The sequence below is a fragment of the Rhamphochromis sp. 'chilingali' genome (genome assembly GCF_963969265.1).
Source record: "Rhamphochromis sp. 'chilingali' genome assembly, chromosome: 4".
Lineage (NCBI taxonomy): Eukaryota > Metazoa > Chordata > Actinopteri > Cichliformes > Cichlidae > Rhamphochromis > Rhamphochromis sp. 'chilingali'.
Genome location: NC_137948.1, coordinates 11,350,914 through 11,639,271, shown reverse-complemented (window position 1 = coordinate 11,639,271; position 288,358 = coordinate 11,350,914). Strand labels below are relative to the sequence as shown.

Below are 288,358 nucleotides of genomic sequence, written 5' to 3'. Positions count from 1 at the left end.
AGAGACAGAGAGAGGTGTCGAAAGGCTGCTCCAACGGAACTTATTGTTTTCGGAGGAAAACACGAATACGGTGTACAGTCGAGTCTTAATAGCTTACTTACAACTGGGCTCGTCAGGCACTCTTCTTGGCTGAAGTGGTTATTATTATATTTACATGCTTCCAGCTCCCGTTTTTCCTCGATGACAACTCGTACCTTTCCACTCCCCTTTTTCTCCCTCCTCGCGCTCACAGACCCATAACGTGTATGGCAGTCCATTCTTCCTGCAGCACAGACTACACTGCCCATGATGCTACATTCTTTAGAGCTTGTAGCATTCTGCCTGTTAGCTTAGCACAACAACAACAACGAAAAGGTGCTCTCTCACCCAGGAAACACACAGTCGCAGAGAGAGAGAGAGCGTCACACTGTAACCATGGCAACCGTAGTGCTGCCGCCTGGAACAACAGAACGTAGCTGTCAAACAAAACCCAAACAGTCCTGACCCGCGACAAAATGAAACGGGAAAGTACCGCAGTGTAATCCATTTATTTCAACAAAGTAACTGTGTTCTGAATACCACCTTTTTAAACGGTAACTGTAACGGAATACAGTTACTCATATTTTGTATTTTAAATACGTAACGGCGGTACATGTATTCCGTTACTCCCCAACACTGGTTATAAGATATAATTAAGTCGTAACATTGCTGTATGGAGCTGCAGATTTCGTTGCAGGTTAACATAGCTGGACTGGCCATCGGGCATACCGGGCATATGCCTGGTGACTTATTTTTTATTTTTTTTTAGTAAAGGCATGAACAATGAGAGGTGGTGGATTGGCCAGATGCAGGTCGACTCAGTTGTTTGGTGGTGGCTATGGCCGGGCTTCCACAGAGGCCAGCAGGTGGATGAGGGAAGGGGAGGCAGGAGGAGAGCCGCCAGTCCGAGTGTCAGGTGAACTGAACTTCAGGTAAGAAGTTATGACCTGCAGTCTGTCTGGGTCAGATATAAACCAAGTTTAAGTGGAGTTTATTTTCGTTGTGCTGACTTTTTACAGTCAGTTACAATAACTCGTACTGCTACTAGCTAGCACAACGGAGTTTCTATACAGCTGGGTGGGTGCTATGATGTTACTGATAGTAAGCTTTATTTTATTCATAAGTTTAATTAGTAGAGTTGCCAACGGCTCCTTAAAAAAATGGAATGGTCCCTCATTCAGAGAAAATATTACACGTTTCGTATTGAGCTGAGAAGAGACGCAGTTTGTCCCGTACTTTCACTATAATGAAAAAAAGACACAAAGCTGGAGTTATTCTGTGTCTTTGCTGCACAGCTGCCTCTTCTTCTCTCATTCTCTCCCCCTCCCTCTCCTGTTTCTACTTCAATCATGAAACTGATCAATGATCAGCTGATCGGCTTTTCTCTCTTGTTTGTTTATCGCCCACTTTGCGCCAGAAAGAGGAAACCAGCAGATGTCGCGCTAAACAACAGCAGCACGTTTAAGCTTGATCAGCTGTTGTTAGAATTTATTTAATATTAATTTCTAGTATCAGCTGATGTTTGCTGGAGCCACAGCTGTAAAGCTGCTGGTCATGATATCGGTTTGGATATGTGGTGAGAGGGAAACATGAAGATGAAACCAGGAGATGTCCTTACTGAATCATCAGAGCTGACCCGATGATGGAGAAACAGGTTTACCTTTTAGGTCACATGAATGAGTTGAAGTTATGAACTGTTTCTGAGAGACAAATAACACCAGGATCCTTTTTTTATGTAGCTGACAGCTGGTAACTGTGCAGGGGCGGGTCTAGCAAAGTTTGTTTCCCCACTTTTTTCCTGTTTCAAAATCAAACACCAGTTTGTGAGAAGATGATCTTCTTTTTTTAATCTGCCTTTTTTAAATAGGCAGATAAAGTTAACATAATAATAAACACTGACAGAGCACTGATTGTATCTCTTGTACTTTATCAACGCAGTATCTAAAAACTTTGCACCGTAGTGGTTAAAATCTCATTCTAATAAGAGTTAAAAGCGCATTCAGTTATTAGGTTTACAGGATTATTGAATTATGGTTAACGGTTGGTAGATTTTTTTTTTAACATTATCTGCCAATTACATCTGCCACCCTTCTCCAAATCTGTGCCCCTACCTGGCCCCCCCAACAAAGATTTTCTAGACACGCCACTGCTCTCTGCACAACTCCTCCATCTAATACACTGCACACAGTACACATTGCATTAGTTACACTCGTTGCACATGCTGTACAGTAAAATGACAAATGACAAAGTTTCACAGGTTAGAGTTAAATATCAATCGTATATATTACACCTTTGTAATATTCTTGACATTTATAATTGAGTGATTTGTATATATTAGTCCTATTTCTTACATGTGTAAACTTTGTAATATATCATATTATTTAATTAGTTTAGTCTGTTACTGTCTTGGAGCAACTGTAAACCACATAATTTCCTAAGTGATTATTAAAGTATTCTGATTGAGATTTCCTTCTCATTTTAAACTATCTCTTGGGTGTCCAAACTTTTTCACTTTCTTTTTCCTTTTCCTACATGGTTGCCTTTTTTTTTTTTAACACTTTACATGTAAATAAAAGTCTAAACTGACCTTCTTTCTTTGTTCTTCATCGCATAGTTCACATCAGTGTAATGTTATACAGGGAGTGCAGAATTATTAGGCAAGTTGTGTTTTTGAGGAATAATTTTATTATTGAACAACAACCATGTTCTCAGTGAATCCAAAAAATCATTAATATCAAAGCTATTTAGTTAGTTTTAGCTATTTTAGGGGGATATCTGTGTGTGCAGGTGACTATTACTGTGCATAATTATTAGGCAACTTAACAAAAAACAAATATATACCCATTTCAATTATTTATTTTTACCAGTGACACCAATATAACATCTCCACATTCACAAATATACATTTCTGACATTCAAAAACAAAACAAAACCAAATCAGCGACCAATATAGCCACCTTTCTTTGCAAGGACACTCAAAAGCCTGCCATCCATGGATTCTGTCAGTGTTTTGATCTGTTCACCATCAACATTGCATGCAGCAGCAACCACAGCCTCCCAGACACTGTTCAGAGAGGTGTACTGTTTTCCCTCCTTGTAAATCTCACATTTGATGATGGACCACAGGTTCTCAATGGGGTTCAGATCAGGTGAACAAGGAGGCCATGTCATTAGTTTTTCTTCTTTTATACCCTTTCTTGCCAGCCATGCTGTGGAGTACTTGGACGCGTGTGATGGAGCATTGTCCTGCATGAAAATCATGTTTTTCTTGAAGGATGCAGACTTCTTCCTGTACCACTGCTTGAAGAAGGTGTCTTCCAGAAACTGGCAGTAGGACTGGGAGTTGAGCTTGACTCCATCCTCAACCCGAAAAGGCCCCACAAGCTCATCTTTGATGATACCAGCCCAAACCAGTACTCCACCTCCACCTTGCTGGCGTCTGAGTCGGACTGGAGCTCTCTGCCCTTTACCAATCCAGCCACAGGCCCATCCATCTGGCCCATCAAGACTCACTCTCATTTCATCAGTCCATAAAACCTTAGAAAAATCAGTCTTGAGATATTTCTTGGCCCAGTCTTGAGATATTTCTTGGCCCAGTCTTGAGATATTTTTTGGCCCAGTCTTGACGTTTCAGCTTGTGTGTCTTGTTCAGTGGTGGTCGTCTTTCAGCCTTTCTTACCTTGGCCATGTCTCTGAGTATTGCACACCTTGTGCTTTTGGGCACTCCAGTGATGTTGCAGCTCTGAAATATGGCCAAACTGGTGGCAAGTGGCATCTTGGCAGCTGCACGCTTGACTTTTCTCAGTTCATGGGCAGTTATTTTGCAACTTGGTTTTTCCACACGCTTCTTGCGACCCTGTTGACTATTTTGAATGAAACGCTTGATTGTTCGATGATCACGCTTCAGAAGCTTTGCAATTTTGAGACTGCTGCATCCCTCTGCAAGATATCTCACTATTTTTGACTTTTCTGAGCCTGTCAAGTCCTTCTTTTGACCCATTTTGCCAAAGGAAAGGAAGTTGCCTAATAATTATGCACACCTGATATAGGGTGTTGATGTCATTAGACCACACCCCTTCTCATTACAGAGATGCACATCACCTAATATGCTTAATTGGTAGTAGGCTTTCGAGCCTATACAGCTTGGAGTAAGACAACATGTATGAAGAGGATGATGTGGACAAAATACTCATTTGCCTAATAATTCTGCACTCCCTGTATTGCAATACAGGGCTCTAGAGTGCGACCAACTGTTCGGGTAGCAAAAAAAAAAAAAAAAAATCTGCAACCTTCCCTGTGGTCAACAACAGACACACATTATGCCCCCATCGTGGACTAAACCAATCAGAGATAGTAAGGGGCGGACCTCTTTGATTGGCCGTGGTCCAGTTGAAAGTGCAGGTGGAAGTGGGAGGTGAGTAGCTTGAATAAAGCGATATCAATTCATTAAATCCTGAATCGACTTTTAAATATACAGTGGGGCAAAAAAGTATTTAGTCAGCCACCGATTGTGCAAGTTCCCCCACTTAAAATGATGACAGAGGTCAGTAATTTGCACCAGAGGTACACTTCAACTGTGAGAGACAGAATGTGAAAAAAAAAATCCATGAATCCACATGGTAGGATTTGTAAAGAATTTATTCGTAAATTAGGGTGGAAAATAAGTATTTGGTCACCTCAAACAAGGAAAATCTCTGGCTCTCACAGACCTGTAACGTCTTCTGTAAGAAGCTTTTCTGTCCCCCACTCGTTACCTGTATGAATGGCACCTGTTTGAACTCATCATCTCTATAAAAGACACCTGTCCACAGCCTCAAACAGTCAGACTCCAAACGCCGCCATGGCCAAGACCAAAGAGCTTTCGAAGGACACCAGGAAAAGTATTGTAGACCTGCACCAGACTGGGAAGAGTGAATCTACAATAGGCAAGCAGCTTGGTGTGAAAAAATCAACTGTGGGAGCAATCATCAGAAAATGGAAGACATACAAGACCACTGATGATCTCCCTCGATCTGGGGCTCCACGCAAGATCTCATCCCGTGGGGTCAAAATGATCATGAGAACGGTGAGCAAAGATCCCAGAACCACACGGGGGGACCTGGTGAATGACCTGCAGAGAGCTGGGACCAAAGTAACAAAGGTCACCATCAGTAACACACTACAACGGCAGGGAATCAAATCCCGCAGTGCCAGACGTGTTCCGCTGCTGAAGCCAGTGCATGTCCAGGCCCGTCTGAAGTTTGCCAGAGAGCACATGGATGATACAGCAGAGGATTGGGAGAATGTCATGTGGTCAGATGAAACCAAAGTAGAACTTTTTGGTATAAACTCAACTCGTCGTGTTTGGAGGAAGAAGAATACTGAGTTGCATCCCAAGAACACCATACCTACTGTGAAGCATGGGGGTGGAAACATCATGCTATGGGGCTGTTTTTCTGCCAAGGGGACAGGACGACTGATCCGTGTTAAGGACAGAATGAATGGGGCCATGTATCGTGAGATTTTGAGCCAAAACCTCCTTCCATCAGTGAGAACTTTGAAGATGAAACGAGGCTGGGTCTTCCAACATGACAATGATCCAAAACACACCGCCCGGGCAACAAAGGAGTGGCTCCGTAAGAAGCATTTGAAAGTCCTGGAGTGGCCTAGCCAGTCTCCAGACCTCAACCCCATAGAAAATCTGTGGCGGGAGTTGAAAGTCCGTGTTGCTCGGCGACAGCCCCAAAACATCACTGCTCTCGAGAAGATCTGCATGGAGGAATGGGCCAAAATACCAGCTACTGTGTGTGCAAACCTGGTAAAGACCTATAGTAAACGTTTGACCTCTGTTATTGCCAACAAAGGTTATGTTACAAAGTATTGAGTTGTATTTTTGTTATTGACCAAATACTTATTTTCCACCCTGAAAACTCTTTACAAATCCTACCATGTGGATTCATGGATTTTATTTATTTATTTATTTATTTATTTTTCACATTCTGTCTCTCACAGTTGAAGTGTACCTCTGGTGCAAATTACTGACCTCTGTCATTGTAGGTGGGGGAACTTGCACAATCGGTGGCTGACTAAATACTTTTTTGCCCCACTGTAACTCTGTTTTGCCAGAAACGCCAGATTCTCAGATTAAAGCTCACAAAACCATTTCAACAACAACCAAACAGCAAATGAGAGCAGGTACACGGATTCCACACAAAGATGTAAACACAGAACGGACCCGACGCATCAGAATCAACTTTGTCTTTCTCGGCTTTCTCACCCGACGGCCCGTAGACGGACACACTGTCGGAGCTTAGCGATTCTGATGCGTCCGGTCCGCGCTGTGATTACTCAACTCGTCGTGTTTGGAGGAAGAAGAATACTGAGTTGCATCCCAAGAACACCATACCTACTGTGAAGCATGGGGGTGGAAACATCATGCTATGGGGCTGTTTTTCTGCCAAGGGGACAGGACGACTGATCCGTGTTAAGGACAGAATGAATGGGGCCATGTATCGTGAGATTTTGAGCCAAAACCTCCTTCCATCAGTGAGAACTTTGAAGATGAAACGAGGCTGGGTCTTCCAACATGACAATGATCCAAAACACACCGCCCGGGCAACAAAGGAGTGGCTCCGTAAGAAGCATTTGAAAGTCCTGGAGTGGCCTAGCCAGTCTCCAGACCTCAACCCCATAGAAAATCTGTGGCGGGAGTTGAAAGTCCGTGTTGCTCGGCGACAGCCCCAAAACATCACTGCTCTCGAGAAGATCTGCATGGAGGAATGGGCCAAAATACCAGCTACTGTGTGTGCAAACCTGGTAAAGACCTATAGTAAACGTTTGACCTCTGTTATTGCCAACAAAGGTTATGTTACAAAGTATTGAGTTGTATTTTTGTTATTGACCAAATACTTATTTTCCACCCTGAAAACTCTTTACAAATCCTACCATGTGGATTCATGGATTTTATTTATTTATTTATTTATTTATTTTTCACATTCTGTCTCTCACAGTTGAAGTGTACCTCTGGTGCAAATTACTGACCTCTGTCATTGTAGGTGGGGGAACTTGCACAATCGGTGGCTGACTAAATACTTTTTTGCCCCACTGTAACTCTGTTTTGCCAGAAACGCCAGATTCTCAGATTAAAGCTCACAAAACCATTTCAACAACAACCAAACAGCAAATGAGAGCAGGTACACGGATTCCACACAAAGATGTAAACACAGAACGGACCCGACGCATCAGAATCAACTTTGTCTTTCTCGGCTTTCTCACCCGACGGCCCGTAGACGGACACACTGTCGGAGCTTAGCGATTCTGATGCGTCCGGTCCGCGCTGTGATTACGTCTTTTTGCGCTGATTCTGAGCTGCAGGTTTTGTCTCTCTCCAACCAAAATTCACCAAGCCAGCAGCAAAAGAAGCAGCAAACTGCGCTTCACATTTGATCAATGTCGTCATGAATTTTGCTGTTTTGCTTCCACGACTATTAAAATCACACTTCATGCACAGCTAGCTCTCTCTCTATCTCTCTCTGTACTTCAAGAACAGTTTCCCATCTCCAATCTCTGTTTTCTGTATTATTCATTCGCTTATTACCCACCAGTCTACCGTTGTTTACAGTGCTGCTGTCTTTTTCTTTTTCTTTTTTTCACTTAAATGACCTCGGACAAGAAAGCCTATTTTTTCTGTTGTTCAATACTGAAGAAATTTAAACTTTATATGCAGAACATTGTAGAATATTTTTAAGGTTATCTGCTATAAAAAGCCAGACCAGGAAAATCTCCTTCTGTGTTTTATTCTCAGTTACTTTCACACAAAGGCATCTGCTGTGATGTTCACTATTCTGATGAAGTCAGTACTGATAAATGATCAGAATTATAATATTTCTGACTGTCTGAGGCTAAGTTGAATCGAATCGGGACTTTGAAAACCAGAATCGAATGGATTATAGAAATTAGTGATGATACCCAGCCCTAGTGAGCAGCCTAGGCACGACAGAAGGGGATGTAGCTGTAATAGAAAAAGAACTATTGCTAACTTTTCTGTTAAGTTAAGGCCTGATCCTTCTGAAATTCATAGCCAGTGCTCTGACATGGTGTCATCAATCTTTGAATGCTGAAAAAGCACAGTGTATCCAGAAAAACACATTATATTATATAAATTATTATAAAATTTGTGTGCACCTAACTTTTGTGCCGGTACGCCCATGGCAAAAAGTTAGTCTAGAGCCCTGCAATATGTATGCTTGCAATAGATCTGTGTGCAGTGCTGTCTGTTTGGTGTGTTTATCGAAAACACCACTAGTGGGCATCAAAATTCAAATCTATGTCATAATGAATTGAGACAAGCAAACATTAGCAATTAAATAAAGATCTTAGCCACAATATTCATGCATATGCTCATAAACACAGTCACAAATGTAAAGAATATAACAATGACTAATGTTCACACACTAGAGATGTTGCAAAATCCTTCCCCTTATGTCATCACCCTGCAAAGGAGTATTTCACAATTTGTTAACCAGGTGTTGCACATATTGGAGACATTTAGTTGTCCTTGAATGTCAGTAAAACATTTACAAATGTCCTGATAGCTCTGAATAATTCCTGATGAATACAAACCAAACTAAACTAAACGAGAGACCAGTGACCAGCATCGCGGAGCATGACGTCCGAGCGGCTTTGAGGAGAGTGAACACAAGGAAAGCGGCGGGGCCAGACGACATCACCGGCTGTCTGCTGCGCTGCTGTGCTGACCAGCTAGCAGGTGTGCTCACTTACATCTTCAACGAGTCCCTGGCGAAGTCTGTGGTCCCCACATGCTTCAAAAGATCCACCATCATCCCTGTGCCCAAGAACAGCAAACCCTCATCCCTGAACGATTACCGGCCAGTTGCACTGACCTCGGTAGTAATGAAGGTGTTTGAGAGGCTGCTGAAGAACATCACTCCTCCTCCATCCCAGACACCACAGATCCGCTGCAGTTCGCCTACCGACCCAACAGATCCACAGAGGATGCCATCGCCCACGTCCTACACACCACTCTCAGCCACGTGGACAAGAAACAGGGTAACTATGTGCGAATGCTGTTTGTTGATTACAGTTCAGCGTTTAACACCATAGTGCCCTGCAGACTGTTCACAAAGCTGAGGGATCTGGGACTCAACAGCCGTCTGTGTGCATGGGTGTTGGACTTCCTCACTGGCAGAACTCAGGTGGTGAGGGTGGGCAGGTGCTTCTCCAACAGCATCACCATCAACACAGGAGCACCTCAGGGATGTGTCCTCTCGCCACTGCTCTACTCCCTCTACACTTCAGACTGTGTGGCCACCCATGGCTCCAACACCATTGTGAAGTTTGCTGACGACACAGTGGTGTTGGGTGCCATCTCCAACAGCGATGAGGCGGCCTACATGGACGAAGTGAAGAATCTGGCATCATGGTGCCAGGACAACCACCTCCAGCTGAATGTCGGCAAGACCAAGGAGCTGGTGGTGGACTTCAGCAGGAGTCAGCACAGAGACTACAAGCCCATCATCATCAATGGAGCTCCAGTGGAGAGGGTGCAGTCCTTCAAGTATCTTGGTGTCCACATCTCCTCAGACCTGACATGGTCTGCCCACATTCAGGTCCAGACCAAAAAGGCTAGGCAGCGCCTGTATCACCTACGACAACTGAGAAAGTTCAGGGTCTCTCCAAAGATCCTCAGGATTTTCTATACAGGCGCTGTGGAGAGCATCCTCACACAGAACATCACATCGTGGTTTGGGAACAGCTGTGTGAAGGACCAAAAAGCTCTCCAGAGAGTGATCCGTACAGCAGAACGCTGCTGCAGGATTGTTCTCCCCCCGCTTCAGGACACCTACACCAGGAGATGCCGGACTAGAGCAGCGCAGATACTGAAGGACCCGTCCCATCCTGGCAACAAACTGTTCCAACTTCTGCAATCTGGTAGAAGGTTCCGCATCATCTGGGCAAGGACAGAGAGACTCAAGAGGAGCTTCTATCCCCAAGCCATCCGGGCCCTAAACACACACACCCGCCCTCTCACATCATCTATAATTGACTGAGACAGGACTCTTCCAGACACTAAACCATGGCACAATGTACATTTCAATTCCTTTAATTTTAAATATGTTTGTATTGTGTTATGGCCAATGATGTGTGTGTTGTGTTATGCCTCCCACTGGGGGATGGCTGTGGGTATCTTTCCCCTTTTCTCTCCTAGGAGGTGGACACCTGGGTGTGGCTGCTAGGTATCTGGGTGGAGTCTCTGCCTATCCTTGGATGTGGATAATTGATGGACCACCTCCAGTACTTAAGGATCGAATGACAGCCACCTGGGAGCTCTCTCCGAACCTCCACCACTCGACCAAGAACCTGTGTGTTGTTTTATTGTAGTGCAGTGAAGAGTTTTCGCGTGTATATTTGGCGTTGGTATGTCCGTTTTGTTGTAAATAGTTGTAAATAGATTGTCAAGTAGTGATCACGTGTTGGTTCACCTGATGTATATCTGTCACTGCCGCAGCCTTGTAGGCGTGAGAAGCCGTTTTTGTTGAACAAGTTTTCTCCTGTTTTTTCATTAGAAAGATAGGTAAGTGACTTGTCTTTTTGTTTGGCTTCTTTTTATTGTGGTGTAGGGACCACTAGGGAGTTTTTGTTTGTTGTTTTGGCATTGCTCACTGCCGACGAAAATAAACGGCTGCTTAAACACTTTGAAAGGTATCGTTGTTGGTGTTCTTACTTGGGTGGGGAGTGAGGGGGGGGCAAACTTCTTGTTGCGTTTATTTACTCGCCTGGACTAAAAACGTAACAATTGTCTATTCTGTAAAATAGTCAGATGTCTATTCATATTAATGTACAGAATTCACCTGCTTGCTGCTACTACTGCACATTCACCTAATGTATATACTATATATATAATGTTCTTCCTCCACCCCCCCCCCCCACCCCCCACCCCCACCCCCATTTTTGCACATGTCGAGGAGCGTATCAGGTTACATTTCACTGTGTGTTATACTTGTATAACTATGCATGTGACATGACACCACAGACTGGGATGTGCTCCTGAGCCCACATGGTGAGGACATAGAGGGGGCGACACACTGTCTTACAGACTACCTCAACTTTTGTGTGGACACGGTCGCCCCTGCTAAGACGGTACGGTGTTATCCTAATAACAAACCGTGGGTAACACAGGAAGTCAAAGCTGTCCTCAACATGAAGAAGAAGGCTTTCAGGAGCAAAGTGAAGGAGGAGATGAAAGCAGCACAGCGGGAGGTGAAACGCTGCCTGAGGGAAGCAAAGGACACCTACAGGAGGAAGGTGGAGCAGAAGTTGGAGAGGAACAATATGAGGGAGGTCTGGAATGGTGTGAAAACCATCACAGGCCACAACACCAAGAAAAGCACAGTGGGGGGGACTGTGGAGAAGGCAAACGAACTCAACAACTTCTTCAACAGGTTTGACCAGCCCACAACCCCCCCACCCTCACCCTCACCTTTACTACAGAGTCCTCTCCCCACTCTCCTACCTCCCTCGCTTCCCCCCCTTCCTGACACCATGACACCCCCCTCCTCCAATCCCTCTCTCAGCAGCAAGACATCTCCCCCCCTCCCCTCCTCCCAAACATCTCCCAGTGTCACAGTGGATCAGGTCAGGAGACAACTGAGGAAGCTTCGCCCCAGAAAGGCAGCAGGCCCAGACAAGGTGTGTCCTAGGATGCTAAAGGCGTGTGCTGCTGAATTTGGGGAGCCGCTACAACGAGTCTTCAACCTCAGTCTGCGACTGGGGAGAGTGCCCGCCCTATGGAAGACATCCTGCATCGCCCCGGTCCCCAAAAAGAACCGGCCCAATGAGCTGAATGACTTCCGACCGGTGGCACTGACGTCACATCTTATGAAGACTCTAGAGCGGCTCTTCCTCAACCTCCTCCGACCACAGGTACAACATGCCCAGGACCCACTACAGTTTGCGTACAAGGCGGGTGTCGGAGTGGAGGATGCCATCCTGTACCTCCTACACAGAGCCCACTCACACCTGGATGGGGGAAAAGGCACGGTCAGGATCCTGTTTCTTGACTTTTCCAGTGCCTTTAATACCATCCGGCCCTGTATGCTTCAGGAAAAACTGAACAGGATGGAGGTGGACCCCTGCCTGGTGGCTTGGATCTCCGACTACCTCACCGACAGACCACAGTACGTCAGGCTGAAGGACATTACGTCTGACACTGTGGTCAGCAGCACAGGAGCACCACAGGGAACTGTGCTGTCCCCTCTTCTCTTCACCCTGTACACCTCTGACTTCTGCTACAACTCTGAATTATGCCACATTCAGAAGTTTGCAGACGACACAGCCATCATGGGGTGTATCTGGGATGATCAGGAAGAGGAGTACAGAAGTCTGGTGAGGAACTTTGTCGCATGGAGTCACACAAACCACCTGCAACTCAACACCTCAAAGACTAAGGAACTGGTTGTGGACTTCGGGAGGTCTAGAGCAGGTCCACTGCCGGTTCAGATAGAGGGGGAGGAGGTGGAGGTGGTCAACAAGTACAAGTACCTCGGGCTGTGGGTGGACAATAAACTGGACTGGTCATGCAACACAGAGCACCTGTATAAAAAAGCACAAAGCCGACTGTACTTCCTCAGGAGGCTGAGGTCTTTTAACATCTGCAGGAAGCTCCTGAGGATGTTTTACCAGTCGGTGGTTGCTGGAGTACTTTTCTATGCTGTGGTGTGCTGGGGGAACAGCACAGCAAAGAAGGACTCATCCAGGCTGGAGAAACTGATCAGGAAGGCTGGCTCTGTGGTCGGCATGAAGCTGGACACTCTGGTGACAGTGGCAGAGAAAAGGACATTAAAGAAACTGCTGGACATTATGGACAATGCCAGGCATCCTCTGCACACGGCCATTAACAACCAGAAGAGTCTGTTCAGTGACAGGTTGCTTCTCCCAAAGACAAGAACTAACAGACTTAAAAACTCCTTTGTCCCACACGCCATCAGACTGTTTAACTCCTCTCTGGAGGGGAGAGGGAGGGGAAACAGGAGGACAAAGGAGGGGGGAACAACTAAGCTGTAGTGCCTCTTCACCTCACTGTGCAATACCTTTTGTGCAATACTTTTGTAAATAGTCAACAGTGCAATAGACCTCAATACTTGAAATGTGCAATTCACTTGTATTTTTATTTTTATTTTTTATTCCTATTTATTCTATTTATCCCCTTTGTATATTTTATTTATATTGTCTCTGTATTTATATATATGTGTGTGTGTGTGTGTGTGTGTGTGTGTGTGTGTGTGTGTGTGTGTGTGTATATATATATATATATATATATATATATAATATTCTGTAACTCTGTAACTTCTGTCGGTGCTGTGCTTTTTTGGAAATCGAATTTCCCAGAGGAACCCACCCGAGGGATTAATAAAGTTCTATCTAATCTAATCTAATCTAAAATAAAGAACCTTGAACCCTTGAACCTTGAACCTTGAACTGATCTGAACTCCTTCAGATCAGTTTAGGATTTTTGGATTCACAGGAGGCACAGGGGCTGCACAGCTCTGTTTTTTCTCTGTTTTAGTTTTACTGCTTTCCTCATTTTATGTATTAAAGCAGGAAAAATACTGATATAGATCCCAGAGTTAGAGTGTTTTATAGCTATAGCTAGTGTATGCTATATTTGATTGCTCTGGGTTCAGATGTTTGTGATTTCTGTCGATGAGTATTGGCAAAAGAATTCTAGATAACGTTTTACGGTGGTTTTTTCTCTTGTCAGTGTCACTGTACAAAATCAGCATTACAGTAGTTATCTACTGGTACTGTGCTGATGAGCAGCTCAAATGGAAAAAATAATGATGCAATTCATTTGGCAGCCTTTTACAAGGATTTTGTTTAAACAAAAATTCTATACTGGCTATAAAGTATTTTAAATGATATTGTCTGTGTGAGAATATGCAAATATGCAAAATTTGCTAACACATTTAAATCTAGTCCTTCTACCATCAAGAGGACAAAAAACAAAACAAAAGCTATATTTAAATTGTCATCAGCCACCTGCATCCTAATGAGGGCGTACAACATTTTTCTTTTAGTATTTAGTATAAACACAAAGCCAACAATGCAGTACTTCAACATGATCTTCAAAGTATTTCCACTGAATGTGCCCGCTGAAAGACTGCATAGGCTAAAATGTTGTACAAGCCTGACTGCTCATCAATACTTTTGTTACCTGTTGAAGTTCAGAATCTAGCTGTTACATTTAGCAGTGATGCAATAACGCAATGTGTTTACGGTAATGCGTTTAACCCAGCACTTATCGTCATATATACTGGTACTCAAATTATTCAAATTGGTACCGGCTACTCAAATTAGTCATTTGTAGGCCTACATGTGGAAAAATAATGATATAATACAGTTTGGAAGCCGAATATGATGGATTTTTGAGTTTATTTTCAATTTATCACTGTCTGCAAACAAACAGCCTATAAGGTAACATTAACCACAACAGCAGATGCCAACACACACAAGATACTACACTAACTACCTTTCACCCACTAGAAATGTAGCACATTTCCCCTGACGTGTTAAAAATGTCAGTGTCAATTCACACTTTAGATTTGAGTCAACAAGCTATTAGACTTGTTCTTAACCCTATAATGCCCTTTGTATCATATTTGCTGCATGAGTTTCTGAGACCTCTATCTCATCTACATGATCAATACTTGCAATAATTTCAAAATGTTATGTACTAAACTCTCTTTTTTTTGTCTAAAATTAACATTGTTGTCAACAAAAAGTTGCCAAAACACCCAATGTATCAAATGTGATACAAAAAAAATATAATAAATATATAATGAAAATATATAATTAACAACATGATGTAGAAAAAAAATTTAGATTTTGTTAGTGTTAATACACATATCAGTTCCCAAAAGAATCTGAATTTTTTCACTATTTTGTGATGGGTTGGGTCTTACAGGGTTAAATGAAACCAAAGTATAAACGACAAAAACACAGACAGAGACAGCCATGAAATGGAAACACTGACAGTACAATTAGTGTACATCTTTAATATTGGTGAAGACTGTTGTTGATGATTAGTGAAGAAGTTCACTTTTCCATAAATGTCACAAAATGTTACAAAATCACAAATCAGATGAAACTAATTCTGATTTATTTCTGATAAATCTAAACCGAACCAAAGCGATCTGGGCTTTTCACATGGGACTCTGGAGACACAACGGTTTGCAAAGCTCAGTGTATTTTTGCTTGTATTAGGTTTAGTTATTTCCTTTTTTCTACAAGCACCATCATCTGTTCTTTCAAATATGAAAGCTGGCAAAGTATTGATATAGATTCCAGAGTTATTTTCATAGTCATTTTGGTCGTCTTTGGGTGAATCTCCTGAACCTGCAGGAAGCTTGAATAAAGTGATATTTTCATAGGTATCAGCGAGTACACTACGTTTGGTCGCTGTGGCATCAGATGTTAAAGGATCTGCTCTTTGTTGGTGAGCAGAGACAAATGAACTCTTAGGAGACTTGTTACTACCCTTTTTCGTCTTGTCAGTGTCATCATAACCACAGCTGCCCTGTTGACAAGTGAAAAAGAAAAAAAATCAGCATGCTCTTATATGATCCGCATTTATTGGGTTTGTGTAGAAAATCAATTTTTAAATGATTATTAATTTAAGTACAAAAAAAAGGATTTCTGTGAGTATCCATTGTGGAGCAGGGAAATTATTTTACTGCTATTGTTAAATAATCATCATTATTACCATTGCATTAATAATATAATCTGCAGTATGATCATTGCTTTAACAATGTAACAGATAGCTTTAAGATGGCCTTAAGATGTTTATGATGATGTTAATTTTGTATTTCAGATGCAGTTATAACTATTGTGTACACAATGCATATCTGTGCTTATTTGAGTTGATGTTCAGGTTCTTTAAAGGTCTTAAGCTTCACTGACGTGACTGTTCAGGTGATACATGCTGAGGGAAAACTAGAACATAGAAGGAATTGCAATACATGCTTACAAAACACTTATATATCAGGTCATTTCATATTAAGGTTTTAGTAGAGGTTCTTGGTTAAAACATTTATTTAGTAGAAGACATACACATAGTCTCAGTGAGCCTCTGGTCTAGTGAAAGGTCAGAAGTGCAACAGGTGAAGAGGTGACACAGAGAGCATGTGAGGTCGTGACACACACACATGAGTTAGATTTATTTAGAGGAGAGAGAGATTAGTCATGTCTCGGTAAAAGAGGAACCGTCCTTGTCTTCTCGGCAAGAAAGAGGAACTGAAAGGTTGACCGGAGGAATCGGCCATGAAAATAGAAGATGATCTTCTGGGTTAAAAGTCATTGTGGTGTTGATCTGATCTATGTATAAAATGTATCTGTGACGCATGAAGGGGCGTCAGTAAATCAAACCCTGATGCTATAAAATATCTGTTTATGCTTTGATTAAGTCGAAGATCACTTGCTGTCGGTGTACAGAGTGTCTTCCCACACGTGTGTATTCATTAAAAATCATTGTTTGACCAAGAGCTTCTGGACCAAGGGTGGTTTGTACTCTCCTTCCTCAATTTTGAACCTTAACATTAGCAGTAAAATAATTTCCCTGCTCCACACCATACATTTACAATTGTCTGGATCTGTGTTACAGAGTAACCAGTCTAAGCAAAGCTGATCTACGTACCTCACCCTAATGAGGTACCCAGAGCTGTAACTCTGTCAAACAAGCTCAGTCCCAAAGAAAACAGATTGAAGTGTGTTCAAAGAGTGTTTTAAGCTCGTTTTTAACAATTCATTGGACAGGGTCAGTCATTTCCTAACACTGATTTTTGGCTAATCGGTGCATACTGCAGAAGCTAAAGAAACTCTACCAAAAATAAAACATGAGATCTAAAATATTGAATGATACCCTTCAGTGATGTTGTTGCACAGGTTTATCTGTGGATAGAGGCAGTATAAAGAATATTTTTCTACCATTACATGTAAAAGAAATGCATGAGGGTGGTAAGAGTATTTTTTCATCTAACAGCATGTTAGTTGTGTTTTGATATAACACAGAAGGATTTACTCACATTATACTCCTTTAACTACAAACATGAACATGGTTTTGTGCTTCAGTTTATATTGCCTCTTTATATTTGTGTACTACTTTCATAGTGATCCCCGTTTTCTGATTCATACCTCTCTTTTGTTTGCACTGGTGAGGTCTACACCTTTGGAGCAAATTAATTGTTTATGTTTTGAGGTTTTTCTGGACTTCCGGAAACATACTGCCAGCAGCAAGACGGAGATCAGACCAACACCACCAACGGTAGCAAACACGATGGTACCTGATGAAAACAAGACAATTATCAGATCTTGTTCATGTAAACACTTTAAGCCAATAAGCTATTAGCTAAGCTAATATCAAACAAAACTTTACCTTTGTTGATTTTAGGTTCTTCTTCAGCTGTGAAGTTTAGGGCTGTAGGAAGAATTAAGTATTACTTCATGTAAGTTTATCTGTGAGTCACATTCATAAGGACTGATATGTGTATTTATACCTGTTGAAAGTTCTATAGGCTTCATGGTTCCTGTTCCGGTTGTGAAGTTTGTTGTGTTGGTATTTTGATTTGTCCATGTGGCAACTCCCGGTATGACAGTTGTCTCGGTTGCAACAGCTGTTTAAGAGAGTGGTTATTTACAAGGTATTTATACTATTTGTACTTACCTTTGTCAGAACATATACAACCCCACTTCCAAAAAAGCTGGGATGTTGGGCACTGGTTCACCAATATGGGTGAACCTGTGCCAGTTTCCTCAGTGTGACAATAATCAAGAGATTCAGAGAATATGTAAAACTCTTTATAAGAGATAAGCCTGATACTCAGTACTGGATGTCCATGACGTTTGGGTCCTCAGTTGGCACTAAATTAAAAGCAGCATTGGTTCTGTTGTGGAATTAACTGCATGAGCCTCAAAATCATTGTCTGTGAACAAAGTTAACAATGCAATCCACAAGTGCAGGTTAAAGCTCTGTCCTGTAAAGAAGAAGTCATATGTGAACAAGATCCAGAAATACCACCGTCTTCTGTGAGTAAAAGTTGATTTTAAATGCACTGAGGCAAAGTTTAATGTGTTCAGACAAATCAAATCTGAAATTCTTTTTCACAAAAATAGGTGGTGACCATCATTGTTGAGATCGGGTTGAGAAGCGTTATATAAGAAGTGGTCCATTTACCACAATTATTGTGTACCACAGGATTATAAACATTTATAAATGCAATTCTAAGTATCATATATAATAAAACCTTAGCTGTAATAAATTTATGTTTATTTCTCTGAAATCAAAAAGCCATTTTTTCATAACTGTTGTGTAGAAGAAGTAGTAATAAAAGCAAAACATTGAAATATGATACTGCAGTATGAGTGGGTAAAATTGTACAAAACTTTGTTGTTAAATTTATTTTGTTGCATTAACCCACAAACTGGGAATTGTACCTGCATGAATGTAAATACAAATATAAAATTAAGCGTATTCATGTATACCTACCTTTCTTTACTGTTAGGTGTACCTCAGCATATGTATCGAAACCAGTCCGCTCCACTGCACACCAGTATTTCTGTGAGTCTGACAACTGAAGATTGCTGAAGGTCACAGTGAAGAATCCATCCCCAGAGTCCACCAGAGCAATCCTCCCTGACTCTGCTCTTCGTCCAGATTCTACAGTAACCAGTATGTCTCCTGTGCTTTTACATGGATCTATGCAGAAATACTTGTTGTTGCTCCATGCATATGTGTGTGAGCACTGGAAGGACACACTTCTCCCTTCAAATTCCTCTACATTGATTATGACTCCATCAATCAATGTAACTGTTGAAATTGAAGCAATAATGTAATAAGTCATGTAGTAATAATAATAAGTGATGTGATAAGATACAAGACATCAAAATAAACATTTAAATGACATAAACTACTACACTTGTGTAGTCACTTACCATATAAAAGGCAGTAGAGGAAAGAAGTCTTCTTCATTGTAGCTGAAAAACTGACACTTGTACGTAGTTCTTTAATTTAAGTGATCTCTTAGACTCTACATTTACACATTACAACCCAGACCTGCTTCTGGAGGTCTGCTGTTAATCTGACTTTTGAAGGTTTGTGGGCATAAAGGGAGGAAATGACACCTACACAACCCACAACCTCGTTTATGACAGTTTCTTTTTACCGTTTCACGAACATTGTCAGTAGCTATATATATATATATATATATATTTATACTCTATTATACTCTATTCCTTATGCAAATAAAAGCAGTGAAAAATCACTGGCTGAGCAGGAGAGGAGATGAAAATAGTTTTTGATTTCGTTTTTTCCGTTGTTTTTTTTTTTATTACAGACATGTTGGATAATTTCACACAATATCATAAATTTAATTGTAGCAATTGTTTAACATTTTGGAAACTTAATTGAATGCTTTCTTTGAGACAGCAATTTCACAGATATATATTAAACTGTTAACAATCGTCCTGGTTTGAAATTTGAAATGTTTGTCAAAATGTTTTTTTCTTCTTCTGTAATTACACTCCTTTTACAAACAGCCAAATACTGAGGTTTTCATTAGTACAGATATATTTTGAATATTTTTAGGTGCTATCTCAAACCTTTCAGTCAAAGGCTGACAGGTCAACAGTTGGCAGTTTACTCATAAGAGTCATTGTGTTTTAGAGTTATGGTTTTGTGGTTTATAAGCTGTCAGTGTCTACCCCTGACTTCTATCACCAAGAACATCCTTCCTGTAAAACGAGTAATCAAGACTTTCTAGCAGACATACATGTGTGCATGTATATGCAAACACATGTCATACAGACAACACTATACTAAAATCATGTCTCGTATAAAACAAAACAGTTATATTAAAACATTAAAGCAAAGCCACTTTACAAAATGAACATGTGTTTTAATGCCACCAAAGAAAATATTTTTTTGACTCCTTATGAATAATCCAATAACAAAATGATCAACTGGTTAAATGCTGTATGATCTTGCATGCATGTTACACTGAAGCTGTTTTTTTTTTTTTTATCTCAGTGCAAATAAATCTGCCTACAAAAGTCACTTCACTCTTCTGTGTAGTTTCTTTAGGGTCTAGTAAGTACAATGAGTGACATGAACTGACAGACAAGCAGAAATTAAATGGTTGTTTTAAGGCTACATTTTACAAAGGCTGTCAGAAGAAAGTGGAACGCTTCAATCATAGCAAAGATGTTTAGCACCCTCTTTAGATTATATACAGGGTTCTTCTGCGTCTTTAAATCTGAGACATAGATGCACTGTAATTGGAACCCCTTCTGAAATCCTATGCCATAACGTAACAGCATGTGCACCTAGAAATATAACTCTATGTTACACAGGGTATGGCCTCCAAGAAATAATGTGTAACGCATATGAAACACAGGGCTACTAAACCCATTTACGTCATTTAAAGCTATTGCTTTTTATTGTCACACGGGGGCGCCGTGAGACTGTTTTGCATTACAACAACCTTAGGTCTGTGAGACTGTCATATCTTAGGTCTTGTCCACAGGAAGTTTTTTCTGTCTCTGTCTTTGAGCTTTTTCCCTCTATTGTTTAAAGTGTGTGTTGGAGGAAGATGAAAAATATACTGGGCCCAAACTCTGAGCACAAAGACGCTAACATCTGAGTTATTTGTGTTATAAAATCGTAATTGGGTTTTTTTTTTAACTACTAGAAAGGACTCTGGAGAACCCTTTATGACGGGCCCAGCACAAATGGGATTCTGGATGAAATTTCTGAAGAACTGAGTCAAGCCATTTCTTGAATTTTAGCCTTATGCACTATTAGTCCTAACTGGGTAGTAGACAATAGGGTCTGCACACTGACACTTCCTTGCAGTACTGATGTTTGGGTCTCAGTGAGCATTAAAGGACAATTCAGACTGGATTTTTTTCATTTCAAGATAGAAAGAGTTTATTTTGTTTAATTCATTTTGTTCAATAACTGAAGACCAGACACGTCTGATCCCCCAGGTTTTTCCCCAAAGAAACTACAGGGGGCCGAGAAGATAAAGGCTGTGCAGAAGATAATTAACACCATGCAAAAAATCATTGCCAGCCCTGGAGACCATCGCCAGATCCTCCTGTCTCAGGAAAACCAGGGCCATCACAGGGGACTCCTTGCACCCCGCCCACCCCTCAGGTCAGTCAGGTCTCACACCTCCAGACTCACACTGGGCCAATTAGATAGTCAACAAATGTTTTATTTTCTATGCACTAGCTCCCAGCACTTTGCAAATATTCTGATCTCCAGTGTGTGCCTTTCTCTTATATTATATATATTTCTCCTGTTTGCTATGTATTTCTTCTGTCTACTATTTATATTTATTCCGGCACAGTTGGTGTGGAGCACCTACAATTTCGTTGTACATGTACAATGACAACAAAGAGCTAATCTATTCTATTTTATTCTATCCCCAGAAAGGACCAGTCCAATTTAACTATGACTGATAATCTGCCTGAGAGGGCAAATCTGCAGACACTGAGGATAGCTGCAAAAGTTAATAATCATAACTGGAGATTATGGTGCACATAATTGGAGAAATTAACTTGTCCATGAATGTTTATGAATAACATACAAATTTAGATTAAGTCTGATTAATTTCTGATAAATCTAAACCAAACCAAAGAGATTTTGGCTCCTTTGCGGTTGATCCACAGGAGACAGAAGGAGATGCCTTGTAGGTACAGCTCTCTATATTTTTGCACGACTTAGGTTTAGTTGTCTTTTTGACAAGTACCTGTTTGGGTTTTTTTGGCACTAGAGCTGGCAAAGTATTGACATGTATCCCAGAGTTATTATCATAGACATTTTGGTGCTGTGTTGTTGAACATTCTGAATCTGCAGGAAGGCTGGGGAAACAGATGGTTTCATAGATACGGGAGGGTACACTGCATTTGGCTGCTGCAGGTTCAGATTCAGATGGTGGATCTGAATGGCATCTTTGTTGGTGAGTAGAGACAGAAGAACTCTGAGATGACTTTTTACATTGGTTTGTCCTGTCGTCAGTGTCACTGTACTCACAGCTGACCTGTTGAAAAGTGACAAAGAAAAACAAAATAATCACATTCGTGAGTGCTCTATCTATGTATACTCTATGTATGCTCTACATCAACTGAGAAGTTCATCTATATTTCTTTATGGAATCTTTATTTATATATTATGAAACAAATTACTAAATAAATTAAGTATGTTGCATGAATTAGCCAAAAAAAATGGGCTTATATAATTTATTCACACATACGTACATCTTCTAACATTATCTGGTTTTGTGTCCCAGAGCCACGAGTCTAGGCAGAGCAGAGAGAGAACATTTTCAATACAATACAAAAAAATCAAACTAAAATAAGAAAACTCTGGAAACTAACAGAAACTTAACTAATTTAAAACCAAAAATCAAAATGAAATAAAAAATAAAAAGTAGTTAGAAAATTCAAAACTATAATTACTCAAACTCGGAAATGAATCCAGCCAAAGATGAGTTTGAAGTGGGTTTATGCTAGACAGTTACTTGGACAGGATGTGGGACTTTTCCTCAATCTGCCTAATGATGGTTAAGGATCTCAGTTTGCAGATCAGTGTCTATTTGCTCTACTGATTTGCAGCACAGCAAATTAAACTGAGATCTAACGTGCTAAACAGTGTTTCAGTGATGCACTTATATTTAGTTTTATCTGTGGAGAGAGCCAGACTGACAGTTTCCTTCAGTTCTAATGCATGCCTTTTAAATGCATGCAATGCTAAAGACAGGAAATGATTACCTGGGCTTGCCAAATAAACTATTTCCATCTAACATCAGTTATTTGCGCTCTCACAAAATACAGACTCTAGGTGCCATAATGTGTCATGATTTACTCTCGTTGTAATTCTATAAATTCAACCCAGAACATTTTTATTATGCATTTGATTTATATCGATTGGCTTCAGAGACTGTTTTCAGGGCTTATCTCCAGTTTCTAACTCATACCTCTCTTTGTTTTTCATTGCTGAAGTCTGTGCTGTTGCAGTAATCTTGTAGTTTATGTTTTGAGGTTTTTCTGGACTTCCTGATGCATACTGCCAGTAGCAAGAGAGCAATCAAAGCTAAACCCACAGCAGTAGTAAACATGATGGTGCCTGAGGAAAACAGGTTGAATTTCAAAATCTTATTCATGCAAAGTCTTTAAGTCATCATGTCAATCAGAACTTTACCTGTGTTGGTTTTAAGTTCTTCTTCAGCTGTGAAGTTTAAGACTGTAGGGCAAAATATAATATTAATTAATGTAAGTTTGTCTTTGATTTATTTTTATGTGGACTGAAATTTAATTATGTCAAATGTTTATTATACCTGTTGAAAGGTTTGTAGGTTTCATGGTTCCTGTTCCAGTTGTAAAATGTGTTATGTTGGTGTTTTGATATGTCCATGTAGAAGAAACATCAGATATGATAGTTGCTGTAACTGTATAAGGAGGAGAATTGAAAGAGTTACTTAGATTGTTGGTTTTTCACTCTTTTCAACATAATATGAATCAAAACAAAACCATAAATGTATTTCATTAAAAATCCCATCATGAGTATCATCAGCATACTGTACTTAAATCTTGTTTTTCATGTTGATACACTGCTCAACAAAATGGCTTTGTAGTAAAACAACTGAACTCAACTGCGTGCAGTCCGGAATTTTCACCAATTGAAAGTATTGTACACATTATCGCGTAACAAATATGACAAACACGACCAAAGACTGTGAAAAGGCTAAAGTCCTGTCTCAGACAAGAATGGGTCAACGGTCTTCTTCTAAACATCCAGCAACTGGTCCTCTCACTTCACAAACATTTGCAGACTGTTGTTCAAAGAGAACTGGCTGCTACACAGTGGTTCTGTGCCAACCTTTTTGAGATGTGTTGGCACCATCAATGTCAAAATAAGCAAAGTTTTTCTTAAGTCACAATTTCTCAGATTAAACGTTTGACATTTTTTCTCTGTCCTATATGACACAAATTTGACTTAATGAGATTTGCAAATAATTCCCCTCAGAGAATGAATGCATAGATGCACTTTATACTACCAACTAGGAGCTGTCCCTCCATTAATTTACAGGTGTAAAATTAAGAGTATTGGTGCATTTTATTTAAAAGTGATAGAACAATATACGTACTTTTCTTTACTGCAAGCTGCACTTCAGTATATGTGTCCAAACCAGGCCTATCCACTGCACACCAGTATTTCTGTGAGTCTGACAGCTGGAGATGACTGAAGGTCACGGTGAAGGATCCATCCCCAGAGTCCATCAGAGCAATCCTCCCTGACTCTGCTCTTCTGCCAGGTTCTACAGTAACCAGTTTTTCTCCTTCGTCTTTACATGGATCTTTGCAAAAATACTTGTTGCTGTTCGATGCAATTTTGTGTTTGCACTGGAAGGAGACATTTCTCCCCTCGAATCCCTCTACATTGATTATGGCTCCATCAGTAAGGGGAACTGCCAAAATTGATCATGTAACAAGATATGAAAGATGAAATTAAATCATTCAATGAAAAAATTTAAGTACTAAATTTGTGAATTCACTTACCAAACAAAAGGAAGTTGAGAAAAGAAATGGTCTTCATTGTTGCTGAAAAAGTAACAGCTATGTACCAGTAGTTCTTTCTTGCTCCCTTCAGGCTCAACATTTACAGCCTTAATTAAACTTATACAGTATACTAATAAATAAGACAACAAGGTGCATGTAGAATTAACTAGCCATAAGTGCACAAAGCACAGTTAGAATTGGTGAGCGGTGGAGGACAGAGTTGCTTCTGCAGGTAACTCAGATCTGCTTGCTTTGGTTTGTGGGCACAAAAGGGCGGAAATGACACCTACACAGCCTCCCTGACGAGAGCCTCTTTTAACTGGGTAGCGAACTGGGGCAGTAATTTAAGTGCCGTTTTATACCACATCTGCTTAAAATTAAAATTTGCTGCATCAACTATAAATTTAATTTTTTTTAATATGTGCCTTTAGATTTACTGACAGTTGAGCACTTCATTCTCGGACTGCAGGCTTACTTGTTGTTCATAGAGTGTTTAAAAGTAGAATGGGAGGGAGAGCCTTCAGCTTTCAGGCCCCTCTCCTGTGGAACCAGCTTCCAGTTTGGATTCGGGAGACAGACACTATCTCTACTTTTAACATTAACCTTAAAACTTTTCTTCTTCTTTAAGCATATAGTTAGGGCTGGATCAGGTGACCCTGAAACATCCCTTAGTTATGTTGCAATAGGCATAGGCTGCCGGGGGATTCCTATGATACATTGAGTATTTCTTCTTCAGTCACCCTCTCACTTATTATGTGTTAATAGACCTCTCTGCATTGAATTGTACTTGTTATTAATGTCTGGCTCTCTTCTGTAGCATGTCTTTTATCCTGTCTTCCCTCTCTCTAGTCCCAGCCAGTCCCAGCAGATGGCTGCTCCTTCCTGAGCCTGGTTCTGCCGGAGGTTTTTTCCTGTTAAAAGGGAGTTTTTTCTTCCACTGTCACCAAAGTGCTTGTTCATAAAGGGTCATAAGATTGTTGGGTTTTTGTCGGTATGTATTATTGTAGGATTTACCTTACAATATAAAGCACCTTGAGGCAACTGTTGTTGTGATTTCAAATCAAATCAAATCACTTTTATTGTCACATCACATGTGCAGGTACATTGGTACAGCACATTTGTACTGTATAAATAAAACTGAATTGAATAAAATCTAATTGAGTTGAATTTTAAAGTCCAAGAGATTCTGGGGTAAGTGCTGAAGCATCCAGGCCTAAATGCCTAATTCTAAAAGACTTGCCAGCATTGCCACCCAGCCTCCCCTGGCATTGCTTCCTGAACTCACTTGCCAGCAGCTGAGTCAAAAACTACACCCAGCCACCACAGTGTGCTACCAGCAAGTTAACTGGTAATAATTTTTGAATAATTTTGCCACTAACAGATATGTAATATATATTAATACTTAACACAGTTCTTCAGAAACTACAGTATTCCGGACGTGCCCACTTCAGAGATTGAAGACAATTCATGGCCCACGCTGCATCATTTTTATTAACTATTACCCACAAAAAGGAACCAAGTTGAGTTTTATGGGCGTGATGCTGTTTCTGCTTGGATCCGCTTGGATCGGTAAATAATATCATGAAATTCGCAAAAGGGCACCAGAAAAAATATGTATTTATTTTAAAAAGAGAATGCAGTCATATTCAGTGAACCTTGTTTGACTTCATTTTTTTCCCCCCAGGTTATCCTCGTCCCACCTTTTGCAACACCCTGCCCCACCAGTGGAGCCCTGTCCCACAGTTTGAGAAGCACTGTCTTACAAAGTGGCCTTAAAGAGAATCGAGATGTTTCAGATGGCCTCAGGGCCTGCGCCAAAATCCCAGCAAATGCCATGGGTGTTAGTTATCAACTCGAGAGAAATGAGAGGACATTGACTTTGTGTGTGTGTGTGTGTGTATACACTTAGTTTCAGTCAAATGATTCAATCTTCAGCATGAATTAACAAACTAAAACAAAGCAGGAACTGAAATCAAGAAAAGCTACAAATTGACAACAACAAAGCCAATTACACTTCGCTATATACTGCTACATTTTCATCTTCACAGCTTCGCTCATTCATATAGCCAGCTTTTTGCAAAGGATAAAAATTTATTATTTTAAACAATAGCGAGATAAATAATTCACAATATAATCTGTTCTATTGTCAAGAGGACAAAACAAAAAGTAAACACTTTTTAACCATTTTTATTAAAAAGTTGATTTGTTAACACACAATAAAAATAACTGGTGAAGCCATGAACACATATTCAATTTGAAAATGGTTGAAATACATAAAATAAAATATAGGTACATAAGATAATATAATTTCATGGTAATCTTTTGTATTATTTGGATGCAGCTTGTTTTGTTTGACCTCTCAGTCACTGCTTTGTCTTTCTTTTTTCATTTAACTAATCATTTGCTTGTATATAATCCCTAATTTCTCACTTCTTCCTGCTTTGTTTTTAGAAAGTCTTTAGCATACTGAATTGTAGATGCACTGTATTAGTGCAGACACAAGCTCACTCACATTTTTCACAAGCTCTCACTCACTGCAAACACACAGATTGTTATATACACACTAATGTTCACCACAATATTCATGCATATACTCAGAAACACAGGGACAAATGCACAGGATACTACACTATCTAACATTTACCCACCAGAGATATAGCACAACACTTACCCTGACCTTAACCAGAAGTGTTTACCCTATTTCAGATCTGGTTAACCTTGTGTGGACAACTTTGGTGCAACAGAAGTTTGATTTATGTAAATACAGGGAGCCACAAACATGAAGTGGTAACAATGACAGCACAATTTAATGTACATGATTAGTAAGATAAAGACTCATTATTGAAGAGGTTCACTGGTCTTTGAATATCCATAACATTAATCAAAATTGTATCTCTAATATTAACTGATTTATTCCCATAAATCTAAACCGAATCAAAGTTCGCTGGGCTTTTTGAGGGATTCACAGGGGGCTCTGCAGACACAAGGACATTCACTGTTTGTAGAGCTTTCTGTATTTTTTTATTTTTTATTTTTTGCACATTTTCAATTTAAATGTGTAGTTTCTGAGGATACTATCACCTGTTCTTTCACATATACAAAGCTGGCAAAGGACTCACGTAGATCCCAGAGTTATTATCATTGTGATTTTGGTCCTCTGTGAGTGAATATCCTGAACCTGCAGGAAATTTGGAGAAAGAGATGTTTTCATAGATATCGAGGGGTACCCCCACATTTGGTTGGTGTTGGTGGATCTTGTCTGTATTGGTGAGCAGACAAAGAGAACCTCTCGTGTGACTTTTTACTACACTTTGTCTTCTTCTGTGTCATTGTAGCTGGTGATCTGTTGAAATGGACAAAGACAAAAGAAACGAGCATTTTATGTCCCACATTTATCCCATAATGTTTACTTATGTTAGAAAATCCAAATTCTTCCGCTTATCTTGGGCTGGGTTGCGGGGGCAGCAGCCCAAGTAGAGAAGCCCAGACCTCCCTCTCCCCAGCCACCTCCTCCAGCTTATCCAGCCAGCCGAGAGATGTAATCTCTCCAGCGTGTCCTGGGTCTGCCCTGCACCCTCCTCCCGGTGGGACATGCCCGGAACACCTCACCCAGAAGGTGCCCAGGAGGCATCCTTGTCAGATGCCCGAACCACCTCAACTGGCTCCTTTTGATGTGAAGGAGCAGCGACTCTACTCTGAGGGTTAGGGTTAGGGTTACTCCGCGAAAAGCAGAGATGAGATTCTGAGACCACCCAAGTGAAAGCCTTCCATCACTTGGCTACGCCTAGAAATTCTGTCCATAGAAATTACAAACAGAATCGGTGACAAAGGGCAGCCCTGGCGGAGCCCATCACCCACGAGGAAAGAGTCCGATTTATTGCCAGCTATGCGGACCAAGCTCTTGCAGCGGTTGTACAGTATAAGGATTGAATGGCCCGTAGGAATGGGCCAGACAACCCATACTCCCCGAGCACCCGCCACAGGACACCCCGAGGGAAACGGTTGAATGTCTGCAAAACACATGTAGACTGGTTGGGCAAACTCCCATGCACCCTCAAGAATCCTTGAGAGAATAAAGAGCTGATCCAGTGTTCTATGACCAGGACGAAAACCGCATTGTTCCTCCTGTATCCGAGGTTCGACTAGCAGACTAACTCTCCCTTCCAGCACTCTGGCATAGACCTTACCAGGGAGGCTGAGGAGTGTGATCCCCCTATAGTTGGAACACCTACCCGGTCTGCCAATCCAGGGGTACTGCCCCTGGTCTCCATGCAACATTGTAGAGGCATGTCAACCAAGACAGCCCTACAACATCCAGAGCCTTCAGGAACTCGGGGCGGACCTCATCCACCCCAGGGGCTATGCCACCAAGAAGTTGTTTAACTCCCTCAGTGACCTTGCTCCGGGGATTGGCGGGCCATCCCCTTTGTCCCCAGAATCTGCTTTCTCTGCGGAAGACATGCCAGTACGATTAAGGAGGTCCTCAAAGTATTTCTTCCTTTTTTTTTTTTTAGAACACCTTAGAACACACATGCATCAACACTACAATGAGCGGGTGGAGGGAGGTTTGGAGTCTTCTCCCACCCCCATTCTCTGCGGCCTGCTGGAGCGGGAGGGCTAGGTGGAGTTGGCCGTCCGACTGCGGTCTGGAGTGTGGGGCCTCCCTGCTGCTACGGAGTCGGGGTGGTCTGCCTCTCCCCACCGCAGGGAAAAGGGTAACACCACCTGGGTCTGGGTGCAGTTCCCCCCTCCAGGGGCAAGGGTACCTAGACCCGGTTTGTAGAGTACGCTTGGGGAGTGTGATCGTGTGTACAGCGTCTCTTTATGTCTGTCTCCACGTTGGTTGAGTGTGGAGTGAGTGCATATGAGAGCATGAGGGGGGAATGGATGTTTGTGTCTGTGTGTGCCTGTATGTCTGTGTCTATATGTCAGGTTGGGTATGAGGCGCCACCTCTCTGGGGACACCTCAGGCCCTCCAAGGTTTGGAGGCCTATCTCCACCTACCACCACTTCCCCTGCCGGTGGCGGACTCCCTCAGGTGTCGGTGCGTTGGTGGTTCTTTGTGTCTGGGGGTGGGCGTCCAGGTACACACCGGCTCACTCCTTGGCGGCCGCTTATCGGGGCCTGGAGCCTGGGGCTCGGTCACTCAGGCACAGCTGGCGGCCGGCGGAGCTCACGGGCGCGTCACTGCAACTCCCCCTGGCTTCTGCTCCGCGGCTGCTGAGTGAACCCTCATCTGGGACTCTCCTCAGCTCTTACTGGAACAGTGGCGCGGCTGCCCCTCTGTTGGTCTTCCATGGTTTCTTGTGTTCTGGGGGCCTCTGGATGTCTGGAGTTTTGATCTCCTCCATACCTGCTTCACACCCTGGAGGACGGGGCTGTGGCCCCCCCACACTCCCTAGCAGATCGTTACATGGAGAAACCTTTGGAATACAAGCGCGCTGATCCACACAGGTATGCACACGGGTGTTCACTGCTCGTAGACCCAAATTACACCTTTCTTGGCTGCTACCTCGAAGCACATCTGTCCTGCGTGCTGCACAACAACATTGAATATTTAGTATTTACTGCTGTTTACACTTAGCTAGATTAATGCGATGGTGTTGTGTTTAGTATGTTGCTTTGTTTCCTTTTTTTTTGTCTTTTTTTGCTTGTTTTCTATTCTTCTCTCAACAGGTGATCCAGGAGATTTTTATTTTTTTTCTCCCCCCCTTTCTCACTGTCCCTCTCCCCTTCTGTTTTTCCTTTCCTTCCTCTTTCTTTCTCCCTTTCCTATCTCTCACTCATGTCTGTCCCGTCTGTAACATCTGAAAAATAAAATATAATAAATAATAAAAACAAAGATCGACCAAATGGACCAATACGGCAATGCCACGATGATCCATTTGGCAAAGTAAATCCATTGGGTATCCTTGTTGGTCTTCAGACAACAATTCTGATGGCTAAAGAACCAAATGGGACAGGCGAAAAAACAAAAACAAAAAAAAAACCAAAGTATTTCTTCCACCGCCCGACAACTTTCTTAGTCGAAGTCAGCAGTGGTCCGCCCGCACTATACACAGTGTAGGTAGAACACTGTTTTCCCATCCTGAGTCACCTGACGGTTTGCCAGAATCTTTTCGAGGCAGTCCGAAAGTCTTTTTCCATGGCTTCTCCGAACTCCTCCTACTCCCAAGTTTTTGCTTCAGCCACTACCCCCGCAGCGTTCCGCTTGGTCTGTCAGTACCTATCAGCTGCTCCGAAGTCCCACAGGCTAACTATGCCTGATAGGACTCCTTCTTCAGCATGGTGGCTCCCCTTGGTGACCCTGAACATGGTCCATTCGGACTCAATGTCCCCAGTCTCCCTCGGGGAGCTAGAAAATCCAATATTTTATTTTTTTTAGACTGCTAAAGTATATTGTGTGAATTAGGAAAAAAAAAAAATCAGGACCTTTGTATCCATACATATATCTACTACAATTATCTGCAAGGATGCCCAGATCTGCCTCAGCCTAGTGGAATCCAGCTCTCCTGTCAAAATACCAACATTCTAAAAAGACGATCTAACCACCAAAAGGCTACTTGAGGGAATTTAAGTCACTTCCAACTTGTGATTAAAAAACTGAGGTCAGCCCCTTGAGCTAAAAAAAAATACAGTGCAAAGAAAAAAGAACAGGACATCAGAACCAGTTACTTCACATGAGTGAAAAACTGGGTGGCTTTCTCCTAGCTTTTAGAAACAATTGTCAGGGTGATCTCCAGTTTCTGATTCATACCTCTCTTTTGTTTGCATTGCTGAGGTCTGTTATGTTGCAATAAACTTGTAGGTCATGTTTTGAGGTTTTTTTGTACTTCCTGAAGCATACTGCCAGTAGCAAAATAGAGATCAAAGCAAAACCCCAATGGTGGCGCCTGATAAAAGCAAAAGAATTGTCAAATTTTATTCATTTAGGTTCTTCAGTAATGAAATTCAAGGCTGTATAGGACAGAAAGGAATTTCACTTTGTTTTAATTTATATGTGACTCATATTTATATGGACTGAAATTTGATTATGTTATATATTTATTGTACCTGTTGAAAGGTATGTAGGCTTCATGGTTCCTGTCCAGTAAGTGGGTTCTGTTGGTGCTTTGATATGTCCTTTTGGTACTTTGATATGTCCTGTTGGTTACTCTGAAAGGGTGAATGAGGCAACTTGTATAAAGTTGACTAAAGTTGTATAAAGTGCTTTGATTGGTCAGGTAGAGTACAAAACTGCTATATAAGAACCAATCCATTTACCATTTTACCATTTACTATCTAAAAAGAGCATCTATAGAGAGTTTTTTAGAAGATGGGCGGAGGTACACCAATGTGCAAAAAACTCCTCTCCATAAATAGTAGAACAATTTCACAATTATCCTGAAAGTTTGATGCCCAGATGTACCCTACATTTCATGGTGGTGGGCTGCTCGCTGTAGGCCTTTGGGTCTATCCATATTGGCCCCACATCTGTCCCAAGGGGGCATGTATGGTAGAAAAATGGATTGGTGGATGTTACCTTCTCTTAGTTGAAACACATTTGATATGCTCTCTATGTTCTATTCTCAATAAACTGAGATTTGAATATCACTGTATTCTGTTTTTATTTACTCATCTGTCACAAGGAGTTACAGTCAAATCTTAATGCAAAAATACTGAGAACCACAAAATTATTAACATTTATAAATACACTTTATTTTATAAGCTCTGCCTGTAACATAACTTCAACTGCTGTAAGGTTCTTATGGGGTAAATATATATTTACTTTTCTGTAATCAAAAAGCATGTTTTTCTGTTGATTAGTTGCAGAAACTTAAATTTCCTGACTTACACTACACCATTAATGGGGAACAATACCTTTGTTAATCCAGAAATAGCAATTAAATTAAGCGTAACTATACATTTTATTTAAATCAAATACAAGCACCTTTCTTTACTGTAAGATGAACTTCAGTATATGTGCCGAAACCACACCTGTCCACTCCACACCATTATTTCTGTGAGTCTGACAGCTGGAGATGACTGAAGGTCCCAGTGAAGGATCTATTCCCAGAGTCCACCAGAGTTATCCTCCCTAACCAGTATGTCTCCTGTGCTTGTACATGGATCTTTGCAGAAATACTTGTTGCTGTTCCATGAAAATTTGTGCGAGGACTGGAAAGAGACACTTCTCCCCTCAAATCCCTTCTACATTGATTATGGCTCCATCTGTAAGTGAAGCTGCTATAAAATTTGAGAGATATTAGGCATCAAAACGAATGTTTAATTAACTAAAGTATAAATTTTTGGAAATCACAAGGCAGGATATGAAAGAAATAGTCTTCATTCTCACTGATAAAGTATCATCTTTCTTATTCTAAGTGGTCCCTGCAGGCTCTACATTTACAACCTGAATAGTGAAAAACATAAAAAGGGGTAACATGCATCAACATAATCCACAACCGTGTGAGCTTGCCACAATCACGATAAAATATGTAAATGAATATTTAGCAAGTAAATATATTCACTGACAATTTCAAAGGCTGGACAATCCGGCCCTAAGCTCACACTGCAGTCACTGCACACAGACTTGCCTATTGAGTCGTGGAGGACATATATCTGTAAATGGGTCAGGTCTGCTATTAATCTGACTTTTGAAGGTTTGTCAGTACAAAAGCGAGTAAATGAGAGCTACATTTCCACCATGGTGACAGTGTTTAAACTGTTTTGACATACGTGCTGTTTTATGCCATATTTATTTATATTTTGAAAAGTAAAGTTTTCCACATCAACTATAAAAACTCGGTTTTAGCCATATGCTATTACATGTGCTGACAACTGTCAATAAAAAACATTCTTGCTGTTTGTTCTTTTTTATTCTGATATCAACATCAGAGGTCATTCCACCAATTATGAGAAACACAAGATCTAAGCAAAGGCTTATATTCAGACCACATGAGGGCAAATAAAAAAAATAACCAAGCATGATTTTTTATGTCAGCCCTGCGACAGACTGGTGACCTGTCCAGGGTGTACCCTGCCTCTCGCCCTATGACAGCTGGGATAGGCTCCAGAGCCCCCCGCGACCCTGAAAAGGATAAGCGGAAGCGAATGGATGGATGGGTGGATTTTTTATGTCATTTGTTGTGGGTAATGTAATAAGTTATTATCATACAGCATGTATACTGTTGCTAAGCTTCACTTACTTTCAAACATCCTGGAAATCTGTTTCAACTGCCTGGTTTTGGGAATTATCTCCTTGCCTCACCTGCCTGCCCTCCTGCCGTCACACTACCACAGAACCTTCAACGCTCAGGACAGCCGACACACACCACCAAACCCACCCGGACCGCACCACCTCTCCTTCAACGCTTCCGTCTCCCACCTGCACAGTAAGACAAAGAAATTCATAGCCTCCAGTCTCTCCAGAACTCCTCACTGGCTACCATTTGTTTTGTGACACACAGAGCTTATTCAAATTATTTTATTTAAAAAAAAAACTAAAGCAGAACTTCTTTTTAGACTAAAAACATATTTTCATATCAAAATTACAAACATTCTACTTTTTATGTTTGCATTTACCTCCCAACCCAGTGTCAGGGAAAAACGTGAAATACAGTGGCTTGCAAAAGTATTCGGCCCCCTTGAACTTTTCCAGCCCTCCTCATCACCCGTGTCCAGAACATACAGCCACAGAGTTGATGATACAATTAAAAAAAACTGAAAGTCAACCTGAGGCCTAGGGTGTGAAACCCTAGGGGGCCATTACACATTACAGCCACAAACATGAATCAATTTTATTGGAATTCCACATGAAAGACCAATACAAAGTGGTGTACACGTGAGAAGTGGAACAAAAATCATACATGATTCCGAACATTTTTTACATATAAATAATTGAAAAGTGGGGTGTGCGAGCAAAGGGTCTTGGTCTGAGTGCAGTCAGTTGCCCATAGACATTGCCTGATGAGTGCTAATGACTAAATAGAGTGCACCTGTGTGTGTAATCTAATGTCAGTACAAATACAGCTGCTCTGTGATGGCGTCAGAGGTTGTCTAAGAGAATATTGGGAGCAACAACACCATGAAGTCCAAAGAACACACCAGACAGGTCAGGGATAAAGTTGTTGAGAAATTTAAAGCAGGATTAGGCTACAAAAAGATTTCCCAAGCCTTGAACATCCCACAGAGCACTGTTCAAGCGATCATTCAGAAATGGAAGGAGTCTGGCACAACTGTAAACCTACCAAGACAAGGCCGTCCACCTAAACTCACAGGCCGAACAAGGAGAGCGCTGATCAGAAATGCAGCCAAGAGGCCCATGGTGACTCTGGACGAGCTGCAGAGATCTACAGCTCAGGTGGGGGAATCTGTCCATAGGACAACTATCAGTCGTGCACTGCACAAAGTTGGCCTTTATGGAAGAGAGGCAAGAAGAAAGCCATTGTTAACAGAAAACCACAAGAAGTCCTGTTTGCAGTTTGCCACAAGCCATGTGGGGGACACAGCAAACATGTGGAAGAAGGTGCTCTGGTCAGATGAGACCAAAATTGAACTTTTTGGCCAATATGCAAAATGCTATGTGTGGCGGAAAACTAACACTGTACATCACTCTGAACACACCATCCCCGCTGTCAGATATGGTGGTGGCAGCATCATGCTCGGGGGGTGCTTCTCTTCAGCAGGGACACGGAAGCTGGTCAGAGTTGATGGGACGATGGATGGAGCCAAATACAGGGCAATCTTGGAAGAAAACCTCTTTTAGTCTGCAAAAGACTTGAGACTGGGGCGGAGGTTCACCTTCCAGCAGGACAACGACCCTAAACATAAAGCCAGGGCAACAATGGAATGGTTTAAAACAAACATATCCATGTGTTAGAATGGCCCAGTCAAAGTCCTAAATCCAATCAAGAATCTGTGGCAAGATCTGAAAACTGCTGTCCATCTAATCTGACTGAGCTGGAGCTGTTTTGCAAAGAAGAATGGGCAAGGATTTCAGTCTCTAGATGTGCAAAGCTGGTAGAGACATACCCTAAAAGACTGGCAGCTGTAATTGCAGCAAAAGGTGGTTCTACAAAGTATTGACTCAGGGGGCTGAATAATTACACACACCCCACTTTGCTGTTATTTATTTGTAAAAAATGTTTGGAATCATGTATGATTTTCGTTCCACTTCTCACATGTACACCACTTTGTGTTGGTCTTTCACGTGGAATTCCAATAAAATTGATTCATGTTTGTGGCTGTAATGTGACAAAATGTGGAAAAGTTCAAGGGGGCTGAATACTTTTGGATACACAATGCCCTAGGGATCCTTCTCTGCCTGAGGCTCTCAACTGGTTCTATACCCACTTTGAGGACCCTAACCTAACCCCCTCCCCAACAAACAGACTCTCACCACCATCAGATGAAGAAACCCTCAGTGTGACCACAGCTGAAGTGAAGAGGACCCTCAAGAGGATTAAACCCCGCAAAGCTGCCGCCCCAGATAACATCCCCAGGCGGGTTTTGAGGAACTGGGCTGATCAGCTCACTGAGGTCCTGACAGACATCTTTAACTCCTCCCTCATCCAGGCAGCTGTCCCCACCTGTATGAAGACCGCCACCATCATCCCAGTCCCCAAGAGCTCTGCTGTGACAGGTCGAAATGACTATCACCCAGTAACCCTCACGCCGATTGTCACAAAATGCTTTGAGAGGCTGATTATGGCCCATATCAAAGCCACCATCAGTGTCACTTCAGACCCAGACCAGTACGCCTACCGGAAGAATCGATCCACAGAAGATGCCATCTCTTCTGTGGTTCAAACCACCCTCATCCACCTGGAGCAGAAGAATTCATACGTTCGAAAATGAGATTTTTATTCTCAATGAGATTTTTTACCTGGATGAATAAAGGACTAATAGTATGCTCTTTATGGACTTCTCATCTGCGTTCAACACAATGATCCTGCAGACACTTGTTGATAAGTTACTGACTCTTGGACTGAGTTCCTCTCTTTGTAACTGGGTTCTGGACTTGCTGGCCAACAGACCGCCGTCTGTGAGGATCCACAATGTCTCCTTATCTTCCATAGTCCTCAGCACTGGCTCCCCTCAGGGCTGTGTGCCAAGTCCCCTCCTGTTCATGCTGCTTACATATGACTGCTTACCCAACCATCCAGGCTGTCATATTGTGAAGTTTGCGGACGACACAGCTGTGGTTGGTTGCATCACAAACAATGATGAGACAGGTTGCAGGAAGGAGGTGGAACACTTGGAGGACCGGTGCAGGAAAAACAGTCTCTGAGGAGCATTAAATGCAAAACCACCAGACTGAGAAGCAGCTTCATTTTGAAGCTGTGAGACTTCTCAATGCATAAATGGACAAGAGCTGATATTGTAGCACCTTAATCACTAATGACACTTACTGACACTGTCACTTTATCAATGCTGGTCATCATGCCCTTTTGCTGCTAAAATATTTATACCTATATTTATACCTACATTTTATATCCATGCTCCATACTGGTACTCAGGTTGTTGCACTCTATGTCTATGTGAATGACAATAAAGCTCCTTGAATCCTTAAAAAGTGCTGAGCTGTCAGAGGAAGACTGGGGACATTTAGCCTAAGCAGACCATGTTCAGCACCTCCATTGGTGAAGCGGCTGCACTGAGCTGCAGCTGCAAGGTGGTTGGTGCCTGTCATGGTGCTAAACCTCAAACCAGATGGTGGACACTGGATCTGAAGTAAACCATCATGCTGAAGGAGCCGCATTACCAAAAACCAGGGGATGAAAGAAATGGTCTTCATTGTGGCTGAAAAACTGTTAGTTAAGTAGTTCTTTCTTTTCTAAATAGTCGCCTCAGGCTGTGCCTTTACAAGGCTAATTGTTAAAAACTTAAAACATATTTAAATATGTGCATATGATCCACAACTCTCCATCTTGTCCTATAAACAATTAGTACTTGGTAAATTATATTCAGACATTTTCAGTCTATTAAAAATAATACAACAAGGTGAGTGTAGACCTAACCAGCCATGAGCACACATAAGAAGCCACAATGAAGGACAGACTGGCTTCTGCAGGTTCTGCTTTTGAAAAATCATCTTTATAAAAGAATCTGTCGATTTCTGTTGGCTCAGTTTCCTCCTGTTTATCACTTATAAGCTTAGGTAAGCAAGTTGTCTTTTGGTTGGGCTTAGGGCCCTTTAGAGTTTTGTTATTTTGGCATTGCTCACTGCTGACTTAAATAAATGGCTGCATAGTATTTTGAAAAGTATTCTGTTTTTGCTCTTTCTTGGGTGGTGTGTGACTGGGGGGTCACTTTTCTTGTTGCGTTCAGTTCCCTCTTTAGACCAAGAATGTAACAGCATTAAATGACAGAAAAGCTTTTTTTTTTTTAAGAACAAATTAAATGGCCCACACAAAGTAATCTTTACCTTGAGAAAGCTCAGTAATATGAGTCATTGTTTTTTAGAGTAGTCGTTTAATGGTTTAAGAAATGACTGTGCCCCCCAATGACTTTGTCACCAAACACATCCTTCCTAGCAAGTAAGCCACAAAGAAGTCAACATTTTGTAGCAGACGTGCATGTCTGTACCAGTAGATGTCTGACTCATCGTGTGGTCACAGTGCTTGCGAACATTATGTTCTTTAAAGAATACTGAAGCAGAACCACTTTATAAACTAAAAGAATATTTTCATATCAACAAACGTTTTAATAATTTTTGTTTCCTTTTGTCTCCTTATGAATAATCTAACCAAAATAATCTACAGGGAGTGCAGAATTATTAGGCAAGTTGTATTTCTGAGGAATAATTTTATTATTGAACAACAACCATGTTCTCAGTGAATCCAAAAAACTCATTAATATCAAAGCTGAATGTTTTTGGAAGTAGTTTTTAGTTTGTTGTTAGTTTTAGCTATTTTAGGGGGATATCTGTGTGTGCAGGTGACTATTACTGTGCATGATTATTAGGCAACTTAACAAAAAACAAATATATACCCATTTCAATTATTTATTTTTACCAGTGACACCAATATAACATCTCCACATTCACAAATATACATTTCTGATATTCAAAAACAAAACAAAAACAAATCAGTGACCAATATAGCCACCTTTCTTTGCAAGGACACTCAAAAGCCTGCCATCCATGGATTCTGTCAGTGTTTTGATCTGTTCACCATCAACATTGCGTGCAGCAGCAACCACAGCCTCCCAGACACTGTTCAGAGAGGTGTACTGTTTTCCCTCCTTGTAAATCTCACATTTGATGATGGACCACAGGTTCTCAATGGGGTTCAGATCAGGTGAACAAGGTGGCCATGTCATTAGTTTTTCTTCTTTTATACCCTTTCTTGCCAGCCACGCTGTGGAGTACTTGGACGCGTGTGATGGAGCATTGTCCTGCATGAAAATCATGTTTTTCTTGAAGGATGCAGACTTCTTCCTGTACCACCGCTTGAAGAAGGTGTCTTCCAGAAACTGGCAGTAGGACTGGGAGTTGAGCTTGACTCCATCCTCAACCCGAAAAGGCCCCACAAGCTCATCTTTGATGATACCAGCCCAAACCAGTACTCCACCTCGCTGGCGTCTGAGTCGGACTGGAGCTCTCTGCCCTTTACCAATCCAGCCACGGGCCCATCCATCTGGCCCATCAAGACTCACTCTCATTTCATCAGTCCATAAAACCTTAGAAAAATCAGTCTTGAGATATTTCTTGGCCCAGTCTTGAGATATTTCTTGGCCCAGTCTTGACGTTTCAGCTTGTGTGTCTTGTTCAGTGGTGGTCGTCTTTCAGCCTTTCTTACTTTGGCCATGTCTCTGAGTATTGCACACCTTGTGCTTTTGGGCACTCCAGTGATGTTGCAGCTCTGAAATATGGCCAAACTGGTGGCAAGTGGCATCTTGGCAGCTGCACGCTTGACTTTTCTCAGTTCATGGGCAGTTATTTTGCGCCTTGGTTTTTCCACACGCTTCTTGCGACCCTGTTGACTATTTTAAATGAAACGCTTGATTGTTCGATGATCACGCTTCAGAAGCTTTGCAATTTTGAGACTGCCGCATCCCTCTGCAAGACATCTCACTATTTTTGACTTTTCTGAGCCTGTCAAGTCCTTCTTTTGACCCATTTTGCCAAAGGAAAGGACGTTGCCTAATAATTATGCACACCTGATATAGGGTGTTGATGTCATTAGACCACACCCCTTCTCATTACAGAGATGCACATCACCTAATATGCTTAATTGGTAGTAGGCTTTAGAGCCTATACAACTTGGAGTAAGACAACATGCATGAAGAGGATGATGTGGACAAAATACTCATTTGCCTAATAATTCTGCACTCCCTGTACACCTATGCTGCATTATACTGCATGTATGATGTCCATCTAAATAATCTGTATACAAACATCCAAAGTCACTCTTCTATTTCCTTTCTGTAGGTTTAAGTAAGCCATGTGATGTGACAGCAAGTAACAGACAAGCTAAATGAAATAAATGTGACCTAAGGCCACATTCTGTAAAGGCTGCTAGAAAAAAGTGTAAAGGTTGAATATACCGCTTGTGTGTCGGACCATGATTTGGTATGACTATGATACCACTTTGAATTTATGTTTAGAAATACAACCTTTAGTTGTTAATCATAGTTCTTTATGCTGTTGTTCATGTTTCTAATGTCTCAGCTTATTGTTTATGATATAAAACCAACTAAAGGCTCCAAATTCAAATATAGAAATATGAAAAATCTCTCAAAGAATTAGAGTCAAATAGTTTACTTTATTTTTTATGTACAATTCAAAGAAGAAAATAAGCTGTCAGGACAAAAAAGACTTCTCAGTCCATGGTTTGAGGTTCTCGTGCCTCGTAGATGGCAGCATATTCGGAGGTGTAATTATCATTGGTCTCTGGAGCAACATCTGACTCAAAGGCCTGCAGCTCCACTGCAACCTGACCAGATCCAACATCTGTATTTTCCTCCCGATGATCACCCTGTGAATAAATCACCATTGTAGCTATTTTCTGAGCAGTGAACATTAGTGTTTGAAACAGCCTTTAGATATGGAAACTCAGTTTTAAAATAGTTGAATAACAAATGGTCACTCACCTCACCCTTGTTGTCTTCAGCTCTGTTCGGACCTTTTGAGATAAACAAAAAAATTTGTAATGTACCTGAACAATACCCTGCCATGGAATTATTATACTTTACTGTCTCTAAACCTGTGCTACTAGCCTGTGTGACTCCGCCAGTGTCCATAGAAAATAACAGGGATGATGGCACAGACCAGAAGAGCTAAGCTCCCTGAGACAATGATGACCATTGTAGTGTCTGCACAAAACAAAAGACTTTCCTTTAGTTTGGAGAACAGCAGGTTCAAAAAACAAATCAAGACAGTTGTCCTAAACACATTTTAAATCTTCTTATTTTTATGGAAAAAAAGCACTGATCAATATCTTGTGTCATGTTAAAGTTTAATTCTGTTGATAATATTCCCTGTATTCTAGGAGTAAAGTTACTTTTATGGTGTACCACTTTGCCAAAATTTGTGTGACAAATGTGACAGTATAGTTAAAACTTTAAATTTTCATTTATTACATTTTTTTAATCTATGACAACATTTAAAAATTATCTCAGGTGAACTACAAAACATGACATTGTACACTGTGTCGTTATCTATTTAACAAAACCTAAACCAAAATGGAGAAGCACTGTGTGGAAAAACTAAGCAAACGTTTGATGCTTGCATGGGAATTAAGAAGGAAAGTGAAAGGTTTGTAGCTTGAACCTATTCGCTGGAACGTTGAAGGCAATATAATTACACAGCAAGCAAGACACGAAGTAGGCAAAGTTCTTCTTGTTACTCATGCATGAGGGAGACCTGCCTGGAGCCAAGTGTCGTTCCACCACTTGACCCCCATCAGGCTCTCAGCCAGGTTCCCCATAGCACTCCTTTTATTGTGGTTACATGAATATGCATAGGGTCATTAACATATAGCATCTTACATAGGTATACATGTGAACAAAGAATACTGTGTGTGTGTGTGTGTGTGTGTGGGGGGGGGGGGGGGGGGGGGGGTCCTCTTGGTCAGGAAGAGGGTAGTCTCCCCCTCACCCTAGATGGTTCACCCTAGATAACACGGTGAGGAAGTCCAGCAGTTCATCTAAACAAAAAGCACTTAGACTAGAACAGACGTAGCTACGTTAATCCTACCGTAAAACAATAAAACAAGGTACGACCTCTCTCATGCTCCTAGAGTGCTCTCTAATGCACACAAAGTTTGCAGACTATTAAGGATCAAACCTCTACCAATCTACAACTAATTATAAAACTCTAAGCATACATAAGTAAATATTTCTAAGCATAAATGACAATCAACAATCCAAATCTAACAGAAAGCAGTAGCCAGGTGCTGCTAGTGTAAGTGGGACTACCTCTTGCACTAGTTGTAGCAGTTTGCAGGTCTGCAGTATTCAGGTATTCACCTGAATGTTCTTAAGACTTCTGGAACTATGTCCCTTAGACAGATGAGACCAAAGTGGAGATGTTTGGCATTTTAACAGTGCCACATTTGGTGAAAGCCAAAAACCCAAACCACTAAAACAATTATTATATTACAAGTAAAAATTTAAGTCCATTTTATCCATTCTCTTCCGCTTATCCTTATCAAGGTCGCAGGGGGCTGGAGCCTATTGCAGCTATCATAGGGCAAAAGTCAGGGTAGAGACCCTGGACAGGTATCCAGCTGTAGCTAGATTGTGAGTACCACAAATACAACTATGACATCTGCACCATGAATACATCAAAACAACGAAATGGAGAATGTGTAAGCAAGACTGTGGAATGTCATTATTTTGTTATTACTGAGCAAGTATCTTCATGCCATCAGTTGGAAGCAATGCTATGCTGTAGCACCCAAAAAATCAACTTTGGTGTAATGTATAAATCTGAGTCTGATTAAACCATTCTTATCCAGAGTTTTTCTATACATACATGCTGTATTTGTTGTTGTTAAGCTTGCTATCAGATCCATTCAGCCTTGAAATACCTGTGAGTCGGGATGCTTCATGTCTGTTTCTCTTTCCATCTGAGGGTGAAGATGGTGCTGGTGATTGCTCGGTGCTGGATGTAAAGCTGTCATGTGACAGAAGTGCTGTTTTGTTCGGAATGATAGTAGTGGAGGAAGGAGATCTGGGAACAGTGGAAGCTTTGAGAGAAGAGGACGCAGGAAGACTGGTGAGAGATAATGCTTGTGTGCTCATGTGACACTGTTATTAACTTTGTTAATAACGAAGTTAATATACATTTCAGTCTTAATTTAGTTAAGTATTGCAAATGCCAGCCACATACTGGTGGGCTCAACATTAGTGCACAAAAATGGTCAAATGATTGCATTATGCTAACCTACAGTTAAAACTTTAACCTTAAAATGGGTCACCTGCACCAATGGAGGAAACCTGCAGGAAACTTAACCTACCTTCTACAACTATGAGATTAATTTCCCGATACAACACATTCAAGGTTTTCTCCACTCCACAGCGATATCTCCCTGTGTCCGCTTTCTCCAGCTTCTTTATGGCCACATTGAAGACTCCATCTTCTCTGCCATTGTTAATGCTGTATCTCCCTTGACTTGCGACGGTGGATCGCCTCCTCTCGCTCTGAATGAGAATGCTTTCGCTGGAGCAGACTCCTTTGCAGAAATACATGCTGTTGTGTTTGGCACCGCTGTCTCTGTTCCAGCTACCGGAGCAGAGGATGGAGACCTCACCACCAACACGGCCGCTCATCTCTAGCACTTCTGAGGCCACCATACTCACAGCTGCAGTTTGACACAAAAAGGCCTGGTTACAGCTTAACACTGGCTCTAACCAGCATACAAATGTGGTGAACACAAATTATATTTCTTGCTGTACTGACTTCTTTATCTTCTCATGCATTTGGAAAAAACATTTCATTTCATTCAAATTGAAACTTGATGTCCACATGACATCATGGATCATGCCCTACTAACCTGCTCAGGGTTGATCTTTATGTTTGTTTTCTCTGAATGCTTGTCTTCTATCTTTCCATTTTCTCCTCACCCCAAATGGTTCATGCTTTTTTCCCCCTGAGTCTAACACCGGTGAGTTTCTTTCTTTCCAAGGGAACCATTCTCTTTAGCTTTACCTTATGATATAAAATGCACTGAGGAGAGTGCTGCTCTGCTATAAAAATAAGATCAACTGATATACCATAGTTAACTGTTGGTTTGAGTCAAGGAAATTATAAAATACAGTTTAATGGCATTAAAAGAAAGCACTGTAGACTTCTAATCCTTCAAACATTCTCTGCAAATTAGGAAAAAAATGCATATCCATGCAGAGAAGAGGCTAAACAAAGAAACCTTTTATTTCACAGCCAGAGTTAAGTATCCTCAAGCATTATAAAAACATTGATGAAAAGATAAACAGTTTAACTGATTTCTGCCAGACAAGCTCTCTGATATTTGTTTACTATTTTTGAAAGGGACTATTTTAACCCAAACCATGGTTCTTTCATAAACTTAACCAAAATGTGACTGAAGACTAAATTTAAAATATATATAAAATACAGACTACTTCATAATTTATTATACTTGCAATTCATTGCATTGAAATAACAACATTTCCCCACTCAATTCTATTCTATCATAATATTATGTTGCCATTTCATTATAAATATGTAAGTAATAAAGTTAAAAAAGCAAAAATATTAAGAATTGTATGACTGTAACTTATAATTAATATAACACAAAAATGATCACACCAAACATCTTAACTTACTCTCTTGTTGTACATATCAATTTAAGATGATATTAATGATATTTATATCATTAATTATATTAATGATAATATAATAAGAGTAGTACATTCAACTATACTGAATAAGATCGCTTTTGATGGCTTAACATTATGATTATATTGCATGCATTGCAAACAATTGCAAAAATTAGTTTTTATCTTTTTTTAGAGTTTAATCAAGATTCAAAGTCACTGCACTGCATTACAAATAAAAACCAGTTAAAGTCTATACATCATATTAGAGCAATCTTTGATTGTATTCAGAATAGCCTCATAATTCACATAAATTTAATTAATCAGACATTCATTAAAAGTAAAATATTCTATTTATTTTTGAAATTACTGGAGATGACCTGACAATTTCAAAACTGCTCTAACAGATCAAAAAGATCCATTTTCATTTAAGAAAATGCCATGAAGATAACTCCAAAAAATGATTCACCTACACATATTGCATTTATTTCTTCACTTCAATTCATGTATAAGTACACATTAAAATAGAATATAGCTTTTACTGATTAAAACAAATGCCTCTGGATAGAACTGATCAAAACTCACCTGAGAAGCAAAAAGACACGAGGACATGAAGGGGCTTCATTTTTTTATCCGAGTAGAAAATAAGATAAGTAAAAAAAATAAATAGCGCAGCAGAAATGTCTAGCAGTCCGCCTCAAATTAGTCATCTGATTCACTGCTCAAAGATTGAGTAAAGCTACAAAGCTGTGATTGTACCAAGAAATGATTGCATCTTGTTTGCCTTCAGCTACTGTCATTATTAAATGGGCATGATGTTGTTTGACCGTCCCTCTTTAGCTAAAAAAAAGAGGGAGAAAGAAACAGGGAACATGCCATATGGAAGCCTTCATCAGTCTTCTAAGAAGAATTAGTTCATGACTCTTTCAGGGTATGAACTCTTCACCACTGGCTCTTCCATTTGTTTTAGTACATACAGTCCATTAAGCTCAAGGGCATCAAACTCAACAAGCAGACTCTGCTGACCATGTCACGGGTATCAGAGGACAGTCTGAGGATTCTTTCATATTGCAAAGTAGCCATTCAAACCACAGCTATATAAGAAAATCATACTCATGTTCATTAAATACTCCCAATGAACTCTAACTAACTGGGATGAGAAGGGGCCAATCCAAGGCATCTTCTTGGCATTGCTATCTCTATTATTAACTAAGAAACTGAAATGCCTTGTCTTCTCAATATCTTAATATTATAACTTTATTAAGAAATTTACTTATTATATTTATGTTTTACAGACATTACCTTGAGTGAACCAGGGCTGCACGGCCCTTTTGATTTAGTCCAAATTAGTCCTGCATGCAGGGTTCATACGCCTTTTTCAGGGCCAAATTCAAGCACTTTTTAAGCACTTTCAACATCCCTTTTCAAGCTTTTCCACTAGTAGAACTGACACACAAAACAAAACAACGACTACACTACACACTAACTACACAAGACCAGTGTTGGTCAAGTTACTTGAAAAAAGTAATCAGTAACTAATTACTGATTACTTCCCCCAAAAAGTAATCCCGTTACTTTACTGATTACTTATTTTCAAAAGTAATTAATTACTTAGTTACTTAGTTACTTTTTAAAAACACGATTTACAACCTGAAGAGGTGATAAAGTGATAGATCTTTCAGCCCAATTCTACTTTTTCTGCATAATCCATCATACAAAATGTAATCAAATGGAAAAGTCTCTTTTTTTAACTTGTTTAATTAGTTTTAATCTTTTAACTTTATGCATCAAGCAAAAATTTTATTGTATGCAACATTCTCTGACTTGAATAAATTAGTTTAACATTTAAACCTATTTTCTGCACATTCCAGCACATAAAATAAAATATTTTTTGTGTTTACACTCAGTCTTTCAAATAGATGCAAGTGAAACACAGCAGAAAATAAATAAAGTCAAAGACTCAGCGGCCCTGTTGCTCTATTTTCACCTGTAAAGCAGGACCGCGGTAGGCGGAGGTTTACCCTGGTGCAGGTGTGCCGCGGTCAGTTGAAGAATCCGCGAGTTTCTCTGTGAATTTCCCATTACGTCGTTGCGCACTCGGTGCTTGCTTGGAAGTTTAGGGTTTTTCGCTGTAAAAAGTTTTCTTCCCACGCACAACGGACACTAATGTTTTTGTCACTTTTTATGGAATCAAACTCAAAATAAGGTCAGTACTTCCACGCTTTAAACGCTGCACGCTCATACTCTCTCCCACAATCGATTTATGATCCATTGTTGATCTGCACACAGCTGTTGTCACCAGCGGCTCACTCGCTTATGTCACTGTCATGAGACATTCTCGCAAAAAAATCACGGTTTTAGTAACGCAGCATTCCTACGGGAAAGTAACGGTAATCTAATTACCAATTTTGCAATAGTAATCCCTTACTTTACTCGTTACTTGAAAAAGTAATCAGATTACAGTAACATGTTACTGCCCATCTCTGCACAAGACAACACACTAACTTGAGACTCCAAACATGGTAAACGTCACAAATCTCTCACGTATCAAAACACTCTGGCTGTATCCCAATTCAGGGTCAGCAGCCTTTAAGTACTGAATATTATGTCACTCATTTATGTGAAAATGTTTAATAATGAGGAACATTAAAACATTACTGTTGGCCACATGTCAGCAAAGTTATTTGCCATTAGCGGTGTTTGTACTTTCAGTGTTTACTTGGTTTTAAAGCCTTTAAAATATAATAATACAATAGCTGACCTTAATCTTACAGAGAATGTGATGATTTTATGGATAATTAAAGTCAGTCATATATCCACAAACACAACAAGCTGAAAGTCAGTGATGCTGCTCGGTTTGCAGTCCTGAATATCACGGCACCAGCAGGATTCACTGCACTGTTAATGTTAGCTATGTTATATTGCTGGTGGTGTCGAACTATGAAAGACAGCAACAAGTTTAATATTCAGAAAAAATAAATTATGTATCAGCAGCAGAATGGACCTAAAAATAGATGTCTGTTTCAGTTCTATGAAACTTTGAGTATTTTGGATTAGTAGCACTGCTGTGTTTGTTGCATCATATTGCTGTAATTGTTTATATGCTTTATATATTCTGAGGTAAGTTGATCTATAGTGTTACATCATATTCTATAAGGATGTTATGTGTTTGTATACTTTCTGCCCAGTTTGACCCATTTAGCAGAAGTCAGCCTGTTTAAGGCTCTGATATCTATTCTGTATGACGTAAAGCAGTTATGACATGGTATCATTTTCTCACCCAATGAAGGAATGTTTTATATATCAGTCTACTCTTCATTCTATCAGAAACAGTTATCACAGCTCGTACATTTGCTTTTTACACATATATGTAAGCATTGAACCACATTTAGTAATGCCAACATATAAAACGAACAATATTTGTCTCTTATGTACAATACACCTATATATACAGTGTCAAAGATACTCGTCTTTGAGTGAAGATTTAAGGTGATAGGAACAATGAATAAATGCAACTTGAATCTTTATTGAAGCTCAGTATTTGACACGGAGTTCAAACTCCCTGCTGTAATGACTAATAATGATTAATATAATAACTATAATATTGGCCATATTATATTTACATTACCATGACTTTAGTCTCATGAACAACATTAGCTAATTGTTATTCACTAGCTAATCTTAAAATGACTGTTCAGTGTCACGGCCCAGCGGCACGAGGGAACAGAGATGGACACAGGTGCAGAAACCAACCCGGAAGCGAGACGATAGGGAATAAATGATTTATTTCCGCCCACAGGCAAACAAAAGCAAAAAACAAAGCGACGCCACCACACTAGTGGCGCGTAGGATTATCTAAGATAATGGAGGGCGACCTAGACACCTCTAGGGAACGGCTGAACAGCAGAGGCAGCGGGGAGGTAGAAACAGGACTAGGTAGGGGCCGGGGCACTGGAATAAGAGGAGATCACGGTCAGTGGGATCCAGCAGACAATCAACGATCCTCCACAGTTGAATTGAGTTGTCTTACTTGGTTTCAGGTGGAGGGGACAGGTGGGGCGGAAGGCCCGGAAACGGTCGAGACGTGGGGAGGCAAGTAAGTGAGTGGTGGGCCGGCAGACCACGTCGTGTCAGCAGCAGGCGGCCCAGGTCCAGGAAGGCGGGAGTGAGGGAGACAAGATCTCCACTCCAGGTGCTACCTCTGAGAACAAGAAGAACAAGTAAGTCATCACACGGCTTCAGGACAGAGTTATGATGCTCCACTTGACTAACATGGGGATAGCAGATACTCAGGCGATGAATGGTTGAGAGCGCAGGTCTGATATACTGCTGGCATAATTGCTCACAGGTGGACAGCCAGGGAGGAGCAACCGAACTCCGCCTAAAGGAGGAGGGGCCGCTGTCGGAGACCTGCAGGTGCCCACCCAGACCATGACAGTTCAGTACAGAAATGAAACCCAACAATCATGTTTTTACAGTCCCGTGGTCTAAGCCTCAGATACTTATTAAATCACACAGAGCTCATGTAGAAACAAATGAACTAAATGTGTTCTCCTTCATTTCTGTCAAACAAAGCTGTATGACACGTTTCCAGCTGTTAGTATCATGGTTGCTAGGCAACCTGGGTAGCTCGACGGAGGCTAGACCGTCCCATGCAAGCCTCGCACTTCCGGCCTTAGCGGTCTTTGAGTACGCGGCCCTTTAGGACCGTTGAGGCTGTGTACTTTGAGGCTGCAGACTCTGAGTTGGGATACAGCCAGAGGCGCAAGACAGCCCAGGCAGGGAAATTTTGCTTTTACATTTTGCGACTCATTTTATTTTTCCATCTGATAAGAAAACTATTCAATCAGATAGTTATTTGTGGTGAATGAAATACAGTTACACTTTCAAGCACCACATGTGAAATTCAAGCACTTTTCAAACCTTAAAAAATGCAACATTAAATTCAAGCATTTTCAAGATTTCAAGCACCCGTACAAACCCTGTGCATGTTGTGAGCAAAATCTGTGATGTGCAATGTATAAAACTGAAATAAAGATATGACTTTTAGGAAGTTTTTTTTTACCATATGTCTATGCTTTAGCATGTAGTCGGGTAAAAACGACCCACAACACAAAATAAAAAAATTAAATAACCTTCTACTAATACTTTTATTGAATTAGGACAAATGTTAACATCCTGTGCAGAAATACATGGGTTCAATAAATAAAATTAAAATTTCTTTTGTGAAATGGTTATCATGTGCATATATTTTGATAATAAAGAAAGCATTATTCAGAGATGTCAGAACTAGTCCGGATTCTGAATAAAGGCCATAAATGAACAACATTGGGATGAACATCAAATTCGAAATGTAAATGAAAAAGAAGCAAATCTAAGTAATAACCACTGCAGGTGCAGTCAAGCCTGCCTGGTGATGTTGGCTGGTGGTTTGTGTAGAGTGTGCCCTACCCAGCACCATCTTTTCTTCCTGATTTCTTCCTCTATTGGGAGTCGACAGGTTCTTTCCCATAGGTTGATGTTGCTGATGGTGTCTGGCCAACAAATGTGGGGGTTCCTTTTGAGACAGCTATTGAGGAATGTTTATTTTTTTGAGGTCTTTTTTTTCCCAGGTGTCATCCCCGTACAGCAGTACTGACTTCACGTTGGATGCCCAGATGTTCTTGATGTGGATGAAGGTGACTATTGTTTTGCCAATCCTTGCCTTGACATCTGCATCGGTTCCACCTTGTTGGTTGATGATGCTGCCCAAGTAGGGGAAACAGTGTACTTCCTCTAGAGCAGCGGTCCCCAACCCTCGGGCCTCGGACCGGTACCGGTCCGTGAGTCGTTTGGTACCGGGTCGCGAGAGTTGAAGCTCAGGTGTGAAATGTATGGTTTTCAGGGTTTTTATCGGTTTTCAGCGTTATTTTGTTATCGTTTTTATCGTTAACTCGGTTTCCCTGGGTCTTTTCACGTGTGTTATGAATAAATCTTCTTTTTTTTCGGTACCGGTAATAGTTTTATTTTGTTGTATTTATCCACGACACCTTAAAGGCAGGTCCGTGAAAATATTGTGGGCATAAACCGGTCCATGGCGCAAAAAAGGTTGGGGACCGCTGCTCTAGAGGACTTCCATTAAGGATGCTTGGGTTGTTGCTATTGGAGTTGATCTTGAGAATTTGGGTTTTCTTCTTGTTGATGATGAGTCCACCATGTGCTGATATAGCTGCCAGTGCATTGGTCTTTTTTTTGCATCTGCTGCTGGCTGTGAGAAAGAAGTGGCAGGTCGTCAGGAATGTCTAAGTCATCAAGCTGACTCCAAAGGGTCCACTAAATTCCATTCCTGCATTCACTGGTGGAAGTCTTCATGATCCAGTTGATGACGACAAACAGACAAGCAGGCATCCTTGTCGGTCTCCGGTCTTCACCTGGAAGCTGTTGGTGAGTTGCCCTTCGTGGATTACTCTTCAGGTCATGACCTAATATGAGCCCTTGATCATGTTGACCATCTTGGCTGGGATGCTGTAGTATGCTGGAGGAAGTTCCAATGGCCCTCTCAGTCCACACCAGGTGCGATTTTAGCCCATTTTTGGGGGCACCCCCAAAGATTTCTTACGTTTTTTTGACAATATTTGCTGTTTGTGTGACACACTACTAAAAATATAAAAAGCATACAGTACTGTACTTGTTTGCGACATAACATTGTAACAACAAAAGTATAGATAACCCCCCCTCCCAAAATGGTTTGTTCCAGCTCGCCTCTCCCCTACTCTGGCTTTAGCACTCTTGCTGCCAGAGCGATGGTGGCTGAGACACAGCGGAGCAGAGGTGTAAGTGCCTGTATACATTGTATACATTCTACCACAGGCAAAGTTGCCTCCATTTTTATAGTTTTTATTAATATTTTGTAATAATTTATTTGAAATAATTCTGTTTTGGGAGTGTTTTTTATGTATCTGTATTATATTATACAAACACATTAAAAGTGAATCTCTGTCCAAAAAATGCACTGTTTACTTTTTACTCACTATGAGCATCATTCATAATTCTCCCCCAGTAATTAAGGAACTATATGTATTTTTTTTTTTATTACAATCCATTCTTCTTTTGCAGCATTTAAATAACCTTGATCAGATTTGATGGTTTTGTTACAGACTTTTTAAAAAAGTGTTTTGCTTTTCTTTCACAAATGTGGGGATTAAATTGTGTTAAAATGTACAAAACAGTGATGTCATGTTTTGTGACGAGGACCCAGGCACAGAGAGACTTGATGAATTTAGGAATCTTATATTAATAAAGAAATTTGCAGACTTGCACAGAGATGGTAAAATTATGATGACTGATAACGGAGACGAAGACAACAGGCGATGAGGACAGGGAGGAACAGGGGTTTAAATGCACCAAAGTGACAGTCAGACAGAACTCGGGACAACATTTAAGGATGCAGGGACTGACAGAGACAGGTTTATCTTGCCTGGCTGGGCAGCTCTCCGGGTGCTCAGCACCCCCAAAGCTCTGATCCTAGAATCGTCCCTGGTCCACACTGTCAAATGCCTTCTCCAAAGACTGTTCAATTATGATGCATAATGTTGTGATCTGATCTGTGCATGATCGGTTCTGTTAGAAGCCTGCTTGTTCATCTCGTAGTTGTGAATCAACAATTCCCTTCATCCTCTCTAGGGCTACATCCACATGTACACGGATATTTTTGAAAACACAGCTTTTTCTATGCATTTGGTCCTTTCGTCCACACGTAAACTGCATTTAGTATCACTGAAAACTGATATTTATAAAACCTCCTGCCAGGGTAAAGATTTTCGAAAACTCAGTTTTTGCGTTTATGCGTGGATGAGGAAAATAGAGTCACGAAACGTCAAAGGTGTGCACCTTTTTGACGTCATGCTGTGCGCCACGTTATTGTTTACGAGACAAAATTGCTACAATGGCGGATATAGACAAAATACTGTTGCTGTTAATCTTACTATAATTTTTTACACACTTACATATACACATGCAGTTACTGTCCCTCCATTTAGAAAGACAGAGGCGTCAGTGTGAACTTCATGCCTCTGATTCACCTACAGCAGTGTTACTGTATTATGTGTTTAACCTGCTTACATTTTTATCATGGTGTAGTTTTGTCTTATGAATCCAGATAACAGAATGATATCCTTGTTTAACTTATGTTGGCCTCTGGTAAAGGTAATCTAATGGGATGTATGACTGCCAGTGGAACTAGGTCACTAGTGTTTACTGATGATGTGACTACTGATAGAGGCAGCAGGATGAATCTTGATGTGTACAGAGCTATACTCTACTCAGATTCAGCCAAATGCTGCAAAACTGATCAGGTCGTGAGTCACATTGCAAACTGATAAAAAACATACTGTAAAAGAAACCCAAAAATTTCTTAAAGCAAAGAAATTGTCATGGTCCTGAGTCTGAGGACTCAGTGTTTTGTGTTTCCTTATGCTTTTGTTCATTCCGAGTGTGTATTCTGTTGTGATTTTGCCATTTGTTAGGTTTCTGTTCTTTGCCTGCCTGCTCCCACTTCTCTGTGTTCCCTCTGTCTGTCCATGGTGTTATTGTGTCTGCTCATGAGTCTGCCTGTCATGTTCAGTGTCCTGTCTGATTCTCTGTGTCTGTTAGTTTCCTGTTTTATTCTGAAAGTTCATGTCTCATGTCAGTGTGTTCAGTTTTACCTCTCCCCTGTCTCGTTAGCCTTATTGCTCCCAGCTGTGTCTCCCTCCTGTGGCCCATTCCCTGATTACTCCCCGTGTATTTTAGCCCTGTGTTTTCCTGTGCTCTCTGTCGCGTCGTCTGTTTAACTCCGTGTCCGTCTGCATCATTCTGTGTAACCTGGTGTTTAGTCTGCGTCTCTCCGCCATCTTTCATTGTGTATTTTGTTCCTCCCCCTGTGCGTGTTTGGTTTAAGTTGAGTTCTTTAGTTTTCCCCAGTTTAGGTTGGTTTACTCCCCGCTCTGCTCCTCCTGATTTTGTCCCCTTATCACCTCTGCAAATAAATATTCACTCGCACCCCAGTCAGTGCCTGCATCTTGGATCCTTTACTCAATTCACCACACGACTGCTGTGCAGCCGTGACAGAAATGGTATTCTTCAAAAGCAAGTCAATCACATGAGCCTATCCCAGTTGAGTTGGGAACCACAATGGTGTAAACAAACCTTTGGGTTCTTGACATTGTTTGTGGACTTGATTTCCATCCTAGTATTACAAAAAAAAAAATCATCTTAAAATGATTAAAATGGAAAATGTGCTAGGTTTTCTCTGGATTCAGATTAATAGTGGCTTTCAAAGCTTTTATCAATATTTTTTAGACCTCATATTTAGAGTTCAAGTGAAAGTTATCATATACAAGCTCAAAACCTAGAATTAATTCCAGATCTTTAATCTGCTTAATTTGTCATAAAAGTAACAAGAGAACAGGACTCAGACCATGGAACCTATCAGCCAACAATCCAGTTACTTTTGAACCTCTAAAACTGGGGAAATATTTATTAAAAAAAAAAAAAAGAAAAAAAAAAGTTGCACGCCCATTAATACAATGTTAATACAATGGTTAAACCCCTTGAGATGTATCTTATAGTCGGCACTTTAGTTATATGCTGTTTGATTTAAACTTAACTGTGGTGGTTTACAAAGGCAAAATTTCAAAGAGATTAAATTATAGAATTAAGTACCGGTATGCATATTTATAGCGGCAGCAGACAAGACTTTGAATTTAAACCTTGTTAGTCAAAAGTGACATCGCACTTAGTGAATGTAGGAGACTCGGACAGTTCCCCTCATAGTGTTCCTTTCATCTCTGTAGAATAGCAGACATTATTTTGAAATACTCACAGAGCAATAAAAAAACCAAACAAACAAAAACAGTAAGACTACTCTCTTTAACATTAAACAATTTTAATGTCTTTATTGTCCAAAGATAGCACAACACTTGTGATTTAAATGTCACTCCTTACAGCATCAACTGCAACACCACTCATTCAAACACACATAAAATCTCTTGATGTCAAGAAGCAAGTCTCTCAGAAAAGGAAACTTTTTATCTATCATTAGAAATGTTATAAGACCTCTATACTAACTATGTAAACATTGCAATGGAAACGTTCCTGTTGCAATTTCTTACAAAAAAATAAAAACTTCTTAATGAGACTTTTAGAATGAACAAGAGCTCCCGCAGAATAGTGCACATGAATTTTATATACACTCAGTGTCATCAAAATATAATATTCAGTAAATCAAACACCACACAGTATCGGTCATATATTTACATTCTAGTATGTGAATTGCTTCACCCATTCAGGTAAGCGTGTTCCAAAAGGTGGTTCTGACACTACAGATGATCAAGTAGACCGAGGATGATCTGACTCATCAGTTTGTCCTATATTGGCTGGAGTGAGTTTAACCGCCACGAGTAACCACGTGATGTTTGAAAACATTTATATTGGCAGCTTTGTTTTCGTTTTGTTGGTATGATTGTCTTTTTTAAGATCGAGGAAGGACCTGAGCAATTGTGTCCCGCGCGCTCTGAGTGAGCCGCTCTGGGAACCTGACCTCATACTCTACTATTAGGTCTCCCCGACGATCAGGTCGTTTGGGATAAGGTAGCCCTTCTCCACTAATTCGTCGCTTCATCCCCGGATGCACAATATCTGTTGATGACACAGTGACTGTTCTGCCATCTACTGTGGGTGCATTGACTGTACAGCCACACAAAGCCTGGAGAATCAGAAGATAAGATAAAGAAGAAAAACATTAGGAATTCCAGTTAACTTCATATGTCATTTAGTTAACATTTAAATTGATTAAAAAAAAAACAAAAAAAAACAAACATTGAAAATGTATTTTTAAAGTTATATGTACTCTTACTTACATCTCTGAGTGAGATCTTAGCGGTGTAAATGATGTCAGAGCCGTCACGTTTGAACACTGGATGTGGCTTGTCTTTCAACACAAATGCAATGTCAGCTGGAATGTTTGTAGGAGTCTCGTCTCCCTCTTTAGGAAACGTAATTTTAGTGCCCTCTTTCCAGCCTTTCTTTATTTGCACCTCTAGGATTTTCTCTTCTTTCCTTAATGTTCGGCCATCAGGGTTCAGCCTTTTCCGTGAGATTTTCATTTTTTTGGTGCAACCTGACAACACTTCCTCCAAGGTCACCCGGAGATCGTGAACTACAGGAGGATCCTGCTGCTTCTTTACCACACTAGTGTGACCGCCCATACCAGAGCTGAAGGAGCGAGGGAACCCACCCATTCCCCCCATTCCGCCGCCACCCATCCCAAAGCGGGCAAATGGCTCATCAGTGTCCATTTCCTCATCCATGCCTCCATTCCGCCCGCCAAAGAACTGTTCAAATGGGTTACGTCCACCGAAGAACTCTGCAAAGATGGCATGGGGGTCACCCTGGAAGGTGTAGCTGAAGGTGCCAGGACCACCACCACCACCACCAGTAGGGCCTCCGCCTTTCAGTCCTGGAAGCATAGTAGAAACAATCAGATTAAAAGGATTCAGTTTGGGTTTGGCACACTGCAGTAAGTTTGTTTGTTTGTTTTTTTTATTCTTGTAAGAAACAGTTGTTAGTCATCATTATCTTACTTTTGTGCAACTTATTTAATGCAAATTACTAATTTTAGATTTTTATTAGTAATGATTTTAAAATATCCCATACACTAATGAGGTTCACGTGAATGCTGGTATAAAGAGAATTTTATCATGTTTTTTCATTTAAACAATAGTATGAACAAAGTTATTTTGTGCTTTGATTTTGCAAACACCCTTTAAAGTACAAAAGCAGATGTGAAACTAGCATAACACTAAAATCAGTCAGGAAACAGGGCTAAAACACATTTGTCATGTTAGAATTAATAGCACCCCCCCCCCAAAAAAAAAGTGGCACAAACCGCTGCTGTATAACCAAAGTTATACAGCAGCTGCTGTTTAACTGTGTGCCAAAATATTACTTGTCAGCATCCTTATTTGGAAATGCTCTCAGTTCAGGAGGTACCAAGAAGAATGTGAAGAAATACAACACGAATGCTTGTGTAATGCTGTGATCACTGGGGATAACTGAGGTTTCCACTGCATGAGTGCACTGGGTAGGTGATTTTTCACAATTTTACCAGGCTTTACTAGGAGTAACTTAAGTATTCCATGAGAGTAGCTGGGATATGTCCAGTTGGGTGCATGGAGTGGCACTGCCCCCCTCTACCAATACCCTTGCGCTAGAGTACTGTTAATCTCACAATGTCCATCATTGTCTAACAGCATGAATAGGAGCAATGGTGGACTGCAGCTTAGTACAACGAGGACAACGCTGAAGCACTTGAAGGTTATGCTTCCACTTCACTATACTTTAGATGTACATTTTTTACATTGATATCCATTTATTTTAAATCTTTACTTTGTTGTTGACTTTGAAGACTTTAAACTATAAGCATTTTATGCTTTATACTTTGGCTTGTTGTAATGTTAACACCTCTGTGCTAATACTTAAGTAGAAGTTTCCACCATTTCAGGTTTTTGTGAACTAAAAATATCAACACCGAGGTTAGCTAGTCATCGTTAGGGCCTAAAAGCCGAGCCCCCCGCCCCTTTCCTGTCCCGTCAGATGCAGAACCCTCCAGCTTCTCTACGTACTTCATCAAGTTCTTGCAGAAACATGCAATGCGAGTATTGCCGTCAGCAGACCAGCTCTCCTGTCCTGGCTCAGAGACAAGCCACTGACTGAAGGTCGGAGGACAGGAGAGCCAGGACAGCGCCATGACACACAGGATTATCCCAGTTCAGTCTACACATGTTCAGAACTGTTGTTTCCACCCAGCCTTGTTGACAGCTCGTAGCTCCAACTGTGTTAAACGTTATTTTGACGGCGCCTTGACGATTATTGGCCCCGCAATATTGCATGATTTAGAAAACTTACCTTCTTCGCCAAAACGGTCGTATATATCTTTTTTCTTAGGGTCGCTCAAAACGTCGTAAGCTTCAGCAATCTCCTTGAATTTCTCCTCGGCTCCCGGTGACTTGTTTTTGTCAGGATGATAACGCAGAGCCTGCTTACGATAAGCTTTCTTGATGTCGTCCTCCGATGCTCCTTTCTTAATCCCCAAAATCTCATAGTAGTCTTTACCCATTTTGACCAACCAGTGGTCTAACCTGTTGTAGCTGTTGGTAAATTGCTGGTGATGAACTTCTGCCGCACGTCCTCAATCCTGACTCAACTCGATCCGCTCAGCCCCGCATATTTTCTTTATAAACAGTGTGGAAACTTCCAGAGTTTTCCATAACCAGCCTGAACAATCTCCTCGGTGACGCTGCGCCAGGGACACGCCCAGCGGGACGTCACGCCATGATGCCTTCATGTGGTGTCGGACATATTTCTCAACCTACGTTTCATGCCTGATCCAAGAGTGTCAAACATATTTTAGTTTACGGACCACACACAGCCCAATTTGCTTTCAAAAGGGCCAGATCAGTACTCCAGTAAGTACTCCAGAACAACCTACTGAAAACATTTTCTGCTAATTAAGCAGAATTTGTTTTTATTTAAAATTATATTAATGACATATAAAGCCCCATATGGTCAGACTCGTGTATGTATATGTATGTATGTATGTATGCTTTATAACACCAAATGGCCTCTCAGATCATCTGATCAGGGTCTCCTTCAACAATCTTATTTTAAAACCAGAGGTGATCACTCATTTGAGGTTGGAGTGCCTAAACTTTGGAGAAGCCTTTCTCACCCTGTCAGGGCAACTGAATCAGTGGTCTGTTTCAAGGCACTGCTGAAAACCCTTTTTTATAGGTCAGCCTTTTCTGAATCCTTCTCCTATTATTTTTGGCCATAGTTTACATCTGATGTGTGCATTCAAGTGTGTATGTTAGAATTAGAACATAAGAACATCTATTTGACTTTGTGTCTGTATGCTTGAACATATATACTTACCTTTAATATGGAGTTTTGTTTTTTACAAACTGTGTTTCAGAAAGCACCGTACAAATAAATAAATGACGTAAAAGCATAAAATTTTTATATGTAGAGTATTTGTAAGTAAAGAGCATAGTACTTTATGTCCATACATTTTTGTTCTTGTGTAGCAATGCTGGCAATACGTAACTTTACAGAGAATACCATTTCGTTGAAAAACTTTATTTCAGGGCTTTTCTCCAATTTTCACACCCCAGATTCTGCAAAGCCATGACTAAGTTGTTTCTGGTATGTTTGACGGCCCTCGCTGTCTTGATAAACATAACTTTAGGTTTATTTTGATGCAAAACAAGATCACAAGACCACTCTTGATTACTCTAAAATATTTCAAACATTAGAAAAAATCCATTCCTACATGTCCCGTGGGATTATTGGCTTGGCACACCAAATGCAATCTGAAGCTGAGTGAACTGCTGGCAGGAACTTTCACGCTTGGGTGCGGCCCAGATTTAAGACAAATAAATCCACTGCTTACTGACTGGTGGTGAACAGGAAGATGTAACAATAACACTGTGCCATCAGGAGGGATCAGCCTTTTTTAGACCTGTTACCTCAATCAGAGGAAAGCAGACAAGAAACATGTGAAAGAGATACAGTAACTGCCATGTTACTGTGACTTGGCTGTATTCTACCATGTAGCCACATCTGGAAGCCCACTTTTTTATCTCTTTAAACTGCATTTTTTTAAATCTCTGTTTTACACAAACTGATTTAAATGTTGAAGCTAGATAATACATAAATGTAATGATTTGCTGCCACTGCTAAGACCACCTTTTCATTATTATTATTATTATTATTATTATTATTATTATTATTATTATTATTATTATTATTAATCACTTATTTTAAAAAAGGATCCAAGCTAAATCTGACTTAAGTACAGAACCCACAATAGCATCAACAAACTCAAGTTTTCTTATTTACTCAATAGAAATCTACCATATTGAGTGAACATTTTTGTCTATCAGTGGGTAACCAACCCACAGTTTGAGAACCTCTGCCTGAGGAAAGGTTCACTACAAATTAATACAGACACCATCATCAAAACACCAAATGCTGTGATATTCTTTGGTAAAACGGGCCTCCATCTCTCTTGAGTTTCAGAGACTTTAATAAGTTAAAATAACGATGCACTGGAGCAACAGCGGAGTTTATGGTAACATAGCTCCTCATTACCATACTATATATATAATTCACTATGTTTTATCAAAACGTGACTAAATCTTTTTTTTTTTAATTACAAGTATCACTAGACTCCTGTCTGCACTCTGTGGGTTTCCTCAGTTTCATTTGCTGTTGTGCAAGACAGCACTGGGTTGTATAAAAGTAATATATTCCAATTTGTAAGATAAACTTCTTCGTCGTGTGAAGGAAAACCTGTTTTCCAGGCGAGTGCTGCTGCCAGTACAAACTGAAAGGGTGGTAACAGAAAGACTCACCCAAATCACTGTAGCAGTCTCCATTTTTTTTTCTCATAGGACGAGAGGCAGGGTACACCCTGAACAGGTTGCCAGCCTATTGTAAGATTAACAACACACCACACTGAGTAGAGAGAGACAACCATTCACACTCATAGATTTGGCTAGTTTAGAATCACCAGTTAACCTAATCCTAAACCTTTTTGGGGGGGTTTGCTGTCATTCCCTTTGCTTATTACCAACCCTCAGTATCATCCATGTTGAGCAGCATGCAGAAGAATTTTGGAGGCTTGCACAGAAGCACTTTTACACCTATTGAAAACTAGGTGAATAGGTATAGGTAAACATAAGTTACATAGGTAAATAATGTGTATTTACCTATGCACAGTGGCAAACTGACACAATTGCACTACCATGCGTTAAGCACAAATCCCAACTGCATGTTGCTCGACTTGGAGGATGCTGTCCATTGGTCAAATGTTGAGTGGTTGAAAAGTGATTCTGAAAGAGGAAATGGAGTGACAAAAGAGTCCACCAGTAATGTGACAAACAAAAACATACAAATGCACTAATGCATTAAATTTGAGACATTGAAGTGACACATGACATGTAATTTAAAAAAATCAAACTTTATTAATACAACACTTAATTTACAGGGATAAGATGACCCATTAGCTAGATTAGATGACCCAAAGACTAAGCAAACGTTTAAAGTTTAAATGATGTAGTTCCAGTCAAAAAATATCCAAAGTAAAAGCAATTAAACATAAAAAGTACTAGATAATTGAAAACGGGTGACTGCAGGGAAAAACCGTTTTCTACAATCTCTTGTTCACTTGAGAGAGCTGCCCTTTAGACTACAAAAAAATCCAACAATATCGGCGTAGACGCGACCGCTCCCAATGCTCAAGTCCCATTGGCTACATCCTTGATAAGCCGGGCGTGTACGCGCAATTGATGCGGGAGCTGATTGGCTGCGGCGCGATCGCAGTGCTGACCTATGGTACACGGCTCTGTGCCTCAGCAGTTGTGTATTACTACGCTGATTGGACGGTCTCCTGTCACTCATCTGGGATACTAAGGAAGGGGTGCAAACTGCCAAGATGAAGCACTACGAGGTAAGTAGTATCTATGAAACTTTACCCGTCAGTGTGGCTACAAATGAATTAATTAAATAATCCCACAAGTTCTCAGACAATTCTCCAAATCAGCGAAAAGAGGTTCAAATTAAAAGCTTTAAACGTGAGCAGTGAAAATAGCACGCTGCTGCATCGCCGCCTCTCATATACTGTGCCCTATATGAACGAGGTGCTGTGGCCTGTTGTCGTTAAAGTCGCGGTTTAATTGGCAAATCCTGTATCCGAAACACAAACAACACCCGCTGATATGATTAATTATACTTACGCTGAGCGTTTGATAAGTTCTCATTGTAAAGTGTAGGCTACTTCTCTGTTAGCTGAAGACTGATAACTGGGTGTAGGTAGGATAATGCTCGGCATCATCGCCATCTCTGGCCGGAGTGACTCATGGCGCTTCTTATCTTATTCTTACCCAATGCAGGTGAACGGTCAAGTGCGCAATCTCAGCACTTCTAAATTAACCCCTGTAGTATAACTGTGGGTTTAAAAAATAATAATAAAAATACATTTTAAATGAGGTGGAATGAGTGAAATTAATTAGATATTTGTATATTAAGAAGGAAAAATGTGCATAAGGGCCTCTTTACTGCTTTATCGCAAACGTGAAAAGCTTCCTGTTTCAAACAGCCGTTTTACTTGTGCAAGCACCTTACGTTTCTCCAGATGTTAACCGTTTCATGAGCACAAAAAAACCCATCAGACAGGATCTGAAGCAGTCTGACAGAAACCAATCCACCCAGTAACTGCTCTGGCTGCCCCTTTCTCCGTTGACAGGTGTCGCTTTTGAGACCTGTTGGCAGGATTAGAATTTAAATGAGGAAAAAAAAGAGCGAAAAAGATTTTTAAAAATATCTAAGAACAAACTCCATTAGATTATGTCTGAAGTAAAATGCATACTTGTATGCTTTTAAATTGTATAAAACTAAATCATTTATTAAACATTGGTTTAATTGAACAATTTCGTCTTCTTCACACTGCATCAACTTTATTTGCACTGTAAGGGCTTTTTTCCATGCTTACAATCTGTCTACACCACACTAGGGCATGCAGCCCTTATGTTGAGTTAATTTAAAGAAATATATACATTTCATTGATTTATGACTACTTATTGTACTTCATTACATTTCTGGTGATTTCTTCTAACTCTGGCTAAAACCAGTATGGGACGGTGCCAAACATTCCTCAGTACAGGATAAAAACTTGACTGGGCAATGGGGCATAACTGTCTCTTAGGTCTCTGATCAAGCTGCCTGACTCAGCTTATCTCGTCAGTTATCACCTCCTGAACTTGTGTACAAGCCCTTTAGTTGGATTTGAAAATTCTAAACATTTTAGATGTGTACATGGAGTTACTGTGTAATAACCAGATGTATGACAGCGCCACATGGAATCAAATACACCAGGTGTTTATACTACCATTTACGACTCAGATTTTTTGGCAAAAATACCTATTAAATTGTTCAGTATTCATAAATATTAAGCATGGTTGTTCACTGACATTTGAAGCAAAATGCATATGTTAAACTTTAATTAACATCATATCTGTGGTTCTTTCTCTTTTGGAAACCAAACAGCTAAACTGGATTCAGAGCGCTCTGTCATCTTGACTAACTTGACTTGAGCTAAAATCAGTCCACCACATCCTGGGTTCTGTACGATGAAGTGAATTCAACATACCCAGGCTGTCTTTCTGTTATCTAGATTCACTTAGTCAGGATAAGCAGTCACATGAAGCAGATTATTAACTAGCTAATACTCAGGTTCCCCCTGCGCGTTCACACAAAAGTGGTAGCATTGGCAGATAAATTACAAACATTCACAAGTGTACGGCCATCAGAAAGGCTGCTTTTTACAGATAGAACTGTAATATAAAAATATGACTCAGAATACTTTATTAATCCTTAAGGAAATTATGTGGTTCCAGTTGCTCCAAGACAATAAGAACAGTGACAGACTGAACTAAATGAAATAATACAATATATTACAAAATATAAGACATGAGTCTAACATATATATGAATAGCTCAATTACAAATATCCAGAATATTACAGAGATTAAATATATATGATTGACATTTTACTCTAGAGATCAACCAGTATAAAATAAAATATTCTGGCACATGGCCTTCTCTGTAGCAGGTTAGATTCATAGCATAAGTTACTATGGCGATGTAGCCCAGTAAGAAATGAACCACCTTTGTAGTCCTAAAAATCAGGTTTAGTCTGAAGTTAACTGGATAACACGAAATCCTAAATTCAGTCTGTTCTGATGTTATTGTCCTACTTTTATATATATGTATATATTTTAGTTAACTGCCTCCTCAGAGAGTTACCTATGAAGATAAAAATAAATTAGGCTGCAGGTGTCATAGCTCATGATTCTTCCAAAACATTAGTGTGACTTTTTGGTTTTAACTGTTTAATCTCTGTTTTAATGCATTTACACAAGATAGCACCAGAGAGCAACTTCACAGTCATCAACATGTAATGAGTATCTAGAAATGCATACAAAGCCAAAATGTTTCTACTTTGATTGGTGAAAAATATTTCAAAATGATCTCTTACCTTGAATAAATAGGTTCTGTGTAGTCATTATGAAAGTCCACTTAAGCTTGGTGCTCCCTGTTTCCCACTCTCACCCCAGAGTGTATTAGCAGCACAGTCACTGCCAGAGCTTTTATATAGATAGATGAGACAGGGGGAGGTGCTCAGGCGGAGGGTATGCCTGACACAGAAACTGAGATAGGATTATTTTTCCCAAAGTCTCGGCAGCATTGTCATGTGTCTGCCTCGTTTTTTTTCCCCTTCCCAATCTATGTGACTACCTTTTTCAGGACAATAATAAACTAATTAAATCACTTCATTTAATCAGACAGGCTGCCTTGCAAAAATGACAAACAATGGTCAATGCGTCATCTGAGTCTTGTACATTTAATCAAAGCAGTGTGAAGGTGAACAAGTGTTCACAATTCTGACATTTAAAACTTGAATAGTAAATTATGAGCGACACGAAGTTATTTTTTATTTATTCCCCCCCCCCCCCCCCTTTTTTTTTTTTTTTTTTTTTTTTTTTTTTAACCAGAATAACATTCAAATTTAGCCCCTGTTTAAATCTGATGTTTGGATACATGTAGTGGACATACGGGTAATTAGCTACATAAGATGGTCTGCATTTACACATCCAAATCCAAGTTCGGATCTGATCCTGCTGCCACTTGTGACTGCATGTCTTTCATTCATTTTTTGAAATTGTATCCCAAGTCTTCGTTCTTAGGTAGTGGAATGGCGAAGTTTGCCAAGGGGAATACCCTGACTAAGCCCTCAGACTTTGGGGGGGGGGGAATTATCACCCTGAGGTGGCAGAAATAGGCGACTGTAGTCGTATGTGACTGAGACGTTTGGCTGTTCAGTTTGGTTTCATACTGTAAAACTCCTGTAGGCTGTGATAGTGAAACCTTAAACTGATGTCACAGTGATGGACATGGGGGTTGAAGTTAGGAGCTGATTGAATGTCAGCATAGTATGGTTAACAGTAAGAGCGTGACATCACAAAATAGACACAGATGGCTGTGGGGTCTGTAGGGAGAGGTCAGGTTATGTGGACTTAGCAGGAGGTGTTTTATATTTAGCTGGGTAGATGAAGACTGGGGGGTCTAACTAGAAAGGGGTGTTGTCACTCTACCTCTTCTTCATCATCCTACTTAGCTGGGAGTTGAGAAGTGTCAGTGGTCATCAGGCGTCTGTTTTTAGAAACGAGTTATATTTCAAATGCAAGTCACTGCAGCTCTGAAAGGAAGCTGTTGCTCTCAGCTCCTGAAGTTTCTTTAATGATAAACACAGGTGACAGCTGGGGAATACTGGGCATTCCTACATATGCGCACACACACACACACACAGGCGGCATATGTTTGTGCTGCAGGGGTCGCCTGGGAGTTAAAGTGGCACAACAGAAGTGAAGGAATGAGTGGGGTGCAGACAGGGAGGGAGGGAGAGTAAAAGAATGGTAGAGGGAGAGACAGATTTATTTCCACAGCTGAGAGCCTCCTCTCTCTTCTCCAGCTTAGCCCGCATCTGAGATAAACATTTGAGAGGTGGAGAGTGACGAGAGAACTGAGGGGAAGACGGGAATAAACCGAGAGCAGGAGAAGAACTGTGGACATGGATGCCCTAGCATTAGAGGCCACAGGCAACAAAAGGGTGGCTAACGGGGCAGTAGTGCCGGCCCCGCTGCCGGTCCAAGCCCAGAGTAAACGCAAACCTGCCAAAAAAACTAAAAAGGCTGTTGTTTTCTTTGAGGTGGAGATTCTGGACGCCAAGACCAAGGACAAGCTCTGCTTCCTGGACAAGGTAAGACGTCAGTCCTCTTTTTTTACACATTTGTGGAACCTTTTTTTTCTTAAATATTTATGCAACTTTAATTTTACTTTCACACCTAACTTAGTTTGATACCTGATCTTTTTAAAAACTGCTTGTGCACATGTAATCATTGCTTCTCTGCTCAGTCCAACAGACCCAATATTTCTCTCCTTATACTTCAGTAGAATGGTCTTTTTATGTAAGTCAGGTGTTTTCTAGAACATGGAAAAGCTGCTATAGCTGTAGTCCCCACTGTCTGTCAGTGGGTGTGCGCAGCCTTTGAGTGCTGCTGTCTGTAAATGGTGCACACACAGAAGTGCCTTTCATACATACAGCACAGCACTACTGGTTTTATTTATCTGGATATGGTAGAGGTTATTGACGCACATACAAGAAGACATGTACAAAATAAGAGTAACAACTGCAGCCTAATGCAGTCTTGTGTTACATCTGTAGCCTGTATTTATCCCACACTTATTATTTTGGAGTGGTCGGACAGATGGTTCACTTAAAGCACTGGGCATTACAATATAAATGCAATCACAGTTGTGCATGGCCTCAGACATGCATGCGCTTATGTGCAGTGAAATATGTTGATAATGTATGATTAAATATTGCTAGACACTTTCAAGGCATTCCCATGTTGCACTATGACACTTTATAAAATATGACCAGAACCACACTTGAGTGGTTGCCTGGTGATTGTGAACAATCACAAGTAGGTGTGACGAACAGCTGGTTGCTCAGAAGTTCAACATGCAACACCCTCAACATTTGGGCACTTTTGAGGTTACAGGACACCTGGTGGGAGGCATCCTGTCTCCAAACAGTCACAGCCCAACTCAGACTAACAGCTGTTTGTTTTGCATATTGGCAATGGTTTGCAAGTAGCCGTGTAATTTCTAGACACAGAGAGTCTTTCAGCATGTTACAATCATTCGGAATCAGTCTGAGTCGATGACCGTAACTCAACTGCAACTCACCACTTTGCAGTGAGAGACTTGATTCAACTGGTTGCCAACTGGTTGTATTCTGGTTATTCTGGGTCCTGCAGCAACAATTTCACTATCTGTTGAGGAATTTCTGTTTCAAATCTATGTGCTTCTGGCTGAAGGTAGCTAATATGATTATCAATGTATGCAGACAGCAACACATTGCAATCTTTGCTACTTTATAACGAACAGATTGTGTATAATTGACAACACAAGTCCTTTCAATAGCAAACTAAATCGATCTTATTGCTATTTTTTTGCTGTCTTTGCACACCAAAGAAACTTTAAAGAATGCTACAAACTGTGGGTGTTCACAGACCTGGAGTCAGTTTTGCACACGTTGCAGTAATTTTGGTGGAGCTGTTGTCTCTAACCACTGTTTTCCACAGTGTGACTGCAGCATAAGAGCAAAAGAATGATTTCTACTATAGAAATGCACCTTAAATTGAGCAGCTACTACAGTATTGCAGCACATATGTAGTTTTTCAGATTTACTTCTTGTTTGTCACTGTCTGGTCAGTGGTATTAATCATGACAATTATATTGATCATATATATAAAGTGTGCGTATATGTATGAGATTCAGGTTTGGCCCTATTTAACCACTCCTACAGTCTTTGAAAAATGCAAATATTTCTGCGTTTGTGCTGTTTATTCCAAAATGTGATTGAACCTGTTTGAAGATACATAAGATATTAAGACAAAAAATATGAACAATAGTCTGTTGATTGCATCAGTTTAACTCTAACAGCTTTAGTAGCTATAAAATCTATCACAACAGAAGCAGAATTAGTACAAGATTGCTTTAGACTTTACATTCATTGACATTTAACATCAGTTTTAAATTTCTTTTTAATTTTGAAATGTGTGCCCTTTTTCTGCAATACAACAAACCATTTGCACCGCTGTTACATTTGACCAATGTGTTGACTGATGGACTTCAGTTGTGTTTACAGTTGGGACTAAGTGGGTATCAGCACTGCATTAGCCATATTTACTTTGAAAGGATGTTTAAGCCAACTTTATCAGGCATATTTACAGTTATTTCTACTCCCCCTGTGCTTATGTTATTGTAATGTTTGACAGATTTAAATTGTTAGTGCTCAGCCTGCAGGTTATTGCTCTTGCATTAGAACTGTTTAGTGTATTGCTGTTGTGAGTCCGGTGAGTGTAGAGTTGCATTACTCAAATTCACGGTGTGATCAGCCACGGCAGACTCTGCTTATTGAAGGCTACTCCTCAGGACCGCAGAGTATAAGGTTGTATCCTTATGGGATTATACTCTGTTGTCAGCTTAGCAGAGTTTCTATGGTGATAACATCATCAATCTTATCACCTCTTTGGAGGCAGCTTGACAGATGTGACAGATATAGATTTGGAATCTGGACAGAAGGCCCTTTGGGAGAGAGGCTTGGTCCTCCAAAGTAGGCTAACGGAGCTAAACTGACAAGCTGTGTGACACATTTAAAAAAATAAATAAATAAAAATCAAGTTCTGTATTATGTCTGGCTCAGTGTGTGTATATGACTGACTGACTTCATACTAAATGAGGCCTGCAGAAAGAGTGGGAGTCCAGAGAGGTGGTTGGTCCATCTAATTCAACCATAGTGATGTCATCCTGCTGAAAATGGCATGTAGTCTTCGGGGGGACATGAACAGAAGCCAAGTCAATTACAGCAGCAGACCTGCTCAGTCTACTACTGATTTGTCACACGATCTTTGAAAGCCAAGACGAGGGAGCGACACTTCAACAGGCAGATGATGACAGAATGTAAAGCAGTATCTCCTTACACTCCTTGTGAGCACTGAAATAAGCAATCAGCAAGACAATGCAAGTTTGATTTAAAGCTTAAAAAATAGTTCCCATCCTTTTTTAAAGACAATTGCAGAGATGGCTTACCATTGCTAAACTGTCTACACTGAAAAGTGCTGGCCTGGCTAAGAAACTGTAATGGCATTTTAGTCTTAACTTAGTGTAGTGGTTCTCACAATCACCCAATGTGCAAAAAAGGTCCCTGGTTCCCAGATGGAAAGAAACGCAGGTTCATCGAGGGTTGTGTTATTGATACTCACAGCTTGCAAACAGCAGCATTTTAGCAAGTTAAAGTAAATGAAAGACATTTTCCTTTTTTTATGAGCTACTGCTGTTTATGAGACCGTACCTAATTCAAAGAGCGACTACTGAAAAAGGTGCCCGCAGCAGCGTTATAGTACAATAGTAGTGACCCAGCAGTATATCCAGTGACATATTATAAACCAAATGTAAGCACAAATTTAGCTTAGGTAGTGTTTTCCCTGGAAATTTTAAGTTGAAGTATAAAACAACTGTCTTTAAATTAACCTTATTGTGGTTAAAATATTGTCAAATAGTAAAACACAAAAAAATATTTTGTACCAAGAAGTTGAAGCTTGGGTTGAGTTTTTTAACAAGATGCTTAAAACCTTCATTTTCAATCTGCTTGCTCTTCCTGTCATATTCAGCGCAGTTAGCGAGTGCTCCAGCAATTCTTTGGGTCATTTGTTTACATTAAGATCACTGACCACCAGTTGCTGCCATCTCCTCCTCCATAGCCTGGTTGTACTTGATGGTGTTTTCACCTTAACTGGTGAGAGAAGTTTGTTGTTTCCATTTTCAGCAGAAACAGTTTTCTTGTATGTTTTGTTTGTTAGAGGAGGTTGAAGTACCTCCCTTTTAAGGTAAATAAATCAGGCTGACGCACAGCTCTCGCGGTCAGACTTGCCCCGGCTTGTCTCAGTTTTATGGGCACTAGTAAGTGGAACAGGATCAGAATCAAATACTTAATTCCCAAGGAAAATATGTTGTTACAGTTGCTCTAAGACCATAAGAACAGTAACAGACTGAACTAAATTAAATAAGACAATATATTATAAAGTTAAAAAATGTCAAAATAGCTCTAATATTTACAAATGGCTCAATTATAGATATCCAGAATATCAAATGTATGGCGTTGTTGGAATAACAATATGACACTTTTGTCATGTAGAAATGTATACAGTGGCCCCTCGTTTATCACGGGAGATAAGTGAAATCCGCGAAGTAGCCAACTTTATTTATTACAGTTATTATAGATGTTTTAAGGCTGTAAAACCCCTCAGTATACACTTTTCTCAGACAGGCATGAATATTGTCACACTTTTCTCTCTTGTTTAAACACTCTCAAAGTTCAAACCTTTGTATTATAGAACGAAACCAAAGGCACCTGACGGTGCAAAACGTTTCGTGGACATTGTTGTTTGTTAGGGAGAAAACTTACATACAGTACAGCACAGCAGAGTCACACTGCTCGCGATTGAAGATTTATGTAAATTTGACAAGCTGAATGCAATCTATACTGTGCAGGAGACACAGCACGAGATTGATTGACAATGGTTTACAGCCAATCAGGGCGGAGAACACAATGCACAAAAAAAGAAAGAAAGAAAAACAGGCATAATTGCACCAAAAAAGTCCACGAGGCCGCAAAAGGTGAACCGCGAGGGACCACTGTATCTGTGCCAGATTTTATAATGGCAGTATGCTTGGAGTCAGATGACACAAAGATGTTAAATTCATTTCTGCCTAATTGTACATTGCTCCAAATAAATCATATCACAGATAACATTAGAAGTTAGTATGTGCCCTAAGATTAGCAGAACTCACCACACTGTCAACCTGCTAAAAGCAGACTGTAGTTTTGTTTTGGTTGTTCGTTTTGTTTGAATGCATGCCTCCTTAGCTTAAACAGATAAAACCCCTTGTTCAAATAATTGTGACAGTGATTATTACTTTAAACAACAAGATTCAAGCTAATTCCCCAGGGTTTCACTGTTTGTTGTCCTGTAACAACTGTTCATGTCCATATTTACCTTTGTGCGCTCTTCGTGTTTCTGTTTCGTCGTCATTCCTTTTTTATATTGGGGGGTTGTTGAGCCATTGCTGGCAGCCTGGCATGAGGTTGTGTACTTTGGCTGTGTGTCTCTGTGCCAAGTTTCTTTGAAACCCTAATACCAGCTGTTAAATAGCTCACATCCATGGGGTGTGCGCACACAGTCAAAGCTAAATTTACCCCTAATCACCATCATGAATGGAAAACAGGGTTATTATCTGTTCCTTTGTATGTACACGTCCCTGCACTTATTTATTGTGATGTTATTTGTAGGTTGAGCCAAATGCCACCATCGGGGAGATCAAGTCTATGTTCCACAAAAGCCGTGAGTGCCATCTGTCTGCAGCCTCATAAATCTAAGTCAAGATCAAGGAAATCTTCTAACGTAGCCTAGATAAATACATCAAAACAGTCTTAAGAAGATCTGGTTTTGTTTGTTTCAGATCCTCAGTGGTACCCAGCCCGACAGTCCATTCGCCTTGACCCAAGTAGGTCCACTTAAATCAATGTTTTCCTTCTGACTTTAAATCATTTATTTTTGTAATTTATTTATTTTAAATACATTTTAAATCTCATATTAAGTAACGTGTGTTTTTCAGAGGGGAAGTCTCTGAAGGACGAGGACGTTCTGCAGCATCTTCCTGTAGGGACTACAGCCACCTTCTATTTCAGAGACCTGGGAGCTCAGATCAGCTGGGTCACAGTGAGTACAACACAAAGACAGCTCCAAAGACAGGAACATATTGTGCTGCCATGAATGGGTCCAACAGCCCTGTCAAGCCCAGATACATCAGTGCAAGTGGGATCAAGCAGAGCTATATAGAGTTTTCCCTGTGTGTAGAAATTGAGTGTGTGTTTGTGGGTCAGACGTTTAGACCTAACTTTGAGGTTAATTTGCTACACAGAAGTCGACTTTGACAGTGAAGGTTGTTTTGACTCTGCAGGGAGATGCAGGACAAGCAGATGGAAAATAATTTACAGTGGGGCAAAAAAGTATTTAGTCAGCCACCGATTGTGCAAGTTCCCCCACCTAAAATGATGACAGAGGTCAGTAATTTGCACCAGAGGTACACTTCAACTGTGAGAGACAGAATGTGGAAAAAAAAATCCATGAATCCACATGGTAGGATTTGTAAAGAATTTATTCGTAAATTAGGGTGGAAAATAAGTATTTGGTCACCTCAAACAAGGAAAATCTCTGGCTCTCACAGACCTGTAACGTCTTCTGTAAGAAGCTTTTCTGTCCCCCACTCGTTACCTGTATGAATGGCACCTGTTTGAACCCATCATCTGTATAAAAGACACCTGTCCACAGCCTCAAACAGTCAGACTCCAAACTCCGCCATGGCCAAGACCAAAGAGCTTTCGAAGGACACCAGGAAAAGTATTGTAGACCTGCACCAGACTGGGAAGAGTGAATCTACAATAGGCAAGCAGCTTGGTGTGAAAAAATCAACTGTGGGAGCAATCATCAGAAAATGGAAGACATACAAGACCACTGATAATCTCCCTCGATCTGGGGCTCCACGCAAGATCTCATCCCGTGGGGTCAAAATCAGAATCAGAATCAGAATCAGAATACTTTATTGATCCCTGGGGGAAATTATTTTTTGTTACAGTGCTCCATTTTAAACCAACATTAAGACAAGACAGACAATACGCTAACTAAGAATAGTACAATATATACATATATATACATACATACATACATAAGTCACTTATAAATAAATATTTGGAAAAGAAACATGTGTAGTTGTAGCAGCAAACAGTGTGTTAAGTGGATGCGTTGTACAGGGAGATGGCCACAGGCAGGAATGATTTCCTGTGTCGTTCAGTGGTGCTTTTCGGTAATCTCAGTCTCTCACTGAACGAGCTCCTGTGACTGACCAACATGTCATGGAGTGGGTGGGAGGTGTTATCCAACATTGTCTTTATCTTGGACAGCATCCGCCTCTCCGACACCACCTTGAGGGAGTCCAGCTCCATCCCCACAACATTGCTGGCCTTACGGATCAGTTTATTAAGTCTGTTGGCATCTGCGACCCTCAGCCTGCTCCCCCAGCATGCAACAGCATAGAGGATCGCACTGGCCACCACAGACTCATAGAAAATCCTCAGCATTTTCTGGCAGATGTTGAAGGACCTCAGTCGCCTCAAAAAATAGAGACGACTCTGGCCCTTCCTGTAAAGTGCTGTGGTGTTTTTAGCCCAGTCCAGTTTATTGTCAATGTGTACTCCAAGGTATTTATAGTCCTCCACAATGTCAACACTGACCCCCTGGATTGAAACAGGGGTCAAGTGTTTCCTGGTCTTCCTGAAGTCCACGATCAGTTCCTTGGTCTTTGCCACGTTGAGCTGCAGATGATTCTGCTCACACCACGTGACAAAGGAGTCGACCACAGCCCGGTACTCTGTCTCATCATCCCTGCTGATGCATCCAACCACCAACCAACCAAAATGATCATGAGAACGGTGAGCAAAGATCCCAGAACCACACGGGGGGACCTGGTGAATGACCTGCAGAGAGCTGGGACCAAAGTAACAAAGGTCACCATCAGTAACACACTACAACGGCAGGGAATCAAATCCCGCAGTGCCAGACGTGTTCCGCTGCTGAAGCCAGTGCATGTCCAGGCCCGTCTGAAGTTTGCCAGAGAGCACATGGATGATACAGCAGAGGATTGGGAGAATGTCATGTGGTCAGATGAAACCAAAGTAGAACTTTTTGGTATAAACTCAACTCGTCGTGTTTGGAGGAAGAAGAATACTGAGTTGCATCCCAAGAACACCATACCTACTGTGAAGCATGGGGGTGGAAACATCATGCTATGGGGCTGTTTTTCTGCCAAGGGGACAGGACGACTGATCCGTGTTAAGGACAGAATGAATGGGGCCATGTATCGTGAGATTTTGAGCCAAAACCTCCTTCCATCAGTGAGAACTTTGAAGATGAAACGAGGCTGGGTCTTCCAACATGACAATGATCCAAAACACACCGCCCGGGCAACAAAGGAGTGGCTCCGTAAGAAGCATTTGAAGGTCCTGGAGTGGCCTAGCCAGTCTCCAGACCTCAACCCCATAGAAAATCTGTGGCGGGAGTTGAAAGTCCGTGTTGCTCGGCGACAGCCCCAAAACATCACTGCTCTCGAGAAGATCTGCATGGAGGAATGGGCCAAAATACCAGCTACTGTGTGTGCAAACCTGGTAAAGACCTATAGTAAACGTTTGACCTCTGTTATTGCCAACAAAGGTTATGTTACAAAGTATTGACTTGTATTTTTGTTATTGACCAAATACTTATTTTCCACCCTGATTTACGAATAAACTCTTTACAAATCCTACCATGTGGATTCATGGATTTTTTTTTTTTTCACATTCTGTCTCTCACAGTTGAAGTGTACCTCTGGTGCAAATTACTGACCTCTGTCATCATTTTAAGTGGGGGAACTTGCACAATCGGTGGCTGACTAAATACTTTTTTGCCCCACTGTATGACCAAGGTTAAAATAACTGAGAGTGTATGTTCATTGTTTGAGTCTCCAAAGTTCTGACTAATCTTTCTTGTTCCTTTGTTTTTTTTTGTTTTTCCAGGTTTTCCTAACAGAGTACACCGGTCCACTGGTCATCTATCTGTTGTTCTACTTCAGGGTTCCCTTCATCTACCCACCCAAATATGACTTTACCACCAGTAAACACTGGGTTGTACAGTGAGTGTCTCAAACACACTTTCAGAACACTTAGGTAGTCAAACAGAGCCTGCTTGTCCTCTTTTGTGACCATCTCAACAGCTCAAATAGAAGATAACACTCTTGTGCCTGTCACCTAAATATAAAGCTTTAGCTGTAGTAAACAACATTGTAAGCTTAGTGTTGATGAGTTTTATCCCTAATTGTATATCAAATACTTTAATGTCTGCTTATCAGTGTTTGTATTTGCCTTATTTTAGCTCAGTGGTGTCAAATGTGGTCGTATAGTGTGAACATTGCACATTTAGGATCAAACTAATGACCTGCCAGAATTTTAGATGTAGACTACAAACTGTGTTCATCGGTTTATAAATGGATTTTATTAAATGTGAACTAGTCTGTAGTCTGACAGAACCCCAGAAACTTGCTGTAAGCAGTCAAAAGAAAGTTGCATTAAATAATCTAAACTAAAAGAAGCATTGCTTTGTTTGCAACTTAATGAAGGACACCTATTTTATTTTTTTATTTATTTTAAAAAGGCTGATGGGTTATTGTTGTCACCCTGCCGGGGAGGCAGCAAGGCTTAAAAAATACTAGCAGCCGCCAATATTTTTTAAGTTATTTAAAAAAAAAATTTAATAAGGCTAATCAAGTGCCTATATTTTTCCAGTCTTGCCTGTATGTGTCACTCTTTCCACTACGTTAAGAGACTCCTGGAGACGCTGTTTGTCCATCGCTTCTCTCATGGAACAATGCCGTTACGCAACATCTTCAAGGTGATTTAGAAATGCATATCATTTACATTCATCCATGTTACCTTACCGCATACAAATATGTGTTTTGAAGATCTGGTTTAAGTACGGTACAAGATGAAAAGTGTTTCATTTTCTGACTGAAAATGTTGGGCTGACAATGCTTCTGTCACATTCTGTTTTAGAACTGTACCTACTACTGGGGCTTTGCAGCATGGATGGCTTATTACATCAACCACCCGCTATATACGCCACCCAGTGAGTATGCATGCAGCTACAATTTCTTACAATCAACGCTCACACGTGCCAGTGTGTCATTGTAACTCTTTTTTTCCCCCTTTGCTGATTACATTGATTGCCTCTCTTGCAGTTTATGGGGAGCAACAGATAAGAATTGCCCTCATCATATTCTTGGTAAGAACATTTCTACGATTAGATTTTTTTAAAACACTTTTTTTGTTTTGTTTTGATTTAACACGTTAGGAGTGACATGGTTTCTTTTTCCAGTTCTGTCAGATCGGCAACTTCTCCATCCACATTGCTCTTCGGAACCTTCGTCCACCAGGTAAACACACCTGTCAAATCTGTACATCAATATCTCCATACCTTTTCTTCTCTTTCTAGAAATAATATTTGAAGAGTATTATGATTTTAATATTTCCTAATAGAAAATGACAAAAACTCAAACTACACCTATGACTATGAACAAAAAGTGACTTCCTCAAGATGTTGATAAGTTATAATGAAGTATAATATGTGACATTAGACATTTTCAATGTAAAATAAAAACTTCATATAGAAACTTCATATAGAACCCTGGTTTCGTGTGTGTGTGCGCGCGTGCTATTTTCATAGTCCAAATCTGACTGAAAAATAAAATTGTGGTCTCTCTGCAGTCTCAGTAGTTTTAAACAAAACATTATTCTGTCAGCAAATAATAAAACTAAAGATGACTGCATGGATTGAAAATATTTTGAATTTTCATTCACCCACCCTAAATCCAGGCTCTAAGACCAGGAAGATTCCCTATCCAACCAAGAACCCCTTCACCTGGATCTTTCTGCTGGTCTCCTGTCCCAACTACACCTATGAGGTAACAGGTTTAATGACTTTGGTGGCTAAAGGTTTTCTGTCCACTGTAGTAACAAATCAGTTTTAAGAGGGTCATTGATGCTTTAACCATGCAGCTGAATGTTCTCTCACTTGAATATATAAATTGTAGTGTCTCACTTGTATTGAAGTATGTTCAGTTTGTTAAACTATGGGGTGAGCCAGTATAGGTCTGGGGGAAAATATGGATTGAAACTGCAGATTTAATCTTCCCCCCCCTTTGCTTTCCTTGTGCTTTAATTCAACTCCGGACCCTTTTGTTGTTAACAGCCTTTTTTCCTTCTTCTCAAGGGGGGGAGCAAGTCTGAAGGGTTCAGAACTGCTGCATTAATCAAAGAGTTTGCTGCCCTCTGGTGGCATTAGTACATCTTTATCGCATAACTGGCTTTTCTCCTTGAGAGAACTATACGTTGTTCATCGGTCAGGTTATGGACCCAGGACCTTTGATGTCTTACAGCAGAATTTTTGGACTTGTAGTTGGATTGTTGGAGCTCTGTTTGACAATCTAGTGATTGGATTCTGAAGTCTGGAAGTTAGGTCAATGATTGGTGGTGGGGGGGAAAAAATCTGTTCATCCCACCAGATTTTAATCTGACTGTAAAGTAAATCCATTGTGTAGTTACCTCATTAATCTTTAGTGGAAAAAAAGTCATTTCCATCACATGTATATGGATTCATAAAAATCTGAAAACTCAGTGTACAGCTCACTGTTGACAACCGTCTCTGTAGGAGTGTAGTGACAAAGGAACCAGATAAGGGGAAAAGGAAAGTTTATGTCTCACATCCTTCTCCTTCCTCCTGCAGTTGGGCTCCTGGCTTGGTTTCACCCTCATGACCCAGTGTCTGCCAGTGGCCTTCTTTACTTTGGTGGGCTTCATCCAGATGACCGTTTGGGCAAAGGGGAAGCACCGCAGCTACCTGAAGGAGTTCCGAGACTACCCTCCTCTCCGCTCGCCCATCCTGCCTTTCATCCTGTAGAGGACTAGTCAGCACTGCCTGTTTGTAGGAATCAAACCCTCCCCTTTTCCTTGCTTTAAAACCTACACTGGGAAAAAGGAGCCTGTTTTTTTTCCCCCCCATGATGTTCAACCTTTGTTTTCCCTTCCTGTAGTCTGTCCCCTTTTGTTTTGTGTGAGAATGTAAAACACTAGTATTGCTCTAAAAAATTTTTATTGAAGACAGACAAACCCTGATTGGTAAATTGAGTTTTGATGTATGTTTGCTTTCCCAGAGCAGTTTTCACCCTTAAACTAACCAGTGTATATATGACACCAGTTCCTTTTTTTCATCCAGTACTGTTGTTTAGGGGTTGAATTTGCACCTGGTGATATTCAGCATAGAGTTCTCAGTTTTTATTTCCATAAATCTAAATCTGAAACCGTGACAGAACTTAATTTGTTAATGTCTGATGTAATTTATTAAAAAAGTAAACCAACATGTGGTTGTGTCATTTCAGGTTAATTCATGACATCTACACTACTTGAAAATTACCTTTTAAAACAGTAATGATCAAATAAATCAAAATCATTTTATGGTGAAATGGTTCATCTGAATAGGCTGAGTTGTCTTTTATAACATCAGTTTGTATTTTCGGTAATAAGATGCTGGATGTAGAGCTTAAACAATATTGTTTAATGTGAACAGTAGCAGGTATATACAAAGAAGTAGAATCAGAGGATGAACTGATTATGCCGCTTGAGCCTGAGCCTCAATTCTCTTCTTCCTCAGCTGGAGCCTCCTCTCCCTCTCGTACTCTTTCATACGCATCACATAGCTGCAGGCAGAAACACACAAGCATCAGGGTGAAGTTTATTGATGAAATCTGGGGTTTTGTGTTGCTTTGATACTCGAAGAAGAAAACTAGTTGCTCTACTCAGCCCAAATAGTAAAAAGAGAAATTAAAAATGCATGCCATGAAAGAGTTCGGCTCTTAGGAGGTTAAAGGAAAGCTAAATGGACCTTGTGTTTTTTAGACTCCGCATGACCAGATTGTTTTCATAGACTTCATAAGTATTTTAGATATGAATCATGTGTGGCTAAGATTTATTTACATCTGACAGTAATACATGCTTCCTCAATATCAATAGTTTTAAAAAAGTGAATCTACCATATATAAAGATCTACTCATAGGAGCAGACCTCAGTTTTCACTTTATATATATGGGTTTTTTTTAAGTTTTATTTTTAAGTTTGATTATTATTTATCGTTTTAAATTGCAGCACTAACAACAATGTCTATACAACTGTAAGCACTTACTCCTGGTGCTCGCAGTAGTCCCAGTCGTGTCTCTCATGCTTGCAGGCTAAGAAGTTGGGCCAGTTGTCCCTCTTGCACTTCATGAGTTTCAGGAGGTAATGGGCACAGTAGTCCCTCTGCTCCACAGGCAACTGGGCCAAGTTCATCTGCTCCTGTGTCGCAATCATCTCTGACAAAGGGACACAAATTTTGAATTATTACCAAGTAAAACACCCTGATGTGCTAAATAGAATATGATATAGAAGCTTGCAATAAAAAGTAATTGGTCTGACCTTATTCTTAGTCACAATTATGGATAAACACAATATGGCTAAACTAATATCACCAAACATTTTCATGTCTTGATTGAAGATACTGAGAAAGCAGTAAAAGTTAATCACAAAAGTAGTTGCTTCTGACACTTTTCAAACCATTGCTTGCACAAAATGGTTTGATTTTATCAAAGTTTCTGGGGTGATTTAACTTTACAGCCCTTTCAATATCACACAAAAACGTGCCAGCTGGGTCGAGGTCAGAACTGTTTCAAACAGGAAATTCATTCTTATTCTCTACCCTTTCCCCTCACCCCCCATGTGGCGATTGGAGACAGAAGTTCTTCCAAGGACCTGGTTCTACTGGAAGTCTCTTCCTAGTAAAAATGAGTTATTTTTCCCACCGTCGCTAAGTGTTTGCCAAAAGTGGCCTGCTGGATAATTGGGGTTCTCTGTACAGATTCTTTACACTGCATTAAAACGTTCTTTAAAATGATTGTTGTTGCTATATGAATATGTACCTCTGCTAAATATAGTATCCTGGGAAAAATCATTTTTTTGCGACCAAGGATCTCTCTGTGTATTTTAGATAGCTTTGCCTCATCTCCCCAAAGTAGTATTGAGGAGCTTCCTAGAGGACTTCTGCCACTTTTATTACAGTGGATACATAAATATAGGTTAAGCAAGTCAGAGGTAGGCATTTTGAAGTTGCTTTTGTGACGCCCATTCATCATGAGAATCGAGAATTTCCTCCATTTCTAGACAGGATGTCTAATTGTAGTTTGATGAACACTCAGGTCTTATGTAAACTGTTGCGAAAGAGAATGCTCAAACTAAACTCTTGAGAAGAGTAAACTTTGTCAGTATAGACTTTGTTTGTATACTTTTGTACATCTGACTCCAAGTATCTTGGCACAGAGGTCCATAGAAAGTTTCTAGCCTAATCTGAACTGTGAGTGATTAAACCAGTTGTGCAATGCAACCATGAAAATACAACTTTCTTGTGACAGAAACGGAGATAAGAATCCCCTTCATGAGTAATCTGTGCCGAAATCCTGGTACAGCTCATGACAAACTAACAAAACCAGTTAGCTGGTAAGCTAACCAACACATTACCGCAAAGCTAACGTAAGCTAACACTTGACAGGCCAAACTAGCTGCTAATAAATCAATTCCAGTCTCAATTAATAAAAAAAATAAATAAATAATGCAGCTGTAAAAGACGCCGAGCTGCTAGCTGCAGACCAACCTCTCTCCTTCCTTTCTGCAAAGCCGAACTGCGGGTCGAACTCGAATTTCTTCGCCGGGTCGGGTTCGGTGTCCGTCTCGGTGACATATCTTCTGACCAGGTGGGCTCCCATGACACCGAGTAAACGTACACTGTTGAAATCAACAAATTCTGGTCGCTTTTGTTTGGCGCTAACGAAATCTTTACAGAATTATCCTGCTATCAGCCATTCGGTCACCTCCACAAGCCTCCTGCTACCACTTCCGGCTGTCACCGGAAAAAAACAGCCGAGCCAGTCGGGAAACAAGACAAATGAGAAAGGTTCCGCTTGTTACCCCGTCACTGCACTCCAATTCACCTTTCTCGTTGTATTTTTGTAAACTGTTGTTTCTACATATAATTCACTACTACTGATGAGTTTCTCATTTGAATCTCACAACTCATCAAAACAGTTTGTGCTTTTGTCAATCAGAACTGCAGAGTTGTCACTTACCTAAATGCTGTCCAGCATTGCACTGGTGCCTTCAATGAAATCTTTTTGTTTTGTTTTTTAGATATGGATTTCTCTTCGCTTTGGAGACGGTGGCAATGACAATAAGATAAGACGCAGAGCTAAAGATGTTAGATTGTCACTGGGAGTGACCAGGAGGGATAGCTCAGCTTTAGAGACAAAGCTGAAATTGTTTGGACATGTGGAGTTCAGGGTTAGTCTACATTGAACAAAGGATGTTGAAGATGGAGCTGGCAGGCAGAAAAGAAAAGGGGAAGACGCCAGAATTTTTTTCATAGATGTAGTCAAGGAGGAAAACGTTGCATCGAGAAAAACAGAGTCAACTTTTTGGGACTTCCTTTCATGGATAGCTGAGCATACATTAAGACAAAGTTAATTTTTCCAGAGCTGAAACCTCATCAACTAGCTTATATTTTCATTATTATTAATGATTAATATAAGTAATATTATTAATGTTTAAACTCTAATTAATTCATTATTATTTTTATGGTCATGTTAGTTAACTAAATAGCTTTGAGTGATGGTGTATGAAACAAAGACCCTGAAAATGTATCTAAATTGGGGCTTTTCCTGGCTAAGAATGGGGCTCTGGAAGTGACTATGTACTACAGTCACTCTGTATGCAGTAAAGATTTGTTTTTGCAGATCATTTTCCCGGGCTTTCTGATCATTTGATAAATAAATTAACAACAACTGTACAAATGAACCAGTGTTGATGTGAAGCAACAGTGCTTGTGTGTTTGCACACATGTTTTGTTTTTACTTAAGAGCACAAGAAAATTCCTTCGGGCAAGTAAAATTTATGTAAACTGTTAAGGTTCAAAATATTGGGGATGGACACCAGAGGAAAAACCCACAATAACAACACTGGTCCGGTCGGGTTGAGTCAAACGATGATTTAATGATCACACACGTGTAGGGATGGGTATCGAAAACCGGTTCTTGTTGAGAACCGGTTCCCACTGTTTCAATTCCTTGGAATCGTTTGCCATTTTTGCAAACGATTCCCTTATCGATTCCAGTCGCCCCGAATGACGTAACCACGTTGCGGAGCGTCATTTACCTGGCAGGAAACATGGCGCCTAAGCGGCTCAAACGCTCAAAAGTTTGATTATACTTTATGAGAACCGATGACAACAGGGCAACTTGCAAAGTAGATATTTCATTTAAGGGAGGAAACACTACGAATATGCAAAAGCATTTGCTCACAAAACACGCGACGACACGCGTTTTTAATTCCGCTCCGGACTCGTGACTCTCAACCCAGCAGCAGCGCTAACGTTTGCACGTCCTCTCCCGTTAATGCGGCAGGTAAATAATCAACTAACAGTGCATATTATGTTAGCGCAATCTGCCTTATTACAAGACCTGCCATTACTGTACATGTAGGTGACCATGATGAGAGAGACAGACAGAGTCTGGCTGGCGCTCGCTGGCAGTTCTCGCTGCAGTCTACCGGTAGCGTCTCCTTTCAGGCCAGGATAGACTAATGTCACCGAGCAGTGTCTAAGTTTGTGGTCAAAGGCTTGCACCCATTTGCCACAGCAGATGCCCCCGATTTTTGGTAAGTGAATGTGTTTAATTGTAGGCAGGGACATTACTGGATATTCTTGTGTAATTGCCACAGAACAATTTATGTTATACTTTGTTATTGCTACAGAAGAATGTTGCAGCTTTAAGGCAGGGATGACTCCTGGAGTTGCTTTCTCACTGCATATGCTTTATTTCACAATCAGATCGATTTGATAACAAAAACATACAGCAGCTCCTCTCCTACTCCTAGCCCTTCGCTGCGGTGGAAAAAAGAACGACTTCAATCCCCTTCAAGGAACATACGTACAGAATAGTTTTCCTGATACACCAATGGGGCGTTCAATGCCATCTTGTAAATATGATTACTCTGGCAGAGTAACAGTTCAAATGAAAAATACACCAGAACAAACAAGCAAACAAAAAAAGAAGTGTGGGGTACCTTTGAACCAATGAACAAAGTATAACAATTTATACTTTTTAACATAACCCGACCCCGTCAATATGTGATATGTCTCACAAGAATATTTATTTTATTATTTTACATTTACAATTTTTTTTTCCTGGGGACCCTGTGACACCCCATTGAAGAGCCGTAGGCTGGATCTCTCAAGATCTCACTGTTGGGTTTGTAAGGCCATGTTACTCCTAAATTTCTATCTTGTTCAAAGAGAAGATATAAAACAAAGCTCTGAGCTAATCGACCTTAGTGTTCTCCTTTTTAAAAAAAAAAAAAGAATCGATAAAGAATCGAATCGTTAAACAGAATCGAAAATGGAATCGGAATCGTTAAAATCTTATCAATACCCATCCCTACACGTGGGAGATGGACACTGTATGCAGACAGTCTCAGATCTCATCTCAAAAAACACATCACCATAGTTTTATGAAATCAGGGTATTAGAACGCCCCCTCCTGCGTAGTGACAGGTGTAATACAATCAATGTTGACAATTTTATTTAACACAAAGAATAACATTGTCTCCTTCCCGAGGGCAGACGCTGACTGCCCCCGTCTCCTGGAACCGTCTGTACCCTGCTAAGACACAACATGGCAGCTACAAGGACTCTTTCATTTGTTAAGACCATCAGTGTGTATTGCTCTAAATCAAGTATATAATATTAAATGAATATTGCTGGATCAGCTACTTCTACTTAAAACATATTAAAACATGACTAAGCACAAAATCACCAAGAATAACATCTTATAAGTGCTGTGTAAGCGCGTGCGGCCTTCCAAGCTCAAAGCCTTTGCCCTCCATAGATCAGTCAGACTCGCGCTGGCTGTAGCTTTTAACCTTTAATTAACTTGAGCACAACTCTAAAATAAGCAACAAACTGCAAGGTGTATGGAATGATCAGGGTTACATCTGCAATGGAAAATCATGTTATTATTCTGGTACCTGCAAGGAAAGATCAAACTAAAGTTATCACCATCACTGTAATGCAAAGAATAATGTAAGGTCAAAAACTTCAATTTATGCTTAATGCAAAGCTGGTTATATACTTCTAATGAACTAATAATGCCATATTAAAATATTAAATGATAATGAGAAAAACATCCCCTCCTTATTTTACAAAACCCACATTTCAACTTATTCATTTTATTATTTAAAGAAAAATGCAAGTCATTTAAATTGTAACATGGCAAAATCACTTGTGCGAAAAAGCTCTTGTATGATAGTATTTGGTACACAGTACAAATCACGTTCCCAGTGAGCGTGAAAGGAATTTAAAATAAGCCTGTATTTAGCTTGTAGCTTGATCCAAGACCTTCTGCTGGCTGAGTCAAGCTTTGTTATATAGAGACTCACTGCTGCTAACGCTACTCATAAAATACAAATTTTCAAGAAGAAGAAGTTTTTATTCATTTCTTAACTGTTAAACAGAAAAGTGCAAACTGATCACAGTGACAACCAAAGCATGTTGTTAGGGTAACAAGATTTTAGACTTGTTTTATAAATTGACTGCGTGGGGACAGTAAAACAAATATTATTCTGCTGATCTGGAGCATTCAGGTGACACCAGTCACCCAAAAAAATTCACCCCAAGGTCAGACCGTGCAATGCTCAGACAAACTATAAAATCCTAAGAGCTACATCTCTGACTCTACAGTGACCTCAGCTATTATGTTAAATGTTAATGTTTATGAGTTGCATCCAAACAATCAATAAGACTTCTAGAACAATATCCTTAGACAGATTTTACAGGAGATATTTAGCCATACTGCACAAACACAGTAAATCAAATACAAATACATCATATCAACTGACAGACACAGTGGTGGAGGGGTCATGATTTGGGTTTGTTTTATAGACACAGGACCTGGACACCTAATTTAGTCACCCATCAAGTTTGCTGTGTATCAAAGTATTCAAAAGTAAGGCCCTCTGTGCACAGCTGAAACAATGTTGTAAAGAGGAGTGGGCCAAAATTCCCAGTGATGTGAGAGACTGATAAAGTCATATAGAAAATGATTTATTATTCACCCTCTTGTTTTATGATTTTATTAAAATTTAGAAAAAGTTTTTCTTTCTTTTTTTCTTTTCTTTTTTTTTTGTTTAAAATTTTTTACTTCCTTTAATCATCTGTCTCATTCCTCCAGAGAAGCAGTACACAGTAGCTGACTGCAGTTTTTGTCACTGGTAGAGATCATCGTCGCCTTCATCTCTGTACAGACTCGGCCTCCCAGATCCAGAACCTTGACTTCCAGACTGGGAACCAGTAGCAGAAGGAAACCTGGGTGGGGAGAAAAGAGTTTCAAGTACAACTAAAACAAGACTGGCTTGTCCACAACTACACGTTTGATAAGCATGTGCACCTGAAGTTTCCAAAACCTCGGCTCTGTTGCAGAGTTTGAGCAAACATCTCATATTTGCGTATGTCATTGTCACTAACAGAGCGACGGGCAAATCGCATCGCCTCTTCAAAGTGGTCCTTCCTGATCTCTGGGACTGGATCAAAGTCCTCATCCTGCAGTCAGAAAAAAAGAAAACAGATAAGGATTTCATGCAAAAATAATACACTGTGTGTGTGCGTGTGTGTGTGTGTTCCCAGTCCAAAGGCTGAAAGTTACAAAACACACAGCCGCCCTTTAGGGAACGTTTTATCTCCCACAGTCTCTGTCTGTACCATGCACACACAGCCTGGTACAACTTTGAGATGTGATTTGTAGAGATAATAAAAGAAAGCCAGAGAAGCCCAATTAGCATTTTCTTCTATAATACATTATATTTTGGTGTAAACAAGCTTGAGCAGCTGACCATAGGGACGCCTGGTCTGTTCTGCCTCTGACGCTCAGCCTTGATCTCGGCCTCTATTGCCTCACGGATGGCCAGCTTACAGGCCCGCTGACAGATCTCTGTCAGATCAGCTCCAGAAAATCCATCTGTGATGCCAGAAAGGTATTCAAGATCCACATCCTGAAGACAAGAGGAAGAGTAAACGACAGAAACTAAGACACTGTAAAAAATAACTTCTGTTTCTGTACACTCCCACAGTGGGTTTTAAATCAAACAGTGAAGATGTGATTGAAGTCAAGGGATTCAACAAAAGTTGAAGCTGTTTAGGAATTTCAGTCATTTTTATCCACAGTCTGCTCATTTTCAGAGGCTCAAATTCATTTGACAAACTAACATAATTGTAAATACAGGGATTTTTCAGAATAATGAGGAAAAATTCCAAACGCTTGCACCAATGGGAATCAAATGCTGTGTTTCCTCTCTAGAGAGGCTGTGACAGGCCTTTACTGAAGCCACATTCAGTTGCTATTTTTGTGCCTTTAGTTTTGTCTTCAGTAACTGAAAAGCGTGTTTTCAGGTTCACAGCATTTAGTTGAATCTGAGGAGACACTTGAGATTTCATCCTGGTTTGATCAGCAGTCACATCATCTATAAACACTACAGTCGCAGTTGTGCTGGCAGCCGTACATGCCGATGCCATGATGGTGTCTCCACCATGTTTTACAGATGACGTGTTACGCTTTGGATTAGGAGCTGTTTCTTTCCTTCTCTACACATCATTTTGGTACAACTCAAGCTTGGCTTTACCTGTCACAAGATATTTTTTTCCAGAAGTGGATTTTATATGTCTTGTGGCAAAATCTAATCCGACCTTATTCTGGATTGTAATACGTGGTTTGTACCTGGTTGTAAACTCACTTGATTTCCATTCATGAAGGCATCTCTTGATTGCAGACTTGCAATAATATGCTTACCTCTTCTAAAGTATTCTTGATTTGGCTAGATGTTGTGAAATTGTTTTTCCTCTCTCCAAAAGTTGATTCTGTTCGTCTGGACGTAGCGTTTTGTGGGAGACTCACACAAAAATTTACTTTCCTGGATGATTGAGAATGCATCAAGATGTTTTTCCTCTCAAACAAGGAAATCATTCTGATCATCCACTTTATTTGTCTTCTCTGGTTTTTCAGGGAATTTGTTGTTGACCAGCACATTCAATTTTTTGAAAAATGCTTCAGATGGTTGGTTTAGCTGCTCCTAATCTTTGGTTTATTTTGTTTTTCAGTCTGATTATAGCTGCCCTCACTTGCCTCAATGTCTCATTATGTATCTCATATTGATGGCTCTAGTGAACAAATTGCAGCGTCACCACTTGGAATCACCTACAGGTCTTTTATCTGGTTAATTTGTCATGGAATACTCAGGGAGCAGGACTCATCTGGCCACATAACTGCTTCTGAATTAATTGTCCAATTACTTTTTAGCCTGCAGTAAAGGCCTGGCAAAGCGTATCAGGGGAAAAAACACATCATTAGGCGAGGTCCGTGGACTTTAGACTTAAGGCAGTCATTGAAAGCAACGCATTTTCATCCAAGTATTAATAGCAGTTCCTATATTTAAAATTATTTTAGTTTGTCTGATTACTTTTGAGCCTCTGAAAATGGGGGTCTATGCATAAAAACCACTGCAGTTTTGAAACTGTTAATGCAATCTGTTGGTTAAACACCCTAAATTAAAGCTGAAAGTCTGCGCTTCAATCACACCTCGATTGAGTTTAATATCCACTGTGGTGGTGTACATGGGTAAAATTAAAAAAAATGTGTAATTTTACAAAACTTATGAATCTAACTGTATAGAGCAATTGGTTTTTGTATGTGTGTATCACCAACTCTTGCAACAGGAGATTTGCGTAGATTGGCTTTAAGAATTGCTGTGCGAGATGGCTTATCAGGCAACGGGATGTAGATGAGCTGATCCAGACGACCTGGCCGCAGAATGGCTGGGTCTATGATGTCTGGCCTGGGATGATGAGAGGAAGGATGAAAGTGAGAAGAAAAGTCCGTAAAGAGTTTCATTTATTAACATCTGTACGATACAGACACGCAAAAATGTGTGCACCTGTTTGTGGCACCGATGATGAAGACGTTCTTTTTGTCCGACATGCCGTCCATCTCTGTGAGTATCTGGTTGATGACTCTGTCAGCTGCACCACCTGCATCACCTGCACCGCCTCCTCTAGATTTGGCGATGGAGTCCAGCTCATCAAAAAACAAGATGCAGGGGGCTGCCTGTCTGGCCTGGAGGCAGAAGGAAAAGGTCAAGAGGTCAAGAAAGGTTAAAGTGTAAAGCCAGAACTACAGATTTGATAGAGTACTTTAGTCTGTATTGAGCTCACACTTTCCTCTCTCCACTCTTACCTTATCAAACACATCCCTAACATTTGCCTCTGATTCTCCAAACCACATGGTGAGCATCTCAGGTCCTTTGATTGAGACAAAGTTAGCTTGGCATTCATTGGCGATGGCCTTAGCCAGTAGGGTTTTCCCGCAGCCTGGAGGGCCGTAAAACAAAACTCCACGAGATGGGGTCATTCCAAACTTCAGGAATTTGTCAGGATACTCAACAGGGTACTATGGTGAAGCAAGATGAAGATTCACAGATTATGGATTGAGCTTGTGTTTGTAGTATTGTGGCAAAATTAATGCATGAGTGTTTCTTCCACCTGAACAAGCTCTTGGAGTTCTCGCTTGACCTCGTCCAGTCCGCCGATGTCCTCCCAGTTGACCTGAGGCACCTCTGCAACCGTCTCTCTCAGAGCTGATGGGTTGCTCTGACTTAAAGCCCACTAAAGTGAGGCGATGTTTGGTAAAGAGATGCATATCTATTCATTTATTAATTCCTCAAGAAATATTGATATGCATCTCACATTCATGTTATATGTTGTTCTTTCACTCAATTCTTATAGTTCTACCAACACAAAGAGCTAAATTCATGTGCATTCATGTCTTTTGTACCTGGAAGTCATCCATAGTGACAGCCATTGAGTTGAGCAGGTCAGCGTCGATGGTCTCATCCTCCAGATCTATGAGGGTCATTTTCTTCCGGATGGCTTGCAGAGCAGCTTCTGAGCACAAAGCAGCCAGGTCAGCACCCACATGGCCATGGGTCTCTGTGGCAATCTGGAGTATTTTAAATAAATCACATTAATATTAACATACTAAGTATCAATCAAGCAAATAATATTTATTCATATAATTTTTTTACTGACAAGAATCAAAAAGGGATTTATAGAAGAAGAAAATAGCACATAAAAGTATTAAATCAGTTAAAAGGAAAACAAAATTTAAGGTTCAGAAGTTTAAGTATTTGGTGAGTTTGCTTATATCACCCTAACGTTCAACTATATTAAATTTAACTGACCCTATATTGATAAAAAAAATAATAATAATAATGATAATTTAAAAGAAATAATTTGAATAAATATCATTAGTTTGTTGCATAGATTCCTATATCGCCCCTTCTCAGAGAAGGTTATGTTTACAATTGATATTATAATGCATACGGTCTAATAAAAATTGCAACACTTACAGCAACAAAAGGAGGCATTGTCAAAATGTTTGATTTCATATTTAATTACAAATTCCATTTAAAATTTCAGTTTTATTTCAGTAAAAACTGTTATAAGGAATCATCAGAGTCTTCACATTTATGGGGAATACTCTAATTAAATGATACTCTCTTGCCATAAGTTCAAGCTGTATTACAAGAATATCAAAAAGACCTACAACACCTAAGGATCCTTAATCATCTGCCAGGGCAGGAGGGCCAAGGTGGATCCTTGGTAGAGAAATGCATGTTTTCATCCTGATTAGTTTATTTATAATTGCAAAATAGGACACTGGCCTTGGTACAGGATGTGCTTCTTGTTGCTCTACTTGCAAAAAATGCTCACCTTAACATTCTAGTGGTAATTTTTAGACTTGTTACCAGTACAGTGCTATAAGATATAAATTTTGTTATCAGATCAGCTACTTTCAGCTGTTCCCTTAGTCAGGAGGCTTCATCACGGCAGAGAGCTCCACATATGTAATTTAGCAGATTTTTACACCCTTCAGGGATATTTCATCTGATTGGTAACTGTGTGTAAACTACTACACTATGAAGCCACTAGCTTTGGTATAATGTTCACAAACTCCACAATTTAAAAAGTTGTTGGCTTTTTTTGCTTGAGCCTTTAAGGTGATTGATGAAAAAATAGCAGATTTATTTATTATTATTTAACTCACCATTTCAGTTTTAATTTTATATTAAAGCATTCATTCATTTTCCACTGGCTCACCCTCTCCAGATCGACATCTTGAGCCAGTTTCATGTTTTTGGTGTGGATCTGCAGGATCTCCAATCTACCAGTCGAATCTGGGATTCCAATATCAATCTCACGGTCAAACCTGCCTGGAAAGAAATTGCAATATTTGTAAATGTGTGTGTGTGTGCGTGCGTGCGTGCGTGCGTGCGTGCGTGCGTGTGGTTCTCCTAACCAAAGCGTCTCAGAGCCGGGTCCACACTGTTCGGTCGGTTTGTTGCAGCCATGACAATCACATGAGCTCTTTGCTTCAAGCCATCCATCAGGGTCAGGAGCTGGGACACTATACGCCTCTCCACCTCGCCATGAGTCTGTACATACACATAGACTCACACGTGGTCAAAAACATTTAACTGTTATTTACATGGACACAGGAGAACAACGGGGGGTTAGGTCACTCCCGTCTTAAATCAGCACATTTTTAGAACATTTTCTGCTTGACCAACTCGGATTTGCCTAAAATTGTAATGGTCCAAAAAAGGTCCACTGACCCACCTTCAGGCCCTTTCCACGCCCATTGAAACTAACTAATTTTTCTTTGCAATGTGAAGAGTTTTTATTAGTTTGTGCTGAAACATGAGACTAGACTTTTTTCATATTTTAACTAGCCAGTATTCAGAAATCCAAACAGTGCTTTAGATTTCAATGTGCAAAAAAATGCCTGAAAGTTGGTCAACAGACCATTTATACACACACACACACACACACACACACACACACACACACACACACACACACACACACACACACACATATATATAAACACACATACAGGTCCATGCTGATTTGTGATGGAATGATAGTAAAGACTTGCTGAAAGCCAGTTTTCTGCAGACACTGATCTGACCAAGCAGAAACAGGTTTCTTGAATTGTCCCCTCATGTTTACCTTCTCTCTCTTGGGAGCAATGGCATCCAGCTCATCGATGAAGATGATGGCAGGGGCGTTATTCTCTGCCTCCTCAAATGCTTTTCTTAGGTTGCTTTCTGACTCTCCGGCCAGCTTACTCATGATCTCGGGACCTGGTCACAGAATGATACTTTACAAACATCTCCTGCACAGGACTAAGAATAAGAGAACCACTATTTACCACTATAACCTCCATCAGGTTCTTGTTATTCAGCTGACTACATTTTAAAAGTTTTTCTTGAAAGGTCACTAGTATTCTTTGTTGCAGTTATTGGTGTGTTGTTAGTTTGTTGCAGATCTTGCACTTTATGTTGTATTTAATGGATTTTCAATATATGACCGCTACCTTGGCAAGAGATGTGATCTCAGTGGAACTTCCAGGTTGAATAAAGGTAAATAAATAAATAAATTCCCCTCTTAATTTTTCTCTCTGTTTATTTTTTTAAAACGTTTGTTGTTTTTCCTTTTTCTATTTACTGTGCATTTCTGTTTTACCTTTCAAAGAGGGTTCAATCCATCTCTTGGTTAACTGACACAAGACACTCAACAGAAAACGAACTGGAGCACAGTTTTTACAAAAGTAAAGAATTGCAAAACCATATTAACTCAAAGTTTTAATTAATTTATTACTAGTATTTTTTGTTTGTTTGCTGCATTTATTTGCATAATATTCTGCTTTGCAGAGAGTCATTTATTTCCTTCTGTGCTTTAGATTTTCAGGCCTCAGTAGACAAAAGTCTCACCATTGATGAGGAAAAAGAAGGCACCAGTTTCATTTGCTACAGCTCGGGCCACCAGGGTCTTTCCTGTTCCTGCAGGGCCGTACAGCAGGATACCTCTGGGGGGCTGAGAGAGAAGGGAAGAACATACCAAGTAATGCAAAAAGATGCCATGTTAAAATGGAAACAATCACTATTATTGGTGGCTGGGATGATAATTTGTTTTTGAACTGCATGTGTGTGTGTGCATGATACCTTAACTCCGATAGCCTTAAACAGTCCTGGGTGTCTAAGAGGAAGCTCCACCATTTCTTTGATCTGGGCCAGCTGCTTCCGACAACCTCCAATGTCATCGTAGCCAATGTCATTGAGACTCTCCTCTTCATCCTGTCATGCACCAGAAAGCCAGACAGTTTATTACTGTATGTACTGATTAAAAGATGAGGCGATGAGATTTCTTTGGGTATATCTTTGCATCGTCAAAGGTCCCTTTAAGCCATTTTTATAAATTTGATAGTATCCTGAAACAAGAAAGTCATTTGTCCTGAGTCAGACGTTCGGTTCTACAAAAGAGACTTCTTTTTACTGGAACAGGAAGAAATCGGATGGGATGAAAGAAGAATGAATGTCACACTAAAAAAAACTGCAGAAACCTAAATAAACCCCATGTAGTCACAATCTTCATCTAATGTTTAATCTAAAAAGTATTTGGAGATTGTTAGTTCAAAATACCTAAAACTGGGGTCAATACAAGCAAACAGAGAGATTCATGGAGTTGCTCTGTAATATAATTTAATATAGATGTGAGAGAAGTGAGTCGTAGCTGGAAATAAGTGAAAGTATATGTCTATTTTTGATGCAACAAATGAAGCAACAGTTTATACAATGAACTAACAAAAAATTAACAAATCTGTGAGAAGAATATTTACTAGTTTAATTTTAAATGAGCCAAAATGCAGTCTGATTAATGTTATTTATTTATTGTACAACAACACATTGCCAATATGATACATGCAATTTGCAGTTTCATAAAGGACTTTACAGTATAAGCTCTACAATCTGGAACAAACTGGTGCAATACTTCTTGCAGTAATTCTCCAGATAGGAGAATTTTGATATAAAAGGGTTTTCTTACAGTTCTTTAAATGTTAACACACACTAACATCACACAAAGCAGACTCTTTAATCTCTCACAGACCTCTCTCTTAATTGGCTCTCCCTCACAGTAGATGACTGTGTCAGGGGCAACGATGCAGTGAGGGCTGGGGTCCGTCTCCACCACCTTGAACTCCACAGCTCGCATGCTTCCCCTCACCAAGAAGATGTCACCTAACAATGAAAAGGAGAAGCCACGACATTCACAGCAGCTTCTTGTGCTCTTTGAGTTTCTGTTTTATGTTATAATGTGACCTCAGCTGATTTTATTGCGCTATAACTAGCAGCTGAGGTGTTGCTGTACCTTTGTGCACAGGCCGGTAAGCCTCCAGAAAGTACGGTTTGAGGAAAACATCAAAGAGGTTCCCTGATAGGCCTTCAATGGTGTCATCTATGGGGAGCACGTGGATCTTTTTCCCATACTTGATATCAGGACAGGCATGGATACTGTAATGACATGCACATCAGCAGACACCTGTGGATTATGGTAAATTCATAGCTCCACACTACACTCAAAGCCACAGGCATGAGGTCCACTGCACCTGATGACGTCACCAAGCCGGACACGCAGGTTGTTGCGCGTCACACGGTTCATCCGAATTCGTTCATCTCCACAGGTGTCATCCGTCAGGACGATGCACACTGTTTGCCGTCGTTTCCGCCCTCTCAGCACCACGGTGTCTCCTCGGAAAAGCTGGAGCTCCTCTGTCTTTCGCTAATGCAAACACACACACTCACACACATAAGCCTAACAGTCTAACAAGAAGACAAACAGGACTCTGTGTGGCTATATTTACACCTTACACACACCTGTGATAGGCTGACAATGCTGCTGTCTTCACTGACAGCCTCATCTACAATGAGCCTGTTTGGTCTATGCTTCTGCTTCAGGATGGCAGTGGAGTAATCTTCTCCCTTTGGGCTTCCAAACAAGAGACGCATTATGGCACTCTCACATGTACGTGAAGCTCTAATTTCCTCATGTGACTCTGTGCTGTATTTAGAATCTGTGTGGCTCTGCACATAGCAACTATTTGATTTCATAAACATGAAAATATTATTTGATTATCAATAATTAACTGTACAGGAGTTTTAACATTTTTATGATCTTGAACAGCTGCACTGTGATTTCTCATTATTCAAAGTTTCATGACACAAAAATCCATATTGGATAAAATGTCTTTACTCCTTAAAATATTTTACTGCATATTGAAACATGCATGACTAAGCACACACACACACACACACACACACACGCATGCATACACAAAGTTACTGTGTGCATACGCAGCTGTTTCACTCACTCTGCTCCTCCTGAGCCTGGCATGACTGCTCCTCTTTGTCCTGTCACACTTTAGATTTCCTTCAATTTTTCACCCTCAGAGTTCACTCCCTCACTGTCTTCTGTAGGTGTTTGCCCTCGTAGATTCAAAAGTTGATCTTGTGTAGTTCTAATCAGCACCGAAGAGCTCAGATTTCCCTCTGATCTGACCAGCGCTGTTCAGGTTTTAGTCTTTCTGAAGCTCTGATATTTTCCCAGCAGTCAGAGTCCTTTTTCTTTTCCTCTGTTTTCTTAAAGCAGCATGTTTACAGGAGGTGCTGCCTGCCTGTTTATCAGCGGAGGTATAAATATGTCCATCTACTTCTCTGTCTTATTATAACCCCAACATGGGTGGACCCATACACACACTTTCACACACACACTCCCTTGCACACTTACCTTGGAGAGTGTCCCAGAACAGATACAGTGTGATATTTCCTCCTCCTCCTGCTACTAACCAACAAATGCAAGAAGAGCTGAGCGAGCCTCAAATGCTGTGAAATATTTATGGGTCACAATAAGTTCTGCTTTCAAAAGAACTGACATATCGTCCTTTTTATCTCCTGGACGAGTCCTCTCTTTTCTAAAACCATTGTCCTTCGACTCCTTGTCACCGTGACCGAAGTGAACTGCTGTTGTGCTCCGGCTGCTCTCGGCCGTTGGTGTATTTATGTTTAGTACACACATACATAGACACACCCTCTCAAGGACACTCACAAAAACACCACCACAGCTTGCAAACAACTGAGCATTCACTCACTGTGGATTCTTTTTATTTTTTATGTTTTATTACTAAATTGTTTAAACAAATGAAAGGAAACAAGCTACAAGGGCTTAAACATACTGTACATTCCCCCTGTGAGAATCAGGACTCGAGCTGTTCCCTCCAACAGATTTAACGAACAAGAAGGAAATGATGTTAACAACACATCGAACACTTTCTTCTTTCTAATGGTAATAATCTTTCAAACACAGTTATTGGAAAGACAGTGAGAGGTAGAGGAGGTTTAAATGCACAAAGAAACATTGAATCTGATTTACGCATCAGTGTACGTTGAAATGCATTGGATATGCTGAAAAAAAAAAAAAAATAAGACAAAGAAACAAAATTACAGTTTTTTGTATCATAAACATGGAATGCATGCTGTTACAATACAGATGGAAATAAATTATGTGACAACTGGACACATTTGGTCGCCTTTTGTCGTTATCAGTCAATAAAAGCCATTAAAAAATGCTGGTGGCATGAGATCACTTGATTGATCGACTCAACTTTACCCACAACATCTCTCAGTAAATAATGTAATCTTAGTAATTAACAATCAGCCAAATGGGTTTTAATATATATGTGTGTGTGTGTGTGTGTGTTAGTTCAGAGGTGATTTATCGGCTGATTTCAGTTCAATTAGCCAAACTTTACTCTGCAGCTGGTTTCACAGAGATATTTAGATGCTTCATAGGTGTTTTCTACATTAAATAGGCCACAGAAGCAGTATTTTCTTCTTTAATGTTGACTATCAGTAATATCTATAGGAACAAAAGAAGTAAGCATGTCTATAAGACTTGAGCCTTTGTTATGTAAGTAAAGCGCTTTTAGTGTTTCTTGCTCAAATTTGGGATTTTTTATCATATGTTTTTTTACATCGTCCATCAAAATGCACTGTCCCTGTTAAAAGTAACAGTCAGGTGTTTTCATAGACCCAGGAAGGCAAAAGATTGAACCAGCTGCCTGTCCCTTCAAGCTTTTCCTAGTTATGTATGACAAAATTAAAATCTATTTACTAAATATTAAAAAGTAACTTCCAAGTGTAACTAGCTAACAGAAGCAACTAACAAAGTTAATATTACCTTAAGTATGTGTCTGGAACTGACATATAATACACAAATAAATAACCTACATTAAATAAAGACATATTTAGGACCAATAAAATGTGTGTGTGTGTGTGTGTGTGTGTGTAAGGCATGCTACCTTTTGCTGCTACATCCTGTTTTACTTTTATCTTACATTGGTGTTGATTGAACAGCACTAAAGTGTTTTCAAGACATCGAGCGAAATCATTCTCAACGATTAAGCTAGTACGCTAAAAATACCATACAAAAGACTTGATGATCTGACATATGCTGTCATATTAAAGAGGAAGTTCATACAGAAATCGAATTGAAATATTTTTTTCTCTGGTGTCTAAAGCCATAAATATTTGGATGAATATTGGGAACAGTTAGAGAGCTGCACACCACCACAGAAGATTTTAAATCAAGCATTGAAGATGTGACTCAAGTGCAGACTTCCATTTGAGGGGTTTTAACAAAAGTATTGTATTAACTGTTTCGCACACATTGTTATACAAAGCCCCTGATTTTAGAGGCTCAAAAGTAACTGAATAAGAAAAATTTAAAAATAAGGATTAATTAAACTACTTTTGCTGGAAACCTTGAAGTCTAGAACCATTGGACATTACCAAATGCCTACTGCAGGCTAAAAAGTATGATTGTGATCAGATGAGGTCTGTTCCCTTATTATTCCATGATAAATACAGCTGATAAAAGCCCCTGAAAGGATTGCATTTAATTCTCAATGAGGTCCAAAGCGGTGTTGATGCAAGTGAAGGAAGCTATCATTAGCCCGAAAAAGCAAAATAAATCGAAGAGTGTTTTAATATTTGGATGAAAACTGACATCATCAAATGCTGCATTTACTTTACTGTTGCTCCTTCAGTTGCTCTTTGTGGGTCTTTCTGCCACCATTTTTATATTTAATAACTAAAAACATGTCAGGTGACTGTCTTAGCCATTGAGGAATCTCACATTTCTTTACCTTGAGAAACTCTTGGGCAGCTTTTGCCCTGCACTTTGACTCACTATCCACTATCCATCAAATTGAATGGTTCTTGGATCAGTTTCGAACTTTTGGCTGAACCTGAACCTCAATGCCTCGCACACTTTAGAACTAATTCTGCCACTTCTATCAGCAATCACAATATTAATAAACACTAGAGGTCCAGTTGTGTTGGCAGCCACACATGTCCGTACCATTACATGCCTTCACCATGTTTGACGGATGATATGGTATGGTATGTTTCTGTCTCCATCATTCTGGTTTTTCTTTGCAATATTTCTTCAGAACTGTGCAGGCTCCTTTAGATACTTTCTGTCTTTTACAAGATACTTTTACTCTGTCATGAAATAACGAAGATAACAGCATCACCATAGAGGTGCCTGTCAGTCAGTTGTCCAATTACTTTTTAGCCTCTGGAAACTGAGGACTATGTACAAAAATAGCTGTTATTCCAATTTGTTTGTTAAAGCTGAAGGCCTGCACTTCAATCATGTCTTGATTTCTTGATCTAAAATCAGTGAGGAGGCATCCAGAGTCCAAATTTCATTCATTTGGAATAATTCAGCAGTGACTCAGTGAAAATAACAAAAAAAAAAAAAAAAAATCCAATCACTTTGCTTTTGGGTGAGCAGTTTCTGTTAGGAACAAGTTTCTTTCTACTGAGCTACATCCATCAATCTTTTCAATGTGACTACAAAAAGAGCAACTATTATCCCCCTCAGCTGAGCTGCAATATCTCTTTTAGTAATAAAGTACTAAATAGTTCCCTTTAATTGGATTTGAGGATGAACTGTCTTCAAGAAATCACAACATCTTAACTCTGGTCCAAGATGTCATGATAACTAAAGATACACTTAAACACTTTTAAATACACTTAAAAATTACACTCTTTGTGTAAATCATCACTGATGAGCGGATCACTCCCAGTAGATCGATCCATTTAGTTTGTTTAGGAAAAAAGCTCTCAGCTTACTCATAATTTCTATAAAACTGGACCTACATAAGACAGTTAAACAGTTCTGTGTGACATGTGATTTTAGGTGTCTATTAAAGAAGTAAAGTCTGATGTAAAGCAAATATCAAAGTGTATCTCTGTAAAACCAGCATATAAGGTGGTGATGCATAGCCCTAAGCAGATTTAAAAAATACTTTTTCCATATGAGATATTAAGTTACACAAAACCAACCAGCTGATAAGCTGACATGATCCAAAAGCCTCTCAAACATCTTAGTCAGTTTATTGCTTTGACCAGCAACCATTTCCAAAATTTCCATAACCCTGCACAGGTTTTGTTTTAAACATAGAGAACAATATAAAGGTTCATCATGCCAGCCATCATCGGCCTACTTCAGCTTTGGGAATGTCTCAAATCCGGTCAACCTCTAAATTCTTTGCTGTCCTTTTCAACATGTTCTGTCTATTTGTAGAAGGAAAGGTACACACCAACAAGAACATTCTCAGATCATAGCCCAAAAATGCAAATGACCCCTTCCCCAAGTCCCAGAAAAAAAACATACCGCTTTCAAAATGTGCATAAAAAGCAGCATGAAGTGACAGCTTAAACCAAAACATTTTGCACAGTTTAATCAGTACAATTGCAAAGTGCTTAATTGTTGTTTGTCTTAAAGGAGAAATTGCATGGTTGTTTGAAAATCTCTGCTCTACTTTCTCCCTCCGACACTTGTGCTCTGATAGAAAATCCTTGTTGTCTAGAAAATCCAGTCTCATTTCTGATGTCAAGAGGCAGGAGGATAAGAAACAACAGTGTGTGTGTACCTGTGTTTTTGTGTTTGCATGTGTTGTGTGACATGAGATGAAAAGTGAAGTGTATTGTACTGTATATCATGCATGCATTTTTATACTACGTTAGCTATATGTAGATACAAACACAACAGTCTGCTTGTATTTGATTCATGCTGTTAGCAGTCGTCATCCTCAAAGTGTGTTTTCTGCAGAACCTTTACATGACGTTCATAGATCTTGAGGGCGGGGCCAAGTCTGATTGACAGGCCAGTCAAAACATCATTACGCTGCATGAGGAGAAGTGACTTTCCATCGATTTCCTAATGAAGAGAGCAAAACAGCGCATGCAGGTGCATGTTGATTACAAGTGTTTAAAGTGAAGCGCAAGCCATTGAGCTTCTGTATGGTGCACTCTAGTGGCAACTAAGGAAGATCACAGCCTTACCTGGGTCCTGAACGCAGCAGCCTGCTCAGGGAAACCCGCTGCTGTGAAATAACTGACAACATCTGACACTGTCCAGTTTACTGGGCTCCCATTGACGCCCTCAGACTTCATGAGCCTGCAAAAATAACACAGTTGGTCAAACAGAAAACATGCAGGACGCGACGTTGAAACAGTCAATTTTAACAGTTATAGTGCTGCCAGATTTATTTTTCCTCTCTTTTGTAAATTCTATAGTGCATAGCATGACTGCAGAAAAACTATCAATGCTTTTTCATTTCATAAAACTGGTAGAGAGCTGGGGCCAGAGATCTGGATCACTTTGTCTAACCTCGCAGAAGTCATTCACCTCTAGTATGCTATGCATTGACTTCCTGTGTTTCAGTGATTACTTTTGTGTCACAGTTGGTATAATCATATGTCTCACTTTATTTTAAGTGTATAATGTAATCAGGGAAGTGCTTATATTGCACTACACAATATCCTGTGATTAAGTGCTTGGTGGTGATTAGTTGGATATTAAGGTTGAAATTAAACTCACACAACTGTTAAAATATTATAACTTTTTTGTGTCCTGTCTGCAGATTGAAGCTAAGATCTCACAGGTTAAGTACAATTGTTTAGTTTTAATTTATGGGTGGTCACATCCATATTGGCTGAAAAGAGTCCATCAAATATGGGCAAATATCAAATATGACACTAAACAAATGTAGGATGTTCTTCACATGAAAAATAATGTGAAAATGAAAGTACACCATCCTTGAGTTTCAGGGTTTTTATATATTATAATAAATGTCACCTTGTAGAACCACCTCTGCCACATCACTGTCAAACAATTTTAGCCAGCTCTTCTTTACAACGTTGCTTCAGTTCAATGAGGGGAGTTGTTTATGCACAGCTCTCTTAAGGTCCCACCACAGCATTTCAATCAGGTTGAGGTCTAAACTTTCAGTGGGCAATTGGAGCACCTTCCTTTTCTGTTTTTAGCCATTTTTTGTAGATTTGCTGCTGTTCTCATTGATCATTGTCCTGTTGCAAGATCCAATTTGGGACAAGCTTTGTCTGTCAAACAGAAAGTCTCCTTTTAGGAGAGCATCCTAACGTACGGGATAACATCATGGTATGCAGGGTGCTCAGCTGCAGACAGGAAAGTACTGCAGAGGGTCATCAACACAGCCCAGAAGATCACTGGCTGCTCTCTGCCCAGCCTGGAGGTCACAGCAAACTCTCGGTACCTCAGCAGAGCTGGCAATATCATCAAGGACCACTCTCACCCCAGCAATCAACTGTTTGAACTATTACCGTCAGGCCGACGGTACAGGTCACATAAAACCAGGACAAACAGATTCAGGGATAGCTTCTTTCCCAGAGCTATCACCGTAGTAAATAAGCACAAAAACAATTGAACCTATTCCATACCGTCACTGTCATTATATTATGCTGCTATTCATACTGTCATTATATTAATGCTGCTATCCTGTATATATTGTACATACTATTGTTTGAGTACTTACGATTGTTTTTTTTGTACTTTTTATATTTTACATTTATATTTATTATTGAAACTTGCACCAAGGGAGTGGCACTCCAATTTTGTTGTACTCTGTACAATGACAATAAAGGCTATTCTATTCTATTCTATTCTATTCTATTCTCATGTTTCACTCAAGAATACTTTGGTATACAGAGGAGTTCGTGCTCAACTCAATGACTGACAGATATCCAGGTCCTGTGGCTGCAAACCAAGCCCAATTCATCACCCCTCGACCACCGTACTGACAGCTGGTCTGAGGTGTCTGTGTTCATACGCTGTTTGGTTTTTTCTAAATGTGACACTGAACATTACGGCAAAACATCTCCAGTTTAGATTCGTCATTTTTCCAGATGCAACTTTGCAAACCTAAGCTGCGCTGCCATGTTCTCTTTTAGCAAGAAGAGGCTTTCTCCTGACAACCCTTCCAAACAATCCACGCATGTCAGTCTTGTTCTAATTGACTTGTAATGAATTTAACATTAAACATGCTGACTGAGGCCTGTAAAATGTGAGACGGAGTTCTTGGGTTTTTTGCAATTTCTCTAAGCATTGAAGGGTCTAAGCATGGAAGGAATTTACTGGTACATCTACACAGACAGACAAATAGATATTTTATGATCCTGCAAAGGAAACTGCTGTGTTACAGCAGCAAGAAAAAGAAAAAAAACATAGTATATTATACAATAAAAACAACATTTTCAAAGGAAAAGTACCAGAGGCCCATAGTGAAGGTCTTATAATGAGAGGTAGTGCAAAAAAAGCAAAAAAAAAAAATCCTAAAAATATAAAACTAAGATTGTACTAAAGTTGACTGCAAATAGCATTAATAAATAATATGTACACAACAAGAAAAAGCAGAAACAAGCTGGGAAGATGGACGGCTGTCTTGAATGTTTTCCACTTGTGAATAATCCTTCTCAGTGCAGAATGATGGACTTTAAAATGTTTGGAAATGGTCTTATAACCCTTTCTGTATTGATGGGCAGGAGCAATTGCTTCACCAAGATCATTGCTGCTGTGTTTCTTCTTTTGCACTGTGTTAACACACACCTGAATGCTCCAGACCAGCAAACTGCTAAAAATCTGCTTTTATAGAGGAAGTCACGCCTTCTGATGATTAGTTAATCGAGTGCATTTGGCTGCCTCTTACCCTGTTAATTCCTATCAAGGTTTACTTAGTTTTCTACACACTGCTTCTGTATTTAGTTATAAATTGTATAAATAACAACACAGTATAATATGTCATGTTTTGTAGCTCATCTGACGTTCTAATTTTAGAACCTGCTAAAGACCAGGTGTCTTTTTAAAGTATCCTGATATTTTAAACCTTGCAATAGAATCAGGGCATACTTTCTTCATCACATGACCTTATCTGAAAAAAAAAAAAGGCTTCAAAACAAACAAGAAGTAAATCATCCGGCAGAATTGGCTCAGCAGAGCATCACCAAGAAAACAATATGTGTTAATGTCTATCTAAAATTGATCAAAATATGAAATAAACTCAATTTTATTTATTTAATTTTAATCAGTCAAATGTTACAATGCAAACTGGTCTGTGCAGGACTGCAGTGAGAAATCTGTTGCAGAGTTATTAAAGTTTTGTAATTCATCTTTTTTATTTTATCTAAACAGTTTTTAGTTTTAGGAATAGTTTTCTTGTTTGAGTTTGATTGTTTTTTATTGTTTTGAAGAAAATGACAGCATACAGAGAAGGACAACACATCACTCCAAAGTATTTCAAGAAACTGCAAGACAAGACAGAGCCTGTAAAGAGAATAATGGGAGGTGTAAATGTGAGTGTGTGGGTTTTAGTTTCAGTCTGTTTTCTTTCTTTTTTTTTACTTGGCAGGACAGTGAGGAGAGTGGGCAGGAAAACTCAGAAAAGAGAGAAAATGTTTGCATTGAAAGACAGTTTGATGAACATTTGAATTCTGAATTCTTTGTTTTGCTAGCATAAAAGCAATTTTTTTAAAAGGGAGCAAATGCCCAAAAAGCAAAGCAGAAATAAAATCTGTATCAGCACCAAATTGATATTTTTAACATATATATTGCTATGTATCGTCAGAATTTCACACAAAGAAGCTGTTGACTTTTGTTCATAGTTTTCTAACGCTTGTGTGCATGCATGCATCAGCATCTGCAACATCTCTACTGTACTCACACTCCACTGCTAATGGTTATCCCTCGTTCTTCAGATCGGCTGGAGTCTCTCGGGGAGGCTGTGGGTGTTAGCAGGCAGGACGACACACCGACCTCTGTCTTGCACTCCAAATCTACGAAGGAGGCAAGTATGATTCCTTGTCGTGAAACCCGAACATGCACTCAGTTTGAGATTATCAATGAAACGAAACTCACTGTTAAAGTCTGAGGAGCTGTGGTTTATTTCATCATGCTGTGTCTGATTCTGTGCATGGACAGGAAAGAAAGACAGGGGTTAAATTAAATGCAAAGAGGGAGTGTCAGAGCAATACAGAGAGAGTCATATGACCTCCGCCTAAAATGAAGGACAAGAGGAGCTAGCAGCATGAAGATGCATCATGACAAAACCACAGTGGGACATTGAGACCATCTGCTGTGGGAGTAAAAATGATGATGTGCAAAGGTATGAAGTGGACTGGGGGGGGGGGGGGGGGGGGGGGGGGGGGGGGGTTTGACAAAGCTGATGAGTCACCCTGGTGGAGAACTGAAGTCTGCCTTAGACACCTTTTGTAATAGGATTTTTCTGCCCGACTTTTGAAAGCATAGAAAAGCCTCCTGGAGATAAATGGATGCTTCCACATACTGAATCTCTCATTACTTTAACCAACAAAACTCTGTAATTAGGGCCCGAGCACCGAGAGTGCGAAGGCCCTATTGTATCTGCTCCGTTTCTTATTAGGGCCCGAGCACCGAGAGTGCGAAGGCCCTATTGTATCTGCTCCGTTTCTTATTATTAGGGCCCGAGCACTGAGAGTGCGAAGGCCCTATTGTATCTGCTCCGTTTCTTATTATTATTATTATTATTATTATTATTCAGGCGAAACAAGGGCCTTTTTGAGGGCCTAAACATGCTCAAAAACTCATGAAATTTTGCACACATGCCAGGTCTGGTGAAAAATTTTGTATTTTAATGGTTTTACATATGAGCACTGGGAAATGGCTCTACAGCGCCACCTATGCCTTGTTAAATGCAGCCCTACGACCACATCGTTTGAGCTACATGTATGAAATTTGGCACACATGTGTATCATGCCAAGACGAACAAAAAAGTCTGTGGGCCCATTGACGCAAACCCAACAGGAAGTCCGCCATTTGGAAGAGAAGGTGACATTTTGGCTCTAATTTTGCCATTTCCATGCCTCGAACTTTTGCGAACTCCTCCTTGGGGTTTCATTTCATAACCTTCAAATTTGGACAGTGTCAACTACACCCTTGTGCCATGTTAAATTGCGGAGCTTTTGAGTTTTCACAATACTATGAGGCCGTGGCGCCATGGCGAATTTCGATGACTCGCCATGAAAATCTTATTGCCTCTCATTCTGTCATACATGTTCCGATCTGGACCAAAGAGCACACATATGATAAGGCTCCACCCCTGAACATATTTCAACTGCCATATTTGACATCAAGGACAGCGCCACCTAGTGGGAACAGGAAATGTCATGTTTTACACTTTGGGGTACAGTATAGTGAAGGGTGACATCTGCAGCCTCAAATTTCTCCAGGAAAGCCTTAAGGAGTTGGTCTTGGGTTACAGTGAAAACTGTGACTTTTCGCCAAAGGGTGTGACCCCAGTGGCGTGGCGAACTTTGATGTCACGCCATGAAGAAACAAATTAGTATAACTCAATGAAATCCAGTCTGATCAGTACCAGACTTTACAGGCATGATGTCAGACCCGCCCTGAACAGATTGATGTGCCCATTGTCGGAAATACGGACAGCGCCACCTAGTGGCAACAGGAAATGTCATGGCTTTAATTTTGTTGTTCTGATTTTCACAGGTTCATCGTGGCCACCTCAAAAGCGGTGAATATCACCATCAGTCCCTCATGATGCTTCAGTGCAGAAATTGTGACTTTAAACTGAACGGCGCACCCTGGTGGCAACGCGGTCCACCATGAAAGATGAAGTGGCTTTTGAGGGGCTTGGAAAGTTTATAGAGGCTTGAAATTTGGCCCACGCCTCCAATGTGATGAAGACTTTGTTGTCATGTCATCACTTTCATTGAATAGCGCAAAATGGCTCCACAGCGCCCCCTACAATATTTCAAAATATCAGCCCCTGCTCTGTGGTTTATGTATGAATCTGAAACCTGGTAGGCTTATAGGAGATATCAAGATGTACAAAAAAGTCTCTTGGAGCAATATCCCAAATCCAACAGGAAGTCAGCCATTTTAAAATTAATGTGCAATTTTGGCAACATTTTCCCCTCTTTTCAGGCTTCATACTTTGACGAACTCCTCCAAGGGATTTCATCATATTGAACCATTCTCCAGTGTGTGGAATCTAAAGACCTTTGTGATGTTAAATTGCGAAGCTTTTTACGTCCAGGGAAACGGGGTGGTTATGGCGGCACTTAGAGTTTGAATCACTCGCCAAAAAGCAGTAATCTGCTGTCACTCAAAAACACAAAGTCCAATCTCTCCCAAACGTCTCAGGTGTGATTAGACTCGAGCTCGGAAGTGTTTGTTATGCCATTTGTACATAATGGTTAGAGCGCCACCTAGTGGAACGACTAACTAATCATGAATGAATGAGTTGAAATGTTAGCTGGTGGTTAAATGCATGAATTCCATCAATGTGACATCAGATCGGACGTGCTGGTTTTAGGTGTTGGGCGTGGCTCGACGCGCCGGGGGTGCGAGGGCCCTCATAACGCTGCTTGCAGCTTTAATTATTATTAGGGCCCGAGCACTGACAGTGCGAAGGCCCTATTGTAATTGCTCTGTTTATTAGGGCCCGAGCACTGACAGTGCGAAGGCCCTATTGTAATTGCTCTGTTTATTATTATTATTATTATTATTATTTCGGCAAATGAATTGGCCGTTTGAGGGCCTAAACATGCTCGAAAACTCATGAAATTTTGCACACGCGTCAGGTCTGGTGAAAATTTACGTATTTTAATGTTCTCAGACATGGCCAGGGAAAATTAGCTCAGTAGCGCCACCTAGAAAAATGAAAAACGCGAGCCCCCGGTATGGGTATGACCTACATGTTTGAAAGTCGGTACACCTATATAACTTTCAGAGTCGAACAAAAAAGTCTATTATGGCAATGTCCTAAACCCAACAGGAAGTCCGCCATTTTGGATTGAAGGTGACATTTTGGCTCTGATTTTACCGTTTCCATGCCTCGAACTTTAACGAACTCCTCCTTGGGATTTGGTCCTATAAGCTTCAAATTTGGACAGTGTCAACTACACCCTTGTGCCATGTTAAATTGCGGAGCTTTTGAGTTTTCACAATACTATGAGGCCGTGGCGCCATGGCGAATTTCGATGACTCGCCATGAAAATCTTATTGCCTCTCATTTTGTCATACATTTTCTGACCTTGACCAAAGAGCACACATATGATAAGGCTCCACCCCTGAACATATTTCAACTGCCATATTTGACATAAGGGACAGCGCCACCTAGTGGGAACAGGAAATGTCATGTTTTACACTTTGGGGTACAGTATAGTGATGGGTGACATCTGCAGCCTCAAATTTCTCCAGAAAAGCCTTAAGGAGTTGGTCTTGGGTTACAGTGAAAACTGTGACTTTTCGCAAAAGGGTGTGACCCCAGCGGCGTGGCGAACTTTAATGTCACGCCATGAAGAAACAAATTAGTATAACTCAATGAAATCCAGTCTGATCAGTACCAGACTTTACAGGCATGATGTCAGACCCGCCCTGAACAGATTGATGTGCCCATTGTCGGAAATACGGACAGCGCCACCTAGTGGCAACAGGAAATGTCATGGCTTTAATTTTGTTGTACTGATTTTCACAGATTCATCTTGGCCACCTCAAAAGCGGTGAATATCACCATCAGTCCCTCGTGATGCTTCAGTGCAAAAATTGTGACTTTAAACTGAACGGCGCACCCTGGTGGCAACGCGGTTCACCATGAAAGATGAAGTGGCTTTTGAGGGGCTTGGAAAGTTTATAGAGGCTTGAAATTTGGCACACACCTCCAAATGGATGTAGGCTTTGTTGTCATGTGATCATTTTCATTGAATAGCGCGAAATTGCTCCACAGCGCCCCCTACAAAATTTCAAAACATCAGCCCCAGCTCTGTGTTTCATCTATGAGTCTGAAACCTGGTAAGCTTATGGAAAATATCAAGATGTACAAAAAAGTCTCTTGGAGCAATATCCCAAATCCAACAGGAAGTCAGCCATTTTAAAATTAATGTGTAATTTTGGCGACATTTTCCCCTCTTTTCAGGCTTCATACTTTGACGAACTCCTCCAAGGGATTTCATCATATTGAACCATTCTCCAGTGTGTGGAATCTAAAGACCTTTGTGATGTTAAATTGCGAAGCTTTTTCCGTTCAGGGAAACGGGGTGGTTATGGTGGCACTTAGAGTTTGAATCACTCGCCAAAAAGCAGTAATCTGCTGTCACTCAAAAACACAATGTCCAATCTCTCCCAAACGTCTCAGGTGTGATGAGACTCGAGCTTGGAAGTGTTTGTTATGCCATTTGTACATAATGGTTAGAGCGCCACCTAGTGGAACGACTAACTAATCATGAATGAATGAGTTGAATTGTTAGCTGGTGGTTAAATGCATGAATTCCATCAATGTGACATCACATCGGACGTGCTGGTTTTAGGTGTTGGGCGTGGCTCGACACGCCGGGGTGCGAGGGCCCTCATAACGCTGCTTGCAGCTTTAATTATTATTATTATTATTATTATTATTTCGGCAAATGAATTGGCCGTTTGAGGGCCTAAACATGCTCGAAAACTCATGAAATTTTGCACACGCGTCAGGTCTGGTGAAAATTTACGTATTTTAATGTTCCCAGACATGGCCAGGGAAAATTAGCTCAGTAGCGCCACCTAGAAAAATGAAAAACGCGAGCCCCCGGTATGGGTATGACCTACATGTTTGAAAGTCGGTACACCTATATAACTTTCAGAGTCGAACAAAAAAGTCTATTATGGCAATGTCCTAAACCCAACAGGAAGTCCGCCATTTTGGATTGAAGGTGACATTTTGGCTCTGATTTTACCGTTTCCATGCCTCGAACTTTAACGAACTCCTCCTTGGGATTTGGTCCTATAAGCTTCAAATTTGGACAGTGTCAACTACACCCTTGTGCCATGTTAAATTGCGGAGCTTTTGAGTTTTCACAATACTATGAGGCCGTGGCGCCATGGCGAATTTCGATGACTCGCCATCAAAATCTTATTGCCTCTCATTTTGTCATACATTTTCTGACCTTGACCAAAGTGAACACATATGATAAGGCTCCACCCCTGAACATATTTCAACTGCCATATTTGACACCAGGGACAGCGCCACCTAGTGGGAACAGGAAATGTCATGTTTTACACTTTGGGGTACAGTATAGTGATGGGTGACACCTGCAGCCTCAAATTTCTCCAGGAAAGCCTTAAGGAGTTGGTCTTGGGTTACAGTGAAAACTGTGACTTTTCGCAAAAGGGTGTGACCCCAGCAGCATGGCGAACTTTGATGTCACGCCATGAAGAAACAAATTAGTATAACTCAATGAAATCCAGTCTGTTCAGTACCAGACTTTACAGGCATGATGTCAGACCCGCCCTGAACAGATTGATGTGCCCATTGTCGGGAATACGTACAGCGCCACCTAGTGGCAACAGGAAATGTCATGGCTTTAATTTTGTTGTACTGATTTTCACAGGTTCATCGTGGCCACCTCAAAAGCGGTGAATATCAACATCAGTCCCTCGTGATGCTTCAGTGCAAAAATTGTGACTTTAAACTGAACGGCGCACCCTGGTGGCAACGCTGTTCAACATGAAAGATGAAGTGGCTTTTGAGGGGCTTGCAAGTTTATAGAGGCTTGAAATTTGGCCCACACCTCCAAATGGATGAAGGCTTTGTTGTCATGTGATCATTTTCATTGAATAGCGCGAAATTGCTCCACAGCGCCCCCTACAAAATTTCAAAACAACAGCCCCTGCTCTGTGTTTCATCTATGAGTCTGAAACCTGGTAAGCTTATGGAAAATATCGAGATGTACAAAAAAGTCTCTTGGAGCAATATCCCAAATCCAACAGGAAGTCAGCCATTTTAAAATTAATGTGCAATTTTGGCGACATTTTCCCCTCTTTTCAGGCTTCATACTTTGACGAACTCCTCCAAGGGATTTCATCATATTGAACCATTCTCCAGTGTGTGGAATCTAAAGACCTTTGTGATGTTAAATTGCGAAGCTTTTTACATTCAAGGAAACGGGGTGGTCATGGCGGCACGTAGACTCTCAATCACTCGCCAAAACGCAGTAATCTGCTGTTACTCAAAAACACAATGTCCAATCTCACCCAAAGGTCGCAGGCATAATGAGACTCGAGTTCGGAAATGTTTGTTATGCCATTTGTACATAATGGTTAGAGCGCCACCTAGTGGAACGACTAGCTAATCATGAATGAATGAGCTGAAATGTTAGCTGGTGGTTAAATGCATGAATTCCATCAATGTGACATCGATCGGACGTGGTGGTTTTAGGTGTTGGGCGTGGCTCGACGCGCCGGGGGTGCTCGGGCCCTCATAACGCTGCTTGCAGCTTTAATTATTAGGGCCCGAGCACCGAGAGTGCGAAGGCCCTATTGTATCTGCTCCGTTTCTTATTATTATTATTATTATTATTATTATTATTATTATTATTATTATTATTATTATTATTATTATTATTCAGGCGAAACAAGGGCCTTTTTGAGGGCCTAAACATGCTCAAAAACTCATGAAATTTTGCACACATGCCAGGTCTGGTGAAAAATTTTGTATTTTAATGGTTTTACATATGAGCACTGGGAAATGGCTCTACAGCGCCACCTATGCCTTGTAAAATGCAGCCCTACGACCACATCGTTTGTGCTACATGTATGAAATTTGGCACACATGTGTATCATGCCAAGACGAACAAAAAAGTCTGTGGGCCCATTGACGCAAACCCAACAGGAAGTCCGCCATTTGGAAGAGAAGGTGACATTTTGGCTCTAATTTTGCCGTTTCCATGCCTCGAACTTTTGCGAACTCCTCCTTGGGATTTGGTCGTATAAGCTTCATCTTTGGTCAGTGTCAACTACACACCTGGGCCATGTTAAATTGCGGAGCTTTTGAGTTTTCACAATACTATGAGGCCGTGGCGCCACGGCGAATTTCGATGACTCGCCATGAAAATCTTATTGCCTCTCATTTTGTCATACATTTTCTGACCTTGACCAAAGTGAACACATATGATAAGGCTGCACCCCTGAACATATTTCAACTGCCATATTTGACACCAGGGACAGCGCCACCTAGTGGGAACAGGAAATGTCATGTTTTACACTTTGGGGTACAGTATAGTGATGGGTGACATCTGCAGCCTCAAATTTCTTCAGGAAAGCCTTAAGGAGTTGGTCTTGGGTTACAGTGAAAACTGTGAGTTTTCGCCAAAGGGTGTGACCCCAGCAGCATGGCGAACTTTGATGTCACGCCATGAAGAAACAAATTAGTATAACTCAATGAAATCCAGTCTGATCAGTACCAGACTTTACAGGCATGATGTCAGACGCGCCCTGAACAGATTGATGTGCCCATTGTCGGAAATACGGACAGCGCCACCTAGTGGCAACAGGAAATGTCATGGCTTTAATTTTGTTGTACTGATTTTCACAGGTTCATCGTGGCCACCTCAAAAGCGGTGAATATCACCATCAGTCCCTCGTGATGCTTCAGTGCAAAAATTGTGACTTTAAACTGAACGGCGCACCCTGGTGGTAACGCTGTTCACGATGAAAGATGAAGTGGCTTTTGAGGGTCTTGGCAAGTTTATAGAGGCTTGAAATTTGGCACACACCTCCAATGTGACGAAGGCTTTGTTGGCATGTGATCATTTTCATTGAATATCCCAAAATGGCTCCACAGCGCCCCCTACAAAATTTCAAAACCACAGCCCCAGCTCTGTGTTTTATGTATGAATCTGAAACCTGGTAAGCTTATAGGAGATATCAAGATGTACAAAAAAGTCTCTTGGAGCAATATCCCAAATCCAACAGGAAGTCAGCCATTTCAAAATTAATGTGCAATTTTGGCAACATTTTCCCCTCTTTTCAGGCACCCTTCTTTGACGAACTCCTCCAAGGGATTTCATCAGATTGGACCGATCTGCAGTTTGTGGAATCTAAAGACCTTTGTGATGTTAAATTGCGAAGCTTTTTACGTCCAGGGAAACGGGGTGGTTATGGCGGCACTTAGAGTTTGAATCACTCGCCAAAAAGCAGTAATCTGCTGTCACTCAAAAACACAATGTCCAATCTCTCCCAAACGTCTCAGGTGTGATGAGACTCGAGCTTGGAAGTGTTTGTTATGCCATTTGTACATAATGGTTAGAGCGCCACCTAGTGGAACGACTAACTAATCATGAATGAATGAGTTGAAATGTTAGCTGGTGGTTAAATGCATGAATTCCATCAATGTGACATCAGATCGGACGTGCTGGTTTTAGGTGTTGGGCGTGGCTCGACGCGCCGGGGGTGCGAGGGCCCTCATAACGCTGCTTGCAGCTTTAATTAGGGCCCGAGCACTGACAGTGCGAAGGCCCTATTGTAATTGCTCTGTTTATTATTATTATTATTATTATTATTATTATTTCGGCAAATGAATTGGCCGTTTGAGGGCCTAAACATGCTCGAAAACTCATGAAATTTTGCACACGCGTCAGGTCTGGTGAAAATTTACGTATTTTAATGTTCCCAGACATGGCCAGGGAAAATTAGCTCAGTAGCGCCACCTAGAAAAATGAAAAACGCGAGCCCCCGATATGGGTATGACCTACATGTTTGAAAGTCGGCACACCTATATAACGTTCAGAGTCGAACAAAAAAGTATATTATGGCAATGTCCTAAACCCAACAGGAAGTCCGCCATTTTGGATTGAAGGTGACATTTTGGCTCTGATTTTACCGTTTCCATGCCTCGAACTTTAACGAACTCCTCCTTGGGGTTTGATTTCATAACCTTCATATTTGGTCAGTGCCAACTACACCCTTGTGCCATGTTAAATTGCGGAGCTTTTGAGTTTTCACAATACCATGAGGCCGTGTCGCCACGGCGAATTTCGATGACTCGCCATGAAAATCTTATTGCCTCTCATTTTGTCATACATTTTCTGACCTTGACCAAAGTGAACACATATGATAAGGCTCCACCCCTGAACATATTTCAACTGCCATATTTGACATCAAGGACAGCGCCACCTAGTGGGAACAGGAAATGTCATGTTTTACACTTTGGGGTACAGTATAGTGATGGGTGACATCTGCAGCCTCAAATTTCTCCAGGAAAGCCTTAAGGAGTTGGTCTTGGGTTACAGTGTAAACTGTGAGTTTTCGCCAAAGGGTGTGACCCCAGCAGCATGGCGAACTTTGATGTCACGCCATGAAGAAACAAATTAGTATAACTCAATGAAATCCAGTCTGATCAGTACCAGACTTTACAGGCATGATGTCAGACCCGCCCTGAACAGATTGATGTGCCCATTGTCGGAAATACGGACAGCGCCACCTAGTGGCAACAGGAAATGTCATGGCTTTAATTTTGTTGTACTGATTTTCACAGGTTCATCGTGGCCACCTCAAAAGCGGTGAATATCACCATCAGTCCTTGATGATGCTTTAGTGCAAAAATTGTGACTTTAAACTGAACGGCGCACCCTGGTGGCAACGCTGTTCACCATGAAAAATGAAGTGGCTTTTGAGGGGCTTGGAAAGTTTATAGAGGCTTGAAATTTGGCGCACACCTCCATTGTGATGAATGCTTTGTTGTTATGTGATCATTTTCATTGAATAGCGCAAAATGGCTCCACAGCGCCCCCTACAAAATTTCAAAACATCAGCCCCAGCTCTGTGTTTTATGTATGAGTCTGAAACCTGGTAAGCTTATAGGAGATATCAAGATGTACAAAAAAGTCTCTTGGAGCAATATCCCAAATCCAACAGGAAGTCAGCCATTTTAAAATTAATGTGTAATTTTTGTGACATTTTCCCCTCTTTCCAGCCACCGTTCTTTGACGAACTCCTCCAAGGGATTTCATCATATTGAACCAATCTCCAGTGTGTGGAATCTAAAGACCTTTGTGATGTTAAATTGCGAAGCTTTTTACGTTCAGGGAAACGGGTGGTCATGGCGGCACGTGGAGTTTCAGTCACTCGCCAAAAAGCAGTAATCTGCTGTCACTCAAAATCAAAATGTCCAATATGTCCCAAAGGTCGCAGGCGTGATGAGACTCGAGCTGGGAAATGTTTGTTATGCCATTTGTCAGTAATGGTTAGAGCGCCACCTAGTGGGACGACTATAATCATGGTTGAATGAGATGAAATGTTAGCTGGTGGTTGAATGCATGAATTTCATCAATGTGACATCAGATCGGACGTGCTGGTTGTAGGTGTTGGGCGTAGCTCGACGCGATGGGGTGCGAGGGCCCTCATAACGCTGCTTGCAGCTTTAATTATTATTATTATTATTATTTCGGCAAATGAATTGGCCGTTTGAGGGCCTAAACATGCTCGAAAACTCATGAAATTTTGCACACGCGTCAGGTCTGGTGAAAATTTACGTATTTTAATGTTCTCAGACATGGCCAGGGAAAATTAGCTCAGTAGCGCCACCTAGAAAAATGAAAAACGCGAGCCCCCGGTATGGGTATGACCTATAAGTTTGAAAGTCGGTACACCTATATAACGTTCAGAGTTGAACAAAAAAGTCTATTATGGCAATGTCCTAAACCCAACAGGAAGTCCGCCATTTGGAAGAGAAGGTGACATTTTGGCTCTAATTTTGCCATTTCCATGCCTCGAACTTTTGCGAACTCCTCCTTGGGGTTTCATTTCATAACCTTCAAATTTGGACAGTGTCAACTACACCCTTGTGCCATGTTAAATTGCGGAGCTTTTGAGTTTTCACAATACTATGAGGCCGTGGCGCCATGGCGAATTTCGATGACTCGCCATGAAAATCTTATTGCCTCTCATTTTGTCATACATTTTCTGACCTTGACCAAAGTGAAGACATATGATAAGGCTCCACCCCTGAACATATTTCAACTGCCATATTTGACACCAGGGACAGCGCCACCTAGTGGGAACAGGAAATGTCATGTTTTACACTTTGGGGTACAGTATTGTGATGGGTGACATCTGCAGCCTCAAATTTCTCCAGGAAAGCCTTAAGGAGTTGGTCTTGGGTTACAGTGAAAACTGTGACTTTTCACGAAAGGGTGTGACCCCAGCAGCATGGCGAACTTTGATGTCACGCCATGAAGAAACAAATTAGTATAACTCAATGAAATCCAGTCTGATCAGTACCAGACTTTACAGGCATGATGTCAGACCCGCCCTGAACAGATTGATATGCCCATTGTCGGAAATACGGACAGCGCCACCTAGTGGCAACAGGAAATGTCATGGCTTTAACTTTGTTGTACTGATTTTCACAGGTTCATCGTGGCCACCTCAAAAGCGGTGAATATCACCATCAGTCCTTGATGATGCTTTAGTGCAAAAATTGTGACTTTAAACTGAACGGCGCACCCTGGTGGCAACGCTGTTCACCATGAAAAATGAAGTGGCTTTTGAGGGGCTTGGAAAGTTTATAGAGGCTTGAAATTTGGCGCACACCTCCATTGTGATGAATGCTTTGTTGTTATGTGATCATTTTCATTGAATTCCGCAAAATGGCTCCACAGCGCCCCCTACAAAATTTCAAAACATCAGCCCCAGCTCTGTGTTTTATGTATGAGTCTGAAACCTGGTAAGCTTATAGGAGATATCAAGATGTACAAAAAAGTCTCTTGGAGCAATATCCCAAATCCAACAGGAAGTCAGCCATTTTAAAATTAATGTGTAATTTTTGTGACATTTTCCCCTCTTTCCAGCCACCGTTCTTTGACGAACTCCTCCAAGGGATTTCATCATATTGAACCAATCTCCAGTGTGTGGAATCTAAAGACCTTTGTGATGTTAATTTGCGAAGGTTTTTACGTTCAGGGAAACGGGGTGGTCATGGCGGCATGTGGAGTTTCAGTCACTCGCCAAAAAGCAGTAATCTGCTGTCACTCAAAATCAAAATGTCCAATATGTCCCAAAGGTCGCAGGCGTGATGAGACTCGAGCTCGGAAATGTTTGTTATGCCATTTGTCAGTAATGGTTAGAGCGCCACCTAGTGGGACGACTATAATCATGATTGAATGAGATGAAATGTTAGCTGGTGGTTGAATGCATGAATGTCATTAATGTGACATCAGATCGGAGGTGCTGGTTGTAGGTGTTGGGCGTAGCTCGACGCGATGGGGTGCGAGGGCCCTCATAATGCTGCTTGCAGCTTTAATTATTATTATTATTATTATTATTATTATTATTATTATTATTAGGGCCCGAGCACTGAGAGTGCGAAGGCCCTATTGTATCTGCTCCGTTTCTTATTATTATTATTATTATTATTATTATTATTCAGGCAAAACAAGGGCCTTTTTGAGGGCCTAAACATGCTCAAAAACTCATGAAATTTTGCACACATGCCAGGTCTGGTGAAAAATTTTGTATTTTAATGGTTTTATATATGAGCACTGGGAAATGGCTCTACAGCGCCACCTATGCCTTGTTAAATGCAGCCCTACGACCACATCGTTTGAGCTACATGTATGAAATTTGGCACACATGTGTATCATGCCAAGACGAACAAAAAAGTCTGTGGGCCCATTGACGCAAACCCAACAGGAAGTCCGCCATTTGGAAGAGAAGGTGACATTTTGGCTCTAATTTTGCCATTTCCATGCCTCGAACTTTTGCGAACTCCTCCTTGGGGTTTGATTTCATAACCTTCATATTTGGTCAGTGTCAACTACACCCTTGTGCCATGTTAAATTGCGGAGCTTTTGAGTTTTCACAATACTATGAGGCCGTGGCGCCATGGCGAATTTCGATGACTCGCCATCAAAATCTTATTGCCTCTCATTTTGTCATACATTTTCTGACCTTGACCAAAGAGCACACATATGATAAGGCTCCACCCCTGAACATATTTCAAGTGCCATATTTGACATAAGGGCCAGCGCCACCTAGTGGGAACAGGAAATGTCATGTTTTACACTTTGGGGTACAGTATTGTGATGGGTGACATCTGCAGCCTCATATTTCTCCAGGAAAGCCTTAAGGAGTTGGTCTTGGGGTACAGTGAAAACTGTGGGTTTTCGCGAAAGGGTGTGACCCCAGCAGCATGGCGAACTTTGATGTCTCGCCATGAAGAAACAAATTAGTATAACTCAATGAAATCCAGTCTGATCAGTACCAGACTTTACAGGCGTGATGTCAGACCCGCCCTGAACAGATTGATGTGCCCATTGTCAGGAATATGAAGAGCGCCACCTAGTGGGAACAGGAAATGTCATGTCTTACACTTTGTTGTACTGATTTTCACAGGTTCATCGTGGCCACCTCAAAAGCGGTGAATATCAACATCAGTCCCTCGTGATGTTTCAGTGCAAAAATTGTGACTTTAAACTGAACGGCGCACCCTGGTGGCAACGCTGTTCACCATGAAAGATGAAGTGGCTTTTGAGGGTCTTGGCAAGTTTATAGAGGCTTGAAATTTGGCACACACCTCCAATGTGATGAAGGCTTTGTTGTCATGTGATCATTTTCATTGAATAGCGCGAAATGGCTCCACAGCGCCCCCTACAATATTTCAAAACATCAGCCCCAGCTCTGTGTTTTATGTATGAGTCTGAAACCTGGTAAGCTTATAGGAGATAACAAGATGTACAAAAAAGTCTCTTGGAGCAATATCCCAAATCCAACAGGAAGTCAGCCATTTTAAAATTAATGTGTAATTTTGGCGACATTTTCCCCTCTTTTCAGGCTTCATACTTTGACGAACTCCTCCAAGGGATTTCATCAGATTGGACCGATCTGAAGTTTGTGGAATCTAAAGACCTTTGTGATGTTAAATTGCGAAGCTTTTTACATTCAGGGAAACGGGGTTGTCATGGCGGCACATGGAGTTTCAATCACTCGCCAAAAAGCAGTAATCTGCTGTCACTCAAAAACACAATGTCCAATCTCTCCCAAACGTCGCAGGTGTGATGAGACTCGAGCTCGGAAATGTTTGTTATGCCATTTGTCAGTAATGGTTAGAGCGCCACCTAGTGGGACGACTATAATCATGGTTCAATGAGATGAAATGTTAGCTGGTGGTTAAATGCATGAATCCATCAATGTGACATCACATCGGACGTGCTGGTTTTAGGTGTTGGGCATGGCTCGACACGCCAGGGTGCGAGGGCCCTCATAACGCTGCTTGCAGCTTTAATTATTATTATTATTATTCAGGCGAAACAAGGGCCTTTTTGAGGGCCTAAACATGCTCAAAAACTCATGAAATTTTGCACACATGCCAGGTCTGGTGAAAAATTTTGTATTTTAATGGTTTTACATATGAGCACTGGGAAATGGCTCTAGAGCGCCACCTATGCCTTGTTAAATGCAGCCCTACGACCACATCGTTTGAGCTACATGTATGAAATTTGGCACACATGTGTATCATGCCAAGACGAACAAAAAAGTCAGTGGGCCCATTGACGCAAACCCAACAGGAAGTCCGCCATTTGGAAGAGAAGGTGACATTTTGGCTCTAATTTTGCCATTTCCATGCCTCGAACTTTTGCGAACTCCTCCTTGGGGTTTGATTTCATAACCTTCATATTTGGTCAGTGTCAACTACACCCTTGTGCCATGTTAAATTGCGGAGCTTTTGAGTTTTCATAATACGGTGACGCCGTGGCGCCATGGCGAATTTCGATGACTCGCCATGAAAATCTTATTGCCTCTCATTTTGTCATACATTTTCTGACCTTGACCAAAGTGAACACATATGATAAGACTCCACCCCTGAACATATTTCAACTGCCATATTTGACATCAAGGACAGCGCCACCTAGTGGGAACAGGAAATGTCATGTTTTACACTTTGGGGTACAGTATTGTGATGGGTGACACCTGCAGCCTCAAATTTCTCCAGGAAAGCCTTAAGGAGTTGGTCTTGGGTTACAGTGAAAACTGTGACTTTTCGCAAAAGGGTGTGACCCCAGCAGCATGGCGAACTTTGATGTCACGCCATGAAGAAACAAATTAGTATAACTCAATGAAATCCAGTCTGTTCAGTACCAGACTTTACAGGCATGATGTCAGACCCACCCTGAACAGATTGATGTGCCCATTGTCGGGAATACGGACAGCGCCACCTAGTGGCAACAGGAAATGTCATGGCTTTAATTTTGTTGTACTGATTTTCACAGGTTCATCGTGGCCACCTCAAAAGCGGTGAATATCAACATCAGTCCCTCGTGATGCTTCAGTGCAAAAATTGTGACTTTAAACTGAACGGCGCACCCTGGTGGCAACGCGGTTCACCATGAAAGATGAAGTGGCTTTTGAGGGACTTGGAAAGTTTATAGAGGCTTGAAATTTGGCACACACCTCCAAATGGATGTAGGCTTTGTTGTCATGTGATCATTTTCATTGAATAGCTCGAAATTGCTCCACAGCGCCCCCTACAAAATTTCAAAACAACAGCCCCTGCTCTGTGTTTCATCTATGAGTCTGAAACCTGGTAAGCTTATGGAAAATATCAAGATGTACAAAAAAGTCTCTTGGAGCAATATCCCAAATCCAACAGAAAGTCAGCCATTTTAAAATTAATGTGTAATTTTGGCGACATTTTCCCCTCTTTTCAGGCTTCATACTTTGACGAACTCCTCCAAGGGATTTCATCATATTGAACCATTCTCCAGTGTGTGGAATCTAAAGACCTTTGTGATGTTAAATTGCGAAGCTTTTTACGTTCAAGGAAACGGGGTGGTCATGGCGGCACGTGGAGTTTCAATCACTGGCCAAAAAGCAGTAATCTGCTGTCACTCAAAGACACAAAGTCCAATCTCTCCCAAAGGTCGCAGGCGTGATGAGACTCGAGCTCGGAAATGTTTGTTATGCCCTTTGTCTATAATGGTTAGAGCGCCACCTAGTGGGACGACTATACTCATGGTTGAACCAAATGAAATGTTAACTGGTGGTTAAATGCATGAATTCCATCAATGTGACATCAGATCGGACGTGCTGGTTTCAGGGGTTGGGCATGGCTCGACACGCCGGGGGTGCGAGGGCCCTCATAACGCTGCTTGCAGCTTTAATTATTATTATTATTATTAGGGCCCGAGCACTGATAGTGCGAAGGCCCTATTGTAATTGCTCTGTTTATTATTATTATTATTATTAGGGCCCGAGCACTGAGAGTGCGAAGGCCCTATTGTATCTGCTCCGTTTCTTATTATTATTAGGGCCCGAGCACCGAGAGTGCGAAGGCCCTATTGTATCTGCTCCGTTTCTTATTATTATTATTATTATTATTATTATTAGGGCCCGAGCACTGACAGTGCGAAGGCCCTATTGTAATTGCTCCGTTTATTATTATTATTATTATTATTATTATTATTATTTCGGCAAATGAATCGGCCTTTTGAGGACCTAAACATGCTCGAAAACTCATGAAATTTTGCACACGCGTCAGGTCTGGTGAAAATTTACGTATTTTAATGTTCTCAGACATGGCCAGGGAAAATTAACTAAGTAGCGCCACCTAGAAAAATGAAAAATGCGAGCCCCCGGTATGGGTATCACCTACATGTTTGAAAGTCGGTACACCTATATAACGTTCAGAGTCGAACAAAAAAGTCTATTATGGCAATGTCCTAAACCCAACAGGAAGTCCGCCATTTTGGATTGAATGTGACATTTTGGCTCTGATTTTACCGTTTCCATGCCTCGAAATTTAACGAACTCCTCCTTGGGGTTTGATTTCATAACCTTCATATTTGGTCAGTGCCAACTACACCCTTGTGCCATGTTAAATTGCGGAGCTTTTGAGTTTTCACAATACCATGAGGCCGTGGCGCCACGGCGAATTTCGATGACTCGCCATGAAAATCTTATTGCCTCTCATTCTGTCATAGATTTTCTGACCTTGACCAAAGTGAACACATATGATAAGGCTCCACCCCTGAACATATTTCAACTGCCATATTTTACATCAGGGACAGCGCCACCTAGTGGGAACAGGAAATGTCATGTTTTACACTTTGGGGTACAGTATTGTGATGGGTGACATCTGCAGCCTCAAATTTCTCCAGGAAAGCCTTAAGGAGTTGGTCTTGGGTTACAGTGAAAACTGTGACTTTTCGCGAAAGGGTGTGACCCCAGCAGCATGGCGAACTTTGATGTCACGCCATGAAGAAAGAAATTAGTATAACTCAATGAAATCCAGTCTGATCAGTACCAGACTTTACAGGCATGATGTCAGACCCACCCTGAACAGATTGATGTGCCCATTGTCGGAAATACGGACAGCGCCACCTAGTGGCAACAGGAAATGTCATGGCTTTAATTTTGTTGTACTGATTTTCACAGGTTCATCGTGGCCACCTCAAAAGCGGTGAATATCAACATCAGTCCCTCGTGATGCTTCAGTGCAAAAATTGTGACTTTAAACTGAACGGCGCACCCTGGTGGCAACGCGGTTCACCATGAAAGATGAAGTGGCTTTTGAGGGGCTTGGAAAGTTTATAGAGGCTTGAAATTTGGCACACACCTCCAAATGGATGTAGGCTTTGTTGTTATGTGATCATTTTCATTGAATAGCGCGAAATTGCTCCACAGCGCCCCCTACAAAATTTCAAAAAGTCAGCCCCAGCTCTGTGTTTCATCTATGAGTCTGAAACCTGGTAAGCTTATGGAAAATATCAAGATGTACAAAAAAGTCTCCTGGAGCAATATCCCAAATCCAACAGGAAGTCAGCCATTTTAAAATTAATGTGTAATTTTGGCGACATTTTCCCCTCTTTTCAGGCTTCATACTTTGACGAACTCCTCCAAGGGATTTCATCATATTGAACCATTCTCCAGTGTGTGGAATCTAAAGACCTTTGTGATGTTAAATTGCGAAGCTTTTTACGTTCAAGGAAACGGGGTGGTTATGGCGGCACGTAGACTCTCAATCACTCGCCAAAACGCAATAATCTGCTGTTACTCAAAAACACAATGTCCAATCTCACCCAAAGGTCGCAGGCATAATGAGACTCGAGTTCGGAAGTGTTTGTTATGCCATTTGTACATAATGGTTAGAGTGCCACCTAGTGGAACGACTAGCTAATCATGAATGAATGAGTTGAAATGTTAGCTGGTGGTTAAATGCATGAATTTCATCAATGTGACATCAGATTGGAGGTGCTGGTTGTAGGTGTTGGGCGTGGCTCGACGCGCCGGGGGTGCGAGGGCCCTCATAACGCTGCTTGCAGCTTTAATTATTATTATTATTATTATTATTCAGGCGAAACAAGGGCCTTTTTGAGGGCCTAAACATGCTCAAAAACTCATGAAATTTTGCACACATGCCAGGTCTGGTGAAAAATTTTGTATTTTAATGGTTTTACATATGAGCACTGGGAAATGGCTCTAGAGCGCCACCTATGCCTTGTTAAATGCAGCCCTACGACCACATGGTTTGAGCTACATGTATGAAATTTGGCACACATGTGTATCATGCCAAGACGAACAAAAAAGTCAGTGGGCCCATTGACGCAAACCCAACAGGAAGTCCGCCATTTGGAAGAGAAGGTGACATTTTGGCTCTAATTTTGCCATTTCCATGCCTCGAACTTTTGCGAACTCCTCCTTGGGGTTTGATTTCATAACCTTCATATTTGGTCAGTGTCAACTACACCCTTGTGCCATGTTAAATTGCGGAGCTTTTGAGTTTTCACAATACTATGAGGCCGTGGCGCCATGGCGAATTTCGATGACTCGCCATGAAAATCTTATTGCCTCTCATTTTGTCATACATTTTCTGACCTTGACCAAAGTGAACACATATGATAAGGCTCCACCCCTGAACATATTTCAACTGCCATATTTGACCTCAAGGACAGCGCCACCTAGTGGGAACAGGAAATGTTATGTTTTACACTTTGGGGTACAGTATAGTGATGGGTGACATCTGCAGCCTCAAATTTCTCCAGAAAAGCCTTAAGGAGTTGGTCTTGGGTTACAGTGAAAACTGTGAGTTTTCGCGAAAGGGTGTGACCCCAGCAGCATGGCGAACTTTGATGTCACGCCATGAAGAAACAAATTAGTATAACTCAATGAAATCCAGTCTGATCAGTACCAGACTTTACAGGCATGATGTCAGACCCGCCCTGAACAGATTGATGTGCCCATTGTCGGAAATACGGACAGCGCCACCTAGTGGCAACAGGAAATGTCATGGCTTTAATTTTGTTGTACTGATTTTCACAGGTTCATCGTGGCCACCTCAAAAGCGGTGAATATCACCATCAGTCCCTCGTGATGCTTCAGTGCAAAAATTGTGACTTTAAACTGAACGGCGCACCCTGGTGGCAACACGGTTCAACATGAAAGATGAAGTGGCTTTTGAGGGGCTTGGAAAGTTTATAGAGGCTTTAAATTTGGCACACACCTCCAATGTGATGAAGGCTTTGCTGTCATGTGATCATTTTCATTGAATAGCGCGAAATGGCTCCACAGCGCCCCCTACAATATTTCAAAATATCAGCCCCTGCTCTGTGTTTTATGTATGAGTCTGAAACCTGCTAAGCTTATAGGAGATATCAAGATGTACAAAAAAGTCTCTTGGAGCAATATCCCAAATCCAACAGGAAGTCAGCCATTTTAAAATTAATGTGTAATTTTGGCGACATTTTCCCCTCTTTTCAGGCTTCATACTTTGACGAACTCCTCCAAGGGATTTCATCATATTGAACCATTCTCCAGTGTGTGGAATCTAAAGACCTTTGTGATGTTAAATTGCGAAGCTTTTTACGTTCAAGGAAACGGGGTGGTCATGGCGGCACGTGGAGTTTCAATCACTGGCCAAAAAGCAGTAATATGCTGTCACTCAAAGACACAAAGTCCAATCTCTCCCAAAGGTCGCAGGCGTGATGAGACTCGAGCTCGGAAATGTTTGTTATTCCCTTTGTCTATAATGGTTAGAGCGCCACCTAGTGGGACGACTATAATGATGACTGAATGAGATGAAATGTTAGCTGGTGGTTAAATGCATGAATTCCATCAATGTGACATCAGATCGGACGTGCTGGTTTCAGGTGTTGGGCGTGGCTCGACACGCCGGGGGTGCGAGGGCCCTCATAACGCTGCTTGCAGCTTTAATTATTATTATTAGGGCCCGAGCACCGAGAGTGCGAAGGCCCTATTGTATCTGCTCCGTTTCTTATTAGGGCCCGAGCACTGACAGTGCGAAGGCCCTATTGTATCTGCTCCGTTTCTTATTATTATTATTATTATTATTATTATTAGGGCCCGAGCACTGACAGTGCGAAGGCCCTATTGTAATTGCTCTGTTTATTATTATTATTATTATTATTTCGGCAAATGAATCGGCCTTTTGAGGGCCTAAACATGCTCGAAAACTCTGGAAATTTTGCGCACGCGTCAGGTCTGGTGAAAATTTACGTATTTTAATGGTTTTACATATGAGCACTGGGAAATGGCTCTAGAGCGCCACCTATGCCTTGTTAAATGCAGCCCTACGACCACATCGTTTCAGCTACATGTATGAAATTTGGCACACATGTGTATCATGCCAAGACGAACAAAAAAGTCTGTGGGCCCATTGACGCAAACCCAACAGGAAGTCCGCCATTTTGGATTGAAGGTGACATTTTGGCTCTGATTTTACCGTTTCCATGCCTTGTACTTTAACGAACTCCTCCTTGGGATTTGGTCGTATAAGCTTCAAATTTGGACAGTGTCAACTACACCCTTGTGCCATGTTAAATTGCGGAGCTTTTGAGTTTTCACAATACTATGAGGCCGTGGCGCCATGGCGAATTTCGATGACTCGCCATGAAAATCTTATTGCCTCTCATTCTGTCATACATGTTCCAATCTGGACCAAAGAGCACACATATGATAAGGCTCCACCCCTGAACATATTTCAACTGCCATATTTGACCTCAAGGACAGCGCCACCTAGTGGGAACAGGAAATGTCATGTTTTACACTTTGGGGTACAGTATAGTGAAGGGTGACATCTGCAGCCTCAAATTTCTCCAGGAAAGCCTTAAGGAGTTGGTCTTGGGTTACAGTGAAAACTGTGAGTTTTCGCGAAAGGGTGTGACCCCAGCAGCATGGCGAACTTTGATGTCACGCCATGAAGAAACAAATTAGTATAACTCAATGAAATCCAGTCTGATCAGTACCAGACTTTACAGGCATGATGTCAGACCCGCCCTGAACAGATTGATGTGCCCATTGTCGGAAATACGGACAGCGCCACCTAGTGGCAACAGGAAATGTCATGGCTTTAATTTTGTTGTACTGATTTTCACAGGTTCATCTTGGCCACCTCAAAAGCGGTGAATATCACCATCAGTCCCTCGTGATGCTTCAGTGCAAAAATTGTGAGTTTAAACTGAACGGCGCACCCTGGTGGCAACGCTGTTCAACATGAAAGATGAAGTGGCTTTTGAGGGTCTTGGCAAGTTTATAGAGGCTTGAAATTTGGCACACACCTCCAAATGGATGAAGGCTTTGTTGGCATGTGATCATTTTCATTGAATAGCGCGAAATTGCTCCACAGCGCCCCCTACAAAATTTCAAAACCACAGCCCCTGCTCTGTGTTTTATGTATGAATCTGAAACCTGGTAGGCTTATAGGAGATATCAAGATGTACAAAAAAGTCTCTTGGAGCAATATCCCAAATCCAACAGGAAGTCAGCCATTTTAAAATTAATGTGTAATTTTGGCAACATTTTCCCCTCTTTTCAGGCTTCATACTTTGACGAACTCCTCCAAGGGATTTCATCATATTGAACCATTCTCCAGTGTGTGGAATCTAAAGACCTTTGTGATGTTAAATTGCGAAGCTTTTTACGTTCAAGGAAACGGGGTGGTCATGGCGGCACGTGGAGTTTCAATCACTCGCCAAAAAGCAGTAATATGCTGTCACTCAAAGACACAAAGTCCAATCTCTCCCAAAGGTCACAGGCGTGATGAGACTCGAGCTCGGAAATGTTTGTTATGCCCTTTGTCTATAATGGTTAGAGAGCCACCTAGTGGGACGACTATACTCATGGTTGAACCAAATGAAATGTTAACTGGTGGTTAAATGCATGAATTCCATCAATGTGACATCAGATCGGACATGCTGGTTTCAGGTGTTGGGCATGGCTCGACACGCCGGGGGTGCGAGGGCCCTCATAACGCTGCTTGCAGCTTTAATTATTATTATTATTATTATTCACCCCAAACAAGGGCCTTTTTGAGGGCCTAAACATGCTCAAAAACTCATGAAATTTTGCACACATGCCAGGTCTGGTGAAAAATTTTGTATTTTAATGGTTTTACATATGAGCACTGGGAAATGGCTCTACAGCGCCACCTATGCCTTGTTAAATGCAGCCCTACGACCACATCGTTTGGGCTACATGTATGAAATTTGGCACACATGTGTATCATGCCAAGACAAACAAAAAAGTCAGTGGGCCCATTGACGCAAACCCAACAGGAAGTCCGCCATTTTGGATTGAAGGTGACATTTTGGCTCTGATTTTACCGTTTCCATGCCTTGTACTTTAACGAACTCCTCCTTGGGATTTGGTCCTATAAACTTCAAATTTGGACAGTGTCAACTACACCCTTGTGCCATGTTAAATTGCGGAGCTTTTGAGTTTTCACAATAGTATGAGGCCGTGGCGCCATGGCGAATTTTGATGACTCGCCATGAAAATCTTATTGCCTCTCATTCTGTCATACATGTTCCGATCTGGACCAAAGAGCACACATATGATAAGGCTCCACCCCTGAACATATTTCAACTGCCATATTTGACATCAAGGACAGCGCCACCTAGTGGGAACAGGAAATGTCATGTTTTACACTTTGGGGTACAGTATAGTGATGGGTGACATCTGCAGCCTCAAATTTCTCCAGGAAAGCCTTAAGGAGTTGGTCTTGGGTTACAGTGAAAACTGTGACTTTTCGCAAAAGGGTGTGACCCCAGCGGCTTGGCGAACTTTGATGTCACGCCATGAAGAAACAAATTAGTATAACTCAATGAAATCCAGTCTGATCAGTACCAGACTTTACAGGCATGATGTCAGACCCACCCTGAACAGATTGATGTGCCCATTGTCGGAAATACGGACAGCGCCACCTAGTGGCAACAGGAAATGTCATGGCTTTAACTTTGTTGTACTGATTTTCACAGGTTGATCGTGGCCACCTCAAAAGCGGTGAATATCACCATCAGTCCCTCGTGATGCTTCAGTGCAAAAATTGTGACTTTAAACTGAACGGCGCACCCTGGTGGCAACGCGGTTCATCATGAAAGATGAAGTGGCTTTTGAGGGGCTTGGAAAGTTTATAGAGGCTTGAAATTTGGCACACACCTCCAAATGGATGAAGGCATTGTTGTTATGTAACCATTTTCCTTGAATAGCGCAAAATGGCTCCACAGCGCCCCCTACAATATTTCAAAACATCAGCCCCTGCTCTGTGTTTCATCTATGAGTCTGACACTTGGTAAGCTTGTGTAAGATATCAAGATGTACAAAAAAGTCTCTTGGCGCAATATCCCAAATCCAACAGGAAGTCAGCCATTTTAAAATTAATGTGTAATTTTGATGACATTTTCCCCCCTTTTCAGGACTCATACTTTGACGAACTCCTCCAAGGGATTTCATCATATTGAAGCATTCTTCAGTGTGTAGAATCTAAAGACCTTTGTGATGTTAAATTGCGAAGCTTTTTCCGTTCAGGGAAACGGGGTGGTCATGGCGGCACGTAGAGTTTCAATCACTCGCAAAAAGCAGTAATCTGCTGTCACTAAAAACAAAATGTCCAATCTCTCCCAAAGGTCGCAGGTGTGATGAGACTCGAGCTTGGAAATGTTTGTTATGCTATTTGTCAATAATGGTTAGAGCGCCACCTAGTGGCATGACTATAATCCTGGTTGAATAAGATGAAATGTTAGCTGGTGGTTAAAAGCATGAAATCCATCAATGTGACATCACATCGGACGTGCCGGTTTGAGGTGTTGGCAGTGGCTCGACGTGCCGGGGGTGCGAGGGCCCTCATAACGCTGCTTGCAGCTTTAATTAGGGCCCGAGCACTGACAGTGCGAAGGCCCTATTGTAATTGCTCTGTTTATTATTATTATTATTATTATTATTATTATTTCGGCAAATGAATTGGCCGTTTGAGGGCCTAAACATGCTCGAAAACTCATGAAATTTTGCACACGCGTCAGGTCTGGTGAAAATTTACGTATTTTAATGTTCTCAGACATGGCCAGGGAAAATTAGCTCAGTAGCGCCACCTAGAAAAATGAAAAACGCGAGCCCCCGGTATGGGTATTGCCTACAAGTTTGAAAGTCGGTACACCTATATAACGTTCAGAGTCGAACAAAAAAGTCTATTATGGCAATGTCCTAAACCCAACAGGAAGTCCGCCATTTTGGATTGAAGGTGACATTTTGGGTCTGATTTTACCGTTTCCATGCCTTGTACTTTAACGAACTCCTCCTTGGGATTTCGGCGTATAAGCTTCAAATTTGGACAGTGTCAACTACACCCTTGTGCCATGTTAAATTGCGGAGCTTTTGAGTTTTCACAATACTATGAGGCCGTGGCGCCATGGCGAATTTCGATGACTCGCCATGAAAATCTTATTGCCTCTCATTCTGTCATACATGTTCCGATCTGGACCAAAGAGCACACATATGATAAGGCTCCACCCCTGAACCTATTTCAACTGCCATATTTGACATCAAGGACAGCGCCACCTAGTGGGAACAGGAAATGTCATGTTTTACACTTTGGGGTACAGTATTGTTATGGGTGACATCTGCAGCCTCATATTTCTCCAGGAAAGCCTTAAGGAGTTGGTCTTGGGTTACAGTGAAAACTGTGACTTTTCGCGAAAGGGTGTGACCCCAGCAGCATGGCGAACTTTGATGTCTCGCCATGAAGAAACAAATTAGTATAACTCAATGAAATCCAGTCTGATCAGTACCAGACTTTACAGGCATGATGTCAGACCCGCCCTGAACAGATTGATGTGCCCATTGTCGGGAATACGGACAGCGCCACCTAGTTGGAACAGGAAATGTCATGGCTTTAATTTTGTTGTACTGATTTTCACAGGTTCATCGTGGCCACCTCAAAAGCGGTGAATATCACCATCAGTCCCTAGTGATGCTTCAGTGCAAAAATTGTGACTTTAAACTGAACGGCGCACCCTGGTGGCAACGCGGTTCACCATGAAAGATGAAGTGGCTTTTGAGGGGCTTGGAAAGTCTATAGAGGCTTGAAATTTGGCACACACCTCCAATGTGATGAAGGCTTTGTTGTCATGTGATCATTTTCATTGAATAGCGCGAAATGGCTCCACAGCGCCCCCTACAATATTTCAAAACATCAGCCCTTGCTCTGTGTTTTATCTATGAGTCTGAAACCTGGTAAGCTTATGGAAGATATTAAGATGTACAAAAAAGTCTCTTGGAGCAATATCCCAAATCCAACAGGAAGTCAGCCATTTTAAAATTAATGTGTAATTTTGGCGACATTTTCCCCTCTTTTCAGGCACCGTACTTTGACGAACTCCTCCAAGGGATTTCATCAGATTGGACCGATCTGAAGTTTGTGGAATCTAAAGACCTTTGTGATGTTAAATTGCGAAGCTTTTTACGTTCAGGGAAAAGGGGTGGTTATGGCGGCACTTAGAGTTTGAATCACTCGCCAAAAAGCAGTAATATGCTGTCACTCAAAGACACAAAGTCCAATCTCTCCCAAAGGTCGCAGGCGTGATGAGACTCGAGCTCGGAAATGTTTGGTATGCCAATTGTCGGTAATAGTTAGAGCGCCACCTATTGGGACGACTATAATCATGGTTCAATGAGATGAAATGTTAGCTGGTGGTTAAATGCATGAATTCCATCAATGTGACATCACATCGGACGTGCTGGTTTTAGGTGTTGGGCGTGGCTCGACACGCCGGGGTGCGAGGGCCCTCATAACGCTGCTTGCAGCTTTAATTATTATTATTATTATTATTATTATTATTCAGGCAAAACAAGGGCCTTTTTGAGGGCCTAAACATGCTCAAAAACTCATGAAATTTTGCACACATGCCAGGTCTGGTGAAAAATTTTGTATTTTAATGGTTTTACATATGACCACTGGGAAATGGCTCTACAGCGCCACCTATGCCTTGTTAAATGCAGCCCTACGACCACATCGTTTCAGCTACATGTATGAAATTTGGCACACATGTGTATCATGCCGAGTCGAACAAAAAAGTCTGTGGGCCCATTGATGCAAACCCAACAGGAAGTCCGCCATTTGGAAGAGAAGGTGACATTTTGGCTCTAATTTTGCCATTTCCATGCCTCGAACTTTTGCGAACTCCTCCTTGGGATTTGGTTGTATAAGCTTCATCTTTGGTCAGTGTCAACTACACACCTGGGCCATGTTAAATTGCGGAGCTTTTGAGTTTTCACAATACTATGAGGCCGTGGCGCCATGGCGAATTTCGATGACTCGCCATGAAAATCTTATTGCCTCTCATTTTGTCTTAGATTTTCTGTCCTTGACCAAAGTGAACACATATGATAAGGCTCCACCCCTGAACATATTTCAACTGCCATATTTGACACCAGGGATAGCGCCACCTAGTGGGAACAGGAAATGTCATGTTTTACACTTTGGGGTACAGTATAGTGATGGGTGACACCTGCAGCCTCAAATTTCTCCAGGAAAGCCTTAAGGAGTTGGTCTTGGGTTACAGTGAAAACTGTGACTTTTCGCAAAAGGGTGTGACCCCAGCAGCATGGCGAACTTTGATGTCACGCCATGAAGAAACAAATTAGTATACCTCAATGAAATCCAGTCTGTTCAGTACCAGACTTTACAGGCATGATGTCAGACCCGCCCTGAACAGATTGATGTGCCCATTGTCAGGAATACGTACAGCGCCACCTAGTGGCAACAGGAAATGTCATGGCTTTAATTTTGTTGTACTGATTTTCACAGGTTCATCGTGGCCACCTCAAAAGCGGTGAATATCACCATCAGTCCCTCGTGATGCTTCAGTGCAAAAATTGTGACTTTAAACTGAACGGCGCACCCTGGTGGCAACGCGGTCCACCATGAAAGATGAAGTGGCTTTTGAGGGGCTTGGAAAGTATATAGAGGCTTTAAATTTAGCACACCCCTCCAAATGGATGAAGGCTTTGTTGTCATGTGATCATTTTTATTGAATAGCGCGAAATGGCTCCACAGCGCCCCCTACAAAATTTCAAAACCACAGCCCCAGCTCTGTGTTTTATGTATGAGTCTGAAACCTGGTAAGCTTATAGGAGATATCAAGATGTACAAAAAAGTCTCTTGGTGCAATATCCCAAATCCAACAGGAAGTCAGCCATTTTAAAATTAATGTGCAATTTTGGCAACATTTTCCCCTCTTTTCAGGCACCGTTCGTTGACGTACTCCTCCAAGGGATTTCATCAGATTGATGCAATCTCCTGTGTGTGGAATCTAAAGACCTTTGTGATGTTAAATTGCGAAGCTTTTTACATTCAGGGAAACGGGGTGGTCATGGCGGCACGTAGAGTTTCAATCACTCGCCAAAAAGCAGTAATCTGCTGTCACTCAAAAACACAATGTCCAATCTCTCCCAAAGCTCATAGGCGTGATGAGACTCGAGCTAGGAAATGTTTGTTATGACATTTCTACATAATGGTTAGAGCGCCACCTAGTGGGACGACTAACTAATCACGAATGAATGAGTTGAAATGTTAGCTGGTGGTTAAATGCATGAATTCCATCAATGTGACATCAGATCGGATGTGCTGGTTTTAGGTGTTGGGCGTGGCTCGACGCGCCGGGAGTGCGAGGGCCCTCATAACGCTGCTTGCAGCTTTAATTATTATTATTATTATTATTATTATTATTATTTCGGCAAATGAATTGGCCGTTTGAGGGCCTAAACATGCTCGAAAACTCATGAAATTTTGCACACGCGTCAGGTCTGGTGAAAATTTACGTATTTTAATGTTCTCAGACATGGCCAGGGAAAATTAGCTCAGTAGCGCCACCTAGAAAAATGAAAAACGCGAGCCCCCGGTATGGGTATGGCCTACAAGTTTGAAACTCGGTACACCTATATAACGTTCAGAGTCGAACAAAAAAGTCTATTATGGCAATGTCCTAAACCCAACAGGAAGTCCGCCATTTTGCATTGAAGGTGACATTTTGGCTCTAATTTTGCCATTTCCATGCCTCGAACTTTAACGAACTCCTCCTTGGGATTTGGTCCTATAAGCTTCAAATTTGGACAGTGTCAACTACACCCTTGTGCCATGTTAAATTGCGGAGCTTTTGAGTTTTCACAATACTATGAGGCCGTGGCGCCATGGCGAATTTCGATGACTCGCCATGAAAATCTTATTGCCTCTCATTCTGTCATACATGTTCCGATCTGGACCAAAGAGCACACATATGATAAGGCTCCACCCCTGAACATATTTCAACTGCCATATTTGACATCAAGGACAGCGCCACCTAGTGGGAACAGGAAATGTCATGTTTTACACTTTGGGGTACAGTATAGTGATGGGTGACATCTGCAGCCTCAAATTTCTCCAGGAAAGCCTTAAGGAGTTGGTCTTGGGTTACAGTGAAAACTGTGAGTTTTCGTGAAAGGGTGTGACCCCAGCAGCATGGCGAACTTTGATGTCACGCCATGAAGAAACAAATTAGTATAACTCAATGAAATCCAGTCTGATCAGTACCAGACTTTACAGGCATGATGTCAGACCCGCCCTGAACAGATTGATGTGCCCATTGTCGGAAATACGGACAGCGCCACCTAGTGGCAACAGGAAATGTCATGGCTTTAATTTTGTTGTACTGATTTTCACAGGTTCATCTTGGCCACCTCAAAAGCGGTGAATATCACCATCAGTCCCTCGTGATGCTTCAGTGCAAAAATTGTGAGTTTAAACTGAACGGCGCACCCTGGTGGCAACGCTGTTCAACATGAAAGATGAAGTGGCTTTTGAGGGTCTTGGCAAGTTTATAGAGGCTTGAAATTTGGCACACACCTCCAAATGGATGAAGGCTTTGTTGGCATGTGATCATTTTCATTAAATAGCGCGAAATTGCTCCACAGCGCCCCCTACAAAATTTCAAAACCACAGCCCCTGCTCTGTGTTCTATGTATGATTCTGAAACCTGGTAAGCTTATAGGAGATATCAAGATGTACAAAAAAGTCTCTTGGAGCAATATCCCAAATCACACAGGAAGTCAGCCATTTTAAAATTAATGTGTAATTTTGGCAACATTTTCCCCTCTTTCCAGGCACCGTTCTTTGACGAACTCCTCCAAGGGATTTCATCATATTGAACCAATCTCCAGTGTGTGGAATCTAAAGACCTTTGTGATGTTAAATTGCGAAGCTTTTTACGTTCAGTGAAACGGGGTGGTTATGGTGGCACTTAGAGTTTGAATCACTCGCCAAAAAGCAGTAATCTGCTGTCACTCAAAAACACAATGTCCAATCTCTCCCAAAGCTCATAGGCGTGATGAGACTCGAGCTCGGAAATGTTTGTTATGCCATTTGTACATAATGGTTAGAGCGCCACCTAGTGGGACGACTATACTCATGGTTGAAGCAAATGAAATGTTAACTGGTGGTTAAATGCATGAATTCCATCAATGTGACATCAGATCGGACGTGCTGGTTTCAGGTGTTGGGCATGGCTCGACACGCCGGGTGTGCGAGGGCCCTCATAACGCTGCTTGCAGCTTTAATTAGGGCCCGAGCACTGATAGTGCGAAGGCCCTATTGTAATTGCTCTGTTTATTATTATTATTATTATTATTATTATTATTATTATTATTTCGGCAAATGAATTGGCCGTTTGAGGGCCTAAACATGCTCGAAAACTCATGAAATTTTGCACACGCGTCAGGTCTGGTGAAAATTTACGTATTTTAATGTTCCCAGACATGGCCAGGGAAAATTAGCTCAGTAGCGCCACCTAGAAAAATGAAAAACGCGAGCCCCCGATATGGGTATGACCTACATGTTTGAAAGTCGGTACACCTATATAACGTTCAGAGTCGAACAAAAAAGTCTATTATGGCAATGTCCTAAACCCAACAGGAAGTCCGCCATTTTGGATTGAAGGTGACATTTTGGGTCTGATTTTACCGTTTCCATGCCTTGTACTTTAACGAACTCCTCCTTGGGATTTGGTCCTATAAACTTCAAATTTGGACAGTGTCAACTACACCCTTGTGCCATGTTAAATTGCGGAGCTTTTGAGTTTTCACAATACCATGAGGCCGTGGCGCCACGGCGAATTTCGATGACTCGCCATGAAAATCTTATTGCCTCTCATTTTGTCATACATTTTCTGACCTTGACCAAAGTGAACACATATGATAAGGCTCCACCCCTGAACATATTTCAACTGCCATATTTGACATCAAGGACAGCGCCACCTAGTGGGAACAGGAAATGTCATGTTTTACACTTTGGGGTACAGTATAGTGATGGGTGACATCTGCAGCCTCAAATTTCTCCAGAAAAGCCTTAAGGAGTTGGTCTTGGGTTACAGTGAAAACTGTGAGTTTTCGCAAAAGGGTGTGACCCCAGCAGCATGGCGAACTTTGATGTCACGCCATGAAGAAACAAATTAGTATAACTCAATGAAATCCAGTCTGATCAGTACCAGACTTTACAGGCATGATGTCAGACCCGCCCTGAACAGATTGATGTGCCCATTGTCGGAAATACGGACAGCGCCACCTAGTGGCAACAGGAAATGTCATGGCTTTAATTTTGTTGTACTGATTTTCACAGGTTCATCGTGGCCACCTCAAAAGCGGTGAATATCAACATCAGTCCCTCGTGATGCTTCAGTGCAAAAATTGTGACTTTAAACTGAACGGCGCACCCTGGTGGCAACGCGGTTCACCATGAAAGATGAAGTGGCTTTTGAGGGGCTTGGAAAGTTTATAGAGGCTTGAAATTTGGCACACACCTCCAAATGGATGTAGGCTTTGTTGTTATGTGATCATTTTCATTGAATAGCGCGAAATTGCTCCACAGCGCCCCCTACAAAATTTCAAAAAGTCAGCCCCAGCTCTGTGTTTCATCTATGAGTCTGAAACCTGGTAAGCTTATGGAAAATATCAAGATGTACAAAAAAGTCTCTTGGAGCAATATCCCAAATCCAACAGGAAGTCAGCCATTTTAAAATTAATGTGTAATTTTGGCGACATTTTCCCCTCTTTTCAGGCTTCATACTTTGACGAACTCCTCCAAGGGATTTCATCATATTGAACCATTCTCCAGTGTGTGGAATCTAAAGACCTTTGTGATGTTAAATTGCGAAGCTTTTTACGTTCAAGGAAACGGGGTGGTTATGGCGGCACGTAGACTCTCAATCACTCGCCAAAACGCAATAATCTGCTGTTACTCAAAAACACAATGTCCAATCTCACCCAAAGGTCGCAGGCATAATGAGACTCGAGTTCGGAAGTGTTTGTTATGCCATTTGTACATAATGGTTAGAGTGCCACCTAGTGGAACGACTAGCTAATCATGAATGAATGAGTTGAAATGTTAGCTGGTGGTTAAATGCATGAATTTCATCAATGTGACATCAGATTGGAGGTGCTGGTTGTAGGTGTTGGGCGTGGCTCGACGCGCCGGGGGTGCGAGGGCCCTCATAACGCTGCTTGCAGCTTTAATTATTATTATTATTATTAGGGCCCGAGCACTGACAGTGCGAAGGCCCTATTGTAATTGCTCTGTTTATTATTATTATTATTATTATTATTATTTCGGCAAATGAATTGGCCGTTTGAGGGCCTAAACATGCTCGAAAACTCATGAAATTTTGCACACGCGTCAGGTCTGGTGAAAATTTACGTATTTTAATGTTGTCAGACATGGCCAGGGAAAATTAGCTCAGTAGCGCCACCTAGAAAATTGAAAAACGCGAGCCCCCGGTATGGGTATGGCCTACAAGTTTGAAAGTCGGTACACCGTTATAACGTTCAGAGTCGAACAAAAAAGTCTATTATGGCAATATCCTAAACCCAACAGGAAGTCCGCCATTTTGGATTGAAGGTGACATTTTGGGTCTGATTTTAACGTTTCCATGCCTTGTACTTTAACGAACTCCTCCTTGGGATTTGGTCCTATAAACTTCAAATTTGGACAGTGTCAACTACACCCTTGTGCCATGTTAAATTGCGGAGCTTTTGAGTTTTCACAATACTATGAGGCCGTGGCGCCATGGCGAATTTCGATGACTCGCCATGAAAATCTTATTGCCTCTCATTTTGTCATAGATTTTCTGACCTTGACCAAAGTGAACACATATGATAAGGCTCCACCCCTGAACATATTTCAACTGCCATATTTGACACCAGGGACAGCGCCACCTAGTGGGAACAGGAAATGTCATGTTTTACACTTTGCGGTACAGTATAGTGATGGGTGACATCTGCAGCCTCAAATTTCTCCAGGAAAGCCTTAAGGAGTTGGTCTTGGGTTACAGTGAAAACTGTGACTTTTCGCCAAAGGGTGTGACCTCAGCGGCATGGCGAACTTTGATGTCACGCCATGAAGAAACAAATTAGTATAACTCAATGAAATCCAGTCTGATCAGTACCAGACTTTACAGTCATGATGTCAGACCCACCCTGAACAGATTGATGTGCCCATTGTCGGAAATACGTACAGCGCCACCTAGTGGCAACAGGAAATGTCATGGCTTTAACTTTGTTGTACTGATTTTCACAGGTTGATCGTGGCCACCTCAAAAGCGGTGAATATCACCATCAGTCCCTCGTGATGCTTCAGTGCAAAAATTGTGACTTTAAACTGAACGCCGCACCCTGGTGGCAACGCGGTTCATCATGAAAGATGAAGTGGCTTTTGAGGGGCTTGGAAAGTTTATAGAGGCTTGAAATTTGGCACACACCTCCAAATGGATGAAGGCATTGTTGTTATGTAACCATTTTCCTTGAATAGCGCAAAATGGCTCCACAGCGCCCCCTACAATATTTCAAAACATCAGCCCCTGCTCTGTGTTTCATCTATGAGTCTGAAACTTAGTAAGCTTGTGTAAGATATCAAGATGTACAAAAAAGTCTCTTGGAGCAATATCCCAAATCCAACAGGAAGTCAGCCATTTTAAAATTAATGTGTAATTTTGATGACATTTTCCCCCCTTTTCAGGCCTCATACTTTGACGAACTCCTCCAAGGGATTTCATCATATTGAAGCATTCTTCAGTGTGTAGAATCTAAAGACCTTTGTGATGTTAAATTGCGAAGCTTTTTCCGTTCAGGGAAACGGGGTGGTCATGGCGGCACGTAGAGTTTCAATCACTCGCAAAAAGCAGTAATCTGCTGTCACTAAAAAACACAATGTCCAATCTCTCCCAAAGGTCGCAGGTGTGATGAGACTCGAGCTTGGAAATGTTTGTTATGCTATTTGTCAATAATGGTTAGAGCGCCACCTAGTGGCATGACTATAATCCTGGTTGAATAAGATGAAATGTTAGCTGGTGATTAAAAGCATGAAATCCATCAATGTGACATCACATCGGACGTGCCGGTTTGAGGTGTTGGCAGTGGCTCAACGTGCCGGGGGTGCGAGGGCCCTCATAACGCTGCTTGCAGCTTTAATTATTATTAGGGCCCGAGCACTGAGAGTGCGAAGGCCCTATTGTATCTGCTCCGTTTCTTATTATTAGGGCCCGAGCACCGAGAGTGCGAAGGCCCTATTGTATCTGCTCCGTTTCTTTTTATTATTATTATTCACCCCAAACAAGGGCCTTTTTGAGGGCCTAAACATGCTCAAAAACTCATGAAATTTTGCACACATGCCAGGTCTGGTGAAAAATTTTGTTTTTTAATGGTTTTACATATGAGCACTGGGAAATGGCTCTAGAGCGCCACCTATGCCTTGTTAAATGCAGCCCTACGACCACATCGTTTGGGCTACATGTATGAAATTTGGCACACATGTGTATCATGCCAAGACGAACAAAAAAGTCTGTGGGCCCATTGACGCAAACCCAACAGGAAGTCCGCCATTTGGAAGAGAAGGTGACATTTTGGCTCTAATTTTGCCATTTCCATGCCTCGAACTTTTGCGAACTCCTCCTTGGGGTTTGATTTCATAACCTTCATATTTGGTCAGTGTCAACTACACCCTTGTGCCATGTTAAATTGCGGAGCTTTTGAGTTTTCACAATACCATGAGGCCGTGGCGCCACGGCGAATTTCGATGACTCGCCATGAAAATCTTATTGCCTCTCATTCTGTCATAGATTTTCTGACCTTGACCAAAGTGAACACATATGATAAGGCTCCACCCATGAACATATTTCAACTGCCATATTTTACATCAGGGACAGCGCCACCTAGTGGGAACAGGAAATGTCATGTTTTACACTTTGGGGTACAGTATTGTGATGGGTGACATCTGCAGCCTCAAATTTCTCCAGGAAAGCCTTAAGGAGTTGGTCTTGGGTTACAGTGAAAACTGTGACTTTTCGCAAAAGGGTGTGACCCCAGCGGCATGGCGAACTTTGATGTCACGCCATGAAGAAACAAATTAGTATAACTCAATGAAATCCAGTCTGATCAGTACCAGACTTTACAGGCATGATGTCAGACCCACCCTGAACAGATTGATGTGCCCATTGTCGGAAATACGGACAGCGCCACCTAGTGGCAACAGGAAATGTCATGGCTTTAATTTTGTTCTACTGATTTTCACAGGTTCATCGTGGCCACCTCAAAAGCGGTGAATATCAACATCAGTCCCTCGTGATGCTTCAGTGCAAAAATTGTGACTTTAAACTGAACGGCGCACCCTGGTGGCAACGCGGTTCACCATGAAAGATGAAGTGGCTTTTGAGGGGCTTGGAAAGTTTATAGAGGCTTGAAATTTGGCACACACCTCCAAATGGATGTAGGCTTTGTTGTCATGTGATCATTTTCATTGAATAGCGCGAAATTGCTCCACAGCGCCCCCTTCAAAATTTCAAAACAACAGCCCCTGCTCTGTGTTTCATCTATGAGTCTGAAACCTGGTAAGCTTATGGAAAATATCAAGATGTACAAAAAAGTCTCTTGGAGCAATATCCCAAATCCAACAGGAAGTCAGCCATTTTAAAATTAATGTGCAATTTTGGCAACATTTTCCCCTCTTTTCAGGCATCGTTCTTTGACGAACTCCTCCAAGGGATTTAATCATATTGAACCATTCTCCAGTGTGTGGAATCTAAAGACCTTTGTGATGTTAAATTGCGAAGCTTTTTACGTTCAAGGAAACGGGGTGGTCATGGCGGCACGTGGAGTTTCAATCACTGGCCAAAAAGCAGTAATATGCTGTCACTCAAAGACACAAAGTCCAATCTCTCCCAAAGGTCGCAGGCGTGATGAGACTCGAGCTCGGAAATGTTTGTTATGCCCTTTGTCTATAATGGTTAGAGCGCCACCTAGTGGGACGACTATACTCATGGTTGAACCAAATGAAATGTTAGCTGGTGGTTAAATGCATGAATTCCATCAATGTGACATCACATCGGACGTGCTGGTTTTAGGTGTTGGGCGTGGCTCGACACGCCAGGGTGCGAGGGCCCTCATAACGCTGCTTGCAGCTTTAATTATTATTATTATTATTATTATTATTCACCCCAAACAAGGGCCTTTTTGAGGGCCTAAACATGCTCAAAAACTCATGAAATTTTGCACACATGCCAGGTCTGGTGAAAAATTTTGTATTTTAATGGTTTTACTTATGAGCACTGGGAAATGGCTCTAGAGCGCCACCTATGCCATGTTAAATGCAGCCCTACGACCACATGGTTTGAGCTACATGTATGAAATTTGGCACACATGTGTATCATTACAAGACGAACAAAAAAGTCTGTGGGCCCATTGACGCAAACCCAACAGGAAGTCCGCCATTTGGAAGAGAAGGTGACATTTTGGCTCTAATTTTGCCATTTCCATGCCTCGAACTTTAACGAACTCCTCCTTGGGATTTGGTCCTATAAACTTCAAATTTGGACAGTGTCAACTACACCCTTGTGCCATGTTAAATTGCGGAGCTTTTGAGTTTTCACAATACCATGAGGCCGTGGCGCCATGGCGAATTTCGATGACTCGCCAAGAAAATCTTATTGCCTCTCATTTTGTCATACATTTTCTGACCTTGACCAAAGAGCACACATATGATAAGGCTCCACCCCTGAACATATTTCAACTGCCATATTTGACATAAGGGCCAGCGCCACCTAGTGGGAACAGGAAATGTCATGTTTTACACTTTGGGGTACAGTATTGTGATGGGTGACACCTGCAGCCTCATATTTCTCCAGGAAAGCCTTAAGGAGTTGGTCTTGGGTTACAGTGAAAACTGTGACTTTTCGCGAAAGGGTGTGACCCCAGCAGCATGGCGAACTTTGATGTCACGCCATGAAGAAACAAATTAGTATAACTCAATGAAATCCAGTCTGTTCAGTACCAGACTTTACAGGCATGATGTCAGACCCGCCCTGAACAGATTGATGTGCCCATTGTCAGGAATATAAAGAGCGCCACCTAGTGGGAACAGGGAATGTCATGTCTTACACTTTGTTGTACTGATTTTCACAGGTTCATTGTGGACACCTCAAAAGCGGTGAATATCACCGTCAGTCCTTCATGATGCTGCAGTGCGAATATTGTGACTTTATACTGAACGGCGCACCCTGGTGGCAACGCTGTTCACCATGAAAGATGAAGTGGCTTTTGAGGGGCTTGGAAAGTTTAAAAAGTCTTGAAATTTGGCGCACACCTCCAATGTGCAGAAGGCTTTGTTGTTATGTGATCATTTTCATTGAATAGCGCAAAATGGCTCCACAGCGCCCCCTACAAAATTTCAAAATCACAGCCCCTGCTCTGTGTTTTATATATGAGTCTGAAACCTGGTAAGCTTATAGGAGATATCAAGATGTACAAAAAAGTCTCTTGGAGCAATATCCCAAATCCAACAGGAAGTCAGCCATTTTAAAATTAATGTGCAATTTTGGCAACATTTTCCCCTCTTTTCAGGCATCGTTCTTTGACGAACTCCTCCAAGGGATTTCATCAGATTGCACTATTCTTCAGTGTGTGGAATCCAAAGACCTTTGTGTTGTTAAATTGCGAAGCTTTTTACGTTCAGGGAAACGGGGTGGTTATGGCGGCACGTAGACTCTCAATCACTCGCCAAAACGCAGTAATCGGCTGTTACTCAAAAACACAATATCCAATCTCTCCCAAAGGTCGCAGGCGTGATGAGACTCGAGCTCGGAAATGTTTGTTATGCCATTTGTACATAATGGTTAGAGCGCCACCTAGTGGCATGACTATAATCCTGCTTGAATAAGATGAAATGTTAGCTGGTGATTAAAAGCATGAAATCCATCAATGTGACATCACATCGGACGTGCCGGTTTGAGGTGTTGGCAGTGGCTCGACGTGCCGGGGGTGCGAGGGCCCTCATAACGCTGCTTGCAGCTTTAATTAGGGCCCGAGCACTGACTGTGCGAAGGCCCTATTGTATCTGCTCCGTTTCTTATTATTATTATTATTCACCCCAAACAAGGGCCTTTTTGAGGGCCTAAACATGCTCAAAAACTCATGAAATTTTGCACACATGCCAGGTCTGGTGAAAAATTTTGTATTTTAATGGTTTTACTTATGAGCACTGGGAAATGGCTCTAGAGCGCCACCTATGCCTTGTTAAATGCAGCCCTACGACCACATAGTTTGAGCTACATGTATGAAATTTGGCACACATGTGTATCATGACGAGCCGAACAAAAAAGTCAGTGGGCCCATTGATGCAAACCCAACAGGAAGTCCGCAATTTAGAAGTGAAGGTGACATTTTGGCTCTGATTTTGTCGTTTCCATGCCTCGAACTTTAACGAACTCCTCCTTGGAAATTGGTCGTATAAGCTTCATATTTGGTCAGTGCCAACTACACCCTTGTGCCATGTTAAATTGCGGAGCTTTTGAGTTTTCACAATACCATGAGGCCGTGGCGCCACGGCGAATTTCGATGACTCGCCATGAAAATCTTATTGCCTCTCATTCTGTCATACATTGTCCGATCTGGACCAAAGAGCACACATATGATAAGGCTCCACCCCTGAACATATTTCAACTGCCATATTTGACACCAGGGATAGCGCCACCTAGTGGGAACAGGAAATGTCATGTTTTACACTTTGGGGTACAGTATAGTGATGGGTGACATCTGCAGCCTCAAATTTCTCCAGGAAAGCCTTAAGGAGTTGGTCTTGGGTTACAGTGAAAACTGTGAGTTTTCGCGAAAGGGTGTGACCCCAGCAGCATGGCGAACTTTGATGTCACGCCATGAAGAAACAAATTACTATAACTCAATGAAATCCAGTCTGATTAGTACCAGACTTTACAGGCATGATGTCTCACCCGCCCTGAACAGATTGATGTGCCCATTGTCAGGAATATGAAGAGCGCCACCTAGTGGGAAGAGGAAATGTCATGTCTTACACTTTGTTGTACTGATTTTCACAGGTTCATAGTGGCCACCTCAAAAGCGGTGAATATCACCATCAGTCCTTGATGATGCTTTAGTGCAAAAATTGTGACTTTAAACTGAACGGCGCACCCTGGTGGCAACGCTGTTCACCATGAAAGATGAAGTGGCTTTTGAGGGTCTTGGCAAGTTTATAGAGGCTTGAAATTTGGCACACACCTCCAATGTGACGATGGCTTTGTTGTCATGTGATCATTTTCATTGAATATCCCAAAATGGCTCCACAGCGCCCCCTACAAAATTTCAAAACCACAGCCCCAGCTCTGTGTTTTATGTATGAATCTGAAACCTGGTAGGCTTATAGGAGATATCAAGATGTACAAAAAAGTCTCTTGGAGCAATATCCCAAATCCAACAGGAAGTCAGCCATTTTAAAATTAATGTGCAATTTTGGCAACATTTTCCCCTCTTTTCAGGCATCGTTCTTTGACGAACTCCTCCAAGGGATTTCATCAGATTGGACCGATCTGCAGTTTGTGGAATCCAAAGACCTTTGTGATGTTAAATTGCGAAGCTTTTTACGTCCAGGGAAACGGGGTGGTTATGGCGGCACTTAGAGTTTGAATCACTCGCCAAAAAGCAGTAATCTGCTGTCACTCAAAAACACAATGTCCAATCTCTCCCAAACGTCTCAGGTGTGATTAGACTCGAGCTCGGAAGTGTTTGTTATGCCATTTGTACATAATGGTTAGAGCGCCACCTAGTGGAACGACTAACTAATCATGAATGAATGAGTTGAAATGTTAGCTGGTGGTTAAATGCATGAATTCCATCAATGTGACATCAGATCGGACGTGCTGGTTTTAGGTGTTGGGCGTGGCTCGACGCGCCGGGGGTGCGAGGGCCCTCATAACGCTGCTTGCAGCTTTAATTATTATTATTATTATTATTCAGGCGAAACAAGGGCCTTTTTGAGGGCCTAAACATGCTCAAAAACTCATGAAATTTTGCACACATGCCAGGTCTGGTGAAAAATTTTGTATTTTAATGGTTTTACATATGAGCACTGGGAAATGGCTCTAGAGCGCCACCTATGCCTTGTTAAATGCAGCCCTACGACCACATGGTTTGAGCTACATGTATGAAATTTGGCACACATGTGTATCATGCCAAGACGAACAAAAAAGTCAGTGGGCCCATTGACGCAAACCCAACAGGAAGTCCGCCATTTGGAAGAGAATGTGACATTTTGGCTCTAATTTTGCCATTTCCATGCCTCGAACTTTTGCGAACTCCTCCTTGGGGTTTGATTTCATAACCTTCATATTTGGTCAGTGTCAACTACACCCTTGTGCCATGTTAAATTGCGGAGCTTTTGAGTTTTCACAATACTATGAGGCTGTGGCGCCATGGCGAATTTCGATGACTCGCCATGAAAATCTTATTGCCTCTCATTTTGTCATACATTTTCTGACCTTGACCAAAGTGAACACATATGATAAGGCTCCACCCCTGAACATATTTCAACTGCCATATTTGACCTCAAGGACAGCGCCACCTAGTGGGAACAGGAAATGTTATGTTTTACACTTTGGGGTACAGTATAGTGATGGGTGACATCTGCAGCCTCAAATTTCTCCAGAAAAGCCTTAAGGAGTTGGTCTTGGGTTACAGTGAAAACTGTGAGTTTTCGCAAAAGGGTGTGACACCAGCGGCATGGCGAACTTTGATGTCACGCCATGAAGAAACAAATTAGTATAACTCAATGAAATCCAGTCTGATCAGTACCAGACTTTACAGGCATGATGTCAGACCCGCCCTGAACAGATTGATGTGCCCATTGTCGGAAATACGGACAGCGCCACCTAGTGGCAACAGGAAATGTCATGGCTTTAATTTTGTTGTACTGATTTTCACAGGTTCATCGTGGCCACCTCAAAAGCGGTGAATATCACCATCAGTCCTTGATGATGCTTTAGTGCAAAAATTGTGACTTTAAACTGAACGGCGCACCCTGGTGGCAACGCTGTTCACCGTGAAAAATGAAGTGGCTTTTGAGGGGCTTGGAAAGTTTATAGAGGCTTGAAATTTGGCGCACACCTCCATTGTGCTTAAGGCTTTGTTGTTATGTGATCATTTTCATTGAATAGCGCAAAATGGCTCCACAGCGCCCCCTACAATATTTCAAAACATCAGCCCCAGCTCTGTGTTTTATCTATGAGTCTGAAACCTGGTAAGCTTATAGGAGATATCAAGATGTACAAAAAAGTCTCTTGGAGCAATATCCCAAATCTAACAGGAAGTCAGCCATTTTAAAATTAATGTGTAATTTTTGTGATATTTTCCACTCTTTCCAGGCACCGTTCTTTGACGAACTCCTCCAAGGGATTTCATCATATTGAACCAATCTCCAGTGTGTGGAATCTAAAGACCTTTGTGATGTTAAATTGCGAAGCTTTTTACGTTCAGGGAAACGGGGTGGTCATGGCGGCATGTGGAGTTTCAGTCACTCGCCAAAAAGCAGTAATCTGCTGTCACTCAAAATCAAAATGTCCAATATGTCCCAAAGGTCGCAGGCGTGATGAGACTCGAGCTCGGAAATGTTTGTTATGCCATTTGTCAGTAATGGTTAGAGCGCCACCTAGTGGGACGACTATAATCATGATTGAATGAGATGAAATGTTAGCTGGTGGTTGAATGCATGAATTTCATCAATGTGACATCAGATCGGAGGTGCTGGTTGTAGGTGTTGGGCGTAGCTCGACGCGATGGGGTGCGAGGGCCCTCATAACGCTGCTTGCAGCTTTAATTATTATTAGGGCCCGAGCACTGACAGTGCGAAGGCCCTATTGTAATTGCTCTGTTTATTATTATTATTATTATTATTATTAGGGCCCGAGCACTGACAGTGCGAAGGCCCTATTGTAATTGCTCTGTTTATTATTATTATTATTATTATTATTTCGGCAAATGAATCGGCCTTTTGAGGACCTAAACATGCTCGAAAACTCATGAAATTTTGCACACGCGTCAGGTCTGGTGAAAATTTACGTATTTTAATGTTCTCAGACATGGCCAGGGAAAATTAGCTCAGTAGCGCCACCTAGAAAAATGAAAAACGCGAGCCCCCGGTATGGGTATCACCTACATGTTTGAAAGTCGGTACACCTATATAACGTTCAGAGTCGAACAAAAAAGTCTATTATGGCAATGTCCTAAACCCAACAGGAAGTCCGCCATTTTGGATTGAATGAGACATTTTGGCTCTGATTTTACCGTTTCCATGCCTCGAACTTTAACGAACTCCTCCTTGGGGTTTGATTTCATAACCTTCATATTTGGTCAGTGCCAACTACACCCTTATGCCATGTTAAATTGCGGAGCTTTTGAGTTTTCACAATACCATGAGGCCGTGGCGCCACGGCGAATTTCGATGACTCGCCATGAAAATCTTATTGCCTCTCATTTTGTCATAGATTTTCTGACCTTGACCAAAGTGAACACATATGATAAGGCTCCACCCCTGAACATATTACAACTGCCATATTTTACATCAGGGACAGCGCCACCTAGTGGGAACAGGAAATGTCATGTTTTACACTTTGGGGTACAGTATAGTGATGGGTGACATCTGCAGCCTCAAATTTCTCCAGGAAAGCCTTAAGGAGTTGGTCTTGGGGTACAGTGAAAACTGTGGCTTTTCACAAAAGGGTGTGACCTCAGCAGCATGGCGAACTTTGATATCTCGCCATGAAGAAACAAATTAGTATAACTCCATGAAATCCAGTCTGATTAGTACCAGACTTTACAGGCATGATGTCACACCCGCCCTGAACAGATTGATGTGCCCATTGTCAGGAATATGAAGAGCGCCACCTAGTGGGAACAGGAAATGTCATGTCTTACACTTTGTTGTACTGATTTTCACAGGTTCATAGTGGCCACCTCAAAAGCGGTGAATATCACCATCAGTCCTTGATGATGCTTTAGTGCAAAAATTGTGACTTTAAACTGAACGGCGCACCCTGGTGGCAACGCTGTTCACCATGAAAAATGAAGTGTCTTTTGAGGGGCTTGGAAAGTTTATAGAGGCTTGAAATTTGGCACACACCTCCAATGTGATGAAGGCTTTGTTGTCATGTGATCATTTTCATTGAATAGCGCAAAATGGCTCCACAGCGCCCCCTACAAAATTTCAAAACATCAGCCCCAGCTCTGTGTTTTATGTATGAGTCTGAAACCTGGGAAGCTTATAGGAGATATCAAGATGTACAAAAAAGTCTCTTGGAGCAATATCCCAAATCCAACAGGAAGTCAGCCATTTTAAAATTAATGTGTAATTTTTGTGACATTTTCCCCTCTTTCCAGGCACCGTTCTTTGACGAACTCCTCCAAGGGATTTCATCATATTGAACCAATCTCCAGTGTGTGGAATCTAAAGACCTTTGTGATGTTAAATTGCGAAGGTTTTTACGTTCAGGGAAACGGGGTGGTCATGGCGGCATGTGGAGTTTCAGTCACTCGCCAAAAAGCAGTAATCTGCTGTCACTCAAAATCAAAATGTCCAATATGTCCCAAAGGTCGCAGGCGTGATGAGACTCGAGCTCGGAAATGTTTGTTATGCCATTTGTCAGTAATGGTTAGAGCGCCACCTAGTGGGACGACTATAATCATGATTGAATGAGATGAAATGTTAGCTGGTGGTTGAATGCATGAATGTCATTAATGTGACATCAGATCGGAGGTGCTGGTTGTAGGTGTTGGGCGTAGCTCGACGCGATGGGGTGCGAGGGCCCTCATAACGCTGCTTGCAGCTTTAATTATTATTATTATTATTATTCCGGCAAATGAATTGGCCGTTTGAGGGCCTAAACATGCTCGAAAACTCATGAAATTTTGCACACGCGTCAGGTCTGGTGAAAATTTACGTATTTTAATGTTCTCAGACATGGCCAGGGAAAATTAGCTCAGTAGCGCCACCTAGAAAAATGAAAAACGCGAGCCCCCGGTATGGGTATGGCCTACAAGTTTGAATCTCGGTACACCTATATAACGTTCAGAGTCGAACAAAAAAGTCTATTATGGCAATGTCCTAAACCCAACAGGAAGTCCGCCATTTTGCATTGAAGGTGACATTTTGGCTCTAATTTTGCCATTTCCATGCCTCGAACTTTAACGAACTCCTCCTTGGGATTTGGTCCTATAAGCTTCAAATTTGGACAGTGTCAACTACACCCTTGTGCCATGTTAAATTGCGGAGCTTTTGAGTTTTCACAATACTATGAGGCCGTGGCGCCATGGCGAATTTCGATGACTCGCCATGAAAATCTTATTGCCTCTCATTCTGTCATACATGTTCCGATCTGGACCAAAGAGCACACATATGATAAGGCTCCACCCCTGAACATATTTCAACTGCCATATTTGACATCAAGGACAGCGCCACCTAGTGGGAACAGGAAATGTCATGTTTTACACTTTGGGGTACAGTATAGTGATGGGTGACATCTGCAGCCTCAAATTTCTCCAGGAAAGCCTTAAGGAGTTGGTCTTGGGTTACAGTGAAAACTGTGAGTTTTCGCGAAAGGGTGTGACCCCAGCAGCATGGCGAACTTTGATGTCACGCCATGAAGAAAGAAATTAGTATAACTCAATGAAATCCAGTCTGTTCAGTACCAGACTTTACAGGCATGATGTCAGACCCACCCTGAACAGATTGATGTGCCCATTGTCGGAAATACGGACAGCGCCACCTAGTGGGAACAGGAAATGTCATGTCTTACACTTTGTTGTACTGATTTTCACAGGTTCATCGTGGCCACCTCAAAAGCGGTGAATATCAACATCAGTCCCTCGTGATGCTTCAGTGCAAACATTGTGACTTTAAACTGAACGGCGCACCCTGGTGGCAACGCTGTTCACCATGAAAGATGAAGTGGCTTTTGAGGGTCTTGGCAAGTTTATAGAGGCTTGAAATTTGGCACACACCTCCAATGTGATGAAGGCTTTGTTGTCATGTGATCATTTTCATTGAATATCCCAAAATGGCTCCACAGCGCCCCCTACAAAATTTCAAAACCACAGCCCCAGCTCTGTGTTTTATGTATGAATCTGAAACCTGGTAGGGTTATAGGAGATATCAAGATGTACAAAAAAGTCTCTTGGAGCAATATCCCAAATCCAACAGGAAGTCAGCCATTTTAAAATTAATGTGCAATTTTGGCGACATTTTCCCCTCTTTTCAGGCTTCATACTTTGACGAACTCCTCCAAGGGATTTCATCAGATTGAACCAATCTCCAGTGTGAGGAATCTAAAGACCTTTGTGATGTTAAATTGCGAAGCTTTTTACATTAAGGGAAATGGGGTGGTCATGGCGGCACGTGGAGTTTCAATCACTCGCCAAAAAGCAGTAATCTGCTGTCACTCAAAATCAAAATGTTCAATCTCTCCCAAAGGTCACAGGCGTGATGAGACTCGAGCTAGGAAATGTTTGTTATGCCATTTGTCGGTAATAGTTAGAGCGCCACCTAGTGGGACAACTATAATCATGATTGAATGAGATGAATTGTTAGCTGGTGGTTAAATGCATGAATTCCATCAATGTGACATCAGATCGGACGTGCTGGTTTTAGGTGTTGGGCGTGGCTCGACGCGCCGGGGGTGCGAGGGCCCTCATAACGCTGCTTGCAGCTTTAATTATTATTATTATTATTATTATTTCGGCAAATGAATTGGCCGTTTGAGGGCCTAAACATGCTCGAAAACTCATGAAATTTTGCACACGCGTCAGGTCTGGTGAAAATTTACGTATTTTAATGTTCTCAGACATGGCCAGGGAAAATTAGCTCAGTAGCGCCACCTAGAAAAATGAAAAACGCGAGCCCCCGGTATGGGTATGACCTACATGTTTGAAAGTCGGTACACCTATATAATGTTCAGAGTCGAACAAAAAAGTCTATTATGGCAATGTCCTAAACCCAACAGGAAGTCCGCCATTTTGGATTGAAGGTGACATTTTGGCTCTGATTTTACCATTTCCATGCCTCGAACTTTGACGAACTCCTCCTTGGGGTTTGATTTCATAACCTTCATATTTGGTCAGTGCCAACTACACCCTTGTGCCATGTTAAATTGCGGAGCTTTTGAGTTTTCACAATACTATGAGGCCGTGGCGCCATGGCGAATTTCGATGACTCGCCATGAAAATCTTATTGCCTCTCATTTTGTCATACATGTTCCGATCTGGACCAAAGAGCACACATATGATAAGGCTCCACCCCTGAACATATTTCAACTGCCATATTTGACACCAGGGACAGCGCCACCTAGTGGGAACAGGAAATGTCATGTTTTACACTTTGGGGTACAGTATAGTGATGGGTGACACCTGCAGCCTCAAATTTCTCCAGGAAAGCCTTAAGGAGTTGGTCTTGGGTTACAGTGAAAACTGTGACTTTTCGCAAAAGGGTGTGACCCCAGCAGCATGGCGAACTTTGATGTCACGCCATGAAGAAACAAATTAGTATAACTCAATGAAATCCAGTCTGATCAGTACCAGACTTTACAGGCATGATGTCAGACCCGCCCTGAACAGATTGATGTGCCCATTGTCGGGAATACGTACAGCGCCACCTAGTGGCAACAGGAAATGTCATGGCTTTAATTTTGTTGTACTGATTTTCACAGGTTCATCGTGGCCACCTCAAAAGCGGTGAATATCAACATCAGTCCCTCGTGATGCTTCAGTGCAAAAATTGTGACTTTAAACTGAACGGCGCACCCTGGTGGCAACGCGGTCCACCATGAAAGATGAAGTGGCTTTTGAGGGGCTTGGATAGTATATAGAGGCTTTAAATTTAGCACACCCCTCCAAATGGATGAAGGCTTTGTTGTCATGTGATCATTTTTATTGAATAGCGCGAAATGGCTCCACAGCGCCCCCTACAAAATTTCAAAACCACAGCCCCAGCTCTGTGTTTTATGTATGAGTCTGAAACCTGGTAAGCTTATAGGAGATATCAAGATGTACAAAAAAGTCTCTTGGAGCAATATCCAAAATCCAACAGGAAGTCAGCCATTTTAAAATTAATGTGCAATTTTGGCAACATTTTCCCCTCTTTCCAGGCACCGTTCTTTGACAAACTCCTCCAAGGGATTTCATCATATTGAACCAATCTCCAGTGTGTGGAATCTAAAGACCTTTGTGATGTTAAATTGCGAAGCTTTTTACGTTCAGTGAAACGGGGTGGTCATGGCGGCACGTGGAGTTTGAATCACTCGCCAAAAAGCAGTAATCTGCTGTCACTCAAAAACACAATGTCCAATCTCTCCCAAAGCTCATAGGCGTGATGAGACTCGAGCTCGGAAATGTTTGTTATGCCATTTGTGCATAAGGGTTAGAGCGCCACCTAGTGGAACGACTAACTAATCATGAATGAATGAGTTGAAATGTTAGCTGGTGGTTAAATGCATGAATTCCATCAATGTGATATGAGATCGGACGTGCTGGTTTTAGGTGTTGGGCGTGGCTCGACGCGCCGGGGGTGCGAGGGCCCTCATAACGCTGCTTGCAGCTTTAATTATTATTATTAGGGCCCGAGCACTGACAGTGCGAAGGCCCTATTGTAATTGCTCTGTTTATTATTATTATTATTATTATTATTATTAGGGCCCGAGCACCGAGAGTGCGAAGGCCCTATTGTATCTGCTCCGTTTCTTTTTATTATTATTATTCACCCCAAACAAGGGCCTTTTTGAGGGCCTAAACATGCTCAAAAACTCATGAAATTTTGCACACATGCCAGGTCTGGTGAAAAATTTTGTTTTTTAATGGTTTTACATATGAGCACTGGGAAATGGCTCTAGAGCGCCACCTATGCCTTGTTAAATGCAGCCCTACGACCACATCGTTTGGGCTACATGTATGAAATTTGGCACACATGTGTATCATGCCAAGACGAACAAAAAAGTCTGTGGGCCCATTGACGCAAACCCAACAGGAAGTCCGCCATTTGGAAGAGAAGGTGACATTTTGGCTCTAATTTTGCCATTTCCATGCCTCGAACTTTTGCGAACTCCTCCTTGGGGTTTGATTTCATAACCTTCATATTTGGTCAGTGTCAACTACACCCTTGTGCCATGTTAAATTGCGGAGCTTTTGAGTTTTCACAATACTATGAGGCCGTGGCGCCATGGCGAATTTCGATGACTCGCCATGAAAATCTTATTGCCTCTCATTTTGTCATACATTTTCTGACCTTGACCAAAGTGAACACATATGATAAGGCTCCACCCCTGAACATATTTCAACTGCCATATTTGACATCAAGGACAGCGCCACCTAGTGGGAACAGGAAATGTCATGTTTTACACTTTGGGGTACAGTATAGTGATGGGTGACATCTGCAGCCTCAAATTTCTCCAGGAAAGCCTTAAGGAGTTGGTCTTGGGTTACAGTGAAAACTGTGAGTTTTCGCGAAAGGGTGTGACCCCAGCAGCATGGCGAACTTTGATGTCACGCCATGAAGAAACAAATTAGTATAACTCAATGAAATCCAGTCTGATCAGTACCAGACTTTACAGGCATGATGTCAGACCCACCCTGAACAGATTGATGTGCCCATTGTCGGAAATACGGACAGCGCCACCTAGTGGCAACAGGAAATGTCATGGCTTTAATTTTGTTGTACTGATTTTCACAGGTTCATCGTGGCCACCTCAAAAGCGGTGAATATCCCCATCAGTCCCTCGTGATGCTTCAGTGCAAAAATTGTGACTTTAAACTGAACGGCGCACCCTGGTGGCAACGCTGTTCAACATGAAAGATGAAGTGGCTTTTGAGGGGCTTGGAAAGAATATAGAGGCTTTAAATTTAGCACACACCTCCAAATGGATGAAGGCTTTGTTGTCATGTGATCATTTTCCTTGAATAGCGCAAAATGGCTCCACAGCGCCCCCTACAAACTTTCAAAACCACAGCCCCTGCTCTGTGTTTTATGTATGAGTCTGAAACCTGGTAAGCTTATAGGAGATATCAAGATGTACAAAAAAGTCTCTTGGAGCAATATCCCAAATCCAACAGGAAGTCAGCCATTTTAAAATGAATGTGCAATTTTGGCAACATTTTGCCCTCTTTCCAGGCACCCTTCTTTGACGAACTCCTCCAAGGGATTTCATCAGATTGAACCAATCTCCAGTGTGAGGAATCTAAAGACCTTTGTGATGTTAAATTGCGAAGGTTTTTACGTTCAGGGAAACGGGGTTGTCATGGCGGCACGTGGAGTTTCAATCACTCGCCAAAAAGCAGTAATCTGCTGTCACTCAAAGACACAATGTCCAATCTCTCCCAAAGCTCATAGGAGTGATGAGACTCGAGCTCAGAAATGTTTATTATGTCATTTGTACATAATGGTTAGAGCGCCACCTAGTGGAACGACTAACTAATCATGAATGAATGAGTTGAAATGTTAGCTGGTGGTTAAATGCATGAATTCCATCAATGTGACATCAGATCGGACGTGCTGGTTGTAGGTGTTGGGCGTAGCTCGACGCGATGGGGTGCGAGGGCCCTCATAACGCTGCTTGCAGCTTTAATTAGGGCCCGAGCACTGATAGTGCGAAGGCCCTATTGTAATTGCTCTGTTTATTATTATTATTATTATTATTATTATTATTATTATTATTATTATTATTTCGGCAAATGAATTGGCTGTTTGAGGGCCTAAACATGCTCGAAAACTCATGAAATTTTGCACACGCGTCAGGTCTGGTGAAAATTTACGTATTTTAATGTTCCCAGACATGGCCAGGGAAAATTAGCTCAGTAGCGCCACCTAGAAAAATGAAAAACGCGAGCCCCTGATATGGGTATGACCTACATGTTTGAAAGTCGGTACACCTATATAACGTTCAGAGTCGAACAAAAAAGTCTATTATGGCAATGTCCTAAACCCAACAGGAAGTCCGCCATTTTGGATTGAAGGTGACATTTTGGCTCTGATTTTACCGTTTCCATGCCTCGAACTTTAACGAACTCCTCCTTGGGGTTTGATTTCATAACCTTCATATTTGGTCAGTGCCAACTACACCCTTGTGCCATGTTAAATTGCGGAGCTTTTGAGTTTTCACAATACCATGAGGCCGTGGCGCCACGGCGAATTTCGATGACTCGCCATGAAAATCTTATTGCCTCTCATTTTGTCATACATTTTCTGACCTTGACCAAAGTGAACACATATGATAAGGCTCCACCCCTGAACATATTTCAACTGCCATATTTGACATCAAGGACAGCGCCACCTAGTGGGAACAGGAAATGTCATGTTTTACACTTTGGGGTACAGTATAGTGATGGGTGACATCTGCAGCCTCAAATTTCTCCAGAAAAGCCTTAAGGAGTTGGTCTTGGGTTACAGTGAAAACTGTGAGTTTTCGCAAAAGGGTGTGACCCCAGCAGCATGGCGAACTTTGATGTCACGCCATGAAGAAACAAATTAGTATAACTCAATGAAATCCAGTCTGATCAGTACCAGACTTTACAGGCATGATGTCAGACCCGCCCTGAACAGATTGATGTGCCCATTGTCGGAAATACGGACAGCGCCACCTAGTGGGAACAGGAAATGTCATGGCTTTAATTTTGTTGTACTGATTTTCACAGGTTCATCGTGGCCACCTCAAAAGCGGTGAATATCAACATCAGTCCCTCGTGATGCTTCAGTGCAAAAATTGTGACTTTAAACTGAACGGCGCACCCTGGTGGCAACGCGGTTCACCATGAAAGATGAAGTGGCTTTTGAGGGGCTTGGAAAGTTTATAGAGGCTTGAAATTTGGCACACACCTCCAAATGGATGTAGGCTTTGTTGTTATGTGATCATTTTCATTGAATAGCGCGAAATTGCTCCACAGCGCCCCCTACAAAATTTCAAAAAGTCAGCCCCAGCTCTGTGTTTCATCTATGAGTCTGAAACCTGGTAAGCTTATGGAAAATATCAAGATGTACAAAAAAGTCTCTTGGAGCAATATCCCAAATCCAACAGGAAGTCAGCCATTTTAAAATTAATGTGTAATTTTGGCGACATTTTCCCCTCTTTTCAGGCTTCATACTTTGACGAACTCCTCCAAGGGATTTCATCATATTGAACCATTCTCCAGTGTGTGGAATCTAAAGACCTTTGTGATGTTAAATTGCGAAGCTTTTTACGTTCAAGGAAACGGGGTGGTTATGGCGGCACGTAGACTCTCAATCACTCGCCAAAACGCAATAATCTGCTGTTACTCAAAAACACAATGTCCAATCTCACCCAAAGGTCGCAGGCATAATGAGACTCGAGTTCGGAAGTGTTTGTTATGCCATTTGTACATAATGGTTAGAGTGCCACCTAGTGGAACGACTAGCTAATCATGAATGAATGAGTTGAAATGTTAGCTGGTGGTTAAATGCATGAATTTCATCAATGTGACATCAGATTGGAGGTGCTGGTTGTAGGTGTTGGGCGTGGCTCGACGCGCCGGGGGTGCGAGGGCCCTCATAACGCTGCTTGCAGCTTTAATTATTATTAGGGCCCGAGCACTGACAGTGCGAAGGCCCTATTGTAATTGCTCTGTTTATTATTAGGGCCCGAGCACTGAGAGTGCGAAGGCCCTATTGTATCTGCTCCGTTTCTTATTATTATTATTATTATTATTATTATTATTATTATTATTCACCCCAAACAAGGGCCTTTTTGAGGGCCTAAACATGCTCAAAAACTCATGAAATTTTGCACACATGCCAGGTTTGGTGAAAAATTTTGTATTTTAATGGTTTTACATATGAGCACTGGGAAATGGCTCTAGAGCGCCACCTATGCCTTGTTAAATGCAGCCCTACGACCACACGGTTTGAGCTACATGTATGAAATTTGGCACACATGTGTATCATGCCAAGATGAACAAAAAAGTCTGTGGGCCCATTGACGCAAACCCAACAGGAAGTCCGCCATTTTGGATTGAAGGTGACATTTTGGCTCTGATTTTACCGTTTCCATGCCTTGTACTTTAACGAACTCCTCCTTGGGATTTGGTCCTATAAACTTCAAATTTGGACAGTGTCAACTACACCCTTGTGCCATGTTAAATTGCGGAGCTTTTGAGTTTTCACAATACTATGAGGCCGTGGCGCCATGGCGAATTTCGATGACTCGCCATGAAAATCTTATTGCCTCTCATTCTGTCATACATGTTCCGATCTGGACCAAAGTGAACACATATGATAAGGCTCCACCCCTGAACATATTTCAACTGCCATATTTGACATCAAGGACAGCGCCACCTAGTGGGAACAGGAAATGTCATGTTTTACACTTTGGGGTACAGTATAGTGATGGGTGACATCTGCAGCCTCAAATTTCTCCAGGAAAGCCTTAAGGAGTTGGTCTTGGGTTACAGTGAAAACTGTGAGTTTTCGCAAAAGGGTGTGACCCCAGCAGCATGGCGAACTTTGATGTCACGCCATGAAGAAAGAAATTAGTATAACTCAATGAAATCCAGTCTGATCAGTACCAGACTTTACAGGCATGATGTCAGACCCGCCCTGAACAGATTGATGTGCCCATTGTCGGAAATACGGACAGCGCCACCTAGTGGCCACAGGAAATGTCATGGCTTTAATTTTGTTGTACTGATTTTCACAGGTTCATCGTGGCCACCTCAAAAGCGATGAATATCAACATCAGTCCCTCGTGATGCTTCAGTGCAAAAATTGTGACTTTAAACTGAACGGCGCACCCTGGTGGCAACGCGGTTCACCATGAAAGATGAAGTGGCTTTTGAGGGGCTTGGAAAGTTTATAGAGGCTTGAAATTTGGCACACACCTCCAAATGGATGTAGGCTTTGTTGTCATGTGATCATTTTCATTGAATAGCGCGAAATTGCTCCACAGCGCCCCCTACAAAATTTCAAAACATCAGCCCCAGCTCTGTGTTTCATCTATGAGTCTGAAACCTGGTAAGCTTATGGAAAATATCAAGATGTACAAAAAAGTCTCTTGGAGCAATATCCCAAATCCAACAGGAAGTCAGCCATTTCAAAAATTAATGTGTAATTTTGGCAACATTTTCCCCTCTTTTCAGGCTTCATACTTTGACGAACTCCTCCAAGGGATTTCATCATATTGAACCATTCTCCAGTGTGTGGAATCTAAAGACCTTTGTGATGTTAAATTGCGAAGCTTTTTACGTTCAAGGAAACGGGGTGGTCATGGCGGCACGTGGAGTTTCAATCACTCGCCAAAAAGCAGTAATCTGCTGTCACTCAAAATCAAAATGTCCAATATGTCCCAAAGGTCGCAGGCGTGATGAGACTCGAGCTAGGAAATGTTTGTTATGCCATTTGTCAGTAATGGTTAGAGCGCCACCTAGTGGGACGACTATAATGATGATTGAATGAGATGAAATGTTAGCTGGTGGTTGAATGCATGAATTCCATCAATGTGACATCAGATCGGACGTGCTGGTTTCAGGTGTTGGGCATGGCTCGACACGCCGGGGGTGCGAGGGCCCTCCTAACGCTGCTTGCAGCTTTAATTATTATTATTATTATTTCGGCAAATGAATCGGCCTTTTGAGGGCCTAAACATGCTCGAAAACTCTGGAAATTTTGCGCACGCGTCAGGTCTGGTGAAAATTTACGTATTTTAATGGTTTTACATATGAGCACTGGGAAATGGCTCTAGAGCGCCACCTATGCCTTGTTAAATGCAGCCCTACGACCACATCGTTTCAGCTACATGTATGAAATTTGGCACACATGTGTATCATGCCAAGACGAACAAAAAAGTCTGTGGGCCCATTGACGCAAACCCAACAGGAAGTCCGCCATTTTGGATTGAAGGTGACATTTTGGCTCTGATTTTACCGTTTCCATGCCTTGTACTTTAACGAACTCCTCCTTGGGATTTGGTCGTATAAGCTTCAAATTTGGACAGTGTCAACTACACCCTTGTGCCATGTTAAATTGCGGAGCTTTTGAGTTTTCACAATACTATGAGGCCGTGGCGCCATGGCGAATTTCGATGACTCGCCATGAAAATCTTATTGCCTCTCATTCTGTCATACATGTTCCAATCTGGACCAAAGAGCACACATATGATAAGGCTCCACCCCTGAACATATTTCAACTGCCATATTTGACCTCAAGGACAGCGCCACCTAGTGGGAACAGGAAATGTCATGTTTTACACTTTGGGGTACAGTATAGTGAAGGGTGACATCTGCAGCCTCAAATTTCTCCAGGAAAGCCTTAAGGAGTTGGTCTTGGGTAACAGTGAAAACTGTGAGTTTTCGCGAAAGGGTGTGACCCCAGCAGCATGGCGAACTTTGATGTCACGCCATGAAGAAACAAATTAGTATAACTCAATGAAATCCAGTCTGATCAGTACCAGACTTTACAGGCATGATGTCAGACCCGCCCTGAACAGATTGATGTGCCCATTGTCGGAAATACGGACAGCGCCACCTAGTGGCAACAGGAAATGTCATGGCTTTAATTTTGTTGTACTGATTTTCACAGGTTCATCTTGGCCACCTCAAAAGCGGTGAATATCACCATCAGTCCCTCGTGATGCTTCAGTGCAAAAATTGTGAGTTTAAACTGAACGGCGCACCCTGGTGGCAACGCTGTTCAACATGAAAGATGAAGTGGCTTTTGAGGGTCTTGGCAAGTTTATAGAGGCTTGAAATTTGGCACACACCTCCAAATGGATGAAGGCTTTGTTGGCATGTGATCATTTTCATTGAATAGCGCGAAATTGCTCCACAGCGCCCCCTACAAAATTTCAAAACCACAGCCCCTGCTCTGTGTTTTATGTATGAATCTGAAACCTGGTAGGCTTATAGGAGATATCAAGATGTACAAAAAAGTCTCTTGGAGCAATATCCCAAATCCAACAGGAAGTCAGCCATTTTAAAATTAATGTGTAATTTTGGCAACATTTTCCCCTCTTTTCAGGCTTCATACTTTGACGAACTCCTCCAAGGGATTTCATCATATTGAACCATTCTCCAGTGTGTGGAATCTAAAGACCTTTGTGATGTTAAATTGCGAAGCTTTTTACGTTCAAGGAAACGGGGTGGTCATGGCGGCACGTGGAGTTTCAATCACTCGCCAAAAAGCAGTAATATGCTGTCACTCAAAGACACAAAGTCCAATCTCTCCCAAAGGTCACAGGCGTGATGAGACTCGAGCTCGGAAATGTTTGTTATGCCCTTTGTCTATAATGGTTAGAGAGCCACCTAGTGGGACGACTATACTCATGGTTGAACCAAATGAAATGTTAACTGGTGGTTAAATGCATGAATTCCATCAATGTGACATCAGATCGGACATGCTGGTTTCAGGTGTTGGGCATGGCTCGACACGCCGGGGGTGCGAGGGCCCTCATAACGCTGCTTGCAGCTTTAATTAGGGCCCGAGCACTGACAGTGCGAAGGCCCTATTGTAATTGCTCCGTTTATTATTATTATTATTATTATTATTTCGGCAAATGAATTGGCCGTTTGAGGGCCTAAACATGCTCGAAAACTCATGAAATTTTGCACACGCGTCAGGTCTGGTGAAAATTTACGTATTTTAATGTTCTCAGACATGGCCAGGGAAAATTAGCTCAGTAGCGCCACCTAGAAAAATGAAAAACGCGAGCCCCCGGTATGGGTATGACCTACATGTTTGAAAGTCGGTACACCTATATAATGTTCAGAGTCGAACAAAAAAGTCTATTATGGCAATGTCCTAAACCCAACAGGAAGTCCGCCATTTTGGATTGAAGGTGACATTTTGGCTCTGATTTTACCATTTCCATGCCTCGAACTTTGACGAACTCCTCCTTGGGGTTTGATTTCATAACCTTCATATTTGGTCAGTGCCAACTACACCCTTATGCCATGTTAAATTGCGGAGCTTTTGAGTTTTCACAATACTATGAGGCCGTGGCGCCATGGCGAATTTCGATGACTCGCCATGAAAATCTTATTGCCTCTCATTCTGTCATAGATTTTCTGACCTTGACCAAAGTGAACACATATGATAAGGCTCCATCCCTGAACATATTTCAACTGCCATATTTTACATCAGGGACAGCGCCACCTAGTGGGAACAGGAAATGTCATGTTTTACACTTTGGGGTACAGTATTGTGATGGGTGACATCTGCAGCCTCAAATTTCTCCAGGAAAGCCTTAAGGAGTTGGTCTTGGGTTACAGTGAAAACTGTGAGTTTTCGCGAAAGGGTGTGACCCCAGCAGCATGGCGAACTTTGATGTCACGCCATGAAGAAACAAATTAGTATAACTCAATGAAATCCAGTCTGATCAGTACCAGACTTTACAGGCATGATGTCAGACCCGCCCTGAACAGATTGATGTGCCCATTGTCGGGAATACGGACAGCGCCACCTAGTGGCAACAGGAAATGTCATGGCTTTAATTTTGTTGTACTGATTTTCACAGGTTCATCGTGGCCACCTCAAAAGCGGAGAATATCACCATCAGTCCCTCATGATGCTTCAGTGCAAAAATTGTGACTTTAAACTGAACGCCGCACCCTGGTGGCAACGCGGTCCACCATGAAAGATGAAGTGGCTTTTAAGGGGCTTGGAAAGTTTATAGAGGCTTGAAATTTGGCACACACCTCCAATGTGATGAAGGCTTTGTTGTTATGTGATCATTTTCATTGAATAGCGCGAAATGGCTCCACAGCGCCCCCTACAATATTTCAAAATATCAGCCCCTGCTCTGTGTTTTATGTATGATTCTGAAACCTGGTAAGCTTATAGGAGATATCAAGATGTACAAAAAAGTCTCTTGGAGCAATATCCCAAATCCAACAGGAAGTCAGCCATTTTAAAATGAATGTGCAATTTTGGCAACATTTTCCCCTCTTTTCAGGCACCGTTCTTTGACGTACTCCTCCAAGGGATTTCATCATATTGAACCAATCTCCAGTGTGTGGAATCTAAAGACCTTTGTGATGTTAAATTGCGAAGCTTTTTACGTTCAGTGAAACGGGGTGGTTATGGTGGCACTTAGAGTTTGAATCACTCGCCAAAAAGCAGTAATCTGCTGTCACTCAAAAACACAATGTCCAATCTCTCCCAAACGTCTCAGGTGTGATGAGACTCGAGCTCGGAAGTGTTTGTTATGCCATTTGTACATAATGGTTAGAGCGCCACCTAGTGGAACGACTAACTAATCATGAATGAATGAGTTGAAATGTTAGCTGGTGGTTAAATGCATGAATTCCATCAATGTGACATCAGATCGGAGGTGCTGGTTTTAGGTGTTGGGCGTGGCTCGACGCGCCGGGGGTGCGAGGGCCCTCGTAACGCTGCTTGTTATTATTATTATTATTATTCCGGCAAATGAATCGGCCTTTTGAGGGCCTAAACATGCTCGAAAACTCTGGAAATTTTGCGCACGCGTCAGGTCTGGTGAAAATTTACGTATTTTAATGGTTTTACATATGAGCACTGGGAAATGGCTCTAGAGCGCCACCTATGCCTTGTTAAATGCAGCCCTACGACCACATCGTTTCAGCTACATGTATGAAATTTGGCACACATGTGTATCATGCCAAGACGAACAAAAAAGTCTGTGGGCCCATTGACGCAAACCCAACAGGAAGTCCGCCATTTTGGATTGAAGGTGACATTTTGGCTCTGATTTTACCGTTTCCATGCCTTGTACTTTAACGAACTCCTCCTTGGGATTTGGTCGTATAAGCTTCAAATTTGGACAGTGTCAACTACACCCTTGTGCCATGTTAAATTGCGGAGCTTTTGAGTTTTCACAATACTATGAGGCCGTGGCGCCATGGCGAATTTCGATGACTCGCCATGAAAATCTTATTGCCTCTCATTCTGTCATACATGTTCCAATCTGGACCAAAGAGCACACATATGATAAGGCTCCACCCCTGAACATATTTCAACTGCCATATTTGACCTCAAGGACAGCGCCACCTAGTGGGAACAGGAAATGTCATGTTTTACACTTTGGGGTACAGTATAGTGAAGGGTGACATCTGCAGCCTCAAATTTCTCCAGGAAAGCCTTAAGGAGTTGGTCTTGGGTTACAGTGAAAACTGTGAGTTTTCGCGAAAGGGTGTGACCCCAGCAGCATGGCGAACTTTGATGTCACGCCATGAAGAAACAAATTAGTATAACTCAATGAAATCCAGTCTGATCAGTACCAGACTTTACAGGCATGATGTCAGACCCGCCCTGAACAGATTGATGTGCCCATTGTCGGAAATACGGACAGCGCCACCTAGTGGCAACAGGAAATGTCATGGCTTTAATTTTGTTGTACTGATTTTCACAGGTTCATCTTGGCCACCTCAAAAGCGGTGAATATCACCATCAGTCCCTCGTGATGCTTCAGTGCAAAAATTGTGAGTTTAAACTGAACGGCGCACCCTGGTGGCAACGCTGTTCAACATGAAAGATGAAGTGGCTTTTGAGGGTCTTGGCAAGTTTATAGAGGCTTGAAATTTGGCACACACCTCCAAATGGATGAAGGCTTTGTTGGCATGTGATCATTTTCATTGAATAGCGCGAAATTGCTCCACAGCGCCCCCTACAAAATTTCAAAACCACAGCCCCTGCTCTGTGTTCTATGTATGATTCTGAAACCTGGTAAGCTTATAGGAGATATCAAGATGTACAAAAAAGTCTCTTGGTGCAATATCCCAAATCCAACAGGAAGTCAGCCATTTTAATATTAATGTGTAATTTTGGCAACATTTTCCCCTCTTTCCAGGCACCGTTCTTTGACGAACTCCTCCAAGGGATTTCATCATATTGAACCAATCTCCAGTGTGTGGAATCTAAAGACCTTTGTGATGTTAAATTGCGAAGCTTTTTACGTTCAGTGAAACGGGGTGGTTATGGTGGCACTTAGAGTTTGAATCACTCGCCAAAAAGCAGTAATCTGCTGTCACTCAAAAACACAATGTCCAATCTCTCCCAAACGTCTCAGGTGTGATGAGACTCGAGCTAGGAAATGTTTGTTATGCCATTTGTCAGTAATGGTTAGAGCTCCACCTAGTGGGACAACTATAATCATGATTGAATGAGATGAATTGTTAGCTGGTGGTTAAATGCATGAATTCCATCAATGTGACATCAGATCGGAGGTGCTGGTTTTAGGTGTTGGGCATGGCTCGACGCGCCGGGGGTGCGAGGGCCCTCATAACGCTGCTTGCAGCTTTAATTATTATTATTATTATTATTATTATTTCGGCAAATGAATTGGCCGTTTGAGGGCCTAAACATGCTCGAAAACTCATGAAATTTTGCACACATGCCAGGTCTGGTGAAAATTTACGTATTTTAATGTTCTCAGACATGGCCAGGGAAAATTAGCTCAGTAGCGCCACCTAGAAAAATGAAAAACGCGAGCCCCCGGTATGGGTATGACCTACATGTTTGAAAGTCGGTACACCTATATAATGTTCAGAGTCGAACAAAAAAGTCTATTATGGCAATGTCCTAAACCCAACAGGAAGTCCGCCATTTTGGATTGAAGGTGACATTTTGGCTCTGATTTTACCATTTCCATGCCTCGAACTTTGACGAACTCCTCCTTGGGGTTTGATTTCATAACCTTCATATTTGGTCAGTGCCAACTACACCCTTATGCCATGTTAAATTGCGGAGCTTTTGAGTTTTCACAATACCATGAGGCCGTGGCGCCATGGCGAATTTCGATGACTCGCCATGAAAATCTTATTGCCTCTCATTCGGTCATAGATTTTCTGACCTTGACCAAAGTGAACACATATGATAAGGCTCCATCCCTGAACATATTTCAACTGCCATATTTTACATCAGGGACAGCGCCACCTAGTGGGAACAGGAAATGTCATGTTTTACACTTTGGGGTACAGTATTGTGATGGGTGACATCTGCAGCCTCAAATTTCTCCAGGAAAGCCTTAAGGAGTTGGTCTTGGGTTACAGTGAAAACTGTGACTTTTCGCAAAAGGGTGTGACACCAGCGGCATGGCGAACTTTGATGTCACGCCATGAAGAAACAAATTAGTATAACTCAATGAAATCCAGTCTGATCAGTACCAGACTTTACAGGCATGATGTCAGACCCGCCCTGAACAGATTGATGTGCCCATTGTCGGGAATACGGACAGCGCCACCTAGTGGCAACAGGAAATGTCATGGCTTTAATTTTGTTGTACTGATTTTCACAGGTTCATCGTGGCCACCTCAAAAGCGGTGAATATCACCATCAGTCCCTTGTGATGCTTCAGTGCAAAAATTGTGACTTTAAACTGAACGCCGCACCCTGGTGGCAACGCGGTTCACCATGAAAGATGAAGTGGCTTTTGAGGGGCTTGGAAAGTTTAAAAAGTCTTGAAATTTGGCGCACACCTCCAATGTGGTTAAGGCTTTGTTGTTATGTGATCATTTTCATTGAATATCCCAAAATGGCTCCACAGCGCCCCCTACAAAATTTCAAAATCACAGCCCCAGCTCTGTGTTTTATGTATGAGTCTGAAACCTGGTAAGCTTATAGGAGATATCAAGATGTACAAAAAAGTCTCTTGGAGCAATATCCCAAATCCAACAGGAAGTCAGCCATTTTAAAATTAATGTGCAATTTTGGCAACATTTTCCCCTCTTTTCAGGCATCATACTTTGACGAACTCCTCCAAGGGATTTCATCATATTGAACCAATCTCCAGTGTGTGGAATCTAAAGACCTTTGTGATGTTAAATTGCGAAGCTTTTTACGTCCAGGGAAACGGGGTGGTTATGGCGGCACGTGGAGTTTGAATCACTCGCCAAAAAGCAGTAATCTGCTGTCACTCAAAAACACAATGTCCAATCTCTCCCAAACGTCTCAGGTGTGATGAGACTCGAGCTTGGAAGTGTTTGTTATGCCATTTGTACATAATGGTTAGAGCGCCACCTAGTGGAACGACTAACTAATCATGAATGAATGAGTTGAAATGTTAGCTGGTGGTTAAATGCATGAATTCCATCAATGTGACATCAGATCGGACGTGCTGGTTTTAGGTGTTGGGCGTGGCTCGACGCGCCGGGTGTGCGAGGGCCCTCATAACGCTGCTTGCAGCTTTAATTATTATTATTTCGGCAAATGAATTGGCCGTTTGAGGGCCTAAACATGCTCGAAAACTCATGAAATTTTGCACACGCGTCAGGTCTGGTGAAAATTTACGTATTTTAATGTTCTCAGACATGGCCAGGGAAAATTAGCTCAGTAGCGCCACCTAGAAAAATGAAAAACGCGAGCCCCCGGTATGGGTATGGCCTACAAGTTTGAATCTCGGTACACCTATATAACGTTCAGAGTCGAACAAAAAAGTCTATTATGGCAATGTCCTAAACCCAACAGGAAGTCCGCCATTTTGCATTGAAGGTGACATTTTGGCTCTAATTTTGCCATTTCCATGCCTCGAACTTTAACGAACTCCTCCTTGGGATTTGGTCCTATAAGCTTCAAATTTGGACAGTGTCAACTACACCCTTGTGCCATGTTAAATTGCGGAGCTTTTGAGTTTTCACAATACTATGAGGCCGTGGCGCCATGGCGAATTTCGATGACTCGCCATGAAAATCTTATTGCCTCTCATTCTGTCATACATGTTCCGATCTGGACCAAAGAGCACACATATGATAAGGCTCCACCCCTGAACATATTTCAACTGCCATATTTGACATCAAGGACAGCGCCACCTAGTGGGAACAGGAAATGTCATGTTTTACACTTTGGGGTACAGTATAGTGATGGGTGACATCTGCAGCCTCAAATTTCTCCAGGAAAGCCTTAAGGAGTTGGTCTTGGGTTACAGTGAAAACTGTGAGTTTTCGCGAAAGGGTGTGACCCCAGCAGCATGGCGAACTTTGATGTCACGCCATGAAGAAACAAATTAGTATAACTCAATGAAATCCAGTCTGATCAGTACCAGACTTTACAGGCATGATGTCAGACCCGCCCTGAACAGATTGATGTGCCCATTGTCGGAAATACGGACAGCGCCACCTAGTGGCAACAGGAAATGTCATGGCTTTAATTTTGTTGTACTGATTTTCACAGGTTCATCTTGGCCACCTCAAAAGCGGTGAATATCACCATCAGTCCCTCGTGATGCTTCAGTGCAAAAATTGTGAGTTTAAACTGAACGGCGCACCCTGGTGGCAACGCTGTTCAACATGAAAGATGAAGTGGCTTTTGAGGGTCTTGGCAAGTTTATAGAGGCTTGAAATTTGGCACACACCTCCAAATGGATGAAGGCTTTGTTGGCATGTGATCATTTTCATTAAATAGCGCGAAATTGCTCCACAGCGCCCCCTACAAAATTTCAAAACCACAGCCCCTGCTCTGTGTTCTATGTATGATTCTGAAACCTGGTAAGCTTATAGGAGATATCAAGATGTACAAAAAAGTCTCTTGGAGCAATATCCCAAATCCAACAGGAAGTCAGCCATTTTAAAATTAATGTGTAATTTTGGCAACATTTTCCCCTCTTTCCAGGCACCGTTCTTTGACGAACTCCTCCAAGGGATTTCATCATATTGAACCAATCTCCAGTGTGTGGAATCTAAAGACCTTTGTGATGTTAAATTGCGAAGCTTTTTACGTTCAGTGAAACGGGGTGGTTATGGTGGCACTTAGAGTTTGAATCAATCGCCAAAAAGCAGTAATCTGCTGTCACTCAAAAACACAATGTCCAATCTCTCCCAAAGCTCATAGGCGTGATGAGACTCGAGCTCGGAAATGTTTGTTATGCCATTTGTACATAATGGTTAGAGCGCCACCTAGTGGGACGACTATACTCATGGTTGAAGCAAATGAAATGTTAACTGGTGGTTAAATGCATGAATTCCATCAATGTGACATCAGATCGGACGTGCTGGTTTCAGGTGTTGGGCATGGCTCGACACGCCGGGTGTGCGAGGGCCCTCATAACGCTGCTTGCAGCTTTAATTAGGGCCCGAGCACTGATAGTGCGAAGGCCCTATTGTAATTGCTCTGTTTATTATTATTATTATTATTATTATTATTATTATTATTATTATTATTTCGGCAAATGAATTGGCCGTTTGAGGGCCTAAACATGCTCGAAAACTCATGAAATTTTGCACACGCGTCAGGTCTGGTGAAAATTTACGTATTTTAATGTTCTCAGACATGGCCAGGGAAAATTAGCTCAGTAGCGCCACCTAGAAAAATGAAAAACGCGAGCCCCCGGTATGGGTATGGCCTACAAGTTTGAAAGTCGGTACACCTATATATCGTTCAGAGTCGAACAAAAAAGTCTATTATGGCAATGTCCTAAACCCAACAGGAAGTCCGCGATTTGGAAGAGAAGGTGACATTTTGGCTCTAATTTTGCCATTTCCATGCCTCGAACTTTTGCGAACTCCTCCTTGGGGTTTCATTTCATAACCTTCAAATTTGGACAGTGTCAACTACACCCTTGTGCCATGTTAAATTGCGGAGCTTTTGAGTTTTCACAATACTATGAGGCCGTGGCGCCATGGCGAATTTCGATGACTCGCCATGAAAATCTTATTGCCTCTCATTTTGTCATACATTTTCTGACCTTGACCAAAGTGAACACATATGATAAGGCTCCACCCCTGAACATATTTCAACTGCCATATTTGACATCAAGGACAGCGCCACCTAGTGGGAACAGGAAATGTCATGTTTTACACTTTGGGGTACAGTATTGTGATGGGTGACATCTGCAGCCTCAAATTTCTCCAGGAAAGCCTTAAGGAGTTGGTCTTGGGTTACAGTGAAAACTGTGACTTTTCGCCAAAGGGTGTGACCCCAGCAGCATGGCGAACTTTGATGTCACGCCATGAAGAAACAAATTAGTATAACTCAATGAAATCCAGTCTGATCAGTACCAGACTTTACAGGCATGATGTCAGACGCGCCCTGAACAGATTGATGTGCCCATTGTCGGAAATACGGACAGCGCCACCTAGTGGCAACAGGAAATGTCATGGCTTTAATTTTGTTGTACTGATTTTCACAGGTTCATCGTGGCCACCTCAAAAGCGGTGAATATCACCATCAGTCCCTCGTGATGCTTCAGTGCAAAAATTGTGACTTTAAACTGAACGGCGCACCCTGGTGGCAACGCTGTTCACGATGAAAGATGAAGTGGCTTTTGAGGGTCTTGGCAAGTTTATAGAGGCTTGAAATTTGGCACACACCTCCAAATGGATGTAGGCTTTGTTGTCATGTGATCATTTTCATTGAATAGCGCGAAATTGCTCCACAGCGCCCCCTACAAAATTTCAAAACAACAGCCCCTGCTCTGTGTTTTATGTATGAATCTGAAACCTGGTAGGCTTATAGGAGATATCAAGATGTACAAAAAAGTCTCTTGGAGCAATATCCCAAATCCAACAGGAAGTCAGCCATTTTAAAATTAATGTGCAATTTTGCCGACATTTTCCCCTCTTTTCAGGCTTCATACTTTGACGAACTCCTCCAAGGGATTTCATTATATTGAACCATTCTCCAGTGTGTGGAATCTAAAGACCTTTGTGATGTTAAATTGCGAAGCTTTTTACGTTCAGGGAAACGGGATGGTCATGGCGCCACGTGGAGTTTGAATCACTCGCCAAAACGCAGTAATCTGCTGTCACTCAAAGACACAATGTCCAATCTCTCCCAAAGCTCATAGGCGTGATGAGACTCGAGCTCGGAAATGTTTGTTATGCCATTTGTACATGATGGTTAGAGCGCCACCTAGTGGAACGACTAACTAATCATGAATGAATGAGTTGAAATGTTAGCTGGTGGTTAAATGCATGAATTCCATCAATGTGACATCAGATCGGAGGTGCTGGTTTTAGGTGTTGGGCGTGGCTCGACGCGCCGGGGGTGCGAGGGCCCTCATAACGCTGCTTGCAGCTTTAATTATTATTATTATTATTATTTCGGCAAATGAATTGGCCGTTTGAGAGCCTAAACATGCTCGAAAACTCATGAAATTTTGCACACGCGTCAGGTCTGGTGAAAATTTACGTATTTTAATGTTCTCAGACATGGCCAGGGAAAATTAGCTCAGTAGCGCCACCTAGAAAAATGAAAAACGCGAGCCCCCGGTATGGGTATGACCTACACGTTTGAAAGTCGGTACACCTATATAACGTTCAGAGTCGAACAAAAAAGTCTATTATGGCAATGTCCTAAACCCAACAGGAAGTCCGCCATTTTGGATTGAAGGTGACATTTTGGGTCTGATTTTACCGTTTCCATGCCTTGTACTTTAACGAACTCCTCCTTGGGATTTGGTCCTATAAACTTCAAATTTGGACAGTGTCAACTACACCGTTGTGCCATGTTAAATTGCGGAGCTTTTGAGTTTTCACAATACTATGAGGCCGTGGCGCCATGGCGAATTTCGATGACTCGCCATCAAAATCTTATTGCCTCTCATTCTGTCATACATGTTCCGATCTGGACCAAAGAGCACACATATGATAAGGCTCCACCCCTGAACATATTTCAACTGCCATATTTGACATCAAGGACAGCGCCACCTAGTGGGAACAGGAAATGTCATGTTTTACACTTTGGGGTACAGTATAGTGATGGGTGACATCTGCAGCCTCAAATTTCTCCAGGAAAGCCTTAAGGAGTTGGTCTTGGGTTACAGTGAAAACTGTGACTTTTCGCAAAAGGGTGTGACCCCAGCAGCATGGCGAACTTTGATGTCACGCCATGAAGAAACAAATTAGTATAACTCAATGAAATCCAGTCTGATCAGTACCAGACTTTACAGGCATGATATCAGACCCACCCTGAACAGATTGATGTGCCCATTGTCGGAAATACGGACAGCGCCACCTAGTGGCAACAGGAAATGTCATGGCTTTAATTTTGTTGTACTGATTTTCACAGGTTCATCGTGGCCACCTCAAAAGCGGTGAATATCAACATCAGTCCCTCGTGATGCTTCAGTGCGAAAATTGTGACTTTAAACTGAACGGCGCACCCTGGTGGCAACGCGGTTCACCATGAAAGATGAAGTGGCTTTTGAGGGACTTGGAAAGTTTATAGAGGCTTGAAATTTGGCACACACCTCCAAATGGATGTAGGCTTTGTTGTCATGTGATCATTTTCATTGAATAGCTCGAAATTGCTCCACAGCGCCCCCTACAAAATTTCAAAACAACAGCCCCTGCTCTGTGTTTCATCTATGAGTCTGAAACCTGGTAAGCTTATGGAAAATATCAAGATGTACAAAAAAGTCTCTTGGAGCAATATCCCAAATCCAACAGGAAGTCAGCCATTTTAAAGTTAATGTGTAATTTTGGCGACATTTTCCCCTCTTTTCAGGCTTCATACTTTGACGAACTCCTCCAAGGGATTTCATCATATTGAACCATTCTCCAGTGTGTGGAATCTAAAGACCTTTGTGATGTTAAATTGCGAAGCTTTTTACGTCCAGGGAAACGGGGTGGTTATGGCGGCACTTAGAGTTTGAATCACTCGCCAAAAAGCAGTAATCTGCTGTCACTCAAAAACACAATGTCCAATCTCTCCCAAACGTGTCAGGTGTGATGAGACTCGAGCTTGGAAGTGTTTGTTATGCCATTTGTGCATAAGGGTTAGAGCGCCACCTAGTGGAACGACTAACTAATCATGAATGAATGAGTTGAAATGTTAGCTGGTGGTTAAATGCATGAATTCCATCAATGTGATATGAGATCGGACGTGCTGGTTTTAGGTGTTGGGCGTGGCTCGACGCGCCGGGGGTGCGAGGGCCCTCATAACGCTGCTTGCAGCTTTAATTATTATTATTATTATTTCGGCAAATGAATTGGCCGTTTGAGGGCCTAAACATGCTCGAAAACTCATGAAATTTTGCACACGCGTCAGGTCTGGTGAAAATTTACGTATTTTAATGTTCTCAGACATGGCCAGGGAAAATTAGCTCAGTAGCGCCACCTAGAAAAATGAAAAACGCGAGCCCCCGGTATGGGTATGGCCTACAAGTTTGAAACTCGGTACACCTATATAACGTTCAGAGTCGAACAAAAAAGTCTATTATGGCAATGTCCTAAACCCAACAGGAAGTCCGCCATTTTGCATTGAAGGTGACATTTTGGCTCTAATTTTGCCATTTCCATGCCTCGAACTTTAACGAACTCCTCCTTGGGATTTGGTCCTATAAGCTTCAAATTTGGACAGTGTCAACTACACCCTTGTGCCATGTTAAATTGCGGAGCTTTTGAGTTTTCACAATACTATGAGGCCGTGGCGCCATGGCGAATTTCGATGACTCGCCATGAAAATCTTATTGCCTCTCATTCTGTCATACATGTTCCGATCTGGACCAAAGAGCACACATATGATAAGGCTCCACCCCTGAACATATTTCAACTGCCATATTTGACATCAAGGACAGCGCCACCTAGTGGGAACAGGAAATGTCATGTTTTACACTTTGGGGTACAGTATAGTGATGGGTGACATCTGCAGCCTCAAATTTCTCCAGGAAAGCCTTAAGGAGTTGGTCTTGGGTTACAGTGAAAACTGTGAGTTTTCGTGAAAGGGTGTGACCCCAGCAGCATGGCGAACTTTGATGTCACGCCATGAAGAAACAAATTAGTATAACTCAATGAAATCCAGTCTGATCAGTACCAGACTTTACAGGCATGATGTCAGACCCGCCCTGAACAGATTGATGTGCCCATTGTCGGAAATACGGACAGCGCCACCTAGTGGCAACAGGAAATGTCATGGCTTTAATTTTGTTGTACTGATTTTCACAGGTTCATCTTGGCCACCTCAAAAGCGGTGAATATCACCATCAGTCCCTCGTGATGCTTCAGTGCAAAAATTGTGAGTTTAAACTGAACGGCGCACCCTGGTGGCAACGCTGTTCAACATGAAAGATGAAGTGGCTTTTGAGGGTCTTGGCAAGTTTATAGAGGCTTGAAATTTGGCACACACCTCCAAATGGATGAAGGCTTTGTTGGCATGTGATCATTTTCATTAAATAGCGCGAAATTGCTCCACAGCGCCCCCTACAAAATTTCAAAACCACAGCCCCTGCTCTGTGTTCTATGTATGATTCTGAAACCTGGTAAGCTTATAGGAGATATCAAGATGTACAAAAAAGTCTCTTGGAGCAATATCCCAAATCCAACAGGAAGTCAGCCATTTTAAAATTAATGTGAAATTTTTGCAACATTTTCCCCTCTTTCCAGGCACCGTTCTTTGACGAACTCCTCCAAGGGATTTCATCATATTGAACCAATCTCCAGTGTGTGGAATCTAAAGACCTTTGTGATGTTAAATTGCGAAGCTTTTTACGTTCAGTGAAACGGGGTGGTTATGGTGGCACTTAGAGTTTGAATCACTCGCCAAAAAGCAGTAATCTGCTGTCACTCAAAAACACAATGTCCAATCTCTCCCAAAGCTCATAGGCGTGATGAGACTCGAGCTCGGAAATGTTTGTTATGCCATTTGTACATAATGGTTAGAGCGCCACCTAGTGGGACGACTATACTCATGGTTGAAGCAAATGAAATGTTAACTGGTGGTTAAATGCATGAATTCCATCAATGTGACATCAGATCGGACGTGCTGGTTTCAGGTGTTGGGCATGGCTCGACACGCCGGGTGTGCGAGGGCCCTCATAACGCTGCTTGCAGCTTTAATTAGGGCCCGAGCACTGAGAGTGCGAAGGCCCTATTGTATCTGCTCCGTTTCTTATTAGGGCCCGAGCACTGATAGTGCGAAGGCCCTATTGTAATTGCTCTGTTTATTATTATTATTATTATTATTATTATTATTATTATTATTATTTCGGCAAATGAATTGGCCGTTTGAGGGCCTAAACATGCTCGAAAACTCATGAAATTTTGCACACGCGTCAGGTCTGGTGAAAATTTACGTATTTTAATGTTCTCAGACATGGCCAGGGAAAATTAGCTCAGTAGCGCCACCTAGAAAAATGAAAAACGCGAGCCCCCGGTATGGGTATGACCTACATGTTTGAAAGTCGGTACACCTATATAATGTTCAGAGTCGAACAAAAAAGTCTATTATGGCAATGTCCTAAACCCAACAGGAAGTCCGCCATTTTGGATTGAAGGTGACATTTTGGCTCTGATTTTACCATTTCCATGCCTCGAACTTTGACGAACTCCTCCTTGGGGTTTGATTTCATAACCTTCATATTTGGTCAGTGCCAACTACACCCTTGTGCCATGTTAAATTGCGGAGCTTTTGAGTTTTCACAATACTATGAGGCCGTGGCGCCATGGCGAATTTCGATGACTCGCCATGAAAATCTTATTGCCTCTCATTTTGTCATACATGTTCCGATCTGGACCAAAGAGCACACATATGATAAGGCTCCACCCCTGAACATATTTCAACTGCCATATTTGACATCAAGGACAGCGCCACCTAGTGGGAACAGGAAATGTCATGTTTTACACTTTGGGGTACAGTATAGTGATGGGTGACATCTGCAGCCTCAAATTTCTCCAGGAAAGCCTTAAGGAGTTGGTCTTGGGTTACAGTGAAAACTGTGACTTTTCGCAAAAGGGTGTGACCCCAGCAGCATGGCGAACTTTGATGTCACGCCATGAATAAACAAATTAGTATAACTCAATGAAATCCAGTCTGATCAGTACCAGACTTTACAGGCATGATGGCAGACCCGCCCTGAACAGATTGATGTGCCCATTGTCGGAAATACGGACAGCGCCACCTAATGGCAACAGGAAATGTCATGGCTTTAATTTTGTTGTACTGATTTTCACAGGTTCATCGTGGCCACCTCAAAAGCGGTGAATATCAACATCAGTCCCTCGTGATGCTTCAGTGCAAAAATTGTGACTTTAAACTGAACGGCGCACCCTGGTGGCAACGCGGTTCACCATGAAAGATGAAGTGGCTTTTGAGGGGCTTGGAAAGTTTATAGAGGCTTGAAATTTGGCACACACCTCCAAATGGATGAAGGCATTGTTGTTATGTAACCATTTTCCTTGAATAGCGCAAAATGGCTCCACAGCGCCCCCTACAATATTTCAAAACATCAGCCCCTGCTCTGTGTTTCATCTATGAGTCTGACACTTGGTAAACTTGTGTAAGATATCAAGATGTACAAAAAAGTCTCTTGGAGCAATATCCCAAATCCAACAGGAAGTCAGCCATTTTAAAATTAATGTGTAATTTTGATGACATTTTCCCCCCTTTTCAGGCCTCATACTTTGACGAACTCCTCCAAGGGATTTCATCAGATTGGACCGATCTGCAGTTTGTGGAATCTAAAGACCTTTGTGATGTTAAATTGCGAAGCTTTTTACGTTCAGGGAAACGGGGTGGTCATGGCGGCACGTAGAGTTTCAATCACTCGCAAAAAGCAGTAATCTGCTGTCACTAAAAAACACAATGTCCAATCTCTCCCAAAGGTCGCAGGTGTGATGAGACTCGAGCTTGGAAATGTTTGTTATGCTATTTGTCAATAATGGCTAGAGCGCCACCTAGTGGCATGACTATAATCCTGGTTGAATAAGATGAAATGTTAGCTGGTGATTAAAAGCATGAAATCCATCAATGTGACATCACATCGGACGTGCCGGTTTGAGGTGTTGGCAGTGGCTCGACGTGCCGGGGGTGCGAGGGCCCTCATAACGCTGCTTGCAGCTTTAATTAGGGCCCGAGCACCGAGAGTGCGAAGGCCCTATTGTATCTGCTCCGTTTCTTATTATTATTATTATTATTATTATTATTATTATTATTATTAGGGCCCGAGCACCGAGAGTGCGAAGGCCCTATTGTATCTGCTCCGTTTCTTTTTATTATTATTATTCACCCCAAACAAGGGCCTTTTTGAGGGCCTAAACATGCTCAAAAACTCATGAAATTTTGCACACATGCCAGGTCTGGTGAAAAATTTTGTTTTTTAATGGTTTTACATATGAGCACTGGGAAATGGCTCTAGAGCGCCACCTATGCCTTGTTAAATGCAGCCCTACGACCACATCGTTTGGGCTACATGTATGAAATTTGGCACACATGTGTATCATGCCAAGACGAACAAAAAAGTCTGTGGGCCCATTGACGCAAACCCAACAGGAAGTCCGCCATTTGGAAGAGAAGGTGACATTTTGGCTCTAATTTTGCCATTTCCATGCCTCGAACTTTTGCGAACTCCTCCTTGGGGTTTGATTTCATAACCTTCATATTTGGTCAGTGTCAACTACACCCTTGTGCCATGTTAAATTGCGGAGCTTTTGAGTTTTCACAATACTATGAGGCCGTGGCGCCATGGCGAATTTCGATGACTCGCCATGAAAATCTTATTGCCTCTCATTTTGTCATACATTTTCTGACCTTGACCAAAGTGAACACATATGATAAGGCTCCACCCCTGAACATATTTCAACTGCCATATTTGACATCAAGGACAGCGCCACCTAGTGGGAACAGGAAATGTCATGTTTTACACTTTGGGGTACAGTATAGTGATGGGTGACATCTGCAGCCTCAAATTTCTCCAGGAAAGCCTTAAGGAGTTGGTCTTGGGTTACAGTGAAAACTGTGAGTTTTCGCGAAAGGGTGTGACCCCAGCAGCATGGCGAACTTTGATGTCACGCCATGAAGAAACAAATTAGTATAACTCAATGAAATCCAGTCTGATCAGTACCAGACTTTACAGGCATGATGTCAGACCCACCCTGAACAGATTGATGTGCCCATTGTCGGAAATACGGACAGCGCCACCTAGTGGCAACAGGAAATGTCATGGCTTTAATTTTGTTGTACTGATTTTCACAGGTTCATCGTGGCCACCTCAAAAGCGGTGAATATCCCCATCAGTCCCTCGTGATGCTTCAGTGCAAAAATTGTGACTTTAAACTGAACGGCGCACCCTGGTGGCAACGCTGTTCAACATGAAAGATGAAGTGGCTTTTGAGGGGCTTGGAAAGAATATAGAGGCTTTAAATTTAGCACACACCTCCAAATGGATGAAGGCTTTGTTGTCATGTGATCATTTTCCTTGAATAGCGCAAAATGGCTCCACAGCGCCCCCTACAAACTTTCAAAACCACAGCCCCTGCTCTGTGTTTTATGTATGAGTCTGAAACCTGGTAAGCTTATAGGAGATATCAAGATGTACAAAAAAGTCTCTTGGAGCAATATCCCAAATCCAACAGGAAGTCAGCCATTTTAAAATGAATGTGCAATTTTGGCAACATTTTGCCCTCTTTCCAGGCACCCTTCTTTGACGAACTCCTCCAAGGGATTTCATCAGATTGAACCAATCTCCAGTGTGAGGAATCTAAAGACCTTTGTGATGTTAAATTGCGAAGGTTTTTACGTTCAGGGAAACGGGGTTGTCATGGCGGCACGTGGAGTTTCAATCACTCGCCAAAAAGCAGTAATCTGCTGTCACTCAAAGACACAATGTCCAATCTCTCCCAAAGCTCATAGGAGTGATGAGACTCGAGCTCAGAAATGTTTATTATGTCATTTGTACATAATGGTTAGAGCGCCACCTAGTGGAACGACTAACTAATCATGAATGAATGAGTTGAAATGTTAGCTGGTGGTTAAATGCATGAATTCCATCAATGTGACATCAGATCGGACGTGCTGGTTGTAGGTGTTGGGCGTAGCTCGACGCGATGGGGTGCGAGGGCCCTCATAACGCTGCTTGCAGCTTTAATTAGGGCCCGAGCACTGATAGTGCGAAGGCCCTATTGTAATTGCTCTGTTTATTATTATTATTATTATTATTATTATTATTATTATTATTATTATTTCGGCAAATGAATTGGCTGTTTGAGGGCCTAAACATGCTCGAAAACTCATGAAATTTTGCACACGCGTCAGGTCTGGTGAAAATTTACGTATTTTAATGTTCCCAGACATGGCCAGGGAAAATTAGCTCAGTAGCGCCACCTAGAAAAATGAAAAACGCGAGCCCCCGATATGGGTATGACCTACATGTTTGAAAGTCGGTACACCTATATAACGTTCAGAGTCGAACAAAAAAGTCTATTATGGCAATGTCCTAAACCCAACAGGAAGTCCGCCATTTTGGATTGAAGGTGACATTTTGGCTCTGATTTTACCGTTTCCATGCCTCGAACTTTAACGAACTCCTCCTTGGGGTTTGATTTCATAACCTTCATATTTGGTCAGTGCCAACTACACCCTTGTGCCATGTTAAATTGCGGAGCTTTTGAGTTTTCACAATACCATGAGGCCGTGGCGCCACGGCGAATTTCGATGACTCGCCATGAAAATCTTATTGCCTCTCATTTTGTCATACATTTTCTGACCTTGACCAAAGTGAACACATATGATAAGGCTCCACCCCTGAACATATTTCAACTGCCATATTTGACATCAAGGACAGCGCCACCTAGTGGGAACAGGAAATGTCATGTTTTACACTTTGGGGTACAGTATAGTGATGGGTGACATCTGCAGCCTCAAATTTCTCCAGAAAAGCCTTAAGGAGTTGGTCTTGGGTTACAGTGAAAACTGTGAGTTTTCGCAAAAGGGTGTGACCCCAGCAGCATGGCGAACTTTGATGTCACGCCATGAAGAAACAAATTAGTATAACTCAATGAAATCCAGTCTGATCAGTACCAGACTTTACAGGCATGATGTCAGACCCGCCCTGAACAGATTGATGTGCCCATTGTCGGAAATACGGACAGCGCCACCTAGTGGCAACAGGAAATGTCATGGCTTTAATTTTGTTGTACTGATTTTCACAGGTTCATCGTGGCCACCTCAAAAGCGGTGAATATCAACATCAGTCCCTCGTGATGCTTCAGTGCAAAAATTGTGACTTTAAACTGAACGGCGCACCCTGGTGGCAACGCGGTTCACCATGAAAGATGAAGTGGCTTTTGAGGGGCTTGGAAAGTTTATAGAGGCTTGAAATTTGGCACACACCTCCAAATGGATGTAGGCTTTGTTGTTATGTGATCATTTTCATTGAATAGCGCGAAATTGCTCCACAGCGCCCCCTACAAAATTTCAAAAAGTCAGCCCCAGCTCTGTGTTTCATCTATGAGTCTGAAACCTGGTAAGCTTATGGAAAATATCAAGATGTACAAAAAAGTCTCTTGGAGCAATATCCCAAATCCAACAGGAAGTCAGCCATTTTAAAATTAATGTGTAATTTTGGCGACATTTTCCCCTCTTTTCAGGCTTCATACTTTGACGAACTCCTCCAAGGGATTTCATCATATTGAACCATTCTCCAGTGTGTGGAATCTAAAGACCTTTGTGATGTTAAATTGCGAAGCTTTTTACGTTCAAGGAAACGGGGTGGTTATGGCGGCACGTAGACTCTCAATCACTCGCCAAAACGCAATAATCTGCTGTTACTCAAAAACACAATGTCCAATCTCACCCAAAGGTCGCAGGCATAATGAGACTCGAGTTCGGAAGTGTTTGTTATGCCATTTGTACATAATGGTTAGAGTGCCACCTAGTGGAACGACTAGCTAATCATGAATGAATGAGTTGAAATGTTAGCTGGTGGTTAAATGCATGAATTTCATCAATGTGACATCAGATTGGAGGTGGTGGTTGTAGGTGTTGGGCGTGGCTCGACGCGCCGGGGGTGCGAGGGCCCTCATAACGCTGCTTGCAGCTTTAATTATTATTATTATTATTCAGGCAAAACAAGGGCCTTTTTGAGGGCCTAAACATGCTCAAAAACTCATGAAATTTTGCACACATGCCAGGTCTGGTGAAAAATTTTGTATTTTAAGGGTTTTACATATGAGCACTGGGAAATGGCTCTACAGCGCCACCTATGCCTTGTTAAATGCAGCCCTACGACCACATTGTTTGAGCTACATGTATGAAATTTGGCACACATGTGTAACATGCCAAGACGAACAAAAAAGTCTGTGGGCCCATTGACGCAAACCCAACAGGAAGTCCGCCATTTGGACGTGAAGGTGACATTTTGGCTCTAATTTTGCCATTTCCATGCCTCGAACTTTTTCGAACTCCTCCTTGGGATTTGGTTGTATAAGCTTCATCTTTGGTCAGTGTCAACTACACACCTGGACCATGTTAAATTGCGGAGCTTTTGAGTTTTCACAATACCATGAGGCCGTGGCGCCATGGCGAATTTCGATGACTCGCCATGAAAATCTTATTGCCTCTCATTTTGTCATACATTTTCTGACCTTGACCAAAGTGAACACATATGATAAGGCTCCACCCCTGAACATATTTCAACTGCCATATTTGACACCAGGGACAGCGCCACCTAGTGGGAACAGGAAATGTCATGTTTTACACTTTGGGGTACAGTATAGTGATGGGTGACACCTGCAGCCTCAAATTTCTCCAGGAAAGCCTTAAGGAGTTGGTCTTGGGTTACAGTGAAAACTGTGACTTTTCGCAAAAGGGTGTGACCCCAGCAGCATGGCGAACTTTGATGTCACGCCATGAAGAAACAAATTAGTATAACTCAATGAAATCCAGTCTGTTCAGTACCAGACTTTACAGGCATGATGTCAGACCCGCCCTGAACAGATTGATGTGCCCATTGTCGGGAATACGTACAGCGCCACCTAGTGGCAACAGGAAATGTCATGGCTTTAATTTTGTTGTACTGATTTTCACAGGTTCATCGTGGCCACCTCAAAAGCGGTGAATATCACCATCAGTCCCTCGTGATGCTTCAGTGCAAAAATTGTGACTTTAAACTGAACGGCGCACCCTGGTGGCAACGCGGTTCATCATGAAAGATGAAGTGGCTTTTGAGGGGCTTGGAAAGTTTATAGAGGCTTGAAATTTGGCACACACCTCCAAATGGATGAAGGCATTGTTGTTATGTAACCATTTTCCTTGAATAGCGCAAAATGGCTCCACAGCGCCCCCTACAATATTTCAAAACCACAGCCCCTGCTCTGTGTTTCATCTATGAGTCTGACACTTGGTAAGCTTGTGTAAGATATCAAGATGTACAAAAAAGTCTCTTGGAGCAATATCCCAAATCCAACAGGAAGTCAGCCATTTTAAAATTAATGTGTAATTTTGATGACATTTTCCCCCCTTTTCAGGCCTCATACTTTGACGAACTCCTCCAAGGGATTTCATCATATTGAAGCATTCTTCAGTGTGTAGAATCTAAAGACCTTTGTGATGTTAAATTGCGAAGCTTTTTCCGTTCAGGGAAACGGGGTGGTCATGGCGGCACGTAGAGTTTCAATCACTCGCAAAAAGCAGTAATCTGCTGTCACTAAAAAACACAATGTCCAATCTCTCTCAAAGGTCGCAGGTGTGATGAGACTCGAGCTTGGAAATGTTTGTTATGCTATTTGTCAATAATGGTTAGAGCGCCACCTAGTGGCATGACTATAATCCTGGTTGAATAAGATGAAATGTTAGCTGGTGATTAAAAGCATGAAATCCATCAATGTGACATCACATCGGACGTGCCGGTTTGAGGTGTTGGCAGTGGCTCGACGTGCCGGGGGTGCGAGGGCCCTCATAACGCTGCTTGCAGCTTTAATTAGGGCCCGAGCACTGACTGTGCGAAGGCCCTATTGTATCTGCTCCGTTTCTTATTATTATTATTATTCACCCCAAACAAGGGCCTTTTTGAGGGCCTAAACATGCTCAAAAACTCATGAAATTTTGCACACATGCCAGGTCTGGTGAAAAATTTTGTATTTTAATGGTTTTACTTATGAGCACTGGGAAATGGCTCTAGAGCGCCACCTATGCCTTGTTAAATGCAGCCCTACGACCACATAGTTTGAGCTACATGTATGAAATTTGGCACACATGTGTATCATGACGAGCCGAACAAAAAAGTCAGTGGGCCCATTGATGCAAACCCAACAGGAAGTCCGCAATTTAGAAGTGAAGGTGACATTTTGGCTCTGATTTTGTCGTTTCCATGCCTCGAACTTTAACGAACTCCTCCTTGGAAATTGGTCGTATAAGCTTCATATTTGGTCAGTGCCAACTACACCCTTGTGCCATGTTAAATTGCGGAGCTTTTGAGTTTTCACAATACCATGAGGCCGTGGCGCCACGGCGAATTTCGATGACTCGCCATGAAAATCTTATTGCCTCTCATTCTGTCATACATTGTCCGATCTGGACCAAAGAGCACACATATGATAAGGCTCCACCCCTGAACATATTTCAACTGCCATATTTGACATCAAGGACAGCGCCACCTAGTGGGAACAGGAAATGTCATGTTTTACACTTTGGGGTACAGTATAGTGATGGGTGACATCTGCAGCCTCAAATTTCTCCAGGAAAGCCTTAAGGAGTTGGTCTTGGGTTACAGTGAAAACTGTGAGTTTTCGCGAAAGGGTGTGACCCCAGCAGCATGGCGAACTTTGATGTCACGCCATGAAGAAACAAATTACTATAACTCAATGAAATCCAGTCTGATTAGTACCAGACTTTACAGGCATGATGTCTCACCCGCCCTGAACAGATTGATGTGCCCATTGTCAGGAATATGAAGAGCGCCACCTAGTGGGAAGAGGAAATGTCATGTCTTACACTTTGTTGTACTGATTTTCACAGGTTCATAGTGGCCACCTCAAAAGCGGTGAATATCACCATCAGTCCTTGATGATGCTTTAGTGCAAAAATTGTGACTTTAAACTGAACGGCGCACCCTGGTGGCAACGCTGTTCACCATGAAAGATGAAGTGGCTTTTGAGGGTCTTGGCAAGTTTATAGAGGCTTGAAATTTGGCACACACCTCCAATGTGACGATGGCTTTGTTGTCATGTGATCATTTTCATTGAATATCCCAAAATGGCTCCACAGCGCCCCCTACAAAATTTCAAAACCACAGCCCCAGCTCTGTGTTTTATGTATGAATCTGAAACCTGGTAGGCTTATAGGAGATATCAAGATGTACAAAAAAGTCTCTTGGAGCAATATCCCAAATCCAACAGGAAGTCAGCCATTTTAAAATTAATGTGCAATTTTGGCAACATTTTCCCCTCTTTTCAGGCATCGTTCTTTGACGAACTCCTCCAAGGGATTTCATCAGATTGGACCGATCTGCAGTTTGTGGAATCCAAAGACCTTTGTGATGTTAAATTGCGAAGCTTTTTACGTCCAGGGAAACGGGGTGGTTATGGCGGCACTTAGAGTTTGAATCACTCGCCAAAAAGCAGTAATCTGCTGTCACTCAAAAACACAATGTCCAATCTCTCCCAAACGTCTCAGGTGTGATTAGACTCGAGCTCGGAAGTGTTTGTTATGCCATTTGTACATAATGGTTAGAGCGCCACCTAGTGGAACGACTAACTAATCATGAATGAATGAGTTGAAATGTTAGCTGGTGGTTAAATGCATGAATTCCATCAATGTGACATCAGATCGGACGTGCTGGTTTTAGGTGTTGGGCGTGGCTCGACGCGCCGGGGGTGCGAGGGCCCTCATAACGCTGCTTGCAGCTTTAATTATTATTATTATTATTCAGGCGAAACAAGGGCCTTTTTGAGGGCCTAAACATGCTCAAAAACTCATGAAATTTTGCACACATGCCAGGTCTGGTGAAAAATTTTGTATTTTAATGGTTTTACATATGAGCACTGGGAAATGGCTCTAGAGCGCCACCTATGCCTTGTTAAATGCAGCCCTACGACCACATGGTTTGAGCTACATGTATGAAATTTGGCACACATGTGTATCATGCCAAGACGAACAAAAAAGTCAGTGGGCCCATTGACGCAAACCCAACAGGAAGTCCGCCATTTGGAAGAGAAGGTGACATTTTGGCTCTAATTTTGCCATTTCCATGCCTCGAACTTTTGCGAACTCCTCCTTGGGGTTTGATTTCATAACCTTCATATTTGGTCAGTGTCAACTACACCCTTGTGCCATGTTAAATTGCGGAGCTTTTGAGTTTTCACAATACTATGAGGCCGTGGCGCCATGGCGAATTTCGATGACTCGCCATGAAAATCTTATTGCCTCTCATTTTGTCATACATTTTCTGACCTTGACCAAAGTGAACACATATGATAAGGCTCCACCCCTGAACATATTTCAACTGCCATATTTGACCTCAAGGACAGCGCCACCTAGTGGGAACAGGAAATGTTATGTTTTACACTTTGGGGTACAGTATAGTGATGGGTGACATCTGCAGCCTCAAATTTCTCCAGAAAAGCCTTAAGGAGTTGGTCTTGGGTTACAGTGAAAACTGTGAGTTTTCGCGAAAGGGTGTGACCCCAGCAGCATGGCGAACTTTGATGTCACGCCATGAAGAAACAAATTAGTATAACTCAATGAAATCCAGTCTGATCAGTACCAGACTTTACAGGCATGATGTCAGACCCGCCCTGAACAGATTGATGTGCCCATTGTCGGAAATACGGACAGCGCCACCTAGTGGCAACAGGAAATGTCATGGCTTTAATTTTGTTGTACTGATTTTCACAGGTTCATCGTGGCCACCTCAAAAGCGGTGAATATCACCATCAGTCCCTCGTGATGCTTCAGTGCAAAAATTGTGACTTTAAACTGAACGGCGCACCCTGGTGGCAACACGGTTCAATATGAAAGATGAAGTGGCTTTTGAGGAGCTTGGAAAGTTTATAGAGGCTTTAAATTTGGCACACACCTCCAATGTGATGAAGGCTTTGCTGTCATGTGATCATTTTCATTGAATAGCGCGAAATGGCTCCACAGCGCCCCCTACAATATTTCAAAACATCAGCCCCTGCTCTGTGTTTCATCTATGAGTCTGACACTTGGTAAGCTTGTGTAAGATATCAAGATGTACAAAAAAGTCTCTTGGAGCAATATCCCAAATCCAACAGGAAGTCAGCCATTTTAAAATTAATGTGTAATTTTGATGACATTTTCCCCCCTTTTCAGGCCTCATACTTTGACGAACTCCTCCAAGGGATTTCATCATATTGAAGCATTCTTCAGTGTGTAGAATCTAAAGACCTTTGTGATGTTAAATTGCGAAGCTTTTTCCGTTCAGGGAAACTGGGTGGTCATGGCGGCACGTAGAGTTTCAATCACTCGCAAAAAGCAGTAATCTGCTGTCACTAAAAAACACAATGTCCAATCTCTCCCAAAGGTCGCAGGTGTGATGAGACTCGAGCTTGGAAATGTTTGGTATGCCATTTGTCGGTAATAGTTAGAGCGCCACCTATTGGGACGACTATAATCATAGTTCAATGAGATGAAATGTTAGCTGGTGGTTAAATGCATGAATTCCATCAATGTGACATCACATTGGACGTGCTGGTTTTAGGTGTTGGGCGTGGCTCGACGCGCCGGGGGTGCGAGGGCCCTCATAACGCTGCTTGCAGCTTTAATTAGGGCCCGAGCACTGAGAGTGCGAAGGCCCTATTGTATCTGCTCCGTTTCTTATTATTATTATTATTATTCACCCCAAACAAGGGCCTTTTTGAGGGCCTAAACATGCTCAAAAACTCATGAAATTTTGCACACATGCCAGGTTTGGTGAAAAATTTTGTATTTTAATGGTTTTACATATGAGCACTGGGAAATGGCTCTAGAGCGCCACCTATGCCTTGTTAAATGCAGCCCTACGACCACATCGTTTGAGCTACATGTATGAAATTTGGCACACATGTGTATCATGCCAAGACGAACAAAAAAGTCTGTGGGCCCATTGACGCAAACCCAACAGGAAGTCCGCCATTTGGAAGAGAATGTGACATTTTGGCTCTAATTTTGCCATTTCCATGCCTCGAACTTTAACGAACTCCTCCTTGGGATTTGGTCCTATAAGCTTCAAATTTGGACAGTGTCAACTACACCCTTGTGCCATGTTAAATTGCGGAGCTTTTGAGTTTTCACAATACTATGAGGCCGTGGCGCCATGGCGAATTTCGATGACTCGCCATGAAAATCTTATTGCCTCTCATTCTGTCATACATGTTCCGATCTGGACCAAAGAGCACACATATGATAAGGCTCCACCCCTGAACATATTTCAACTGCCATATTTGACATCAAGGACAGCGCCACCTAGTGGGAACAGGAAATGTCATGTTTTACACTTTGGGGTACAGTATAGTGATGGGTGACATCTGCAGCCTCAAATTTCTCCAGGAAAGCCTTAAGGAGTTGGTCTTGGGTTACAGTGAAAACTGTGAGTTTTCGCGAAAGGGTGTGACCCCCGCAGCATGGCGAACTTTGATGTCACGCCATGAAGAAACAAATTAGTATAACTCAATGAAATCCAGTCTGATCAGTACCAGACTTTACAGGCATGATGTCAGACCCGCCCTGAACAGATTGATGTGCCCATTGTCGGAAATACGGACAGCGCCACCTAGTGGCAACAGGAAATGTCATGGCTTTAATTTTGTTGTACTGATTTTCACAGGTTCATCTTGGCCACCTCAAAAGCGGTGAATATCCCCATCAGTCCCTCGTGATGCTTCAGTGCAAAAATTGTGACTTTAAACTGAACGGCGCACCCTGGTGGCAACGCTGTTCAACATGAAAGATGAAGTGGCTTTTGAGGGTCTTGGCAAGTTTATAGAGGCTTGAAATTTGGCACACACCTCCAAATGGATGAAGGCTTTGTTGGCATGTGATCATTTTCATTAAATAGCGCGAAATTGCTCCACAGCGCCCCCTACAAAATTTCAAAACCACAGCCCCTGCTCTGTGTTCTATGTATGATTCTGAAACCTGGTAAGCTTATAGGAGATATCAAGATGTACAAAAAAGTCTCTTGGAGCAATATCCCAAATCCAACAGGAAGTCAGCCATTTTAAAATTAATGTGTAATTTTGGCAACATTTTCCCCTCTTTCCAGGCACCGTTCTTTGACGAACTCCTCCAAGGGATTTCATCATATTGAACCAATCTCCAGTGTGTGGAATCTAAAGACCTTTGTGATGTTAAATTGCGAAGCTTTTTACGTTCAGTGAAACGGGGTGGTTATGGTGGCACTTAGAGTTTGAATCACTCGCCAAAAAGCAGTAATCTGCTGTCACTCAAAAACACAATGTCCAATCTCTCCCAAAGCTCATAGGCGTGATGAGACTCGAGCTCGGAAATGTTTGTTATGCCATTTGTACATAATGGTTAGAGCGCCACCTAGTGGGACGACTATACTCATGGTTGAAGCAAATGAAATGTTAACTGGTGGTTAAATGCATGAATTCCATCAATGTGACATCAGATCGGACGTGCTGGTTTCAGGTGTTGGGCATGGCTCGACACGCCGGGTGTGCGAGGGCCCTCATAACGCTGCTTGCAGCTTTAATTAGGGCCCGAGCACTGACAGTGCGAAGGCCCTATTGTAATTGCTCTGTTTATTATTATTATTATTATTATTATTATTAGGGCCCGAGCACTGACAGTGCGAAGGCCCTATTGTAATTGCTCTGTTTATTATTAGGGCCCGAGCACTGATAGTGCGAAGGCCCTATTGTAATTGCTCTGTTTATTATTATTATTATTATTATTATTATTATTATTTCGGCAAATGAATTGGCCGTTTGAGGGCCTAAACATGCTCGAAAACTCATGAAATTTTGCACACGCGTCAGGTCTGGTGAAAATTTACGTATTTTAATGTTCTCAGACATGGCCAGGGAAAATTAGCTCAGTAGCGCCACCTAGAAAAATGAAAAACGCGAGCCCCCGGTATGGGTATGGCCTACAAGTTTGAAAGTCGGTACACCTATATAATGTTCAGAGTCGAACAAAAAAGTCTATTATGGCAATGTCCTAAACCCAACAGGAAGTCCGCCATTTTGGATTGAAGGTGACATTTTGGCTCTGATTTTACCATTTCCATGCCTCGAACTTTGACGAACTCCTCCTTGGGGTTTGATTTCATAACCTTCATATTTGGTCAGTGCCAACTACACCCTTGTGCCATGTTAAATTGCGGAGCTTTTGAGTTTTCACAATACTATGAGGCCGTGGCGCCATGGCGAATTTCGATGACTCGCCATGAAAATCTTATTGCCTCTCATTTTGTCATACATTTTCTGACCTTGACCAAAGTGAACACATATGATAAGGCTCCACCCCTGAACATATTTCAACTGCCATATTTGACACCAGGGACAGCGCCACCTAGTGGGAACAGGAAATGTCATGTTTTACACTTTGGGGTACAGTATAGTGATGGGTGACACCTGCAGCCTCAAATTTCTCCAGGAAAGGCGTAAGGAGTTGGTCTTGGGTTACAGTGAAAACTGTGACTTTTCACGAAAGGGTGTGACCCCAGCAGCATGGCGAACTTTGATGTCACGCCATGAAGAAACAAATTAGTATAACTCAATGAAATCCAGTCTGTTCAGTACCAGACTTTACAGGCATGATGTCAGACCCGCCCTGAACAGATTGATGTGCCCATTGTCGGGAATACGTACAGCGCCACCTAGTGGCAACAGGAAATGTCATGGCTTTAATTTTGTTGTACTGATTTTCACAGGTTCATCGTGGCCACCTCAAAAGCGGTGAATATCAACATCAGTCCCTCGTGATGCTTCAGTGCAAAAATTGTGACTTTAAACTGAACGGCGCACCCTGGTGGCAACGCTGTTCAACATGAAAGATGAAGTGGCTTTTGAGGGGCTTGCAAGTTTATAGAGGCTTGAAATTTGGCCCACACCTCCAAATGGATGAAGGCTTTGTTGTCATGTGATCATTTTCATTGAATAGCGCGAAATTGCTCCACAGCGCCCCCTACAAAATTTCAAAACAACAGCCCCTGCTCTGTGTTTCATCTATGAGTCTGAAACCTGGTAAGCTTATGGAAAATATCAAGATGTACAAAAAAGTCTCTTGGTGCAATATCCCAAATCCAACAGGAAGTCAGCCATTTTAAAATTAATGTGCAATTTTGGCGACATTTTCCCCTCTTTTCAGGCTTCATACTTTGACGAACTCCTCCAAGGGATTTCATCATATTGAACCATTCTCCAGTGTGTGGAATCTAAAGACCTTTGTGATGTTAAATTGCGAAGCTTTTTACGTTCAAGGAAACGGGGTGGTCATGGCGGCACGTGGAGTTTCAATCACTGGCCAAAAAGCAGTAATCTGCTGTCACTCAAAGACACAAAGTCCAATCTCTCCCAAAGGTCGCAGGCGTGATGAGACTCGAGCTCGGAAATGTTTGTTATGCCCTTTGTCTATAATGGTTAGAGCGCCACCTAGTGGGACGACTATACTCATGGTTGAACCAAATGAAATGTTAGCTGGTGGTTAAATGCATGAATTCCATCAATGTGACATGAGATCGGACGTGCTGGTTTTAGGTGTTGGGCGTGGCTCGACACGCCAGGGTGCGAGGGCCCTCATAACGCTGCTTGCAGCTTTAATTAGGGCCCGAGCACTGACAGTGCGAAGGCCCTATTGTAATTGCTCTGTTTATTATTATTATTATTATTATTATTATTATTATTATTATTATTATTATTATTATTATTATTATTATTCCGGCAAATGAATTGGCCGTTTGAGGGCCTAAACATGCTCGAAAACTCATGAAATTTTGCACACGCGTCAGGTCTGGTGAAAATTTACGTATTTTAATGTTCCCAGACATGGCCAGGGAAAATTAGCTCAGTAGCGCCACCTAGAAAAATGAAAAACGCGAGCCCCCGGTATGGGTATGACCTACACGTTTGAAAGTCGGTACACCTACATAACGTTCAGAGTCGAACAAAAAAGTCTATTATGGCAATGTCCTAAACCCAACAGGAAGTCCGCCATTTTGGATTGAAGGTGACATTTTGGGTCTGATTTTACCGTTTCCATGCCTTGTACTTTAACGAACTCCTCCTTGGGATTTGGTCCTATAAACTTCAAATTTGGACAGTGTCAACTACACCCTTGTGCCATGTTAAATTGCGGAGCTTTTGAGTTTTCACAATACTATGAGGCCGTGGCGCCATGGCGAATTTCGATGACTCGCCATGAAAATCTTATTGCCTCTCATTCTGTCATACATGTTCCGATCTGGACCAAAGAGCACACATATGATAAGGCTCCACCCCTGAACATATTTCAACTGCCATATTTGACATCAAGGACAGCGCCACCTAGTGGGAACAGGAAATGTCATGTTTTACACTTTGGGGTACAGTATAGTGATGGGTGACATCTGCAGCCTCAAATTTCTCCAGGAAAGCCTTAAGGAGTTGGTCTTGGGTTACAGTGAAAACTGTGACTTTTCGTGAAAGGGTGTGACCCCAGCAGCATGGCGAACTTTGATGTCACGCCATGAAGAAACAAATTAGTATAACTCAATGAAATCCAGTCTGATCAGTACCAGACTTTACAGGCATGATGTCAGACCCGCCCTGAACAGATTGATGTGCCCATTGTCGGAAATACGGACAGCGCCACCTAGTGGCAACAGGAAATGTCATGGCTTTAATTTTGTTGTACTGATTTTCACAGGTTCATCTTGGCCACCTCAAAAGCGGTGAATATCACCATCAGTCCCTCGTGATGCTTCAGTGCAAAAATTGTGACTTTAAACTGAACGGCGCACCCTGGTGGCAACGTTGTTCAACATGAAAGATGAAGTGGCTTTTGAGGGTCTTGGCAAGTTTATAGAGGCTTGAAATTTGGCACACACCTCCAAATGGATGAAGGCTTTGTTGGCATGTGATCATTTTCATTGAATAGTGCGAAATGGCTCCACAGCGCCCCCTACAAACATTCAAAACCACAGCCCCTTCTCTGTGTTTTATGTATGAGTCTGAAACCTGGTAAGCTTATAGGAGATATTAAGATGTACAAAAAAGTCTCTTAGAGCAATATCCCAAATCCAACAGGAAGTCAGCCATTTTAAAATTAATGTGTAATTTTGGCAGCATTTTCCCCTCTTTCCAGGCACCGTTCTTTGACGAACTCCTCCAAGGGATTTCATCATATTGAACCAATCTCCAGTGTGTGGAATCTAAAGACCTTTGTGATGTTAAATTGCGAAGCTTTTTACGTTCAGTGAAACGGGGTGGTTATGGTGGCACTTAGAGTTTGAATCACTCGCCAAAAAGCAGTAATCTGCTGTCACTCAAAAACACAATGTCCAATCTCTCCCAAACGTCAGATCGGAGCTGCTGGTTTTAGGTGTTGGGCTTGGCTCGACGCGCCGGGGGTGCGAGGGCCCTCGTAACGCTGCTTGCAGCTTTAATTATTATTATTATTATTATTTCGGCAAATGAATTGGCCGTTTGAGGGCCTAAACATGCTCGAAAACTCATGAAATTTTGCACACGCGTCAGGTCTGGTGAAAATTTACGTATTTTAATGTTCTCAGACATGGCCAGGGAAAATTAGCTCAGTAGCGCCACCTAGAAAAATGAAAAACGCGAGCCCCCGGTATGGGTATGACCTACATGTTTGAAAGTCGGTACACCTATATAATGTTCAGAGTCGAACAAAAAAGTCTATTATGGCAATGTCCTAAACCCAACAGGAAGTCCGCCATTTTGGATTGAAGGTGACATTTTGGCTCTGATTTTACCATTTCCATGCCTCGAACTTTAACGAACTCCTCCTTGGGGTTTGATTTCATAACCTTCATATTTGGTCAGTGCCAACTACACCCTTGTGCCATGTTAAATTGCGGAGCTTTTGAGTTTTCACAATACTATGAGGCCGTGGCGCCATGGCGAATTTCGATGACTCGCCATGAAAATCTTATTGCCTCTCATTTTGTCATACATTTTCTGACCTTGACCAAAGTGAACACATATGATAAGGCTCCACCCCTGAACATATTTCAACTGCCATATTTGACATCAGCGACAGCGCCACCCAGTGGGAACAGGAAATGTCATGTTTTACACTTTGGGGTACAGTATTGTGATGGGTGACATCTGCAGCCTCAAATTTCTCCAGGAAAGGCGTAAGGAGTTGGTCTTGGGGTACAGTGAAAACTGTGACTTTTCACGAAAGGGTGTGACCTCAGCAGCATGGCGAACTTTGATATCTCGCCATGAAGAAACAAATTAGTATAACTCAATGAAATCCAGTCTGATCAGTACCAGACTTTACAGGCATGTTGTCAGACCCGCCCTGAACAGATTGATGTGCCCATTGTCAGGAATATGAAGAGCGCCACCTAGTGGGAACAGGAAATGTCATGTCTTACACTTTGTTGTACTGATTTTCACAGGTTCATAGTGGCCACCTCAAAAGCGGTGAATATCACCATCAGTCCTTGATGATGCTTTAGTGCAAAAATTGTGACTTTAAACTGAACCGCGCACCCTGGTGGCAACGCTTTTCACCATGAAAAATGAAGTGGCTTTTGAGGGGCTTGGAAAGTTTATAGAGGCTTTAAATTTAGCACACCCCTCCAAATGGACGAAGGCTTTGTTGTCATGTGATCATTTTCATTGAATATCCCAAAATGGCTCCACAGCGCCCCCTACAAAATTTCAAAACCACAGCCCCAGCTCTGTGTTTTATGTATGAATCTGAAACCTGGTAAGCTTATAGGAGATATCAAGATGTACAAAAAAGTCTCTTGGAGCAATATCCCAAATCCAACAGGAAGTCAGCCATTTTAAAATTAATGTGCAATTTTGGCAACATTTTCCTCTCTTTTCAGGCACCGTGCTTTGACGTACTCCTCCAAGGGATTTCATCACATTGATGCAATCTCCTGTGTGTGGAATCTTAAGACCTTTATGATGTTAAATTGCGAAGCCTTTTACATTCAGGGAAATGGGGTGGTCATGGCGGCACTTGGAGTTTCAATCACTGGCCAAAAAGCAGTAATCTGCTGTCACTCAAAATCAAAATATTCAATCTCTCCCAAAGGTCGCAGGCGTGATGAGACTCCAGCTCGGAAATATTTGTTATGCCATTTGTACATAATGGTTAGAGCGCCACCTAGTGGAACGACTAACTAATCATGAATGAATGAGTTGAAATGTTAGCTGGTGGTTAAATGCATGAATTCCATCAATGTGACATCAGATCGGAGGTGCTGGTTTTAGGTGTTGGGCGTGGCTCGACGTGCCGGGGGTGCGAGGGCCCTCATAACGCTGCTTGCAGCTTTAATTATTAGGGCCCGAGCACTGACAGTGCGAAGGCCCTATTGTAATTGCTCTGTTTATTATTATTATTATTATTATTTCGGCAAATGAATCGGCCTTTTGAGGGCCTAAACATGCTCGAAAACTCTGGAAATTTTGCGCACGCGTCAGGTCTGGTGAAAATTTACGTATTTTAATGGTTTTACATATGAGCACTGGGAAATGGCTCTAGAGCGCCACCTATGCCTTGTTAAATGCAGCCCTACGACCACATCGTTTCAGCTACATGTATGAAATTTGGCACACATGTGTATCATGCCAAGACGAACAAAAAAGTCTGTGGGCCCATTGACGCAAACCCAACAGGAAGTCCGCCATTTTGGATTGAAGGTGACATTTTGGCTCTGATTTTACCGTTTCCATGCCTTGTACTTTAACGAACTCCTCCTTGGGATTTGGTCGTATAAGCTTCAAATTTGGACAGTGTCAACTACACCCTTGTGCCATGTTAAATTGCGGAGCTTTTGAGTTTTCACAATACTATGAGGCCGTGGCGCCATGGCGAATTTCGATGACTCGCCATGAAAATCTTATTGCCTCTCATTCTGTCATACATGTTCCAATCTGGACCAAAGAGCACACATATGATAAGGCTCCACCCCTGAACATATTTCAACTGCCATATTTGACCTCAAGGACAGCGCCACCTAGTGGGAACAGGAAATGTCATGTTTTACACTTTGGGGTACAGTATAGTGAAGGGTGACATCTGCAGCCTCAAATTTCTCCAGGAAAGCCTTAAGGAGTTGGTCTTGGGTTACAGTGAAAACTGTGAGTTTTCGCGAAAGGGTGTGACCCCAGCAGCATGGCGAACTTTGATGTCACGCCATGAAGAAACAAATTAGTATAACTCAATGAAATCCAGTCTGATCAGTACCAGACTTTACAGGCATGATGTCAGACCCGCCCTGAACAGATTGATGTGCCCATTGTCGGAAATACGGACAGCGCCACCTAGTGGCAACAGGAAATGTCATGGCTTTAATTTTGTTGTACTGATTTTCACAGGTTCATCTTGGCCACCTCAAAAGCGGTGAATATCACCATCAGTCCCTCGTGATGCTTCAGTGCAAAAATTGTGAGTTTAAACTGAACGGCGCACCCTGGTGGCAACGCTGTTCAACATGAAAGATGAAGTGGCTTTTGAGGGTCTTGGCAAGTTTATAGAGGCTTGAAATTTGGCACACACCTCCAAATGGATGAAGGCTTTGTTGGCATGTGATCATTTTCATTGAATAGCGCGAAATTGCTCCACAGCGCCCCCTACAAAATTTCAAAACCACAGCCCCTGCTCTGTGTTTTATGTATGAATCTGAAACCTGGTAGGCTTATAGGAGATATCAAGATGTACAAAAAAGTCTCTTGGAGCAATATCCCAAATCCAACAGGAAGTCAGCCATTTTAAAATTAATGTGTAATTTTGGCAACATTTTCCCCTCTTTTCAGGCTTCATACTTTGACGAACTCCTCCAAGGGATTTCATCATATTGAACCATTCTCCAGTGTGTGGAATCTAAAGACCTTTGTGATGTTAAATTGCGAAGCTTTTTACGTTCAAGGAAACGGGGTGGTCATGGCGGCACGTGGAGTTTCAATCACTCGCCAAAAAGCAGTAATATGCTGTCACTCAAAGACACAAAGTCCAATCTCTCCCAAAGGTCACAGGCGTGATGAGACTCGAGCTCGGAAATGTTTGTTATGCCCTTTGTCTATAATGGTTAGAGAGCCACCTAGTGGGACGACTATACTCATGGTTGAACCAAATGAAATGTTAACTGGTGGTTAAATGCATGAATTCCATCAATGTGACATCAGATCGGACATGCTGGTTTCAGGTGTTGGGCATGGCTCGACACGCCGGGGGTGCGAGGGCCCTCATAACGCTGCTTGCAGCTTTAATTATTATTATTATTCAGGCGAAACAAGGGCCTTTTTGAGGGCCTAAACATGCTCAAAAACTCATGAAATTTTGCACACATGCCAGGTCTGGTGAAAAATTTTGTATTTTAATGGTTTTACATATGAGCACTGGGAAATGGCTCTAGAGCGCCACCTATGCCTTGTTAAATGCAGCTCTACGACCACATCGTTTGAGCTACATGTATGAAATTTGGCACACATGTGTATCATGCCAAGACGAACAAAAAAGTCTGTGGGCCCATTGACGCAAACCCAACAGGAAGTCCGCCATTTGGAAGAGAAGGTGACATTTTGGCTCTAATTTTGCCATTTCCATGCCTCGAACTTTTGCGAACTCCTCCTTGGGGTTTCATTTCATAACCTTCAAATTTGGACAGTGTCAACTACACCCTTGTGCCATGTTAAATTGCGGAGCTTTTGAGTTTTCACAATACTATGAGGCCGTGGCGCCATGGCGAATTTCGATGACTCGCCATGAAAATCTTATTGCCTCTCATTTTGTCATACATGTTCCGATCTGGACCAAAGTGAACACATATGATAAGGCTCCACCCATGAACATATTTCAACTGCCATATTTTACATCAGGGACAGCGCCACCTAGTGGGAACAGGAAATGTCATGTTTTACACTTTGGGGTACAGTATTGTGATGGGTGACATCTGCAGCCTCAAATTTCTCCAGGAAAGCCTTAAGGAGTTGGTCTTGGGTTACAGTGAAAACTGTGACTTTTCGCAAAAGGGTGTGACCCCAGCGGCATGGCGAACTTTGATGTCACGCCATGAAGAAACAAATTAGTCTAACTCAATGAAATCCAGTCTGATCAGTACCAGACTTTACAGGCATGATGTCAGACCCACCCTGAACAGATTGATGTGCCCATTGTCGGAAATACGGACAGCGCCACCTAGTGGCAACAGGAAATGTCATGGCTTTAATTTTGTTGTACTGATTTTCACAGGTTCATCGTGGCCACCTCAAAAGCGGTGAATATCAACATCAGTCCCTCGTGATGCTTCAGTGCAAAAATTGTGACTTTAAACTGAACGGCGCACCCTGGTGGCAACGCGGTTCACCATGAAAGATGAAGTGGCTTTTGAGGGGCTTGGAAAGTTTATAGAGGCTTGAAATTTGGCACACACCTCCAATGTGATGAAGGCTTTGTTGTCATGTGATCATTTTCATTGAATAGCGCAAAATGGCTCCACAGCGCCCCCTACAATATTTCAAAACAACAGCCCCTGCTCTGTGTTTCATCTATGAGTCTGACACTTGGTAAGCTTGTGTAAGATATCAAGATGTACAAAAAAGTCTCTTGGAGCAATATCCCAAATCCAACAGGAAGTCAGCCATTTTAAAATTAATGTGTAATTTTGATGACATTTTCCCCCCTTTTCAGGCCTCATACTTTGACGTACTCCTCCAAGGGATTTCATCATATTGAAGCATTCTTCAGTGTGTAGAATCTAAAGACCTTTGTGATGTTAAATTGCGAAGCTTTTTCCGTTCAGGGAAACGGGGTGGTCATGGCGGCACGTAGAGTTTCAATCACTCGCAAAAAGCAGTAATCTGCTGTCACTAAAAAACACAATGTCCAATCTCTCCCAAAGGTCGCAGGTGTGATGAGACTCGAGCTTGGGAATGTTTGTTATGCTATTTGTCAATAATGGTTAGAGCGCCACCTAGTGGCATGACTATAATCCTGGTTGAATAAGATGAAATGTTAGCTGGTGATTAAAAGCATGAAATCCATCAATGTGACATCACATCGGACGTGCCGGTTTGAGGTGTTGGCAGTGGCTCGACGTGCCGGGGGTGCGAGGGCCCTCATAACGCTGCTTGCAGCTTTAATTAGGGCCCGAGCACTGATAGTGCGAAGGCCCTATTGTAATTGCTCTGTTTATTATTATTATTATTATTATTATTATTAGGGCCCGAGCACTGATAGTGCGAAGGCCCTATTGTAATTGCTCTGTTTATTATTATTATTATTATTATTATTATTATTATTTCGGCAAATGAATTGGCCGTTTGAGGGCCTAAACATGCTCGAAAACTCATGAAATTTTGCACACGCGTCAGGTCTGGTGAAAATTTACGTATTTTAATGTTCTCAGACATGGCCAGGGAAAATTAGCTCAGTAGCGCCACCTAGAAAAATGAAAAACGCGAGCCCCCGGTATGGGTATGGCCTACAAGTTTGAAAGTCGGTACACCTATATAATGTTCAGAGTCGAACAAAAAAGTCTATTATGGCAATGTCCTAAACCCAACAGGAAGTCCGCCATTTTGGATTGAAGGTGACATTTTGGCTCTGATTTTACCATTTCCATGCCTCGAACTTTGACGAACTCCTCCTTGGGGTTTGATTTCATAACCTTCATATTTGGTCAGTGCCAACTACACCCTTGTGCCATGTTAAATTGCGGAGCTTTTGAGTTTTCACAATACTATGAGGCCGTGGCGCCATGGCGAATTTCGATGACTCGCCATGAAAATCTTATTGCCTCTCATTTTGTCATACATTTTCTGACCTTGACCAAAGTGAACACATATGATAAGGCTCCACCCCTGAACATATTTCAACTGCCATATTTGACACCAGGGACAGCGCCACCTAGTGGGAACAGGAAATGTCATGTTTTACACTTTGGGGTACAGTATAGTGATGGGTGACACCTGCAGCCTCAAATTTCTCCAGGAAAGGCGTAAGGAGTTGGTCTTGGGTTACAGTGAAAACTGTGACTTTTCGCAAAAGGGTGTGACCCCAGCAGCATGGCGAACTTTGATGTCACGCCATGAAGAAACAAATTAGTATAACTCAATGAAATCCAGTCTGTTCAGTACCAGACTTTACAGGCATGATGTCAGACCCGCCCTGAACAGATTGATGTGCCCATTGTCGGGAATACGTACAGCGCCACCTAGTGGCAACAGGAAATGTCATGGCTTTAATTTTGTTGTACTGATTTTCACAGGTTCATCGTGGCCACCTCAAAAGCGGTGAATATCAACATCAGTCCCTCGTGATGCTTCAGTGCAAAAATTGTGACTTTAAACTGAACGGCGCACCCTGGTGGCAACGCTGTTCAACATGAAAGATGAAGTGGCTTTTGAGGGGCTTGCAAGTTTATAGAGGCTTGAAATTTGGCCCACACCTCCAAATGGATGAAGGCTTTGTTGTCATGTGATCATTTTCATTGAATAGCGCGAAATTGCTCCACAGCGCCCCCTACAAAATTTCAAAACAACAGCCCCTGCTCTGTGTTTCATCTATGAGTCTGAAACCTGGTAAGCTTATGGAAAATATCAAGATGTACAAAAAAGTCTCTTGGTGCAATATCCCAAATCCAACAGGAAGTCAGCCATTTTAAAATTAATGTGCAATTTTGGCGACATTTTCCCCTCTTTTCAGGCTTCATACTTTGACGAACTCCTCCAAGGGATTTCATCATATTGAACCATTCTCCAGTGTGTGGAATCTAAAGACCTTTGTGATGTTAAATTGCGAAGCTTTTTACGTTCAAGGAAACGGGGTGGTCATGGCGGCACGTGGAGTTTCAATCACTGGCCAAAAAGCAGTAATCTGCTGTCACTCAAAGACACAAAGTCCAATCTCTCCCAAAGGTCGCAGGCGTGATGAGACTCGAGCTCGGAAATGTTTGTTATGCCCTTTGTCTATAATGGTTAGAGCGCCACCTAGTGGGACGACTATACTCATGGTTGAACCAAATGAAATGTTAGCTGGTGGTTAAATGCATGAATTCCATCAATGTGACATGAGATCGGACGTGCTGGTTTTAGGTGTTGGGCGTGGCTCGACACGCCAGGGTGCGAGGGCCCTCATAACGCTGCTTGCAGCTTTAATTAGGGCCCGAGCACTGATAGTGCGAAGGCCCTATTGTAATTGCTCTGTTTATTAGGGCCCGAGCACTGACAGTGCGAAGGCCCTATTGTAATTGCTCTGTTTATTATTATTATTATTATTATTATTATTTCGGCAAATGAATTGGCCGTTTGAGGGCCTAAACATGCTCGAAAACTCATGAAATTTTGCACACGCGTCAGGTCTGGTGAAAATTTACGTATTTTAATGTTCCCAGACATGGCCAGGGAAAATTAGCTCAGTAGCGCCACCTAGAAAAATGAAAAACGCGAGCCCCCGGTATGGGTATGACCTACACGTTTGAAAGTCGGTACACCTATATAACGTTCAGAGTCGAACAAAAAAGTCTATTATGGCAATGTCCTAAACCCAACAGGAAGTCCGCCATTTTGGATTGAAGGTGACATTTTGGGTCTGATTTTACCGTTTCCATGCCTTATACTTTAACGAACTCCTCCTTGGGATTTGGTCCTATAAACTTCAAATTTGGACAGTGTCAACTACACCCTTGTGCCATGTTAAATTGCGGAGCTTTTGAGTTTTCACAATACTATGAGGCCGTGGCGCCATGGCGAATTTCGATGACTCGCCATGAAAATCTTATTGCCTCTCATTCTGTCATACATGTTCCGATCTGGACCAAAGAGCACACATATGATAAGGCTCCACCCCTGAACATATTTCAACTGCCATATTTGACATCAAGGACAGCGCCACCTAGTGGGAACAGGAAATGTCATGTTTTACACTTTGGGGTACAGTATAGTGATGGGTGACATCTGCAGCCTCAAATTTCTCCAGGAAAGCCTTAAGGAGTTGGTCTTGGGTTACAGTGAAAACTGTGACTTTTCGCAAAAGGGTGTGACCCCAGCAGCATGGCGAACTTTGATGTCACGCCATGAAGAAACAAATTAGTATAACTCAATGAAATCCAGTCTGATCAGTACCAGACTTTACAGGCATGATTTCAGACCCGCCCTGAACAGATTGATGTGCCCATTGTCGGAAATACGGACAGCGCCACCTAGTGGCAACAGGAAATGTCATGGCTTTAATTTTGTTGTACTGATTTTCACAGGTTCATCGTGGCCACCTCAAAAGCGGTGAATATCAACATCAGTCCCTCGTGATGCTTCAGTGCAAAAATTGTGAGTTTAAACTGAACGGCGCACCCTGGTGGCAACGCTGTTCAACATGAAAGATGAAGTGGCTTTTGAGGGTCTTGGCAAGTTTATAGAGGCTTGAAATTTGGCACACACCTCCAAATGGATGAACGCTTTGTTGGCATGTGATCATTTTCATTGAATAGCGCGAAGTGGCTCCACAGCGCCCCCTACAAAATTTCAAAACCACAGCCCCTGCTCTGTGTTCTATGTATGAGTCTGAAACTTGGTAAGCTTATGGAAGGTCTTAAGATGTACAAAAAAGTCTCTTGGAGCAATATCCCAAATCCAACAGGAAGTCAGCCATTTTAAAGTTAATGTGTAATTTTGGCGACATTTTCCCATTTTTTCAGGCACCGTACTTTGACGAACTCCTCCAAGGGATTTCATCAGATTGGACCGATCTGCAGTTTGTGGAATCTAAAGACCTTTGTGATGTTAAATTGCGAAGCTTTTTACGTCCAGGGAAACGGGGTGGTTATGGCGGCACTTAGAGTTTGAATCACTCGCCAAAAAGCAGTAATCTGCTGTCACTCAAAAACACAATGTCCAATATCTCCCAAACGTCTCAGGTGTGATGAGACTCGAGCTTGGAAGTGTTTGTTATGCCATTTGTACATAATGGTTAGAGCGCCACCTAGTGGAACGACTAACTAATCATGAATGAATGAGTTGAAATGTTAGCTGGTGGTTAAATGCATGAATTCCATCAATGTGACATCAGATCGGACGTGCTGGTTTTAGGTGTTGGGCGTGGCTCGACGCGCCGGGGGTGCGAGGGCCCTCATAACGCTGCTTGCAGCTTTAATTATTATTATTATTATTATTATTATTATTATTATTATTTCGGCAAATGAATTGGCCGTTTGAGGGCCTAAACATGCTCGAAAACTCATGAAATTTTGCACACGCGTCAGGTCTGGTGAAAATTTACGTATTTTAATGTTCTCAGACATGGCCAGGGAAAATTAGCTCAGTAGCGCCACCTAGAAAAATGAAAAACGCGAGCCCCCGGTATGGGTATGACCTACATGTTTGAAAGTCGGTACACCTATATAATGTTCAGAGTCGAACAAAAAAGTCTATTATGGCAATGTCCTAAACCCAACAGGAAGTCCGCCATTTTGGATTGAAGGTGACATTTTGGCTCTGATTTTACCATTTCCATGCCTCGAACTTTGACGAACTCCTCCTTGGGGTTTGATTTCATAACCTTCATATTTGGTCAGTGCCAACTACACCCTTGTGCCATGTTAAATTGCGGAGCTTTTGAGTTTTCACAATACTATGAGGCCGTGGCGCCATGGCGAATTTCGATGACTCGCCATGAAAATCTTATTGCCTCTCATTTTGTCATACATGTTCCGATCTGGACCAAAGAGCACACATATGATAAGGCTCCACCCCTGAACATATTTCAACTGCCATATTTGACACCAGGGACAGCGCCACCTAGTGGGAACAGGAAATGTCATGTTTTACACTTTGGGGTACAGTATAGTGATGGGTGACACCTGCAGCCTCAAATTTCTCCAGGAAAGCCTTAAGGAGTTGGTCTTGGGTTACAGTGAAAACTGTGACTTTTCGCAAAAGGGTGTGACCCCAGCAGCATGGCGAACTTTGATGTCACGCCATGAAGAAACAAATTAGTATAACTCAATGAAATCCAGTCTGATCAGTACCAGACTTTACAGGCATGATGTCAGACCCGCCCTGAACAGATTGATGTGCCCATTGTCGGGAATACGTACAGCGCCACCTAGTGGCAACAGGAAATGTCATGGCTTTAATTTTGTTGTACTGATTTTCACAGGTTCATCGTGGCCACCTCAAAAGCGGTGAATATCAACATCAGTCCCTCGTGATGCTTCAGTGCAAAAATTGTGACTTTAAACTGAACGGCGCACCCTGGTGGCAACGCGGTCCACCATGAAAGATGAAGTGGCTTTTGAGGGGCTTGGATAGTATATAGAGGCTTTAAATTTAGCACACCCCTCCAAATGGATGAAGGCTTTGTTGTCATGTGATCATTTTTATTGAATAGCGCGAAATGGCTCCACAGCGCCCCCTACAAAATTTCAAAACCACAGCCCCAGCTCTGTGTTTTATGTATGAGTCTGAAACCTGGTAAGCTTATAGGAGATATCAAGATGTACAAAAAAGTCTCTTGGAGCAATATCCAAAATCCAACAGGAAGTCAGCCATTTTAAAATTAATGTGCAATTTTGGCAACATTTTCCCCTCTTTCCAGGCACCGTTCTTTGACAAACTCCTCCAAGGGATTTCATCATATTGAACCAATCTCCAGTGTGTGGAATCTAAAGACCTTTGTGATGTTAAATTGCGAAGCTTTTTACGTTCAGTGAAACGGGGTGGTCATGGCGGCACGTGGAGTTTGAATCACTCGCCAAAAAGCAGTAATCTGCTGTCACTCAAAAACACAATGTCCAATCTCTCCCAAAGCTCATAGGCGTGATGAGACTCGAGCTCGGAAATGTTTGTTATGCCATTTGTGCATAAGGGTTAGAGCGCCACCTAGTGGAACGACTAACTAATCATGAATGAATGAGTTGAAATGTTAGCTGGTGGTTAAATGCATGAATTCCATCAATGTGATATGAGATCGGACGTGCTGGTTTTAGGTGTTGGGCGTGGCTCGACGCGCCGGGGGTGCGAGGGCCCTCATAACGCTGCTTGCAGCTTTAATTATTATTATTATTATTATTTCGGCAAATGAATTGGCCATTTGAGGGCCTAAACATGCTCGAAAACTCATGAAATTTTGCACATGCGTCAGGTCTGGTGAAAATTTACGTATTTTAATGTTCTCAGACATGGCCAGAGAAAATTAGCTCAGTAGCGCCACCTAGAAAAATGAAAAACGCGAGCCCCCGGTATGGGTATGGCCTACAAGTTTGAAAGTCGGTACACCTATATAACGTTCAGAGTCGAACAAAAAAGTCTATTATGGCAATGTCCTAAACCCAACAGGAAGTCCGCCATTTTGGATTGAAGGTGACATTTTGGCTCTGATTTTACCGTTTCCATGCCTTGTACTTTAACGAACTCCTCTTTGGGATTTGGTCCTATAAACTTCAAATTTGGACAGTGTCAACTACACCCTTGTGCCATGTTAAATTGCGGAGCTTTTGAGTTTTCACAATACTATGAGGCCGTGGCGCCATGGCGAATTTCGATGACTCGCCATGAAAATCTTATTGCCTCTCATTTTGTCATACATTTTCTGACCTTGACCAAAGTGAACACATATGATAAGGCTCCACCCTTGAACATATTTCAACTGCCATATTTGACATGAAGGACAGCGCCACCTAGTGGGAACAGGAAATGTCATGTTTTACACTTTGGGGTACAGTATAGTGAAGGGTGACATCTGCAGCCTCAAATTTCTCCAGAAAAGCCTTAAGGAGTTGGTCTTGGGTTACAGTGAAAACTGTGACTTTTCGCCAAAGGGTGTGACACCAGCAGCATGGCGAACTTTGATGTCACGCCATGAAGAAACAAATTAGTATAACTCAATGAAATCCAGTCTGATCAGTACCAGACTTTACAGGCATGATGTCAGACCCGCCCTGAACAGATTGACGTGCCCATTGTCGGAAATACGGACAGCGCCACCTAGTGGCAACAGGAAATGTCATGGCTTTAATTTTGTTGTACTGATTTTCACAGGTTCATCGTGGCCACCTCAAAAGCGGTGAATATCACCATCAGTCCCTCGTGATGCTTCAGTGCAAAAATTGTGACTTTAAACTGAACGGCGCACCCTGGTGGCAACGCTGTTCACCATGAAAGATGAAGTGGCTTTTGAGGGTCTTGGCAAGTTTATAGAGGCTTGAAATTTGGCACACACCTCCAATGTGACGAAGGCTTTGTTGTTATGTGATCATTTTCATTGAATATCCCAAAATGGCTCCACAGCGCCCCCTACAAAATTTCAAAACCACAGCCCCAGCTCTGTGTTTTATGTATGAATCTGAAACCTGGTAGGCTTATAGGAGATATCAAGATGTACAAAAAAGTCTCTTGGAGCAATATCCCAAATCCAACAGGAAGTCAGCCATTTTAAAATTAATGTGCAATTTTGGCAACATTTTCCCCTCTTTTCAGGCATCGTTCTTTGACGAACTCCTCCAAGGGATTTCATCAGATTGCACTATTCTTCAGTGTGTGGAATCCAAAGACCTTTGTGTTGTTAAATTGCGAAGCTTTTTCCGTTCAGGGAAACGGGGTGGTTATGGCGGCACGTAGACTCTCAATCACTCGCCAAAACGCAGTAATCTGCTGTTACTCAAAAACACAATGTCCAATCTCACCCAAAGGTCGCAGGCATAATGAGACTCGAGTTCGGAAATGTTTGTTATGCCATTTGTACATAATGGTTAGAGTGCCACCTAGTGGAACGACTAGCTAATCATGAATGAATGAGTTGAAATGTTAGCTGGTGGTTAAATGCATGAATTCCATCAATGTGACATCGATCGGACGTGCTGGTTTTAGGTGTTGGGCGTGGCTCGACGCGCCGGGGGTGCTCGGGCCCTCATAACGCTGCTTGCAGCTTTAATTATTATTATTAGGGCCCGAGCACTGACAGTGCGAAGGCCCTATTGTAATTGCTCTGTTTATTATTATTATTATTAGGGCCCGAGCACTGACAGTGCGAAGGCCCTATTGTAATTGCTCTGTTTATTATTATTATTATTATTATTTCGGCAAATGAATTGGCCGTTTGAGGGCCTAAACATGCTCGAAAACTCATGAAATTTTGCACACGCGTCAGGTCTGGTGAAAATTTACGTATTTTAATGTTCTCAGACATGGCCAGGGAAAATTAGCTCAGTAGCGCCACCTAGAAAAATGAAAAACGCGAGCCCCCGGTATGGGTATGACCTACATGTTTGAAAGTTGGTACACCTATATAACGTTCAGAGTCGAACAAAAAAGTCTATTATGGCAATGTCCTAAACCCAACAGGAAGTCAGCCATTTTGGATTGAAGGTGACATTTTGGGTCTGATTTTACCGTTTCCATGCCTTGTACTTTAACGAACTCCTCCTTGGGATTTGGTCCTATAAACTTCAAATTTGGACAGTGTCAACTACACCCTTGTGCCATGTTAAATTGCGGAGCTTTTGAGTTTTCACAATACTATGAGGCCGTGGCGCCATGGCGAATTTTGATGACTCGCCATGAAAATCTTATTGCCTCTCATTCTGTCATACATGTTCCGATCTGGACCAAAGAGCACACATATGATAAGGCTCCACCCCTGAACATATTTCAACTGCCATATTTGACATCAAGGACAGCGCCACCTAGTGGGAACAGGAAATGTCATGTTTTACACTTTGGGGTACAGTATAGTGATGGGTGACATCTGCAGCCTCAAATTTCTCCAGGAAAGCCTTAAGGAGTTGGTCTTGGGTTACAGTGAAAACTGTGACTTTTCGCAAAAGGGTGTGACCCCAGCAGCATGGCGAACTTTGATGTCACGCCATGAAGAAACAAATTAGTATAACTCAATGAAATCCAGTCTGATCAGTACCAGACTTTACAGGCATGATGTCAGACCCGCCCTGAACAGATTGATGTGCCCATTGTCGGGAATACGGACAGCGCCACCTAGTGGCAACAGGAAATGTCATGGCTTTAATTTTGTTGTACTGATTTTCACAGGTTCATCGTGGCCACCTCAAAAGCGGTGAATATCACCATCAGTCCCTCGTGATGCTTCAGTGCAAAAATTGTGACTTTAAACTGAACGGCGCACCCTGGTGGCAACGCTGTTCACCATGAAAGATGAAGTGGCTTTTGAGGGTCTTGGCAAGTTTATAGAGGCTTGAAATTTGGCACACACCTCCAAATGGATGAAGGCTTTGTTGGCATGTGATCATTTTCATTGAATAGCGCGAAATGGCTCCACAGCGCCCCCTACAAAATTTCAAAACCACAGCCCCTGCTCTGTGTTCTATGTATGATTCTGAAACCTGGTAAGCTTATAGGAGATATCAAGATGTACAAAAAAGTCTCTTGGTGCAATATCCCAAATCCAACAGGAAGTCAGCCATTTTAAAATGAATGTGCAATTTTGGCAACATCTTCCCCTCTTTCCAGGCACCGTTCTTTGACGAACTCCTCCAAGGGATTTCATTATATTGAACCAATCTCCAGTGTGTGGAATCTAAAGACCTTTGTGATGTTAAATTGCGAACGTTTTTACGTTCAGGGAAACGGGTGGTCATGGCGGCACGTGGAGTTTCAGTCACTCGCCAAAAAGCAGTAATCTGCTGTCACTCAAAATCAAAATGTCCAATATGTCCCAAAGGTCGCAGGCGTGATGAGACTCGAGCTGGGAAATGTTTGTTATGCCATTTGTCAGTAATGGTTAGAGCGCCACCTAGTGGGACGACTATAATCATGATTGAATGAGATGAAATGTTAGCTGGTGGTTGAATGCATGAATTTCATCAATGTGACATCAGATCGGACGTGCTGGTTGTAGGTGTTGGGAGTAGCTCGACGCGATGGGGTGCGAGGGCCCTCATAACGCTGCTTGCAGCTTTAATTATTATTATTATTATTATTTCGGCAAATGAATTGGCCGTTTGAGGGCCTAAACATGCTCGAAAACTCATGAAATTTTGCACACGCGTCCGGTCTGGTGAAAATTTACGTATTTTAATGTTCTCAGACATGGCCAGGGAAAATTAGCTCAATAGCGCCACCTAGAAAATTGAAAAACGCGAGCCCCCGGTATGGGTATGGCCTACAAGTTTGAAAGTCGGTACACCGTTATAACGTTCGGAGTCGAACAAAAAAGTCTATTATGGCAATGTCTTAAACCCAACAGGAAGTGCGCCATTTTGGATTGAAGGTGACATTTTGGCTCTGATTTTACCGTTTCCATGCCTTGTACTTTAACGAACTCCTCCTTGGGATTTGGTCCTATATACTTCAAATTTGGACAGTGTCAACTACACCCTTGTGCCATGTTAAATTGCGGAGCTTTTGAGTTTTCACAATACTATGAGGCCGTGGCGCCATGGCGAATTTCGATGACTCGCCATGAAAATCTTATTGCCTCTCATTCTGTCATACATTTTCTGACCTTGACCAAAGTGAACACATATGATAAGGCTCCACCCCTGAACATATTTCAACTGCCATATTTGACATCAAGGACAGCGCCACCTAGTGGGAACAGGAAATGTCATGTTTTACACTTTGGGGTACAGTATAGTGATGGGTGACATCTGCAGCCTCAAATTTCTCCAGGAAAGCCTTAAGGAGTTGGTCTTGGGTTACAGTGAAAGCTGTGACTTTTCGCCAAAGGGTGTGACCCCAGCAGCATGGCGAACTTTGATGTCACGCCATGAAGAAACAAATTAGTATAACTCAATGAAATCCAGTCTGATCAGTACCAGACTTTACAGGCATGATGTCAGACCCGCCCTGAACAGATTGATGTGCCCATTGTCGGAAATACGGACAGCGCCACCTAGTGGCAACAGGAAATGTCATGGCTTTAATTTTGTTGTACTGATTTTCACAGGTTCATCGTGGCCACCTCAAAAGCGGTGAATATCACCATCAGTCCCTCGTGATGCTTCAGTGCAAAGATTGTGACTTTAAACTGAACGGCGCACCCTGGTGGCAACGCTGTTCACCATGAAAGATGAAGTGGCTTTTGAGGGGCTTGGAAAGTTTATAGAGGCTTGAAATTTGGCACACACCTCCAAATGGATGAAGGCTTTGTTGTTATGTGATCATTTTCATTGAATGTCCCAAAATGGCTCCACAGCGCCCCCTACAAAATTTCAAAACAACAGCCCCTGCTCTGTGTTTTATCTATGAGTCTGAAACCTGGTAAGCTTATGGAAGATATTAAGATGTACAAAAAAGTCTCTTGGAGCAATATCCCAAATCCAACAGGAAGTCAGCCATTTTAAAATTAATGTGCAATTTTGGCGACATTTTCCCCTCTTTTCAGGCTTCATACTTTGACGAACTCCTCCAAGGGATTTCATCATATTGAACCATTCTCCAGTGTGTGGAATCTAAAGACCTTTGTGATGTTAAATTGCGAAGGTTTTTACGTCCAGGGAAACGGGGTGGTTATGGCGGCACTTAGAGTTTGAATCACTCGCCAAAAAGCAGTAATCTGCTGTCACTCAAAAACACAATGTCCAATCTCTCCCAAACGTCTCAGGTGTGATGAGACTCGAGCTTGGAAGTGTTTGTTATGCCATTTGTACATAATGGTTAGAGCGCCACCTAGTGGAACGACTAACTAATCATGAATGAATGAGTTGAAATGTTAGCTGGTGGTTAAATGCATGAATTCCATCAATGTGACATCAGATCGGACGTGCTGGTTTTAGGTGTTGGGCGTGGCTCGACGCGCTGGGGGTGCGAGGGCCCTCATAACGCTGCTTGCAGCTTTAATTATTATTATTATTATTATTATTATTAGGGCCCGAGCACTGACAGTGCGAAGGCCCTATTGTAATTGCTCTGTTTATTATTATTATTATTATTATTATTTCGGCAAATGAATTGGCCGTTTGAGGGCCTAAACATGCTCGAAAACTCATGAAATTTTGCACACGCGTCAGGTCTGGTGAAAATTTACGTATTTTAATGTTCTCAGACATGGCCAGGGAAAATTAGCTCAGTAGCGCCACCTAGAAAAATGAAAAACGCGAGCCCCCGATATGGGTATGACCTACATGTTTGAAAGTCGGTACACCTATATAACGTTCAGAGTCGAACAAAAAAGTCTATTATGGCAATGTCCTAAACCCAACAGGAAGTCCGCCATTTTGGATTGAAGGTGACATTTTGGCTCTGATTTTACCGTTTCCATGCCTCGAACTTTAACGAACTCCTCCTTGGGGTTTGATTTCATAACCTTCATATTTGGTCAGTGCCAACTACACCCTTGTGCCATGTTAAATTGCGGAGCTTTTGAGTTTTCACAATACCATGAGTCCGTGGCGCCACGGCGAATTTCGATGACTCGCCATGAAAATCTTATTGCCTCTCATTTTGTCATACATTTTCTGACCTTGACCAAAGAGCACACATATGATAAGGCTCCACCCCTGAACATATTTCAACTGCCATATTTGACATCAAGGACAGCGCCACCTAGTGGGAACAGGAAATGTCATGTTTTACACTTTGGGGTACAGTATAGTGATGGGTGACATCTGCAGCCTCAAATTTCTCCAGGAAAGCCTTAAGGAGTTGGTCTTGGGGTACAGTGAAAACTGTGGCTTTTCACGAAAGGGTGTGACCTCAGCAGCATGGCGAACTTTGATGTCTCGCCATGAAGAAACAAATTAGTATAACTCCATGAAATCCAGTCTGATTAGTACCAGACTTTACAGGCATGATGTCAGTCCCGCCCTGAACAGATTGATGTGCCCATTGTCGGAAATACGGACAGCGCCACCTAGTGGCAACAGGAAATGTCATGGCTTTAACTTTGTTGTACTGATTTTCACAGGTTGATCGTGGCCACCTCAAAAGCGGTGAATATCACCATCAGTCCCTCGTGATGGTTTAATGCAAAAATTGTGACTTTAAACTGAACGGCGCACCCTAGTGGCAGCGCAGTCCACCATGAAAGATGAAGTGGCTTTTGAGGGGCTTGGAAAGTTTATAGAGGCTTTAAACTTGGCCCACGCCTCCAATGTGATGAAGGCTTTGTTGTTATGTAACCATTTTCCTTGAATAGTGGAAAATGGCTCCACAGCGCCCCCTACAAAATTCCAAAATATCAGCCCCTGCTCTGTGTTTTATCTATGAGTCTGAAACTTGGTAAGCTTATGGAAGATCTTAAGATGTACAAAAAAGTCTCTTGGAGCAATATCCCAAATCCAACAGGAAGCCAGCCATTTTAAAGTTAATGTTTAATTTTGGCGACATTTTCCCATCTTTTCAGGCACCGTACTTTGACGAACTCCTCCAAGGGATTTCATCAGATTGGACCGATCTGCAGTTTGTGGAATCTAAAGACCTTTGTGATGTTAAATTGCGAAGCTTTTTACGTCCAGGGAAACGGGGTGGTTATGGCGGCACTTAGAGTTTGAATCACTCGCCAAAAAGCAGTAATCTGCTGTCACTCAAAAACACAATGTCCAATCTCTCCCAAACGTCTCAGGTGTGATGAGACTCAACCTCGGAAGTGTTTGTTATGCCATTTGTACATAATGGTTAGAGCGCCACCTAGTGGAACGACTAACTAATCATGAATGAATGAGTTGAAATGTTAGCTGGTGGTTAAATGCATGAATTCCATCAATGTGACATCAGATCGGTCGTGCTGGTTTTAGGTGTTGGGCGTGGCTCGACGCGCCGGGGGTGCGAGGGCCCTCATAACGCTGCTTGCAGCTTTAATTATTATTATTATTATTATTCCGGCAAATGAATTGGCCTTTTGAGGGCCTAAACATGCTCGAAAACTCATGAAATTTTGCACACGCGTCAGGTCTGGTGAAAATTTACGTATTTTAATGTTCTCAGACATGGCCAGGGAAAATTAGCTCAGTAGCGCCACCTAGAAAAATGAAAAATGCGAGCCCCCGGTATGGGTATGACCTACATATTTGAAAGTCAGTACACCTATATAACGTTGCGAGTCGAACAAAAAAGTCTATTATGGCAATGTCCTAAACCCAACAGGAAGTCCGCCATTTTGGATTGAAGGTGACATTTTGGGTCTGATTTTACCGTTTCCATGCCTTGTACTTTAACGAACTCCTCCTTGGGATTTGGTCCTATAAACTTCAAATTTGGACAGTGTCAACTACACCCTTGTGCCATGTTAAATTGCGGAGCTTTTGAGTTTTCACAATAGTATGAGGCCGTGGCGCCATGGCGAATTTTGATGACTCGCCATGAAAATCTTATTGCCTCTCATTCTGTCATACATGTTCCGATCTGGACCAAACAGCACACATATGATAAGGCTCCACCCCTGAACATATTTCAACTGCCATATTTGACATAAGGGCCAGCGCCACCTAGTGGGAACAGGAAATTTCATGTTTTACACTTTGGGGTACAGTATAGTGATGGGTGACATCTGCAGCCTCAAATTTCTCCAGGAAAGCCTTAAGGAGTTGGTCTTGGGTTACAGTGAAAACTGTGACTTTTCGCAAAAGGGTGTGACCCCAGCAGCATGGCGAATTTTGATGTCACGCCATGAAGAAACAAATTAGTATAACTCAATGAAATCCAGTCTGATCAGTACCAGACTTTACAGGCATGATGTCAGACCCGCCCTGAACAGATTGATGTGCCCATTGTCAGGAATATGAAGAGCGCCACCTAGTGGGAACAGGAAATGTCATGTCTTACACTTTGTTGTACTGATTTTCACAGGTTCATAGTGGCCACCTCAAAAGCGGTGAATATCACCATCAGTCCTTGATGATGCTTTAGTGCAAAAATTGTGACTTTAAACTGAACGGCGCACCCTGGTGGCAACGCTGTTCACCATGAAAAATGAAGTGGCTTTTGAGGGGCTTGGAAAGTTTATAGAGGCTTGAAATTTGGCACACACCTCCATTGTGCTTAAGGCTTTGTTGTTATGTGATCATTTTCATTGAATAGCGCAAAATGGCTCCACAGCGCCCCCTACAAAATTTCAAAACGTCAGCCCCAGCTCTGTGTTTTATGTATGAGTCTGAAACCTGGTAAGCTTATAGGAGATATCAAGATGTACAAAAAAGTCTCTTGGAGCAATATCCCAAATCTAACAGGAAGTCAGCCATTTTAAAATTAATGTGTAATTTTTGTGACATTTTCCCCTCTTTCCAGGCACCGTTCTTTGACGAACTCCTCCAAGGGATTTCATCATATTGAACCAATCTCCAGTGTGTGGAATCTAAAGACCTTTGTGATGTTAAATTGCGAAGGTTTTTACATTCAGGAAACGGGGTGGTCATGGCGGCATGTGGAGTTTCAGTCACTCGCCAAAAAGCAGTAATCTGCTGTCACTCAAAATCAAAAGGTCCAATATGTCCCAAAGGTCGCAGGCGTGATGAGACTCGAGCTCGGAAATGTTTGTTATGCCATTTGTCAGTAATGGTTAGAGCGCCACCTAGTGGGACGACTATAATGATGATTGAATGAGATGAAATGTTAGCTGGTGGTTAAATGCATGAATTCCATCAATGTGACATCAGATCGGAGGTGCTGGTTGTAGGTGTTGGGCGTGGCTCGACACGATGGGGTGCGAGGGCCCTCATAACGCTGCTTGCAGCTTTAATTATTATTATTATTCACCCCAAACAAGGGCCTTTTTGAGGGCCTAAACATGCTCAAAAACTCATGAAATTTTGCACACATGCCAGGTCTGGTGAAAAATTTTGTATTTTAATGGTTTTACATATGAGCACTGGGAAATGGCTCTACAGCGCCACCTATGCCTTGTTAAATGCAGCCCTACGACCACATCGTTTGAGCTACATGTATGAAATTTGGCACACATGTGTATCATGCCAAGACGAACAAAAAAGTCTGTGGGCCCATTGACGCAAACCCAACAGGAAGTCCGCCATTTGGAAGAGAAGGTGACATTTTGGCTCTAATTTTGCCATTTCCATGCCTCGAACTTTTGCGAACTCCTCCTTGGGGTTTCATTTCATAACCTTCAAATTTGGACAGTGTCAACTACACCCTTGTGCCATGTTAAATTGCGGAGCTTTTGAGTTTTCACAATACTATGAGGCCGTGGCGCCATGGCGAATTTCGATGACTCGCCATGAAAATCTTATTGCCTCTCATTTTGTCATACATTTTCTGACCTTGACCAAAGTGAAAATATATGACAAGGCTCCACCCCTGAACATATTTCAACTGCCATATTTGACACCAGGGACAGCGCCACCTAGTGGGAACAGGAAATGTCATGTTTTACACTTTGGGGTACAGTATAGTGATGGGTGACACCTGCAGCCTCAAATTTCTCCAGGAAAGCCTTAAGGAGTTGGTCTTGGGTTACAGTGAAAACTGTGACTTTTCGCAAAAGGGTGTGACCCCAGCAGCATGGCGAACTTTGATGTCACGCCATGAAGAAACAAATTAGTATAACTCAATGAAATCCAGTCTGTTCAGTACCAGACTTTACAGGCATGATGTCAGACCCGCCCTGAACAGATTGATGTGCCCATTGTCGGGAATACGTACAGCGCCACCTAGTGGCAACAGGAAATGTCATGGCTTTAATTTTGTTGTACTGATTTTCACAGGTTCATCGTGGCCACCTCAAAAGCAGTGAATATCAACATCAGTCCCTCGTGATGCTTCAGTGCAAAAATTGTGACTTTAAACTGAACGGCGCACCCTGGTGGCAACGCGGTCCACCAGGAAAGATGAAGTGGCTTTTGAGGGGCTTGGAAAGTATATAGAGGCTTTAAATTTAGCACACCCCTCCAAATGGATGAAGGCTTTGTTGTCATGTGATCATTTTTATTGAATAGCGCGAAATGGCTCCACAGCGCCCCCTACAAAATTTCAAAACCACAGCCCCAGCTCTGTGTTTTATGTATGAGTCTGAAACCTGGTAAGCTTATAGGAGATATCAAGATGTACAAAAAAGTCTCTTGGAGCAATATCCAAAATCCAACAGGAAGTCAGCCATTTTAAAATTAATGTTTAATTTTGGCAACATTTTCCCCTCTTTCCAGGCATCGTTCTTTGACGTACTCCTGCAAGGGATTTCATCAGATTGATGCGATCTCCTGTGTGTGGAATCTAAAGACCTTTGTGATGTTAAATTGCGAAGCTTTTTACATTCAGGGAAACGGGGTGGTCATGGCGGCACGTGGAGTTTCAATCACTCGCCAAAAAGCAGTAATCTGCTGTCACTCAAAAACACAATGTCCAATCTCTCCCAAAGCTCATAGGCGTGATGAGACTCGAGCTCGGAAATGTTTGTTATGCCATTTGTGCATAAGGGTTAGAGCGCCACCTAGTGGAACGACTAACAAATCATGAATGAATGAGTTGAAATGTTAGCTGGTGGTTAAATGCATGAATTCCATCAATGTGACATGAGATCGGACGTGCTGGTTTTAGGTGTTGGGCGTGGCTCGACGCGCCGGGGGTGCGAGGGCCCTCATAACGCTGCTTGCAGCTTTAATTGCATTTGAAATCACTCCTCTGTTGACATTGTCATTACACAATACATATACACAATACATAAGAAGTGCTTGGATAATAAGTGCTATGTTGAGCATTGCATGGTATATGTTCAAAAAAAGGTATATGCACACATTATGCAAACCACATTTGTGCTGCCATGCTGGAATTGATTAAAAAAAATTTGTTCAGGAATGCAAGTGAATAGCTGTATTTTGGCATCTTTAATTAAAAAAAATTATAATTTAATTTAGTGTTTTTTCTGCTTTTTGTAAAACAGTCAATTTTAAAATTTGTGGATAACAACAATAATTAAAAATTCAGTTAAAGAGCATGCACGCAGTGGTGATTAACCAGTTATAGAAACATAAAAAAAACATTTTGATAGTTACAAATACCTTTAATAAACCTTACACTGGGTGGTGGTCTAACACATTTTGAAGCAGTGTATATCAACATTCATATACCATATATACCACTGATACCTAATAAAGTCCTTGTCGGGTACTAATTATTTATTTTAATCATTTTCATATAAAATGCCCAGCATGCACACGGCTTCAGTGTTTGGGTATGCTGTTGGAGAGATGTTAAGAGTGTGTGATAAACTGCTGTTTACTCTGATTACATTTTCTAGATCAGTGTGGATCATAGTTAACAAATAATTACGAAACAAGAGTAATCTGTCTGCTACATTTTCTTATAATTTATTTGAACCTCTTGAAAAATGTAAAGTGTTGCTAGAGGCTTCTTTTCTGGCATTCAGAACTCTTACCAGGAATACTCATTTAAAAGCACTATTTTAGTTAAAAAACGTGATAAAGGTATAACTCCCTCACCCAATCAGAACAACAGAACTAATGAAAGGGTCAGAGAGATGTCAGTCTAGCTCACTCTGCACTTACACCCTTTTTAATATTTTGTTCCTCCTTAATAACCCGTTAATCAGCATCAGGCTCTTAATCACATATTGGGCATATCCTGTAGTACAGTGTAAGACATTTCCTGATTGTATAATTATCTAAAGTGTGACAAAGCTTGGCCATTCAACATTAATCATAACGTAATATTTGCTTTTCCAATGAAAGGGAGAACTCGCACTTTTGAGATTTTACTGTTGCAGAGAGCAAAACACTGACTTCTGTGTCAAAAATTGACACAGCCTTCATTTCAAGGATAATCACTCCCATTCAGAGCTGGTTCTCTGATTGTAACCCAGTGACCAAACAGCCTCTTTAGTTAAAGAGGCCACAGTTTGCAACCATAAAGTGACTCATCAGATCAGGAACCCAACTAGAAGCAGGTTTGTTGCTTTTTCAACACTAAGAGCAACAATTTGTCCTCTAGGTTCAGTTAACACAGACTATAATGCGCTGACATGTTTGATGGAGAACAGTAATGGAAAACAAGATGATTCTTGGAATATGCCATTGTGTACCTGAGATTTATTTTTAAAACAACTCATCAGATTTGGCTCAGTGGAATTTTGTTTTTGGAAATCCAGCATGTGTCGCTGACACAAGTATTAAAGGTAGGGCTGTGCGATATGACCAAAATCTCATATCCCGATATAAGAATTCTATCGTCCGATAACGATATAAATCACAAAAATGTAACATTTTCTGTAAATTCTGTGAATCTCGGGCAGCTTGACTTGCGGGAAGTGTTTCCAGCTGCGCGTCGTGTAGCTGGAGTCGAGTGTTTTAACCGATGCATGAAACTATACATTTTTAAACATAAGTTGTAACAGCCGCTGTTTTCTTTGTGAGTATTTATTACACGGCGTGCTGCGGGGAAAGCCTGTTCTAACGTTTGAGTCTAAGGTTGATTTTTTTTAGCACCTGGGGGCTCTTTTTTACTTCTCATCCGTAAATAATCTGCTCTTTCACGTGATTCAGTTTATTTTGAAAAGTCTCAACAGGATCTTGAGCTTTATTGTGAAAGGTTTATGTGGAACATAAACAAGCGGACACGCGATGCTGTTACCGTCGTTGTTGCTAACCACAATGCATAAAAACAGGTAAACAGTTTATTTTGCGACACCACGAAACAAAGGATAGCGTAAAATGAAACATAGACATTTTTATATCGTCATCCGATATATATCGTTATATCGAACAGCCCTAATTAAAGGTAACAAAACTTTCTTGGAATGATCTACAAGAATGTTGGAAGTGGTGCAGGACTGCCCAAGGAGGTTATCTTAAAATCAGGTTTAATTTTTTACATTTTTATATACTTTTATATACAAGTTTTGTAACTTCACAATCATGAGTTGTAGTTACATTGTGACAGTTAGACCAATAATACCTAGAAAACCATTTAAATAATAACTTCTACATGCAGTGCAGAAAAAATATAATGTGAAATCTTTAATATTTTTAATTATTATTTTTTTATAGTTATTAGTGTCCTTGAATTAAATAAGCAGATGGATGGATGGATGGATGGATGGATGGATGGATATTTATTTGAGAAAGTTCTTTGATGAGTTAAGATAAATTAAATGAAAACAATTAGTGCATATTATTGAGTTTTCTTAAAGTTTGCTCTCAGATTTGTTGCTTGAACTGATCTAACTGTGTGCTAAACTTGGTTTAATAGGTTAAACTGGGGAAAAGCATGAGATGGATTTTCTGTAATTGGTTGCAGGATTTTGAGTTTTGGGGTTTAAATGTTTGTTTCCATTCTCGTACTCTAAGATTTTGATTATTTGTTAAGCTGACTTTGGGATTTCCTGTTTTGATTTATTTATTATTAAAAGTATATTGTGAGTGTTTTTTATTTCAAGGTTTCTACTGATATTTGTAGTAGGAGTAGTAGTAGTTTTCCTTACTCTGATAAAAAATAATTGGCTTGTATATTTAAACAGACTAATAACATACAGAAATTTCCTTAACAACCTAAGATCAGCCACATAAGTACAGAACTCTGATTCCGCCTTCAGATGATTCCTCCTTCCTTCTTATGAGATGCTAAAAAAACGCTTTTAAGGGAATTGAGAAAAAATCAAATATACGAAAGATGTCGATGAATTAAGGTATTCAAATTGAGTGAAGTCATTGTCATGTTGAAAATACCCCCCAGTTTTGGATGATTTGAGCTTTGTGATATGGCACGTAATCCTCAGAAGGTGGGTATGCCCTTATCATAAAGGGATAGCATTTTCTATGGTTATGTAGGAAAGTTGCAGCAGATCAGCAGTTTCTGAAATACTCAGACCTGTCTGGTACCAACAACCAGGTTCAAAGTCACTTAAATCAACTTTCTTCCTCATTCTGAAGCTCAGCTTGAACTTCAGCTGGTTGTCTTGATTATGTCCACAGGCCGATATGCACTGAGCTGCTGCCATGTGATTGGCTGATTAGATATTTATGTTAGTTGGCAGTTAGACACTTCTAAAATAATAATCGGAAAAATGAGTTCCTGACTAGGAAAACTGAAAAGTCTGAGAAAGTTTTGGCAGATACAAACACTGAGTTGTTGACATCATATAGGCAGCATCATGGAGGATAAAAGTTGATGTCAATTCATGGTTAAAATAGTCCAAATTCACATTTTTTGTTTTTTTGCAAACATTTAGCTTGTAATTTAGGATTTTCACTAATGACCACTCCTCTAGGAAAAGAGCATTACTACACAAAGAATACTTTCACATTTAATGCTCCAGTATATTTGACTTATAATACTTGTGTACTATCAGTCAAACCATTTTGAATGATTGAAAAAACAGAACAAAACAAAAACAAAGTGGACGACACATGTACTTACACTCACTTGCACCTCCATTGGTATCTGATCAGGGGAACCAGCTCTCTCTTCCATGACTGGACCATTACTCTGTGACTGCGAGGCTCCCTGAACTGGTGTGTCGGGGATGAAATCAAGCACCGGCAAACCTGAAAAAAAAAGTCAAAGCAAGGTAAAAAGACTGAAGAAAGGAAATTCTATATCTGAAAATAGTTTAATGGTAGCATAGGAGCAACTATTTATGTAATTTACTGTGTACAGTACTGTTAAAAAGTCTTGAGCTACTCCTCATTTCTATATTTTTTACTTCCAAGGAGCCAGACTTCCTTCTGATTTATTAAAGTGCTCTTGAGTCCAGGAAGGTATTTTGAAGGTTCTTTTGGACATTGGTTGCTTTTTCATTCATTTTCTGTCCAGTCCTGGTAACTGGCTATTCACAGCGGACTAGTGTTTTGTTTTTTACGTTCCCTAACACTGACCTAAGTGTAAAAAAAAAGTATAAATTGTATGTGTAGGCACTTTATTACCAGCACCCAGTTGCAAAAATGCATAATGCGTTCCCAATCCTTTAGCTGAATTCACAAAATATGTCAAAGATAACACAATTTCTTTGTGTTATTAAAGAAAATGTGTATGGAGTGACCCAGTGAAACCTCATAAGAATTGGTCTCAGTGGAAGGGTGGTTATCAAGAAGCTATTCTTAAGAAAGAAAAACAGGGAAAGGGCTGATGCATGGCAAATTACATAAGAACTGAACTGAAAATTAGTAGCAACAGGTTCAAATACAGACATCAACATTACTGAGGCACTGTGAGATCATCTTGCCAGAGACCTGAGCAAAAGGGAGCCAACATCCAAAGAAGAGCTTTGAAATGTCCTTCAGGAAGCCTGGAGAACAATTCCTGAAGACTACTTAAAAAAATAACAGGAATGCTTACCTAAGCAAGTGCAGTCTGTGCTGCAGAACAAAGGTGGTCAAGCCAAATATTTACTTTGAAACACCTCAGAATTGTACAAACTCTATTTCTATATATGTCTGCAAAGTTCAATAAGTTGCTGCCCACATTCCCATTTTCATAGCAAAAAATAAAGAAAGAAAAAATTATTCAAGTATTAAATAATTACTAGTATTAGTTATTAGTATTAGTCTGTTTGAAATTGTTGTTGAAGAAAAATTAAAAACTTAAAAAAGTCCAATTTAAAGTTGGAAATCAGTTTGAAAAGAAAAAAACAAATAACCACTTGAAGGTTTTAAGAAGCAGCAGCCGTGGTCAGTAAAGAGCTATTTAATATAACCGTGAGAATATTACTAGTTCTTTAATGAGGCTGCCTCTGAGTACACACAGCCATTCAGTGCACACACCTTTGCCTCCCTCCTGCTGCTCCTGCTGGGGGCTCTCCTGCTTTGATGCTTTCTGGATCTCAGCATCTTCTCTGATTTTCTCAATGAGCACTGGTTCGGTTGTCATGGCTACCGGGGATAGTCCTCCCTCCTCCTCAGAACTCCGAGTATCCTCCTCCTCCTCTTCTTCCTCGTTGTCTTCCCGTTCCTCTTCTTCACTGGCTGTTTCCATCGGCTCATTCTCCTGGAGAGAGGGTGACGGCGGCTGCAAGCACACATAAAGTTGTATCAGAAGAAACGCAATTAAAAAAAAGGGGTGGGGGTGCACTGCTTTTCGAGATGAGTTTAAAGCTAAGTTAATCGCTCCCTAAGTTTTGAGGGGTTTAAGAGCATATCAGGTCTGCTGAGCTTCTCCGGGGCAGACAGTGCTGCTCATAAACACCCCCCACTTGGAGAAAGACATCAGAAATAACGATAGCCGCCTACTATAGCTAAGTTTGCACGCACACACAGGGTGGAGAGGGAGAGCGCGAGGGAGGAGAGTGCGCTGTCAGAAATGACACAAAGGACTTAATGAAGCAAGAAACGGGAGGGGTAGTGGGACATAAACGGGAAGGCTATAATAAAAACGTTAGAATGGCGCTTTTATTATATGAGTAAACACGATGTCCGGCTGATGGGGCTGAGTCCTCCGTCGGCCTGCGCGACAGAGCAGCGCTCACAGGAGCGCGGCAGCGGCACGTCTCAAGTTTAGACAGACACCGCCTACTGCGCGGCAGGCCCAGACACTCTGCGCTCCGGTGTGCACGGCTAAAGTTTATAGGAACGAAATCAGATGTTATTGACCCGAAAACAGCGAAGTGGAAACGAAATCTGTAGGTGCTCGTGCTCGCGCCGCGCACAGACGCTCTTTGGTGCGCGCTCTCGCCCTGGGAGCCGGGGAAAGCCGCTCCGGAGCTGTCTGCTCCTCTCTGTAACCTGCACCTTTTGTGCAGGAATCCGAGCTATACATACACACACAGACAGAGACACGCATTTGGCGAGGCTACAGAGGACAAACGCAACACGGGCACGGTCGCATCCCACTGACAAGCATTCGAGACAATAACGCATTTCCTCAAATGCCCTCAAACACTTTTTGAAACATTGAGGTTTGACGAGAAGAAGAAAAAACGAAGCACACGCCGGGCGACGGAAGCGCGTCCTAATGCTGTGCGTGCGGTTTCAACCCGCGATCATTAATTTATCGGCAATCCATCGAGCCAAAGCTGCTCGCTGAGCCCCGCACAGTCCAGACGTGTCGAAAATATTAAGTTAGCGTTGCCCACCTTTTTCACAGCGTGTTTGTCCTGCAGTGCGCTCTTTGCAAGTCTGTCAGCGGACGCATTCTTCGGCATCGGTTCCTCTACCACCACCCCCCTCAGAGGGAGAGTAATGTTCCCGCAGCGGGTCCTGCGCAGCCTGCCCCTCGCCACCTCTCTCTCCATGACCACTTTGACTTTGCCTCGGGTCAGCTTTTCCTCCGACAGCCGTTCCTGGCTGCTCAGATAGCCCAGGATCTCCTTCAGCCCAAGCGGCTTCATGTGGCCTCTGGTCACAGTGGCTGAGCCCCCTCGGAGGCTCTTCTCGGACAGGCTGCGAACAGAAGCGACTAATCTGTCGCCCAGGTCCGAGTTAGCGTGGTTCCCCGTTGTTTTGGTGCTCCCTCCTCCGACTCGAAGTTTGGGCTTGAGGGGAACAGACTGCTTCTGCCTTTGATTCTGATGAACACTGCTGACACTCCCAGGGCAAGTTTTGCTCTGCGTGTCAGCCCGGGACACAGCACACTCCTTTTCTGCGCTAACTGCACCGGCTTTGCTCTGAGCCGTCCTGCCGCCGTCAGCCCCGCTGTGTGCGCCTGTCCTGTGGCCGAAACCGGGCGACGGGCAGTCCCCCGCCGCCTGCTGTCCTAATCCCTTGTCTCTCGGTGCACTCGCTTTCTCCTCTTTACAGCCGCTCCCGACAGCACAGCCCGTTGTTGCGCCACAACTGAGGCACCCGTTTCCGCTACTCGGGCTGGAGGCAGGCTTGAGCTTTTTGCCGGTGGTGCTGCCTGATGTTTGAGTGTGTGGATCTGGGCTGGGCTCCGAGTCCTCCTCTGCCTCCTCCTGGTCCGTGAAGCTGTGCGCACTGTCGCCGTTGTTGTTCAGATGATCGTGTTTGGTCCGCTCCCTCGCTGCCTCCGCGCTGCTGCTGCTGCTGCCAGCGGCCGTAAACTCACTCTTCTTTCTGCTTTTCCTCTGCACCTTCGCCGCGTTTCGGTATGATATGGACCCCTTGTAGCTAACTTTGAGCACCGTCTGCTCTTGAATCAGTTTTTCCAGTTCTGTCCTGGTTCGGTCCGGGTCTGACCCGTGTCGTCTCCGGACCATTCGACAGATCCTCTCCAGATCCGGACGGGCTTTTCTCGAGCGGAGAGAGTCGATTGTTTCCAGGATCCACTCTCGGTACTTGTTTGGCTCGGACATCTTCTCCTGCTGGTGCGGATGGGGTTTGGCCCGAGTGCGTCTCTTTTTCCTTCTCTGTTGTTTCACAAGTGACGCTGTGTCAAAGCTGGGAAGCCAAAGTGCGATCCCCGGCTGGAGAATGAGGACGGAAGCCTGGCTGGTACGCTTGCGTTCGTTTGCCACATTGTGCGCTTAAGGTGGACCGAAGATGGCGCCTATGGTCTCTGCCGCCAGAGACGCAAATTGCATTTAAGGTGGAATTGACTCGCATTCGCGTGGCTCAGAGCCACGTTCTTTGTTCGCAGTCTTATTCTGATCAGCCTGCGGTTTACAGCAGCACAGTGGATTTCAGCACAAAGAAACACGCACGCAGCCTCCGTCGAGGACACCCCGGGTATTTGCGTGTTATATTTTTGAGCGTTATGGCGAATGAGTGAGCCGCGCGGTCAACAGATGGGTGGATGACGGCTTCACCCCGCATCAGGCGGGAGTGATGGATGTCACCTCAAGACTACGCCAACCTCCCACCGAGAACACTTTAAATACCTCAGCATCCGCTCACTTTTCGGCAAACGTGGAACTTTCACGTTTCAGCTCCACACCCAAATGAGGACGCGGGAGTTCAGGAGAATTTTACAAGTAAAACTTTATTGGAATGATACTCATGTTGCAAAATATTACACTTCGTATTTTTATGTCACCGTTTCCGTGACTTTAGACGCTTCTCTTTGCAGTGTGTGTATATGTGTGTGTGTATAGTATGTCTGTGGCGGGGGTTAATATGGTTTATATTGGGGTCTCATTTCCCTAAAAAGTGCGACAGTATGTACCAGCATTGTGCCTGCATGGAGAGGAAGTTGTATCACTGCAAAAACATCGAGGAGACACATAATAATATTGTATTATAACTTCAAACATTTTGTCCATGATGATATATTCAACATTAAACCTGACATGGAGGAAATACAGCGAATGTGAAACCTCAACAAGTGATGTAAACAGTTTATTAATAATAATAATAATAATGGTTTTTAAATTAACCAGTAAGCCAGCTGATGACTACAACTAGGCTTACAGCTTGCAGCTCTTTCCACCATTTATCTGCCACTATGATTTTGGCGTCAGATTCATTGATAAAATCTGGAGTTTTTCAGCTGGTTAATCTGCCTCAGTGAAAAAGAAGGGGAAACATTAATACAGGAGAGACATGTCGGATCCATGTTAGTTGCCTTGTAAGTGACTCATTTCTCTGTGAAGCCCCAGGTTTACTGTGGCAGTTGGTTTGTGGTCATTTAACTTTACTTTTGGGACTATGCCACACACAAGCACAATATCCAGTAGCCTTAAAAGTGACCCAGCATTATTGTCCTAGTCCATTTATTCTTGAAATGCTGTCTCCTGTTTCAGTTGATATCTCTTTCTCTCTGTTAAATAAACTAATAAAAGGAAATTAAATACACCACATCACCCGTGTAATTCTGACAGGCCTTGCAGAGTCCCAAACAGCCTGCGTTACAAACTGTACATTTATGCAGAATTTAAAGGATGTGGGAGATGTAGGACTTTGTTTTTTGGAGCTTGACCCATGCAAGGCACTAATAAGATAACGCAGCCTCTGATGCAAGTTTACTAAACAGTAAAGCTGAATCACCGGAGTGGTCCTTTAAGACCTTCAGCTGACACTGTGCTTCTGTGATGCACATTCTCAAATTGATCTTTTTTTTAAACAAATTACCACACTGTAAATCTGGGGTCACGCACAGAGTGGGAAAAGAGTGTTGATCGAATAAATAAGTAAATATGGCAAGTGGACAATTAGCTGTGGGGGCTATTGTTCCATATTACAAATGATAGACACAAACCATTACACATAACAAATGTGTATCCTGGAGAAAATGCTTGAGATATATATATATATATATATATATATATATATATATATATTTTTTTTTTTGCTATCTGAACTGTTTCAGACTCGAGGGAAGTATGTGAATTTATATTATCCAGTTTATAACGATGGGAGAAAAACCAAAGCGCCTGTATAAATCAAATTAGGAAACCATCATTATTGTGGCACATTAAATTACAGCAATAAAGAAGGCATTTTGATGTCTGAAACGAACATCAGTGTCACTTTGTTTTATCTCATAAATTGTGAATGAACAAATCCTACAGTAACGACCCTCTCTGGCCATTGCTGAAATATTCTGTGACCATAGCTCAGGAGCCAAGGAGACACTGAATACCAAAAGTGCTATTTGTTGTATTCTTCAAATCAGCAGGTTGTATACCATGCGCTATGATTATTTTTCTCTCTTCTCGGTATTAGCTCGATTCACCGCCAGAAGCTCTAGCTTTCACTAACTTGTTAAATGGAGTGCCAGTCATCTTTACATCATCACCAACACACAAAAAACAAAACGAAACAAAAACTGTGCATGTTTAAAACACATAAACAGTAACAGAGCTGCTGTCACATATAAGACTGTCACATAGAGTGTGGTCCTACTTTACAAGTGATAAGAAGAAAGGGATGGGTAATAAGATGAGGTGAACATGAATACATATTTCCATTGAAGACCATAAAAGCGCACTATCCAAACTGCCATCAGTGACTGGTCAAAATGCTCTGAAGGCCACCAGCCGGAAGCAGTTCAAGGTAGTTTGCCTCAAGCGGTCTCTTTCAGTTGGAGTAATCAAGGGCCAAAGGCTTGATTCAGTAAGCAGAATCACTGTGGCCATTACGTAAACTCTGAGCCGAGACAGGAAGTGCTTTCATGAAAACAAAGTTGTCGAGTCAGTTAGCAAAATCAAATCTTCTGGAAGGGCAAACTGTGGAAGACGCTAACCAAAAGTCTGAATATTCCCTTTTGTTTCTCTTAATTTGAACCAGAACTTTAAATTCCCAAATCCATATCACAGATTTACCTGCTGATCCTAACACTGTATGTTAATAAAATGTCTATTAAGTGATATGTTCAAACCTGAGATACCATTACGTTACAGTGTTTCTTTAAAACACCCTTAAAAACAGAGTTAATTCCATCCCCTTACTCGTATTTCCTTGTTTGTTAGCGTGACATGATATCATTGGAGCCACTAGTATCTAATAACATTTAGAATGGAGTACCGTAGATATGCACTAATTCTAACAATGATAAGAACGGTAGATGGATAGTTACACAGTAAACGTAACTGACTTTTTTTCCCCTTAAAACATCATCTGTCTCTCGATGAAATTTATTTTGCACACACAATGCATTCATTTTTTTTGTTTTTTTTTGTTGGCCCATCAAGCCTTAAGTTATGTCGTGTGTCTATGATATGAAAGGGTAAAAGTTTAAATTCTGAAGGAAAAATTGAGATAAAACTGCAAAATGTAAAGTCATCCAAGCTGAAAGTACATATGTGTGCAAGACCTATTAAACCTGCTACTTACATGCCCTTCCTGCTTAAAAAAAAAAACAAAGAGCATGTTAGCCAGTTGTCGGTTAAAATTTAAGAAACTTTTGTCCAGACTGAGACCTAAACTTGCACAAAACTCATTAGTCTTCATGTAATGACTAAGAGGCTGGACTAGATCAGCACAGACAGGCTGATTTCTCTTTGCTGCGGTGTGAATATGACTAAAAGATGGATTTAAAAAAAGGAAAAGGAAAAGGGAAGATCTCGGGTGAAAATGTGTAGAGGCAACTCCAAATTAGTTGGATTCTCAACACCCATGAAGCACACCTTCATTATAAAGGGATCCATAAATAAGACAGAATAATAAATAAAACACAACAAAAACACAACAGAAAAGGCAACACTGCTGGTTATCAGTCTCCTTGCTCTTTTTTCCTTCTCTATCCGATTTTTCCTCTTTGTAGCTGGTGCTTGTGATTGGACAGGAGACAGTACTTTCTCCTTATGTCTCCCACTTGACCAGCCTACCTTTGACTCTCCCTATTTCCTTCTTTCTTCCTCTCTTGCTCTCTAACTCTAGAACTCAGCAAACTCCTTGGCACATTTCTCAGTGAAGGAGACGCGAATCTCCTCCTCCTCGTAGTCGTCGAAGTTGCTGGTGTCGCCTGGTCCTTTGAACTTGGGGATGAAGGGAGCTTCCACCTAAAGTCACATAAAGGAAACTATTATAAAACAAACTGAAGGGAAGAAAAGTCTCACATGCCACACAGTACACTCACCAAAACATACCTTTTTCTGGTAAATGGCAATCCAGTCAGTTGTTGCAAACCACTTGTGTCCCTTGATATCATTGACCCCATTTTTGAGGTTTCCATAACGTTTTGTGAGATCCACCTTAAAATAACACAAACATATTTTTCTCACGGTCACGTTAAAGAAAAAATAAATGTAACCTAAACGTCTGAATGCCTGCGGTATTTGCTCTCACCTGTAACAGGTTCCTTAGGAGGTCTTTCAGGTCTGAACTGAAGTGAGACGGGAAACGAACCTAAGGGCAGAGCACAAAATGAGGATTGAACCAGTGATAACTTCATGTAGTGATGAGATTCAGGCTCTCGGGTTCGTTATCTTCTGTAGTGAAGCACTGGTAGATTCTTATAATACAATGACATGGCTCTATGTAGTTCTGGGAAAAACTAAGTACATCATATGAATCAGTAGCTTGTAGAAGAACCTTTTCCAGCAATAACTTCCAGTAATTGTCTTGAGAGACTTCCCAGACTTCTCACATTGTTGTGGAGGATTTTTAGCCCACTCTTCTTTACAATGGTTGCTTCGGTTCATTGAAGCTTGCTGGCGTGCATTTGTGCACAGCTCTCGAGTTCCAGCTACAGTAATTCAATCAGGTTTAAGTATGGACTTTGACTAGGCCGTTGAACCTTCTGTTTTAGATTTGCTCGTGTGTGTGAGATGACTTTCTCGTTGGTCAACCAAGCTTCCTTTGTCGGAAAAATGGTGTCACATTTGACTCTACAGGGAGTGCAAAATTATTAGGCAAATGAGTATTTTGTCCACATCATCCTCTTCATGCATGTTGTCCTACTCCAAGCTGTATAGGCTCGAAAGCCTACTACCAATTAAGCATATTAGGTGATGTGCATCTCTGTAATGAGAAGGGGTGTGGTCTAATGACATCAACACCCTATATCAGGTGTTATTATTAGGCAACGTCCTTTCCTTTGGCAAAATGGGTCAAAAGAAGGACTTGACAGGCTCAGAAAAGTCAAAAATAGTGAGATATCTTGCAGAGGGATGCAGCAGTCTCAAAATTGCAAAGCTTCTGAAGCGTGATCATCGAACAATCAAGCGTTTCATTCAAAATAGTCAACAGGGTCGCAAGAAGCGTGTGGAAAAACCAAGGCGCAAAATAACTGCCCATGAACTGAGAAAAGTCAAGCGTGCAGCTGCCAAGATGCCACTTGCCACCAGTTTGGCCATATTTCAGAGCTGCAACATCACTGGAGTGCCCAAAAGCACAAGGTGTGCAATACTCAGAGACATGGCCAAGGTAAGAAAGGCTGAAAGACGACCACCACTGAACAAGACACACAAGCTGAAACGTCAAGACTGGGCCAAGAAATATCTCAAGACTGATTTTTCTAAGGTTTTATGGACTGATGAAATGAGAGTGAGTCTTGATGGGCCAGATGGATGGGCCTGTGGCTGGATTGGTAAAGGGCAGAGAGCTCCAGTCCGACTCAGACGCCAGCGAGGTGGAGTACTGGTTTGGGCTGGTATCATCAAAGATGAGCTTGTGGGGCCTTTTCGGGTTGAGGATGGAGTCAAGCTCAACTCCCAGTCCTACTGCCAGTTCCTGGAAGACACCTTCTTCAAGCAGTGGTACAGGAAGAAGTCTGCATCCTTCAAGAAAAACATGATTTTCATGCAGGACAATGCTCCATCACACGCGTCCAAGTACTCCACAGCGTGGCTGGCAAGAAAGGGTATAAAAGAAGAAAAACTAATGACATGGCCTCCTTGTTCACCTGATCTGAACCCCATTGAGAACCTGTGGTCCATCATCAAATGTGAGATTTACAAGGAGGGAAAACAGTACACCTCTCTGAACAGTGTCTGGGAGGCTGTGGTTGCTGCTGCACGCAATGTTGATGGTGAACAGATCAAAACACTGACAGAATCCATGGATGGCAGGCTTTTGAGTGTCCTTGCAAAGAAAGGTGGCTATATTGGTCGCTGATTTGTTTTTGTTTTGTTTTTGAATGTCAGAAATGTATATTTGTGAATGTGGAGATGTTATATTGGTTTCACTGGTAAAAATAAATAATTGAAATGGGTATATATTTGTTTTTTGTTAAGTTGCCTAAAATAGCTAAAACTAAAAACAAACTAAAAACTACTTCCAAAAACATTCAGCTTTGATATTAATGAGTTTTTTGGGTTCATTGAGAACATGGATGTTGTTCAATAATAAAATTATTCCTCAAAAATACAACTTGCCTAATAATTCTGCACTCCCTGTAGAATAAGCACACAATAACAGAAAAATAAAACACATCACCCCTCCACAGAGTTGATTAATGGTTTGAGGTGTACGTGCTATTATGCTGTGTCTGGTTTTCTCCAAACGTGTAGCTGTGCATGTATGGCCAAACTTGTCCGCTTTGTTCTTATGTGTCTAAAAGTCTGTACTCACAACAACATTTCACGCACAGATTTATCAATGTTTTCGTAGGTTTGTATTTTACATAATTAGAAGTCCTTCAGACTGTGTGCATGAACAAATGAGGGCATGACATAGGTCTTTAAAATGAGTATTACTACTTCTACTATACCACTGCTACTTATTATTATTTTTATTTTTTTTTCAGTCATCATTTACAGTTGACCGTAAGGCCCCATATACTCAGAATTACAATTAAATAAATAAATAAAAACCCCTCAAAATAAAACATGTGTAAACATAACTTCAATCATTGTCTGATGTCATAACTTATCTTCTAATATTCTCTTTTTTGACACTATAACACAGATGATGGAGAATTTTGAGGCGTATTTTTGTTTTCTTTGTTTTTATTGCCATGCGTTTCTTATCTGGGTTTGACAGATCATGTGGTCCATGTCCTCCACCTAATTTCTTCTTTTTCCTGTAGTTTGTCTTTTTCATATCAACTGATCCACAGTGACTAGCTCAGGGGAGATAAAGGTGGACAGCTTTCATGTTGCGAGAGAAAAACCTAAATGTTCCTTGTCCACACATAAATGCAGATATATAGATTTAAAAAATTTTCACCCTCAAAGGTATTTTTCAAAAGCTGTTTTCAGTGGTTCAAACTACCACACAGTTAAGTTAAGTTAAGTTAAGTTTACTAAAATACTCATATACAAGCGAACATAACTTTGGATCTGCATGATGTCAAAAGATAGCAGATAGTCTCAGTATGGTTACCTCAGGTACAGTGAACATGATGCTATTCAAATTCTTTGTGTGAGGTGGACAGCCAGTCAGAGGAAAGATGAATTAAAGAGAGGGTGGCTTCAAAGGAGGCAGAGCCAAAATAGCTTAGTTCAGACAGTGGATGAACTGAGGTGCTGTATCAATGGTTGTTATAAAATACATAAGGATTATTTTGGAATCTGAATCATGCAACACAACTCTATTAAAGTCCAAATATAAAATTATGGAACTGGAAACGATCACAATACTCCCCTTATAAATATACAAGAAATAAATAAAGGAAATATGCTCCTCTTACATCCTCCCTGATCAGATTTATTATGCTGGATCAAGGCTCTAACTGCCAGGTTCTCTAATATGATGGCGTAAAAAATTGCTGCTTTTTACACATCTGGAAACAACAATGTGGGTGGAACAAATACAATGCAAACCACAGAGTATTTTCAGAGACCAACAAAGGAAAAACATGGCTGAACAGATCAAAACAGATGCTTCTACTTGGTCCGTGTTTCTATGGTAAAAACACATTTTTTGAAACTACACCATACCCACTCTACCACAAAAAAAAAGAAAAAAGAAAAAAACATTGCCCAAAACTCTTTCAGGATTAACCTAAAACTGAAATTTAAATACAAAGTAAACTAAAATACATTTTTACAACAAAAAAACAACCTAATATCACATCATGAGTCATGTTCTCTTGTGTAAAGCATTAAATATTAGCACAAAATGCTAATCAGACAGTCAAACTCACCTTCCCTGAAACAATCTTTTCATAGATCTGAATGGGCTGATCAGCAAAGAAAGGCGGGTACCCTGCTGCCATCTCGTAGACGAGTACACCCAATGCCCACCAGTCTACTGCTTTGTTATACCCCTGGTGGATGTAGCGGGGGGCATGACAAGGATGGAGTAACGGAAGAAGAAAGAAAAAACATTAAGTTAATTTAAGATAAAATATAAAATGATGCAGTAAATGTATATTTCATCATATGTCTGTAATGAATTGTGTACACGGGTAATATCAACAAATGCACCAATTCCCCAGACAAAAAAAAAAAACCCACAGAAAATAAATGATGAACTATCTCGATAGTCTGTTATTTACAGTAAAATTACAAATCAATAAAGTGGCTTGTTTTATTCCACATAATTAATTGTCAACTCAGTATCTCCAGATTATAAAGTGTTATATAAAGCTGCACACAGTAAGGATGCATTCACAGCCTGTTAGCCTTAGTTACTGTCAGTTACTGGACAGCTTGTGTCTACACGTGTCTGTATCATAGTTAGTACACATGGTTGGAGTACTTGGACCAAACCTTTAAAAGGTCCACTCACACTACACTCGAGGTCCCAAATGAATTCCTATATACATGGTCTCAGAGACTCAATTTTATTCAATCCTTATTCCAATCTAACTACATATTAGCTTTCCAAGATATCTTACACTCAATATGTTTTCCTAATGCAAAGTGCAGATATGTACTGCTACAATGTTCGACGTTCACATTAAGCATAGCCAAACTTTTAAAATAATAAGGCTTCAGACAGCTTTCAACACCCAGTTTCTGGCACTCTGTTTAAGCTTGTGGATCTGCATGATGACAAAGACACCAAGAGTGGTCATCTCAGATACTCAGCTTTTGCCTGAGCACATAAGCCCCACCCACCTGCTATTCAAATCATTCATTTGTGAGTTGACTTAAAGCGAGGGTGGCCTCAAAGGGAGAGGAGTGAAAACTTGTTTCAGTCACAGTGGAGGAACTGAGGGGCTGCACCAAGTCCCAGAATAAGACAAATGATTACCTCGAACTGTGAATCATGCAAAACTACAATAATAAAATCCCCAAAAAATAAAAATACAGAGCATGAAATAAAGAGAATAGCTCCATTTTAATAATGATATGTCAGTTTTCGATAATGATATGTTCACTTCTTGTTGTGAGGAGTATCTTGGGATGCCTTTGAGACAAAAAGCTTGTCTGTTAAGACTAAATTTGGTGACTTGTGGTACATTTTATTATATACACTGGATTTAATAATTGCTTTAATGACTTTTCCTGTCTGATTGTAAACATTTATTTGTAAGTCATTCAGTCATTTGGCGGAAACCTCACTTACATTATAGTTTGGATTTATTGGAATTAAAAGTTTAGCCACATTATTTAGTATTGTTTATAATATTGGGCACTACCATTCAACACCATTTGGATGAACTACTTTATATAATTATTTGTGTAACATTTAAAAGTTGCTTATTTAAAGCCTCCACCCATCTCTGACAGCAATTTTTGATCCTACCTTCAACTGTTGGGAAAAAAAATGAGGAATGTGAATGTGGCAGTCTTCCAGTGACCTGAGCTACAGAGAGCACAGTGAAAATACTCTCCCATCATTTTGGTGTTTAAGAAAGAGAAACTTGAACCTGCTTGTCACTCACAGAGTCTATAGATTACAACCCACCAGGGTTACAAAGCCCATAAATGTCTATATATATACAAACTGCAGCACTTCAAATGTTCTTTTAATACTTATTGCACAATTTTAAAGTTGCTGGCACGTAAGCTTCCCAAAGCCTGGCACCTAATGAGGATGCTGCCAGTCTGTGCAAACAACAATATTCTTAATGAGTTTTGTCATCAGTGTTTTGCTAACATATGTCAAACACTGAAGAGACCTGTGTGTTCTCTACTCAGGTGTACACAACTTCTCATCTGTGTGCACACACATTCATAGAGCATCTGGGGTGGGACTGATACAGACAGATGGGCATGTTTTTGTGTCACAATGCTCCCAGTATCTTAAAGCGTATATGCACATGTAGAGTGAACCGCAATTTGCTTGTCAAAAGTACTGCTAAAACATGTCCTGCTAGGATTATTTATATGACTGTATATTACTGCAGATTATTCGTGTGATCAGCTTTAAATTCACAGGGGTGTAACGCTGGTATTATAGTTTGCAAGTAAGCAAAGTAAGCTATTGGACCTTCACATATTATCACATGATTTTTAGGACTTGTCCTGAAAGAAAAACCAACAGTTATGCATTTGTCTTCCAGTTGGACTCCAAGCAAACTGTAAAAATGTATAATAGAAACAATCTTTCCTATGAGGTACCTACAGCTATCCACAAGTGAATATAATCCTAGCCTTAAAAAACGAAGAAGCCTCTACCCCAAGCTTAAAGTTAGTTCAGCTGGCTGCCAAGCGCACCTTGCTGAGAATGATCTCTGGAGCCAGATATTCTGGGGTGCCACACAGTGTCCAGGTCCGGCCCTTCACACGTTTGGCAAAGCCAAAATCTGTAACCTAAGAGGGGACAAAGAACAATGACAACGACAGTGAGTAAAAAAAAAGAATAAAAAAGAAAAAAAAAGAAAAAAAAGAAAATTCAAATAGGCTAAGTAACACCACATGAAAGGCAGCAAGAAAGAGAGGCACTAAAAACAGCCGCATCAAGGGAAATTGTCACCAGCTGTTATGCAACAGTTCGCCACTAGAGGGTGGTACACCAGCACACACAGACGATTCCAGAGTGAAGAACACCTTTGTAAGGTTAACGAATCTCACACTGAAAATAAATGTCCTCATATCTGTTGAGCTGTACGTGGCATAAAATATTCTAATTTTGAGCTCTAGAAAACTCTTACTGTGATGATAGTTTTAAAATATTTAAGTAAAAAGATGTTAGATAAATGGAATAAAACAGATGGATTAATGTGTGCTAAAAAAATTACTGTCAGTTGCAGACATAATAAATATGGAACACAAATTCATCAGCACGGTCTGTGAAGGATAAATAATTAACAGTAAGTTTGTTACCTGTATGTAGCCCTGTTGGTCTATGAGCAGGTTTTCAGGTTTCAGGTCTCTGTAGATCAGGTCCAAAGCATGGAGATACTCAAAGGTCAGAACGATTTGAGCAGCGTAAAACCGAGCGTGAGGCTCACTGCACATAAACACAACGAGACAAAAGGGGATCTGTTTGGTGATCGAATAGCAGAGATGACTTGAGTCTAGCATAGAGATGAGAAGAGCTGAAAATACTGCCGTAGGTTAGGAGACATGATAGAAGAAAGAATACTGAATGGGAATTAATACATGGAAAAGATGTAGGCAAGCAATACTCTACATTATACTATAATCTGAAATAGCATGACATTTGTTTGCTGCTTTGGGATAAGCCAGATCATCTTGCAACTTTGGATTAAGCTGTTAATTAAGTTATAATGTCATGTAACTCTAGACATGGATAGTATAATAATTCTTCTGGGGAAAAAAGGTTTTTAAATCTTATATTGCGACACAGTATCCAAACTTTTCTAGAGTTGTTGTGCTTTGTGCCTATGTAGAATACAAGATAACAGAAATGCTTTCAAAGTCCACTGTTTACTCTTGTAGCAATCCACAAAATGCTTCTGGATATAAACTTTATTCAAACACTGACCTAAATCTGCCAATTCTCCGTAGATGGGAAAACATCTCGCCACCTGGCACATACTCCATCACCATGTAGAGGTTAGTGTTGTCCTGCAGAAAGGAGGACGAAGGTTAGTGGCACTCACACAAACACACAAAAGCATGCCCATGTATGGATGCACTTCAGGTACACACATATACAGGAGTTAAAACTCAATTACGTGAGCTAAAAAAGAGAAGAGCAATTTCACCAGTTACCAAATTGTTTAATCTAGCTGGTATTTTGCTAGTTAGCATTAACTGACTATTATTTATAGTATTGCCATATAAATAATAAAGTACTTTAACCCAGGAACATTACTGAAGGCCTGGTTTGTATATTGTGTGTTGTTTATATCACAGTTTTGCAAGATATAAGTAGTGTAACCGACTAACACAAATCACACTGCGTATGTTTTGTTCTTGTTGACTCTTCCTCCTGTGTGTAGGACAACACACGTGGACTGGAATATTCTGTTAATAGGTTTATTTAAGGTGTCTAGGATAGTCAATCCCTGGCTTTCCAGGAGCATCTAAACAGCTTAACCTGAATAAGGCATTAATTGGAGTATAGCCATCAGCAGGATTAGTCTGTGCACGTCCATGTCACACGCTCATGTGACATCTAAAGCCAACTTCACCATGTACTTACATACAACTCAACAGGACTGACAGTGGTGATGGAAGGGGTAGTAGACTGAAAGATTAATGCACTATAAATTATTTAATTTTAATCATTAAAACAATCAGAGTTGGTGCTCAATTTTCAAAAATATTACAAATAGGCTTCTCATCTGCTGGCCAAAGATACTTGTAAACACTTCCAAGAGGTCTTTAAAAACATGCAGACTTAATGTGACCACTTAGTTCATAGTTTGAATAAATAAAGCAAATTATTTTTTGAATTAACTAATTTGTGTGTGAGTAACCAAACCATCATCGGATCTGTAACAAATTTTAGCCATTTTCTGCTTATTATTGTTTCAGAATCATTTTAAGTACAGGTATGCATAACACATGTTAAATAAAGCACTGACCATTGCCAGCAGTGACCAAAGTAACAACTAGCAGTTGAAAATAGTATTTAGTGGCAAGTTAGTAACTTCAGGAGTTGGTTGAGACCAGCACAAAGATGGATATATATTAATCAGGCAGCTAAGAAACAGCTTCGAATGGATCATAACATTTGTCTGTGGCTTTTTAATGAATTAATATGCGAAACTTTGCTAAAGAGTTCTTTTATTGTTATTTTAATTGTGTGAGAAATTAAGCAGTCACTCGCTGTCATCAAACAACCACAGGCATGTGTGCTCTCACACACCTAAAATAATCCATACCTTGAATGAGTACTCTAACCGCACCAGAAAAGGGAAGCTGACAGCCTGAAGAATCCTCTTCTCATTTAGAGTGTGCTCTATCTGCTTGAGCTTGACCACCTGAAAGGCAGAGAGAGACAGAAAGAAGAAGGAGAGAGAGAGTGAGAGAGAGACATTTTACCCAGTAAGACAAGAGTGTGAAATTTAAGGCAAATATGAAACTAGCAATTTTCATTTAAATACATATCTGTTAAGACATCTCTCACAGGTTGAAGTAATATGCTGCCTATGGCCCAATCATCACAATATTTGAGTGTTTTTGCAATTGGAGGATTATAACATGGGTGTCTGTGGCACCATTACTGGAAAAAATGCTGTATTAAGTTACTGATAATGAAAACCGAACATTTCCTACTGCTGCATCTTCCCATTAAAACCATTTAACTTTTGAAAAATGAGCTTGCTTTTATTATGAAGTATCAGCTGGAAATGCATTGTGTTTGTTACTGTTATCATTCATTAAAAATGGATCAACAAAACAATATAACTGACATATTTCTTTGACAGCAGATCAGTTTGAGATACTGCAGAAAGTAATGGAACAAGAAGCAACAGCCAGAGTGAGCTGTAAGATGAAGCGCTGCAGGCAAAAGACTGCACACCTCCAACAAACTTCTTTCACTGTACCCTTCTGCTGACATTCAAAATCATATCTCAGCTGCTCACCAAATGATAAAAAGACTCTTACTTATTACATTACTTCTTTATGAAAAGACAGTAGTATTACTGTCTCCAAAATTGTGTAACTTTAACAAACAGACACTCCAGGTACAGCAAGACATCTGTGGCATTTACGAAAACAACCTGAAGTCCGTATTCTCAAGATTTTCCTCCATAATTAAGACTATAGGCCAGTGTGCTATTGTGCCATGTCTTTGAACTTTAAAATAACTATGAAACGTGTTGGGGTTTCATGGGAAATCAGCTTAGAGTTAGAAGTAGTTTAGATGAAAGGAGGTTGCAAGGCGGATAGTGCAAAATTTAACAGGAAACAAGAGTTTGTGGCAGATTTTTGGCTGGGAAGACTTATGAACATATTCTACATCACCAGTTACAACAAGGCTGCATCGGTAGGGTGGCAGCACCTGGTTAAAATAGTATTCTCTTTTAAACCTCACTTGGTATGCCACTTGGGCCTCTCTGGCGAGACCAATCACAGATACTCCACTTCCACCACTTCCATCTGTAACAGACCAATCACTTCAAGGACACAGGCTCGCCCGACCCCCTTTATAATAGGTCCTGGCCCCACACCAGGCATTCTTGCCTTCTTCCCTGTGAAGATCATTAGAGCTTAACCAGTGATCCTGGACCAAGGTTATCCACTTAACAGTTTACAGATCCAGTTGTGAAAGGTATTCCCTGAACGTTTCTGGTTTCAGGATTACTAACATAAATATTTTATTTAATTATATTTTAATTATGTCAGTATATTTTTCTAGTAAGCAGTCGTCGTGTTGTTGCAATTCTGCACCTTATCAAGTCAGCACATCAAGTGAGCTTGTGCTTGTATAGCTATTTGCTAGCTGTCCAAGCTGAAAATTGGTGCCTATGGGTGCCACTGCATTCTCTGGTAGTGGTAAATGGTAGTGGTAGCAAGGTTAGGGACGTTGCTTTTGCTGGTTGAATATCTGAGGGAACCCCCCCCAACCCCTCTGAATCACTTATGTGGGTGTCAAACATGCAAAGGCGTCACATGGGCAGACAGAATCCTGGAGTCGCATTTGCAAGTGCCCAGGGCCGCAAAAGCCGATCCCTGTCTTTCTGACACTGCAGCGAAGCTGAGCAACATACCCAGCTCAGGTTGCACTTGCTGGGGGGATATGATCAAAGACCCCAAGGCTGAACTTACTCCTTTTTTAATCAGCTCCTCAACTCCAAGGAGGAAGAAGATGAGGATGAGTTAAAAAGTATCTTCTGATGATAATGATGACGATGAGGAGGATGTCATTTTCCCTCCTATCCAGGCATTGTGGCCATTTTCCATCTTCCCCATAAGGTCACGCTTATATATATATATATGATATGCAAGCATGTAATAGCCAGTGTCCCAGGAGGTGTCCTCTCTGCAGATGGATATGAGATGTCATCTGAGTCCCAGTCACAATTTCTCTAAATATCTGGTAGCTATGTCTCACTGGAGTGACCCAAAATTGTTCATAACCAGTATCCTCTTATGTATGGTGGTTATGAGGAAACAGATGCTTGATTGAAAGGTTAGAAGGCTGTTTTTGAGGGGAGGGCTGTCAGAGGTACCTGGCCCCAGAGACTCATATAAATTAGCAAGAGCTGATGGCAATTTTCTAAACTGAGGCACAAAGGCAAGTTTAGGCCTTCAGGGATTTTTTGGTATCTTGCCATAGTTCCTGTTTGCAGTCCCTTCCCTTGCCTTTGTGCCGAGGTTTAGGGAATCTAGCTTAGCTTTTCATTAGGGCTGTGACACTAGATGGTGGAGGCTATAGTGATGGCATGATTACCAGTGCAACCAGCATTCACCAGCATCCACATTCTACCAGAGAAATGGCTTCCTTGTGGGGCCTTGTTAAGGGTGTTTCTGTGGATTACATCTTTGTTATTGCTAGTTGGGCTTCCACACATTTTTTAATTTGTACTGTTCTGATGTAACTGCGTCCTCACTTGCATGCTCAGGCCTTAATGAGGCCTGCTAGCTGAACGTTGGGGTTGGTGTGAGGTGTCGGCCTTCGAGGTGCTATTGGCAGGAGAGCATGCAATTTGGGAGTGAGCTACATTTCCAATAGTGCGATACCAAGTAAAGCTTAAAAGGCAATGTTTGTTTACCAGGGTAACCCCAGTTCTCTGAAAACTGAGGGAGTTATTTCATCGCATTGCCCTATTTGCATGTGCAAAAATGGCTTGTGTGGGGCCAGAGGCTATTTTTAAAATGGTTTGGGGACCCTATGTCCTTGAAGTGATTTGGTCTGTCTTAGATAGATGCGATGGTAGTTTAGCTTCTGTGAAAGTATTGGGTTTACCCTGGGAGATGACCCTGTGGACCAAAAACTCCATCTAAATTGTTTACTAAAGTTAATTTTCAGTACAACAATATGGTGCTATGTATGCAGAGGCAATAAATAAATAAAAGTATAATGCCCACCTCCCTGAAACAAGTGCAACATAGACTTTTTTGTGAAAACAGCCATAGCAAAACAACACCATCGTGTTCATGTACATTCATTCTCTCACTCTCTCAGGCATGTGTTCTGTCAGTAGTACTTGCAGAAGACTGTAAATTCATGGATTACCTTCATGTCCCTACTGATGTAAAAATTATTTTGCCAGTACTTTAGTACAGCATGACAGATAGATAGATATAGATATTCATTCTGATTTTGATCTTGCTAAAATCTCAGTGTTTTATCAATAAGATGATAATTAAATGGTAAATGGTCTGTATTTGTATAGCACTTTACTTGGTCCTAAGGACCCCAAAGCGCTTTACACTATACACAATCATCCACCCATTCACACACACATTCACACACTTTAAGCCATAATATAATTATATTGTGGATTAATTATCATCTTATTCACAGATTAAGTCAAAAATTTATTTTAACTGAATATTAAAATTACTCTGGTGTTATCCACGTAAAGACAACCTCTGCTCTGTGACTGTAACTAATCCCTGCTTTCAGCACAAGTGGGTTCAGATAATAATTTCACCTGTATTTGAAGGGCCTTTAACAAAATGCATAAAAGAATAAAATCTTCCGAGTGCAGTATTCACATCAATTACATTTCTGTTTTCTGTGGGAAGACTAACTAAAAAATGGATGGGAGCGCATTTAAACACCCCAATCCCTCTGTGATTCTGGTGACCCCTGACCCAGACTGACCTTCTGCTTGTTGAGGATCTTCATCGCATAATGTTGTCCCGTTTCTCTGTGCTTCACCAGCATAACACGACCAAATGAGCCCGTGCCCAGGGTTTTCAACCTCTCAAACTGCTCCAGGCAAGCAGTGTTCTGAACAGACAAAACAAAAACGGTTAGCTGATTTTTGTGAAAATGGGATATTTAGGGTCATGTTGCTGGTAGCGAGTTTTTATTTTCAGCTACTCGTGTGCTCACATTTATCACTAATTCTTGTATTTTCATGGTATATATTCTTTGCACATGTCATAAACAAATATGCAATAGATAATATATATAAATTAATATATTTGGTATGTATGGTTTATAATTTCTTAATAGAAAGTAATACACATGTGCATACAGGATACAGTGTAAATTTGAAGAACAATAAAGAAAAAACTTTTACTCATGTTTGTGGTACCTGAACTGTTTCTCAGGCTCAGATGGTCCCAGAAACTTATTTATCATAAATAATTGATGTTTTCCTACATAGAATCAAATCATGCTTAACACTCATATATTTTTAGATACTGTCATAGACGGTTTTGCATACATATGTGATAAATATTGGTTTAGGCTTAGATATTCAGCTTTATCTCAAAAGTCAAAACAAAAATATTGCCTTCACTGCAATTTTTATACCCAGTGCCATAGTTTGAGCTGCTCAAGTGTAATTGGATCATTGCTACATAACCCGTTTCACTGACAGCTGTGGGTTGTTTCTTCATTACTTCTTCCGAAGTAGAATAAAAAATAAAAACGTTTTGAAGATGATTTCAAGTGTGGTACATGCATTTGGGAGCTATGAACCCACAACATGTGTTTGAAAGAGCTCTCATTTCAAGTGAAACAAGCTATCCTTGAGATCCATTTAAAAAAAATGCAGTACTGGTGAGCTTTGCTCAGTATTACAGTATTGCAATGGGCCCTTTTATCATTGTGTTAATTTGTTCATTTGACAATCTGAAAATAATAAATAAAACTGAATAAAAATTCAGTATATTTTTTAACCCCAAATTCATCATTTAGCTTCAATAAGCTTAAATAAATACAAAAAAAAAATAAGCCAGTGTCCCAAAACATACGGAGAAAATTATATACTGTATAAATTAAAACAATGTTGATACAGATTTATGTATATTTAATGGTTTAATTAATGTCTATGAAGAATATTAGGTGATCTAAAACAAGTGAATTAAAAAAAACAACAACACACACACACACACACACATAGCTTTAGGGTTGATACAGTTGACATTGCCCTGGGGATATTTTCTAACTTTCTTACTCATACTGCATACAATATGAAATATGTATACTGAATATAAATTTGCAGCATTAAATATTACAAAACATATGGAGTTGTTTTATGTCACAGTTTACTTGAAACAGTAACTTGCATTTTAAAAACAGTCAGACAGTAGCATCATCACTAACCAATAGCCAATAAATAATAAAACTGATGCTATTTACAAACAAATGTATTTATACCGCCATCTGTATATATTAAAATTATAATTTTCAGTGATTTGCATAAAGTGATAGCTGGTAATACTGAACAAATAAACAATAAAGACATGAAACAAGTGAAATTTCAGTAGCTATGATTGGCATTTTCAAAAACAGCCGCCCACACAGAAGTAATGTATATATTTCTTTGGCCATACAGAATTGGGAGTGAAAATTCTGTTTTTCTAACATGCAAACAAAGTTAGGATTAAAGTACAAACAATAAATCCTGTGTATCATACTTCTGAAGCTTAGTGGGCAGACTTAGTACACACACTAACCTGTGCAGGATTCTCCCACTTTTTGAGGAAGTCCTCTTTGGCTTTAGCAAGGAATTCCTTGACTGTGGAAAAAACACACACCAGTGTTTACATAAGAAAGGCTTTAGTGGGGCATCTGTGTGTATACAGAAAGTGAAAAAACATCAAAATAAAGAAACAGAACACCTACTTTATTGTCTGAAGTCAACAGCACAGAGTCTGACTAAAAATTGTTAATTAAATCAAATTTTATTCATATCCATCGTAAAACCACCTGCTCATAACTATTACTCACAAAGACCCAGTGGCTACATGGATGATTTGTCAGTGTGTAGAAAGTTTTGAGACGTAAACTGATCGTCTTATCTGTCTGTAAGGTAATTCAGGCTGTTGGGATTTTTCTAAATGTACAGCAATTAGTCCAGATGGCTGATAGTCTGAAAACTACATGCAGAATATTCTCAAGTGCAAAAAAAATACCTGAACTTGAAATCTCATCAACAAGTATACTCATTTAAAAGCTTAAATCCCAGGACACATTTCAAAACACTTGTTGACCTACCGGTATTAACTATCAACACTTTCCCTTCTCACCTTCACTAAAAGTGTCAGCTGCTCAGTGACCGGTATGCATTTATACCAAGTAGCTATGTCATATACTTAGATGTCTTGATTTAAATGTCAAGCATTTAAGCCTTTTGGAATAACTGTTTCTTTGATTTTCTTAAAAAGAAATCCATCACAGTATTCAGATTTACTCCAGTTTGTGACACATACATAACTAAATAAACCTTTACATATCATTTCCTAGTAAATTGCTATTTCAAAAATGATGAATTTAAAAACAAACACAAAAGTATAACCCCAGACATGAGCACACTCATCCTTCTATATTTGGACTTACAGTACAGCAGACAATCAGACTAACTCAGTGTCAATCTGCAAACCTTAAGGGGGTTCACCAAACAAAATAGCCCCCACACTTTCAGCAGCATCTCTTTCCAGAGACAACAGGCACTGTGCGTTTGGGAAATATCTGACACATAGCTTGTTGTGATCTCGCCAAGATTTGAGTACAAGAGGATGTGAAGTTGCCAAGATTCTTGCAGCTTACAATAGCTGTTGGTTGTTTTGCACCTCGTGAAGTGATTTGGCTATGGAAACGGCACTACCACCTGCTTTATTATAAAGCAGCATCAACTGAATCCAAAGAAAAAGCTCTGTTCAAAGCGGAATACTACTACCGAGCACCTATTCATCTGTCTCTATATTATGAGGTTAGTTAATTGAAATGTAGCTGCCTAATTTGGGTTCTTGAAAGCTATCCTGACACAGGCTTATTTAAGGACTGAGCAGGATGAGTGGATCTTTTTAAATCAGACAGCAGAAATAGGCCGCTGCATGGAATGTTAACTGAAGCTAACATAGCCGCTGTGTCACACCGTCTCTGGTGATTTCGTGAGTCTGGAACAGAGCAATGTGTTATGTGTAGCGTACAGGCGACGGTACCCACCGCTTTCCATCTCGCTGCCCTTCCTGGCCGTGGGCGCGTTGCCCATGATGACAACCTGTCAACGGGCGATCCGTGGCTTTTTGGCCGCCCTGCAGCCTTCTCAAGCCGATCTAATCTCGATTAGGTCTGTTCGGTATTTTCTAAATCCAAAAGCACCAAGCGTTAACTCCGAGGTCTTGGTCTTTAATAGCCTGGCAGCTGCTGATGCGGTGCCAGGGCGAGACGAGATGGTAAAGCGGGCTCACTCACTCCTCAGTCATCAGCAACCGGCAATTGATATATAGTTCAAATCCACGGGGAGGATACCTTTGAGGTATCTCGGTCGTTGGGGCTTCACTGGACCGTAAGGCCGAGCTCGGCGCAGATGGCCTGAACACGGAGGATCCAGTCTTCGCCTGTCCCTCCTTGCAGCCCCCGCCGAACGAGCCCCCCCGGCTCCCCACCTCTCCCCAGCCTAAAGAAAAACGACACCAGAGGCGGGGACGCGATATTCTCAGCCCAAGAGCCGCCACTTTTTGTTACCAAACCCAGCTTTTAAAAATTAAACCTCGGCGGGGTCCGACGACGACGGGAATTCACCCAAATCAACATTGGCCCCCCGTAGCCTCGGAGACGAGCGAGATGACGGAACTACAGTCGACTGAACGTCCCGCCTACTAGCCAGAACCGGTTTTTGATTGACAGCTGCAACCAGCCCGCGGATTGGCAACCTATGTATGCCGGTATCCCACGGAAGGCACTGATTGGCTCTTCGCAATCCATCAAGAGCAGCACCATCCTACCGCCCTACACAAAGCGAGTGAGGGGAACGTCACCGATTATTTTCCTCCCGACGACATACCCGCCCACTTTTCCTGGTTTCCGTCCTCCATTGGCTAGATGAGGGCGAACCGTGGGAATCTCGGCGAATGTGAAGATGTCCATTGGCTCTGAGTAACGATTGGCAGGTAGAAAAAAAAACCCCTCTTCAGCCCCCCACTCCCACCGCCACCAAGCGACTGATACACGTTTGGCCAAGTGACGTCAACCGCGAGCTATTTTTAGAAATGTTGGTCAGAATTTAACGCACGCGCGGCGCGGTCGGGCTGGCAGGACTTCTAAACATTTCGCAGACCGTCGTGCGTTAAATGATGTGTATTTAGTGAGAAATAATATTAGGAAACAAGACGGTCTTTCTAAACACTCAGAGAGATACCGTCTCTCTGAATATTTTACAGTCACCGAAACCCTCCAACAGCCTCCTTCAACACAGCACATCCACCCCAGCACCTAGAACACCTGCAGGCTTAGCCTAGCATATGACCGAGAGTCCTTTTATGAACGGGACCTTCAAAAGGCTCGGTTTCACATGGATTTGCATCTGAATATCTAATTTCAATAACAAATTTCACCTTATGCTGGTAATTAAAAAAAAAACAAAAAAACTTATGGTATGAAAAAAAAACATCCATTCTATGAATACGAGATCTCTCAGCTGTTGCAGGGTTTGACACCATCATTTGGTCTCACAGGACACCACCACGGTTATGTAAAACGGACTCAAAAACCAAATCACTAATTCTGCTAATACTTGGTTGTAACTTACATATCACAGTCCCCCCACACCGTACAGAGTGCTGTTAAAGGACAATTGAAGCTGCATATGGGTTTTACTGCTAAATATGAATATATGAAAAGAAAAACTGGTCAACTGTGCAGACATGTGAGAAGTAGACAGATGGATGGATGGGGGAGTTGGTCCCTTCAACTAAGATAAAATGTGCAAGAGAGCACAGACAGGCCCCCCTTCCTTTTGTGCAGCAGTTGCCTAGCAACATGAGGCTGGAGTGAAAATGGTGGTGCTGCATTTTATGAATGAAATCGGAAAACAGAAAGGAGCCAGAGATGGGAGGGCGAGGAGCGAGCCAACGTGCTGAGTCTCTCTACTGTTGCAGTGCTTCCTTCCACACAAGTCAAGGTGGAAAGCAGCCGTATGGAACATGTTCTGATTAACAGGAAACACAACAAGGTCAACAAAAAAAAAAAAAACTTTATTAACCCCATCACTGTTGTTACAAATACTGAAGCTGAGAATATATAGTAAGTACAAAATGAAAACCTGCCTTCTTGTTTTGAAGACAAAATAAGAACAAGGAAAACATTATTTACAGTAAGCCTAAATCATCCCCACACACACACACACACACACACACAATGCAATTTGGCATCCATCATTACCTACATGTTTTGCTCATATAGGCGTTTTATGTAACAGTAGGTGAACTGTTGCCTATTCACAGAAGCAGGTTTACCGAGTGATCTAGATAACCCTGGGGCAAAACATGTTAATGCGAATAAAGCCACTTGATGCCACAATATCATAAACATGGCCCATAATTCAAACCCAATTCCCTCCCCCCAGTAGGTGTCACAAGAGACAAATCTTACAAAGAATGAAGTGCTCTACTACAAGCAGCTAGGTGCTATATCCTTCCCATCGCATAGCACTAGTTGATCTGTGCAGAAAAGGACAAAATGAACAGCATGGGTATCAGAATCTCGAGTTTTTCCCACACGTTTCAGGTCTGTTGAAGTGACCTGGCCCAGCACTGATGATCTGCACTTCTTTCAGCCAGGCATAAAATATAATCTTATACAGAAATACAATAAATTAAGGCAAATCTGACTGTGCACACCTGTGTGTGTGTGTGTGTGTGTGTGTGTGTGTGTGTGTGTGTGTGTGTGTGTGTGTGTGTGTGTTGAAAGGAAGTGCGTAAAGAGGAGGAACCAGAGGTGGTAACCATGCCAGACCAATCCCATTTTTGAGTGCTTCATAAAAAGATAATGTCTATGCTGTGGTGTCCTGTGCTTTCTGTTAAAGTCCACATGTTATACAGAAACATCCATGGCCTCCTTGTATAAATGTGTGTTTGCAATGTGGGTGTGTATAGATAAGAAGGGCTCCTTATCCATTGCATTAATCTGATGCCTCTTACATGCAGTCCATGGAGTTATCTGGCATCACTCCTAGATGTGGCATCTTTCCTGGTATACAGGATGGAGGGAGCATGCCACTGATGTTGGGGGACGGGTCAACATTCTCACTGTCTTCCATCTTGTCTGCCAAGCCCTCCCAGTTGATATGAAAACGGGTGACACGAGGATTTGAGGCCAAAATATTCCTCTGGAGCTGCAATGATGAGAACTTGTTAGAAATAGGGGTGGACTGCTAATGTTTTTACATGAGGACATAATTAGATTACTAATTAGGAGCCCAAAAGTTAGTTATGACAGCCATCCTTAGGAGTGCACATTTCCCCTCAGAACTTGGGATAGCTTTGAATTAAATACAATGAATAGTTGGTTTTATGTTGGATTTGTAGAAGGAAAAGACCAGTGTAAAGAGAATGAAGCACAAGATAATAATTTTAATGCTAATGTTAAAGTAGATACTGGTACAAGAAAGCATAAAATTCCACCTGAACTAATGCATTCTTTTAAAACAATGCAAGACCAAATAAAACAAAAACACAGTGCTAAACAATCTCCAGATAATTCTACACACACATACACGTACATAATGCTACAGTTATCTGTAATTGTACATTTCTGGGCACAAGAGGGCAGCAGAGAGACATTTATAGTACCTTTCCACAAATATGGCCCATATTCTACACTTAATATCATCCAATGCTGATGTAATCTGGTCACATTACAGTAAATGCAGACAGCTGGAAACAGCTTTCCTCAGTATTATTCATGATGGTCATTTGTGTACTTGTGTATGTTACCTGAGAGTAATCTGGTTTGAGAGGTGGGTTTTCTCGCAGTTCAGGGTCCGTGTATTCATTGTTGACATAGTAACCGATGCGGATGAACTCCTGTCCACGGTAGGTGCAGGTTATAAGGACTACGGTCACTCCTACAGCATCGCTTTCTGGAATCAGCCCTGTGTTAGGAGCGTCAGCCTGATAGGGTAAATGAGCACAGAGAAGAAATCAGATGAAATCTAATTATGCTATAAATGAAACAGTAACTGGTTAACCAAACCAGGGATATCAAATACATATATGATATTGTGCAAAAGGAGTATGTGAAAAATCCCGTTTATAACAATTTTCAAGACATGGAACACTCAAAGAGCTTTATAGAGGTTAAAAAGACAAAATTGATACAAATGAACTGAGAAAAAACACAAACATAACCCAAATGCCTGTCTGAACAGATGCATTTTAAGCTGCTGTTTAAAGGATGTCACTGAGTGGGAAGTGCAAAGAATGAGTGGGAAGCTGTTCCAAAGTTTTGGAGCTAAGGTTTGGAAGCCACAGTCCCCTCTTAGTTTTCAAAAGGATATACAGTGGGGCAAAAAAGTATTTAGTCAGCCACCGATTGTGCAAGTTCCCCCACCTAAAATGATGACAGAGGTCAGTAATTTGCACCAGAGGTACACTTCAACTGTGAGAGACAGAATGTGAAAAAAAAAAAAATCCATGAATTCACATGGTAGGATTTGTAAAGAATTTATTCGTAAATCAGGGTGGAAAATAAGTATTTGGTCAATAACAAAAATACAACTCAATACTTTGTAACATAACCTTTGTTGGCAATAACAGAGGTCAAACGTTTACTATAGGTCTTTACCAGGTTTGCACACACAGTAGCTGGTATTTTGGCCCATTCCTCCATGCAGATCTTCTCGAGAGCAGTGATGTTTTGGGGCTGTCGCCGAGCAACACGGACTTTCAACTCCCGCCACAGATTTTCTATGGGGTTGAGGTCTGGAGACTGGCTAGGCCACTCCAGGACTTTCAAATGCTTCTTACGGAGCCACTCCTTTGTTGCCCGGGCGGTGTGTTTTGGATCATTGTCATGTTGGAAGACCCAGCCTCGTTTCATCTTCAAAGTTCTCACTGATGGAAGGAGGTTTTGGCTCAAAATCTCACGATACATGGCCCCATTCATTCTGTCCTTAACACGGATCAGTCGTCCTGTCCCCTTGGCAGAAAAACAGCCCCATAGCATGATGTTTCCACCCCCATGCTTCACAGTAGGTATGGTGTTCTTGGGATGCAACTCAGTATTCTTCTTCCTCCAAACACGACGAGTTGAGTTTATACCAAAAAGTTCTACTTTGGTTTCATCTGACCACATGACATTCTCCCAATCCTCTGCTGTATCATCCATGTGCTCTCTGGCAAACTTCAGACGGGCCTGGACATGCACTGGCTTCAGCAGCGGAACACGTCTGGCACTGCGGGATTTGATTCCCTGCCGTTGTAGTGTGTTACTGATGGTGACCTTTGTTACTTTGGTCCCAGCTCTCTGCAGGTCATTCACCAGGTCCCCCCGTGTGGTTCTGGGATCTTTGCTCACCGTTCTCATGATCATTTTGACCCCACGGGATGAGATCTTGCGTGGAGCCCCAGATCGAGGGAGATTATCAGTGGTCTTGTATGTCTTCCATTTTCTGATGATTGCTCCCACAGTTGATTTTTTCACACCAAGCTGCTTGCCTATTGTAGATTCACTCTTCCCAGTCTGGTGCAGGTCTACAATACTTTTCCTGGTGTCCTTCGAAAGCTCTTTGGTCTTGGCCATGGCGGAGTTTGGAGTCTGACTGTTTGAGGCTGTGGACAGGTGTCTTTTATACAGATGATGAGTTCAAACAGGTGCCATTCATACAGGTAACGAGTGGGGGACAGGAAAGCTTCTTACAGAAGACGTTACAGGTCTGTGAGAGCCAGAGATTTTCCTTGTTTGAGGTGACCAAATACTTATTTTCCACCCTGATTTACGAATAAATTCTTTACAAATCCTACCATGTGAATTCATGGATTTTTTTTTCACATTCTGTCTCTCACAGTTGAAGTGTACCTCTGGTGCAAATTACTGACTTCTGTCATCATTTTAAGTGGGGGAACTTGCACAATCGGTGGCTGACTAAATACTTTTTTTGCCCCACTGTATGAAATCACAAGAAGGCCTCTGAGGACCTACGAACCCAGCCTAGAGAATAGGGGTGGAGCACTTTGATAATGTAGATGAAAAACCAAAATTTTAAACTACTCTAAACCTGACAGAAAGCCAGTGCAAAAATGTTAAAAGTGGACTGATGTATGAAGACTTTTGAGAGTCAGTTAAGAGTCTCACAGGAGCATTTTGGACAGACTGAAGGGAATTAATAGATGCTTCAGTCAGAACAGAAAACTCCATTCAATAACCTAAGCAAGAGGAGAAGGAGGCTTGGACAAGAACCTCCAATTCACTTCTTGAGAAAACAAGCTGAGGTGCTTGTCCATGCCTTCTTGTCCTCTTAAAAGCAGTCATACATCAGATGAAAAATCTGACGGTACTTTTCTGCACTTAAAGTTCACACCACTTTCTGAAATTTCTCACCATTAGGTGCCTTTTTTCTTTTACACTTGAATGGTTCATAGGTCATTGTTAAGTGACTGTAAGAAAAAAAAAATCCTTTGAAAATATCCAGGTACAAGGACTACATTGAAAATTTGTGAGGAAAAAAAGTAGTCAATGTCCAAAGAAATACTGAAAGGTCAGAAGACTTTGGAAAACTATTGTTCAAGACCACAAAAATGATAAGTCTTGACTCCTTGATAGCAAAATATAATAAGAAATTAGGCTTGACTTAGTATAGGCTTGCACTGTACTGTATAACTCATTGAGAAGTTGAGTGCAGAGAGACTTTGTTGACAATTAGCATCACAAAGTTCAAGCTTAGTCAGAAAAGGGGATACGATGCTGCCTCACATGGAGAAGCTCATCTGTCTTGGGATCTTGTTTAGAGACAAGGGTAAAGTGGAGCAGGAGAATGACAGATCTATATGATCTATTGCGTTCAATTGACATTTCTACCTTCACCTTTTTTTTTTTTTGCATATACTATTATATATTGTACATATATTTATTAGTTTCAGATTTAGCCATTTTTATATTTTGCCTGTTTATGTTATTGTATTTTGCACAACTCCTTGTGAAGCTCGCACACAAGAATTTCACTCGCATGTGCTGTACCAATGTACCTGCACATGTGATGTGACAATAAAAAGTGATTTGATTTGACCTACGGACAAAAATACAAGGTAGAGACTGACAGAAGTAGACCACAAATACTAGCGGAGACAATCCTCCACTACATCTCTGCATCAGGTGTGGTAGCAACATGTACTGATCCCAGTGAGAACCCAGCCATGATGTCTCTTGGCCGGTCTGGGAACCTCTCAGTTTCCTCTCAGAAAAGCTGGGAAAAAGATGCTGGGACAGTGCGATCTGGTATGTCTGCTTTGAATACTACTCAACAGGGTTTGTTTTAAATAAAACTGGATGTTAAGTATTACATGATAAAAGCTCACTGAGAGGACTCACCTGAAACACAAACATGTGTCTGCCAGCTGGTACAGGGCCCACTAAAACAGAGTCCAAAACCTGGTCGTACTCCTCGCTCTCAGCTGAACCCACATAAATGATCTTCCATTCCAGGTCTGCCAGTACACAGAGGACAAATAGGGAGGTTTGTTTTTAAATTATTATTATGATCACCATCATCATTATTACTACTACTACTACTACTACAAGGTAGGCTTAATTTTACTTTTTTAAATGAATAATTATAGTTAAACATGCACAAACTACTTTTTTTCCTTTCTCTCACACACACACACACACACACACACACACACACACACACACACCTGTAAAACAGGGTATTGTGAATGATACCTTCACCAGAAGGGTCACTTTATCCAATTTACATAGAAAATGTTTCATGGTTGTCCCTTTTTGTTATAGTTCACCCTGTATTAATTAGTATTAGTAATGCAAATAAAATTTACCTGTAGCACTGGCCAGATATAACCGAAACGGCATCAGTCTCCATAAAAACCTCAAGTTTCCACAATTTATTGATTTGAATATAAGGGAGAAAAACGATGTTTAATGGTGCAAATGTTGTTTTGGGATATTAATAACTGGATTTGGTAATGAAAGAAAAAACAAAAAACAAAACAAGATTTGTGACTCAGTCCAACTAGCACCACAATACGAAAGAGACAAAAAGCAATTCAGTTTGTTTGAGGTGCTGACAAAATTTGAAACTCTACTTGCTCCTAATGTGTATTTGGTAATATTATTTGGGCTCACTTTTAAATGAACGGCAGAAAACAGGAGACTAAACTTGGAAGTTGTAGCATGATGCTATTGGTAGGCTTGATTTTAAGACAGTTCAGTACATTCTATATTTAATATCTGCTTATCCATTAATTTTAAAATCAAATAAATGTTAAGGGTGCTGTGTCGAGAACTAGTAAAAAATGGGCCAAGATAGAATACGTACAAATAAATTCAGACTGAAGCTTATACTTAAATTTTGTTGACAGGAAAATAGTTTTTTTTTTTTTTTTTAAATCGGAAAGGTAATGAAACTTAAGTTTCGGTATTATAGATACCAAATGTTCACAGCAAAGCAGCAAATAATATAATGCCACTTAGGGCTCACAAGTCCATTGTGCTATAATTAGTAGAAGAAAATGCGGGCTACTTTTATATCCTTAAAGAAAAATATATTTCCCCGCTATCCCGTCGCGCGGTTCGCGGCAAATTACGAGCTTGTTTATTGCTACAGTAACATGTGACCGACCAATCAGCTTCTTGAGAAATACTTACGAGGAAGGTCCTTTAACCAATAGCGGTGGGCAGGAGGCGGGGCGCTCTGCACAAACGCGCCAGCGCCAATTTTCAACAACTTTACAAATGAAATATAACTTTACAGCCCAAACGACAGCTAATACTGAATAACCATCGAGCAAAATAACGTGCTTATCGTTCACTTATGATGCAACAAATACATCCAGCGGTGAAATTAACACTTAAAGCAGACTGCGCCCACACGACGCTGCTATTCTACAGCTAACATATAACAAAAGAGTAATTCAACTAGAATGACACGCTAGCTAAATACCCACCTTCCGGCAAGTCCTCCATGCATTCAAACGTTATTTCGAACTGAAACGGGTTTCCAAACGGGCTGGGGTTATCCAACACAGCAACATTTAACACTTGTACCTTGGCCATATCTTCAGACGCACCTTAACCTGAGAAACTCTTACGCCTTTTTTTCTCTTGAACCAGATTTAGTGAGTCACTTCGCACTTTACTATCGCCGAGCTCACACGCTGTCAAAGTTGCCTGGCTTCAAAGACGCAAGTTACAGTTAGCCTCTTTTATTCTCCAAGTACACCAACAGAAGGAGCCGCTGCTTGGCTGAAGGAAGTACGTCACTTTCGTCTTCTTCGACGTCTTTATTTTACATTGTCCATAGAAGGGTGGTGCTGCCCTCCAATGGTAATTTGTTGTATTGCAGCTAGATTAAACTAAATACATAAATATCCTCGAGAAATATCAAGAAAAATATTTTAAAAATAGTGTGTATATATGCATATAGTAGAGAAATGCCAAGAGCTGACATATAAATGCCTTTCTGTTGTTTACTTGTTCAAAAGAAACAAAAAAATAATTACAATGCCACAGTTATTTAGACCTGTATATGTCTCTTCACTGACTGATCAAGTTTTCTACACAGAGGAAAAGTTTCAGACCATGAAATAAATACTTTATTGCAAAGAAATCCAAGGCGCCTCCAAAAATGACCTTTACTTCGTTTTTGTTCTAACTTTCATTTGACTTGTGTGAGAAAACCAGTAGCTGCATTGGGAGTATTTCTACAGAGCATTAATCAGTGCTGAAAACCAGTGCGTTACAGTGTGATTCTCAACATTTTCCACTGTGACTATGTTAGCTTATCAAACACAATTGCAGCCACTAAGATCAAATATGACGGCAATCTGTTCTCGCACAGTTCACAGTGCATACATTGCCATTGTAACCTAAGTTTTGAGGAAGGAAAAAAAGCTCGATATAAAATAATTTTTTTTTAAAAGGACAAGTAGTGCAGATATAACTCAGGTTATATAATTTTATTTGTTGTTACATGGGTAAACATGCTGACATTTTATTTTTGTTATTATTAACTATCTATTAACCACCTTCGTACACATGATGTTACATGATGTTTTACAAACGATTCTTACATGTTTGTCCAAATATAGGTACCATTTACACTGTATTTTTTCAAAATGTAATGTAAATGTGGAGTAACTGATTATTTTTCTGTATACTACTTGAAAAATTCACCTATTATCTCCTTGCAGTCGACCAGTTCTATTCTTGCCTGTCTTCCTCTTCCTGTCTCTGTCTCAGTCCATCAGGGGACATTTGGGATGTGGTGGAAGAATGCACGTTTAAGACACTTCCTCACTGGCCTCACTACAGACCTGGAAGTCTGTCTTTAATATACAGTTTATGATTTTTTTCTTTATTTTCTCCTTCGGAAAGCTAGTCTAATTCTCTGTGTTGCTAAGGCAGGTTTTTGTTTGCCTTTTTTTAAGAAGTGTCTTACTCAACCTTTAAAAAATATTTATAGATTATTATTTTTTATTCTCTTCAGTTTCACTAATTTCGACATCCTCGGATCATGTATTCATTGACCATCTCGTTAATGGCTAAACAGGTAGAATTATGTTCCTCAGTTGTACATTCTGTTACTGTAGGCCAGTACTCAATCCAGGTTCTCTCACCAAGGACATACTGATACCTAATTTGAAAGTGAAAAACAGAAAAAAATCTTACAAATCTATGAATACTCCCAATATCACAAGAAGAAAAAAACAACAACTTACGATTGACTCTTTTCATCTTTGAAAATATCTCCAGATGTTCCCATCATAAGGAAGGTTTTGCCCACTCCCAGATCTAAAGCCATTCTGCAGTGTGGATAACCTAGGAACGTGCGCTGTCTACCCTGAGCACCCACATCATAACTTCCTGTAATCAATACATAGAAGAACAAATGCAAATAACACATAAAGGAATTTTTTACATTTTCTTTGTATTATTTGTAGCTCTAATCATCACTTCTGAAAGATTGCAAACTACCTGAAAACAAACAAACACATAAGTAGGCAGTTTGGGAAGAATTATTGGTCAGAGCCCAGAAAATGAATCTAAATCATACTTAATTGTGATTCCTTTAAAATTCACATATTAAGAAGAAGCTCAGCTATGAAAAATTAGGTGGCATTTTAATTCTGAGAAATTCTCAGCCAAATATTTGAAAATAATGATGGCTGAAAATGTCTTAAATTCAGACAAAGAAGATATCTGGTATCACCATAGGGGATCAGATAGGGAAACAATACAAATCGCAAACACTTTTGGTTCTGTCACAGGTTTAAATAAAATCAACCTACCTTCTTTGATGACTTCCAGCACCTGCACTGTGTAAATGTCTGTGGACAAACCATCTTTAAACTGTTCCACGCTCACTTTGTATGCTGAGGACAGACAGTTTGTAGACTGTTAGCTCAACTGCTCTGTTCCTTAGAGTATTTATTCCATATTTATTAAAAACAAACTTACCAAAATCTATTTTGCTCCTCACTGTAGTCTCACAAATCTTATCTTTGCGTTCATCATTGTTGATTTTTCCCTTCTTCTGCATACTACAATTCTCTGGAAATATACAACAGGCACAAAGGGATAAAGGAACTAAATGAGATTATGTGGAATTTTGTGGACTGGTGATGGCTGCATGGATCTAAGCCACATTTTAAATATGTTAGAGCTGTGTTTGTGTTATCTGCATTTGACTGACAGATGAGCTCCTATTAAACAATAGAATCATACATCTCATGGGTCAAATACATTACCAAAAACTAACTAGCAACTGCAATATACACCCAGCAGCCGAGTCATTACATCTTGGTAGTATCAGGTTGCCTCCGCAACTCGTCACAAAACATATTCAAAGAGTTGCTGGAAACATTCCTCAAAGATTTTGGCCACATTGATGCGATTGAATCACACGGGTGTATTTGTCACGGAGTGTCTAAAGTACTTTTATAGTAAAAAAAAAGAAAAAAAAACTTCCAAGTATTGTGTACAATCTACCTGTTCTAACCTTTGTATACCAAAAATGTTTAATAAAGAATTTCAGAGGTTAAAAAAAATGTATGTAGCGTCATCTCCTGCTTACCTTCAGCACATATGCATTCATCATTTCTACAGAGGCGCAGCAGCTCTCCAGTTTTCCTTTCTGGATGATAGAATCTCACACATTTTGTGTCTGCATTGACAAATAAAGATGTTTTTGCACCATTGTAGTACATTTAAAAATGTAATATTGCACCCAACCACATGAAGTGAAATCTACTGGAAGCAAAGATGAATCCTTTACGCTCAAAAAACGATTCAAAGATGCCAAACTCACGATCACTTTGTAGCTGGTCGCTGAATTCGTAGACATATACAGAAGCTGGTTGTAAGATGCCCACTCTCAGTTTCTGATGGATCCTAAAGGCAATCTCCAGCTCCGTGTAAGGAACCTAGAGGAGAGAAGTTATGAAAAGGAATTAAAAAATGATGTGAGCACAGGTCAAAAGAGAAACAGTAGAGAGAGGGGGAACACTGATCGCTTACTTTGTTCAGGTAAATGGTGAGCAATCTTCTCTCTGACTCAGTGCTCAGCCTGTATTTTGAAATAGTGCGGGCATGCCCTTTGGCTTGCTACAATGAAACACACACATCCACGGTTCAAAATTTAAAGATGCCTCCTTAATTAAAAATACTGAATTCTGAACAATTTGAGCCCATTTGTGTTTATTTTTCTTACTAAATCCAGATCTTTTGTGCTAACAGTGAAGCCAGTTAGCAAGCCTATATCCAAGACTGGTGTGGTTGCATTACGCTCCTTGTTCTTATAGCTGTAAACAGAACAGGGAGAATAAGTAATCAAAGAATGAAAAGGCAAGAACAATTTCTTTATCAGCAGTAAAAGACACAAAAGTTACAAATCTGTATAGCTCTAAACAAGAGCTGTGAGAAAAATGTTTTAAATAAAATTGTTAGTGCTGTCAGCGCTAATCTTGTTAAAATGACGTTAACGGCATAACCGCATCAACAGGGCAAATCTCCATTAGCGGGTTAGTGCAGATCGCCCCGTGCGCGGTCGCAACAGGTGTTTTTCTGCCTGGTGACTTAATTTCACAAATTTTCCAAGTGTGAGCTCAAGGTTGTTCATTTGTTGGTGGGAATAATATATAATATTGTTAAAACCTTTAACGGAAATCAAATCATTTGAAAAGTTCAATGAAATATACATATATTTATTTTTTGTCTACTTACAAAACCTTAATTTTTAGGTTGTAGATGTTTTCATCATCACCCAGCGACTCTGCAGAGGCAAAGCAATGGAAGACTTTAAATCTGATTTACAGTATTTATTTTTAAAAAGCTCGGAAAAAATCAAATTAAAATAAGAAAATTACCTCACATAGATAGTCAAAAAATGTGTACAGTTATCTTAAGATGGATAAACCGACAGAGGGCAGCAAATTACCTGGAAGGAGCTGCACTGACAGGTTAAATTTCTGACAGTTGTCTTCTTTTTCTTTCGGCAGTTCATAATACAGCGACGTTATCTGTGATACAGACAACAGGAGCTTACAGCAAATTCAAACACAAGGAAACAAATAAACAACAAATAAACAACCAAAACATTGCATTTTACTTACCGTCAGTGTTGCTTCTCCTGGTCCTGTGGCTGACACTTTCACGTCTTGGTTTATGACGTTGATCTGTTAAGGATGCAGAAATCAACACATAGCAAGCAGAAGGAACAGAGATGCTGTGTATTTACTTATGTGAAAAAGAACACTTTCTCACTTTAGATGTTCTTGTAGCAAAGTGGTTTTCCCAGTTAAAGTTGTATTTATCAGGCTTTGACCTCCCCGGCAACAAGATGTCCACATTCAGATCGTAATCTGGCTCTTTTTCACTGGTCCAGTACTCTGCTATTGCCTGGTACACTGTCATTGTGGCCTGGGGAGAAAAATGATCAGTGATCAATAATTTGTGGCCAGAGCAAGATTAACTTCATCAGTGGATCAGTACATGAGGATATTAAGATGTCTTCTTTACCTGAGCTGACCCATAGCCTCCATTCTCTCTGATCTGTTTGTTGAACCATCGGACAATTGGTCTTGCTTCATCAAAGGCCTTTAATGGAAGAAAAGGGTTGAAATACAGTGTATTTGTCTTATTTTAGTTAAATATAGAAAATCTTATCAAAGCTGTTATATAATAAGCACGATTTCCACAGACCTCTGCATATCCTCCTACACTACATCTATTATCTTCTCTGTGGTCTTCCTCATTTCCTCCTGCCTGGCAGCTCAATCTTCTATTACATGTACACTTTAGCTACATGTACTGCTCTGTGACACAGATACTTACCTTGGCCCTAACAAGAGCCAATAGAGCGTAAGCCGTGGCCTCCACTGTGAAAACTCGTCCTGCAGGTGAAGGCCAATAGGACGAATCTAAGCAAAACACAGAGACAGTTTTGCATCAAGTAATGTGGTGCTCTGTCTAATCTTTAATTTAAATAATTTTTATAATAAACTTGATAATAGGTGGGTAAGGTTATATAAATATATACACAAGTTCATACACAAGAAAAATGCATTCCATTTTTTCAAAAAGAAAGCTGCTATTTGATAGGTGCTGGCTGGGTGGAGGATTGAAGAAAAAAGGAGGAGTGAAATGCAGAAATGCAATGCTTGTTGTTACTTCAGTAATAGTTACCAGATACAACTCAGTAGATAATTGTTGGTCCTATGGAAAGAGAAGGAACCCAAAGAAGATTGCTAGGAATAAATGCACACTGGATAAGCAGAAGAAGATGGATGGATGGATGGAGGGAAAAACACAGAGGCGCAAACATCAGTGTCTTACTTTCTTTTTCTTACGATGTGGCAGGTGAACGTGCATATAAAGATGGAATCACAAACACTCATGTCATATATTTTAGAATCACGCTTAAAGAAATATACCCCCCAAAAAAGGTTACACATTCATCCAGCAGGATGTTGATCCAAAATGTTCGAGTCACTCATTTAGTAAAACCTCCTACACTACATAAATGATCCAAACTAAACTTCTCCACTTACCGTGGCTGCTAAAAAATAGATTAAAAAAATGTCATGGAGAACAAAAATCTGTTAATAGCTGTCGCCAAAACTGTCACAGAGACTGGTTGGGTCCACACTCAAATGTTGTCAAGCTGCTCTACAAGCTAACCGACAGAAAGCAATAAAACCAATCTCTGATCTTTAGTAAAGTCATTATTGGGTGTCAGAATACGCATCTATTTGTACTGATTTTGAGTTGTATATAACTTCAAAACTAACAAACTCATTTGTGTGGAACTTTCTGCTTGTCAGAATCAGAATCAGAAACTTTATTGTCATTGTCATGAGAACAACGAAATTAAGAATGGTCCCCGATCATTGCATCATCCCTAGCAATATCAAAATATAAATAAAACAATAAAATTCAATAAATAAAATAGATAGAATACTTAAAATACTAACAATTGTGCTTTCCAGTTGACAGATGTGTATTAAAAAAAAATCATTTTCTTTCACATTTTTTCTCCTTCATTTATGTCAAACAAAGCTGTATGTAACGTTTCTCGCGGTTAGTATCATGGTTGCTAGGCAACCTGAACAGCGCGACGAAGGCTAGACCGTCCCATTTCACAAGCCTCTCACTTCCGCACTTCTCGTACTTATAGTACGCACAGTGCGCGTACTTCAAGCGTGCAGACCCTGAATTGGGACACAGCCATCGTGAACGCTTCCTGGCCATCCAGCGAAACTCTTGGGAAGACAACGTGAACATTTTATTTGTACTGTATAATCTGCAGATTCTGACAGAAATCTGCAACTATCCTTTGAAGCACCGCTCCTCTAAAACAGCAATAAGGATAATTATTAGGTTATCTACATTATTATGTAAATAACAAAATAACTTAAAGCAAAAATTGGGAAACATAAAGTCCGAACTCTTTATATTAAGGGCCATCAGTCAAACAATACTGTTTGCTCTGGGTCTAAACAGAGCGCGTTGTGTGTGACGTCTTCTTTTGCGCATGCGGGCCGCTTTGAGCGTTCACACTAGAGCACGTTTGCTGTCGCATTTTAGTTGTAGTGTGAACAAGCAGACAAAAAAATCGGATTTGATCAAAAAATCGGAATTGAGCATTAAGACCTGCAGTGTGAACGTAGCCATAATGTCAAAATACATTTTTAGGCCACTTTATCTTGCGTTTATAGAAAGCTAGGATATGCACTGAACTACAGAACAATTCCTGGAATGCTAAATAGCACGCATATATTTATAGCATTTTTGAGCTTTTCTTTCTTGCAGGTAACTACACAACCACACTGATGCTTTACATGAATCTCTAATAAGCTAACATGTACGTGAATGTTAGACATGAGAGTCAATCCGTTTGACCCAAGTTTTTGTGATGCGGTTGTTGATGTAGTTTTGCACAAGCTATTTATTATTCCACTTTAGTACTACTATCTTTATATTTTGGATTGTTGTGTTACAGCACCTGGGGAAGAAAACTTAAAGAAGATCTCTCGGTTTAGTTTGTTTTCATTGGCCATGGCGTATGATGTTATGGCAACAGCATAAGGGTTGACTAAGCTTGGCAGACGCCTCTCCAGGTAGCCCACTGCTTTGTCTATGCTCGCTTGCAGATTCTGGATAGAAAGAAACAATGAAGGAAAGAAAAGTAGAAGAAATGTAAGATCACGTCGACGGGTAAGATTTAAGTTGCAGCTGCACAGATGTTTAAAGATCTGCAATATGGGAACAAAATGTACAGACTGCCAGTCTTTCGATAGATCAGTAAACACACTATCCTTCATTTTTTATATTTGACTACTGGGTTTCACATTCTGTGCGTAAAAGTTTTAAAAAAAGAGAGATAACGAACAAAAAGGCACTCACTTGAACAGTTGGAGCACATATTGTGTGTGACTCTTGCATAGAAATGACGCAGAAAGCTGTAAAGGAGGCATCTGAGTCTGTGTCAAGCACATCACCCTGTACACGCAAATACACACAAGCATGTCAAAACTACTGATATATATACTACTTCTTAATATATTTAATAATAAAAGTTTGCTGATTCATCCAAAATGACATTTGGTATACTATTCTGCAGGTTTGTATTTTATGCAGGCTTTTGTTAAAATGAAGAGTTAATGTTAATGAAATCAGTGCACGCACAAGAATCTCTTTGAGGGACACACTTCCAACTTCCATAAACATGCCGTTACGTTGCTGTGTGTTCACGATCAGAAACCTGACAGCGTTACAGATCACTTCACTTTGCACTGCTATCAGATTGTTGGCCAGGGCGAACACCTTGACAACATATGCTGTCAACCTAGTAGAAGAAAGAAGGTGTATATGTAAAATCAACAAATAGTCATAATCCGAGTGAGAAAATATGCAAACATTTACATATTAAAAACCAACAACTGTAGGCCTCACCAGGTGCTGCTGGGTTCATCCTGAGTCCTAGCAAAAGATCCATCTTTTTTACTGTATTCAAGTTGGTTGTGGTATCCTAAACAAACCAAAGAAAGTAAACTCAAGTTATTCACTATTGTTCAAACTCTGTACTAAAAGTTACTGAAAACCTATTTGAATAGTATTTTTAAATTAGGTGGTTTTGTATTGCTGGTTACTGCCAAGTGTGACCTTTGGTTTTTACACACAGGGCTTTAAAAAAGAAATCTCTCATACCTGTGCTAACAGTTTGTGTTAACTTACCAGTTGTGATGTGCTGGAGGGCCTGATGACGCTGGTCAATGTTCGCAATCTCCCAGAGATCGGCTCTGTCTAAATATGTGATTGCGATAACTGGTAGGGTCATGTGAATCATGTTCTCCTCTCCACATCCTGAAGGCTGATAGATCAGACCACCCATTGACTCCCCACTAATTGTGTTCTTGAGCACGTTTCTCTGTTGTTTCCCTGAAATTAATACACAACCAGTCTCATCATTTGCTACTGAGAAAAAGGTGGAACACAGGGGCGTAATTTCCAGGGGGGTAAGGGGGGTTATGACCCCTCCAATAATCAGACCCAACCAATATAACCCCTACAATAAAATTATGAATTAGAATAGAATAATCCTTTAATTGTCCCACAAGGGGAAATTTGGTTGTATCAGCAGCAAAGAAAAGCACATATACAAAAAGAACAGGACACAGAACAGAAAACAAAATTATTATTATTATTTTTTTACATATTTACATCAAAGACAATAGTTACCAGAGCAGAGTACAGTACAGCTGTTGAAATTAGCGTACAGATAGTGTGCAAACAGAGCAGGATACTGAAAGATGTTTAAATAGTTAAGAATATTTAGAATAATTAGAAAAGTGCAGATTGTGTATTGTACCTGTGCATTAAAAAGTAGACATGTAACTTCCAATAAGTTCGTGTATATGTAAGCTGAGAAAAGTAATGTGCAGTTATAACAGTACAAGTTGTTACAGCACTGATGTAAACATCTGTGTTTCTTGGGAGCAGTTCTGCATAAATAGGCTGTTGATTTTATTTACTCATTTCAGTTAATACCAGCAAAATAGTTGTACATTTAATCATCTGGGAATTTACCCAGATTTATTTATTTATTTAGACAGAGATCTTGACCCCCCCAATGTTCAGCACAAAGTTACACCGATGGTGGAACACGTAGCTCTTACCAAATAAATACAGTAATTCCATATGCATTTTACATATAATTTTAATAATATGAATGATTTTAATTAATTAATATGCTTGAAATGTTTGGGGTTTTTTTGGCAGATATAATGTAAGCATTTGAAGGCTGATCATTAGTGTGATCATCACTGACGATATGTCACTGCATGTTGAATATTGCTAATGCTTTTCCCAAGCAGACAAGACTGTGCTGAAAATCTGCAGAAACTATTACTGTGAGTAATCTGACATGACACTGGAACTGCCATGTGAATGAAATTTAGTCCTGTTGGCACCACTGCCTCTTATCTCTCCAGTAATACCGAGGTGACACTGCAGGCACTCTGATGTGTATATCTTACCTGTTAGTGAGATTTGTGTGCTGGTAGGTGAGTTGGGAACAAAATCTATCACAGGAATCTTGCTATTGAGGATTTCCACTTGTCTGCCATCTATAAAGTTGAAAAAGTTTCATTAATACTTACAAAAAATAACCAGAGATGATAGCTGTTCATTATCAGGCTATAAGCAAATGAATAAGTTACTATCTTTTCTTTAACTGGAGCTACTTAACATTGATACTCACCTGTACCTCTTTGTTTAGGGTCCAAAGTTAGAGTATGAGTAGATTTGATCAATATGCCTTCAGGCTGAAAAAACAAGCAACTTTTTAACTTGCTGTACAACAAATTTAGATGAGAATTGTTTGTCCTAGGTGGATTTGATTATAAGAAGTATCTCAGTTTAGTTCAGCCAGATCCACTAATAAAAAGAACAACTTTAAGTCAGCAGTAATTTATATTTCCTACACTTACAAGCACACACTGAGGAAGGATGGTATGGGAAGAGCAGCGAGTGTGCCAACCTGGCTCGAAAAGCCATGGCAAAAAGGATGGATACTGTGTTTTGGCAGTCTAACAAAGTAATATAAACTCAAACAAGCAAACAAAAAATGAAATCTTAAACCTCCCCAGAAAACTACTATATGCTGAGGGAGAGTTGAGTGTAAAACGTGTGGATTGTCGCATCAGACACAGGACACTTGCTTGGTCTCTTGTGTTCTGGGGGCCTCTGGATGTCTGGAGTTTTGATCTCCTCCATATCTGCTTCATACCCTGGAGGACGGGGCTGTGGCCCCCCCACACTCCCTAGCAGATCGTTACATGGAGAAACCTTTGGAATGCAAGCATGCTGATCCGCACAGGTATGCACACAGGTGTACACACGGGTATTCACAGACGCGGACTACAGCTTTCTTGGCTGCTGCCTCAAAGCACATTGTGCGCTGTCTATCTTGCGTGCTGCACAATATCGTTTATTATTTAGTATCTACTGATATCTACTGCTAGCTAGTTTATTGTGATGGTGCCGTTTTTTTTATTATGTTGCTCTTTGTTGTTTGCTTTCTCTTCTGTTTTTCTCCATACAGATGACCCAGGTGTTTTTTTTTCTTTCTTCCCCCCCTTCTCACCGTCTCTTCTCCCCTTTGGTTTTCTTTCTCTCCCTCTCTTTCTTTCATTCTTTCTCCCTGTCCTATCCCCCAGTCATGTCTGTCCCGTTTGTAGCAACTGAAAATAAAATAAATTCATAATTATAATAAAGGTCAATCAAATGGACCAATATGGCAAGGCCATGATGATCCACTTGGTAAAATAAATCCGCTTGGCATCTTTCTTGGCCTTAAGACAACAATTCTGATGGCTAAAGATCCAAACGGGACACAAAAAAAAAAGAAAAAGACACAGGATAAAAAGGAGGATGGAGGTAGGTTCCAAAGCATTTTTTAGATTAACCGAAGGTTTGGCAGACTTCAGGGACTAAAAGGGGCACTCTATATGTGACCCTTAGAATGATCATAGGTGATAGCTCAACTGGAATGTGTGCTGAGCTTGACTTTGGTGCCTGCCTGTACCAATGCTATGCTTGATTTCTAAATGTATTTAATTGTACCCTGCATATCTGGCTGCATTCAATGACTTCATGTGTTTCTTAAAGGTAGGGAGCTATGTGAGTTGGTAGAATATGTCTTTCTTTCTTACCACTACTTGTAGCATTTTCACAATTCCATCACTGATACCCAATTCTGAGTCTTTGACAGCTGCTTTGATCTCAATGCGGTGCTGTCCCTCTTTTGTAGGAATGATGGTGAATGGTACAGATCGTATACTTTTGGCCCCGACTTTAATCTCCTGACGAAATTGCCCACGTTTAGATGCTGCACTGCACACATGTTCCGCCTCAGTCAGATCAATGCGCACCTTGAAAATAAATTCATTCAAGGATTTCAAACACTTTTTGTGATAATCTACAGAATATAAAAAATCGCTACAGTCTCTGATCAAGTTCCACTGAAGAACAGTTAACTGAATAATAATAATATTAATGATGATGATAAAATGTCATTGAATGGAACATTATGGTGGTGTTGACGTGCTTGGGTGAACCAGGCTTACTGTGTAAAGATTGGGACCATAGTTGTGGATGACTGCCTTAATTTCTAGCTGCTCCCCACGAACAGCAGTGTCCGGTAGCTTCAGATCAACAAAGAAATCTTTACGGACAACTACCTCTAATGGATCACCCACACAGATACCTTCAAAAAAGAGAAAAAAAGAAAAACGGACAAAGACACAAACACAGCAAAAGAAAGACCAGTTGATGAGCTATAGGTTGGCTCCTTGATCTAGAGACAAATTATATCAGTTCATCCTCACCGTGAGTTTTTGATAGACTAATACCAGTGAGCTGCCAGGTTGTAATTGAGTCTTGCAAAGGAACATTTTTCAAAACTGATGTTGTTTCACTGAAAAACGAAATATTAACACTTTGAGAAGTGAAGGTACTAATATATTTCAATTCTGTATTTCAGCTCACTAACCATTTAGCTCTGTTCGCAGGGCAAGCAGGCAATTTGATATCAGACCACAGCCAACTTTCAGGGAAATTGGTGCGGGAAACAATTTCATTGCTGTCCATGAAACTGCTGTCATCATCCTCACCTGAAGTTTTAAAACGTTCACATTTTTATTCCTTTATAGTGACCAGTAGGACCATTTATAACCACCTTCCATCCATTGTTCGTGATTCTTACTGCGAGCCAGTTTGAGGCCATCCTCCTTCCTCTCAGCTCTCTCTTTTTCTATTTCCTTGCAGCAGTGCAGGAAAGCCTCAAAACAGGCTGTATCAGCGATAAACTCACTGCGCTTCTCACAGTTAGATGAAGTTGGGGTTTCCCGGATTCCATCTAAGCAACAGTCACGTTCCAGTTTGTCTTTATATTGACTCACTGTAGAGAAAATAGCATTTAACAGAAAGATAAAAGGTGAGACTCCTTCTGACCCTTTTTTTTTTTTTTTTTTACACAGAGGTATAAAAGACTAATAATTAGTTTATTTATTAGAAATAAAAAAAAGTTTCTAAATCTAATTGAATTTGACAATCATTGTCACATTTTTTTTACTGGTCATTTATGTTACTTTAGCTCAAAATAGAAAAAAAAAACTTAAAAATGTTTACTTTGGTACAACAACAGAGCAAAGTGGAAAGTCTCAAATAGTGATAAAACTAGTACTTTAAATCAAAACAACCTATAAATGTTCTCCATATAATTAAACTATAATTTGAATAAGAAAACACAAACGCAGAATGTGGAAAATGAATTGGAGTATAAAAATTGTTGTAGCTGTAGATGAGACAGACTGAACTATTGTACATAATAAATAAATCTTGTAGTATTGTAGGAAAAAAAAGACATTTTACTTATTTTTTCTTGTACAATCATATAGCATGGAAAAGTTAAGCTTTAGAAATGTTAGCAACAAAAGGAGTTGTTTGTAAAGCCTGAAGTGTATGACAGAAGATCATGTAAGTGTTTGTTGATCTTACATAAGGTAGTTGTGACATTCATCATATCAACGGCCCTTTTTCTTCTGTTGGGGTTCAGACATTTCAGCTCTGGAAATAAACACAGACTAGACTTTACTATTTTGGTTTTAGAAGAAAGAAGTAATACAAGTGTGAGAGTAAAAAAGAGGTTACCTTGTCTGTAAGGAGTTCCAGAAGCTGTATTTGACTCAAACAGCAGCCCAGCATCATAAAATACACTCATGCTATCCTTCCCTCCACCTGGTGTGCACCCTGTGTCATAGTTCTCCACAGTGTCCCAAATCTACAGTATGGATGTTATACACACAGAGAAGCAGATAGTTTAAGTTTGGGGTTCAGCTATGAGTGTGCTGGCAGTTATTTCTATAGTTTTTGGTTTAGTCTTCCTCCATACCTTTACATATTAAAATGTTCTTGAGCAAAAAATGCAACAACTTGTATCTTTAGTCCACTGCCGTTAAAGTGTGAGCCTTAAACTCCTTAAAGTCATTTTGAAGGGGAATAAATGAAAAATAAATTACCTTTTTTTGGGTTAGACGGTGCTTACTGTTTAGGACGTATACACCTTTGTCAACTGCGACCAGTCCAACTGTGGCTTCTGGATCACCTGTGATTTTCAGGCTAAATATTTTGCGAGGCTCATAGAATTTAGAACCAGCTTCTGATTGAAGCTGCAGCTGGAGAAGGAAGGAAAAGTAGATTTGTATTCGTTAAAGCAACCAGACTGTAAATGGGAAATATACTAACTTTAACTGTGGTGCGCAGGTGTGTAATTTTCCCACTTAAATTGCTACATCATTATTATGCGTCTCACCGAACCCATGCAGGAGTCTTCTACATCCACCCAGACAGAGTCTGACACAACTTCGTTATCATTTGGATGATAATAGGCGATGATGCGGAAAGATGGCAGCAAGTCTTTGGTAACAGTGATGATTAAGGATATCATTATTTGACCACTTGTTCTGTAACGGCCATATTTCACGAGCTGACCTCTGCTAAGTATCTAGAGATAAGAAACTGAACATCAACACTTATCTCGTATGTATGTACAGTCTACTATGTACGTTTGTTGTGTAAGTAAATATGTATCTCACCAAGTACGTTATGTCATTTTGAACATTTTGCTGCCCACTGAGGTGAATGTTGATCTTCATGTTTTGCCTGTTTTTTACTTCAGCTGTATCCACCCCTTTAAAAACATTAAAAAAATTTGACTTAAGAATTTATTTATTTTTGGATGTCACTACCTCTCTAATGTTATTTCAGTACATACCTATGTGAATGTAACAGTTGCTCTGAGAGGCATATGGGAGAGCAGTCATGGTGGCTGACGCTTGCCTTTCAGGTGAAATTTTAACATCGTTGGTCTTTACCTACAATAAAGCACACGTAAGCTAATAAAGTAATTGACTTCGCTCTCACTTTCATTCAGCCTGCATATAGAGGTGACCCATGTACAGTACAACATTGCTTTATGTGCAAAGTTGAATTTAATTATATCAAAGCCAGTATTCAGTAACAACTAAATATATACAGAATAATAATTATGAGACAATTAACCTAATAGTATCTTTAAAAATTTCTCCCACTGGGGATTTGAAGATTCTTGCATATCAGATAAGCTTATCTAACAACTGAAAACTATTAGGTTTTATGACTTACTATGATTTTCATTGGTTGAGGATTATTGACTGTATTGATAGTAAGCCTCGCCATGCCATTAGCTGCGGTAAAGCCTTGGACATCACCTGGGTCAATCATCACTGCAACACCTTGTGCAGGAGAGCCATCAGGATTCAAAACCTCAATCTGCAAAACAAAGCAAAACAACAATGATTTTTATCATTTTATCTACTCCTTTTGACCATCTTTATACTTCTCCGTCAACGCTGTCAAAGCAAATATTCACATTTTTCACAATGCCTGTCACAATCTTGGTAGTGGCGATTTTACGATTTTCTTTCATGTTTATTTTCTTGTTCTTTCTCTTTTCAGTAGTTGTCAAACAGCTAACAGATCATCTGCAGAGGAATGGTTTATTTGAAGAGTTTCAGTCAGGTTTCAGAGCTCAGCACAGCACAGAAACAGCTTTAGTGAAGGTTACAAATGATCTTCTTATGGCCTCTGACAGTGGACTCATCTCTGTGCTTGTCCTGCTAGACCTCAGTGCAGCGTTCGATACTGTTGATCATAATATCCTATTAGAGCGATTAGAACATGCTGTAGGTATTACAAGTACTGCGCTGCAGTGGTTTGTATCATATCTATCCAATAGACTCCAATTCGTGCATGTAAATGGAGAGTCCTCTTCACACACTGAGGTTAATTATGGAGTTCCACAGGGTTCAGTGCTAGGACCAATTCTGTTTACATTATACATGCTTCCCTTAGGCAGTATCATTAGAAGACATAGCATACATTTTCACTGCTATGCAGATGACACCCAGCTCTATCTGTCCATGAAGCCAGATAACACACACCAATTAGTTAAACTGCAGGAATGTCTTAAAGACATAAAGACCTGGATGGCCGCTAACTTTCTGCTTCTTAATTCAGATAAAACTGAGGTTATTGTACTCGGCCCTGAAAATCTTAGAAATATGGTATCTAATCAGATTCTTACTCTGGATGGCATTACCTTGGCCTCCAGTAACGCGGTGAGGAACCTTGGAGTCATTTTTGACCAGGACATGTCCTTCAACGCACATATTAAACAAATATGTAAGACTGCTTTCTTCCATTTGCGCAACATCTCTAAAATTAGAAATATCCTGTCTCAGAGTGACGCTGAAAAACTAGTTCATGCATTTATTACTTCCAGGCTGGACTACTGTAATTCATTATTATCAGGATGTCCAAAAAACTCACTGAAAAGCCTTCAGCTAATCCAAAATGCTGCAGCAAGAGTCCTGACAGGGACTAGAAAGAGAGAGCATATTTCTCCTGTTTTGGCTTCCCTTCATTGGCTTCCTGTTAAATCCAGAATTGAATTCAAAATCCTGCTCCTCACATACAAGGTCTTAAATAATCAGGCCCCATCTTATCTTAATGACCTTGTAGTACCATATCACCCTATTAGAGCGCTCCGCTCTCGCTCTGCAGGCCTACTTGTTGTTCCTAGAGTATTTAAAAGTAGAATGGGAGGGAGAGCCTTCAGTTTTCAGGCCCCTCTTCTGTGGAACCAGCTTCCAGTTTGGATTCGGGAGACAGACACTATCTCTACTTTTAAGATTAGGCTTAAAACTTTCCTTTTTTCTAAAGCATATAGTTAGGGCTGGACCAGGTGACCCTGAATCCTCCCTTAGTTATGCTGCAATAGATGTAGGCTGCCGGGGGATTCCCATGATGCATTGAGTTTTTCCTTTCCAGTCACCTTTCTCACTCACTATGTATTAATAGACCTCTCTGCATTGAATCATATCTGTTATTAACCTCTGTCTCTCTTCCACAGCATGTCTTTATCCTGTCTTCCTTCTCTCACCCCAACCGGTCGCAGCAGATGGCCGCCCCTCCCTGAGCCTGGTTCTGCCGGAGGTTTCTTCCTGTTAAAAGGGAGTTTTTCCTTCCCACTGTCGCCAAAGTGCTTGCTCATAGGGGGTCATATGATTGTTGGGTTTTTCTCTGTATCTATGAAGCGCCTTGAGGCGACTTTTGTTGTGATTTGGCGCTATATAAATAAAATTGAATTGAATTTTCATGGTTTAGGGTAGGGATGCACCGATACCGATACCGGTATCGGGTATCGGCCTCGATACCACATTTTCTAAAGTACTCGTTAAAAGTCCCCCAATACCACGGTCTGAGAGCTGTCTATGTTTGAGCGGCATGTAAGGGGTTAATCACAGGCGCCGAGTGCCCGCCCCCAGGCCCCGAGTGCCCGCCCCCAGGCCCCGGCTGCAGCTCAGAGCGGGGAGAAAGCGAGGCGAGACATATCAGCTGTGTGGAACTATTTCAAAGTGAACGAAGACGCGAAAACAAAGGCGGACTGCAAATTGTGCTCAGCGAAATTGTCCAGAGGAGGCTCTAAAGGTAGCGCATTTAACACAAGCAATTTAATCAAGCACCTAAAATCCCAACACAACAACGAGTACAAAGAGTTTACCCACGCTTATTAGCACAGAGGAGCATAGCTGATGCTATAGCAGTGGGACGGAAAATAGTTGGGCATTTTAAACATTCCGCCTTAGCCTACTCCCGCCTCGAGGACATTCAGGCTCAACCAGCCAATAAAGAGACTGCAGCAGGACGTACAGACGCGCTGGAACAGCACGTATTACATGCTCCAGTCCCTCATTGAGCAAAAGCGAGTGCACGAACTCCCTGACTATCTCACCGCTCACCAATGGGCTCTTATGGAGACGACTGTTGCCATCCTCGCCCCCTTTGAGGAACTTTTCATTTTAAATAAATGTTCTTAATTCCAAACTAGTCCCTTGTTTGTTTGTTTTTTGTTAAATTATAGGACTAAAGCTGTTACCTGCAAATTTAAATCATGTTTTTATTAAGTACTCGGTATCTGTATCGGCGAGTACTGAAATGCAAGTACTTGTACTCATTTCCAAAAAAGTGGTATCGGTGCATCCCTAGTTTAGGGTGTCTGGAATCCGCCCTTGAAGGGGGGGCTCTGTCACGATCCTGGTAGTGGCAATTTTACGATGTTGTTTCATGTTTATTTTTTGTTGTTTTCTTTTCATGGGGAGAACAACAAAAAAATAAAATAAAAATTATTTTGAAGGTCCATGTCCTACGTCAGTGTAGTCAGCTTTTTCCCCATGAGTTTCCACTTCCCCTAATCACCCTTGTGTGTATTTAGCCTGTGTGTTTCTGCTCATTCTTTGTCAGGTTGTCTGTTGTTCACGTCATGTTTCCATGTTTCATGTATTGTTCCATCCAGGCCAAGTTTCATGTTGAGGGTTTTTTCATGTTTGTTTTTAGTTCACCCAGTTTACGTTAATGTTAGTTTTGCTTCAGTTTTCTTTGCCCTTTGTTTGTACCTTTTTTGCCTGCCCCATTAAACGGCTCGCTTTTTGTTAATATTTAAGTTTTGTTCCCTGTTCCGTGGAGTCTGCGTTATGGGTCCTTTTCGTCAATCCATACCGTCTCCCTCTGCCAGACTGTGACAATGCCATCCAGTGGTCATTTCTAAAGTGACTATTTATGTATCTCAGATCATCTAACCATAGTTTTATTTTTACAAACATGCAAATAAAGGTAATTCACATTACCGCAACATCGAAGGACATTCCTGGTTTGAAATATCTGGACGTTTTCTTGAAGTGGATGGTGTAAGGTGATGTAACAATCTGAATACCTGTCAGCTCTGCCTCTGCCATTTCACTTCCTGTACAAACAATTACATTAAATATATGAATTAAAAAGGATTATTAGCACTTTAAAACACAATAAAAACAGACAAGCAAAGATTTCAGGGAAACGGTAATATAGAAAGTTAAATGTACATGTTTTTGGTGCAGTATTTCAAAAGCAACTTAGATGCATTTTAAGTTGTTGGCTCTCAGTATATTAATAGCACAACATAAATACAATATAAGGACTACATTTAATATTGCGCCATGAATGCTATGATCCCAATTAATCCCAATAAAATGGAAGCGAAATTTCACACACAGGACAAGTCTCCGTCTGTCCTCTGTTGTGTTTTCCACATGGTTGTCTCTCTCCCTGTTCTGTGTTTTTCTATGTGTGTGTGTGTGTGTGTGTGTGTGTGTGTGTGTGTGTGTGTGTGTGTGAGAGAGAGAGAGTGGAGAACTGAGAACTGATTGTACAGGCATTATTAAATATTTACCAAAACCGTGTTTAAATTTATAAAGATAATAATATCAAGAGTTAATTTGGCTGAACAGGGGACTTTAATAATCTAACAATGTAATTACTTAATATAATTAATAATTAGTAACTTTTTAAAATTTACATGTAGGATTTGTTTTACAATACACAGATCAAAAATGTTAAGGGAACATAAGACAAGGCCAGTTAAACTTCAGGCATATAAGTCTATCAAGTTAGAAAGCATAAATCATTGTATATGAATCTTATCTTTTTTGATCCAAATGAAAGCAACAACAGGAACACTGAAAAGGCAACAAGAAGACACTGCCCAAAAGACAATATCGGACTATAGACATATAGACACAGACACAGATGGTTGCTTTTTGCTAGTGTGCTTGTCACTACTGGCATTAGACTGTTACTGAAATGTATTCAGGTTGCACAGGAAGTTAGGTAAGGTTTGCGGTGTCTCCCAACATAGTCTTAATATTACAGAGGATATATCAAGAAATGAGGTGGAAAAGAAGACACAACGAGAGCTGGACAGGACTAGGAAGGGCATTAACTGAACAGCCGGGCTGATATCTGCTCCTCTGTGCAGAGAGAAACACTGCCAGAGCCCTTCAAAAAGACCTTGAGATGGCTCACATACATTATTCTGAGATAATTGCCAGAGAACACCAGAACTCCAAACACAGTTACATAGTTATATAGTTTACTGTGTAGCTTTTTGCACAGAGAATGACTGCTCACGGGATATTTCCTATTTTTTGGTTATGTGTGAAAATATCAGCAGTTTATGCAATCCTCAGACCAGTTTGTCAATCAAAACATCCATCTCTCTCATTCTGATGCTTGGTTTGAATTTCAGAAGGTCATCTTGATCATGTCTATAGACCAATATTGAGTAACTGGCATGTTGTTGGCTGATTGGGGATTGACATTAACAAGCAGTCAAACAGTTGTACCCAACAAGGTGGCTGGTGGGTGTATTTCATCTTATTGAGAGTATTTCAGTAACACAGCTATTTACACACCCATTAATGCTTGTGTTAGCTATAGGTGTACTACTATAATTAACATTCACCTTTGATATTTTTAATTACACTCACATGCTCTCTTTTACCATTTCTTACCGCTGTCTGTCAGCACATTGACAGCTGCAAATATGGAGCTCCCCACCAGGCTGGAGATGTTTTCAAAGGTCTGTTTGATGTGCTCTTTCTTCAGCGTGACTGTTCCTACACCATTCTCAATCTACAACACATAACACACATAATGTTAGTGCTTTATTTCATCTGGATGAAAATATTGCAGCTTAGACCCAAACAGAAAACATTTGTTCCATTCTTTGCATGTGTTTTAATACATGTGCGTAAAAGAAAAATGTGTGCGACAGAAAGACACAATAATAAAGATGAAGTGATGGCACACAAAAGTGATGAACAAATGTGTGAGCATGTACCGACACTTTCTGAAGCGAGGCCTGAAAATTTGTCTTTTGGTCCTGATGCAAAACTCCAAATACCCCAAAAGCTGACCCATCCACCTCTTCACCAAACAGATAGCTAAAGCCACAAGAAAGTAATTAATAAGCTCACGAGGCCAACAAATGGGTATGATTAAAATAAAAACATAAAAAAAACATAAAAAAACAATCTAAAATCTAAAAAACATTTTACATACGTAGCTTTGATGTTGATGGTGAGCTCATCACTGTCCACATAGAAGAAAGGATTTTCACGCGTCAGCTTGACCTCGAAATTGGGCAGCACTGAAATGACATTTTACTGTATGGTGAAGATAAAGTAAAGAGGGTAAAAGTATTGTTGTACAGGTTATATCTAAAGTGGATTTAACCCCTGGGCCTGAAAAGTGAGTCCAGAAAATGGGGAGAAGCCTTAAACCTGCATTCTTTGTAGCAAGTAAGAAAAAAAAAATCTGTTTTGTTTGTTTATGTTTCGGTGGGTATGGTATTATTTTCTTGTGCTTCTAATTTTTTTTGTTTGTTAGGTGAGTTAATTCCCTTTTCTGATCCATTCTGTCCTAGTTTCATTTATGTGTTTTGGTCCTTCAGCCTAGTCTCTGTATTTCTGTATTTTTTGTTCCACTGTTTAGTTGTGTCAAGTTGATGTTCTCTAATTTTAGTTAACCTCACTTGTGTTCCCACTGGTTTCCTCTCCCATCCTCATCTCCCATTGTCCTTTGTTGTGTCCTTCCTCATGTCTTCCAGCTCTGTTTCCACATTTTTAGTTTCTTTGCTCCCACTACTGCTACTGTGTTGGACTTTTTCATTCCGTTTAAAGTAAAGCATTAAAGGTAATTTTGAATTTGTTTCCTGCCTTTTTGGGTCCCAAATCCTGCTTGGCACACAGCGATTTCATGACAACGTAATCGTTACATTGCAAATGATGCTCCATATTAGTTAATAAGCAAGAGTGTGCTACTAATATGGTGACAGCCAAAAATGCTTAGAGACTTCAGAAACAGAGCTTCACAAGGCGGTGGCACGATACCTACATCCATCTTTTAAATGCAGTCTATGATGAAAATGCCCATGAGATAGCTCACCATAGTCCTTGACCTCAAATTCTGCAGAATAGCTCAACTGTGGTTTACTCTGGAAACTCGCCATCACTTTCCACAGTCCAGTGCTTTCAAAAGACAAACACATGTACATAGAGTCAGACTGACATGTGAAGGATGTCTTTCAGGACAATGGCATGTTTCAGTGGCTAATTCTGTTGCTGTTTTGGTTTTCTCAATTCCCTAAAGACTCATCCAATTTAAATGTGCAGAGCTGAATCCCCAATTTAATACACTCATAGTGCTTAAATATCCAGAATGATGTGTGTGTAGTTTGGCATATTTTTGTTTTTAACTGAGACATGGTGATGCTTTTAGATGAGTAACATAAATGCTAACATGCATATGTTGAAATGTCTGTGAAGGTTCTCAGTCATCGTAGTCAAAGGAGCTTGCAAAGAAAAGCGTCTGGACTTCTTTAAGTTGCTTGAAGACGTTTCACCTCTCATCCGAGAAGCTTCTTCAGTTCTAAGGTCAAATGGTGGAGAGTCCCAGATATAAACCTAGTGGGAGTAACCCCCCACAGAGGGACAAAAGGACCCCCTGATGATCCTCTAATCGCCTGAGCCAAGGTGTGAAACTGGGCGTGGGTCCCAATCAGCCAGAGTTTCGGGTGTGTTCATTGTGAAACCTGGCCCCACCTTATCATGCGAATTCCTGAGGTCAGATGGCCCAGGATGTGAGTGGGCGTTAAGGCGTCTGGGAAGGGATCTCAAAACTGGATTATAGATGGCAGAGAGTTGGTGTCGTAAACCCCCGCCTCTGTTCAAAGATGGTCGCTCACAGTGGACATAGATGGCTTCTTTCACTCCTCTTTCGAACCATCTGTCCTCTCTGTCCAAAATGTGAACATTGGCATCCTCGAAAGAGTGTCCTTTATCCTTAAGATGCAGGTGGACTGCTGAGTCTTGTCCTGTGGAGGTGGCTCTTCTGTGTTGTGCCATGCGCTTGTGGAGTGGCTGTTTGGTCTCTCCAATGTAGAGGTCTGAGCATTCAATGTAGAGGTCTGAGCATTCAATGTAGAGGTCTGAGCATTCCTCGCTGCACTGTACAGCATACACCACATTGTTAAGTTTGTGTTTTGGCGTTTTGTCTTTCGGGTGAACCAGTTTCTGTCTGAGCGTGTTGCTGGGTCTGAAATACACTGGGATGTCATGCTTGGAGAAAACTCTCCTGAGTTTCTCTGATACACCGGCTACATAGGGGATAACAATGTTGTTGCGTCTGTCCTTCTTATCCTCCCTCGCTGGTGTCTGGTCTTCTTTTCTGTGCCTCTTTGCTGACTTTAAGAACGCCCATTTAGGATAGCCGCACGTTTTGAGTGCTTCCTTTACATGTGTGTGTTACTTCTTTTTTCCTTCAGGCTTAGAGGGAACATGTTCTGCCCGGTGGTGTAGGGTCCTAATTACTCCAAGTTTGTGTTCCAAAGGGTGATGGGAGTCAAAGAGGAGGTACTGGTCCGTGTGTGTGGGCTTCCGGTAAACTTCGATGTTGAGTTTGCCGTTCTCTTCAATGTGCACGGCGCAGTCCAGGAAAGGCAAACAGTTGTCCTTTGTGTCTTCCCTGGTGAACTTGATGTTTTTATCCACAGCGTTAATGTGCGCAGTGAAGGATTCCACTTCTTGTGTCTTGATTTTGACCCAGGTGTCGTCCACATATCTGTACCAGTGGCTGGGTACTCTTCCTTTGAAAGAGCCAAGAGCCTTCCTTTCCACTTCCTCCATGTAAAGGTTGGCTACAATAGGTGACACGGGGGAGCCCATGGCACAGCCATGTTTTTGTCTGTAAAAGCCTTCGTTGTACTTGAAATATGTAGTGGTGAGGCAGAGGTCTAACAGTGTGCAGATCTGATCGGGTGTGAAGTTGGTCCTGTCCTCCAAGGAGCTGTCTTCTTGTAGTCGTTTTCTGACAGTCTCCACGGCCTCCGTGGTGGGTATGCAAGTGAAAAGAGAGACTACATCAAAGGACACCATGGTTTCATCTGGATCCAGGGTAAGTTTCTGGACCTTGTCGGTGAAGTCGGAGGAGTTCTTGATGTGGTGTGGGGTGTTCCCCCCGAGAGGCGCAAGGATGGTAGCAAGGTGTTTAGCAATGTTGTAAGTGGCTGAGTTTATGCTACTGACTATGGGTCTGAGTGGGACAGCTTCCTTGTGGATCTTAGGAAGTCCATAGATGCAGGGTATGGCATCCCCTGGGTAAAGGCGGTGATATGTAAGGCGGTCAATAATTTTGTCCTTTTCAAAGTCTTGAAGGCAAGCTATAACTTTTTTGTGGGCTTAGTGTTGGGCTCAGCGGGCCCAACACTCTAAAGGAAAAGAAAGACAACGCAGGAAATTTCACACCTTGCTTTCAAAAACACACACTCCTCATCCTGAACCTACACAACCCAGAGAAGAAAACACACCTGATGCCAGTCAGGAGAAATGGGTTAAGAACTTTTCAGACAGGATTCTCACAGAACCTGAAAAGAGAGTATTAGCCAAAGGACTCAATTTTGCCATTTCTCCACAACAGTTGCCCATAGTGGACCTCATCACAGCCACAGAATCTGCCATACGGATTAATAAATTATCACAGACAGAAGCAGAGCAAATCAGGATGAAAGTCTCAGCCACGCTCTCCAGTGCCAAAGTCCCTCCATCCAACCTCACAATACAGGAAAAGAAGGCCGTCGCTTCCCTGAGCAAAGACCACAACATCACTGTTTTACCAGCTGATAAGGGAAGATGCACCGTGGTCCTAAACACTACAGATTACCATACAAAGATCACTACTCTCCTCAGTGACAACAATACCTACGAAGCCCTAAAGTGAGACCCCACAAGCAGCTACAAAAAGAAACATTGCTAAACACCTTGCTACCATCCTTGTGCCTCTCGGGGGGAACACCCCACACCACATCAAGAACTCCACCGACTTCACCGACAAGGTCCAGAAACTTACCCTGGATCCAGATGAAACCATGGTGTCCTTTGATGTAGTTTCTCTTTTCACTTGCATACCCACCACGGAGGCCGTGGAGACTGTCAGAAAACGACTACAAGAAGACAGCTCCTTGGAGGACAGGACCAACTTCACACCCGATCAGATCTGCACACTGTTAGACCTCTGCCTCACCACTACATATTTCAAGTACAACGAAGGCTTTTACAGACAAAAACATGGCTGTGCCATGGGCTCCCCCGTGTCACCTATTGTAGCCAACCTTTACATGGAGGAAGTGGAAAGGAAGGCTCTTGGCTCTTTCAAAGGAAGAGTACCCAGCCACTGGTACAGATATGTGGACGACACCTGGGTCAAAATCAAGACACAAGAAGTGGAATCCTTCACTGCGCACATTAACGCTGTGGATAAAAACATCAAGTTCACCAGGGAAGACACAAAGGACAACTGTTTGCCTTTCCTGGACTGCGCCGTGCACATTGAAGAGAACGGCAAACTCAACATCGAAGTTTACCGGAAGCCCACACACACGGACCAGTACCTCCTCTTTGACTCCCATCACCCTTTGGAACACAAACTTGGAGTAATTAGGACCCTACACCACCGGGCAGAACATGTTCCCTCTAAGCCTGAAGGAAAAAAGAAGTAACACACACATGTAAAGGAAGCACTCAAAACGTGCGGCTATCCTAAATGGGCGTTCTTAAAGTCAGCAAAGAGGCACAGAAAAGAAGATCAGACACCAGCGAGGGAGGATAAGAAGGACAGACGCAACAACATTGTTATCCCCTATGTAGCCGGTGTATCAGAGAAACTCAGGAGAGTTTTCTCCAAGCATGACATCCCAGTGTATTTCAGACCCAGCAACACGCTCAGACAGAAACTGGTTCACCCGAAAGACAAAACACCAAAACACAAACTTAACAATGTGGTGTATGCTGTACAGTGCAGCGAGGAATGCTCAGACCTCTACATTGGAGAGACCAAACAGCCACTTCACAAGCGCATGGCACAACACAGAAGAGCCACCTCCACAGGACAAGACTCAGCAGTCCACCTGCATCTTAATGATAAAGGACACTCTTTCGAGGATGCCAATGTTCACATTTTGGACAGAGAGGACAGATGGTTTGAAAGAGGAGTGAAAGAAGCCATCTATGTCCACTGTGAGCGACCATCTTTGAACAGAGGTGGGGGTTTACGACACCAACTCTCTGCCATCTATAATCCAGTTTTGAGATCCCTTCCCAGACGCCTTAACGCCCACTCACATCCTGGGCCATCTGACCTCAGGAATTCGCATGATAAGGTGGGGCCAGGTTTCACAATGAACACACCCGAAACTCTGGCTGATTGGGACCCACGCCCAGTTTCACACCTTGGCTCAGGCGATTAGAGGATCATCAGGGGGTCCTTTTGTCCCTCTGTGGGGGGATACTCCCACTAGGTTTATATCTGGGACTCTCCACCATTTGACCTTAGAACTGAAGAAGCTTCTCGGATGAGAGGTGAAACGTCTTCAAGCAACTTAAAGAAGTCCAGACGCTTTTCTTTGCAAGCTCCTTTGACCCATATGTTGAAATGCTGATGTTTATGAATAATTGTAAGTGTGTTTGCCAGGTTTTGTGTGTTAAGCAGATTCCACATTTACTGTATTTGCTGAAAGTTTCCTTTGTTTATCTTTTAATGTCTACTTTAATGTCTGCTTTAGTGACATCACAACAAGCTTGGATAAAATCCTATGCACACCTTTTTCAGCAAAATAGGGCACATCTTACTGCCAGACACGAACACCTTTTTGTGATGAAAACGCAAGACAAAAATGTTTTAAGGGGCATTAAATGCATGGCATACTGCCACTAAAATTACTCTGTGATGTTTAGTTAATTCTTTATAAAATCATTCACATATAATGTGAAACTACTACTGCTCTGTCCACTTCTTTGATGCAGAATACCCCTTTCTCACATCAAGTATCTAGGAAATGTAAATGGATCAGCTGCCTGCAAAACCGCGCACATTCTCAATAATAAATTCCGTTGTAATAAACACAGAGACGATGGTACAGGTGCTTAACATGTGCAACTTGCAAATATTAGCATTCTAATAAGTACTAAATATAAGCATGTTAAAACTCTACTTATCACTGTGTCTCAGTTATTCCATATATGTAAAAGTAACATACAAGAAACCCAACCCCCCCCACCCCCCACCCCCACCCCTCCAAAAAAAACAAAAACAAAACAACAAAAGCATGGAATTAAAAAATATATACCTGACAATTTCATTAAGTTGAAAATGTCCAGAGTGGATTCCTGATTTCACAGAAACTGTATCGAGTGGGAAAATGATGCCTTCAGGGTTCTAAAAAAGAAAACAAAATAAAAACCAAAAAAAAAAAAAGTTTTATACTTTGATTTACAAAAAAAAAAAATCTAGCTCCTTCATCTCTTCTGTCATACTGTTGTTGTATTATTTATTCTATACACTTAATGTTTTCATGGCATATTAAGTTATATTAAGAGTCTATTAAGACTCCATAAGCTCAAGCCATCAATCTCAGTCATACTGCCTTCATACTACCTAAATATGAAAAGCAACAGAACATGTAATATGACAATGAATTCTTCAACCAAATGACCTCAAAATTCAATCAAATAACACATTTTAATACCCATCCCAAATTAATCCATATAGTCAAATTCTAGTCTGTCTGCTAGTTAGTTTATTGCTTGGTGCAGACTGATGGTAGTGGTTTATCCTCTATAAAACAATGACAACTTGCCTTCATCTAAAAATAAAGTTCTACAATATCACATTCATTATTAAATAAAAGAATAAAACAAAAGCAATACCACAAACTGAATGGCAACAGAGGTATCACTTATGGTGGAATTGTCCCGCTCCACTGGTTCCATGTTAGGGGTCAGTGCAAATAACCTGTAATGAACTGAGAGAAAGGTTATTCATGTTATTCTACATTTAGCTCTGTGACTGTTTGGCTTTTTCAGCTGCTTGTAACAGTAGTGTATGTAACGTGTTACAAAGTAACAAAGAATTGTATGTTTACGTCCTCATCAGGATAGAGCTTTGTGTCAGTGTGTGCCTATGTGACAATGCATCTATAACCATGTTATGTAGTATTGTAAAGTGAAGTAAAAATTAAAGGTGGGCAGATCATTTTAAATATCAATTGAATATCACTGGTATTGGCATTGGATTGATACTAGCATGATAGGATCAACACTTTGTTTCTATCTTCTAAGTTCTATATGTAGCTCACTGAATCTTGTTAGATTAAATATTTTTGAAAATGAAAAAATATGCCTCAAATATGTGTATTCTGACTCTTCAATGTCTTTTATTTATAGCCTATAGAACATTTCAGCACCTGAAGTTGACCTAAAAAGTCCTTTAGAGACAAGCGCAGTTACAATAGAGGTCTCCAAAAAAACATGACAAGTTGAAGTGTGTGTGTGTGTGTGTGTGTGTGTGTGTGTGTGTGTGTGTGTGTGTGTGTGTGTGTGTGTGTGTGTACTGCTGATCAAATGGTCATAAAAGCACACAAGCAAACATCCTTGGTCAGGAAGAGGGTAGACCCCCCCTCATCCTAGATAACACCGTGAGGAAGTCCAGCAGTTCATTTATACACAAAAAGCACTTAGACTAGAACAGACGTAACTACGTTAATCCTACCTTAAAACAATTAAACAAGGTACGAACTTTCCCATGCTCCCAGGATGTAGGTGTGCATTCTAGTGTGGAATACACACCAAGCCTCTGTAGCCTGTTAAAGATCACCCAACTTATCACTACACAATTAATTATACACCTCTAAGCATCCATGGTTAAATATTTGTAAGCATAAATGACAATCAACAATACAAACTCTAACATAATCTCTCTCTGTGTGTGTGTGTGTGTGTGTGTGTGTGTGTGTGTGTGTGTGTGTGTGTGTGTGTGTGTGTGTGTTAAAAATCACAGTGATTTAGTGGTCATTAAAATGTGTTAAGAATTTGTAAACTGACGATGATTCATCTCATGCAAAATGACACACTGCCCTTCCCTATACATAAATTGCCTTTATATTAAAAGTATTGGTTATCAGTATTGGCAATACAGGCCCTGTATTTATTTTATCAGACCACTAACAAAATCTGCAGTATTACACAGCACTAGTAACAAGTAGAGCAAGTAATTTAATATTGCAATAAAGTAAAAAAAAATGCTTTTAGAAATCCCCAACACTACAAAGGGGGTTGATTGTACACATTGTAGTTTGCCATGTGAGCCACAGGGAGGCGCCAGATTTTCAGGTTTAGTTGTAACTCTAAGTAAAACATAAAGGTGAGCTCTTTCATTCCGCATTTAAACAGAGTAATGCTGTGCTTCCAAGGGTATCAGTAACCCTGCATTTAACTTCACTTCCAGCGGAACGTCTTTTTTTCACCACTAGAACTATAAGTCAAAGCAACAGCGCAGCATTGGCAGGAACAACAGCTATATCAACATAACATATACATATATTTTAAAACACAATTTCCTTAAACTCAAAATGAAACACAAAGCTTCAGAGACATGATATGAGGTTTTTTTTCCTACACTAGAATGATTGTATGATGCTCTTTGGTCTGATTTTAAACTTTGCTGTAGGTTTTGTGTTAATACTTAAGAATGAAAGAAAGACTTTGTTTATGTCCTCATTAGGATAGAGATTTGTGTTGTTGTGTGCCTCATATGTGACAACGCATGTTGGGCCATGTTATGTAGCATTGTAATATGCCACATTTCCCAACATGCCACAGTGTTTTTCAGCACAGTTACATTAAAACCATCGGTATCTATAGACTTCCGCTATTTTCAACAGACCTTCATTTATCTATTGAGCTCTACTTAGACCTCTTTATATACTTTTCTTGTTTCTGTATCCAGGATACAAGCATGCAGAGCAGGATTTAAGATTTCCTTTTTTAAGATATAAAGGAGAAGCTGAACAATGACCTCTTTCTTTTATCATAAATTACTGTTTGAACAAAACAATAACAAGACAATCCAACATAAAGAGCTAAGACTAAACAACTTTCTTTCTATTATGAAATTCCTCTTTAAATTCAGAATGTCTAAAAATACAGAAGCATTTTATCATTGTGTATTGAACTTACCTTTGCTGTTGGGTGTGTAGAGAGTCTTGTCCGTCTGGATGAAGATGTATCCAGAGTGGAAGGACACTAGGACAATTTTCTCCAGTTTCACATCAGGGAACTGAGCTTGCAGGTAAACATACTGCTTCCTTTGTGGATCCCTACTGAAGCCTTGATTGGGGATCTTGGACCAGTGTGAAGAAACAGTACAATGCAGGGTACATGAGATAATTAAGTTAAGGTGGTAGTGCAGTGCCACTTCAGAAACTATTCGGACACTTCTACTTTTTGCACACTTTACAGTTTTGCAAATGTCATTTTTCAATGAAAAATTAAAAGTTTCCCAACAATGTATAAACTTATAATAAAAATATTAAAAAGTGTTTTTCTATTTATTCTCTTTCCTAATTTGTAACAATCTGATATGTCATTTTTGAAAGTATTCAGGCTCTTAAGTCTTTAAGTCTTTTGAAGCCTGGATAAGAAGATTTGTCTGTAAAGTGCTGTCTTCAGGCTCCTTCACAGATTGTATGTGCTTTAAATGGAGGCTTTAGCTGGACCACTCATTAACAGTCAGTATTTTTTTGGCTGTATGGTTATCATCAGACCAATTTCAGTTGGCATGTACTTTTAATAAGGTTTTCTTCAAGTATCTGCATTTGGCAGTGTTTATCCTTCCTTTACTATTTCAGATCTCCACCAAAACAAATTGCAAATACCATCATGCTTCACTGTCTGGACTGTATTGGCCACATGATAATCATTGCCGGGTGTAAATGGATCATAGCTCTTGATGTTTTGCTCAAATAGTTCTGTTTTTGAGTCATTACATCTTTGTTCGTGTGTGCTGTGACCTGAAAATGTATCTGGAAAACTTGGATTTTCTTCTCTAAAAGTTGCTTCCTGAAAACTGAAAGGGTTTTCCATTGGGCACATTCTCCCATTTTTGCAGAGGAATTTCTAAACCTCTTTGTGTGATCACTGGGTCCATGTTTACCTCCCTGACCAACTTTCCTTTCTAATCTGTCTGGCTAAAACACTATAAAAAGTATGTGTAGTTTTATACATGTTACTTTCAATTATAGAGCCAACTGCTCCTGGACAATGGAAGATTTGCTAATGGTTATATAAACTTGCTTTAATCTTTTCTTCACCACTGGCTTTGTTTTTTTAATACAATTTTTAACATTTCTAAAAACATTTTTTTTGTTTTATCAATGATTATTGAATGTAGACTAATATGAAAAAGTCAGTTTGATTAATTCAAAACAAATTTATAACAAATCTTACAACACAAGAAACATTTAAAAAACATAAGGTGTCTAACTTAATGGTGTACATATGCTAACCTTTAACTTAAACTCTTGTTCTGTATCACTTTGCTTATTATTATGCAAAAACTGAGGGCTGACAAATCCAAACAAGACTTACCTACCAACGAAACCAGTTAACAGTAACATAGATTTCCATATTTCTGCATTACCTTAATTTGTCCAAAGGCCTGAAATTTATTTGCACTGTTGAGGTTCACAGATGTTGATATCAGCGTTTTGGATTTGGTCGGATAGCTCATTACACTAATTTCAACCATTAAATCGCTTTCATCAGTGCAGTCTTGACACTCCACAAAGATGTTTTGTGCTGTTCCTACCCCCAACAAGTTGGGGGCAGACATCACCTTCCTATGGAGCAGTGGTGAGACAGAGAGGAAAAAATTAAACATTGCTTCTAAGAACAGGCAAACACACTGTTGTTTACCACTGACAAATACAAAGATTTACTTTTATTTGTTTTTTCCCAAAAGCTGACGGGAAGTTCTGGTTTAAACAATATTTTTGACTCTCTTCTGCTTCGAACTGGACTTTACACATAATAAGTGATCCATTGATTATCTTGACCAAGGTACTAAGTACTAAGTCAATATAATATTTCATCACTGTTGTTATTGTTTATTATGGTTGGGACGGGAAAAATAAAAAACATCTAAAAAGTAATAAAAAGTCTAGTTACTTGCAACAGAATGTTAATTTATACAACAGAAACTGCTAAAAGACTAATCATTATGGAAGTAACAGATGAAATACAATTATTGAAAATCTTTGCTCGTATAGGTTCAATTGGAAAACCAGTAAATCAGTAAGAGTAGGGACAGAGTTCCCAGACAAAGACAGCTTTTATTTGAGCTTTAAAAATAGACTGGAACTGAAGCAGCATATTAAAATGAATTAAATAATACATTATTTCATCACTACCAAATTTAAATTTAATTTTCTCATCAAAGATTTAGTGTATGATATAACACTCTGACATGTCTGAGGGGTGCAGAGCCTACATTTGATATTGTGTTGTACATATAAACATTACAGAAAATATTTAATAGCACCAGTAATATAAAAAACAACAACAATAAATTCATGCTGTTATTTTACAGACAAACATTTTCAAATCACAAACTCTTGTAAACTTAGAGTTTGGATCTTGAGCTCTACTTACATGGGTGATCCATCAGTCAGAAAAATTAAGGACAAAAAGGCCAGTGAGGCTAATAGCCAAAGCCAAGTCCTGTATGTCCCCCTGCCTGATCTCATATCTGCCCTTACCATACAACTCTGGAGCATTTTTATCCACGTAATGCCCTCCTTCTGCACTTTGACTTTGACCCAGTGCAGTTTTGCCCAATTAATCTACTAGATCAGGTAAAAAATCATTGAAAATGTTAAAAGTATGCACATTTGCATACTAGAGCAGAGTTCTCTATGGTTTGATTTTAAAAAATCAGGACACACACTATCAGACTTAAACAGCAACCACCATCTTTTTTTCCAAAGCTAACACTGTTTGATAAGCTGCTGTATCTCCAGAAATTGGTGAACAGTATTTTTTTAAAAAGTAATATCTAATGCAGCATCATTCATATAAAAGATATGATTCTATTGCAACAGCAAGTATCATTTGTTCATGTTAAACTAAGAAAGGTAAAATTAAAATGCAAAATCTTTCTCAGCAATGGAAATAAAATCAAATGAGATAATGTGTAACTGGAATAACACTTTAAGATTGACACTTGGCCCAGAGGTTACTTGAAATTAGATTACTTGTGTGTGTGTGTGAGAATAATCTTCTAACAGGTGTACTTAAAATTACTTATGTAGTACTTAAAGTATAATCTGTATCTCCTTTCCTGTAAGATATCCATAATTTCCAAATAAAGTACCTTACATTTACTTGCAGAGTAATTAAATGTGGGGTACCTGCAGAAAGCTGATTCTGTTCTGGACCTAGACATTCCCAAAGTCTTGAGTTAGTGAATGGCTACGTCCAGATGAACAGAATCAACTTTCTGGGCTTTTCTTACCTGGATGATTGTAAATGAAGCGATATATTTCTATAGTCTATATAATGCATCATCAAATTGCTGTATTAAAACAACATAAAATGCTGTCTACATGATAAATGTTGTCATGTCATTTTTTTGTTTTTGTTTTTTAAATCTTCCTTCCTATGGGTTTTACCTATATTCAGTTAAACAATTTTTTCTAGGTGGTTTATACTGTAAGACAAAGAAAGGTAAAGAAAAGCTCAACAAATCAGATTATCCTTTATGAGAAAGCACTGGGGGATGCTGGAAAAGAAAAAAAGAAAAAGAAAAAAAACAACTTTTCTAACATGGAGAAACCTCTGGCAGAAACAGGACCTGGAAGTGGCAACCATCTGTTGCAACCAGGTCCTTTTGGGGGTGAGGCCATGCTTCTCAGCTGGAAAAGGGTGGCATACCCAACCCTCCCATGGTTGTTGACCATGTGGGCATTAACGTCCCTGAGCAGAGGTTGGATCATTCTTCAGCACTCCTCCCAATGACTACAAAAAGCTGGGAACAGCTGGCCACAAATGACAGTCAGGACCTAATTCCTGACACAATTCTTTCATTCACCTGGGAAAATGCCAATGTACAAGCAACTCACATGGTTCATTTTTAAATTGCATTTTAAATCTTATCATTTGCATAATGGAATTTCAGGAAAATAGGGATTGCTAACAATAGCACACTTCACTGGAGCAATTTGTTTCCTTTTTATTGTTTTTTGAATAATGCAACTGAAAGGTTCCACATAATCCCAAACAAATTGATAAGTTACATGGAATCATAAATAGTGATAAATAGGGTAGCTTTTTGCTAATGTTAGCTGTAATGATATATTCTGATTTGTTTTGGCACCAGAGGATGGGTGTAAGAATGACTCATGCAGAAGACTGGTCACTCATGTCCCCTGTGTTTTACGGGCAAGACATTTCCTGTTTTCCTGCCCTTCAGTTATGTGATGAGTAATAATGAGCTAATACTAATGAATTAGTAATGAGCTTAGCTGTTTGCAAGCTTGTCTTCTCTAGCTACTACTGCAGTGGATTGTATTCAGTCGTGCTGGATTGTTGAACTGACAACAGTTAGTGAGGCTGGCTCCTTTGTTTGTTTTGATTCTGCCTTCATCCTGTGACTTAGTTACCTGTTGTGCAGAAAAAGCCTGGAGACTGGAGAGAGAGAGAGAGACAGAGATCATGCTTTCTGTGAAAGACTCAATGAAGGTGAGAAACTGTGGAATTTCCTGTCTGTTCAGAGTCTGGACTTCACTGATGGGAAACCTTTGTCTTAGCCCTTGTGAACTTTGTTCTGTAAATTAACTTGCCAGAGTCCTGTGTTTGAGTCCTACCCGTTATGATGGCCGTAACAGTTCACCTGTTTCTTCAGGGAAGAGATCATTATCAGGGCCAAACTGTTTCTCAACTGCCCCTGGGAAATCCTGTTTGCGTGTATGTTTGAGAAGATGATGGATAAAAGTGTGTAAGAGTGCAGGAGGACGGATGTTAGTGGATTAGAGGAGACTGCTGCAGGGCCACAGTTTACTTTAGTAGCAGAAAAGGATCAGGATAATGAGGAGGACTCTGCTGCTACTGGCCTTTGCTTCTCTGACTTCTGTGGCTGATGGAGCTCCGTTGTAAGTAGACTTGCTGTACTTTTACACATTTCCAGTGATGTTGAATTAATTCACGAAAAATAAAGCTGTTTTAGTCAGTGTGATTATTGTGGATCCATGCAAAATGTTGGATTATATTTTCTTTTTGCATTTATATATTATTGCATGTATAGATTCACATTATTTAAGGGCTCATAGTTGGTATTTGAAGGTTTGTGAATGAAGAAAAAATTGGACATATTAATGAAACCTTGGTCAATCTACCTTTATTGCTAACTATATTTTATTTTTATCTTGTGTAATGAGAAGCTGCAGCCAATGTAACATAAGTCAATGTAATCTGGTATTTAAAATGATGCCAAGAAGTTTACTAAACTTTGTTCAGTTTGCACAACTGCACATTACCTCAGAGAAGACAAACAAACTCCAGAGGCATAGTGAAAAGATTAACAGACCCAGTTCTGGGTCTTAATCAAGACAATCAATTCATCACTCATTGTGTTTGAAGTACAGCACAAAGCTCGCAACCAGTCTGAATTCACCAGTAAAATGACAGGACAGATTTTTAATTTAAATACACAGCAAAATCTCCAGTGTTAAATTAACACTGGAGAGTGTCTATATGGGTCCACACCTCTGAGTGTTAAATACAACACTGTTGAGTGTTAAATTAACACTTTTGACAGTGTTATATGTTTAAAAGTAACCTAGTCAGTTTTGAAGATTAACAATGGCTAACACTGAGCAGTGCTGATTTTCTAACACTGGAAAATAACTCAAAATGTTAGAAATATTCCAGTGTTAGAAAATCAGCACTGCTCAGTGTTAGCCATTGTTAATCTTCAAGTTGAGGAGTAAAGTAACTGAACCCATGAAATGAAGTTAGGTCCAAATCCAAATTTATTTAGAGAATAAAACAGGTAATCCCACTCCACCCGGTCAAATGCCTTCTCAGCATCGAGTAATAAGGCAATTACAGGACCTGTAGTTGACTCTATGTGTAATGTGTTTTAAAACCTGCGCAGGTTGAAAAAACCATGCCTGCCCTTCATGAAACCTGTCTGATCTGGAGAGATTAACAACGGTAGATATTGCTCTAACCTGACAGCAAGTGTTTTTGACAGTATTTTTAAATCTACATTTAAAAGTGATATAGGACAATATGATGAACACTCTAGTGGATCCTTATGTGACTTCAGTAAGAGTGAAATGGTCGCTTGTCAAAGCATTAGGGGAAGACATTTTGAAATGACTCAATGAACATGTCTCGTAATAATGGTGATAAACTGTCCTTAAAGGTCTTGAAGTATTCAACCGGATAACCATCCAGACCCGGGGATTTGCCACTCTGCATTGAACTAATTGCCAATTTAATTTCTTTCACTGTAATTTTCTCCTCCAATTGGTCTCTGTATGCTGAGTTCAAAGTTGGGACTGCCATCCATCAAAAAAAGCCTCAAACAGTTCAGGTGTGTTTAAAGATTCTGTCATGAAATGGCTGTGGCAGGCAGGATGTAGGACCCAAAATGCAGGACACTCAGATGGAGGAGTAAAAACAAAGAGGTTGCTTTATTGCTGTTATAGGACAAAACGGACTTTTCTGTAAATGATAAAATGGAAAATTCTGTAGATTTACAGTATACTCTCTGTACTATTTACGGACATTTGCTTCAGCTATAAAACCGAAAATCCAGTTTATTCACAGTATATTTTCTGTATCGTTAACTGATATTTTCCGTTAATAGAAAAATTTAAATTTCTGTTTATATTACTATTTCCAAGCACTTCTTTTCACTGTAACTCATTAAATATAGTTCTTTATATCCTTAAATGTACATTTGTATGCAATCACAACCTAGTACACCATGTATTCAAAAATTCATAAATTAAAACTTAAATTAATTTGTGCTTCCTACACAACAACATTGGTACAATTAATGTTAAATATTCTTTTATTCTCCTTAACTCAAACACTATACTAAAATATAATGACAGCATCCATCTTGTCATAAAACGACTAAACAGCTGATACATGAACAAAATAACTCACAAGCTTTCAAATTTGAGCATTTTTATTTCCTTGAAATCAGGCTGCCCTCATGTAAATGTGTTTATTTACATTCATTCAAGTGGCTACCAAGTGTTTTCTTCAAACAGGACACTTGACAAACAAAAAATGTCATATTTAATGATATGTTAGCAATTAATGGCAGTTTTGAGATTGGCCTGTAACTGCTAGTAAGAGAAGGGTCCAACTTGGTTTTTTTTTTTTTTTAAAGGGGGTGTTAACTATTAATTATTAATTTATTTGTTAATTATGGTGAGCACACAGGGCCCAATAGACTGGAAGACATTTTTGAGTAATGATGCAGATAAAATGTCAGTTTTCCCATGTTGCTTGTCTGTGTTTTATTGTGTAATGGTGTGTTGATATCTGTGCATTCCTGGATTATCCTTTTGTGTTACACATTTAGATGTTTTTTTCCCCCCTTGCTACCTAGCCTGTCTCCCCAATGTGATGTTTTTGTATTGTATGTACGGTCAGCAAGGTCTGTCATCTCGGTTGTGGGCAACTGCAACTGACAAATAAAGGCTATCTCATCTCATCATGCTGTGGCACAATTTTTAACTGGCAGAAGGAAATTTGACCACATCACTCCGATTTTGGCCTCTCTACATTGGCTTCCAATTGAATTTAGGATCCGTTTTAAAGTCCTTTTATTGGTTTTTAAATCTCTAAATGGTCTGGCACCTGTTTATTTGTCTGACTTGTTGAAGCCCCATGTCCCCATTCGTTCCCTTCGGTCAGCTGAGCAGTTGTTGATTTTGGTCCCAAAGTCACGGCTGAAACTTAGAGGAGACCAAGTGTTCTCTGTTTCAGCGCCGATGCTTTGGAATAAACTTCCTCTCCATATTAGACAGGCTACATCAGTGCCAGTTTTTAAGTCCTTATTAAAAACCTATTTTTATTCCCTGGCTTTTAACTCTATGGGTAACTGACATTTTTATTAATTTTATTGCTATGTCTGGTTTCTGCTATCTTATTACTATATTTATATTTGTATTGTACAGCACTTTGGTTTACCAGGTGTGTTTTCAAAGTGCTTTATAAATAAATGATGATGAGGATGATGATCTCATCTCATCATCAATTGAACAGAAGGATGCTTTCATTGAATTAACAAATTTTACCAGCTCGGGTAGTGAAACGGGTAAAAAAAAAAAACTATTTAAAATAATAGGCTGAGCTGGAGTAGGAACTGACAATGCAGATGCTGATGGGGAGATTTTTTTTCTTACATTATTAATTTTTTCACGAAACAAAGAACATTTTCACAGTCTTCATTGAAGAAATAGAGGCAGCAGGTGGAGCAGGAGTAAATTAAAAGCATCGGAGAAATTCTCAGCTGTGGAGGAATTTAAAATATGACAACTAACCCTGAGGGGAACGGGAGACAGAGGCTCGTGAAAAGACAAGTTAAAAGAATACAGTGATGATAAGTACGGTGGCCCCTAGAGACAAAGCACGTACAAACTCCAAAACACGTACAAACTCCAAAACACGTGCAAACTCCAAAACACTTACAAACTCCAAAACACTTACAAACTCCAAAACACATGCAAATTCCAAAACACAACGGAAGTGCTCCAGGACGCTAGGGGCAGTGTTGAGCTTTTGTTACCTAGTAACTACACAAGCCAGGAATTACCAATGACCGGATTTGGGCTGTATCCACTGACTCAGGTGACTCAGCTGTGCTTCTGCTTTTAGATCTGACCGCTGCCTTCGATACTGTTGACCACAGCATTTTAATTTCACGGTTGGAGCATTGTGGCGTAAAGGGCACCCCATTAGAGTGGTTCAGGTCATACCTGTCTGACAGGACCTTCTCTGTGAGCTTTGGCGATTTTATCTCTTCCTCAGCTCGCCTTATTTGTGGTGTTCCCCAGGGATCTATACTGGGGCCAATATTGTTCTCCATTTATATGCTGCCTTAGGTCAAATTTTTAGAAAATACAACATTTGTTTTCATTCATATGCCGATGATACTCCGATCTATCTTCAATTGAAGGGAAACAGTCCTGCCTCACTAGAACCCTTACTTCAGTGTCTCGGTGAAGTTAAATCCTGGATGGCCTCTAATTTCCTTAACTTTAATGAGAACAAAACCGAAGTGATAATTTTTGGACCAAGCGGTAATCCCAACACTTCTAATTTTAACCTGCACAGTTTTGAGCCTTTTGTCAAATCACATGCCAAAAATTTGGGGGTTATACTTGACAGCAATTTCACCTTTGAAAAACAAATTAGCTCAGTTGTACAGCGGTCTTTCTTCAAACTGAGGCTTTTATCTAAGGTGAGATCATTTTTATCTTTTAAAAACTTTGAACGAGCGATTCATGCTTTTATTATATCCCAGCTGGACTATTGTAACTCCTTATATGCTGGAGTCAGCCAGACCTGCCTGGCAAGGCTGCAGTTGGTCCAGAATGCTGCAGCTCGTCTTCTGACACGTACTAAAAGATGTGAACACATTTCCCCGGTACTTGCCTCCCTTCATTGGCTCCCTGTCCGCTTCAGAATTAATTTTAAAATTTTATTGTTGACTTACAAAGCCCTGAATGGACAGGCTCCCGGGTATTTGTCTGACCTCTTGCAGACTTATACCCCCCTTAGATCTCTTAGATCAAGTGATCTTTTGCTTTTAGCTGTACCAAGGTCGAGGCTGGTTCATAGAGGTGATCGAGCATTTGCAGTCGTAGCGCCTAAGCTGTGGAATAATTTACCCCTACACATCAGACAGGCTCCTACTGTCAATCTTTTTAAATCTTATCTTAAAACGCATTTTTATTTACTGGCTTTTAATACAGCATGAGAGTTATTTGTTATTTGTTAATTCATATTTGGTGTTTGCTTTTAATACTCTAAGTTGTTTTATTATGTATGTTGTATTCTTGTACAGCACTTTGGTCAACGCTCCTGTTGTAATTAAATGTGCTATATAAATAATTAAACTAAACTATTAACTATCCCAATTCAGGGTCTGCAGCCTTAAAGGCCACATTTTAAGGCCGATTACGTCACAGCGACACGACGAATGCTGTCCCAATTTAAAGGCTGCTCGAAATGCGGCCCTCAAATGCGTCCTTAATTTCCCTGAATTTTAAGGATGGGTCGTTGTAGCCTTCATGGCCCAACATATCCCAGACTTCATAGCGCGGCGGTGGTGTGGATAATTTTGCGGAAAAAAATGGCGGAAGCGGAGCGGCCGAAGAGTAAACTTTCAGAAGTAAGTTTACTCTAATATGTCATAAATAAGTGACATATTATGTCACTTATTTATGCGCGAATGTTTTTATAATGAAGAACATTAAAACATTACTGTTGGCCACGTGTTGGTAAAGTTACGTGACATTAGCGATGTTTGTACTTACTTGGTTTTAAAGCCTTTACTTCAAAATATACGCCGTTCAATAGTTGAC

At 41.2% G+C, this 288,358-nt stretch overlaps 8 protein-coding genes and 3 long non-coding RNA genes across 14 annotated transcripts; 3 read left to right on the top strand and 8 right to left on the bottom strand.

The window, feature by feature from the left end:
- Positions 1-17,211: 17,211 nt before the first annotated feature.
- Positions 17,212-17,689, bottom strand: LOC308396141. Its single transcript, XR_013971518.1, has 3 exons — positions 17,568-17,689; positions 17,447-17,488; positions 17,212-17,354 (listed from the first exon to the last, which is right to left on the bottom strand). It is a non-coding gene; the product is annotated as an uncharacterized lncRNA (long non-coding RNA).
- Positions 17,690-54,281: 36,592 nt separating this feature from the next.
- On the bottom strand, positions 54,282-57,718 carry dnajb1b (DnaJ heat shock protein family (Hsp40) member B1b). Its single transcript, XM_080880016.1, has 3 exons — positions 57,319-57,718; positions 55,272-55,870; positions 54,282-55,117 (listed from the first exon to the last, which is right to left on the bottom strand). Exons 1-3 carry the CDS (start codon positions 57,527-57,529, stop codon positions 54,884-54,886), a joined length of 1,044 nt encoding a protein of 347 aa, XP_080736142.1. The 5' UTR covers positions 57,530-57,718; the 3' UTR covers positions 54,282-54,883.
- Positions 57,719-60,816: 3,098 nt separating this feature from the next.
- On the top strand, positions 60,817-77,159 carry tecrb (trans-2,3-enoyl-CoA reductase b). Of its 2 annotated transcripts, XM_080879597.1 has the most exons (12): positions 60,817-60,922; positions 65,239-65,289; positions 70,450-70,501; positions 70,620-70,664; positions 70,776-70,879; positions 73,768-73,883; positions 74,533-74,638; positions 74,800-74,872; positions 74,985-75,028; positions 75,122-75,179; positions 75,619-75,707; positions 76,529-77,159. In XM_080879597.1, the coding sequence occupies exons 1-12, from the start codon at positions 60,908-60,910 to the stop codon at positions 76,700-76,702; spliced, it is 927 nt and encodes a 308-aa protein (XP_080735723.1). In that variant the 5' UTR covers positions 60,817-60,907; the 3' UTR covers positions 76,703-77,159. The 2 variants fall into 2 exon arrangements, with proteins under 2 accessions (XP_080735723.1, XP_080735722.1); XM_080879596.1 differs by lacking the exon at positions 60,817-60,922 and having other exon boundaries at positions 64,947-65,289.
- Positions 77,160-77,335: 176 nt separating this feature from the next.
- On the bottom strand, positions 77,336-79,738 carry ndufb7 (NADH:ubiquinone oxidoreductase subunit B7). The gene is made up of 3 exons (XM_080879598.1): positions 79,481-79,738; positions 77,981-78,149; positions 77,336-77,498 (listed from the first exon to the last, which is right to left on the bottom strand). Exons 1-3 carry the CDS (start codon positions 79,590-79,592, stop codon positions 77,411-77,413), a joined length of 369 nt encoding a protein of 122 aa, XP_080735724.1. The 5' UTR covers positions 79,593-79,738; the 3' UTR covers positions 77,336-77,410.
- A 1,290-nt stretch (positions 79,739-81,028) lies between these two features.
- Positions 81,029-84,244, top strand: LOC308395202. The gene is made up of 3 exons (XR_013971347.1): positions 81,029-81,281; positions 81,360-81,534; positions 84,105-84,244. It is a non-coding gene; the product is annotated as an uncharacterized lncRNA (long non-coding RNA).
- Positions 84,104-94,567, bottom strand: LOC308395197 (transitional endoplasmic reticulum ATPase-like). 3 transcript variants are annotated; one of them, XM_080879945.1, is made up of 18 exons: positions 93,189-94,567; positions 92,695-92,806; positions 92,427-92,599; positions 92,189-92,331; positions 91,928-92,058; positions 90,985-91,116; positions 90,754-90,856; positions 89,990-90,123; positions 89,277-89,412; positions 89,078-89,190; positions 87,753-87,917; positions 87,461-87,583; positions 87,156-87,368; positions 86,857-87,035; positions 86,628-86,757; positions 84,763-84,921; positions 84,321-84,472; positions 84,104-84,238 (listed from the first exon to the last, which is right to left on the bottom strand). In XM_080879945.1, exons 1-18 carry the CDS (start codon positions 93,209-93,211, stop codon positions 84,139-84,141), a joined length of 2,421 nt encoding a protein of 806 aa, XP_080736071.1. In that variant the 5' UTR covers positions 93,212-94,567; the 3' UTR covers positions 84,104-84,138. The 3 variants fall into 3 exon arrangements, with proteins under 3 accessions (XP_080736071.1, XP_080736072.1, XP_080736073.1); XM_080879946.1 differs by having other exon boundaries at positions 93,605-94,567; XM_080879947.1 differs by lacking the exon at positions 92,695-92,806 and having other exon boundaries at positions 93,605-94,567.
- LOC308395203 lies at positions 90,118-90,839 on the top strand. Its single transcript, XR_013971348.1, has 3 exons — positions 90,118-90,402; positions 90,515-90,590; positions 90,723-90,839. It is a non-coding gene; the product is annotated as an uncharacterized lncRNA (long non-coding RNA).
- A 2,788-nt stretch (positions 94,568-97,355) lies between the features above and the next one.
- Positions 97,356-219,016, bottom strand: samd1b (sterile alpha motif domain containing 1b). Its single transcript, XM_080879948.1, has 7 exons — positions 217,338-219,016; positions 216,031-216,274; positions 214,688-214,815; positions 102,116-102,164; positions 101,922-102,033; positions 98,230-98,344; positions 97,356-98,104 (listed from the first exon to the last, which is right to left on the bottom strand). Exons 1-7 carry the CDS (start codon positions 218,514-218,516, stop codon positions 97,961-97,963), a joined length of 1,971 nt encoding a protein of 656 aa, XP_080736074.1. The 5' UTR covers positions 218,517-219,016; the 3' UTR covers positions 97,356-97,960.
- Positions 219,017-219,123: 107 nt separating this feature from the next.
- Positions 219,124-239,548, bottom strand: prkacab (protein kinase, cAMP-dependent, catalytic, alpha-b). Its single transcript, XM_080879949.1, has 11 exons — positions 238,873-239,548; positions 237,381-237,442; positions 235,573-235,701; positions 231,677-231,775; positions 230,329-230,411; positions 229,704-229,830; positions 229,095-229,190; positions 226,631-226,753; positions 222,889-222,948; positions 222,690-222,794; positions 219,124-222,602 (listed from the first exon to the last, which is right to left on the bottom strand). The coding sequence occupies exons 1-11, from the start codon at positions 238,916-238,918 to the stop codon at positions 222,477-222,479; spliced, it is 1,056 nt and encodes a 351-aa protein (XP_080736075.1). The 5' UTR covers positions 238,919-239,548; the 3' UTR covers positions 219,124-222,476.
- A 1,339-nt stretch (positions 239,549-240,887) lies between these two features.
- On the bottom strand, positions 240,888-248,146 carry LOC308395201 (histone chaperone asf1b-B-like). The gene is made up of 4 exons (XM_080879951.1): positions 247,830-248,146; positions 246,235-246,350; positions 242,643-242,819; positions 240,888-242,041 (listed from the first exon to the last, which is right to left on the bottom strand). Exons 1-4 carry the CDS (start codon positions 247,936-247,938, stop codon positions 241,844-241,846), a joined length of 600 nt encoding a protein of 199 aa, XP_080736077.1. The 5' UTR covers positions 247,939-248,146; the 3' UTR covers positions 240,888-241,843.
- Positions 248,147-248,874: 728 nt separating this feature from the next.
- LOC308395995 (complement C3-like) lies at positions 248,875-286,857 on the bottom strand (the record flags this gene model as incomplete). Its single annotated transcript, XM_080881055.1, has 43 exons — positions 248,875-249,517; positions 249,603-249,747; positions 250,173-250,256; positions 250,342-250,434; positions 250,958-251,047; positions 251,192-251,306; positions 251,401-251,487; positions 251,594-251,684; positions 252,106-252,154; positions 252,320-252,401; positions 252,495-252,557; positions 252,646-252,801; positions 252,901-252,978; positions 253,216-253,301; positions 255,386-255,536; positions 255,787-255,882; positions 256,069-256,228; positions 256,336-256,411; positions 256,618-256,821; positions 257,919-258,008; positions 258,143-258,206; positions 259,596-259,814; positions 260,010-260,149; positions 260,271-260,359; positions 260,435-260,555; positions 260,648-260,842; positions 261,442-261,510; positions 261,595-261,724; positions 261,963-262,118; positions 262,256-262,447; positions 262,539-262,633; positions 262,718-262,817; positions 263,107-263,253; positions 266,670-266,785; positions 268,371-268,491; positions 268,700-268,802; positions 268,921-269,008; positions 269,806-269,888; positions 275,039-275,127; positions 275,619-275,713; positions 277,926-278,088; positions 279,388-279,586; positions 286,748-286,857. The coding sequence occupies 43 exons, from the start codon at positions 286,855-286,857 to the stop codon at positions 249,376-249,378; spliced, it is 5,022 nt and encodes a 1,673-aa protein (XP_080737181.1). The 3' UTR covers positions 248,875-249,375.
- Between the last annotated feature and the right edge of the window lie 1,501 nt (positions 286,858-288,358).

Bases quoted from the DNA above. Each gene is read 5' to 3' on its own strand.
- dnajb1b (XM_080880016.1), bottom strand. From the start codon at position 57,529: ATGGGTAAAGACTACTATGAGATTTTGGGGATTAAGAAAGGAGCATCG. The intron at 55,871-57,318 runs GTAAGTTTTCTA...CTATGCTTCCAG, and splicing joins CGACCGTTTTGGCGAAGAAG to GACTGAAAGGCGGAGGCCCT. The intron at 55,118-55,271 runs GTAAGTAAGAGT...CTGATTCTCCAG, and splicing joins CTAAGATCTCACTCAGAGAT to GCTTTGTGTGGCTGTACAGT.
- tecrb (XM_080879596.1), top strand. From the start codon at position 65,101: ATGGATGCCCTAGCATTAGAGGCCACAGGCAACAAAAGGGTGGCTAAC. The intron at 75,180-75,618 runs GTAAACACACCT...CCCTAAATCCAG, and splicing joins TCGGAACCTTCGTCCACCAG to GCTCTAAGACCAGGAAGATT. The intron at 75,708-76,528 runs GTAACAGGTTTA...TTCCTCCTGCAG, and splicing joins GTCCCAACTACACCTATGAG to TTGGGCTCCTGGCTTGGTTT.
- ndufb7 (XM_080879598.1), bottom strand. From the start codon at position 79,592: ATGGGAGCCCACCTGGTCAGAAGATATGTCACCGAGACGGACACCGAA. The intron at 78,150-79,480 runs GTTGGTCTGCAG...TCCCTTTGTCAG, and splicing joins TGCAGAAAGGAAGGAGAGAG to AGATGATTGCGACACAGGAG. The intron at 77,499-77,980 runs GTAAGTGCTTAC...TTCTGCCTGCAG, and splicing joins GACTACTGCGAGCACCAGGA to CTATGTGATGCGTATGAAAG.
- LOC308395197 (XM_080879945.1), bottom strand. From the start codon at position 93,211: ATGCCAGGCTCAGGAGGAGCAGA. The intron at 87,036-87,155 runs GTAAGAGTGGAG...TTCTGCCTCCAG, and splicing joins TTAGGGATGTGTTTGATAAG to GCCAGACAGGCAGCCCCCTG. The intron at 86,758-86,856 runs GTGCACACATTT...TCATCATCCCAG, and splicing joins ATCATCGGTGCCACAAACAG to GCCAGACATCATAGACCCAG.
- samd1b (XM_080879948.1), bottom strand. From the start codon at position 218,516: ATGTCCGAGCCAAACAAGTACCGAGAGTGGATCCTGGAAACAATCGAC. The intron at 98,345-101,921 runs GTGAGTACAGTA...TTATTTTTGCAG, and splicing joins ATAACCATTAGCAGTGGAGT to GCTCATGAAGTCTGAGGGCG. The intron at 98,105-98,229 runs GTAAGGCTGTGA...TCTCTTCATTAG, and splicing joins CTGCTGCGTTCAGGACCCAG to GAAATCGATGGAAAGTCACT.
- prkacab (XM_080879949.1), bottom strand. From the start codon at position 238,918: ATGGGCAACGCGCCCACGGCCAGGAAGGGCAGCGAGATGGAAAGCG. The intron at 237,443-238,872 runs GTGGGTACCGTC...TTTTTTCCACAG, and splicing joins GGGCAGCGAGATGGAAAGCG to TCAAGGAATTCCTTGCTAAA. The intron at 231,776-235,572 runs GTCAGTCTGGGT...TCTGCCTTTCAG, and splicing joins AGATCCTCAACAAGCAGAAG to GTGGTCAAGCTCAAGCAGAT.
- LOC308395201 (XM_080879951.1), bottom strand. From the start codon at position 247,938: ATGGCCAAGGTACAAGTGTTAAATGTTGCTGTGTTGGATAACCCCAGC. The intron at 246,351-247,829 runs GTGGGTATTTAG...GTGTACTGGCAG, and splicing joins CATGGAGGACTTGCCGGAAG to ACCTGGAATGGAAGATCATT. The intron at 242,042-242,642 runs GTAACATACACA...TCATCATTGCAG, and splicing joins TCAAACCAGATTACTCTCAG to CTCCAGAGGAATATTTTGGC.